We start from the raw sequence: 288,358 nt of genomic DNA on the forward strand, positions 1-288,358 counted from the left end.
ATGAGACTCCCCCAGACCCTTATTACAAATTGCCTTTTCTGCTTATGGTCACTAAGGTCAGTTTCTTTTACTTCACACATATAATGAATCAGAATTCAGTCATGTAAAGTCATCTGTAAGAGAAAGGGTGACTCTCAAGCTGAAACCGTTAAGTATTGGTGTATTAGATTCTTGTGGCTACTGTAAAAAATCACCACAAACTTGGTGGCTTAAGAAAATCAGAAATTTATTTTCTTACAGTTCTAGAGGCCAGGAGTCCAAAACCAGTATCACTGGGATAAAATCAAGGTGTCAGCAGGGGCATGCTCACTCCAGGGCTGTGCTCCTTCCAGAAACTCTAAGAGAGAATCTGCTTCTTACCTCTTCCAGCTTCTAGTGGCTGTCACAGTTCCTTGACTTGTGCCCACATCAGTCACTTCAATCTCTGCCTCTGGGGTCATGTTGCCTTCCCATCTTCTGTCTGTACATCAAAACTCCCTGCTCTTAAAAGGAACTGTGATTGCATTTAGGTCCACCTAGATAATCCAGATATTTAATGTAATCACATCTGCAAAGACGTCTTTTGCCATATAAGGTAATATTCACAGATTCGAGGGATTAGGATGTGGATATCTTTTCGGGAACCGTTATATAGCCTCCCACATTTGGCATAGTTAAAAAACAAAATGCCAATTTAAAATGGTGTTAGCTGGCAATGGAATGACAAAGTATTTTCAGCATGGGGTGGAATAAAAGGCCCCCAGATACAAAGAACACAGGATGTGACCACCCCCACAAGGTTGCATATCCCCCTGGAGGAGATGGGATGGATGCATCATGTTATTGTGGTCCAGACACCAGCCACGATGCTCACTGAGCTAGCATCCCTTGTTCTGATTTCAAAGAACTTTCCAATAATTTGGCTGCTTATGTAGATTAAGCAGTGACAGGATATGCTGATCTGTATGCCAAAGTATCTAGTTTGTTGGATCATTATATTTCTCATTATAAATGTAAAAATCAGAGTTCTGGTTTTTTCACTCATTAGTTTTCACGAGTTTGGGTAACACATATCATCAGGCTCTGAGATGAGGGCTGTCCATTTCACAAGTTCAGAAATACAATTTGCCAGCACACTAATGGTTAATCCATTCCTGCAGGATAGTTAAACTGAGTTGTAATCTGTTGGTCCTAATTCCAAATTCCTAAGGAAGGAGTATAATTAGCCAAACTCCACTCAATTTCCTGCCCTGGAACAATCAACTGTGGCTAAGGACTGAGGTCCCTTTGAATGTACTGCTTTTATTTTATATGCATTTGGGAGGGATAGGGCAGTTTCCTCAAAAGTCAAGAGAATATGGCAAACAAAGGACATAATCGTACACTGCAGCCCATATTATACCTTAACTCTCAGAAGGCATTCTATTCCCAAATGTTCCCTGTGCTATTGTCTTCTTCATGATTGTGTATTTGTATTTTTGGGATTTATGGGAAAACTACATTTTCTCCTTCCTCCAATGTATTCTTCTCACTTCTACTGAATTAATCTCTATAAAATACCTTAGATTTATAATCTATGATGACTATTACTGATATACTGTCTCTGTGTTTTAGCCTTATCTATGTTACCTCCTGTATTTTATCATAATATTTAAAAATATCAACTCACGCTATAATTAAATACATTAATTTAAAAAATAAACTCTATCATAAATGAAAACTGATATCACTTTCCTAAATAGAAAGTAATCATACAAATAAATATAGCAGGATGTTAGAATGTGGTTTCCAACCATGGTTTTTGACTGAGGCTCCAATGTAATATACAGCATATATTGCCATAGTTAGTGTAAGATGGACTCCTCATATGCAAGTTTACATAGGAAATTGTGGAGAACTGGTTCCATGATTTTTGTACCCTTTAGCCAGATCAATGATATTTAAAATGAGTCAAAGTGTGGAGGGAGAGGAGGATTTGTGGAGGATCTTTAAGGGCGAGTCTGGTGCTATAGCAGAGACCCAAGAAAGGGAGTACTGCCTTTTCTTCAGACTTAGAGTGACAAGTTTCCTTGGGACCATGCAGAGAGCTATGGAATATGTTCCCTGCAGTTAGGGGAGATGGAGTAATTGCAACCAACTCCTGCGTAAGAAAGGGTAGAAGTGGCTGTGTTAGGAGTGGGCTGCATTCCCAGTGTTTTGGGGACAAGGAAGGTGTTACTGTTTCCCATGGACCAGAGGTGGGCCACTTGGGATAAAGAGAAGTTGCATCAGATCATCTAGGGTCCTGGAGGAACTCCAGCAAAAAGAAGCTAGAGGGGAATGCTGTCTTTTTAGGGGCTGTGAAAGGACTAGAAATACTTAAGTGCTCCGCCATGGGGAGAGATAGAAGTCTATGTGAAAGTGCCCAGGCAAGAAGAACTCAGGTGTGACCTACTTGGCCAAGAGAGCCCTCAGCCACCAGCCAGAAAATACTGTCCTAGCGCCTTTACCTCTTTTCTCTCTGACTCCCCTTTTCTAACCTGGGAAGAAGTAAAATAGCAGCTAACGAAGGAGGAAGTGAGTGGAAAGAGCAAAAGCCAACCACACTGCCTTCCTGGAAGGCAGGCAGCTGTCGAATAGAGGCCTTTCCCAGGGGACGGGGAGGAGGTTGAAGAGTTGGCTAATATCTAGGACTTGACATTCAAATCAGCAAATTAAAACTGAGTTACAACAGAAAAGACTGTAAGACTGTCTTTTACCTAAGAGCGAGCTAGTGGAAAAAAGGACACTGGGCCTGCTGGGATATTATCCAGTGGTAGTTAAAAAAAAAAAAGCTTTCCCACTGGATCAAGTTTAAAGGAGACCTGAGAAGTAAAACATTAAGTTGAATTTTGATTGTGTCTCAGTCATACTTGCTCAATATACTGCTGACACACACACTGCAAAAACAAAAGTTATATTTTAAAAAATTAAAATAAAAAATGACAAGTAGTAAATATAATTTCATTTTCAAATGCATACAAGAAAAGAGTTTATTTTAAACATGTGAAGAACTCCTTGGTCTAGGTTCAAGATTGGCCAGTTGGTGACTGATGTTACCACTAAGCCTAGATACTTCCTTGGTTAAGAGTGGGTGGTGCCCCTGCTTGGTGGTACGACACAGTTGGGATACCTTGACAGCCCATGCCAATTTGGATGCAATCTCAACGTGGGAATGATAACCTACCAAGACCACTATGGGAAAGACGACAGGAGCAGTTATTCTTACTATCCCTACTTCCAAAAAGTCATGGTGAAATGTTTAGTACATGAAGGTCTGAAAAATTCATGGCAAAGTGTTAATCTAGGTGGTCTGTGTAAACATGTTTCTACCTTCTGTGCCCAAGTATTTTCTTCCCTAATAACATTAAAATAAATACTTAGGTATAAAGTAAAAAAAAAAACCTTCAGTGGTATGCCTCCTGAAATCATCTTACACACCACACTCTGCCAGAATCCTCAGGTACCATCATATGTAGCTGCCTCTGTCTCTCACGGGGCCCAGCCTGGCCCATTTGTACAAAGTCCATCTTTACTGATTTCCAGTCCTGTCATGTTTTCTGGTTTCTAAATCTCTAGTGATTCAAATCTGCTCTTCCTTCAGAATTCCTCTATTTCTCCTTTCAGTTCTATTGGTTTTTGCAGCACTGTTGCTTGGTGCAAACATATTTAAGATTACTCTATCTTCCTGATGGATTGACTCATTATTATATATAGTGTCCCACTCTGTCTCTAGTAAGTTTCTGTGCTTGATGTCTACTTTGTTACTAATATTCCTTCTTTCCTTTAATTAATGTTTGCATAGTATATCTTTTTCCATACTTTTACTTTCAACCTGCCAATATCATCATAATTGAAGTGAGTCTTTTATAGACAGCATATAAGCTGGGTCATGCTTTTAAATCTGGTCTGCCAATCTCTGTCTTCTAATTGGTGTATTTAGACCATTTGTGTTTAGTAATTATTAATATGTTAGGGGCCTTAATCTTCCATTTAATTTTATTTATTTTAATTTTTTGTTAATGAAAATAAGTTTTTTATGTCAAATAATAAATACACACGAAGATGAAAGCAGTTTTAGTCTTTTTTTCCAGATGTTTTGATCAGCTTACAGTAAAGACAGTACTGAAATCTACAGACAGTCTTGGTACAAAAATTGCTGTTGGGTTGATTGCTCTTTTTTCTGTATTTATAAATTGTGACTTTTTAAACTGACTTCAAAGCACTGATAGCCATGCACGTGCTTAAGCAAAAAAGAAGTTCTATTATGTAGAATCTATACTGTACAGCTGTCAGTAAAATAAAAATGAAAAAAAATAAAGTGAGCTGTCAGTATTCATTAAAAACAAAATCCTTAGAGTTGTGTTGGCTTATGAAAAGGAACAAGGAAGAATTTGGGCTACATAAATGAATTCAACAGAGAAGATTAAAGTGACATACTGGCATCTTGGAGGCAAGCTATAGTTTGCCAGAAGAGTAGATAACAACTTTTATGTGCATCTTTTTAATCGATGCTTTAAAAAAACCTAAATAGTTCCTAACTACTTAATATGCAAATTCTAATTAACTGCAAAATCTCTTCTATAGGTTCAGAGCCTAATGAACCATGAGAGGGAAAAGGGGAGAAAAATTCAAACTGTTACTATTTTGAAATGGACAGAAGAGACAACTGTAACCTCCCATCTTGTAAAAAAAAAAAAAAAAAAAAAAAGGAAAACCTTTCAAAACTAACGAGGTTGACTAGGGTCTGGCATTGTGTTCTGTTCCAACCAAGCACTCCCTAACCTGTCCTCTAGGGTGGATGATGCCTCAGTGTAGATGGCTCTGATCACTTTCCCCAACGCTTTGATGGTCAGCCGCTCTGCATATTTGCTCTGAGGTACTTGGCTGTTCCCAGTTCCCTGGGTGTAGCCTAGGGATGGTGGCCTGTAGTCACTCAGCAGCTGATAGTACTGTAAGGACATTACCATGAAGGTAAAAGGTGAGTGGACGTTTCCAACCTTGTTGAATGAGACCATGGGCCTGTGCAGTCAAGTTTAGTTTGGAAAACATGCCTCCCCTTAGTTTGGAAAACATGCCTCCCCTCTCCCCATCAGTGATGGATGGCACTTGGTTGCAGCTAGGGGCAGGCCTGTGAGTGTGGCAGTGGTGAAGCTGGGCCTACTGGCAGGTAGTAGTGGTGGCTTAGTAAGCCCAGCATTTTGTGTGCTGGTTTGTACACTTGTGCACCCACTGAGCTCCTGAACACTTTTTATTATTTCCATTTTATTTTTGTTTTTTCTCTGTTTTTGTTTCTCTGGTTTGTTTGTTTCTTGCCTTCCTGTAGGTTACTTAAACATTTCTTAGAATTCCATTTTGATTTATCTGTGGTGTTTTTGAGTGTATCTCTTTGCATAGCTTTTTAAATAGTTGCTCTAAGTATTATATCTACCTAACTTACTGGTCTTTTGGTGTCATCGTTTTACCAGTTTGAGTAATGTTAGAGAAGTGTTACCTCCCTTTGTGTACTTTACCCTCCCCCATTTATAATATAATTGTCTTAAATATCTTACATTTAGAACCAAATCAGACAGTGTTATAATTTTTTGCTTTGATTGTCAAAGATAATTTTGAAAACTCAAGAGGAGAAGAAAATTCCATTGTATTTACCATAATTTTGCTTATTATGTTCTTTGCTGATATTTCAAGTATCCTTCTTTTATTGTTTCCTTTCTGTTTAAGGAACTTCAGTTAGCCATTCTTTTAACATGGGTCTGGTGACAAATTCTCTTAGTTTTCCTTCACTTGAGATGTCTTGACTTCCCCTTCACTCCTAAAGGATATTTTCACTGGATGCAGGATTCTGGGTTGAAGGTTCTTTTCTTTCAGCACCTGAAAAACATTATGCCACTTCCCCTTGGCCTTCATGATTTCTAATGAGAAATCTGCTGTCATACAAGTCATTCTTCTACAATAGATAAGGTGTCATTTTTCTCTGGCTTCTTTCACGTTTTCCTTGTCTTTAGTTTTCAGAAGGTTAATTATAATGTGTTTTTGGCATGGGTTTCTTAGGTTTATCCTGTTTGGAGTTTGCTCAGCTTCTTGAACCTGGAAATATATGTCTCTTGTCAAATTTGGGAAGTTTTCAGTTATTATTTCTCTCAATAATTGTTCAGCCCCATCCTCTTTCTCCTCTTCTGTGACGTTGATGACACAAATGTTAGATCTTTTGTTATGATCCCACAGTCTGAGATTCTGTTCACTTTTTTTCAAAGGAAAGAAATAGTGAAATAAAAGAACCATAAAAATTACCCAATCTGAACAATAGAGAAAAAAATAGACTTAAAAAAAAAAAGAACAGAACCTCAGACTGTGGGATCATAACAGTTCTGTGTGAGGCAAAGAGAAAACCCAGGGAATTTGCCACCATGCCATTCCTTGGGTCCAGGAGTCTTGTCCTCTCTCCACCTTTCCGAGGTTTCTTATATTTGTTTTATATTTTATGTCCAGGGTTTTCAGTTGTGCTTAGTGGGAGCAATAGGAAAATTACATTTCCTCCATCTTCTTGGAAGCAGAAGTCACTGGGTCTCTTTGAAGTCTTAATAAACACTTGGTGATTTGACTCAGGCACATCATTTCCCCCCTTCTGACTCCCACCCTTTACACAAATACAAAAGAGTAAAAGCACCAAGTTAGTAAAATATTTTAGATTAATTAATAATATAAATATAATTAATTAATCAAGAGGTGAGTTTATTTAAATAAAAAGTTAAGTAAATGAAATAAAGATATAATTTGATACATGTTTATCTACCCATGTAGATATTTTTATAGACGTAGGAACATGAGAGTTAACAGATTCAAAAATATATACATTTAGACTGATGCTGTGAATTGGAGAATGTTGGGTATCTTCTAGAGGCCCTGAATTTCAGACCCTGGGGATAGAAGATGATGGTTACCCTGGACACAGAACCCTGTGCAAAGTCGAGGGTGATATGTTCCCAGTTCTGCACACAAGCAGTGGATCAGGACCCTTTGGCTTGTGGCTTCCTAATACACATATTCTCATCTAGCTGCCCCCAGGACAGGTAGAGCAGTATAGTCAACAGACAGACAGACAGATACACATACACACTGTGAGACATTGAATTAGGCTGATAGAAAAGTGACTGAAATGACTTGAATATAGGAAAGAGAGTTTATGAATAATTAATTAGAAGACCTGTTGCTCATCCTCTATGTATCAGATACTCTATAAACATAACTCATTTAATTTTTAAAAGTTGGTATTACTACTCAATTTTAACCAATAAGTAAATAACTGAGGCCAGGAGAGGTTAAATAACTTGCCTAACATCACATCTATTAATTGCAGAACCAAAATTCAAACCCCAGTTTGTCATATTTGGACATTGTCTGCTTTGCTGCCTATTTCTCATAGAGGAAGGTGGGGTCTGGGGAAAGCAGCATCAGGAGATAAGGTAATAGAACCTCAGTAAACTCCATGAGGTGGTCACAGAGGATTGATAAATGTGGTTGGACTTCACTGCCTTCCTCAGTCCCTTCTATTCTCACAGTTGTGATGTGCATTGTCCCAGAGTCCGCAGACTTCTTTTCCCAAGATGAACTTTCATTTCAAGGGAAAGTCTGTGCTGGGTTCTACTCTCCTCCCAGTACTGAAGGGAGTTGGCCAGGTCTCCTCTTCTGAGTGTACATGACTAAGAGAGATGGGAGGGGGCCCACAGCACAGAGACCCATTGCCAAGAACATCTCAGGGTGGAGAGACCTCTGGAACATTTTTTCCATTCTGCATCAGACAGGGTAAAATTGATTAGCATTTAATTGGTTTCAGCTGTTCTTAACATGTTGCATAGAAAACTTCGATGTATTTTGCTAAATTCAATATTCCTTATGGTTAACAGATTGAAAGCCAAAAACACCCTTGAAGAAACACCAGAAATCAGTGCTTTGGATCACACTGAGTTCTTTGCTATGGTTCACCCATTTGGAATGCTCTGGGAATGCTAAATACTTGGGATTGGGTATAAAAAAAGAAACAAATCTGTGTCTGGTAAGACTCTTGGGTAGATAGCTTCCTAGAAATCAAGATATCTAAATGGCAGTTCCAGCTTTCCACGTGCAGCCAGGTGATTCTGGTGAACCTCTTCACCTCTCTGGACCGCACTCAGGCTCCTAATCTAGAAAGTGAGGAGACTGAGCGCAATGATCTCAAGAGTTGCTTCTATCTCTCAGATTCTGTCATTTATTTTCATTATTCTGATGCTTTGGTACAATTCTGGAAAAACAATGCTACGATGCTCTCTAATTAAGAAGTGTACAGAACAGCTATGGCAGACTATGTCTTAGAACCCACTGAAGGGAGAGGTTTCACAGGACATAAAGTGGTTAAGGGTAATCAATAGGCATTTTAGTCTCCAGAGGCCAGTGGACAAACGAGGAGCCGGGAAAATCTCTGACACTGTGTGTTCTTGAGGAAGGACACTCCAGTCCTCACCCTTCATGTCTCCATCTATGAAACACAAATAAGGACACCTACCTGTTAATGCTAAAATCTTTGTTAAGTGGTTTGGTCAAAACGTGGGATGTAAATAGTATCAGACGCTGAGGGCCACAGAGGGGGTACAGCTACAGTAACCGCTCTTTCTCAGTCCTCCCTCCATTCTTTCCTGCATTCCCTTAAACTGCTCATTCTCCAACTTTCTCTTTGCCTTTTTTTCTTCTCTGTCATTGCTTCTCTCTTGTTGAAACACCCTCACTGGGTCTTCTTTTTGCGAATGCTCACAGAAGACTGAGGTGGCAGCTAGAACAGTGAAAGGCCCAGAGAAATTCCATCCTGTAACCCAGCTGCTTAGGAGGACCTCAGAGGGAGCCTTCTGAGCCCTGCTTGCCACCCATTTGGCTTCATAGGATCCCCAAGGGTTGTTGCTCCCTTACCACCAAACCTCAGGTTAACGTGCTACTGACTCACTTGCAGGCCTAACCCCAAGGCCTGGAGAACTCCAGAGCCATCTCCAGCAGCCCCAGGGGCTTCACCACTTACCTCCAGGGCTTTAGGGCTGAATGAGGACTTAAGCTTGAGCAGGGAGAGATGCAAGATACCTCCACTGAATGCTTCCCCCTCATTCTCTAAAACTAAGAACTCCTCTCCATGAATGAGTTGATGCTTGAAAGAGCTCAGACTGCTGGACCCACAGTTGGTGCTGCTGCAAGCCTGGTCCAGGGCCCTTTAGGGTCATAGGCTTTCACAATGGGGCAAGGCCAAAACTGGCTGTAAAATTCTAGAGCCTTGCCATGAATATAACATTGAAGAGCTGTTGGCTTCAGCTCAGATGGTTCTCCAGGATTTAATGCCCCCTATAGATGGTGTGGATTTGTGTTAGTAAAACACAGAGCTATGATATTGAAGGCAAAACTAGATATTGCTTGTAACCCTACTTCATGAGGGTTATTGTATCAATGCAGGACCCTCTTTCCCAGGGCTAAACCATGCACTGGGAATCTGAAGTATGGGAGAGAGTTCAGTCTTGGTCACTGACTTACCCACTTGAGGATGCCAGCCTCACTTGATTGGAAAGTGGATGAATAGTGGAAATAGTGTCAGATGGAAATATCTGATATATTTCCTCTGGAAATATCATGTGGCCACCTAGGAGGAGAGTGAAGGCTTGTAGGCAGCAAGGTCTTCCCAGCCCCGTCTGGTATCTCTTTACCACAGTCTGGGTAGGACTGGCCCGTACAGGTTCTTCTCCACAAGTAGTGGAACATTCTATCTCTCTGAACACCCTGGGAGAGCAGAACAAAACCGAGCCTGTTAAGTGAGCCCAAGAGTGCAGCAAGTCCAGAGTGCTACACTCTGTTGTGTGCTAACTACTCCCTCAGAACCTGATTCTCTCATGAGTTTATTTGCAACCCTTTACTGAATCTTTCCCTGGTAACGTGGGAATTACACACTATTTCCGGTATCATTTCTCTTAAGAGTTTACCCATTGTTGGAAATGTGAGGAGTCCATGGAATAGATATGAGAAAAAGAAGTTGAAAGTGCTTTGTAAACTCTAGAGTGCTGGTGTTGTTTATTCTTATTGGTATATAACACCCCTTGCAACCTTCCCCAGTGGTTCCTATTTTCTACGTACTGAGTCAGGGAATGGGGCCCTGTCATCTGGTGACTTATATGCTCATATTCCTCAGGGAGAAGTCCAATCCCATCCTTGTAGCCTGGCCAGCTTGGCAATAAGCCCAGACTCATCTTATTACATCCTGATTCTGCTCTTTCTCTCCAGAGTCATAGCACATTGACCCTAGGCATTTTTGTTAATTTCCCAACTCTAATTCACCTTGAGTTACAAATGGATGATAGAAGATCACATGGTTTCCTTCATTTCGATTATAAAGAGAGAACATGAAGGGACTTTTATTCTTGCACTCACTCTGTGCTCCCCACATGTTCCTCTGGCTCAGTTGTGTGGGTGGAGAGTATGGTTGAAATCATGCCCCACATGCCCCCAGGCTCTCAGCATAGGCTCTGTTTCTCCTCCGGGTTCCTCTCCCAACCCTTCTGAAGGCTTGTCTTTCTTTCTCTGGCATCCTTTTAGTCTGAACTCATATAAACTATTAATGAGCAAGGCAGAGTTATCCGATTTTTACAACTTGAAGGATAGAGGTTTATAAGAAAACAAGCCATGATTATGGAAGGTGCCATGAATATCACATTCTACACTGATGCTATTGAATTGGCCTTTATTAAAAACCAATTATAATTCTTCTGGGGTCAGGACTGCTAAAAATATTAGGAATTAACTTGGAAATTCTATGCTTTCATTATCCTCACTTTCCCTAGTTATTTGTTTTCAGTGAGAAAATCTGACATATCTTAAGAAATGTTGTTTTTGCCATAGGCCATAAACTTAATTTTCAGCTACTGCACCTTGGAAACCCAAGATACTCAGAATATTATTTATATTCAGAAAAAAAAGATATTATTTTAATCTATCAAGGTTACTTTATAGTAATTAGGTCAGCTTGAATAAACCTACATTTTCTTCCTCTTTTTTTTTTATTGATGATGAAATTATGAGAACTATAGTATTCCATGATTATGTATTTAGATATTGTACCATCAAAAAGCACCAATAAGGGAGAAATAATCAAATGAAACAGATAAATAGGAGAAAATTCTATCCCCCTTCTCTCTCCCCTACTTTTTTGGCTATTTGTAATAGTCCTCCTAACTAGAAGTAGAATTCAAACTCCCTGGACATTAGTGGAACTGTTTATGTTCAAACTCCTCCCTAAGTGAAGATTTTGTGTTCTGAGTCATTGTGTTCTTAGGCTTTGGTCCAAAGTGACTTCATTTTCTGCCTGCTGGGATTTGAGTGACTGCTAATGTAAGGGCGGCAGATTCATGAGCCAAAGATGCCTTTTTTGTGACTCATGTTAAATAGGACTGAACTATGTGTTAAGATGCCCATCAAGCGTCTCCAACATTTCAATCACGTTTTGCAGAATTCTATTTGGCTCAACCACGGAGTTAATTAAAATGTACATTACAGATCTGATACACTTAACAATGAATTGGCATTGGAAAGGCATAGGAAGAGCTACAAAAACTCTAAAAACAACAATTCTCAGAGAATAGTTCCCAACCTCATATTAAACACATCAAAATTAATTTCAGCTGCTTCAAAAATTTGGCTTGTTAGTTCAGGACTTGTTTTTGATTTTTTAAATTGGTTTGAATAGAATGGCAAAAACAAATCTAGGGTTTCAAGATGGAAATGAAGAGTTTACTAACCATAAGCCTGTCCATTAAGAATGATGCACCATCTTACTACTAACATCAAGCCTTCCGGTAATTGATACCACTGTGAACCAGAAGGTCAACATTCCTGGGAGAGCCTGAGCTTGAAGAAAATTGGCACTTGAAAGTTATCTCTCAAGTCATTTACTCCAGCCTTCAGGAAGGAAAAAAGATAATCCAAGATGTGCAAATTAAAAAAAAACTTTGTAGAAGGTTATTTGTTGCAACAATATTTGTCATTGTGAGAAATTGGAAACAGTCAAATAGCCAAAAAGAGAATCCTCCTTTAAACAAATTATGATATGGTCACACAGTGGAATACTATACAATTATAAAATAATGTTATGTTGTAGTAATATTGAATTTCATAAGAAAATTTTATGATATATTAAACTAACTATTATATGTATTAAGAGAAAAAAAGCAGGTTAAAAAATAAGACTCCAAAAGTTAATCATGGCCATCTCTAAGGCAATGCCAGAAAAACCTGAATTTTTTTCCCTCTGCCTCTTTCTATACTCAAAGAAAAGAGAAATAAATGCCTCAAAAAGACATTTCATTTGCAAAATCTGCTGTGAAATGGTGCATATGTTAATCTCTTATTTTTAAATGAGAACTCTCAAATTACTTGGCTTTTTAGAGTGAATCTACTTCTTATATTTCTCATCAATAAAGAATAATACCTGTCAGCTCCTGTCATATTTGGAAGTTTTCTGCTCTTTACTTATGTGATGCTTTGGGGAAATTAAATTTCAGTGTGCCAAAGTCAACAGAAATGGTCTGAATTTTATTTCTGTGAAGCCTCTTTAAAAGTTGTTAGGTGGCTTTAATAGGTCATTAAATTGGTCAAGAGGCCTGAAATAAAACAGTCCTTTATTACTGCAAAAACCTCCACAAACACCACCCTCAAAACAATATGCAAACCCTAGAAACTGAAAAGAAGGCATACATGCTAAGCCAGGGTCCTCCTGCATGGAGAGCACAGATCAAGCTGCCTGACTGTAGATGGAGAATTGAGGCCTTGACCAGTAAGACTGTGCACTGGGGAAAGATCAGGCCTTAGGTCAATGCACTCTTTTGTGGAAGGATCCCTGTCCGTGGCAATTTCACAGCACAAATGAGAATGACTCATGTTTAGATGGGAAATTCCATTAAACCCTATTATCCAAGATGGTCAGGAAACTAAAGTGTTATTGTATTAGCTATTCCCGAATTGAGACACATGTATTTAAAAACTGCAAAATCTCAATCTCATTTCCCTTTCTGTCTCTCTGTCTCTCTCTCTCTCTCACACACACATATACATCCCCCAGTGGAAAGAGGGACAGATTTTAGGAGCGTGACTTATAGCAATAGTTGGAATTCTCAGTGTTCCTTCCTGTTATATCTTTCTTCTTATGACCTGGACCTCTTCCTTTTCTCCCTGGCACTCTTATTTCTACATATTTCATCTACCTCCTGCACTAACCCAATTGCGTAAAGGATAATGGGGAAGCCTTTCTTATGCTTCCAGGCTTAGGTTGCCTGGGTTGCACGCTCTAGGGAAGAAGATAGCAGAAAATCCAGCAACAGATATGTGGCTGGTTGGCTTAGAGGGTGAGATGCAGGAGACGGCAGTTGCTTGGTACCATGGGGATAAAGAGAACCAGGTCAAAGGAGGGGGACAGTAAAGTGAGGAAGAGTAGAGAGAGACCAGAGGGAAAGGGTTAATGGTGTGTACACTATCAGGGCACCAAGCACGTCAGAGGCAGGGAGGAAAGTGAGGTAGGAGCGGTCTGGGGTGGAGAACTGCTGAAGAAGAGATGGGCAGGAAGCCTGGTTGGCAAAGCAAAAGTTCTTTCAATGGAGGTCTGTGGATTATAAATAGTTTTAGTTTTGTGTGTCTGAAAATATCTTTATTTTTCTTCATCACTCAAATTGTGGTTTGGCTGAATATAATAGTCTAAGTTGAAAGTTTTGTTCATTCAGCATTTTGAAGACTGCTTTCTCTATTGTTTTGTAGTATTTAATGTTGCTGCTGAGAAGTCTGATAATCTGTGGGGTTTTTTTAATAATAATCTGTGGTGGTTTTTTTTGGCACATTTAAGATTTCCTTTTATTCTTTATGTTCTAAGTCTCATGACAACATTCCTAGGTGGGGATTTATTTTTATTTATCCTTTCGTTACTAAGAGTGAACTTTCAATCTGAGGATTTATGTCTTTCTTTTGCTCTGGAGAATTCTCAGCCATTACTTTTATGTGAAGCAACTTATGCTGTCATTCTTTTCATTCTCTTTTTCTGAGACTCATATTATATGCCTGTAACCACTCTTTTGTATATTTAAACTCTTTGTCTCTCCATGTTAAATTTGGGGTGAATTCCTCAATGTGAGCTTTCCAGTAACCAGTACTTTCTTCACTGAGTCTAGAGCTCATTCTGTCTATTAAGTAATTTTAAAATTTCGAGGGGCTACTTGAAGAGTAGTTCTATTTGGTCATTTTGCATATCCAGCTGTTTTTGATTCATTTATGCCTGTTTTTGTTCCATAATAGCTGCTTCTTTTTATAACTTTTTATTCTCTTATTTATCTCTTTGAGCTTCCTTGTTTTAACCATTTTGTTATACTCATAATATATATTCATTACAATTAATTTCCTTCTGGAGTGAATTCATGTTTTGATTTCATATTTTATTCACTTCATTTTTTTAGGATTAGATTTCATGGCTATTGGAATTTTGATTTGCAAGCTAATTTTGAGTTGAAATGTTTTTATTGTTGTTTGTTTTCAGTCTCTTTTTTTTCTTTCCTCCTTTCCTGTGTCTACTTCTCCAAATTCATTGGTTTTGTGATTGTCTCTTCACTTGGCCCCCTGGAATTCTGTTTCAGAACCAGATTCTATAAAGGCTGTTCAGGGCTCTTGGCCATGGTGATGTCAGAGATACCTCAGGTCCAGTCACCAGGCCAACATGTGGCTTGGTTCTTTTCCTGCTTTCAAGGTTGGATCTGTGTCCTCTCACCTTCCTAGCTACCTAGACTTTCCTAACTCATAGCTTAGACAGTTTCTGGCTAAGGTGATGATCCTAATTGAAGTCCCTTGTCCCAAGTGGAGTAGACTTCCAGTCACACAGCCTTTACCACCTAATTCTGGACCTGGAGACTGGCAGGTCCATGGCTTTAGCCTTACTCACTCTTTGGTATTCTGTTGTTTTTTTTTCTCATCCTTGGAGACAGCAATCTTTTTTTCCCCCCCTTGAACTCTGCAATGTTATTTTAATTTTCTTTTTCATAGTTTATCTTTACCATGTATTTGAGGGAAGAACAGCAATGCCAAAGTGTGAACTCCCTGTCCCATCTTATTAGAAGTCCAGCAGTTGTTTTGAAAAATCTCCCTTGCCAAACTTTCAATTTTCTGTGACAAAGTGACCATTAATTAGAACATAGGCCATGGGTTGTAATGTTTAAGGTATGAATGGGAATTTTTGTAATTAGCAAAGTTAGAATGACTTGCTGATTCTAAAAATAATAGAGTAAGATTTTCTTTGTCAAGGGTTAAACTATTGTTATAGAATCTAGAGCTCAGTACCTGAATTGATTTGAAAATTCTCTGGTCCCTCAGGACCTAAAATCCAGAAAAAGCTAAGTATATTCTCTTAAGGTCTTGAGGAAGATATATAATCATGGGATTTTAGAGTTCAAAGGAACATCAAAGATCACATATTGTAGACCTCTCACTTCTGGACCTGGAAAAGGAGACGCATAGAGAAAGCTTTTGCTCAAGGTTACATGGTATTCTGGTAGCAAAGCTAGAGCCTGAGTAATTGGGTTCTCCTAGGTTTGTATTTCTCCAACAAAGTTGTCTGTAGCATATATCAGGAGTGATAGAACTAGGATACTTGATAAATGAGTTCTACCGCGATGCTTAATTATTTACAAAGTAGAGGCATTTCACAGAACAAATCACATCCAGGTTTCATAAGGTCTCAATTTCAATCTACTGTGCTTTTTTCAAATACAAATATGTGCATACCAGCATTTCTTGCTTCAGATAGAAAGCAGTTAGCCAGGATGCTCCTTATTCTATCTCTCACATGGTCATATTGTGTCCAATTTAGATAAATAAAAGAGAATAAAAAATAAGAATAGAAATGAAAATAGAAGTAGTGTGGGGACTTCCCTGGTGGCGCAGTGGTTAAGAATCCGCCTGCTAATGCAGGGGACACGGGTTCGAGCCCTGGTCCAGGAAGGTCCCACATGCCACGAAGCGACTAAGCCTGTGTGCCACAACTACTGAGCCTGCGCTCTACAGACTGAGAGCCACAACTACTGAGACCATGTGCCACAACTACTGAGACCGTGTGCCACAACTACTGAAGCCCGTGCGCCTAGAGCCCGTGCTCCACAACAAGTGAAGCCACCGCAATGAGAAGCCCATGTACTGCAAGAAAGAGTAGCCCCCGCTCACCGCAACTAGAGAAAGCCCGCACACAGCAACAAAGACCCAACACACACAAAAATAAATAAATAATAAAATAAATGTATAGAAAAAAAAGAAGTATTGTGTATTTCAGGGTCCACACTTACAAGCATCAGAACCTGACTCTAGCTGATTAAACAGAAAAATAACTTATTACTAGGGTTTTGTGTAGCTCACAAAATCGTTGGGAAGGCTAGAATCAGGCCTGAGAATAAGCTTCCAGAAACAGGGCCCCAAACTTTAGAAGTAGCCTGCTGAGAAAACCACTACTGTTTCAAGCACTGAGCAATGGATGCTATAGTGAACTAGTTGCTTAGAGGAACTTGGCTTTACTGAAACTACAACTGCCACTAGCATCAGTGCTATTTCTGTGTAGAATACACCATGCTTTGAATGACACCTGCTGGAATTGTGCAGTGTGTTGGTACTCCTCCAGTCATGGGAGATCAGGTGTAATCCTACCAATTCTGAAAGCCAGTCACCTCTCTTGCCATCCTGAGTAGCAAAATATGCAAAGCTTCTTTCTTCAAGCAGGAATCTGCTGTGCTTTGTTATGTCTAATTGATGTACTACAGCTCACACCTCAAGCCAGCTGCAAATGAGGGGCTGGGGAAGCTAGTTTTCTGTTTTCTATTTTGTAGAGCCAGGGCTCTGAACATGGAAGCTTCCCCAAATAGCTTAACAATGATCAGGTACCAAGCAACTAGAAAGTTTGCCAATGTTTTCTACATTTAAGAAATTAAAATTGGTAAACAAACAAAGAAGCGGAAGTGTTCATGGGGGTGCATGGGGACAATCCATTGTGCTAGCTATTCTCCGTTTACTCCTCTAAATCCATTTTCCATCCTTCTCCACCCTGCACTGTGCCACGAGAGGCTGACTTATGTGTACTTCATCAACCAGCTTCCTTGCCTTCTGCCTCCAGTTAGGTTTGGCCAGTGGGAGGGGCTGGCGGAAGATGGGAAGGTAGCAGAAGGGCAAGGTTTGGGCATTTAGTACCCCAGTTCCCTCCCGGCTGAGGTGCAGGTTGTTTCTCTCCCTGTTGGGTGACCCTCTCCTACAGCTGGAGTTCTGGCCATCACTCCTTTCTCCTGTCCGTCCAGGTTCAGTGGTTCCCACCATTGCTAGCTGCGGCACTTACCCACCCCTTGTGACTTCCCTATCCTCTCCACACCTTGTAAATAGCTTCTTTAAACTCTCCCCAATTATCCTATTTGTATGTTTTATCAGTTCCCTGCCATGATCCCAAATAACAAATACATCCATCCCCACTGTGACACATGCCTGACCTTATTTTCTAATCTCACCAGTAAAATTCCAGAATATATTTCCTTTTGTTTTCTTCTCAAACCCAAATCACTGATTAATTGAATTAGATGAAGACAGTATTTAAAACACAACAGTAGGAGAAACATATCATTAAGGTTTCAAAATTTATTTTCTATAGCGATAGCCAAGTTCTTTTCATTCCTGGCCATGCATCATAAAAACACTTAAAAATTCATGAACTTGGGGCTCCGTTTCAGACCAGGAGGGAGACCAAGTCATATATATCTTTTTAAAAAGTATATCAGCTGATTCTGAGACAAATCACAGATAGATGCTAGGGAAGAAGGATTCACTGAAACAACACAAAGTGATAAAAACTGCTCCCACCTTTCCACATATTCCAATGGACATATTTCCTCCTTTGAGAGTATCACAACTCTGAGAAAGCTAAAATTAGTACCCTGAGTGGATTTTTTTAACAGAGAGAAAAATTGTACCTGTCTGAATTCTCCTAAAACTCTATAAAGGGCTTTCTTGCTTAAATAGCTGTTTCCCCAGTTGTTTCTGATTGATGGATAACTTATTCCCACATTCTTACAGGTGGCTTAGCTATTTCTGTCACCTGTAACATAAAATCCTCTGCACATAAAACCTTTAGTAATATGATACAGTAATGAATCCACTGAAATTTCCACTGTACTCTGCTTAAGAAAAAAGAACATCCCAAGAAAACAAGGTCATATAAAAGTAACAAAAGAGTCAACTGGCAGTAGAGGTACAACCACTGCCTTACATCTACTCTTAGAATCATGTATGGGATCACTGACCTCAGAATGACGGATGCGGGGCCTGCATTATCTTCAGTCTTTAAAATCTGTTTTATTATGTTCAATATTTACTAAATGTCTTTTATATGCTCAGTTCTCCTCCAAGTTTTACAGGGAATGAAAAAGTATGATCTATGGTGTGTGCCCTTAAGGAGCTTAGAATATAATGGGAACAACAGTGAAAATTATTGAAATATTAAATGCTAAATGGTATGGCATTCAACGAAGAGAAGTTCAGAGAAACCTGTTATGTCCTGTATGATACCTACGTCAGTGTTTCAAATTGGTCAACAAGCTTAGACCAGTCAATCTCGGTGGATGACTCAGGTGGCAACTGTGGCCACATCTCTCTTCCCAAGGCTTCTCCTAATATGGCTTGAAATTATGTTATATTTTTAGCATCTACATTGTAGAACTGCTTCTACAATGATGATTCTAACACTAGGTTTCTTATATCCTGCACTTATGCAGTTCATGTTCTGAACCTTTAAATAAAAGTTTATACTCTTCCCTAGTCCATTATTCTGGTTGTGTGAGGCCAATTGTTCCAATTCATTAAGAGAATTTCGACCCTATTTCGATCAGTTTATTAACTTACCCTCCTAACCCTGGTCCACTGAAACTTCTACTTGGATATACCTTAATTATAAGAAATTTCATTGCACTGTGAAGTTTGTGAAACCTTGTTGTTTTTATCTCGTTTTATCATCAATGTCTCAGGGCAGCGCTCATTCTCTTTTTCACAGGGCCCTTGAAGCTCAGAGCAGCAAGGTGACTTACTAGCAAGCGCAGAGGATATGTGTCTTCAGAGTAGTGCCTTGCTGCCTTTTTTCTTTAAAATATTATATATTTTTAAAATTATCTAACTTATTTTTTAATTAAAAATTTTAAATTTATTTTTAATTTTACGGTAACATGCTAAATAACATTAACATTGCACAAAACCGAACCCCATAGATTAAGTGAACATCCCCTTTGGCCCTTCTTCCTCTGACCCCATTGTTCCTCTCCAGAGGCATTCACCCAATGTGGCTTGGAATGTATTCTTCAAGACTTTTCCCATGCACTTCTTTACTCTTAGAAATAGTTCATTTTGTGGGATATCATACTGTACTTTTTTTCTGAAATTTGCCGTTTCACTTCATAATATATTTTAGAGTCCTTTCCATTTCAGCATTTACATATACTAGTCATTTTTTTATCTCATGCACAGTGTTCCATTGTAGGGATGTGTATTACTTATTTAACTTTCCTCTTGTTGATAGACATTAAACTTGCCTTTCAGTTTTGTTATTAAAAAAATACTGTAACAAATACCTTGTACCTGATTCTTCGGGTACACTTGCAGGAATTTCTCTAGGCTATGTACCTGGCAATGGAATTGAAAAAGTTTATGCTTTTCAAATGTTGATAACAAATGCGAAAATTGTCCTGCAAAAAGGGCTTCCAATGTATATTCCTGCCGATGTGTACAAGGGGAGCATTCTCCCACACTTTCAGTAACATTGATTAGTACAAATTCCTTTAATTTTTACTAACCTGAATTGCTCCAATTCCTAATGCGGCTGAGGAGCTATTTCCTTTTCTATGAATTGCTTATTCTTATTCTTTTCACAATATTATCTTTACTCTGTTTTATAGTGTCTTCATATGCACCTTCCCAAAAAAGTGTTGAAAAGGAAAAGAACATGTACAGAGCTACACATTACAGCCTTAGAGGCCTTCCTCTATGATGGACATGGATCAATTTACAGACATTTGAATGCAATTGTCTGGTCAGCAGTGGATCCCTCTAACCAGTGTACAAACTGGGCAACATCCCTTCATCTTGTTCAAACGAATATTATGAGCATCTTTGCAAAATATCGTGCTGAAAAAAGATTAATTATGCCTGGTATTCTTACATTCTATCTATCTTTTAGCTCTATCGGAAAATAATATGAAGTTAATTCAGTGTCTTAACGCTTAGCTCACAAATGTTTATGTAATATGCATTCTAGAATATTGCAGAAAGTAATGCTAAGCTCACTCTATAGATTCCATAATCCATTTTTTCTCCTTTTAGAAAATCTGTATTTTTGCCTGGCTTAGATTTCTGGCACCTGTCCTATTTTCTATTTCCCTGAGACCTGCAAAGCCTGCATACCAGTTCTCTCTGACTCTCTCCTCATTGAGATTGGGCTTCAATTTATTCTCTGTGATATCTATTATACCCTTCTCAGTTTGAAGATCATGTTCCTTATTGGAGAAGAAAGAAGCAATTGAGTAGCTTTGCCTTTTCTCCGTTATCATTTAATAGAATCTTCTCTAAGCAGTCAGCTTATCCGTTCCTTCATCTTGCTTCAAACTGTGTGTGTGTTTTTAAAGCCCTTTCTGTGGTCCTTACCATTTAGCACTCCTCACCTCATTCTGGATTTTTGCCTTGTGTCACTTTCTTACAATGTTTTTATAACTTTTTTATTCATCTTGGTTTGTGACCTTTCTTTCATCTTTTGTATGTGTCATTTCAAAACATAGACTCACTGGAGAACTCCATGTTGGATCATATTGGCTTCTGCAGGTAATTAGTATAGTACAAAGTTTAATTTTTCTCAGTTTCACAATTAAGAAAAGCCAACGTCCTTTTTACTGCCTCTGGGCTTGGGGTTATATTTTTATTTCTATGAACTTGTTGAAGTTTGTTTTCCTAAAGCCTCAATTACATGTCTATTATGATGAAAGGTTCTTTTTTTGTTTTTTTCTATTACAGATTCTAGAATGACATGATCCCTTTCTTTCTTCTTCAGGAAGGCAAGGACTGCATTTTATTTCATGTTTGTTAAAAGATTTCTATCATATAAACATCACCAACAAATCCTTCCTTGCTGGTCAGATTGAGTCTAGCATAGCAGTTCCCTTCATTCCTTCTTGTACTTTTTGAAAGAAGAAATTATTAGGAAGGCAAGTCAAGGATGTATTAAATTCTAAGATTGTTGTAGAGATTTTGAACAGCCGTCCAAGTAGTTGAAGTAAATAACAATATTACTTCCTGCCTCTGTGACATTTTTATCATTTGATATAGGGAAGCATCCTCCTGTTTAGCCTGGCATTCTTAGCATGCTCCCACAAATGACAGTACTCTCTCATTCTCATTTAATCCTCTCCATATGCTGTATACTGTACTTGTGGATTCCATACATTTGCAGTTTTAACACTATACATATATGGTGGTACTATATATCCATTTTTATCAGATATGTTTACATTGAAAAACATACCATTTCATTGCTTAAACCAGTTTCATTTGCCCAAGTCTCAGTAAGATCTATGAAATTATACTTATCTGTGAGGTGGATGCTATGATGTACCACCCATTCCCCTTCAGGAATAAAGGAATTATTACTCAAGCTACTGGGAATGACACTGAAGCTGGTCTTCACCTGTTAGTCTCTTCGGGGACTGTCTCAGCTAGGGAGAGCTGCCTCATCTCCCAAGGCCATGCCCCTTCCAGGGTGACCTGCATCCAATGACTGACTGATGTGGGGGTAAAGGCCAGGCCTTCTTGCCTCAGTTCAGGATAGCTCTGAGGGTCATCCTCAACAAGATTGGCTGAGACATTCCATTGAGACGGCACAGAAACTCCACCTCTCCCTCTGATCAGTTCTGCTTCTTTCCTTCCAGTTCACAGGTATTAATCCCAAGAGCACTCCCTAATAAACTTCCTGCAAGCTAATCTCTGTCTCAGTGCTTGTTTCCTGAGAAATCCAACCTGGGACAATTTGCTTATCTTAAAGTGTCAGTTATATTGTATTACCTTATACATTGAAACATGAATAATTGAGCCTTAAATATTATTCCCAGTCTGGTTCTCTGTTATTTTCTTAGAATTACTGGGCTTCTCTTTCTCCCACTGTGAATCTTTTTTCTATGTCATTCATAATAACTTCCATTCACGTGATTTAAAAGTTTCTTCTGAGCCTTTTTCTCCCTTCCCTTCAAACTTCATGTGGAGCCCTTTGGCTAGTAAGCTTTGTCCCTAAAACATTTTTTTTTTTTAATCTTCCTAACCTGTGTCCCTTGCTTTGCCAGGAATCTGTCATTTTGGTATTATAAATCAGAGTTGAGAAGAAACATATTGACACCATCTTCTGAGATACCTATTCCCTTCCAGTAATCTTCTTAATCCTCCAAAGGCACAACTTTCAAGTGGAAGAACTAAGATAGTGCTGGTACGTTCAGTCCTCTGCCTGTAACCCTCCTCATCCAGCAGCTCCGTGTCCACTGTCTGAGGGTTTATTGCTGAGGATTCAGTGTGAGATACTGCCTCTCACGAGAGGGCCCAGTGGGCTCTGTCCTCAGAGGTGTTCTTGGGGGCCAATGAGCCCAGTGTGTCAGTTTGGGTCCTCCAGGAAGCACAATGGGACAGAGTCAAGAGTTCAAGAGTCAAGATAAAGGGCATGGAAGCAGGCTAGGGCAGGGAAACGTTTCAGACTGGGAGGTAGGTCTGACACCTGTGGAAGGAGAGTAGGGAAGAAGCATAACTGGGCAGGGAAAGCTGCAGCTATGCTGCAGACCTAACCACCTTGTTTATATACAACAAATATATGGTAGCAATTCAGGCAAAAAGAGGAACAGCACCCAAGTCCTACAACATCTGCCTCAGAAAGTATGCTTTCTTGGTCTTAAATCCTTCCTCATAAAAAAATAATTTTATTAGTAGTAGTGGCTAACATGTAAGTACTGATTACTATCCACGGACTATTCCGCATATCTTATAATTATACATGAACCCATTTGCTAATTCCAATAAAAAACTCTATGAGGTAGGTACTATTGTTTCATCCATTTTGCAGATAGTAAAACTGAGGGAAAGAGAAGTGCAATGACTTTTCCAAGGTCATATAACCAACAAAAGGTGAAGCCAGGGTGTAGATGTAGGCATCCTGGTCCAAGCCCACCTAGGAACCCCTAGACTACACTGCCCAATGAAAGATTCATCAAGCCTCCCTATGGTGCCTCAAGAAGACTTAAAGGAAGAGTCAAGAATAGGTGGTTACTTGATAAAATTTAAGACCAAGAAGTGTCCTGTGCTGGGTGGTGGGATCTCCTATTTGCTTCTCCCAATGGGAACCAATATTGCCATATGCCGGACCTTTTCACAAGGGCTGCTGATTCTGGGGCTTCTGAGAAGGCTCTTTTAAGACTGAAGGTTGGTTTTCCTCTAAATTGTTACTTTCCCCTCCCCCTTTCTAAGCAGCTTTGGCCTATTAGCAAAGCAATTAATACCTGGAAAGGAGTTCACTTCCCCAGTGACATTCTACAATAATGTATTTTCTCCCACCTGTTTGCCAGGACTATTCAGTGAGTCTCTCGGTCTAGGGACCTGTGAGAAGCCTCCTGAATTCACTTTGGGTTTTGTAAATTGTTATTTCCTACCCTTAGGAAATGAGCAAAGCAGTGAATACTTAGTAATAAATTAACACGGAAAGTACACTAATTCATTTTAGAAAGATTTTTCTACTGGAAGATTTTTTCAGTTAACCTTCCATCTCCCATTACCCAGAAAATTAAATTAACAAGGATGTCCAATTCCCTGAGCAAGTTGGTCTCTTCGTATTTCAATGTACAACAAAGGTAATATTTACGGTCATTAATCCAATTTTTCTCTAGAGAATCTATTCATTTGATTAATGCTTCTCCTCGCAACTCTCTCACTTATCTTGTGAATCCCTCCAATCCAGTTTTTCCTTGTCTGAGAATGGTTTAAGAATTCTGCCCTGAGTATAAGAAAATGTTCATGGAAGCGGTCCATGGAATACCTCCCACAGAGGAGCTACTCACAGAACAAGGAAATCCACATCATTTTTTCTCATCATCTAAAGCAGGGTAGTTAGACATCTGTGAGGTTCTGGTTTGTGTTCCAGCACTGGATGGACAAAACTGACTGGCCACAATATTGTATAACATATAGTAACAGCTATTAGGTTTAACTGTGAATCCAATGCCGTGTCCTTTCACCAAGTTTGTGGATGTAATATTTATAAGATTCCTCAAAGCTTGTGGAGCATTTCCTAGGTTCCAGGGAAGCTAGGACATAATCATAGTCCATGACCACCTACATTAGTTCACCTTAGGGATAGTGTTAAAAGAGGCAGAACTACTGAATAAGAATATTCAGAGTTGGGCCCAGGCATGTGCGTTTTATAATTATTAAGCACACTGGAGTTTGAGAACCATAGGCTAGCCACTGTAAATGGTATAAGTTAAGAATCAACTGAGGGTAGAATTTTTTGCGGATATTCACAACCTGATTCTAAAATGTATATGGAAAGGCAAAGAAATTAAAATAGTAAAAATGTCACCAGCAAAGCCTGTTAACAATTCCCGGGAAATAAAAATAAAATCTGGGTAATAAAGTCTAACCTTTTCCTTTTCCTTTGTGGTTAGCCTAGTTTCACTTGCTCAGAGGGTGCCGCGTGCAGAGGCCTCGCACCTGGCACTTCAGACCAGAGTTCCTAGCGCAAAATGGTTGCGTCAACACCTCATTTGGGGGTGTGTGTGTGCAAAGATGCTGAGCCAACACTGCAGTCTGGAGCATGAGCAGCACAGTTGTGCCTGGACCCTCAAGAACTCCACCCCCATCCCTGCTGATGAGATCCCTATAAAGCAGCCCCTCCCACGGCCTTTCAGGGAGAGCAAGTGCTCTAGAGCATAAGCTTGTTACCCCTCCATTCTCTGATGAAAGAATAAAGCTTCCCTTTGCTTCTGGCCCGAACTCAGTCTCCTTCTATTGGCTCAAATGACACCATCCAGGAGGACCCTTGTTGGGATCTGACTCAAAAGGATCGGGAACAAATTTTGACACCGCAGGTGGGATGGACTGTGGCCTTTTTGCCTGCACCTATCCACTAGGCTCCAGGCTCACCCTGGCTCCATCAGGAGGATGGAGAAGGCTTTTGGAGGTTCACAAAGGTGAGACTGGGAAGAGGCCCAGGTAATAAGGACCGCCTGACAAAACGGAATGAGGAGTTCAGGGAAAGGCACGAGGGATGCCTGAGTGAGAAAGGGTCCCAGTGTAGGTGTGCGACTGGTGAATTGACCAGTTCCAGCACTAGTCTCTCTGAAATGGGCTGGGGAGCCTGGGCTGGGGAGCCCTGTGAGCCGCTCATAAGACCAGGAACTCCTTTATCGGGAAGCCCTGTGAGCTGCTGACAAGAAGAGGAAACACCCACCACCTGACCTCTGCCCCCTTGTGCCTATGAGGCGAACCTTGGGTGATTCTTTATTGACCGAGGTTCCAGGGGCTCCCCTCTCCAGTGATCTGGTGAGTACCCTGTGGGAATCCCTCATGTTTTTAGCTCTCACCTGGTGAGAAGTCGGAAAACTTTTTGAACAAAAGGAGGAAAGAGAAGACCGCTGCCTCAGATAGCTGTGCCACTCCCTAACGGACCAGGTAGGTGAGGAACTAATGTGGCTAAGCTGTTCTGGCCCAGAGGTGGTCCTGTCTAACTTCCTCTGAGATGTTCTGACTGAGGGGGGACTAACTATCTCAAGCACAAGCCGTTACAAATTCAAGGGGGACCCCCAGTTATATCGAGGCCATGCCATTTGGACATCTCGTATTTTGGTCTTTTGAGGAATCCATTAACAGTTTGGTGCTGGTTCCAAATTTCTTGAACTGGAAATCTTATTCAGGTCAAATCATGTGCCAAATGTGTGCCAGTAAATCACTCTAAACGCCCCCTCAGTAGTGGGAAACAAATCCAAAACAGAGCATCTAAGGTATGGGGAACCAAACGTCCACTATACCGAAGGACAGCCTGTTAGGGTGCATCCTGCAGAAGCATTCAGTCTTCTATGTAATACAGCCTGGCCCCAATACCAGCTGGGAGATGGGGAAAGTTGGCCCATCAATAGGTCACAAACTAGTGTGACCTACCTAGGCTTCATTCTCACAGAAGGTCAGATTAGCCTACCCCAGGAAAGAAAATAAGCCATTTTCAGTTTTGCCTCTCCTAAAACTAGAAGACAGCTTAGAGGTTTCCTGGGGATGGTCAGTTTTTGCCCTATCTGGACCCCTAACTATGGTCTAATGGCTAGGCCTCTATATGAAATGTTAAAAGAAAAAGATGATGATCCTTTTGAATGTAATTCAGAATGCCAAGGGGCCTTTCAAGAATTAAAAAAGCAATTATTTCAGGCCCCTGCCCTGGTCCTCCCAGATTTAGCTAAACCCTTTGACCTTTTCATTCATGAGAGAAGAGGAATTACCCTTGGGATATTAGCTCAAAAACTGGGACCCCTTACTGGGGTGGTTGCTTATTTCTCTAAACAATTGGATCAGATTGCTAAGGGATGGCCTCCTTGCCTCTGGGCAGTAGCAGCTACTACAACCCCACTAAAGGAGGCTGAAAGTTAACGTTTGGTCAGCCAATCATTATATGGACTCCACACCAGGTTCACACTTTAGTAACTTCTAAGGGAACAGAACGGTTATTCCCCAGAAGGTCGATTCAAGTCCAGGCTATGCTTTTAGACAACCCACTTGCTACCATGAAAACCTGACACATGCTAAATCCTGCCACCTGCTACCGTGGAGGGTAATTGTATAGAAATGGGGCCCCTGGAGCATGATTGTGTAGAAACCATACACATTATCTATTCTAGTTGCCCTGACCTAGGAAGTGATCCTTTCCCAAATGTCGAAGAGGAATTGTTCACAGAGCAGTTTTATGCGAGAGGGTAAAAGGCTAGCAGGATACACATTAACCTCCCAGACCAAAGTCATAGAGGCACTACCCCCAGGGACTTCAGCCCAAAAGGCTGAGCTGATAGCCCTCACTTGAGCCTTAGAGCTCAGGTCAGGGAAATGTTTACACAGCTTCTCAGTATGCATATGCCATCCTACAAACAAACACACACACATACACGGGGCTATTTGGAAGGAAAGAGGTATGCTTACTGTGGAGAATAAACAGGTGAAACATGGCATAAGCATACTGACACTCTTAGAAGCAGCACAGCTTCCAAAAAGTGGCAGTGATTCATTGCAGGGGGTCACCAAAAGGGGGATGCAGAGGTTATAAAGGGAAACAAGGAAGACCCAACTGCCAAAAGGGTGGCCCTAGAAACAGTAACTTGGCAACTACCCCTCATACCTTGAAGGCCAGATCCATCCAATTATTCCCCAATCTATACAAAGGAAGAATTAGAGCCTGAAAATGGAGCTTCAATAGAGATCCAGGAGGCCATGTATGCCTACTTGATGAACATGGCCAATACTTCTTTCCCTAAACTGCAGCTTGTCAAGCCGTCAGGTAGGCTCATCAAGGAACTCACTATGGGAGAGAAGCCCTATATAATTGGTCAATTGAGGTCATGGTAACTCCTGGCATGAAAAGTATAATCAGTTGGATAGTTGAGACCTGCCCCATCTGCACAGTGAACAACCCCAGCACCAGAGCCCCCAGAGGTCCCCACATAAGGTCCATCAGACCAGAGAAACATATCCTGGAGAAGATGCAGGTTGACTTCACTGTCATGCTGAGAGCATCAGGCAACTTCAGGTATCTCTTGGTGCTAGGGCATACGTTTTCAGGGTGGGTAGAAGTGTTCTTTGCTGGCAGCCAAAGTGGCTAAATTATTACTAAAAGAGATAATCCCCAGGTTTGGGCTCCCAGGATCCCTACAAAGTGATAATGGTCCAGCATTTGTCTCTCAAGTGACAAAGGGGATAACGAGTGCCCTGGGCATGAAATGGACCTTGCACTCAGCCTGGAGACCCCAATCACCAGGGGTAGTAGAGAGATCCAATCAGACCTTGAAACAGGCCTTAGCCAAGCTATGTCAGGAAACTCAAGAAAATTGGATTAAGTTGCTTCTAATTGCCCTGTTAACTCCAAGAGATAGGTTAAAGTTTAGTGTATTTGAACTCATGTATGGTAGACCCATTCCCAAGCCTGAGGCAAGGGACACTTTAACCCCCTTGAAATGGGACAACTCAAGTATACCCTCCAGATAGGAGAAACCATGAAAGCCCTCATGAAATATGGTAATCAGGTGCTGCCTGCACCCACTGACCTTGCCCTGCACCCCTTCTGGCCAGGAGCCTGGGTGAACCTAAAAACCTGGAAAGCTGGCAGTCTGCAAGACCAACTCACTCCTAAGGAGAACAGACTCCACTTGGTAATCTTAACCACCCTTTCCAACCTGAAGTTGCAGGGATCACTCCATGGGTACATCACACTCTAGCGAAGAGGCCCCTGAGCCTCAAGCTCTGGAGAAACAACCTGGGGCAATGAATCCCCTTGACTACTCATGTGAACCTCTCTCTGACCCGAAGCTTCTCTTCCAAAAAACAACAAGTGTGACCAGGGATATTCAGGCCATGGCAGTGAGCCTCAACAGCAGGGCACACTTTTGCCTACAGGCAAAAGACCTAGATAACTGCATTTTTAGGAAAGAAAATTGACATGTGACCATTATTCTCTTGCTAATATTCGGGCCATGTATTATTTATTTATTTATTTTTATTGAAGTATAGTTGATGTTCAGTATTATATGTCACAGGTGTACAATATAGTGATTCACAATTTTTAAAGGTTAGACTCCATTTATAGTTATTATAAAATACTGGCTATATTCCCCATATTGTACAATATATCCTTGTACCTTATTTTACACCTAATAGTTTGTACCTCTTACTCCTGTACCCCTATATTGCCCCTCCCCCTTCCCTCTCCCCACTGGTAACCACTACTTTTTCAAATTGTCTGGTGCCCTTTGTCTCCAAAAGGTTAGACAAAAGGTGGTCACTCAGGGATACCAACAGTCAGGGCTGAGGTCTGGTGACCATCAAACGTATCTAAAGGCAGCTGAGGAGAAGTTCCGCTCCTTGCCCTCAACAGAAAGCAGTTACAGAAGCTGGACCTGCAGCCCTCAGTGCCCCTCAAAACTGAGGAGCAGGGCAAAAGACAGAGGAGGGATTTGCCACTGGCAAAGCCCATTAACAATTCCCAGGCAATAAAAATAGAATCTGGGTAGTTAAGATAAAGTCTTACCTTTTTCTTTTCCTTTGCGCTTTGTCTAGTTTCACTTGCTCATGGAGGGCGGGGGGGGGGGGGGGCGGCGTGCAGGGGCTTTGCACCCAGCACTTCAGACCAGAGTTCCTAGTGTGAAATGGCTGCGCCAGTACCTCAGCTCAGCAGGCCGAGTGCATGGACGCTGCACCTGACTCAATTCAAGATGGCGGCGGCAGTGGCGGCAGCGGCGGTGGGCCGTGTGCAGAGACGCTGTGCCCGCACTGTAGTCTGGGGTGATCTGGAGCGTGAGCAGCGCAGCTGCACCTGCCAGGCAAGAGCTCCGCCCCCTTCCCCCACTGAGGCGATCCATATAAAGCAGCCCCGCCCACTGCTGGCCTTTTTTGGGGAGAGCATGTGCTCTAGAGCGTGAGCTCACATCTCCAATCTTTGTGTGTGTTTTTTTTTTTTTTTTTGCGTTACGCGGGCCTCTCACTGTTGCAGCCTCTCCCGTTGCAGAGCACAGGCTCCGGACGCGCAGGCTCAGCGGCCATGGCTCACGGGCCCAGCCGCTCTGCGGCACGTGGGGTCTTCCTGGACCGCGGCACGAACCCGTGTGCCCTGCATTGGCAGACGGACTCTCAACCACTGCGCCACCAGGGAAGCCCACATCTCCAATCTTTGATCGAAGAATAAAGATTTCCCTCGCTTCTGAACCGAACTGGGTCTCATTCTATTGGCATGAGTGACACCAGGCAGAAAGACCCTTGTTGGGGACTGACTAGGGAGGGTTGGTAATAAAAACAATTTTGGAAAAGAACAAGGTTGAAGGATTCTTAGTACCTGGTTACAAGACTTCCTAAAAAGTCTTTTTAAATAAAAACTGTGTGGTATTGGTAAAAAGATACGTATACAGATCAGTAAAACAGAATAGAAAATCCAGAAATAGACCCACACAAATATAGTTTATTGGGTTTTGACAAAAGGGCAAATGCAATTCAGTGGAAGGACAGTTGTTTCAACAAAAGGTGCAAGAACAATTGGATGCCCAAATACATAAAGGTGAACCTCAAACCATGCTCCAAACTTATACAAAAATTAACTCAAAATGGGTCATGGGCCTAAATAAGAATGTAAAACTATAAAACTTTGAGAAGAAAACATAGGAGAAAATCTTTGTGAGTTTGAGTTAGCCACAGAGTTCTTAGAGCAGCAAAAGCATGATTCCCAAAAGAAAAAAATTAATAAATGGAACTTGATCAAAATTTAAAGCTTTGTAAAGTTAAGTTATAGACTGGGGGAAGTATTTCCATATCACATATCTGACAAAGGATTTTTATCCCAAATATATAAGGAACTCTCAAAACTCAACAGTAAGAAAGCAAACAACTCAAAAAATAGGCAGAAGATTTGAACAGATATTTCATTAAAGAAGATAATTCATGGATGGCAAATAAGCACATGGAAAGGTGCTCAGTATCATTATTTGTTAGGGAAATGCAGATTAGTACCACAATGACAAAATACCATACATCTATTAGAATGTCTAAAGCAAAACAAACTGACAAAGTTACAGGAACTCATATATTGCTGATAAGTGGTACAGCTACCTTATAAGAAACTCTGGCAGTTTCTTAAAAAGTTAAACATAGATTTATCGTATTACTCCACAATCCCACTCTTAGTTACTTATCCAAGAGAAACGAAAACTTATGTTCACCCAAAACCTGTATGCAAATATTTACAACTGGAAACAACCCAAAGGTCCTTCAGCTAGAGAATGGATAAACAAACTGTGGAACATCCATACAGTGGAACACTACTCAGCAACAAAGAATTAACTACTGATACAGTCACTGAAATGGATGACTCTCAAAAGCACTTTTCTAAATGAACTAAGCCATATCCAAAGGCTACACACTGCACCATTCCCTTTATATAACAATCAGGAAGGGCAAAACTACAGGGACAAAGAACGGACCAGTGATCTCCAGGGACTAAGGGAAAGGGGAGTTTTTGACTACAAAGAGGCAGCATGTATGATGGAGTTTTTTAGGGTTATGGAACTGTTCTGTATTTTAATTGTGGTGGTGGTTACAGGGCTTTTTATGTTTGTCATGATGCAGAACTGTATGCCAAAAAGTGTGAATTTTACTTATATGAATTAAAAAAGAAGAATCAGCTAAGGCATATCTCATTAAGACCTGCCAACAAATTGAAACCAGTATTTATTAAGCACCTATTATGAGTAGGGCCTGGACTAGTGGTATGAGGAAAACAAAGCCTTCTAATAAGCTCCTTCTCTCCGTAGACACCAGTCCACTGGAAGACACAAACAGGTACATAAATAACTACTATTTACTTAGGATATGTGCCTAACAAAGGAACAGTGAAGGTGTAAATGGAGAACACTGGATTCTTGCAAGGAGAATTGTAAGCTTGGAGAAGTGTAAGGCTGAATCACAGCAGAAATAAATCAGATTGTACACTCATCAAAAATCAGATGGGAAAAGGTTATGAGGATGGAAAAATGTGATTACTGATCAGGGAGGGTAAGGTAATAAAGCAAACTAAATGTAATGAGATTGAATCAATGCATGTAATGCTATTTTTTAAAAAGGCAAGTCAAATAATTCACTACTGATTCCCCACCAGGAAGGGAAATGAATAGATAAGGTTTGCGGTATGAAGGTGTGTTGACTTTAGATTCTATGAGCAATTTCTTTATCCCCTCCTCCCCCATAAAAATAGTTCCTCTGAAAACTATTGATGGAAGAAAAGGCAGGTCTTCTGTAAGTTGCATATGAAGGTTATTATCAGGAGAGACCTCCGTCCCTCCTGGGTGCAAGGGAGTCATCTGGTAGTTAGATCCCAAAGAGGACGTTGATATCAAAGAGGTATAAAATGAAAACTTCCCCTTTATAGCATCATGTGTCTGGGATAGTAGTTCTCAAATCATGGACCCTGGACAGCCACAGAACTTCATTTGGGAACCTGTTAGAAATACAGGCTTTATGCCAAACCTACTGAATCAGAAACTCTGGGGTTAGCCCCAGCAATCTGTTTCAGCAAGCCCTCTGAGTAATTCCGATAAATATTTGAGAATTTTGAGAGTTTGAGAAGATGTCAAAACTGAATGCCATCTTTAACTATTGTAACCAGCTGAAGCTGAAAAAGGAACATCAACTTCTAGTGAGCCCTCACCCAGACCCTCACTGGGCCTAACTAAAGACTCTCCAGATCAATGGACAGTGGGGCTTGTTTTAATGGATCATGTTAAGACCTAGGGTCTGGCTCCATTCTATCCAAAGAATTAGTTTTCAACACTTACTTAGCATAACCACCTTGAATCCCCTCTACCTTTCTAAAGCACTTACAAATTCTGACTTTTCCCTCTCAGCAAACTAGTCACTGAATTTTTTTTTTTTTAACTGATGAGTGTTTTCTTGTCAGGCACAGAAATAAACTTTACTCTGCTTTCTTTTTTTACTGTTAAAGCTCTGGTGGTCTTTGTTTCATTCTTTTACAGAGACCAGGCAGTTAGCAAGTGACTCTGGGATGTAATTTTGCTTTTTCATCCCTAGACAAGTTCTTTAGACCTATATTCTAATCCTTGTGTCAACCCAAATTGTTGGAAGGCCTTGGGCAAGCTACTTAACATCCCTGAAAGTCAGTTTTCTCATCTGAAAAGAGCAAGCAGGTAATTATCCTACCCACCTCAACTGGCATAATGGCTGTGAAATTGCTAAGTGGGAAGTGGATACACATGCAAGCATTATTATCATTTTGTGGGCCTTTCTCAACACTGCACTCAGTACCCTCAGTTCCCCCCACTCCCCTCTCATCAGAGCACCCCACAGGGAAAGCCTGTAGTCTGGGCATTGTCCAGACTCCTCTGGAGGCCCAGTCAGCAGGGCAACCATCATTGTTTTAGAATTACTCTGGGTGAATGGAATAGCAGAAAACATTCCAGCCTGAGAGGTCATGGATAAAGACATTAGATGACTATAAGAATACATTATAGACTTTCCATTAGAACTTGGAAATGACCTGGCAAATCTGTGTGTAGTTTACAATAAGAAATGTTCTTCTAATCCTTGGAATGAGCAATTGGCTTATAGCAAATCTTCTGAGCTTCCCCCAAAGGCGATCCAATGAAGTGTTCTGCATGCAGAGTATCTCATTACCTGACACAAACAAATAGGGTACAGCTGATGTCAGTGTCTAGTGGTCCTAGGAAATAAACTGCTGCTTCTGGTAAATAGGTGGTAATTTATGTTGAATTATTTGCTAAGGGCCAAATTAGTCCCTTGTAGTGTGCACGGCATTTCTGAAGAATTAAAAATAAATGTTTTTCTGCTTAAATAATACCATGATCCAAAGCAATTATAACTGTAATGTATCTGACATAGGAATGATCCTAACACTTCCCCAGGGCCTTTACGAATAAGAGGATCTTTCTAAAGCATGCTAATGTTAAAAAGAAAGTAGATCTCTAGGCTTGGCTTAAAAGAGGCAAGCAGAGTATAAGTTCAACGAAGAAGGGAAAGTAACTTATTTATCTAGCACTTACTGTGTGCCAGGCACTGCACTAAATGACACACGCTAACCTTATCCTCACGCTAACCTTATCCTCACAATAATCTGTGAAGTAAGGATATTCCTCTCATTTTAACAGAACAGGACACTGCGGCTCAGAGCAGTTAAGCATCTTCCACAAAGTCAAACAGCACACAGTTTATGGCAGAGCTGAGATTCAAATTCAGTAAGTGGTCTCTTATCTAGACAGTTGCGACAGCCCCCGTGCCAGACAGTTTCCCTGTGCTCCTCCAGATCCTCTCTATACACTTCTCCATCTTACTCTGTTCCCACAAAGGCTGCACCAACTTGCTTGCTGGTTTCCCATTGTGTTTGGCCAGTAGAGATTATTGGCAGGTGTGAAAAAGGAAGGAGAGTAAGGCAAAGGTTTTTCTGCTTCCCTCCCCAGCTCTCTCCTGCTCCACCAACCAAAAGTCTTAGCTCCTCTCTGCACAGGATGCTTCCTCTGCATTTTGATAACCACTCCCTCTTCTGAGGGCCCTACACCCTGGCCACACCTTCTCAGATCTCCCAGTTTCAATGTGCCTACAGTTATAGTAAATTTTTTTTTTTTTTTTGTGGTACGCGGGCCTCTCACTGTTGTGGCCTCTCCCGTTGCAGAGCACAGGCTCCGGACGTGCAGGCTCAGCGGCCATGGCTCACAGGCCCAGCCGCTCCGCGGCATGTGGGATCTTCCCGGACCGGGGCACGAACCCGTGTCCCCTGCATCGGCAGGCGGACTCTCAACCACTGTGCCACCAGGGAAGCCCAGTTACAGTAAATTTTAGCTCCACCAGCTTATAAGACATCAAAGCTTGGAAATGACGGCTCCTCCATTTTGTTGTTGTTTTGTTACTGGTTCTGATTCAAATGAAGTTGTTGAACGACGGACACATTCTGTGTGTCCTCCACAGCATTCTACCTGAACAGCTCCTGGTTCAATGTTTAGAGAGTGTCTCTTCCCCTGGCTACAGCTCCCCGAGAGAAACAAAATGGTTTTTATGAGCAAAAGCACCTCACTGAATCATATGTGGTTTCTGAATGATGGCATTCTGAGTTTGGTGAAAAATAATAACAGAACCTGACATTTATACAAAGTTCTATAGCTTTACATTTATTACTTTCTGTTTAAGGGTATATTAGAAGCTGGATGCATGTCCAGAAAATATAGCTGAACGCGAAGCTACAGTAGTTATTTTTTTAAAGACAGGTAATGTCCGAACTCTCATCAAGACACACAATAGCTGATGAAGGTCTTTCCCCTGAACTATTTTCATTAAGATAATGAAACTCGTCTGTCTTGGCAGTGCTAACTCACTCCTGTTTTCTGAGTGAATTCATTACCCGTGACTTCAGAAGAATAAAGAGGAAAGGGAAGCAGACTATTTAACAGGACAGATGCAATAAGTAGTTTTGCACATTAATGCTATATAGGAACAAATAAAATCTTTGGTGATCAGCAAATGTAATAGTCCTAACATTTTCAAAGGTGTCACTCTTAAAAGTCTAATGGCATGCATGGACGGGCAATAATTTTTTAAAAATTGGTTTCATCATATTTTTGTGCTTGAAATGACATGGCATTTTGGAATCATCATCTTACCTGAATATAGTTATTCTATTATTAGAAAATTATAGCACTTAACAAAAGAAAGGAAGATAGAAATGGGTAATATTTTAAAATATGTTTAATTATGAAATGTCCCCTTTAACCTCTAGCAACACTGCTTACCTCAGCATCTACTTTGTCTGATATTAATTTAACAACATCAGATTTACTTTGATTAGTATTTGGGTAGGATATCTTTTCTTATCCTTTTATTTTTCAATCTTTCTCATCTTTCTCTCTAATGTGTGGCTCTGGTTAATAGCATTTAGCTGGTTTTTGTGTTTTTATTTGCTCTGACAAACTTTGTCTTTTAATTGGATCATAGACCATTGACATTTAAAATAATTAATAGTAATGATACAGTTTAAGTCCTACACTTGCTATTTCTCTCCTATCTGTCCTCTTGTGCTTTGTTCTTTTATTTCTCATTTCTTGCCTTTTTTTTTTAACATCTTTATTGGAGTATAATTGCTTTACAGTGTTGTGTTAGTTTCTGCTTTATAACAAAGTGAATCAGCTATATGCATACGTATACCCCATATCCCCTCCCTCTTGCATCTCCCTCCCACCCTCCTTATCTCACCCCTCTAGGTGGTTGCAAAGCACCGAGCTGATCTCCCTGTGCCATGCGGCTGCTTCCCACTAGCTATCTGTTTTACATTTGGTGGTGTATATATGTCAGTGCTACTCTCTCACTTCATCCCAGCTGACCCTTCCCCCTCCCCGTGTCCTCAAGCCCATTCTCTACATCTGTGTCTTTATTCCTGTCCTGCCCATAGGTACACCAGAACCAGTTTTTTTTTAGATTCCATATATATGTATTAGCATATGGTATTTGTTTTTCTCTTTCTGACTTACTTCACTCTGTATGACAGCCTCTAGGTCCATCCACCTCACTACAAATAACTCAATTTCACTTCCTTTTATGGCCGAGTAATATTCCATTGTATATATGTGCCACATCTTCTTTATCCATTCACCTGTTGATGGACACTTAGGTTGCTTCCATGTCTGGCTATTGTAAATAGTGCTGCAATGAATATTATGGTGCATGTCTTTTTTTAAATGTAAATTTATTATTTATTTATTTATTTATTTTTGGCTGCATTGGGTCTTCATTGCTGCCCGCGGGCTTTCTCTAGTTGCTGCAAGCGGGGGCTACTCTTCATTGTGCATGGGCTTCTCATTGCGGTGGCTTCTCTTGTTGCGGAGCACGGGCTCTAGGCACACGGGCTTCAGTAGTTGTGGCTCGTGGGCTCAGTAGTTGTGGCTCACGGGCTCAGTAGTTGTGGCTCACGGGCTCTAGAGTGCAGGCTCAGTAGTTGTGGCGCATGGGCTTAGTTCCTCCTTGGCATGTGGGATCTTCCCGGGTCAGGGCTGGAACCCGTGTCCCTTTGTATCTGTCTTTAAGGTGGAAGCCGATAGCACTCTGTGTAAACAGATGGGGCAAAGGTCGAGGGGACGTTGGTCAGGTTCTTCCAAGTGGTTGGAGCCTTGCATCAGGCATGCGAGCCACTGGCAGTGCCGAAGTCCAAAGATACGTTCAATCTCATGGGTTAAAGTCTTACAGGACTGAAGCAGAAAAACACTAGTCACTTCAGGAACGTAATAATTATCAAAAACTGAGTAGTCACTTGAAGATTTCTTCTGCAGCTTCTTCAGTTTGCCTTCATAGTGTGAGCTGTCAAAATCACTGCCGTACCTGGCAAAGCAGAATATCCCACACCATCTGTCAAAGAGGCCTGTCCAAAGACAAAATTCCAGGAGTCTCTTGGGTAAAGATCGATCATTGTTATTCCCACAACACAAAAAGCATCTTCAGGCTTCTTCTTGTTTAAGAACTTCAGGATCTGCCCTGCATGAATCTGTAGGTTCTGCATGTTATCACTGATTCTAAAGGAACATCTCGTTGCAGAGACAGGAACTGGTTCTAGGAGTTTTACCGTCAAGCCATAGAAGAATGCTTCACAGTAGCCCTTGAGCCATTTCACATATTCCTCACTGATACTTCTGGTGTTTCCTAGCAATCCAATGCACTGTATATAAATACTGTGCTTCTGTGGAGAAGGTGTCTTTCTGTAAGGATCATTGAAAAACTCTTCAAAGTCTTGGAGAGCCTCAGGATGGGAGGTTATCCAGTCTGACTGCGAATGTAAAGTAATGGGTCCAAAGAGATCACTGTCTGGCCGGAAGGCTTCGTCCATCAGATGCTTTTCCCCAGCATCTAACTTCTCATACTGTGACAGAAGTGTTGGGTTCTTTGAGATGAGAGCTGTCTTTAGTGTGTGTTCAGAGTGCTGTACTGTTTGCACAGTGACAGGCCTCTTCCATTCACATCGCGTGCCTGTGCAGAGATTTCATCCTTCCCTTTGAACGGGTCAGACAGCTGTTCCACCGTGAGGCTTCAGGGAGAGGACGGCTCCCTCTCAAGTTTCTGCCTCACAAGGACCGGCATGTCTGGGCCCAGGAGGGAGCGCGTGGTGCGGGTGCCTTCACACCCATCACCCTCATGCCATCACCATCATCCCGCCGGGCGTCGATGCCATCCACCCTGTGCCGTGCCCTGCACTGTGCCCTATGCCTGACGCCGTGCCCCGCCCCTTCGCGCCGCATGTCTCTTTTTGAATTATGGTTTTCTCAGGGTATATACCCAGCAGTGGGATTGCTGGGTCATATGGTAGTTCTATTTTTAGTTAAGGAACCTCCATACTGTTCTCCATAGTGGCTGTATCAATTTAAATTCCCACCAACAGTGCAGGAGGATTCCTTTTTCACTAAACCCTCTCTAGCATTTAATGTTTGTATATTTTTTGATGATGGCCTTTCTGACCTGTGTGCAATGATACCTCATTGTGGTTTTGATTTGCATTTCTCTAATGATTAATGATGTTGAGCATCCTTTCATGTATTTGTTGGCAATCAGTATATCTTCTTTGGAGAAATGTCTATTTAGGTCTTCCGCCCATTTTTAGATTGGATTGTTTGTGTTTTTGATATTGAGCTGCATGAGCTGCTCATATATTTTGGAGATTAATCCTTTGTCAGTTGCTTCATTTGCAAATATTTTCTCCCATTCTGAAGGTTGTCTTTTCGTCTTGTTTATGGTTTCCTTTGCTGTGCAAAAGCTTTTAAGTTTCATTAGGTCCCATTTGTTTTTTATTTTATTTTATTTTATTTTATTTTATTTATTTTTTGCAGTACATGGGCCTCTCACTGTTGTGGCCTCTCCCGTTGCGGAGCAACAGGCTCCAGACGCGCAGGCTCAGCAGCCATGGCTCACAGGCCCAGCCGCTCCACGGCATGTGGGATCTTCCCAGACTGGGGCACGAACCCGTGTCCCCTGCATCGGCAGGTGGACTCTCAACCACTGCGCCACCAGGGAAGCCCTTATTTTTGTTTTTATTTCCATTTCTCTAGGAGGTGGGTCAGAAAGGATCTTGCTGTGATTTATGTCAGAGTGTTCTGCCTAACTCTAAGAGTTTGATGGTGTCTGGCCTTACATTTAGGTCTTTTATCCATTTTGAGTTTATTTTTTGTGTATGGTGTTAGGAAATGTTCTAATTTCATTCTTTTACGTGTAGCTGTCCAGTTTTCCCAGCACCACTATTGAAAAGGCTGTCTTTTCTCCACTGTATACTCTTGCCTCCCTTATCAAAGATAAGGTGACCATATGTGCGTGGGTTTATCTCTGGGCTTTCTATCCTGTTCCATTGATCTATATTTCTGCTTTTGTGCCAGTACCATACTGTCTTGATTACTGTAGCTTTGTAGTATAATCTGAAGTCCAGGAGCCTGATTCCTCCAGCTCCATTTTTCTTTTTTTTTTTTTTTTTTTTGCAGTATGCGGGCCTCTCACTGCTGTGGCCTCCCCCGTTGTGGAGCACAGGCTCCAGACGCTCAGGCTCTGGACGCACAGGCTCAGTGGCCATGGCTCACGGGCCCAGCCGCTCCGCGGCATATGGGATTCTCCCAGACCGGGGCACGAACCCGTATCCCCTGCATCGGCAGGCGGACTCTCAACCACTTGCGCCACCAGGGAGGCCCTCCATTTTTCTTTCTCAAGATAGTTTTGGCTATTTGGGGTCTTTTGTGTTTCCATACAAATTGTGAAGCTTTTTGTTCTAGTTCTGTGAAAAATGCCAGTGGTAGTTTGATAGGGATTGCATTGAATCTGTAGATTGCTTAGGGTAGTATAGTCACTTTCACAACGTTGATTCTTCCAATCAAAGAGCATAGTATATCTCTCCATCTGTTTGTGTCATCTTTAATTTCTTTCATCAGTTTCTTATAGTTTTCTGCATACAGGTCTTTTGTCTCCTTAGGTAGGTTTATTCATAGGTATTTTATTCTTTTTGTTGCAGTGGTAAATGGGAGTGTTTCCTTAATTTCTCTTTCAGATTTTTCATCATTAGTGTATAGGAATGCCAGAGATTTCTGTACATTAATTTTGTATCCTACAGCTTTACCAAATTCATTGATTAGCTCTAGTAGTTTTCTGGTAGCATCTTTAGGATTCTCTATGTATAGCATCATGTCATCTGCAAACAGTGACAGCTTTACTTCTTCTTTCCAATTTGGATTCCTTTTATTTCTTTTTCTTCTCTGATTGCTGTGGCTAAAACTTCCAAAACTAAGTTGAATAAGAGTGGTGAGAGTGGGCAACCTTGTCTTGTTCCTGATCTTAGAGGAAATGGTTTCAGTTTTTCACCATTGAGAACGATGTTGGCTGTGGTTTTGTCATATATGGTGTTTATTATGTTGAGGTAGGTTCCCTCTATGAGCACTTTCTGGAGAGTTTTTATATAAATGAGTGCTGAATTTTGCCAAAAGCTTTTTCTGCATCTATGGAGATTATCATATGGTTTTTATCCTTCAGTTTGTTAATATGGTGTATCACATTGATTGATTTGCGTATATTGAAGAATCCTTGCATTCCTGGGATAAACCCCACTTGACCATGGTGTATGATCCTTTTAATGTGCTGTTGGATTCTGTTTGCTAGTATTTTGTTGAGGATTTTTGCATCTATGTTCATCAGAGATATTGGCCTGTAGGCTTCTTTTTTTGTGACATCTTTGTCTTGTTTTGGTATCAGGATGATGGTGGTCTTGTAGAATGAGTTTGGGAGTGTTCCTCCCTCTGCTATATTTTGGAAGAGTTTGAGAAGGATAGGTGTTAGCTCTTCTCTATATATTTGATAGAATTTGCCTGTGAATCTATCTGGTCCTGGGCTTTTGTTTGTTGAAGATTTTAAATCACAGTTTCAATTTCAGTGCTTGTCATTGGTCTGTTTATATTTTCTACTTCTTCCTGGTTCAGTCTTGGAAGGTTGTGCTTTTCTAAGAATTTGTCCATTTCTTCCAGGTTGTCCATATTATTGGCATAGAGTTGCTTGTAGTAATCTCTCATGATCCTTTGTATTTCTGCAGGGTCAGTTGTTACTTCTTTTTCATTTCTAATTCTGTTGATCTGAGTCTTCTCCCCCCCTTTTTTTTGATGAGTCTGGCTGATGGTTTATCAATTTTGTTTATCTTCTCAAAGAACCAGCTTTTAGTTTTACTGATATTTGCTATTGTTTCCTTCATTTCTTTTTCATTTATTTCTGATCTGATACTGATGATTTCTTTCCTTTGCTAACTTTGGGGTTTTTTGTTTTTCTTTCTCTAATTGCTTTAGGTGTAGGGTTAGGTTGTTTATTTGAGATTTTTCTTGTTTCCTGAGGTAGGACTGTATTGCTATTAACTTCCAACTTAGAACTGCTTTGGTGTATCCCATAGGTTTTGGGTCATCGTGTTTTCACTGTCATTTGTTTCTAGGTATTTTTTGATTTCCTCTTTGACTTCTTCAGTGATGTCTTGGTTATTTAGTAGTGTATTGTTTAGCCTCCATGTGTTTGTATTTTTTACAGTTTTTTTCCTGTAATTTATATCTAGTCTCATAGTGTTGTGGTTGGAAAAGATACTTGATATGATTTCAATTTTCTTAAATTTATCAAGGCTTGATTTGTGACCTAATATATGATCTATCCTGGAGAATGTTCCATGAGCACTTGAGAAGAAAGTGTATTCTGTTGTTTTTAGATGGAATGTCCTATAAGTATCAATTAAGTCCATCTTGTTTAATGTGTCATTTAAAGCTTGTGTTCCCTTATTTATTTTCATTTTGGATGATCTGTCCATTGGTGAAAGTGGGGTGTTAAAGTCCCCTATATTATTGTGTTACTGTCAAGTTCCCCTTTTATGGCTGTTAGCATTTGCCTTATGTATTGAGGTGCTCCTATGTTGAGTGCATAAATATTTACAATTGTTATATCTTCTTCTTAGATTGATCTATCATTATGTAATGTCCTTCTTTGTCTCTTGTAATAGCCTTTATTTTAAAGTCTGTTTTGTCTGATATGAGAATTGCTACTCCAGCTTTCTTTTGATTTCCATTTGTATGGACTATCTTTTTCCATCACTTCACTTTCACTCTGTATGTGTCCTTAGGTCTGAAGTGGGTCTCTTGTAGACAGCATATGTACGGGTCTTGTTTTTGTATCCATTCAGCCAGTCTATGTCTTTTGGTTGGAGCACTTACTTCATTTACATTTAAGGTAATTATCGATATGTATGTCCCTATTACCATTTTCTTAATTGTTCTGGGATTGTTTTTGTAGGTTTTTTCCTTCTCTTGTGTTTCCTGTCTAGAGAAGTTCCTTTAGCCTTTGCTGTAGAGATGGTTTGGTGGTGCTGAATTCTCTTAACTTTTGCTTATCTGTAAAGGTTTTAATTTCTCCATCGAATCTGAATGAGATCCTTGCTGGCTAGAGTAATCTTGGTTGTAGGTTTTTCCCTTTCATCACTTTAAATATGTCCTGCACTCCCTTCTGGCTTGCAGAGTTTCTGCTGAAAAATCAGCTGTTATCCTTATGGCTATTCCCTTGTATATTATTTATTGCTTTTCCCTTGCTGCTTTTAATATTTTTTCTTTGTATTTAATTTTTGATAGTTTGATTAATATGTGTCTCAGTGTGTTTCTCTTTGGGTTTATCCTGTATGGTACTCTCTGTGCTCCTGGACTTGATTGACTATTACCTTTCCCATGTTAGGGAAGTTTTCGACTATAATCTCTTCAAATATTTTCTCAGACCCTTTCTTTTTGTCTTCTTCTTTTGGGGCCACTATAATTCGAATGGTGGTGTGTTTAATGTTGTCCCAGAGGTCTCTGAGACTGTCCTCAATTCTTTTCATTCTTTTTTCTTTATTCTGCTCCCTGGCACCATTTTATCTTCCAGCTCACTTATCTGTGTTACTGTCTCAGTTATTCTGTTATTGATTCCTTCTAGAGTATTTTTAATTTCAGTAATTGTGTTGTTCATCACTGTTTGTTTGCTCTTTAGTTCTTCTAGATCCTTGTTAAATGTTTCTTGTATTTTCTCCATTCTGTTTCCAAGATTTTGGATCATCTTTACTATCATTACTCTGAATTCTTTTTCAGGTAGGTTGCCTATTTTGTCTTCATTTATTTGGTCTTGTAGGTTGTTACCTTGCTCCTTCATCTGTAACATATTTTTTTGTCATTTCATTTTTTTTTTTTGATGGGTGATGCTGTATTCCTGTCTTACTGGTTGTTTGGCCTGAGGTGTCCAGCACTGGAGTTTGCAGGCAGTTAGATAGAGCTGGGTCCTGGTGCTGAGATGAGGACCTCTGGGAGGCCTCATTCCAGTTGATATTCTGTGGGGTCTGAAGTTCTCTGTTAGTCCAGAGGTTTGGACTTGGAGCTCCCACCACAGGAGCATGGGCCCGACCTCTGGCCTGGGAACCAAGATCCTGCAAGCTTCATGGCATGGTTAAAAAAAAAGGATGAAAGAAAGAAATAAAGGAGCAGTACAATATCAAAGAATAAAAAGTAAAATAAAATTAGAAAGATAAAGAATATATTAGGAAACATAAAACTATAATTGAAACAACTGCAACTAGGTAAAATAAAACCACAGCAGATAAAAGGAAAAAAAAATAGTGGGGGGGGGGACAACACACCAAAAGGAGAGATCACTAACAAAGTATAAAGGATAAAATAAAATTAGAAGAGGGAAGAGATATGGGGACATATGTATATGTATAACTGATTCACTTTGTTATAAAGCAGAAACTAACACACCATTGTAAATCAATTATACTCCAATAAAGATGTAAAAAAATTAAATTAGAAAAGTAAAATATTTATTAGGAAAAATAAAAATATAAAAGAATCAACAAGGTAAAACAGAACCCCAATCTAAAAGAGGAAAAAAAACCCAAAAGCCTTGGGTGTGGAGGTGGAATTTAGGTGGGGGGTGGAACTTAGGCAGAGGCGGGATTTAGGGTGGGGTGGGACCTAGACAGGTGGCGGGTTAAGTTTGAGCAAGGCACAGAGCCTCTGCTTAGGACCTGCATGGAAGGGGAGAGGCAGCACATGGAAAGAAGGGCCTCTGGAGTGTGGAGTTCCAGAGTTTGGATGTAGGGTCCTGAGTGAGGGTGTGTGGGTGGGGTTTAGGCCCAGCTTGTGGGAGGGGGTCTCCGAGTGTAGAGGTGGGGCCCGGGGTGGGGGTGTAGGGGTGGGGCTTGGGCTTTGCACGGCAGAAGGGAGGCTCCAAGGGCAGAGGATTAGGCCTGGGAGCCCAACAGCCTTCCCGGCGCCTAAGTGGGCAGGGAAAGCACTCGCCTCATTCCCTTCTGTTCCTTCACGCTCCCCCTCACCATCTCCTCCAGGGTCTACCCCATCCCCGCTGGACCCCTAACTATGGGTAGGTCCCACTGGGTGTAGGAACTCCTTCCCTTCCCCAGCCACCACTCAGGGGTGCCGTCCCGGAGGTCTGGCCTTTACTTTTGCTCCCCTTTCCCTCCCTCCCACTCCCCCAGGATCCACGCAGCTGGCAGGGTCCTAGGTGGGCAGAGGATCAGGTCCAGGATCTCAACAGGTTCCTGGGGGTCCAACTGAATTGCCTTCTTTTGGATTAAGAAAACATTTTTAATTTTTCCATTTTTCTTCTTTATTCACGTTTTAGTTACACATTCCTGTAATAGTTCTTTTAGTGGTTTCCCTAGAGATTACAATATGCCTTCTTGATGTATTACAGTCTACCTTAAGTAAGTACTTTTGATTTTACCACTTCCTAAATAAGGCAAGAAACTTTGCAATAGTTAAACTGCATTTATCACCCTCCCACAGTTTTAGCTATTGTTACCATTGTATTGTATTTTAGTTCTACATATGGGGTTATTATTGTTTTGATGTAAACAGTCAACATTCTTGTACATTTAACCACACATTTACCCTTTCCAGTGCTCTTCCACGCTAACATCTGATATCATTTTCCTTTAGCCTGAAGAACTTCGTGGTGTTTCTTTTGGTTTACAGCTGCTGGCATTGAATTCTCTCATGTTTTGTTTGTCTGGAAACATCTTTACTTAACCTTCATTTTTATTTTTACATCTGTATTGTGGCATAATTTACATGTAATAAAATTCACCTACATTTTAGAAGTATAGTTTGATGAATTTTGGTAAATTGCATGCATACATGTACAGAGTCATGCAGCCAGCTGCCCACAATCCAGTTTCAGTACACTTCTTTCACTCACCAAAAGCTCCCTTCTGCCCTTTTGCAGTACATCCTTTCCCCCAGGGAACCACTGATGTGCTTCAGGTCATTATAGTTTTGCCTTTTCTAGAATTTCATACAAATGGAATCATATAGTATGACTTTTGTGACTAGGTTCTTTCGTTTAGCATGGTGCTTTTGAGATTCATCCATGCTGTTATGTGTATCAGTAGCTCATTCCTCTTAATTGCTGAGTAATATTATATTGCATAGATATACTATATTTTGATTACCCGTTCACTGGATGAAGAACATTTGTATTATTACCATTTGTGGTTATTATGAATGCTTATGCTATATTCAAATACAAGCCTTGTGAGGACATATTTTTATTTTTCTTAGGTAAATATTTAGGAATGAAATCACTGGACCACATGGTACTTATATGTTTAACTTAAAAAAAAACTGCCAAACTGATTTTCCAAGTGGCTGTACCACTTTGCATTCCTGCTTATAATGTATGAGGATTCCAGTTTCTCCATATTCACCAAGGCTTCATATTGTCAGTCTTTTTAATTTCAGCTATCCTACTGGGTAAACTGTAGTTTTAATCTGCATTTTTCTAATGACTACAATTTGGGGCATCTTTTCATGGGCTTGTGGGCCAACAATATAGCTTCTTTGGTAAAATGTTTGCTCAAATCTCTTGTCCAATTTGTTTTTGTCGAGTCTTGAGAGTTATTTATATATTCTGAATACAAGTCCTTTATCAGATACATATTTTGTTTTGCAAATATTTTCTTTCTACCTGTGGTTCACCTATTCTTTTCTTAATGCTGTGTTTTGATATTAGTATGGTGGATTATACTGAATAATTTTGAAATATTGAACTAACATTGCATTGCCAGGATAAACTTCCTTGATTGTGGTGTATTATTCTTTTTATATATTACTGGATTCAATTTGCTAATATCTTGTTGGAATCTTTGTGTTTCTGTTTATATGGTATATTAGTCTCCAGCTTTCGTTCCTAGTACTATCTTTGTCTGGTTTTGGTATCAGGGTAAAGCTGCCCTCATAAAGTAAGTTGGGAACTGTTCCCTCATCTTATATTTTCTGGAAGAAACTGTAGAAATAATGTTATTTATTCTTTAAACATTTGGCAAATTCACCAGTGGAGCCATCTGGGTTTAGAGCTTTCTTTTTTGCAAGATTTTAAACCATGAATCCAATCTCTTTAATATCTATTTAATCTTTAGTACATCTCATAGTTTGTAATTTTCAAGAAAATAGTCAATTTAATTGAAGTTGTTGAATTTTTGTGTGTAGAGTTGTTCTTCATAGTATTCCCTTAATATTCTTTTAATGTCTATAGGGTCTGTAGTCATATTCCTCTTTCATTCCTGATATTGGCAATCCCTGCCTACTGCCGCCCTCCCACATTCCCCTCATGCTCTCTCTCTCTCTTTCTCTCTGTCTGGCTAAAGATTTATCAAGTTTTATTGAGTTTTTTGTTTCATTGATATTTATCTATTGGTTTTCTGCTTTCAATTTCATTGATTTTTGCCCTTATCTTTATTTTTTCCATTCTTCTGCTGTTTGGGGTTGATTTAGCTCATCTTTTTAAAAGTTTCTCAAGGTGGAAGTTTAGATTGTTGATTTGAGAACTTTCTTCTTTGCCAATATAAGCATTTAATGCTATAAATCTCTCTCTAAGCAATGCTTTAATTGCATCCACAAATTTTGATGTGTTGTATTTTCATTTTTGTTCAGTTCTAGATATTTTCTAATTTTTGCTTTAGAAAAGTGTTCTAAATAATTTAAGAGGGGGCTTCCCTGGTGGTGCAGTGGTTGGGAATCTGCCTGCTAATGCAGGGGACACGGGTTCGAGCCCTGGTCTGGGAAGATCCCACATGCCATGGAGCAACTAGGCCCGTGAGCCACAACTACTGAGCCTGTGCGTCTGAAGCCTGTGCTCCACAGCAAGAGAGGCCGCGATAGTGAGAGGCCCGCGCACCGCGATGAAGAGGGGCCCCCACTTGCCACAACTAGAGAAAGCCCTTGCACAGAAATGACGACCCAACACAGCCAAAAATAAATAAGTAAATAAAAAGCCAAGCATTTGAAGCCCTTTAAAAAAAAAATTTAAAAAAAAAAAAGAAAAAAAAAATTTAAGAGGAGAAGAATACTCTCATATTTACCTATGTATTTGTTATTTTTGTTGCTCTCTCTTCATTTCTGATATCCCAAGTTTCCTTCCTCTGGTATAATTTTTCTTCAGTCTGAAGGACTTCCTTTAGCAATTATTTTTGGGCAGCTCGGCTGGCTCTTAGTTTTCCTTCATTGAGAATGTCTTTATTTCTCCTTCCTTCCTGAAAGTATTTTTTCTGGATATAGAATTCTGGCTTGACAGTGTTTTTTCTTTCTTCACTTTAGGAAAGTTGTTCCACTTCCTTCTATCCTCCATAGTATCTAATAAGAATTCCAAGTTCTTATTAGAACAAGTTTAACTGAACAAGTTTAAGTTCAGTTCTTATACGTGTATGCTGTTTGGAGTCAGTATGGGCATGGGCATATGCACTTGGAAGTGGGCCCAATAATTCATAAGCAACTTTATGGGGTTGCTTTCCCAATCTCCTCCCTGTGGCAATCTCTTCAGTACTTTCTGGTTACCTGGAATTCTCCAACCAGAAAGTTGGAGCTTTTTATTGACTCTGTTGCACATTTTTTGCAATTACACTGATGTCCAGGATCAACCAGCAGGAGGGCAGAGAGAAAACAAAAAGCAACAGGGGTCTGTTCCACACAGATGATCACAGCTCCTCTGATCAGAGACGAAGGTTCCCCTCCCTCAGCATTTTAGAATCCTGCAGGTCCAACTGTCACTACAGATGCTGCCACTGCCACTGCCACCATGGGATTTCTTAGGGGCTGGCGTGTGAGAGAATGGAGAAAAGAAAAAAGGCAGGTTTCCCCCACACTCTCAGAGCATTAGGAGACTCTTCTCTGTTCTTTGAGCCAGAGCTAGAGGGATTCTCCTGGAGCTCCCTCTGTGCAGATGCCCACATTCAGGTTTTAGCTGCTTATTGGAGCAAAAAGATGACAAACTCACTACCAGTTTGATGGTACTTCAAATTCTAGTCCTCTTCCCCAATCACCAACTACTATTTAATTTTCAACTACTATTTAATTTTCAGAGTCCTCAAAAATCTGCTCTATATATTATGTCCAGGTTTTTGTTTTGTTTTGTTTTGTTTTTAGCTGCACCCATTGTGGAATATGTGGAATACTCCACTGTACCTGGAATTGGAAAATTCTGTCTTGTTTGAACCACTGAATTACTGTTGGGTCCCTGGTTACAGCAGCTAGGCCTATCCTAACTTACTGAGCCAATTCCACCATTCCTTTGTTCTTGCAATGCATCTACTCTGTGATCCTTTAACCTTGGATCAATCCTAAAATCCACCTATCTGCCCCCTACACCCAGAATGATGAGCTGGGCTGGAGAAAATTCATCCAACCATGTGGGCTGGTGGCCTTTCACTTGTTAAATATCTCCGCCCAGCTCTCTCCTGTTCTTCACAGAAATTACTATTAATGTTTGTCTTGGACCTTTATTGCTATCCTTTCACTCTCTCAGCAGATGTCTTTACCTCCTATGTCTTAGAGAAAACTAGGTGGCTTCTTACTGCTCACCTATAGATGTGTCTTCCCTTCTGTTTTAAATAGGCATCCCTCTTTCCTGCCTCCTGTTGAAGGAGCTAATGCTTCTTACGTTCTGGATCCTATCTCCTCCTGCCTTCTCAATATTATTCATAAATTATTATCCCTCTTTCTTCCACCTTCCACTTGTCTTCTCCAAGGGCTCCTATACTTCAGCATATAATATGGAAAGTCTTTATCTTATCTCAAATATTGCAAACATCTCCTAATACTCCTTTTGCATTAGTCAGATTAGTTAGATTGAGGTAATATAACAGTGTTAACAATATTTGGATCTCTGACGCTTAACACACACACAAATTATTTTTTTACTCATGCAAAGTTCAGTGTAGGTGTTCTTGGTTGGGTGGCTCTCCTGGGCACCTCTTCTCTGACTCAGGGATCCAGGTTCCTCCCATCTTGTGATACAACCATCTTCACAATGAGGCCTCCAGGGCTGCTGTGGAAGGGAAGACAGTATGAGGTAGATTCACTTAACCACCTTGGCTCAGAATGCCCTATACACTTTTACTCACATTCCTTTAGCCAGAGCTAGCCACATGGTTCCACCTGGAGAGATCTAGGAAATGTTGACACTCGTGGAGCAAATGCTTCCCTGCATCATGAATATTTAGTAGTCAGCCAACTATTTCAGCTACACTCCTTACCTCTGATCTTACCATATATCCATCCACATGGAATCTATCGTAGTCTTCTTACCACAGATCTGATCATGTCACTTCCATGTTTAGCACCCAATTACTGCCGACTGCCAACTGAATGAAATCCAAACCTTTTATCAAGGTATTCAATACCATTTAGGATCTAGCCCTTCCAGCCCTATCTCCTATAAGGCCTTGTCTTAGGCATTAGTCCCATCAAACTGCTTCTAATTCCCAGTTATTGGGAACAAGTTACAATTACTGTTACTTGCCTCTTTACATTAGCACACACTCTTCCATCTTTCTGAAATGTCCTTCTTTGCTGTATCTAGTGGGAAAATTTCTACCTCTCCTTGAAAACTTGTTTTATGCATCTTCCTCTGTGAATCTTTTGTAGTCTTCTTCTTTTTTTTTTTAATCTTAGTTTGGCCTCACCGCAGGGCATGTGAGGTCTTAGCTCCCCCCACCCCCATCCCTGACCAGGGATCAGGCCTGCGCCCCTGCAGTGGAAGCACAGAGTCTTAACCACTGGACCACCTGTGAAGTCCCTGTAGCCCTCTGTTTTAAGTAGAGTTGATCATTTAGTTCCTTTGTGCCACAACTGAGCATCAGCAAACCTCCATTTAGTACCTATTTCACTGAGTTGAACTCGTATTTTTATTTACCCATCTCTCTTCTTTTAAACTATGAGCTTCTTGAGAACTGGGACCATGACTTACTATCTTAGTATCTCCAGCGCCTAATACAGTGTCTGCCACATGATGGGTGTTTAACAAACGTTTCATGTAATGCATAATTAAATGAATGAATAAATGATGTACAATTTAAAATATTTCTTACACTTAAATTTCAGTTTAGTGTTCATTCAGTATTTAAAAGTTCTTGGAGAAAGCTATGAACTTGTGCTATATTTACTGTATCTTCTTTTAATGAAGAAGAATGGCCGGCATTAAATTAAAGCCTTACAGATATACACTAACATAATTTCTTGATTTGGTGAGGGAAGCTTCTTCACACTCAATCAAAAAAGTTAACGAAAGTAATGCAAAAATGAGCTGAAGCTACAAGAAGTTTACAGTGACTGATTCTTACTGATGCAGAAATAATACTGAACGTTTCAATTCTGGGAAGTCAAAGAGCACGGAGAACACTGATAAGACAGAGGATTTGGGTGATTGAGATGAAAAGTGAGGAAACAATTATTTCAGTCTGTAATATAATCATGAGAGGTGGGTGGGGCGCAAGCATACTTTTCTGAACTTTTCCCTTCTGAATCATGAAAAAACAACTCAATTATAGTTAATATACACTTTGAATTAACTGTATTTCATTAATAATTCTTCAAAAACCATTGTTCATCTATGTTATATATACTATCTCTTAATTACCTAGACTGTTCAGTTAATCAGCTCATCATTCCATCTCTGACCAGTCTATATGAGTGGAGTCACTGTACCTTCAAAAACAATAAATAACAAACAAAACCCCCCCAAACCAAATATCCTGATGCCCATGTATCTCTTCTGAACCATAATCAGTTATTGCCATAATTCAGGTGGTCTCCAGTTTGATCTGTGCTGAAACTTTGCCACCCGGCGGGGTGGAGGGGAGTCAGTAGGGAGCTGGAGTGAGGCAGGAATATTCTCTATCAAATTGAGTTAAGAATCAGGAGAACTGTCCCAGCTATAGGACTGGTGCAGAGCAGGAAAGGAGGCTGAGACAGTCTCCGTCCTCATTTCTGACATGAGTTTTGGCAGAATATGGAAGCAACAGTGGGAGGTCTCCCTGTCCATAAATTTGGAGATCAGGGTCATAAGGTCACCTTCTGAGTTGAACTAGTAAAATTCACAATGGATGTGGTTAGTCACCTGTGGGAGTAAAGCAAGAGACTGTCTGAAATGTGTGGCTCTCAGGAAACTCCAATCAAGGGAGGCAATCCAGGTGTAATCAGAGGAAGTCAGGTCCAGAATGTGAATGTCATTTCGTAGAAGATATTTAATCAATTGAATTGTACAATGCCTGGGGGAAGACTGTGTGAAGGTGGGTGAGGGTGTGGGCAGAGGAGAAGTGGTCACCTTGGACTACAGGAAATAAAAACCCAAGGCATCTTAACTCGGCAGTGCACACCCAAGCCCTATGCCAAGAAGAGACCCTGCCTTTTGTGGTTGCTATGGGACAGGAGCGCCTCTTCTGATCTCTCTTCAGTATCCTGTGTTCATTCTGATCCTGGGACTGGCTGCCCTGGGCAGTGGACATAAGCTTTTCAGTCCCTGGGAAGAAATGTCTCCCACTGTAAACTTGTACTATGGTTATGAGTAACCTCATGGATTTGAGTGATTCAAGTGACCCTGGATTGTGAAAACTTCTGAAAACCTGATGAGAGTAAACACTGGAATTTGGAAGGTGGTTAGTTCCTCAAGGGGATGCTACCCATGAGACCTCCTGGTAGGCAGCTACAGCCTTCTTCCAGGAAAGCACTGACCTCCTCTTCGGTTCTTTTCTGCCTTCCATGGACAGTACCACAGTATACACTTAGATCAAGGATTCTCAATCCCATCAGATCCAATGACCTATTTTTTTTTTTTTTTGCGGTACGCGGGCCTCTCACTGTTGTGGCCTCTCCCGTTGCGGAGCACAGGCTCTGGACGCGCAGGCTCAGCGGCCATGGCTCACGGGCCCAGCCGCTCCGCGGCATGTGGGATCTTCCCAGACCGGGGCACGAACCCATGTCCCCTGCATCGGCAGGCGGACTCTCAACCACTGCGCCACCAGGGAAGCCCCAATGACCTATTTTTAAGTGAATGTTTTGTTAGGTCCCATTTATTATTCTGAAAAGAAATTCACAAGTTGTAAACCTCCTATACACATTTCTAAAAGTCAATACAATGTCCTAACTATAAAGATAAAGGAAAATTACTGGTAGAAGAGGAATAATTTATAATTAAATAATATGTACTGGAGTACATTAATATTTAGGGATGACTAACTAGCAGGTAGAATGAAGCAGTTGCTTTGAGATCCAAGTGAACATGACAGAGACAAATGGAGACAGAGACGCGTGTGCGGACAACTCAAATTACAAGAGCAAATTGCTGGCAGCGAAGTGCTTTTCTGAAATTGTGACTACTGTTGGTAAAGTTCTGAACAAATACAGTGCAATCTTCTCTTCCTTTAAAAATGCCTAGGAGGTGTTTGCAGAAAAGTCAGTGTATATTAAAATATGCAGAAGTAACTTGTATTTCCAAGTAAAATGGGATTGAGTTTCACAGCCAGATAATTATAAACAGGTTTTTCCACACAAATGTCCAGTGTGACTCTTGAAGGTTGCACAGGACACACGACACTTGTTGGTGTAGTGCCCGTGCTGCACATGATCAAATTGCCAGCATCCTTGGTTTCTCTCCATAAACGTCACTAGTGCCCCTCCTAATAACTGTGACAATCAAAAATGCCCCCTGGAGTTTCCAATATATCTCCTAGGGGGTCGTAACACTCTTATTGAGAGACCCTGACTTAAGTGAACAGGAATCAATATGAGGGTCCAATAAGGCAAATGTGCCTTCCTATGGCACAGTCATTCCATGAGATGGCATCACAGATCACCCCATGGTGGAAAGAAGGGACAAGGATGGATGAAAGTTGGGTAGAGTACCTAGTGCTAGAGGAAGAAGCAGAAATCCAGGCAGAACAATAAGTCAGAACTTATGAGGGGAAACCAGGATAACAGTTCACCTCTGGGACTTGGGCCAACATACAGAGAAAGGCCAACATAGAGAGAATTGTGGCTCTGGGGCCACAAGGGTACCCAGGTTTGTTCTTGGTGCCAGATATCACAGATCTGCCTGAAAGGGAAGAATTTAGGTCAACGTAGGAGCCCAAAAGTAGTGACTTGGTTCCTAGAATGTGGGTCTGGGAATGTGACATTTCCAAACTCCTTATGCATAGCCTCAACCAGAAATGAATCAACATCAGGCATGGGCTTAAGTCTTCTCAGATAGCAGCAGCTGAGAAGAAAGCAAAGGCAGGAGAGACCAACAGCCACAGTTTCTCAATGCCACGTGACTGAAGAGGGTATGTCTACACAACTTTTGATTTTCTTACATTAGAGTATTTTTTTGTCCTCTCTTAAACACATATGAATCAACCCATTCTTCAAACAAAAATATATGTTCAAGAGAACAAGATTTGGGCATTCACAAACCATTCCTCATGCCACCCCTACATCATCTATCTGTTGCTTTGCTGTGGGTGGACATAAAACAGCTGCCTGGAGCTCAGATTTGGAGTCCATTTCCAAAAGTGGGGTCATAAAGGCGTGGACATAAATCGCAGCAATGCTTATACTGAATACCACAGTTTCCAAGGGTAAGTACATAACTTTGCCTGGAGCCCAGACCAAGGCCAGCCCTACAACCCGTGCTTTGTGACTCAGGAGCAAAACAACACTCACACAAAACAGATATTCCCCAAAGACCATCTCAACAGGATGATGCCTCATCTCCCATGACTGTTCCCAAGGTCCCATCCAAGACCATTATCTAATCTCTGCTCAGGACTCAAATTACCTAATGTTTTTACTTCATTGGATTGAGCAGGCTCCTTTGTGCATACAGTTCCTGAAACAACAAAAAAAAAGATGCTCTCATTTCAGTTACCTCCCTTTCAGAGGTCTTACTACTTCATCTGTCCCACGTTCATTACAGTGGATGGTCATGAGAACAAGTTCAGCTGTATAGTCCTTGATGGAATGTATTAGCAAAATTGAGTCTTAAAAAGAAAGAGAGAGAGAGAGAAATAAACATATTCTGTGCATGAAAAGAATTTTCCATTTCAGCCTTTAAATTGAGGGAAGAGACTAAAGAAATTATCTGCTATTATAAAATATTCAAGGAGATAGCTGGCAATATATTTTTTTCTTCCAGAAGCTTCAATCCAATCATGGTTAAGGTATTGCTGAATTACATACCTGAGGTCCCAACTCATTGTGCTGACCTTTCATTTGTTCTCTGATACCTTCCATTCCTCCACTCTTTCCCACTCTCTCCTGATGCCTCCTATTTCCATATATACACCACCCTCCAAGCCTATCTCTGTCCCTAGCTTTTGAGCACGTGCCTGGGTAGATTTGAGGGCTGCTTACCTTCTGGTTGTTCTCTCGGTGCCACTGACCAAGGATTTGATTATTTGGTAGTTTAAGATCTGAGATGCCACCAGAAGTAACTCTGGACAAGGCACTCTATGAAAAGGAAGAACATCTGCATGTATGTGCTAATATATTTCTCTGTGCTTTTTCCTATATGAAGGTGTCCTTAGGATTTTCTTCCTGTATGTATCTCAATTTAAAAGCCTAAATCCAGCATGTATATGTACTGTGGATTCACTTTGCCGTACAGTAGAAACTAACACAATATTGTAAAGCAACTATATTCCAATAAAAATTTAAAAAAAATAAAAAATAAAAACCTAAATCCAGATCCACCTCCCTATTCAGAAAGCTTTAATGGTTTCCTGCTGCCCACAAAAATCAAGATCCTCTGTGATTTTCCCCCAACACACCTTTTCAACAAATCAATTCCTTTAGCCACAATGAAAGAAGCTGTATAAAGCAGTGGCTGGATGTATAGCCTTTGGGCTCAAATCCCAGCTCAGTCACTTATAGTTTGTAACCTCAGGTGAGTTACTTAAACCTCTCTACACTTCAGTTTCCTCAACTATAAAAGTGGCTTAGTAATAGAATTAGTTTGAATTGCATGAGAATCAAGAGAATTAATAAATGCTAGTTGCTGAGAGCAATGTCTGATACATGATAAGCATCATCTACTATTATGATTACTATTACTCACTACCCTCAATACATTTGTATTTTTCTATTTTTGTACCTTTTCTTACAGTTGCCAATTTCTGAAATGCTCATCCCTTCTCTTCACTTTCCATCCTTTAAAGTCCTGATCAGATTTTTCCTTTTCCACAGACTTCCCTGGCCTGTGCAGTTCATGGTGTTCTTTTGTGCACCAATACGCAAATTATCTATTCCAACAGTGTTGCAAATGGTCATTTGTTGCTTCATGGCACTTCTTATATTGCTGCCTTATAATATAATCCAAATATAATTTCACCTGGTCTCCCTGAGTTGGCCTGTGAGTCCTTTTTTTTTTATTTTTTTTTTAATTTTTTTTAAAATTTTTATTTATTTATTTATGGCTGTGTTGGGTCTTCGTTTCTGTGCGAGGGCTTTCTCCAGTTGTGGCAAGTGGGGGCCACTCGGCCTGTGAGTCCTTTGAAGGCAAGGACTCAGACCAGTTTTTGTATAGAGCTCAGCACCTGGTAGACTGCCTTCCCAATTATAGCTGAATAAATATCTGTTTTTTGACTTGATTGATCCACAGATTGAATACAAGTTTGCTGGATGCTTTCAGAAGTGGTGGGCTAAAGGGAGTGCAGAAGTGTTGGAACCTTAGTTATTCACTTGCAGAACATTTATGAAGTGTCTGTGCAAGGCTCTCCACTTCCACCTTGCACCTGACAGGGTGTCACACCCACCCCTAGGAGGCACCAGGACTGATTAGTGGATGAGATCAGGTGCTGTGTTTGGCCAGAGGGTGCCGGCTTGGTAACCAGAAAGGCTTTTAGAATAGCAGTTTGTGGGGATGCAGGGAGGCAGAGACAGAGTTCCCAGTCCTGGCTGTAACATCAAGAGTCTCCTAAAGAGCAGCTGCTTCCGCAAAGAAGTTTTGCAAATTCAGATCTTCCTTGCTTGGTTGTTCAGAGTTGCCCCTGGCTGGAGACTTCTGGTGTCTAAAAGGGCCAGGGTCAGGTAAGATAGGAGAAGAACTAGCAAGGCATGGTATTGGGTCAAGACTTCCGGGTTCTAGTCCAGGTTGTTTCACTAACTTCCTGGATGGCCTTGGACACTTATATCATCCCCATACTCTTAAGTTCCCTCATCCGTCAATGAGGGTGTTGGATGAACATGTAATCTCTAGCGTGCATGTTATCTCCAATATTCTATCACCTTAGGAGTCTTCTCATAGTGGAGTCATTGGTAGCTACCAGGGGAGAGATAGAGACCTCCTTCAGCTGGAATTAAGATTCTTCTGGCCAGTGGAGCTCAACTCTGTGAGCCCCTAGGGTATGGGATGGTCTTATTTATTGGGAGTGGCCCTGCTTGCAACGGTCTTGGAACCCTTCTCCTTCTCCACCAAATCTGGGAAAGTAAGGACTTGGGATATAGGATAATGAAGACATGTCAGGGTAATAATGGGACAAAGGTTTTAAGTTGGGGCCATCCCTGTTTATCAAGTCGATTGTCTTCACCTCTGGATTATCACTGAGTGTTCCCTCCTTGTGGTCCTGACAAAAGGACTGAAGTCACAGTCACTGATGAGGGTAGGGGTCTAGGGACATGAAGCAAGACTGCACTGAGGTTAGGTGCCAAGTGTGCACAGGTGGTCAGAGAACCCACACAGGCCCTGGGCTCAGCCCTATTGGTTCATTCCCCAGACCCACCCATCCCTCCTGCTGGCAGAAGGCACTCTCTCCTTCCAGTCACCCAGATGTCTGTGGCAGCTTTCCTCAGATGCTCTGGCTGCTCCTGCCTCAGCACTCCTTTTCCTCTCAGCTTTAGCTCAGAGCAGACCCTCCCAAAGTAATTCACCTCGACTCCTCAGCTAAGGCAGCCAGTAGGCCTTCTTTACTTACATCAGGGTCCTGAGGCATGAGATCACTGAGGACATGTCTCTTTGTACCTATGAGCCCATCTTGTGCCTGGAAAATCATGCTGAGGAGAAGGATATTGCTGCTGCCATCAGGGGAAATTGTGCTGTATTCTAGGACTTGGGGAATAGTCTGGCAATCAGATTACTGTCTAGGGCAGAACTAGTACAAGGATAATAGTTCTTTGGGGACAAGTGGTCAAATGTGGACACATACGTCTGTCCCATTTATGTATTTCACATTCTTACTTTGTTTTTCCTCTCCTGGCAATGCAACAGCCCCTGCTAGGTGCTTGGCTCTGTGACACTTGCTGGAGAGGTATAGGAGGGAAGAGAAAACACACAGCCTGAACCTCCAAGGAGTTTGCAATCTAGTCAGAGAAACAAGGTGTTCACACATTTGCAAGAGTTCATAGGGTGGTTGAGAGTAAGGGGGTTTTACCTGGGGTCCATGTTGAGCTTAAGCATCTAAGAATCCCAAGTTCATTTTTCTAGATAGATGATCCATAATTATCCGATTTCGAAAGCACACTAGACCCTCCCCCACAAAAGATGAAGAACTGAGCTCAAGTTAGCAGACCTGGGCTGGAGTCCTGGCTTTCCACTTTCTGTCTGTGTAATAACACATTATCTAACCTCCTTGATCCTCAGTTTCTTAATCTCTAAAATAGGGAGAATAATTTCTGTCCTACCTATCTCGTAGCATGGTTGTGAGGATCAAATGAGGCAAGCATGTGAAAGTGCTTTATAAATCATAAAGCACCATACAGATAAAAGGTATCATTAATATTTAAAACCCAAACACAAGGCCATACAGAATGAGAGAACATAGAGTTTATGGGAACCTAAGAGATGTTTGCACAAATATTTCCCTCTTGCAGATAATGAAATCAGACCCAGAGTGGAGAAGTGGCCCAGGGACAAACAGCTAATCTGGGACACAGCCAAGACCAGAGGACAGCCTCCTCAGGGCTCTGCCCTGGAACCGCAGGGGGAGCCAGGCAGCCAGCGTTCAGCAGCGCTCTCTGCGTCTGTGCTCCTGGGGGCCCCGTTTGCTGCAGGCTGGGCTTCCTGCTCCCTCAGCCACATGGACAACACTACGGGGCTAATCATGGATTTATTCACCTCCTCACTCTACTCTGCTCCAACCCCTGTTTCCATCCCTTACCATGCAGCCAACCCCTATAAAAATGGTTTCCAAGAGGAATCTGTGTTTCCTCTTACATCACCACCAAATAACTTCTGCCTCTCTGGAAGAGACCCAGAGATAAGGTGAGGTCAGCTTATGTGCAAAAGTGAGAGGCCTGGTAGCCAATCCGAATACTGCAGACAGAAGTTTTGTGAGCAAGGACTCTCTGAACAACCATTTGCCAAGATGGCTCCCATCTTTGCAGGCAAAGATTTAGGCACAAGTTTTGAAACAAATAACACAGGGGTGGCTTGATAGAAGAGGCCCTGGCATGTTGGTGAAAGGTGGGCCAGTGGGAACCGTGGGCCTTATATCTGTCTGTTTCTTTCCAGATGCTGCTAAAGGCCTCTAATGTTACATGAGTCCTTTTCTCTCCCAATCTAGAAGAGAATCTGGGGAGCCAAGTTCTCCAGGTTATGCCCGTGTCTATGCCGGGTGTCACCTGCAGCCCTGCAGAACACAAAGGCTGCTTCTTTCAATAAAGGCCTCTGGAAGAGGGCGCCCAGCCAAACCCTGTGACCCATTCTAGTCTTTAACTGTTGTCACATCTTCAAAAGTGGGCCTTACAGTGACCTTAAGATACCACCTTGGCAGTTTGTTTATTTCCTCTGGTTCATACTGATTAGAGGTGGAAAACAGCCACTCACCAAGTTTTCCACTTAAAAGCATGCTTTTAAATACTTGATCATAATGCGCCCCCTTAACCTACACTTATCTAGACCTAATAATTTAAAAAAACATTTTATGCACTGACTAACTTGATTATAATCTTCTTCCACTGTTCTATAATCCCTGATTTCTGACCCCCAGCTCTTCAATCCCACCCCCTGCAAAAACAAACCAAAAAACCTCCCCCGCAGGGCTCCCCTCTCCTTTCTAGGCACCCACCTCTCTTCCCTTCCTAAGAACCTTTCCATCTTCAATTCACTAACATTTGAACAGCTGCACAAGCACAAAGTGTTTAATTTGGGAACAGTGTCTGTGGGAAGGAATGCTTTGTAAGTTTCCAAAGTAATGCAAAAGCTTAATTTAGAAAGTCATATAACAACTCTTTTGGCTCTGGAAGTCACAGAGATTATGGATTGCACTGCAGAGGCAACCTGCCTGATGATGGTAGCACTTTGCAGCACTGGGTTTTTCTGCAGCAGTTTCATTTTTATTCCTGTTCAGAGACATAGTGGGTCAGTCCAATTGAAGCATTCACTCCCTGAGGACAGGGCCTATGTCTTGTTCAGCCTCTCTGTGGGTTCAGGGCCCAGCAAGGGCAAGCAAGTCGTCAGTGCCTTTAAATGTTGGGCTGTATTGCCTGCTGCCCCTCTACTCCCTACTTTGGTCTTCAACTTGATCCAAACAGGTTGTGGAACTAGGAAATGATAATGGTTACCAAGTATTGAGCAGGGCAGGAAGAGGGGTGATCAGATCATACCACCACTACCTTCCTTGGCTACAGGAGGCTGAAAGAAAGTTAAAGTGCTAAGATTAAAGAGTCTCATGTCCTCCCTGATCTCATGTTAGAATCTGTCTCTCAGAGATACACATAATTAGGGTCTGAAAAATAATGAGAACCTGGATAGAACAGGATAAATCTGGACATAGGATGGGTCCTGGGAGACTCATCCTAATGAGGGTGCAAGCACGAAATGTAGAAATGAGGAGGATACTTCACCACCACCACCACAGTAGTCGCAGTACCTGGGGCTGGAACTGAGACAGTGCCTGCTGAGCGGCATTGCCCAGAGCCATCTGTATACAGTCCATGCTCAGGGCCCTCATTTGGCTTCTGTGGGGTCCAGGCAAAGCATCCTTTTGTAAGATGCTAGGGGTGCTTCTTGACTGTCATGGGATATTCTGGAAACTTAAAACACATACTCAGTTGCATTCCTTGAGTCCTCAGTGCCCAAAACACCAGACAAAGAATTTAAACTTTGTCCCCCAAAGGGGTCAGATATATACAGACTGTGTGATAAGCTAGAGGTCCCCTGGTGTCAGTCTGGAGAAAAAGAAAGACAATGAGTAAGATCCCCGAGAGAAAGTCACCATGAGCGAAGATATTCTGGCAGAGTAGACCAGGTCCAGCTGGAGCACCTGATATTGGAGGACAAGAGGTTACAGGGAGAGTGCAAGGCTGAGCTCCTCACTCAGCGCAAGGCTGAGTTTCTCACCTGGAGCCCCTCGACCCCAAATCCCAAGAGTTCCAGTGTGTTCTGGGCTGGGTCTTACTTAAGAAACGAAAAACTGTGTCACTAGAGGTACAACTACTCTGGATCTGAAACACCTTGTTGGGCTGGTCAGGGAGGGAGATGACCCCTGGAGGTCAATGGTTTGGGGGAGGTGGGCAGCAGCTTGGCAACAGCAAATGGACAACAGAGAATTATAGGATGGCAAGGGCAGCAGGCCTAGAGACAGAGACAGGAGAATATACACAGAAGACATGACTGAACTGTAAGTGCTGGCAGGATTAGCCACTTTTGCTGTATAGCATATTTTAAATTTTATTCAACGTGTTAGTTTTTGCCAGATCTTAAAATCTTTCAGAGCTCAGTCTGCAGTAGTTTCATCTCCATTTATTTTTCATTAACATTTACTAGTGAGCCTAGAATGATAGAGAAGAAACAAGAAAGAAGCATAGACAGAAACACATATTCAGAGGAAATGGGAATTACAGAAGGAGATACACACAAAGAGATACTGAGAGAGTTTGAGACAAGGGATTAGAAATAGAGGACAGACAGAAAGCAATTTGGGAGGGAGAAAAAAGAGGGAGAGACCTATTAAGATATCCAGGACCTAGCTAGTGTTCTGTGAGAAGCTAGCTGGGTCCCCCAGGATGAAAATCAGGCCGGCTTGGATTGAGCGTCCCAGGATTAAGAACGCAAGAGAAACCACAAAGGTTCACTGTTTTGTTTATCGGGAGGTTTTGGCTCCTGGCAACCTGGGCGCTGGCATTCTGACACACTACCCGAGCTCCCCCTGCTGGCGGCTCTGCAAAATCTCACCATCCGGCTCCTAAGTGGAATAGCATTACGTAAGTCTTTTCGAGGTTTGCCCGCCATTTTGTCTTTTTTTTACCTTTTTAAAACTTTTTTTTTTTTTAAATTTTAAAAAATTCTCAAGTTCTTGGTTCTCCAAAGTCTGCCGTCTAATGCTGGGGTTTGAATTCCCTAACTGATTGCTACCGTCCTAACACCCAGTGAGGGCCGTCCTGGGAGACCCTCACTAATAAGGGTGCAAGCGGGAGGCTGGCTGAGCAAACATTTATTGAACCCGTGCTACATACAAAGTGCTGTGGAAAGGCCTGAAGGGAGTTCATTTGGCCGTTAGCCTTCTCGCCTCAAAAGTGACTGCTAGAATTAAACTGGCCTTCTGGGCTTGGGGTGAGGGCACTCTCCTGCTTTCCAACAGAACCAATGGGATCGGCCTTCCAAAGTCCTGAGAAGAGCCTACTAGGGCAACAGTGACGGCCTCCCTCTCTCTTTTTTTTCTTCTCTTTTTCCCCGTTTGTCTTCCCTGCATGAAGAAGAGGAATTGCTATGTGCAAAGCCCCTGGGACAGGAAGGAAAGAAACACAAGACTCCCTAAATACCAAACCTATTTACTGCTAAGAATAACCTTTATCTCTGGGAGGAAAGGCAGAAGACCTGGTTCTCTCTCCTTTCTCTCCCAGGTGGATTTTAAAGGGGCATCAGCACCCACTCATAGGAATACACTGAGCCCTGTCTTTCCTCAAGCACTTAAGTTCCGAGTCACAAAGTCTGGAGAGGGGCAATGTGGGAGGGGAGAACTTGAGTCCAGAGGACCAGGGAAGGAGGTGAGGGAGGAGGCAAGAGGGAAACGGAGGGGAAGAGAAAGAACAGGACACGGGGACCTCTGTTACACCCCGAGCCCGGGGCTCTGCAGCCCCAAGCAGACTGACAGGGGTAATCAGACCCTTGGGGCAAGGGTGACTGTGGGGGTGGGCAGTGGAGCCCCTACTCTGGCTGAACTTGAGGATCAAGTACTTGGGGGATGGGACAGATTTGCAGGCCTCTGGCTACGGTGTATGCTCATAATAAGGAGCCCTCGTTCCGCACCCCCCACCTACTCAGAGGTTAGAAACCCAAACCATCTCTGTAAAAATTAAGTTTTCTTTCATAAAAGTGCTGCGTTTCTCTCAAGGCAGAAAGTATAAATGTTCCTAAAACATTAGGCCAGAGGCAGAGGGTTGTTTTCAAGGACTCCTGAATATCAGAAAGGATTCCCTTCCTTTGTTAACTAAAAACTAAACAGATTTTTACAGTTAACTGCATTGCAGAAAGCAGTAGCCCTCAGAAAAACGGAGTCACTTCTTTAGTCCCCTGTTCTGTCTTACCCACTGTTTCTTTCTCTTATCCACCTTCCCTCCCCTAGCGTCTTCCTTTCCTCTTATCACTGGTTCAGACTTTTGCTCACACTGTCTCATGGTCTCCCTGGGCTCTGGCTTCCTTCCCCACTCACTTTCACGTCCTCCTGCACCTGCTTTCCTGGCCAGAGTGCCCATGTGGAACGAATAGGAAGAAAGGATTGCCAGGTCTGCTTGGGATCCCCAAATGCCCGATGCCCTGCAGCCTTCTAACAGGGCAAATGGATACCCTACAGCATGTGAGGAGAATCAGTCTCTGGGTCTTTGTTTACTCACCACTCAGTCTACAAACCACCTCTGGAAAACTACTGGCCAGTTAACGGCCCATAAATTGCACTATCTCCTATCTCGAACAGCCCTTTTCCGCTTCTACCATAGGAAAGCATTTTAGTGACTCATGAGTCAATATAAGCAGAAGGGCCTTGGCAGGCACTGCATAAATACAAATAATGGATATTTATCACAAATGAAAGTGGCTCATAAATATAACCAAAACTGGCCCAGTTCTGCTACTGTTGAATAAAAGGAAAAAACCTAAAAAAATTAAAAATTAAAAAATAAAAGAGGAATGCTCTGCAGAAGAGGTCATTTCTTTGTATTTCTATAGCTAAATAAATTGTAGCAATTTCCAAAATGCTCCTGGAGAAGAGATGATTTTAGAAGAAACCTCAGTGGCTCTGTGGTGTGAGTCTGGGCTGCCCGCGACCAGCAGAGGGCAGACTTCAGTTATAAACAGGAGACTTCAGAGTGGATGGTAGGGAAAGGGCAATTTAGGATTCCAAGGTTTTAAACTGCTTATTCCATGATACGCATACCATCAGAGATCATACTCCAAGATTCCTGACAGGATATGAGGGACTAGGTTTCAAGGAATCGGTTATAAGTACAGAATGACATAACTGTAAATGTTCCTTTGTTTATAAGAAAAGGCTGGTTCTGCATACCTCCTCTGGGTGCTGCAAGCTGCTATTAATTGTGAGCCACTTCAGTGACTTGTCCCCATTCTGGTCTGCCACAGTCCTTCAAAGCTGCATATTGTTTAGAGTGGAAATGTTTGGGCTTTGTATCTGACTTGGAAAAGCAGGTGCTGTGTCCAGGACCTGGTGAAGAAGTTCCTGCTATTGGTCATTCCCTTTTGTTTAATGAACATAGAGAAACCTGTTCCCCGGGAAACAGATAAGAATGACGACCATTAGAAATGTTTCTTTAAGATTTGAGCCAGCCTAGCAACTCCACTTCTAGATATGTATCCAAGAGAATTGAGAACGTATGTCCACACAAAAACTTGGGCAGGAATGTTCATAGCAGCATTATTCATCATAGCCAAAAAGTAGAAAAAAACAAAGTGTCCACTGACTGATGAATGAATAAGCAAAATGTAGTTTATCCATACAATTGATCATTCACTCAAAAAGGGGGGAAGGACTGACACATGTTACAACATGGATAAACCTGGAAAACTTCATGCTAATTGATAGAAGCCAGTCACAAAGCACCACATATTGTGTGAGTCCATTTGTATGAAATGTCCAAAATAGGCAAATTCATGGAAACAGAAAATAGATTAGTGGTTGCCAGGGGCTGGGGAAAGGGAGGATTGGAGAACGACTGTTAATGTGTATGTGATTTCTTTTGGGGGGGGTGATAAAAATGTTCTGAAAATAGACAGTGGTGATGTACAACTCTGCAAATAAACTAAAAACCACTGAACTGTATACTTGAAAAGGGTGAATTATATCTCAATAAAACTGTTATTTAAAAAAAGATTTTGAGCAGGGTAGATGTTATAGAGGGAAATTCAGAGCAGGAAATAAGGAGAATATAAAGAGAATATTTGACTCTAGGGGAGCCAGTCCTATCCCCAAGCTAAAAAATATTTTGAAAGAAAACAGTAGGTTTAGTGCAGACTGGAAATAGAGGTAGCCCAACTCACTATAGGAAGCAAGGAGAATTATCCACAAAGCGGAACTGATCCTGCATCTTCTCCAACTGCCTAACTTGTAAAGGGTTGAACCTCTTTGATCATGCAGTCATGGTAACATGGGTGCTATTTCACTCAAGGCAAGAGGGCCACCTTTGTGTTGATGTCAGGGTGACCCCCTGTGTAGAGGGAAATAAGGGAGAATCACACACCTCAGGGCACAGTAGCAGGAAAGACTTCCCAAGCTCTCAGGAGCTGGCGAGGAAGGAAGGTGATAATACTTAAGTCACCAGCTCAGTTGCTGGGGGCCTCACAGTCACACCTGAATTCCAGGTGTATTATCAATAATGCCCACAGAGTCTAGAAGCTCATACTTCGTTCCTCCTGTAGCCGCCGCACAGCATCTTGCAGAGCCTGAGCCTATAAGAACTCGTAGTAAGTATTTGAAAAAAGTGGAGGAATGAAGAAATAGATGAGCACACAAGTGAAAAGGCTCAGTGATGTGCCCTGGGATGCCTGGGGCCATGGCCAGGTACGGCCTTGGTCAACACATGAGTAAGAAAGACAAGAAGAAATGACTTTATTCACCCACTCTTTATCAGAAGATAAAGATGATTCACAGATCACTGGGCCTGCCTTGTTGAGTCCTGAAGCATTACGCAGGGCAAGGTCCCAGGCACATCTGAACATGTCCTTCTAGAACAGCATGCTTGACAAGTCTTTCATTTCTCACCTTTATCCAATTCCTGAAGAGAAACTGTAATATGTTAATATCATTGTGTGCTAGCGAGTCAAAATTTGTTTCACTTCTAAGATGCACTGTGAAGAAACTCTATGAAAGTGTATGCCTTTTAAAATTTGTGTTTACTGATTTAAAACAAAAAAAGTACCTTCCAGTTCTGTAATTGCTTATGGTGACCAGGGAGAGCAATGATACTGGAGTATAGTAAATACTTTCCAGCCCTGTGTTTTTCTCCAAGTCTGGTCCTCTGGGTGAATGTTAACGCATTTTAGGGAACCAGGGACTATGTCTAAGTATGTCCTATGAAACCTGCTTAATTACAGATTCCACCTAGAGATGGGAACTCAGCAGCTAATTATGTACCTAGAGCTTCAAACGGGCATTGGAACCAGAGCTCAAAACACTTCCAATTATGCAGTAAGTAAGGGGTTAAAAGCCACGGGCCAAATACCAATTGTTTTTAATAAATTATGAGTTCAGAAGTAGAAAGAATTAGATTTGGGAGTTGGGCAGATCTGGATTTAACACTCGGCTATCTCCTTCTCTTATTCCTTTAGGAAATGTGTATTGATCTCCTACTATGTACCAGGTACTGTTAAGCATTGAAAATAGAAGCACGAATGAGAGAGTCAAGTCTCTATCCTCGGAGAGCTTATAGTCCAATAGCTACATAAAATACTTATCTTTAAAAAGTTGCTAAGCCTCTTTGCATCCAAATCCGTAAGATGGAAAAAAAAGATGATTCCTAAATTTAAAAGTTGTAGGAAGGATTGAGTTGAATAACAAACAAAATGCCTAGGATATTGCATTTTAAAAAACGTTGCTTTTTTTTCCCTTATATACACCCACTGGTAACATGTCATCATTTGCTACCACACTCTGCTAACTGTCTTTAATTGAACATTCACCAAATGGGTCAGGGCTTTGAATAGAAACCCCAAAGCAAGTCCATTAGGAAACAGTAAGCGTTGTAGTTGGGAATAGGGGGGTTGGCGTCAGAGAGGTCTTCATTAGAAACCAACTCTGCCACTTGCTGATCTGGGGCAAGTTATTTAACCTCTCTAAGCTTCACTTTCCTCCTCTGTAAAGTGGGGCTAAGAACCCTATCCTCATGGAGTTGTTGGGAGGTTAAATGAGAAAGACCAGAGTACATCACAAGTAGTAATAATAAAGTGTTATTTGGTGAAATCTTTGTTACATGTCATATATGTGTGCTGATTTATGTATTGTGATGTTACAATTTAAAACACACTTTTAACTGTGGGCCGTGGTCCAAAAGAATTTAAAGCCACTGCTACTGCTTTAAGACATGATCTGTGTTACCTGCTATTTAAAAAATCACACTAATTTTCTTTTCTAATTGAGATAAAATTGGTATATAACATTATATAAATCTTAGGTGTACAACATTATAAATCAATATTTGTATACACTATAAGGTGATCACTACCATAGGTCTAGTTACCATCCATTGCCATACAACTGATTCCCTCCACCGATTTCACCCTCCCCCTACAAACCCCTTCCCCTCTGTTAACCACCAGTCTGTTTTCTGTATCTGTGAGTTTGTTTTTGTTTTGTTTTGCTTGTTTTGTTTTTTAGATTCCACATATAAGTGAAATCATATGGTATTTGTCTTTCTCCATCTGACTTACTTCACTTAGCATAATACCCTCTAGGTCCATCCATGTTGCTGCAAATGGCAAAATTTCCTTCTTTTTATGATTGCATAGTATTCCATGGTGTGTGTATGTGTGTGTGTGTGTGTGTGTACATACACACAATGATGAAGTTGGCTATGATTATACTCAAGGTTCTAAGACACAATGTCTTTCTGAAGAGAAGCTGTATGTATACACACACACACCACATATTCCTTATCCTTTCATGCATTGATAGACACAGGTTGTTTCCATATCTTGGCTATTGTAAATAATGCTGCAATAAACATAGGGGTGCATATATCTTTTCAAATTTGTGTTTTCATAGTCTTAAGATAAATACCCAGAAGTAGAAGCATAGCTGGATCATATGGTAGTTCTATTTTTAATTTGTTGAGGACTCTCCATACTGTTTTCCACAGTGGCTGCACCAATTTACATTCCCACCAACAGTGTTCAAGGGTTCCCTTTTCTCCACATCCTCTCTAACACTTATTATTTCTTGTCTTTTTAATAATAGCCATTCTAACAGTTGTAATATCTCATTGTGGTTTCGCTTTACATTTCCCTGATGATTAGTGATGTTGAGCATCTTTTCATGTGTCTGGCGGCTGTGCGTCGTCTTTGGCAAAATATCTATTCAGATCTTCTGCCCCTTTTTAAATTGGGTTCTTTGTTTCTTGTTGTTGAGTTATGTGAATTCTTTACACATTTTGGATATTAATTCCTTATCAGATATATGATTTAATTTGCAAACATCTCCCATTCAGTAGGTTGCCTTTTCGCTTTGTTGATGCTTTCCTTGGCCATGCAGAAGCTTTTTAGTTTGATGTAGTACCGTTTGTTTATTTTTGCTTTTGTTTCCCTTGCCTTTGAAGTCAGATCTTAAAAGAAAACATTGCTAAGATCAATGTCAAGGAAATTACAACCTATTTTTTCTCCTAGGAATTTTATGGTTTCAGGTCTTACATTTAAGTCTTTAATCCATTTTGAGTTGATTTTTGTGTATGGTGTAAGATAGTTGTCTAGTTTCATTCTTTTGCTTGTGGCTGTGCAGTTTTTCTAACACCATTTTTTGGAGATATTGTCCTTTCCCCATTGTATATTCTTGGCTCCTTTGTTGTAAATTAATTGTCCACATATGCATGTGTTTATTTCTCAGATCTCTATTTTGTTCCATTGATCTGTGTGTCTGTTTTTATATCATTTTTAATTACATATTTTAATTGCACACTCATTAATTCACTCAATAAATAGTTATTGAGCACCTACAAAATGCTAGGCACTGTTCTAGGCACTGGAAATACAGCAGTGAACAAAATAGACAAAAATTCCCGCACTTACCTAGCTTACCTTCTGGTGGGGGAACACTAGTAATATATAGATGAGGTACAAAATTTAGGAAATACATATGAGGAGAATGGAAGAAAGGAAAAAAGAAAATGCAGGGCATTCATAATCATACAACCCAGAAAAAAACAGTTAGTATTTCAGCTTATGGTCTTACAAACTTTTCTTCATCTACATATGCCATTTATCTTGCCATTTAGAGAACTTCAGGGTAATAGGTGTCACATAAATGTACAAGATGGATACTGACCAACATCCAGTCCTCTGAAGCATGTAAGGAGAGCCTTTGCTTTCCTCTCCATCCGCTTCCCTCCTCCCTCTTTCCTTTTATCCCACGGTGGTCTCCACATTGCTTTGTTTCTCTCTTCTATAGTAATTATACTGCCAGGTCCTCAGCCTTGAAGACAGAGACCTCTATTGTACATGAAATAGGCACAGTGCTGGCTGACCCACAGCACTGGGAAGTTCTGTGTCAGGGTTCTGTTGAATACTAACTGTTAGTGACTTTAATGATTTAATCATTTTATAGATTAAAAAAATTTTGAGGTCCAGAGAGGTTGTGACTTATCCAAGGTCTCACAACAGGAAGTAGATCAGAAGTCTGACGTGCCTTGTGCTCCCCTGTGTGACAGACTTGGTTTGGCCATCTCCATCCGCCATGCATTTCAGATTCCTTTCTTATTGTGCCAATATATATATATTTTTAATTTAAAAATACTAAGCTGTTGTAGTTAAGTTGTTGTTTTCTAGAAGGCACAAACTGGTTAGACTTATCCTGGCTTAAGAGACCATTAATTTAGCAATTCTCCTTGGATTTTGTGACCGCCATACTAAAAGTCGTAAGTGTGATAAGAAACTGCACTTGGGTACAGCGATAAGAAGATAGAATGGGATCACTTCCAAAGGCAGTATTTATACCTGGATGCCTCTGGCCTTCTCCCTTACTTTAACAAACTATTTCATGAGGTAACTTTACCTTTAAAGACACTTTTTTTGTTTTTGTTTTTTAAAGGGGAGATGGTTTTTAGGAGAGCAAGGAACTTAAAATCAAGAGGTTTGGGCTCTAGTCCCAATTCTGCTGGGCGATCTTAGATTAATTTGAGCCTGAATTCCCCATTTGTACAATGTGAGGAGTAGACTAGACTAGAGATTTTCACACAGGGGTCAGTGGAGCCTCAGGATTTCCAAGACATCTTTCTGGGCCACACTGGGAGACCTATAGTGAGGCTCACTCACAGGCTGGGGCTCCAGAACCACACTGCCCTCTGGCCTCCTCCCCTGCCCTGCTGAGCAGCATCCCTTTTATTTGCCTTATATGGGGAGAGTCTGAATAAGGTTTTATTTGGAGGAAAGGTTCTGTTATTTTTTTAGTATTCAAATATCACCAGAACAGCTCGATAACCTGAATCTTTCTTGTTCTAATGTTCTAGCGTTTCAATATTCAAAGACTGGCTCCTGATTTTTCTTTTCAGAGGTTTCTTTGCTTTTATGGATACAGTACACTCATCAATCACCCTTAATTATGAATACTTTCTCTGCTTACCCTAGCTGACTGCTAACTATGGATTATGCTGGCTGTAAAGATCCTGGAAATGAGCTTGTCTGGTAATCCTGCCCTAAGAGCATTGTGACCAGCAGGGAAGAGTGTTTGCAGCTGTGCTCATTTGCTGACCAGGGATTTTATTTATTTATTTATTTTAACTTGTAGGCATTTGTTCCAGCCACTTTGGAAAAACAGTTCCAGAATCGTCCCCAGCCCTGGCCAGCACAGCAGCACCCTCATTTGTACGCTGCCACTTCTAGCAAAAGGCATCCTGCTATGCTATTCCTTACTGCTCCCTGCCACGGTGAGCAGCTATGTAGATGGGATGTCACGTCCTCTCCTGCACATTTTGTTTTTCTGGCTGTCTGTCTCACCGTGTGCTCACAAAGTCTCCTTTGAACGCCAGCGATCTTTGGTTGCCACTGCAGTTGGGACTGAGCCAGGCTGTGCCAGCCCAGTTCTTCCTAGAGCACCCCAGCCCTTTCTGTCATGGATTTATTTCACACACAGTGTGGCTGCTTTGCCCAGAGTGGAGCAAGAGCAATTTCCTTTACAAAGAACTGATTTGGACTTTCATCTAAAATCCACTGGTGCTAAAAGCAGACCAAGATAAATCAGCATTTTTCACTCACTGCAGGTTGGTAACGGTCAAGAACTTGCTGCCAGATGTGTAAAATCAGGATGTAGGATGGGGAAGGTCAACACTAATTCAGGGCCTGTTATGTATCACACTGAGTGTTCTAACCCTCCTAGATAGGTACTCTGATCCCTATTTGTTAGAGGAAGAAACTGAGGCTTAGAGAGGTAGAATACCTTGTCTGACATACAGTTAGGAAGTGGCAGATGCAGGAACTGAACTTGTTCTATCTGTTACCAAATGCTGTGTTTTTTCCATTTCACCATGCTGCCTTCTTGTTGAGCATGCTGACTCATTTGGGAAGTTATGTAAGCTTGTAAATCACACTGAGATTCCAGATAATGTGACTGCATAAAGAAGAACAAAGTACTGCCACATAGCTTTGGTGCAGTGGCAGTGGAGGGAGGCACTCCACTGCCTGGGAAGGATTATGCAAAACTGTTGAGGTGTAAAGGGCTGCACTAGCAGAATCCAAACCAGAAGCAATCACTTGTCCCTCCCCCTGTTCTGTAAGTAAACAAGGTTTTAATGATACACATATGAATAAAGCTCTCTCTCCATTGAATTCACAATTGGACTCAAAGTCCAATCCAAACTTTGTTCATATGCAAAAGGTATGCCAAAGGTGCCCAGGATCATAAGGTCAAGTACCACTTAAGACAGTCACCTCCATCAGAGTATATAAACAAGGTTGTTCTTTAGCATCATCCATATACCCTTTTTATTAAATAGAGAAGTGCCAGAACCAGATGTGCACTTTGGAAAGTTATCTGTGGGCTTTGTGTGGGGAGAGAGTAAGAATGGAGGTGATGTAGTGAGTGCTGTCAGTGCCCTGCCATGTCCCCTCCTTATTCAACACTATACACCGAAGGCCTGTGACCCTCTGCCTTCTGACTGGCAGCATGCTCAGCCTGTACACAGTACAGGACTTCTTGCCCCTGAGAGCAGCCATCAAGCGATGATGGGTGGAGAGGTGGTGGATAAATACCCCAGCTCCCTTGCCCATCAGTTGGGATGACTCTGAGGTGTGTTCTATAATGTACCCCAGAGTTTTCCAGTAGGATGGAACTCCAGTGTCCTGCAGTGCTTGATAACACACCTTGTATTGGCTTCTTTCACTTCCCCAACTCAGTTCCCAGGTCTCCTGGGATCACCTGTAGAATTAATAATCCATACTCAAATCCTTGTCTCAGGCCTCTGTTTCTAGGAGAACCCAAACTAAGACGTTCCCATACCTCAGTGTAGAGATAGATAATGGGGGTCCAAAAGGAGCTGAAGTGGGAATGGAGAGGAAGGGATGGATATGAGCGGTATTCATCCTGAGATTTAGGACTTTAGAACTGGTAAAATGAGCACCAGAGAGAGGGGAGAGAAAAAAGACTCTACAAGGACTCTGGGTCTTGACCTTGAGCTCCTGGATGGTGGCTAATGCCTTGAGCTGAACAAGGGAATACATTTTGGGGTAAGAAAGTAAATCCAACTTCAAATATGTAGGAGAAAGTGGCATCTGGCTCTGTGATGTCATTTACAAGAGTGAAAGTACCAACTTTGCCAAAAGCATCTTTCCAACCTGCTTACGCTAGTGCTTGAAATTCTATATTACTCATACCTTTGGCTTGCTTTTTCCAGAATCCAATTTTAAAATGCTCCTGAGATTATTGATATTTTTGTTACACGTGATAATAGCATTGTGGTTATGTAGGAAAAAAACCTTCTTAACGGTTAGAAATATATGCTGAAGTATTTATGGGTAAAACAAAATACTGTCAGAGATTGCTTTAAAATAATCCAGCAAAAACAAAAGTGAAATGTATATGTCAGGGGATAGATAAAATGACACTGACAAAATATTTAAAATTGTAAAAGCTGAGGGATGAGTACATGGGGTTGGATCATTATACGATTTCCTCTCCTTTTGTGTATATTTGAAGATTATAACAATTAAAAATAAATAGAAGTCACCCTGATATTTTAATGATTGTCCTGGGAGGATATCATATCCAACTGTCTTTACCACTTGTGAAAAAACTACCACAAAAGTGTATTTTATAACTTTGGCTGGGGACTTCTATGGTGGTCCAGTAGGTAAGACTTGGCACTCCCAATGCAGGGGGCCCAGGTTCGATCCCTGGTTGGGGAAGTAGATCCTGCATGCATGCTGCAACTAAAGATCCCACATGCCACAACTAAGACCCAGTGTAGCCAAAATGAAACTAAATAAATAATAAAAAATAAATATTTTTAAAAAACACTTTGGTTGGATTTTATATTTTTAGAACATTTAGAAGAAAAGGTAGGCTGGTCTATTTAAGAAATAGACTTTTGATGGATGGAGAACCAAGATGGCGGAGTAGAAGGACATGCCCTCACTCCCTCTTGCAAGAACACCAGAATCACAACTAACTGCTGAACAATCATCGACAGGAAGACACTGGAACTCACCAAAAAAAGATACTGCATATCCAAAGACAAAGGAGAAGCCACAATGAGATGGTAGGAGGGGGACAATCATAATAAAATCAAATCCCATAACTGCTGGGTGGGTGACTCACAAACTGGAGAACACTTATACCACAGAAGTCCACCCACTGGAGTGAAGGTTCTGAGCCCCACATCAGGCTTCCCAACCTGGGGGTCCAGCAACGGGAGGAGGAATTCCTAAAGAATCAGACTTTGAAGGCTAGCAGTATTTGATTGCAGGACTCTGACAGGACTGGGGGAAACAAAGACTCCACCCTTGGAGGGCACACGCAAAGCAGTGTGTGAGTCGGGACCCAGGGGAAGAAGCAGTGACCCCAGGGGAGACTGAACCAGACCTATCTGCTAGTGTTGGAGGGCCTCCTGCAGAGGCAGGGGGTGGCTGTGGCTCACCGTGAGGACAAGGACACTGGCAGCAGAAGTTCTGGGAAGTACTCCTTGGCGTGAGCCCTCCCAGAGTCCGCCATTAGCCCCACCAAAGAGCTGGGTAGGCTCCAGTGCTGAGCTGCCTCAGGCCAAACAACCAACAGGGAGGGAACCCAGCCCCACCTATCAGCAGACAAGCAGATTAAAGTTTTACTGAGCTCTGCCTACCAGAGCAACACCCAGCTCTACCCACCAACAGTCCCTCCCATCAGGAAGCTTGCTCAAGCCTCTTAGATAGCCTCATCCACCAGAGGGCAGACAGCAGAAGAAAGAAGAACTACAATCCTGCAGCCTGAGGAACAAAAACCACCTTCACAGAAAGATAGACGAGAAGAAAAGGCAGAGGGCTATGTATCAGATGAAGGAACAAGATAAAACCCCAGAAAAACAACTAAATGAAGTAGAGATAGGCAACCTTCCAGAAAAAGAATTCAGAATAATGATAGTGAAGATGATCCAGGACCTTGGAAAAAGAATGGAAGCAAAGATCGAGAAGATGCAAGAAATGTTTAACAAAGACCTAGAAGAATTAAAGAACAAACAAACAGAGGTGAACAATACAATAACTGAAATGCAAACTACACTAGAAGGAATCAATAGCAGAAAAACTGAGGCAGAAGAATGGATAAGTGAGCTGGAAGACAGAATAGTGGAATTCACTGCTGCGGAACAGAATAAAGAAGAAAGAATGAAAAGAAATGAAGACAGCCTAAGAGACCTCTGGGACAACATTAAACAGAACAACATTCACATTATAGGGGTCCCAGAAGGAGAAGAGAGACAGAAAGGACCAGAGAAAATATTTGAAGAGATTATAGTTGAAAACTGCCCTAATATGGGAAAGGAAATAGCCAACCAAGTCCAGAAAGCACAGAGAGTCCCATACAGGATAAACCCAAGGAGAAACACTCTGAGACACATAGTAATCAAATTGGCAAAAATTAAAGATAAAGAAAAATTATTGAAGGCAGCAAGGGATAAATGACAAATAACATACAAGGGAACTCCTATAAGGTTAACAGCTGATTTCCCAGCAGAAACTCTACAAACCAGAAGGGAGTGGCATGATGTACTTAAAGTGATGAAAGGGAAGAAACTACAACCAAGATTACTCTAGCCAGCAAGGATCTCATTAAGATTCAATGGAGAAATCAAAAGCTTTACAGAAAAGCAAAAGCTAAGAGAATTCAGCACCACCAAACCAGCTCTACAGCAAAGGCTAAAGGAACTTCTCTAAGTTCTCTTGTGGGAAACACAAGAGAAGAAAAGGACCTACTAAAACAAACCCAAAACAATTTAGAAAATGGTAATAGGAACATACATATCAATAATTACCGTAAACGTGAATGGATTAAATGCTCCAACCAAAAGACACAGGCTTGCTGAATGGATACAAAAATAAGACCCATATATATGCTGTCTACAACAGACCCACTTCAGACCTAGGGACACATACAGACTGAAAGTGAGGGGATCGAAAAAGATATTCCATGCAAATGGAAATCAAAAGAAAGCTGGAGTAGCAATAATCATATCAGATAAAATAGACTTTAAAATAAAGAATGCTACGAGACAAGGAAGGACACTACATAATGATGAAGGGATCAATCCAAGAAGAAGATATAACAATTATAAATATATATGCACCCAACATAGGAGCACCTCAATACATAAGGCAACTGCTAACAGCTATAAAAGAGGAAATCAACAGTAACACAGTAATAGTAGGGGACTTTAACACCTCACTTACTCCAATGGACAAATCATGCAAAATGAAAGTAAATAAGGAAACAGGAGCTTTAAATGACACAATAGACCAGATAGATTTAATAGATACTTATAGGACATTCCATCCCAAAACAGCAGATTACACTTTCTTCTCAAGTGCGCATGGAACATTCTACAGGGTACATCACATCTTGGGTCACAAATCAAGCCTCAGTAAATTTAAGAAAATTGAAATCATATCAAGCATCTTTTCTGACCACAACACTATGAGATTAGAAATGAATTACAGGGAAAAAAACATAAAAAACACAAACACATGGAGGCTAAACAATACATTACTAAATAACCAAGAGATCACTGAAGAAATCAAAGGGGAAATCAAAAAATGCCTGGAGACAAATGACAATGAAAACACAATGATCCAAAACCTATGGGATGTAGCAAAAGCAGTTCTAAGAGGGAAGTTTATAGCAATACAAGTCTACCTCAAGAAACAAGAAAAATCTCAAATAAACAATCTAAACTTACACTTAAAGCAATTAGAGAAAGAAGAACAAAAATCCCCCAAAGTTAGCAGAAGGAAAGAAATAATAAAGATCAGAGCAGAAATAAATGAAATAGAAACAAAGAAAACAATAGCAAAGATCAATAAAACTAAAAGCTGGTTCTTTAAGAAGATAAACAAAATTGATAAACCATTAGCCAGACTCATCAAGAAAAAGAGGGAGAGGACTCAAATCAGTAAAATTAGAAATGAAAAAGGAGAAGTTACAACCGACACCACAGAAATACAAAGCATCCTAAGACATTTCTCCAAAGAAGACATACAGATGGCCAAGACACACATGAAAAGCTGCTCAACATCACTAATTATTAGAGAAATGCAAATCAAAACTACAATGAGGTATCACCTCACACCGGTTAGAATGGGCATCATCAGAAAATCTACAAACAACAAATGCTGGAGAGGGTGTGGAGAAAAGGGAACCCTCTTGCATTGTTGGTGGGAATGTAAATTGATACAGCCACTATGGAGAACAGTATGGAGGGTCCTTAAAGAACTAAAAATAGAATTACCATATGACCCAGAAATCCCACTACTGGGCATATACCCAGAGAAAACCATAATTCAAAAAGACACATGCACCCCAATGTTCATTGCAGCACTGTTTACAATAGCCAGGTCATGGAAGCAACCTAAATGCCCATCGACAGAAGAATGGATAAAGAATATGTGGTACATATATACAATGAAATATTACTCAGCCATAAAAAGGAACGAAATTGGGTCATTTGTTGAGACGTGGATAGATCTAGAGACTGTCATACAGAGTGAAGTAAGCCAAAAAGAGAAAAACAAATATCGTATATTAACGCATATATGTGGAACCTAGAAAAACAGTACAGATGAACCAGTTTGCAGGGCAGAAATTGAGACACAGATGTAGAGAACAAATGTATGGACACCAAGGGGGGAAAGCGGCTGGGGGGTGGGGGGGGTGGTGTGATGAATTTGGAGATTGGGATTGACATGTATACACTGATGTGTATTAAACTGATGACTAATAAGAATCTGCTGTTTAAAAATACAAATAAAACAAAATTCAGAACAAAAAAGCAAATAACTCCATGAATAAATGTAAAATGTTGAGAAAATTAGAGTTTATTTAAGTACTTATTTATACTTTCTTTTTTTTTTAAACCAACTTTAAGTTGAAATACAGGAGATAAGTAAATTATAATTATTTCCTCTTGTTGGAATTTTATGTATCCATAATATTATGGATAATAATATGGATATTATTATCCATAATAAAGACTAAAGAAAAATGCTTACATAAAATCTTAAGTGAGAAAACAGCATACAGTATATCTATAGCATGATTACAATGTTTTAAAAACATCCTCTACATGGAACAAAGTTTGGAAAAATGACAAAAAATCTTGTGATTGTCCTGAGGTTGTAGAAATATGGATTCTTAAAAATATTTTTGGGCTTCCCTGGTGGCGCAGTGGTTGAGAGTCCACCTGCCGATGCAGGGGACACGGGTTCGTCCCCGGTCCGGGAAGATCCCACATACCGTGGAGCGGCTGGGCCCGTGGGCCATGGCCGCTGAGCCTGCGCGTCCGGAGCCTGTGCTCCGCAATGGGAGAGGCCACAACAGTGAGAGGCCCGTGTACCGCAAAAAAAAATTTTTTGTGATTTTTCATTCTATCTTAAAATTTTCCTATAATGAAATGTATTTGGAATGGAAAAAACGTTAAAAAATAAACCAAAGAACTTCATTTTACTTTTTACCCATGTTTAATCCAGGGTAATGAAGATGCTAATAGTAATAAAAGAAGCTAAAGATATTTAGATTCGTGTTGAGAACATAAATATAATTTGGCAGGAAATTTGAGCAAGTGATGGTAAGTTATATCTTAGCTGCCCTCAGCCATATACAAGTGAAGTAACCTCATCACTGGGCCTCCATACATTTTGCTTGATCAAGGTGACTATAAAACATTGAGGGGCTTCCCTGGTGGTGCAGTAGTTGAGAGTCTGCCTGCCGATGCAGGGGACATGGGTTCGTGCCCCGGTCCGGGAAGATCCCACATGCCAAGGAGTGGCTAGGCCTGTGAGCCATGGCCGTTGAGCCTGCACGTCCGGAGCCTGTGCTCCACACGGGAGAGGCCACAACAGTGAGAGGCCCACATACCGCAAAAAAAACCCAAAAGAAAACAACAACAACAAAACACATTGAGAAGATCTGTTCACCTGAAGATCACACTAATGGTAACAGAATATAGTGCTAGCAATAGGTCTCTCTCTAGACCTCAGGAGCTTAAATTTGTATGCCCACATTTTTCGTTAGCCATCTTGCTGGCATCTTTTTTTTTTTGAAGATGTTGGGGGTAGGAGTTTATTAATTAGTTAATTAATTTTTGCTGTGTTGGGTCTTCATTTCTGTGTGAGGGCTTTCTCTAGTTGCGGCAAGCAGGGGCCACTCTTCATCACGGTGCGTGGGCCTCTCACTATCGCGGCCTCTCTTGTTGCGGAGCACAGGGCTCCAGACGCGTAAGCTCAGTAGTTGTGGCTCACAGGCCTAGTTGCTCCGCGGCATGTGGGATCTTCCTGGACCAGGGCTCGAACCCGTGTTCCCTGAATTAGCAGGCAGATTCTCAATGACTGCGCCACCAGGGGAGCCCTCGCTGGCATTTTTAAGAAGTCATAAGAGTTAGACTCTGTTTCAGGGGCCCTGACAGTCTTTCAAGGGCCAGACTGATGCTGCATTTTAGAAAGCTAGAGTCTACCTGGGCAAAAATGTGAACTATATCTTTTAGCTGGAGAGAGAACTTCTCTCCAAGACTATTAAACCAAAGCTGTACTGCACCCACCCACAATATCTACAGAGCTCTTTCCCAGCAGGGAGTAGTTTCTGCTAGGTGACTCCAAAATTGAAACATTGGCTGTCATTTGGAAACATGAAATTTAGTCACTTTCTTGAAGAGGCTTTTACTAAAGCCTAAGAAAAGATACATGAACAATTTCATTATAATCTAATCAGGACTAGAGCGGGCTGTGCACAGGGTTCTGAGCCAGGCTCTTCAGGGGACGTGTAGAACAGGAAACCAAACTTGCTCTTAAAGGAGAGGGAGAGAAAAACAACCATAACATTGCCTGTAATAACAAGTAGAATAAAAGAAGTAGTAAACATACTTAAGGAAGAGAAAAATCACCTCTACTTGGATGTTCTATGGAAAGGTTTCCAGAAAATTGGACATTTGAAGTGGACTTTGATGGACATAATATTTCAGTCGGCCACAGACAGCAGGGAGGGCATAGAGTGGCATTGATGGAGGGAATAATATCATCAAGCAAAGGAAAAAGTGAAAAAAGGGGCAATGTTTTCTGTTCCAAATTTTTTAAAAATGTAAGAGGCCCTATAAACCAAGGCCCCTAGGAGTTGTGGCTCAGTCTATGGCTGTGCTTTGTTTTGCTGAGCATAGACTCAGAGGCAGGTAGAGGATGAGGTAGCTTGGCTAGAGGGGCTCCCAGAGCAGATTTGGAAGGGGGCAAAAGAAGAGGGATGAGCTGTTGTAGAAATAAGAACTAGGGGGAAAAGCAGAGATGTTAAAAGGGCATGGTTAGGGCATTTTGCTTTGTGATGTACCCCCTCCTCTGTAACTACACAAAATCTTCAGTAAAAGTCTACATTACTGGACAATGGTTTTTTACATGAATTTTTAATTTGGGGTTGGGGGCACAAGGGGGAGAGGTGATGAGTATGGCGTATGGGGTGGAAGTGAGGATGGGATGAAAGCAGAGGCAGCAAGAAGGGTGTAGGCATGTTTGGTTAATATATTCTCTTTGAAGTGAAGAAAGACAACTGGTCATTTATTCATTCATCACTGCTGTGATGTGCCAGGCACTGTGCTAGTGTTGGGATGGAGGCTGAGCCAAGCCTGATGTAGTCCTGGTCTTCAAAGAGCCTACATTCTTATGTGGGGGGTGAGGAGAGACAGGGATTAACTAAATAATACAAAATGTAAAGTTAGGATTGTAGTTAGTGCTGTAAAGGAGAGGTCTATAGTGCTATGAAAGCTCATAGGAGAACTTGACCTTGTTGGTTAGTTACGGGAATATAGAATTGAGTGGGTTCTGAAGGATGAATAGGAGTGTAGAGTATAATGTTTAAGGCAGAGTGAAAAGTAGGTGCAAAGGCCCTGTGGAAGGAAAGAACTGAAGAGAGGCCAGTGTGGCTGGAGTGCAGACAGTGATGGGGGAGCATGGAGCCAAGTGTAGCTGAAGAGGTAGGGAGTAGACCTCACTGGATCTTGAACTTATGCAAGACTTTAATTAGGAGAGATAGGATAACAGATATTTTAAAAGGTCACTCTGGCTTCTGTGTGGGAAAAAAAATGGAAGTGTGGCAAGTGTGCACATATATAAGAAAACCAACTAGGAGGCTATTGCCTTTCCCAAGCAAAAGATGATGGTAGGGCAGAACTTTATCCCAAGAGGAAAGCATGCCATAGCCTCAGCTAAGAGTATTAACCCTCTTTTATGTTAAATTGACAACTTGCAAGAAAATGTCACCTTACACTTTGTAGGAAGCTTATTGTTCCTTTCAAGTACAAATATGTCCTTATGTAAGTGACTTTAGTAGTAAGAATAGATATATGACTAGGATGAAAAGGCTGTCTCTGAAGAAGAAGAATGCAAAATGTAATATTCATAAGCTTTTGTTTAGGTCTACATGACAGATGTGTTTCTAAGTGTACTGTATATTTTAAGCAGAAATCTTTCTTTTTTCCTGGTTGGTTTGTATACAGCTCAATAAGTGGATGGAGTGAGTGAACCATTATGTATGAACTGCTTTGTCCTTATGGTAAAAACAATTCAAAGATGCATGCACATTAAAATGTTTTCGTATCACCTTCAGTTCACCCTGTGTATTCTAATTTCGCTCAAGGAGAAATGAACAAACCACAATGGCACTGGAAGATTATAACACAACTCTATGTTAGAAATAGACCAAGTAGACAAAGATGAATAAAGATATGAGAGATCCAAAGCACACAATTAACAAGCTTGATCTAACCTTGCACTCAATGAATACAGAGTATACATTCTTTTAAAGCTCACATGGAACTATTATAAAAATGACTATGTATACACAGGAAATATAGCCAATATTTTATAATAACCTTTATAAATGGAATATAACCTTTAAAATAAATGGAATATAACCTTCAAAAATTGTGAATCACTATACTCTACACCTGTAGCTTATATAATATTGTACAGCAACTATACTTCAATTAAAAAAATGACTATGTGTGGGACTTCCCTGGTGGCGCAGTGGTTAGGAATCCGCCTGCCAATGCAGGGGACACAGGTTTGATCCCTAGTCCGGGAAGATCCCACATGCTGCGGAGCAACTAAGCCCGTGTGCCACAACTACTGAGCCTGTGCTCTAGAGCCCGCGAGCCACAACTACTGAAGCCCACACGCCTAGAGCCCGTGCTCCGCAACGAGAGACGCCACTGCAATGAGAAGCCCGTGCACTGCTTCAAAGAGTAGCCCCTCTCGCCGCAACTAGAGAAAGCCCGTACGCATCAATGAAGACCCAACCCAGCCAAAAGTAAATAAATAAAAAATAAATAAATTTTTAAAAAATCACTTAAAAAAATGACTGTGTGATTACAAGGGTGTGTTCACTTTTTAATAACTCATTGAACAGCATATGTATGATTAATGCATTTTTCTATATGTAGGTTACATTTTTAAAAAATGGTGTGTTAAAAACAAAACAAACTGAACAAAAAACTCATCACATATGAAGTCCCAAAGGGCTAATATTATACAAAGTTCTCTGACAATAATGCTGTTAAACTAGAAATTAACATTAAAAAGATAGACAAAACAAAACATGTTTTGCATTTCTAAATAACTAATGGGTTGAGGAAAAAAGCATAATGGAAATTATGAAATACTCAGAGCTACGTGACAATGAAAATATTAATAAAAACTTGTGGAGGGCCTCCCTGGTGGCACAGTGGTTAAGAGTCCGCCTGCCGATGCAGGGGATACGGGTTCGTGCCCCGGTCTGGGAGGATCCCATATGCCGCGGAGCGGCTGGGCCCGTAAGCCATGGCCGCTGGGCCTGCGCATCCGGAGCCTGTGCTCCGCAACGGGAGAGGCCACAACAGTGAGAGGCCCACATACCGCAAAAAAAAAAAAAAAAAAAAAAAGAAAAAAAAAAAAACTTGTGGAGATGTAGCTAAAATGAAAATGTACAGAATTACATGCATAAAAATTATAAAACACATATAAACAAAAATAAATGAGATAAGCATTCTGATTAAGAAGCTGGAAGAAGAACACTGGAGTACTCTCAAGAAAAATAGAAGAAAAAAGTATAAGAGGAAAAATTACTGATTAGAGATAATTTTAAAAATTAAAAATAGGTTCTTGAAGGGCTTCCCTGGTGGCGCAGTGGTTGAGAGTCCTCCTGCCGATGCAGGGAACACGGGTTTGTGCCCCGGTCTGGGAAGATCCCACATACCGCGAAGCGGCTGGGCCCGTGAGCCACGGCCGCTGACCCTGCGCGTCCAGAGCCTGTGCTCCGCAACGGGAGAGGCCACAGCAGCGAGAGGCCTGCGTACCGAAAAAAAAAAAAAAAAGGTTCTTGAAAAGGCAAGGTAGACAGAACTCTAGCAGTATTGAGGAAGAAAAACAAGGAGAAATAAACAAACAGTAATAGAAGCAAAAAGAGGATCATAATTATAAAAGACAACGGAGACTGAAAAGATCATAAGATGAGAAACTCTATAGCAATAAGTTTAAAGAAAGATATTTGAGAAAATGTAAATTACAATAAATGATTCCAGAAGAAAACCTGAACAAACCAACAATCATTACAGAAATTGAATTGATAGCCAAAAGTCTCTCTTGAAAAAATATAGGGCCTCCCTGGTGGCGCAGTGGTTGAGAGTCCGCCTGCCGATGCAGGGGATGTGGGTTCGTGCCCCGGTCTGGGAGGATCCCATGTGCCGCGGAGCGGCTGGGCCTGTGAGCCGTGGCCGCTGGGCCTGCGCGTCCGGAGCCTGTGCTCCGCAGCGGGAGAGGCCACAACAGTGAGAGGCCCGCATACCGCAAAAAAAAAAAAAAAAAAAAAAAAAATATAGAAGACTCAGACAGTTTTATTAGATAATTTACTAAGCTTTCAAGAATTATAGTTCCTGTCTTGTACAGACCGTTTTGGAGAGTTAAAAGAAGAAAAAAGAAGGAAATCTAACCAACTCATTTTGTTTAAATATATTACCAAAAGTACATAAGAATAAAATAAGAAGAGCCAATTCATTTGTGAACATAAATAGTAAAATTCTATAAAAAATGCTCATAAATTTAATTCATCAATATATTGAAAAACACATGACCATGAAGTAGAGTTACTTCCAGAATGCAAAATGACACCACATCAGAAAAACCTACCAAAGTTCGCTGTCTTTTTAAACAAATTAACAGAGAAAAAAACATATAGATCAAGAAATGTGAAAATAGCATTTGATCAATTAAACAATCATTCATTATTTTAAAAAACTTTTGGTAAGAAATAGAAGGGAATTTTATTAACCTGATAGAGTGCTTCTACCAACCCCACAGCAAACATATTTAATGGTGAACTAACAGAAGATTTCCTATTAGAACTGGGAACAAGATAGGATTTTACTATTATATTGTCCTGGAGGTCCTAGCTAATGCAATAAGAGAGAAGAAAAGAAGTATAAAACTTGGAACAGAAAAGGCAAGACCGCTATTTTCACAAGATATGACTGACTACACAGAACAATTGAAAAGAATATATAGAAAAGCTAATAGGACTGGTAAAAAGTTCAATAAGGGTACTGGTTCCAAGATCAGCATACCAACATCACATCAATAATATTACCATATACCAGCAATAACCATTTAGAAAATATAGTAGGAAAAATGAACAATTAACAATAGCAATGAAATCTATAATGTAGCAGGAATTAATCTAAAAGAAGAGGCCAGAATTCTTTATAGAGAAAGTTACAGAACATGATTGAAGGAAATAAAAGACCTAACTAATGAATGGGAAGATGCAGTATTATAAGGATGTTTGTTCTCAGGTCAAGCTATAACTTTAGTGCAATTCCAATAAAAATCCCAATGGATTATTTTTTTTCATGGAACTTGATAGCTTAATACTAAAATTCTTCTGAAAGAGAAAAGGAAAAAAAAGTTGCTAAGACAATTGTGAACTATAATAAAATGGAGAGATTTGCCCCATGAAATATCAAGACTTATTAAAAAGCTATGGCAGAAACAAGTAGAAAGTGTTGTATGTTTGTAAGAGGCTGTGTAGTCTCAAAGTGTCTTCTGGATACAATCTGCTTCTGAAGATAGTAGTTCTACGTGAGTCTTTTCCAAATACAATAAGCTTCTTTGACCTAGGTGTATCTGTTAGGGATACAGAAAAACAGTTGTGTAATCTTATTCATGACTAATTTGGACAGTGCCAAAGTCAAAGAGACACAGATGAGTTGGATACAATGAAAGCCAACCTCCCATGTAGTGCTTTGGGGCAATCTATATTGAATAGTGTCAAACTGACTCAATAATATCCTTTTTTTTTTTTTTTTTTGTGGTACGCGGGCCTCTCACTGTTGTGGCCTCTCCCGTTGCGGAGCACAGGCTCCGGACGCGCAGGCTCAGCGCCCATGGCTCACGGGCCCAGCCGCTCCGCGGCATGTGGGATCTTCCCAGACCGGGGCACAAACCCGTGTCCCCTGCATCGGCAGGTGGACTCTCAACCACTGCGCCACCAGGGAAGCCCAATAATATCCTTTTTTAAAGGAGGAGTTAACACTAGGTAATAAAGGGAAAGTGGGATACATGAGCTTAGGTGAGACTGAAAACTCTGGAGTATTTTTCTTATTCTCCCTTGGAACTGCTGTTCGTTTCAGTTTTGGAAGACAAGTTCCCAGGGTAGCTATGCGAAACAAGAGATGACTTTTCTTGCTACCCCCATGTTCCTGGATCTCCTTGCAAATAAATTAATTCACAAAGCACTCTGAGTCTCTTCCTTGCAGCCTTAACAAGACTGACAAACAGGAAGATCCAGGTTTGATGGGATTTGAAGTTTATATAATTTGGGGGAGAAAAAATCTTTGAGAAAAAAGATTCAATGATGAATAGAAGAACATTCTACAAATTAACTTCTAGTTCTGTTTATTTCAAACCTTGATCTCTTCCTCTACCCTCATTATTTCCAGGGCCAGGCTTCACAGGACAAGTTTATATTACAGTACAAACTCTGATCCTGAACCTTCATGGCACACAAGGTTATGGCAGTATCCCTGGAAGCCATTCTGTACCTGGATGGCTGGCAATAACTTAACTCCACCTGGCATAGATGTGAATCAAATAAATACATCTTACTAACCCCCAACTTTTGTTGGTAAGATCCCCCAAATATCTAAGGCCACTGCAATACCACCCAACAGGAGAAAAATGTGATAGAAGGGGGAAGTCAGAGAGGAGAGACACAGCAGTCTTAGGCAACTGTGATTCAAATAGCTTACATTTTCTAATTTTCCAAAAACAGAATGACCATGCGAACACATTTTTAGGGTCCTTACCAGGGTAGTGGAGAGGGCTCCTGTAAAGAGGGGACCTTTCATTAGCTTGAGAGTACATCCTTTGCTAACATTCAATGTTAGGACAAGATTTTTAACAATAATAGTAATAGAGAATACTCACTAAATGTCAACTGCTGTTAATCACTGATTAATTAAATCTCTGGGCATTGGGTTTATTCTCAACCCAAAGTGAAGAGTTTATTCCCAAATATACATATGATCCTACTCAATTAAGAGAAGGAATGTTCTTCATATTGTTGCAAGCCGGAACTTATCTGCTTCTTACAGTTTCTGTATTCACCTGTCCATCTTCTGTTCCCTGAAACCCTGCCCCATTTATATAGCTTAACCACCCCTGCATATATGCACTTCTCTCCTTCTACACTTCACCACTTCATCTCCCCTCTTCCGACCAAGTACAGATACATGTATTTAGTCCCTGTAATCCAATAAATTCTCATAAATTTTATTAGGAGATTTCTTAGAGAAGTAAACATCTTCAAAACATGAAATATACATTGATGATATGACCACCTGTGAAACTGCTGCTCACTGAAATTATTCCATCTGCTAATCCTAGTGCCTACATTCACCCCATCAAAGTCTTGGTCATCCATTTGGAAACATCCAGTTCTGGAATGCAATAGAAATCTATTGCAAATCTTGCAAAAGATGTGGAATTTCATGAAATTGATGAAAGTGATGTTGGTGAACTGCTAGATCCACATGCAAAGTTACTAATACAGGAGGATCTTACAGCTGGACCAGGTAACAAACGAAAAAGAGAAAAATGAGTATGAATGATGATAACATCAGTGCTTCAAAAGGAAATAATCTGGTTTCAGAGGATTAAGAGAGCCTTGGGGAAACTGGAAAAAGCCCTCCAGCACTTTTGCAAATATAAACCTGCTGCAAAAAATCAAATGCAGTGAAGCATAATGAGCCACATAAAAATAATGTCCCCACAAATTAACACCTGATTTATCAGAATTAGCACACAGTTGTAATTGTGACCTTAAATGTATTAAATACAAGATAAATTCATTTTCATAATTTATTGGTTGATCGTTTCAAGCTAAAGTCCCAATCAAGTCTTTTCCTTTCACTGTAGGATCTAGGTTTCCATCTTAAATAGATTCATTCTAAGTTGGCCTTTTCTGGGAAAAGGAAGACCTCTAATATTCATCTCTATGTTCTCCAAACATGCAATATTGTAAGAATCCCTTCAAGAAATTGTAAAAAATACAGACTCTTGGGTTCCTCTGAAGACCAATTCTGAATCTACAAGAGCAGAACAAAACCTAGGACTTCATATTTTTAACAGTTATCTGAAGGGATCCTTATGATAATTAAGCAAATGTGCAGGAACTTCCCTGGGCGCAGTGGTTAAGAGTCCGCCTGCCAACGCAGGGGACATGGGTTCGAGCCGTGGTCAGGGAAGATCCCACGTGCCGCGGAGCAACTAAGCCCACGTGCCAAAACTACTGAGGCCCGTGCACCTAGAGCTCACGCTCTGCAACAAGAGAAGCCACCACAATGAGAAGCCCACGCACCGCAACAAAGAGTAGACCCCACTCGCCACAAAACCAGACAAAAACCTGTGTGCACAGCAACGAAGACTCAACGCAGCCAAAAACAAACAAACAAACAAACAAATGACTTCATTTTTAAAAAAAAGCAAATGTGGAGATAATCCCCTTAACTCATCCAAAACGAAATGATGAAGTTTCTTCTCTCTCTCTCTCTCTCTCTCTCTCTCTCTCCCTCTCTTAAACTTAAAGTCTTTTATTTTTTTTAACTTTGTCCGTTGGCTTGTACTCAATGTACTCCTTTCTTTTTTCTTTTCTTTTTTTTTAACATGACCTTCTTCCTAGATCAGTGTCTAATCTATTAACAAAAGGTTTTTGAAACTATCAATGTAGTCTTTAGAATTTTCAACTTGCTCCTGCTTTTCATTTTATTTTCTTAATATGTTTAAACACCTCAGAAAAAAACAGAACTTTTTTCCCCCCACTCCTTTAAAATGGAGTGTGAGTGATTTGTCTCAAGTTTCTTTTTTCTATATTTCCTCAGCCTGCATTCTCCTGAGCCCACTTTGCTTTATATTCATTTGATCATTAAACTGCTTTGCAAATATTATCATATTCTGTCTGTTCTTTCTGTACTGCTTGATTGTCAGCTTCTCAGAGACAAACATCTTGTCCTTCATTTCTTCTGTTGTTTCCCCCGCTGAGCCTAAAAGATTGACTGACTAGTGTGCAGTGTGCTTCATGCGGCGAGTGCTTAATAAATATTTTAAAACAGTATTAAAATGTTGAGTAAATTTGACAGCAGTGCTGCTCCTCATCACTTCAAGCACCAACACTTTCTAGGTCCCTTCTCTGCCTAGTAACCATTTCCCAACATACCTACATGTCCCCAGATGCTTCACCCACGCTGATCCAGAATTCCCTGTCTGAGTTATGGAAATACTGTTTACATGTTTTCCCCTAAGGAGTGTCTGACTGGTGCCCAAAGACCCTGCCATACAATTTGAAGTAGCCCTTTTTCTGTGGTGATAGTGGGGAAAGGAGAAGGACAGTAGGGGTGGAGAACGTTTCCTTTTAGGTTACACTCCTTGTTTCCCAAAATTATCTTTCACAGCAAGACTCAATGCCCTTATGCTTATTTTCATATCTCTAAGGATGTTTATTCTTAGCACCTGAAGAGTACTAGGGATTTTACATAAGAGGTTTTAGTATTTTAACTAAGATATTGTTTCTTTGCGAGGTTTATACAATACCATTTTTTTCTGACTTATAGTCAGGCAGGGAACACTTCTTAACATCATTCTCCTATTAAAAATTATTTCATGACAATGTAAAATATTCTTCCGCTTATGTTGTATGGATCTAATACGGTAACGCACAGAAAAGCTAATTTTCTTTTTTCTTGGAAGAGAAATTGTGCTTTGCAAAGTATGTTGGCATCTATTAATTATTTATTTTAATCCTCACAACAGTTTTGCTACGTGGATAGAATAGGGGTCATTATCTCCAGGATAAGGAAGAGGAAACTCTTGAGAAGTTAAGTGACATGTCGCAAGTCACAGAGATGAACCCACACTGAATCAGAATTCCAGTGAATTCCAGTCAATCCCATTTTCAGTCTCTGCCAGCTCAACTTCACATAATAAGCTCTGTATGTCAGTAGAGATAAGGCTGCTAGGAAGGAGCAACAAGCGTTAGATTTGGAGCGGGGGAGAGGAAGGAGAGGGGGGTGGGGGAAGGCGAGGAAAGTACCTTGAGCCTGCGCAGGTCGCCACTAGGGGGCCAGGACCGTGAGGAAGGTTGAGGAAAGAGGCTGAACTTCTTGCTAAACTCCATCTGCAACCTCTGGCTAACGCGCAGGCGCACTGCCTCAGGACGAAGGTCAGACTGAAGAGGGCGGGCCTCGGACCGCGCAGGCGCAGTTGTGCGCCGGGTCGCCAAGATGTCGTTCCCCAAGTACAACCCGTCGCGCCTGGCGACCCTGCCCACTACCCTCGACCCAGCTGAATACGACATATCTCCGGAAACTCGGAAGGCACAAGCCGAGCGTTTGGCCATAAGATCCCGGCTTAAACGAGAGTACCTGCTTCAGTACAACGACCCCAGCCGTCATGGGGTCATCGTGAGTGAGGGGCCAGCGGGTGGGAATCGAGGGGCCAGAGTCGGCACGGTCCCGTCGGGCTGGGCAGCTCAGACCTGACAAGGGGAATCACGCCGCGGAGCGGTCACTGTTCCCGAAGAGTATTTTAGACATGGATCCTGTTCCAGGCCCAGAGAGTAGGCCAGTTCATTAGCCCTTTGATCTTGGGCAGAGAGCTCGGTGGCCAAGAGGACGGGTTCTGGATTCAAACCATGCTGGGTTTGAGTCTCGGCTTGATCACTTCCCGCCTGAGTGATTTTGAAAAAGTTGTTCAACTCTGCTGCTTAGCCTCGGTTTTCCTGTCTGAAAAATGGGGATAATATAGTACTTCCTATTTTCTGAGGCTGTTAGGAGGATTAAATGAGATAAGGCACGTGACCGGCCAGCACAGTGCCTGGCTTGTGATGAGTGTTCAGGAAATATGGGGTGTGTGTGTGTATTTTTTTTAAAGATGTTTTCCACTTTTCAGTTCACATTTATAGCAATACTGTTCTCTTCTGAAGGGAATATCGTGATTTTTTGGTTTATATCTTTTAAAGACCCAAACACACTACAGCTTGCTGAAGCTTTGGGCTTTGGAGTCAAACGCCAAGGCACTATGTACTAGCAAACTATATGACTTTGTGCAATATCCCTAAGCTTTCTGAACCTTAGTTTTCTAATTTTCATACATGGAAATGGTAGTACATTCTTTATAGAATCGTTGTGAGGTTAAATGAGATAGCCTGTATAACATTCCCGGCACATAATACATGCCCAGTAAACTGATAGCTATTATTATTTAAGAAGTGTGCTTTTAGATTAAAAAAGAAAAATGACTTTTCCCAGCAGTTGCATTGGTGTTCTGTAGGAATTTTAGGAAGTTGTGAGAATTGAAAGAAATTTACAATGTGCCAGGCACTACTGAAACTCTTTCTGAATGATATTCAAATATCACAGCTATTCAAAGAGTTAAGTTAAGCTCTATTACTATCCCCATTTTACAGATGAGAAAGACTACATGGGAAGGACAAGTATGTCATAGAGTGATATATTTTAGCAAGTGATAGAGCAGAATTTGAACTGTAGTCTGTGTAACCCAAAGCATCTCTTAACCATTTGGCTATATTGTCTTCAGCCAGAACCTCATTTACTTGGGAGAAGGTGAGGACAGAGACATTGATTGTATACATACTCACACAATTGGGTTTGATGTGCTAGATAGTAAGATGTAGTAAAAAAAAAAAAAAAAAAGACTTTGAGTCAGACAGAGCTGAGGTTTAAACTCCAGATTTTCTTTTTTCCAGTTCTGTGACCCAGGGCAGTTATAGTTTTGCTGTGTAAAACAGGTTTTACACCAGCCTCACTGGTTGTTCTGTTAAGTAAATGAGGGCCTGACAATTATATATTGAGCAATACATGGAAATTCTTTGCCTAGTGTCTAAGAATGATTGATTTAGTGAATAAATAATTGCTCAGGGTCTGTTATGTACCAGGTCCTCTTTTAGATACTGCGGTAACAGTGGAGAACAAAACGCAAAGACGCCTGTCCTCATAAAGCTTTCTTTCCAGAGGGAAGACAAGTAATAAGTTAAAATATTAAATCATTTAGTATGTTAGGTAATGGGAAGTGATAAGAAGAAAAATAAAGCAAGGGGATTAGGAGTGTGTGTATGTAGTAGAGAGGGAAAGCAGCTGCAGTTTTAGAAAGGCACAGGAAAGGCCTCACTTGGAAGGTGACATTGAAGATCTCAGAGAAGTGAGGGGAAGGAGCTAGCCATTCAGCTCTCTGGGAAAGTAGCATTTTAGTCAGGGGGACAGCAAATATGAGGGTCTTTTGACAGGAGTGTGCCTGGTTAATCCACAAAATACTGAAGAGACCATTGTGACTAACATGGAGAAAGGTGAGGGCAGAGTAGGAAGAGATGAGATGGGAAAGTTACCTGGGACTAGATCACACCAAGCCTCATAGGCCATTGAAAGAACTTTTCTGAGTCAGGTGTCCCATAATCAGGATATATATATATATATATATATATATATATATATATATATATATATTTTTTTTTTTTTGCGATACGCGGGCCTCTCACTGTTGTGGCCTCTCCCGTTGCGGAACACAGGCTCCGGACGCGCAGGCTCAGTGGCTATGGCTCATGGGCCTAGCCGCTCTGTGGCATGTGGGATCTTCCCGGACCGGGGCACGATCCCATGTCCCTTGCATCGGCAGGCGGACTCTCAACCACTGCGCCACCAGGGTAGCCCAGGACTTACATTTTAACAACATCTCTGGCTGCTTAGTAGAAAAGAGACTATGTGGGAGCAAAAGCAGGAGCAGGGAGACTAGTTAGGAGCCTTTTGCAGTAATCTAATTTCTTAGTTGATGGTGGCTACAAGGGTGGTGGCAGTGGAGTTGGTAAGAAGTGGTCCGTTCTGGTTATGTATTGAAAGTAGAGTCAATCAGGTTAGCCGGCAGATTGGATATGTGGTGTAAGAGAAAGAGAGGACTCAAGGATAACTCCAAGGTTTTTGACTGAAGTGAAGAATGAAGTTACCTTTTACCAAGATAGGGAAGAGTGTGAAAGGATCAGGGATGAAGGTGGAATGGCATATTGGCAAATCAGTTTGGGATACATCATGTTTGGCATCACATTTGCCAATTAGACAATATGTCAGCATTGAGCAGGGAGTGGGATATTATGTCTGCAGTTCAGGGTAGAGGTCTAGGGCTGGAGGCATAGTTTTGGGGAGTCATCAGCCTATAGGTGGATATTTAAAACCATGTGACTAGAGATTATCAAGGGAGTTAATGTAGATAGGAAAGACCCACAAGGTCTGAGGTCTTATATTAAGAGACTGGGGAGATAAGGAGGAAGAGAGCGAAAGAGACTAAGAGGGAATGGCCAGAGAGTTAGGAGGAAACCAAGCTGGTGTGTGCCCCTGAAGCCAAGTGAAGAAATGATTTCAAGAAGTGGTGTTCATAGGCTTCCCTGGTGGTGCACTGGTTGAGATCCTGCCTGCCAACGCAGGGGACACGGGTTCGAGCCCTGGTCTGGGAAGATCCCACATGCCGCGGAGCAACTAAGCCCGTGCGCCACAACTACTGAGCCCATGCGCCGTAACTACTGAGGCCCATGCGCCTAGAGCCCATGCTCCGCAACAAGAGAAACCACCACAATGAGAAGCCCACACACTGCAACCAAGAGTGGCCCCCACTCGCCGCAACTAGAGAAAGCCTGCGCCGCACGCAGCAACAAAGACCCAGCGCAGCCCAAAAAAAAAAAAAAAAAAAAGTAGTGTTCACCATATCACATGCTGCTGATAGTCCTTTGGATGTGGAGTGGTGTCAAAGAAGGTGAACTGTCTCCCATGGCAGGTGTTTTGGAACCTCTTTCAACAACAGTACCTCGTTCAATGAACTATGGTCATGGAGCTGTTGGTATTCTTATGAAATGAAATGTCTGTTTCTGGAAGACAGATCTGGCAGATTTTAGGTGTAGAGAGGTGACTGGTAGAGAATTCTGGCATGAGAGTCATTCAAATGCATTAATAGCAGGAAGGGATAGATACAAGAATAGATAGATGTATTTATCCTTTCAGGTATAGAGCTCAGATGTCCCCTTGAACCTGTATCTTGTATCTTCACCTTCTTTACTGTCTCTGCAAAGAGTTTGACAAACAGTTTGATTTAAAATGTTACTGTGAAAGATCCAGTTTAATTATTTATGTCCTACCAATCATGACTTCTTGGCATTGGTTAAGACCTTGAATGTTCTCCTCACAGCTTAGTATTAAAGTTTTAAAGCTGATTTCATTTGCTTATTTTTATCTATCAGTTAACTGGAGCAAATAATTTTGTAAAATCATTAGGATATTTAGCTAATTAAATTTAATTACGTATTTGGGGTAGATTTGCTATTTTTACATAGTTATTCTAGTATAAATATATTAAAATTGACAGTTACTTTTTTCTTAACCAAGACAATCTGATTATTTTTCTTTAACAACTTTGTCCTTTCAAAAAACTATTTTAATAATGTGAAATGTAATAATTTTGCTCTTAAAATACCAGCCAAGTCAGCTTAAAAATGTAAAGTTCAGAGTTAGCCTACCTCTCTGTCTTCCTCTTCCTGCAGTTTATTTGTAGCCTGGAAAGACTAGTGTGGGCATAGGATTAGAAAAGGTCCTGGAAACAAAGTTCACAGTATGATAGAGCATATGAAATCTGTTTGTCCTCATTGGAAATACTGTGTGGTTCTGTTCGTCATACTTCAAGAAAGACAGTGAAGCCAAAAACAATCCAGAAAAGAATAGAAAAAAATGATTTTAAAAAAAGTGCCTTCTCTGACAGCTTAAAATGGTTAGGATTCTTAAATCTTAAATAAATAGGAGGCTGAAGGATGATATGAGTCTTTTAAATTCTGAACAGGATCATCAGAGAATTATTCAACAAATACTGGAAATGAAAGATCTTCTTTGAAGCTATTTGGGAATATTCGGGGTATACCCTTAACTGTAGAAGAGAACAAAGGGCATCTCTTGTGCTTCTCCACAAAAGTCCTGATGAGATTGTTTCTTAGTGTAGAACTTAATTTCCTGTATCTTTTGTTTTCATTCATTTTAGGAAGATCCTGCCTTGATTCGTTGGACCTATGCAAGATCAGCAAATGTCTATCCCAATTTCAGACCCACTCCCAAGACCTCACTTTTAGGAGCTCTGTTTGGAATTGGGCCCCTCTTCTTCTGGTATTATGTTTTCAAAACCGACAGAGTAAGTATTAGGACCTTGTGTTTGGTATCTGTGTGATAGGTTCCCTCTGTGCTGGCTGCAGCTCTCTCTCTTGATAATTCCCATCTTGTCTGTCTACTCCTCCTTCAGTTCCTCTTTTATCTTTATTCCTTTCCAACTGAGTTAAAACACGAAGTTTCAATTATATGTTTAGTTTTATTGCTTTATTGTTTCAACTCATAGAAATATACTTTCTTATAAACTACGATTGTCTCTGGGTCTTTCAAATTTAATTTAATGGCTACTCTAGAATTTAAAGTAATGAATTGGTCACTTTAAATATCTAAGACGAACTTAGCTCATGAAAGAGTTTTCCTGTTGTGTTTTATTAAAAAAATTTTTTTTTCCTGGTGTGTTTTAGATTAGGTAAGGAAATTATATTGTGTATATTAAGCAAGAGAATATAGAAGTAACTTAAAAAGTTAATTTCTTTTTTCTCATTGGATGTACAGAAAAACTTTTCTATTCTGATTAATCTTTAGATGTTATCTTTGCAAATTTTTATATTTATTTTGTTTGCTTTTAAAAGAGATGTTTATTGGGTTAAGTATTAGCAGAATACATATATCACTTAGTATGCTCCCTGTCTGCATGAATTCCAGTTATGTTGGTCACATTTTGTGAATTAATGTTAAAATATGTTAATACTCCAACAACAGAAAAGCCAAAGCAGGCTGTGGTGGGGCTCACTGCCATCAGAGGCCTGGGTACGTGATTGCACAGAAAGCCAAGCTAATCTTTGACACTAGACCACTCTGATACTAGGTCCCCAACCCCATCCCCCAGGCCTCATGTTCCCATCTACGCTGGAGCACACCCATGTAGCTCTGCCTTAAACTGGCCAATCCACTCTCCTGGAGTGTATATATTTTGATTATCTGATAAATTATTGCTTAACAGAAAGGTAGGCCACACTTACCTAGAAGGTATTTACATTTTGCTTTCAGTGTATGCTATTTAGTGGGGTAATATAATTCTACTTACTAAAATATAGGTGTTTTTCAATAGGAGTGTTTTCTTATTGTCCCTTTATTTCTTCAGATTATTACTTCCTCATTCATACTCTGTAGGCTTTAGACAATAGGGGATTGTAATTAGGCTGGGAGTGTTTCATTCCTGTTTTTCAGAGCTATACCATGAATTGTGCCAGAATGCATTGTTTTTAATGTACTTTTTTTTTTTTTTCTGTCTATACAGGATAGGAAAGAAAAACTTATCCGGGAAGGAAAATTGGATCGAACATTTAACATCTCATATTAAGTCTGGCAATGATGACTATATGTACTGTTGATTAAATGAATCTATTAATCATTAAAAAGTTTTTCTTAATATTACTTTGATTCAACAAACATTTGCTGGACACTGTAGAATCCCTACTTTGTAAGAGTTCACAGTTTAATGAAGAAACAGATTCATGTTCATTCATTCAGTCATTCAACAAATGAGTGTCTACTATGAGCCAGGCGTTGTGCTATTGTGCTGAGAATATAGCAGTCAACAGGACAACTTAGGCCCTGTGCTTAAGGAGTACACACTCCGACAACTGTTTATTCAACAGTTATTATTTAAGTGCTGATTATGTATCTGGTACTACTTAAAACCTAAGCTGTCATCTGGCTCCAGCCCCAGTGGTAAATGCAGCAGAACAGTTACAACCTTGTGGTTTTAAAAAAAAGCGATTCAGGAAAGTGATGTTGGCAAGCTGATGAAGAAGCAGTTCTGTCTAGGGAGATGGCATTTGATTTAGGCTCTGAAGATCACGGGCTGACAGAGCAAAATAGGAGCACAAAAGGGCAAGGTGTGTTGGCTATGGCTAGATTGGGGGCCACTGTTGGGTGAGAAGACAGGGAGGGTGGAGGCCATGCTGAAGAACAGGTAAAATGGTATAGAGCATGGGCTTTGCAGGTCAGATCTGGGCTAGAATCTTAGCTTGAGTTTAGCAGTTGGAATACCAGGCCCCCCTTTCATCATCTATGGCATGGAGATAGTAATGCCTACTACTTCATAAGGTCATAAAGATGAAAATGAAGTAACAGAGTATTGCTCAATAAAAGCTACCTCATGCTTTGTAGTTTAGTCTTGAAACAGTAGGGTGACAATTTCATCTATGAAGACAAAGTAAAATCAAGTACTATAGGAAGAACAGCATGCTCTGTGGGGCTGGCTTACATGAGTATATTGCTTTTAACTTTCAAAGCATATTCACAACTATTGTCTCGTTTGATCCTTGTATGAGCCTGGAGCACCCCAAAATGCAGAGCCTGAGAGAAAAGCTTGTATGTAGATAGTTTATGTTAGGAAGTGATCTGAAAGAACAGGTGGGAGACTGCTCAGAGTGGTTGAGGGAAAACCCAATGCTGATACCATTTTACCTGTGTTCTTCAGCATGGCCTCCACCCTCCCTGTCTTCTCACCCAACAGCGGCCCCCAATCTAGCCATAGCCAACACACCTTGCCCTTTTGTGCTCCTATTTTGCTCTGTCAGCCCCTGTGATCTTCAGAGCCCAAACTGTGCTCTTGGCCCGTTGCCTCTGGGGGTAATGGGCTTAATTCTTAAAGGGGCCTTCTGAGGAGCTCTGTGGAATGGACAGAATTTTACTCCCAGACACGGAAAAAGTGAATATTTACATACTAGCTCTTCTCCCTCTTGGTCCAGAGTTATCTCATGCAGTTAATTCCCTTGTACTCCCAGGTATGGGCATGGCTCAGACTGGCTGGCTGGGTTCTTACTGGCATCTCATGGAGGAGGAAGCATAGGGCAGAAAGCGGGTGGTGTGCTGTGCAGCTGAGGTGAAGTATTGTCAGGTCACACCTGCAGGCAAATGAGAGCTGCAGCAGCAACTGGAGTAAAAAGATGGGCCAAGGGGAAGTGAGGCACGCACAAGAGGTATACTATTTCCTCATCCACTCCATGTACTGCTTGGATCTGTGCACACATTGAATCTAATCTGCAATGTATCATTCAGGGTGGTAGTCAGGTACAGTCTTAACCGGAGGGTTAGTGCAACAAGCTACAGTCTACACAGTTGTGACTGGTCTGAGGCCCTAGCTGATAATCTTCGTCTACCCCCACCATGCTGTAGATTTCCCTTCTCTTGGCCATAACTTTTGCAGATCTAGGTTGCTTGCCTGAGTCACCAGGACCCTCATTTCCAAAGGCCAGAACCTTAGTTACTCTAGCATCATCAGGCCTTTGTTACAGCAACTGCCTGTTTACAGTTATCACTGGACAAGAAAGCTCCAAGATAAGCCAGTGAATCCCCTTGGTGCCAGGCATATCCCTTTCTGCCCCCGTTGTGTAGCAGCAACCCTAGCTCCTTGTAATCAAGGTCACTTAGTGCTGCCAGTGTGAAAACCTTTTTTTGTTTTTTCTTTTTGCTGTTTCCCAGGTACAAATGGCCAGGAAATAGTTATAGCTTCAAACTAAAGTGAAATCCTGTTATACTATGATTTATAATAAATATATATTCGGTCTTTGTTTCTGGCACAAAGCTTCTAAAACCCTTGGGATTTCCTAAGTGATGAAACCCATAAAGGTATCTTTTGTTATATTAATGAGGTGAGTTTTGGGCCACACCTAGGGATGGGGGCTGGCTGCCTGGAGAACCAACCATGTGATTAGAGAGTTGGAACTTTCAGTCCCACCTCTCCTTACCTTTATATCCCTGCTCTGCTACTTACTGGTGAAGTGACCTGGAATGTATTTAAATTCTGTGTTTCCTTATCTTTAAAATGGATAAACTAGTAAAACTTACATTGTTATTAAACTCATTGTTTAATGAGTTATTACTTATAAAATATTTAGTGGCATACATTCAGGCCTCAGTGAGTGTTCACTATTATTATTATTTTTTTGGCTGCATCAGGTCTTCATTGCTGCACGTGGGCTTTCTCTAGGTGCGGTGAGTGGGGGCTACTCTTCGTTGTGGTGCACGGGCTTCTCATTGCATGGCTTCTGTTGTTGCAGATACGGGCTCTAGGCGTGCGGGTTTCAGTAGTTGTGGCTCACGGGCTCTAGAGCGCAGGCTCAGTAGTTGTGATGCATGGGCTTAGTTGCTCCACGGCATGTGGGATCTTCCTGGACCAGGGCTTGAACCCACATCCCCTGCATTGTCAGGCGGATTCTTAACCACTGCGCCACCAGGGAAGCCCCTATTATTATTTTTAAACCTAATTAATGAAAATGTTTTAATTTGCATTTCATTTATTATTGAAGGATAACTTTTTTCATATATTTTTGTCCATTTATGTTTATTTTGTTATTTACTTGCTCAAATCCACTGCCCAATTTTTCTGATGTAAAACGTCTTTTTTTCTTAATGATTTTAAGACTTAAGTTAAATTAAAGATATTAATCCTTGGGCTTCCCTGGATTAATATCAGTGCCACAACTACTGAGCCTGCATGCTGCAAGTACTGCAGCCCACGTGCATAGAGCCCACACTCCGCAACAAGAGAAGCCACTGCAATGAGAAGCCCGTGCACCGCAACGAAGAGTATCCCCCGCTCGCCGCAACTGGAGAAAGCCCGCGCAGCAACGGAGACCCAACACAGCCAAAAATAAAATAAATTAAAATAAAGATATTAATCCTTGATTATACCAATCTTCTTTCCTCGAGAGTTGTTTTAGTACACCTCAGTAACAGGAAAAACATTTACAGTATATCTTTTGTGTCTAAACTTTGAAAGAAGGCAATACCCAGAGAGGCATAGGCAGAATTTTTTAAACAATTTTTTAACATAGAGAATTACTGAGCAATGTGTTCTTAAGAGTTTAATCAATTTCAAAAGATTTTTCATCACCATGAACAGTGCCCCAAATCACACTCAGAAGTGATCTGGTGAGAACACCAATTACACCTCATCTGAGCACTCAGTGCTGCCATTTGTCTGACTGGTTCTGCTAGGGGCACTGGGCACAGAAGCCCACACTAGTAATCTACTTCTGTTGGCCCAAGAACTCAAGTTTGTTACAAGTACAGCCGCTGGAAAGAGTTCCTCAAGGCCGCTGTATCTTCCCATCACTTGCTCCTAGGTCCTAGGTTCTGCACTGAACTTGGTCTTGTTCTATTAGCTCCAACAACACTGGCAGAAGGACCTTTGTTGGGGACCAATCCGGAAAGGTTGGTAACAATTTTAATAAGGATGTATTTGGAGAGAAACAAGGCAGATGTTTGGAGCATTTTCTGTGTAAAGCAAGTATTAGTAGATTTATCTCTTCTTGGGGCTGTGAGAGTGAAAATATTTGATTCCAAACCAACACTTCCCATGTTATTCTTGCCGAATTTCCACAAGAATGTATCCATGGCAGGCAGTAGTTGTTGCCCACCAATACTCACTCTCCTTTTTCTTCTAATAGAACGCTGATTTGTTCAGGAGGGTGGTGGAAGTCCCTTTATCTCAGGGAGGGTGGGCATGACCCCACGCCTAGGGAATGAACCTGGGATTGGTCTAAGGGTGGACATGTGACCCAGTTCTGCACATGAGATGTAAGAGAAATCTACTGGGGAGGGCTTCCTTCCCTTAATAAAAGACATTTCCCAAGGAGAAATCTTTCTGTTCCTTCACCCTTTTGCTTTCCTCCCTTCCCCTGACCTAGAACATAGAAGTGAGATGAAGATAAGACAATATCCAAGAATAGCAGAGCAGAAAACCAGAATGAACTTGGTTCCAGGATAACTTCGTGTTATCATTGTCCTTGTCCTGACCTGCCAACCTCAGACTTCTTTTTTGAAATAAAGTCCTAGTTGTTAAGCTAATGTGAGATTTTCAGTTACAGTTGAATGCACTCAATTGATACCATGTCCTTTTATTAAGAGAAGCGGTGTTGTAAAATATACCTGTCCTTTAGATTTTAATTTTATTTATAAAATAAGGGCAGTAAATGCTCATTAATGAATGAAACTGCCCCATTTGTTAAATTTCTATTCCAGGAACTGTATAGAATTGCATACACTTGTTTTTTTATGAGGTATCACTGTTAATAGTACTGTAGTGAGTTGTGTCAAAGCTTCTGATATAATTTTAGATTTAAAAAACCTAGAGTAGGCTAATTAGAATCCAAAGGCCCACATGATTAGGCAAGATTCCTCAGGAAAAGCTCTGTAGTTAGTCATAGGTGAACTACTTATATCAAAGCCATTTTAGATTCTGTCTTAACTTTCACTTTAATTGAGCTATTAATATGCACTGTTGAAATCTTAAATTGAACTTCAATATGGCTTTCTTGTTTTAAGACCTAAAAGATGACAAAAACAAGGCAGTATGTACTTTAACTTTTCTACACTTTGGGCTTCTGTTACTTATTGCATTAGAAGAGTATATGCCTTCCTCCTCAGCTAAAGGCTAGTTATTTAGGGACAAGGACCTTGGCTTACTCATTCCAGTGTATCCTATAGTAGGTCACACAAGAGCTTCTCTGAGGCAGGGACTAATAAGTATTCACTAGTCACCATAGCAACAATAAACTGTAACAATAATAATAACTAAATTTGCCTGTGCTCACTCTGTGCCAAAAGCAGTGTGGGTGCTTTCAATGCAGGCTCTCATTTAACCCCCACCAAATCCTTGTGAAATAAATCATTTCCTTCTTACAAATGAGGAAGGTGAGGTTCAGAGAGGTTAAGTCACTTGCTCAAACTCATTCAGCCATAAGCACAGTCTGGATTCCAGAGTCTGAATTCCTTATGAAGTAGGTACTATCATTATCCACATTTTACAGCTGAGGAAATAGAGGCTCAGAAAAATTAATAACTCACTCAGGGTCACACAGCTAATAAGTGGTAGAGCCGGGATCTGAACGCAGACAGTCTGGCTTTAGCATCTGTCCTCTTAATTATGTACGACACTGACTCACAAAAGGATGCATTTTGGACATACTTCAGATTTGTCATGCAATTATATAAAGTTGATTATATTAAATTGAAGGCTAGCTGATTACTAAATGTAACAAAGAAGTTTAAATCTCAGCTCTCAAGCCCCCCCCCCTTTTTTTCATTTTAGTAGTAAAATATCTTTCCAGAAGGACAGAACTTCCTTCAAACCCAGAAGTGATAACTCTTTCATCAGTCTGGAAAACTACAACACAGAAACTGCACATTAACTATTAACTTATAGTTTACATCCGGGCATTAGGTTTCTTACCTTCCCTCTCGTCCTCCCTGCACTCTCTCTGTGCCCCATCTGGGCAATAAAGCTTGTGCTTTCTGAAGGAAGGCAGTGGCCCACCCCACCACTGCCTTGTAGCCTGCTTCTCCTCCTGGGTAATTGCTCACTACACACCCCATCCCATCCCATCCCATCTCATTCCATGAAACATTGGGAACTTTTTCCACCTCCTTTCTGTAGACCCCATGAAGCCCAGATTTGGACCAGGATCTAAGGTTGGAAACAGAGAATGTTTTGGATACTGATTTTAAGGTAGTTTCCAAAACAGTGGTCCTCAGCCTTGCCTGTGCATTGGAATTACCAGAGGAGTTTCAAAATAATTCTCACTTGGATTCCATTCCCAGTATTTCTAATTTAGTTGATCTGAGATACACCCTGGGCACTTGGAGTTTCAGAAGCTGCCAGGAGCTCCAATGTACAGCTGAAGTTGAAAACCACTGCAGGGTTTTTCAACCTCGGCACTATTGACATTCAGTACTGGAAAATTCTTTGTCCTGTGCATTGTAGAATGTTTGCCAACTTCCCTAACCTTTACCTAATAGATGCCAGTAGCACCCTCCCCAGTTGTGACAACTAAAAATGTCTCTAGACTTTGCCAGGTGTCTTGGGCGAGGGGTACAAAATCACCCTTATTGAGAACCATTGGTCTAGAGCGATTGCCAGCAGTCCAGGCTGTGAGAGAAGTCTCCCAAAAAGAAAAAAGAGAAGGGTGGCTTCTATGGCATTCTCTCGAAAATATATAAAGATGCCAAGGGTACCTGGCAGAAAACCCTCCTGTCATTGGAGGAACCTTAATCAGGGGGGCTTTTCTTAAAAAAAGATTTTTTAATTTCTAAGCCAAGAGATGGTGTATTTCTTGGGAAGCATAGTAGAGGAAGGTATCTTCGAGAATAGGGAATTAAGGAAATGATACAGATCTTTCTAGCTGATCTGAAGCACAACAGAAGGAAACTAAATCTTTTTTAAAGTAGTGTGAAGAGCCTGGTCTGGGTGAAATATTGTCTCCTGCTGATGAGTTGCTGCCAGCACTGGGGAGATAAAGTACACAGGCTTGGATGCTAAATGGATGTAAACCCAGAACGTTTCCTTAGCTCTAGGAAGGCTTTGTCACCACACTGATGATAGAGTGAGCCAAAATGGGTGAGAGTCTAGGTTTGTGTATAAGAGGAGGGTTAGAATGAGCTCATTACGGAAGTGCTGGAGTTTGGGACTATTCAGTGGTTGTCTTAGTTTGGGGTTATTTGAGAAAAGAGCCCAGGAAGCACCATAGGAGAGTGTGGAGGTGAGAGGGAAGGAAGCTACTAATGGATGCATTTCTAGAAGTTGCCACCATGAGCAGTGGAGCTTAATCCTTCTGAAAGTTGAGGGGAATCACAGCTGAACACAAACCTCCGAAGTATGGAGCAAGAGAGCTGGCGTATTTATCCACTATTTTCTGTTCCATTGGTTGAGGGCTGCGTCCAGGGCCATCCAATCCTCAGCATTAGCTGATTCACTTTTTTATACAGCAGAAACTAACACAACATTGTAAAGCAATTATACTCCAATAAAGATGTTAAAAAAAAATCCTCAGCACTTTTGTTCTGGTTTGGGCCTCAGTCAATGTTGTGAGTGTCCTGCCGGCAACTGGAAGCAGCTGGTCAACACAGGATGGTGATTGCTAATGAGATATAGGTGAGCCACTGGCAACCTGCTATAGGGGTCAATTTAAAAATTTTAAAGGATTAACTGCTTTACTAGTTTACAATGGTTTAGTTTTAATAAAGATTTCTTAATATATTAAGGAACATTGGAAAGGCACACCAACTACTGTCACCTTCAAAGATACCTTATTGTTTGAGATCATGAAATGCCACTGCCAGAAACCCCACAGTTGTCCCAGCCCTGTCTGCAGCTCCTCTTTCCCACAGCCCTTACATCCAGTCCACTAACAAGTTCTTTCAGGTCTACTCCAAAGCTTTCAGGGATTTATCTACTCTCTCCCTGCTGCCACCTCATTAGTCCAGGACAATGGTGTCTTTTGCCTGGACTATTGCGATGGCCTGCTCCTGGGCTCCCCACATCCACTCTTCTTTCAGTTCCTTGAACCCACGAGGCTTTTTCTTGGAATGCTCCTTTTCCCCAGCCCAACCCAGCCCAGCCCTACTCTTCCAATGACTTGCTCCTTCCTATCCTTTAGGTCTGGCTAAATGTCACTTTTTCAATGAAGACCTTCCTCTCTAAAGAAAGATCTCCCCATCCCACCTGTCATTCCCATCTCAGTTCCTATTTGTTTTCTTCTTTGCCTGTTTCACAATTTGTAATTATACTGTTTGTGTATTTTGTCTCGCTGTCTAGAATGTAAACTCTGTAAGGGCCAGGACCACCTCTATCTCCTTGACGACCTTGTAGGACTGACAGATTTAGCAAATAAAAATACAAGCATATCAGTTAAATTTGAATTTCAGATAAACTACAAATAATTTTTTAGTATAAGTATATCCAAATAATGCACAGGACATACTTACACTAAACATTAATTGTGATTTATCTGAAATTCAAATGTAACTGGGCATGTTGTATTTTATCTGGCAACCCTAGTTCCTAGGCCCTGACACATAGCTGACTCTCATTACACATTGTTAAATAAAAATTTGGTAGCAGCAAAATTTGGCAACAAAGTGGGGGAAATGTGTTAAAACTACAGAACTAAAGTAGTGAGAAAGGGATTCCCTGGTGGCACAGTGGTTGACAGCCTGCCTGCCGATGCAGGGGACGTGGGTTCGTGCCCTGGTCCGGGAAGATCCCATATGCTACGGAGCGGCTGGGCCTGTAAGCCATGACCGCTGAGCCTGCGCGTCCGGAGCCTGTGCTCTGCAACGGGAGAGGCCACAACAGTGAGAGGCCCATGTACCGCAAAAAATATATATATAGTATAAAAAATAAAGTAGTGAGAAATACTGCTTCCCATTCCTTTCTGTTCTGTTGCCTGTCTTCTCACTCCAGGAGAACCTAATCTCCTGGTCCAATCTCATGGACTTCCATTCCTGGGCGCCACAGGTCTGCCTCATCAAGGCCTGATTATGACCAACTGCCACTTTCACAGAGCACCAGCAAGTATTTATTGAGTAATTAAGCTGACAGAATTTTCCAAATACATCTCTATAAATGTTTGAGTTCCTTGACGGTGAAAAAGTTCTCATTTTAACCAACCTCCTCCCCCAGTACTGCCAAAGAGCATGAGATTCTAAAGGAAATCACACAAATCTATTCTCAATTATGGTAGCAATGCTTCAGTCTCAATTAGTTCCTGCAGGGTTCCTGGAATTGGGGGTGAAGTGGCTCTTGAGAGGTTCCCAGCACTTGTAGTAGTTCTCATCCAAACAATTAGAGGTCTTCAGCCCCCACTTGGTGACGGCCATACTTAGAGAAGACTCAAACATAAATGCCTGTAGAGAATGAGGATGGGGACAAGAAAGAAGAAGTGAGGTGGATAATAAAACACATTTGATTAGTTGTCAAGAGAGACGATATGAGTAGGTAGAATCTTTGAATAATAAATCATGTGTGCTAGCACGGTGGGGAGAAAATCTCAAGCCTTGGGTTCTGGCTCTGGCCCCACTACTTATAAGTGGGTAGTAGTTTGTGCAAGATCCTTAACTTCTCTGACACTCAAGTTTCATTCTGTAAAATGGAACTGGACACGTAAGCATCACATTGTCCTTGTAGCATCATGGAGCTAAATTTGCTAGATCCAAGGGGAGAGGTGGGAGAGTCCTAGGAATATTCTTCTCAGGGGCCTTTACTGTGGCTATGTCCATGTGAGGGAGAACATACTTCCCCTTTTGCAGATGAGGAAACTAAGGTTCAGAGCTGGGAAATGACTGTCTAAGGTGATAGTAGTAAGAAATCATAGAGCTGGGATTTGAATCTTTCTTTTGCAGGACTCTGACCAAGAGATAGGCTGGGAAAAGGAAAAGAAGGAAAAGAGAGAGTGAGGAGGAGGAGATGGGAAGAAGGGAGCAGGAACGGCCGTAGCACTTTTAAAAGCCCTGTCCCAGAAGGTTCTAAATGGTGGATGTTCAGGCAGGTTCCATGTGCAACAGAAAGAATATGCAAGTGCCCTGTGCATCCTAGACATTCCAGCTTCACCTGTTGCTGATTTTCCGACTCACTATGGCTTAAAAAAAAAAAAAGAAAACCCTACAATTCTTATGTGCTCATGTCACTGGAAATTTAAAAAATATACATGGACAAAAGGAAGATAAAAATTCTCTTTGTGCCACAACTCAGAGAACCCATGTTAATGTCTGGTGTCTAATATACATTAACTTCTTTTTGCCTAAAACAATGGAGAGGGACTTCCCTGGTGGTCCAGTGGGTAAGACTCTGCACTCCCAATGCAGGGGGCCTGGGTTTGATCCCTGGTAGGGGAACTAGATCCCGTATGCATGCCACAGCTAAGAGTCTGCATGCTGCTACTAAGAAGTGCGCATGCCGCAACTAAAGATCCCACATGCTGCTATGAAGATCCCACGTGCCGCAATTAAGACCAGGAGCAGCCTAAATAAATAAATAAATAAATAAATAAACAAAATAATAAATAAATACATATTTAAAAAATAAAACAGGGCTTCCCTTGTGGCGCAGTGGTTGAGAATCTGCCTGCTAATGCAGGGGACACGGGTTCGAGCCCTGGTCTGGGAGGATCCCACATGCCGCAGAGCAACTAGGCCTGTGAGCCACAACTACTGAGCCTGCGCGTCTGGAGCTTGTGCTCCGCAACGAGAGGCCGCCATAGTGAGAGGCCCGCGCATCGCGATGAAGAGTGGCCCCCTCTCGCCACACTAGAGAAAGCCCTCACACAGAAACGAAGATGCAATACAGCAAAAATAAATAAATTAATTAAAAAACCCCTACCCCCAACATCTTAAAAATAAATAAATAAATAAAATAAAACAATGGAGTTGATTGTCTCTGCCTGACTTCCCGTGACAAGCTTGCTATGAGGACCAAATAAGATCATATGGAGGTGTTGTGCACGTTATAAAGCACTATTCAGATATAAAGGTCATTATTAAGGCCATAATTATTGTTGTCTCTTTGCTGACTACTTCTTAGGAGCCTTGCTGTCTGACTGGAGTAACAAAACTCCATCCCAGCTGAGCTATGAAGACAGTATTATAAAGTTAATTTATTGCAAAGTGGTATAAGGATAAGGCATATGGATGAGCCTGGATCCAAATTATGTGATGGGAAGTGGTGAGGGAGACCCAGTTAGGTCTAGTAAAGTGTTGGACCCTCCTTTGCCAGGTAGTCTGGGCTCCCCTCCATAGGAGAGCTCCTTCTCACTAGAGCTCCAAGCCCTAGACATTCCCCAAAGTCTTGCTCCTCATAGGAAGAGCCCTGTCCTCTGCCTTCACTGTTGCAAAAGCACTGCTCCCTGGTAACACTATGCAAAGCCAAGTTGGGCACTGAAGGTTACTAAGTGGTAACTCTGGGGTAGCCTGTGAACTTCCAGGAGCTTTCAGAGGTGATAGCTTAAGATTATCAATATTTCATAGAGCTCTCGCACAGAGATGAAGGGGTTCTACAGAAACTCTGCATTTCCCTTGCAAGGGGAAATGGAGCCGAGGTCCAGCAGATGGGACTCGCACCCTGTCCCTGCAGATCAGCTCCATCAGCTATGGTCCTCAAGTTGGAACTGCAAGTAAACTGCGTTGGGCAGAGGGACAGATAAGCTCTCTGATTAGGTAGTTTGCAAGCTGGGCATGGAGTCAGGCAGGTCTGTGCTATCGATTTTAAAGTCAGGTGGCACTGAAGTCATTTGTTTAAAACTTTAAAGCAAATTTACATATGATTTAGCATAAAATTACTCCTTGTGGTCCATAAACTAGAATGCAAAATAAAATGAAATCAAGTGGGCTTCCCTGGTGGCGCAGTGGTTGAGAGTCCGCCTGCCGATGCAGGGGATACGGGTTCGTGCCCCGGTCCTGGAGGATCCCACATGCCGCGGAGCGGCTAGGCCCGTGAGCCATGGTCGCTGAGCCTGCGCGTCTGGAGCCTGTGCTCCGCAACGGGAGAGGCCACAGCAGTGAGAGGCCCGCGTACCGCAAAAAAAAAAAAAAAAAAAAAAAAGAAATCAAGTACCGCAGCCACCTGCAATTGTGTTCAGCCTCAGTGTTTACAGCGTGACACAGGTGGAATACAAAACAGGTTTTAAATTCCATCAGCTTCATCCCATGCCAAAGGAGAGCAAAAGAAAATGAGAAAACAGCTGAGAACTGCTGCTCACAATCTCTGACTATAGTCAGGCAAAGGTTTCCTTGACCCTCTTGGGCTTGAGAAACTAGCTAAAGGTGTATCCCCTATTCCTGTGGCCCTAGAAGATTACTTCAAAAAGCAGGAGAAGACTCTGAGACAGAGCATATCTACAGAGGGCTGCATACAGATAAGGGAAGACGCCTCACATAGTATTAAAAATATCCCCCCTTATATTTGAACAGTGCTGTACAGTCAGCAGGGTTAAATCACAGCCACTGGCTGGGTTGGATGCCCTACCTATTCTACAGATGGAGAAAATGAAGCACAGAGAAGTTAAGTGACTTACTCAAGGCCACACAGGAACCAAGAGCTAGAATTTGAACCCAGGTCTGACTCCAAGTACAATACAAACTCTTTTTACCATACCACATCAGGAGTCTAGTATATACACTGGGGTGTGTGCATACACACATGGGAACATACACATAGACACACACTCTCCTCTCCTGACTCCTTCTTTGTGACTTTGGAAAAATAAAATATAGCCTCTCAGCAAGGTTGGGGACCCCAGAGGCCACCAGAGCCTCACATCTAACTTGCTTACCATGGTGCCATCAGCAATCCTCTCAGGTGCCAGCTTGGCTTTACTGGCCTTCTCAAAGCAGTCGGCATCAGGCCCATGGGGCGTCATTGGGCTGTGAAGGCTGCCTCCCCCTGGCAGGAACCCACCTTGCTTTGCCTCATAGTGACCTTTGATGAGTCCCATGAATTCACTCATGCAGTTCCCTGGGAAGGTTGAAACAGTATTATTTTTATTATCCCAGGCAAGGCCCGAAAACACCAAGACCTCTCAAACATTATTTCCACAGAATGTCAAGAAGATAGGAGAATCTGATAAATTTCATAGAAATAATAAAGGATATAGATAGACAGGAAAACAACTGCAAAACATTCATTAGGGTGGAATTCTTGGTAGGCAAAGCTCTACTCCGTGGCCGTGTGGATTATCTGAGGTCTTAAGTTCCACTGCCTGGATGAAATTATGTTAGATCTAAAGAAAATCAGGGCCCAGACAAGAATTTTAATAATAAGTAACATGCAAATCATAATAAAGAAGGGATGCACTCCATCATCTAGGCTTACAAGCCCCATATAAAAATTATCCTCTTTCTCAGATCTGAATCCCTTCCCAAATAGCCTCACAGTCATACAAGGTATCACCATATTTCTGGTTACCAAATTAGAAAATGGAAGTGGGGTGTGTGTGTGTGTGTGTGTGCGCGCGTTGACGGAAATGTGATGTAATGGAAAGAACCCTGGACTTGGAGGCCATTAACAAATAATAATCTGTGTGAAAAAATCTTATTATCTATGAAAACAAATCCATAAATACTATATATTCTAACAAATATCTTCTATATCTGAATCTAATATCATCTTATTCTTTCATTCTCTAAAATGCTTCTTAGATTCATTCTTTTTCCATTGACATTCTCTTCATAGAATCTGAACATCTTAATATTGGAAGGTACCCCTACTTCTACTCAAAACAGATATATTCTGTATCTCATTCCTGACAGGTTACCTCCTGGGCTCTGCCTGATGCCTCCTGTGAATGCAAGTGCTCTACTCAACAAAGGAACCTATCATAGTACTGAAGACTCTGGGTGTTAGAAAGTGCTCCCAAGTTAAATGGAAATTTGCTTTCATATAAGTTAAGTATACTGGTCCCAGTTGTGCCTCCAGAATCAACAAAATTTGACAAAAATCACCGTGTTTCCACTGTTTCTATCGTATGTTTCTGTTAAAACAAAGCTCTTTATCTAGAGCAAGAATTAAAGAAATATAACACCTGGGTGAAAATCTACCCATCTATCCATCCATCCATCCATTCATCTGTCCATTCCCTACCCTATCCATCTGCCTATCCATCCATCCAGCATATATGGACACTGTGCTAAGTACTGTGATAGAAATGAGTAAGAAACAGCCTCTTTAAAGTTCTTCATAGTCATAGTCATAGTCATAGTCTGTTCCATGAGAGTGCTGAGAGTGCAAATCTTGGACAGAGAAGAGAGATATGGCATTGGCAACCCTTGCAAAGCCAAACATTTGACATGATAAATGCTCCACTCCCTTCCTTACATGTGAATATAGCCAAGTGCCAAAATACTTGTGGAACTGCCTGAGCAGCCCTACCCATTTTGCCCAGAAAACAAAATGCTGCTGCAGGCCCCTGCAGAAAAGGTAAGACCCAGGTCATAGCTCTACTTGTTTCTCCATGAAGCAGAAATAGAGGAAAAGAAGCAACTGTAAGCATAAAGTGTCTATATTTTAAAAACAGTTCTGTTCATGACTTAAATACGCTGTCACACTCCTTGATCTAGTATGTATCCTCAGGGTCACCTTCACGGCTTAATTTTGGGAAGAGAGCAAGACAGAATTCAGCTTTGATCTGAATATGAATTTAGGTAGCAATGATTTGGTGATGACATTTCTACATCATTTTCTGTATTTCAAAGGACACTGGGAAGGTAGACCTTGCCTTTTTGATTAGTGCTGAATCCAGTTGACTAAGGTGCATTAAGATGACTGGAGGGAAAGAAGGCTTGGTAGGGTTGAAGCTGATGCATATGAGATTCCAGGATACATTTGTATTGCATGGTGAGTGATGAATCCCCATTCTTGGAATGTGCTGACATGGAAACTAATGCTATATTTAGTTTTTCATTTCAGGTCATCTCTCTCTGTGTGTGTGTGTGTGTGTGTGTGTGAGTGTTTACGTGATTTTTACTTTTAATTCAAGCCACAACAATCTGAAAAAAATTAAATCCAAGAACTGGAAAAAAAAAAAAAAAAGATGACCTGAGGCGGGCTTCCCTGGTGGCACAGTGGTTAAGGATCCAGGGTTCGAGCCCTGGTCCAGGAAGATCCCACATGCCATGGAGCAACTAAGCCCGTGTGCCACGACTATTGAGCCTGCTCTCTAGAACCCGCGAGCCACAACTACTGAGCCCGCATGCCACAACTACTGAAGCCCGTGCACCTAGAGCCCATGGTCTGCAACAAGAGAAGCCACCACAATGAGAAGCAAGCGCACCACAAGCAAAAGTAGCCCCCGCTCACCGCAACTAGAGAAAGCCCACGTACTGCAACTAGATAAAGCCTGTGTGCATCAACGAAGACCCAATGCAGCCAAAAATAAGTGAATAAATAAATTTATTAAAAAAAAAGATGACTGGAGGCAATATTTCTACAGAAATCATTCTCCACTTCTGTAAAGTCACATCAAAATGGCAAAGATTTTAATTACTGCTAAAGCATTATTTTTAATATCTCTGGTAAAAATAATTTCTAACTCAGGGTTCTGGGGTTTTTCCAACTAACTCAGGGCAACCACACCTCTCTGAGATTTATCTATCCTTGGCCAAATTTATTTGAGAGTCTAAAAAAAATTAGAAGAGGCATTTCACGAGGCCATTTGTTTCAGGCTGTCTGAATTACAAACTAAAATCAAGCAGTGGATTGAGAGCTGTAGCACAGGAGCGAACCTGGGTGGGGAGACAAGCCCCAGGCCAGCATTTCTCAACATGTGGTCTGTAGACCTCCTGCATCAGAATCCCCTGACTTGTTAGTTCAAAACGCAGATTCTGAGGTTCCACCTCAATACCAAGTAATTAAACTCTCTGAGAGTGGACCCAGGGGAAAGTTTTTTTTAAAAGTCATTCTAAGTGGTTTTTATATCCCCTAATGCTCTTAAAGTGTGGTTCCTGGAACAGTTGCATCAGCATCACGAGGGAACTTGGTACAAATGCAAATTCTCCGGTCCTACCCTGGACGTTCTGAAGCAGAAATTCTGAGGGTGGGACCCAGGAATCTGCGTTTTAACAAGCCCTCCAGGTGACACTGAAACATGCTAAAATTTGAAAACCACTACCTCAGGCACAAAGAGCAGCCTCCATATAAGAACTAGGTGAAATAGTGAAGTATCAAGGATTAGTATGTGACGTACAGGCTATAATCCAGAGCAATTCTCTTGCTTTGACAACAGGCTCTCTAGGGGACTAATTTCCAGGAGGAGAACAGTTGGGACCTGTGATGGGCTTGATATTCTTCAGAAAGGACATAGTTTGTTACATCTCTATTCACAAAGTATCTGGTGTCTTTGAAGTGTTAACCAGTTGCATCCTTTTCAGGTGATATCAACTGAGAAAGGTGATGCTGACATTTGACCATGAAGTGACCTTCGTCCATTCTGAGGGCCTTTGTTCTCCACCCTCTACAAATGCCTAAATTGCTCATTTAGTCACTGTTGTATCCTGTTAAAGTGCTGGCATCTGGGTACATATAGAGAGGCGCCTCAGAGACAGAAAGCCCTGAGGTTAACTAAAGACAGGGGTTTGTTTTTTAGAATGTTCCAGCTGACATGCACCTCAGAGTCTTTCCAGAACTCTATGTACAAAAATGCAATCTCCAGGAAGTAGAATTGTGCGTTGACATTTAGGTTGGGTTTATAGCTAGCTACTGCACAATTAAAAATGCCAGCTTCATTAAGTACAGCCATGAGGTACCTTATTCATTCTTGACGATGCATTCACCTATTAAATAAATATTTATTACATGCATATCATGCACTGGGCACTGTGCTAGGCATATCTGTTAGTGCCCATGACTGTCTGGTCCGGCATCAGACTGCTTTCATTAAATCCTGACTCCACCACTTAACTAGCTGTGAGGCCTTGAGCAAGTTACTTAATCCTTCACAGCTCAGTTTCATCTCTGAAAAAAAAAAAAAGCAGCAGGGGTGGAGGCAGATAATGATACTACCTACCTTTCACAAGTGTTATGAGGATTGAATGGGTTAATACTTTTAAAGAACCTTAGAGCCATAGGAAATTGTCAATAAGTGTTTGCAGTAAGTAAAAACAGTATTAATAAAATGAAAAAAATCATAGATTTGGTAAGTTCTGTTCTAGACAACAACTGCTTTGCAGAAACTCCCTCCAGAATAGGATCCATCCCCTCGTGTGGACTGCAATCTGCTTTACCCCTCCAATTATTATTGGAGAAGGCACATTTTATTGGCTCTTGAACCAGACTTAGATAATGAACTTTCCAAAAACAGCAAACTAACCAACAACAGCCCACGGTTCCTCCTCCCTTTACACCTAAAATGTAAAGAAACATCTTGCTTCATCCTTTACCAGCCCTTGTGCCATTCTTCAGGGCCAGAGGAACTGGGCTCTAGGCATTACACAGTTGTTTCCTTCTCCGAGTCAACACGCCACTGCCATCCCCACACAAGTTTGTGGCGTTTAAGTAGCTAAAATTCTTGGGGAGCAGCACTGGGCCTGGGGAGGCAGGCTTTGAACTCCAGCTAGGGCGGGGTGTCCAAAAACATCTCTGGCAGCGTGCCCCGTGGATAATGCTCACCACTCTGCCGTCTCTTTGGTTTTCAAATGTAACTTGGCAAAAGACTTACTGTGGTAATAAGGAGGCCTGAAGGTCTTATCAGCAACTCCCCATCGCGGTGGGAAGATGACAAAATCAGCGATGGCCACTCCGGGGCGGACAGACTTGGCAGTCAATACTGTGAAAATGGATGGGTCCTGTGAAAGAAAGGACAAGGAAAGCCTGAAGACACGAGGAAAGGGAGGTGACTGAACAATGACACATGTCACCCATGCATGAAGGGGTTTTTGAGTGAAACTGTCATTTCTGATCAAACCACAGGCCAGGCTAAGAAGTCTGGGCTTGTCATCAAGGTGTAGTAATCATTCATCTGACTTTCCCCTCTTGCTGTGCTTGAAGCAAAATGAATTAACACCAGCTAAGGAGATTCTGAGCAGATTTTTCACCCTGCTGAGCCCTCATTTCATATAAGTACTACCCTGTGGGTTTGACGACAAGCAGTGCATGCCTCCCAACCTCAGGTCAGAGTGACCAGAGCTGGGATGTGCTGCAGGGAGCTCTTGGCAGAAGGGGTGCTCAGAGTAAGGTGGAAATAGAAATAAAATAATATCCAAGGGTTGGTATAGATGTAGGATGTGCATCTCTTTGAAGGAATCACAGAGATTCCAGATGGTATCCTCATTGCTTTCTTACCCTTGTTTGACTCTCAGGTCTAAAATGCATCACTCGTCTGGGTGGTGGTAGTGTAGGGGAAAAGGGAATAGGTGGGGGGGGGACAATATTATGATTTATCAAGAACTGTAGAATCCTTCGGTGGAAAGACTGAGATTCAACTTAATGGCAATCAATGATCATGTTTGTTTTCAGATGCCACATGAGGGTCTGGGATTCAAAGATGATTGAGCACTACTCCTTGCCCTTTAGCATCATTAGTGGTGGTGGTGGGTGTGTGTGAGGGGGACTGAAGGAGTAATAAAACAAGTGCATGAATAATGAATCACAGCAAGGTGCCAAGGGCAATCTAGCTTTACAAATAGAGAGCCAAGGGGGTACAGAGTGCCTATATCTACTGAGAGGATCAGGGAAGGCTTCAAAGAGGAGGTGGCATTTGAGGTAGGACCTGAAGAATGAAAGGAGAAAGAAAGAAAAAGAGAGGGAAGGAGGGAGGGAAGGAGGAAGGAAGGAAGGAAGGAAGGAGGGAAGAAAGGAAGGAGGGAAGGAAGGAAGGAAGGAGGGAGGGAAGGAAAAAAGGAGGGAGGGAAGGAAGGAAAGAAGGTAGGAAGGGAAGGAAAGGAAGGAAAAGGCAAAAAGGCATTTTAAGCACAGAAAACAGGAAAGATCAAAATGCACAGAGATTTTGTTTAGAGGCAAGAGAGCTAAAGCCCAGAGTGCACTGGCAAAAGGGAGAGGGGCAAGAGGTGGTACTGGGAAATGAGCCCAGGGCCAGATGGCGAAGACCATCAGATACCATGCTTCAGAGCTCAGGCTTAATCCTAAACCACAGGGAGCCTGCAAAGGTTTTCTAATGCTGTGATAGAATGATCAGGTCTGAATTTTGGGAAAACAACTATAGCAGCAGTACAGAGGAGATTGGGCATGTGTAAATGCAAGTCAAAAAACGCTTTATGCCGTGAAAATGAACACTTCTTCATCTGTCATGAGAAATGACCTGAAACTGTTAAAGAAAAGGTAGCGAAGCTCAAGTAAAGCTCTATCAGTGTCTCAGGATCCTTTTTCTTGCTGCTTTGGGCATGATGCCTCATTTTCTTTTCCCTTTTGATTTCATTAAGTGTTGCTGCTCTTCAGAAGGGTAGTTTTGGGCCCCTAGAGGTAAGCTGAACTGGCGCAGAGTAATCTTTCTGTCTCTGGTTCTCTGGTTTCTGCTCTAATTACTCCTCCAGCTTGTGGGTTAAGTTAATCTATTATGCAAAGTGAACTTTCCCCCAGGATCTCAGAAGTAGCACTTTATCAAGAATGTGGGGCCTTGGGGGCCTGCACTGTAGGCTGGGGATCTATTTGTGGTCCCCTGATTGACTGAAAAATATGACTGAGTTCATAATCTAGAATTTCTTTGGTTTAAATTCAAGCACTGAACGTTATGAGTAACTTTAGAAGAGGGCTGTCTGTTCCATCATGGCTAAAAAGAGCCGGGAGTGGAGGCACTGGAGTGGGCAGCCAGAGCAAGCAGACTCTTGGTATTTATGAGCAGGACAGAGAACTTTCCAAATCCAGAAATGTTCCTTCCTCACCGCTCCATCACTAACATTAGCACTGGTTTTCTTTTGGGGATATATTTTCCAGGAAGAAACCAAGTTTTTAGCCATGTAGGAGAGTTCCTGTGAATACTCTGTAGAGAACCGAGCTGTATTGCAGGGTGAGTGCTGAGCGTCTAGCCTGGATCGCCCTCTAGCTATGTTATTTACCCCTTCACTGAAGCCTTGCAGCAGATGATTCAAATTCTCGTCAGCACAGTGACAAATGACTAAATCTCGGGCTTCCAAGGGTGACACTGGTAGTGTTAAATCTGTGAATGTCAGGGGTCTACTGTGGACCCCTCCCACCTATGGGTGTCCTCTCCCCGCGGCCCCTCCGTGGGCCAGACTTACTGCGTGGTCAAAGGCCACTGAGTTGATGACCATGAAGTTCTCCAAGTTGTACTTGTAAGGCGTATAATTCCCATGCCAGGCCACAACATTGAACGGGGAGACATCCTGATTAACAACAACAAAAAAAAAGGCAGGAAAGGGTGATTTTAGCATGTAATGCTTTTGTAGCTATGATTCCTCGGTTTGTACTTGGCATTACTGTCTGTCTTTTGATTTGATTCTGTTCTCATCATTTAATAATACCATCTTTCGGAAAAATATCACCCTGAATCATCTTGTGGTTGCTTCACATTCTCTCAAACTGTCCTCACTATGCCGCTAACCCTAGTCTTCCAGTTCATAAGCTGCAGCTGCTTCTGATCACATGTGCAGCACAAGCACAGCACATGCTCCAAGCAGTGCCTTTTCAACAATTTTAACACAATTGTGAGAATCTGTGGATGCCAGCAATTCTTTGACAATCTGGGCCACCGTCTGGGTTTCCCAGTGCTGAGGGCAGGCACTTGGCTGTGACTGCTCTCCAGCTAACTGCTGCCCAGAGGAGATTCTGGTATATTCAGTGCCTGGGTTGGTGAGTGCAGGAAGGCTAGAAGGTCTCTAAGAGTTCCAGCCCCAGGGACTTGAGATTTCAGAGCAATCCTAAGGTGATGCTTCTTGGGTCTGCCCTGGGGTGAGAGAGGATCAGTGTTCTGTTACAGGAAGGTAGTTAGGCTAGGGAGTCCAGGTGATACAGTCCATGTAGGTCAGCCTCCCAGGGCACAGATCATGGCAGAGATGGGAGAATGGATCAGTGGGGGCTCACACAGAGAATAACCCACACAGAGTCCATTTGGAAAGTGGAAACCCATGGAGCTGCTGGCTACCTCTAGAATGGTGATCCTCTATCAAATCTATGTCAAATATAATACAGGGAATAGTCATTTAAAAATGAATGTGAATGGCATAATTTCGTTCCTTTTTATGGCTGAGTAGTATTCCATTGTATATGTGTACCACATCTTCTTTATTGCCATTTGCAGAGATGTGGATGGACCTAGAGACTATCATACAGAGTGAAGTAAGTCAGAAAGAGGAAAAAAATCATATATTAACACATATATGTGGAATTTAGAACAATGGTACAGATGAACCTATTTGCAAAGCAGAAATAGAGACAGTGTAGAGAACAAACATATGGACACCAAGGGATGGGGGGTGGGATGGACTGGGAGATTGGGATTGACGTATGTACACTACTATGTACAAAGTAGATGGCTGGTGAGTGCCTACTGTATAGCACAGGAAAAAAAAAAGAATGTGATTTCCATACTGCATCTCCAGAGGTCATCATTTTTGCCAGGCTGGAGTAGTAGCTCAGCACTTACATTTTAAACAAACTTTCCTGAGAATTTCTGATGCAAGTGGTCTCTGAACCACATTTTAGGAAATCCTGATCCAGAGAATATGAGGGTGACTATGTGTCAATGAGTGTGACAATGAACCCTCATGAGTTAATTTTAAACGCCAAACAGGTTGATCTCTGCTGGTTAGCATACCTTCTAGATGCTGTCCAAAGAAAATAACATGCCTTAGCAAAATATAAGCGATAAGTTAAATGGGCAAAAATAAAGCAAATGAATAATGGTAAACAGAAGAGATCTTTGGATTATTTTTACTGTATGGTTACTTTATTCTACTATATTATATATCCAGTATATGAAGTAATATTGTATTATATTATAGATTATATATTGTTATTTTTATGATTATCTATGCCTTTGCTTATCTCCTGAGTTTACCAGGCTGGTGCTATAAACGAAGTCAAACTAACTGAGTTCTGCTTGTTTTCTATCAATTGTTGCTTGTATTTGAAAATATGGTGACCACTGTTGAATATAAGTCTTAGATGAACTGCTATTAACTCATTTCCCTTTTCAGAACATATTGCCCCGCCCGCCTGTATATTATGTTTCCCCCACCATTTATAGAGACCTAGATATTGCGGGGTTTTTATTGCTTGATAAATAGAAAGAGCATGCCCTTTGGAGTCAGAAAGATATGGGTTTGAATGCTGATTCTGTCATTTACTGTGACATTTGGTAAGTTATCACCACATGGCCTGTTTTCATGACTACAAATAAGGCAAGTAGCACCTTATTTGTAGTATCTTAGTGATGTGGTAAAGATGAAATAATATATGTAAATACTTAATACTAGCCTTGGCAATCAGAAGGTGCTTAATAACTATTCATTCCTTCCCCTGCCTACAAACCCGCTTACTTTACCTGTTTGGCAGCAAACATCTTGCCCTGGTATTTATTAATCACAGTGTAACCACCTGGCACTTGGTGATCTTCATACCAGGCAACAGGTATCAAGAAATCACGAGGATTGGCCAAGCCATTGGCTCCTAGAACATAATGACCCAAAAGTCTTTTAGACACTTCTGAAATCACATAAGAAAGATGCCCACTGTTGCACAAAGAGAAAGGGCTTTCTTCCACGTCAAAAGCTACTCCACAATTTGCTTTCATTGTTCAAAGGCTCATTGGAATCCCAGTCTGGTGACTTTTAAGGAGGACCCAAGGAATTTGGTCAGAAAAAAATCATGAAAATATCATCATCATCATCACCAGCATTATGTCCTAAAGTTGTAGAGTGAATATGGTTTATAAACATTTTACATGCATTATCTCATCACTACAGGGGAGGGAAGGGGGGGAGAGGGAGGGACTAGAAAAGAGGAAAGGGAAGATATGCTGGAATACTAGATCTTTTTTTCCAAGAAAACTCTGATGACTCTAGAACTCATCTACAGTCCTTGAGAAAGAAAAGGTTACATACTGTAGCCCCAGGCATGCCTCTGCTCCTCAGACAGAACTCAGAATCAACCCAAGCCTGAAAAACTGCTCTGCAGCCTGACAAGCTGTCTGCCACTGAGGGAGACAGTATTTGGGACTTGCCTGCTTACCTTTGCTTTGTGAGTGTTCCCTCCAGAGAGAAAAAAATAAATCAAAAATGAAAAACCTAAGTGCAAAAACATAATTTAACTCCGAGAGGAGAGACCTGGGGAGTGATTTATCATTTCCAGCTCCTGGGGTTCAAAAAAAAAATGTCCCCAGCTGGTTAGTAAATTATATATTTTTTCCGGAGGGTACATGTTCCATGGAACCCAGAGGCTCTGCTGGCTCTGGAGCAGCAGGAAGCCAGAGCAAAGTGGGAAGAGCGGGTGGAGAGCAGGATAACAGATGGTCCACCATGGCTCCACTGCCTCTCTGCTGCCTCTCACCTTCCTCTGACTATTTAGATCCCCCAGGGGAGTGACCAGAAGGCACATGCTGGCCTGTCCCTGGTTTGCTCTAAAAAAAATCTGTTGACAAGGAAAGGGAAGAGCTGGGGGCTGTGGCCACCACCTTCAGCAAACATGCCAAAGATGGAACCAAGGGCCAATTTTCCCAACCACTCCTTTCACTCCCAGGGATGTTTTGAGAACAACCCCTCCTACCACCTTCACTTCTCTCCTGCTCTCCTGCCTCCAGCTTGCCAGAAGAATTGGGGGTGGGGGACCTTGTTTCACTTTTGAAAGTTTTAATCTGCCTCGTGGAGGCTGTGGTTTCTAGCTCCTTCACAGTACTGAGTGAGGTATGTTTTTTGACTCTCAAGTGTGTAGATTTTTTGGAGGATGCTCAGTAGGAATGTGAGGTTCATAGATAGACTGTATGTCTTTCAGTCCGTTTCCCCTTTCCATAGCCACATAGCCCCTACCATTGTTATGGCTTTTCCCATTTTATTGTCTACATACAAGCCACTCATTTAAGAACATGATCTTCCTTCTATCTACAAAACCCATTCCCACTTGTACACTTTTTCTTAAGCTCATCTCTTTCCTCTTTATTTTCCCTCAACTTTCCATCAAGGATTAGTCAAATCTTATCTTTACTATGAAGCTGTTACTGGAGACTTGGCCTACAGTAACCCAGACTTCTACATCCTCTAGGGTATACTCTGTATAACCTGAAATCTAGTACATATTGTTTTGCTCTCCAATGGTCTGTATACTATTCTAGAGAGAGATTTACCATGGGTTGGCTTGGATCGTTTTCTGTTATGCGTGTATGTGATGGGAAGAAGCTTTTTCTATCCTTAATGTGGTTCCTGTCATTACGCTCAGCACAACATGGGAGCCAAGACAAGCTGATGGACTGGTGCACTGACCAGCTAATTAATGAAGCTGTCATCTCATCAGATGGGTCAGCTATGCCACCTGGAGCCCCTGAACTTAGAAGTCTGAGATAAGAAGTCTGCGATTGCTCAGGGAGCTCTAGTATGTTCTGAAATTCCCAACTACACTTGGTCTAGGGAAGAAGTTGTCTAGAGAGGAAAGTTGAAGTTTGAGTGAGATAAAGAGGGGAGATGGATGTTTAACTTTCATGCAATTATCTGTGTCTTATATTTCAAGTCAGGCTTAGAAGCTTGCATTGAAGATTTACCAATCGGTCCCAGGTCAGGCAACTCAAAGTGGACGCCGTAGACCTCCAGGATGTAGCCCCTGGTCTCCTCGAAGACATCTATGCTGAATCGCATTCCTCTCTGGAACAGAAGTAAACACTGGTGTGCTCTCCCAAATTATACCTGTAGTTATAAAGAAGCTGCCCAAGAGCCATAGTCAGCCTCACTTGCACAAGTAATTTTCTGTAGCCTGTTGAACTATGTTGGAGAGGTGACTAGCTCAAAGAGGAGGTAGAAAGAAAAATTTAACTTCTAATCACATCTGTGACCCAAACCAATTCTAGGGTACTTTCTCACTGGGTTCATAGATAACAGTGCCCTGATTTAGCCAAATTTTAAAGAAATCCATCTTCACTGCTTTCCACCCCCACCAGGGCCTTATCCAGAGTGTGTGTAAATATTTAGGAAAGTGAATTGACAATGTTCTTTGCTTTGTGATTGTGTGCTATTTTAAAACAAAGGAGGGGGCTTCCCTGGTGGCGCAGTGGTTAAGAATCCACCTGCCAATGCAGGGGACATGGGTTTGAGCCCTGGTCTGGGAAGATCCCACAGGCTGCAGAGCAACTAAGCCTATGCGCCACAACTACTGAGCCTGCGCTCTAGAGCCCATGAGCCACAACTACTGAGCCTGTGTGCCACAACTACTGAAGCCCGTGTGCCTAGAGCCTGTCCTCCGCAACAAGAGAAGCCACCGCAATGAGAAGCCCACGCACCGCAATGAAGAGTAACTCCCACTCGTCACAACTAGAGAAAGCCCGCACGCAGCAATGAAGACCCAACACAGCCAAACTAACTAGCTAACTAACTAACTAACTAAACTAACTAACTAAATAAATAAATAAAATAAATTTGAAAAAAAATAAAACAAAGTAGGCACACAAGTCTAGTTACCCTTCTGCACAGGGAGCCTTCTGTATAACTCAAACTCCCTCCCCATTGCCCAGACATGACAGAGAAATTTTAGAGTTGGAAATAGCAGCAGTTGCATCATCAGATTGCTCCCAAATTAGGGAGAAGCAGGGAGAGGGGGACACATCACCAACCTGAATGACGCATATCTCGTTGGGCTGAACAAGCATCTTGCCAAACTCCGTGTAAATGAGAAGTTTCCCTTTCTGGGGAACTAACAAAAAAGACAGGGTGGCAGTGAGTAGCTCTTTTCATGTGAGAATGACTTCATGAAGGGTAAAAGGCTTAAGGGCTGCATTTGCTTTTTCATTCCAAGTGAAAAGTACTTTATTGAGTTTTATGGGAGAATATGATGGAATTGACAACTTAGGTTAGCTATTTAACTATCTAGAAAAACATGAATGGAAAAATTGACTCTGCTTTTTTCTTCTTTTCTTTGGTTGCCAGGTAAGGAGCTTGTATTTGCACAATTCTGTGGCTTGACCAGAAAAAGCAGAAGAAATAGGATGGAAAAAGACCCATTTCTGATAGTTCCAGCAGAATGCTGGCATTTGCATGTCTACTGTCTACATCAAAATGTTCACTCCAGAATATCAGTACTAAAACCATCAAAGAGGAATGGGAAGACCAGAGAAATCCCTACTAGACTTTCTATCCTGATGGTCTCATGAAAATTTGTATTTATATTGCAGATATCAATGACAGATGGTCTTTTCTTGGGTGATTGTGAAGGCAAATAGAGTTATCTTAACAAGTTAATCACATGTTGGTATTACTCTTCATTTCTTTTCAGCTGCCCAGATCTCCCAGATCAGAAAGGCCCAGAAGAAATGAGCAAAGACAGGGAGACCAGGAAATAGAGTAGGGGCTTGGGGGTACACAAAGAATCTTTTCCAGACCTCCAGTTGCCTTTACACCTCAGTCTGTAGACTGCACTAAATAAGACAGATTGAAAAGAAAGTCATATGTATACAATTAAAAAGTAGCTTATGACTAGGGATCAATTACCAATGAAAGGGTCTGAAATCTTCAAAACTTACCAATCAAGAAGTCTCCATCTGAACTGTAAAAGCATCTGAAACATATAGAATAATTCCTATGATTTTCAGTTTTAACACTGCCCAGGCAAATTAATTCACTGCACAAATTATTGCTCAGTACCTGGTATGTGCCAGGCTTAGTGCTGGGTGTAAAATGATGAGCAAAATGACCCCATCTCTGCCCTCATGGAGCCTTAGAGTCTAGTAGAAAGTCAGACAGCAATCCAACAATTACAGAACCATATCATCATAAACTGTAATGGCACTGTGACTGTCACGTTCAGGGGACTGAAAGAATAATGAACCTGATCTAGTCTGAGGAGGCAGCCAAGGCTTCCCTGAAGGGGGAATGTCTGACCTGAGATCTGAAGAAATCATCTAGGCAAGGGCTTGGGGATGGGATGGGGGTGGGGTGGGGAGAACATTCCAGGCAGAAGGAACAGCACAGGTACCTGCTCTGAGGCAGGAAGGCACATGGCAGGTAGAAAGAACTGAATGAAGGCTAATGTAGCTCAGGTAGACAGACAGGAGGAGCCTGATATGACGCTGGACTCCGAGGGACATCTCCAGTGCCTTGTCATAGGGCCGTGATCTTGGCCCTGATTCATGGCTCAGAGAAGTTAAATGACTTGTCCTAGGTTGCTCAGCCAGGAAGAATGGATTGGGCTTTGGACACAGCAGTCTGGTTCCAAAGGTAGTGTGCAAAACTGCTATGATATTCTGCTTCCCAAAGAAAAGGCAAAAATGACTTTTATGTAAGTGTTTCTGATTGAAAAAAAAATCTAATATGTAAGATCATTTATTTAGGATCTTTAAGCTTACGTAAAGTTATTAGCTGAAGCCAAAGTCTGCCACCAACAGGTAGCCCTAATGGCTGCTCATATAGTATGACTTTGGACTCAAGAACGGCCCTGGGGAACCTTAGAAGTTAAGGATATTCTGACTCAAACCTGATTAAAGTCAAGGTTTGAGTCAGAATACTTAGACTATTCCTGCTTTCAGTGCTCCATTGTCCCTTTTCTATTTGCATTGTTATGTGACATTCTTATTTATGCCACAGAAGTCAGTCAAGATAGAAATGCTCATTTATTCTCATTATTTTAAAATGTATATCAAGATTGCTCTGGGGTAAAAAAAAAAAAAAGTAACAAAAACAACAAACCAGCCTTCACCCTCTCGTCAGTAGCTCTTGGGGAAGGGGGCTCTCGTGCCATAGCTCTGAGCCACTTACCTGTTCCCCATGGAGGTGTTGCAGAGGAAAATGTGGACAGCAAGCCCATTGTTAGACCTGATGTCTCCAGCTCCACACAAGGTGTGCAGGCCCTGAGAGAGACCCGCATGAGAGGGAAAGGTGAATGAGGCCAGCCCTCCCACTGGTCCCTGAGTCATGAGGCAAATTCTACTAGGGTCTTCCCTTTGGGACGAGGCTGCCTCTGGGGAACCTGGAATTTACTGACTTATGTTTTGTAGATGGTGGTTCACCCTCATTGCCAGGCATGGCCCTAGATCTGGATTGTCTTAATGGCTCCATCAGAGTTGACCTTACAGAGCATCAATTCATTACCTGGCATTTTATCAGTTTGGTGCTTAAGATCAACCTGAAGGAGAGTTTCCTTTGGAGGTGAGATCAGGCCTCTAGGAGGCTTGGGGAGGAAAGTTGCAGCACTAAGGGCCAATTAATGCCCCTCAAATATACATTACCATGTGGGTAGCCCTCTGCTTATGAATAGGGTCAGCCCTAATCTTTCCAGAACAGGGAAGAGGAAAGTATTCTGACCAACTGTAATCCTCTCTGCTAATAACCCACAGTCCCAAAGACTTTAACACATGGGCCTTCCCGAAAGGAGGGAGCTCTGTTCCTTCAGATATCTATAATTCACCCAGAGTGAGGGATTTCTTTTTATATTTTAACTCAATTTGCAAGTCTCGGGCCTATTTAGATGGGCCCACACAGGGCTTGGAGCACTTAATATGATAAAGAATTCAACATGGAACAAACAATTTGGCCTAAGGCTGGGCACCTGGACTCTCCTTAAGTAAGCTATGAGCTGAGCTTGGTGTACAGAACCCTCCCCTGGCTTCTTTGAGCCCCACCTCCTTATAGCTCCCAGCCTCTCCCCTATATATGCTTTGTTCTGAGCACAGGTGTTCCAATACTCCCAGCACCTATAACTACCAAGCAGAACTTCTGATCAGCATTGTGCTAACTAGAGTCGCCACCCTGAGTCAATGCTATTCTAGCCCAGGGATCCATTTTGGGGAGTTCATGAAATTGGATGGGGAAAAAAATTATATATGTATTTCACTAATCTCTGACTGAAATTTATCATTTCCTTCAATTAACGTGAATGTAAGCAACAAACCACAGCAGTTTTAGAAGTGCCTGTCACCTTGTACTGATAGAAACCATTGATGCTTTTATATCACATTATAGTTGTTACAGATATCCCAAAATATCATTTATGCTCATACTTTTAATAACCATAGTTGTTAGATCTTTTCATAGATCTTGTGATTTAGTGCATTAAGAAGGTAGCATATATATTACTATAAACCAAACCAAATTTGCTATTTTAATATTTTTATCACTGTATTTCAATATAATTGGCTTCTTTGTAATTTTATGTAATCTATTTTATGCATTTAAAAACACAGGCTTAAAAAAATAAAATAATAAATAAAATAAAAACACAGGCTTCCAGACTTTCAAAGGAGTCCATGGAACAAAAAGGCTCAGAACCCGTGTTCTAGCCAGGAACAAAGAGATGTGAAGTAGGTAAATGCCCAATTTCCATTGGCTGTTTGGAGATGTTGTAAATAGCTCACAAGTGCCCTTTGGTGTCAGTGGCCATATAGTGCCTGTACGTAAGACATCCCTCTGCCAGCCCCAAAAGCAGAGGCAGGTGGTGCTATGTCTGCTGCCTGCCTCCAAGGCTGCTTCTGCTTGGCATCCAGCCTGCAAATGGCTGGATCACTCACCACAGAAGAGAGTGGTGGGCAGGTGTGGATAGTATTGACTTAACTTACACTCACGAAGTCCACTTTCTTCTGAGAGGCTTTTGGAATCTCAAATGGTTTCCATCTCAGCTGGAAAAGAAATACACACAGAGAAAAATTATTTCACAAGGGGAAACCATAGACTTTCTCAATAAATAGCATGAAAAAGGACAGCTGCTCACTCTGTGAGGCTCTGACTACTTGTGATTTTGTTATTTTCAATTTAATAATTATCCATCATTTCCTTAAAGGGGCTCAGTTGGGTTCTGTGTGTGTATGCAGGGTGTATGTTTGTGTTGTGTGTGAATGTTTAACCTATATGTATATATATTGTCTTCATTCCTTAGCATTTTAAATTACAAAAATAAAAAATCATTGCTTCCTAGTTCAGAAGCTATTTCTTTTAACATTTTGCTCTGGCACATCAGTGAGTTTTGACTGATGCTGCTTTTTATGCTATTTATAATCAGCTCCCTTTCCTGGTGTGCCAGCCTCTCTGTGTGGGCTCCTGACACTGCAGGGGAAGGCTCTACTTCTTACTTCCAGCCCTTGGAGTTTTGAATTACTTCTTTAAGAGAAAGAAAAAGCATCCAGCTGAGATTGGATTTGGTAAATGCAGTACCAGGTTCAGTTTCTTCACTAAACCCCATGTTTGTCCCCAGGCTGCTGGCCGGTTCAGTTTAAATCACAACAATCTTTAATTTAATAATGAAATGATCTAAGCAAGTAGGAAATGAAATCAGCAGGTCTGAGCCCTACTAGAAGTGTCAGCCCAGCACTTATTAATCAACTTGGCCACGGGCTTGACCCAGGCAGTCTGGCAGCTGATAAACCCAGCAGCCTCAGGACATCTCATGGAGCGACTTGCACCCCAAGGGCTGGCTCCCCTGGCTCTAGTGCCTGGTCAAGGCAGGCGCTCCGGTGGGTCATGGGGCTCAGCTCATTCTGTAGTCCAGAGAGGCAGCTGGGTGGGAAAGGAAGCAGCACATGGAAAAGGCAGCGCTGGGATGATCCTGCTTCTCTGATGTACACTGTCAGGCAGCAGCCTTTATTTCTTAAAAGCAAAGCAGGATTATCACATTCTGGGACTACTTTAAAAGAATGTAAGACGTTGACTTGAAAAACATTGTTGAAATCATGCTTCAGAAAGAAGGAAAAGGTTTAGGACTAATTCCACTGGGGATGATATTTCCTGGGGGAGTGGGGGGAACCTGAGACCAAGGATTTAGGAAAGGGTTTCTCAACTCTGGCACTATTGACGTTTTGTGTCAGACAATTCTTTGTTGCAGGGGCTGTCCTTTGCACTGCAGGATGTTTAGCAGCCTCCCTGACCTCTACTCACGGGATGCTGATAGCACTCCCCCAAGTTGTAACAGCCAAAAACATCTCCAGACATTGTCAGATGTCACCTGGGGGACATATATTCCCTGGTTGAGCACCATTGACCTAGGAGGATATTTCCCTGACATCAGCCAGGGCCACAGCTAAGCACTGCTGGCCTTTTGAAGGGGGTTTTGGTTTACCATGAACCATTACCTGTTGCTTCCCTGTTTAGTAGCAGCACAGAGTTTGTACACCCAGGAAGATTGTCTGGAAGATAATACTACTTAGAATCTTGGTTCTAAGAGGAGTCATCATTCTAGATTTCCCAATGGAAGGGATTTAAGTATCCGATCAATAGTTACCTGGGCAACCTTTTAGATCTATCCAGAGATTCTAAAACCTGGCAAGCCATGAGAATCACCCAGAGAGTCTTTGAGACCCCAAAACAAATTAAATCAGAATCTTAATTTTGATTGAGAAGGTAGGGCCCAGGCATCAGTATTTTATAAAAGCTCTGTCTTATAAAAAAACTTTAATGTGAAGCTATGGTTTAAGAATCAGCACACCCAACCCAGAGAGCCTGTGATTTTTGTATTGCTGTTCATGTTCATGTTCAGAAAAGTCCACTTAGTCAACCAACCAATCAGTCAATCAACTAAATTGTTGTATCTAGGGCCAGTTACCAAATAGCAAGGATGTTTAAATAATACAAGTCTAAGGCTTTCCAAACCTAAGGGAAAAAGAAGAGCAAGAAAAGAGAGAGAAGAAAGAAAAAAAGAGAAATAAACAAAAGGGAGGAAGTAAGCAAGAGAGAATCCCAGTAATAGGAAAGCACTACCTGGTTTGTTGCACCGAGCCTGAAACTGAGCAGGACCCTGCAGGGCCCTCCCAGGTGTCCCCTGTTTCTTGCTTGTAGAAAAAAAAAAAAAGGCTTTAATTTGCTAGGCCTTCTCTGAGTTCCAAAGAGCAGGCTCAATCATTTAATAGGAAGAGAGAGTCACAGGACTCCTGGTTCCTCCTTAAGGGATATACATATCTGTATCTGATGCATATCTTTGAGTTGTCCTGCAGAAATTAAGACCCCTACCCAGTGGAAGATGGTGACTATATGCTGACAACAAGCACTTAGACCCCAGACTGGTTGGAACCAGAAGGCTGAGATTCCAGAGACATCACTGTGTTACCTCACCACCAACCAATCAGAAGAAAGTCACACACCCTGCAGTCCTCACCCCAAATTTTGCCTTTAAAAACTCTTCCCCGGAAATCATCATGGAGTTTGGCCCTTTTGAGCATGAGCCACCTTTTCTCCTTTTTGGCCCTTGCAATAAATCTTTCTCTGCTCCAAACTCTGACATCTCATTTTATTTAGCCTCACTGTGCGTCAGGTACATGAACTTGGGTTTGACAGCAAGACAGCACCTTTGTAGGTCTTCCTGAAATGAAAAATACCTGTTGTGGGTAGAAATAAAGTCCTGGCCCCTAGAGAAGACGTTGGTACATTTTGAGTAGGAAAGACTGAACCAGAGAGGCCAATGGGTTGGTTTGGTTAGGTTTTTGCTGGTCAGTTTTTCAAAGTCTTCTGTAGCACATCAGTCATGAGGAGAGGAGAGAGAGCCTGGAGTGGAAGGTGGAAGGGCACCTACATGATGATGTAGGTAACATGCCTTCAATAGGGCCCACATCCTGGATGAGGCGGTGGTCTTGAAGAACCTTCTCTAATGCAAAAGGTGATGCCCTTCAGATGATGGATATGGTATAGGGAAAGGAGTAATTTATCTGCTGAGTCTGATGGGAGAGGATTGTGCAGGACCTATACTCAGCATATCATGAACAATAATAAAGACCCCAAGGTAGTTCTGATAAACCCAGTACCCACAAGAAGAAGCCAGCTTTGAGTCTTCAGGTAAAAGATTTGGGTCAAGAGTTTTGGTGCAATATCATGTTGAAAGTAGGGAGGGGAATTTGAGGAGAGGATAAACAGGAAGAGGCTATGGAGTGGAGAGTGGAAACATCTCCTGCTAAAGCCAGATGTTCAGACTAACTGCATGCTATGGAGCAGTAACCCTCTGATCCAAGGCCAGCCCAAGGGGACTGTGCACTGGGCTGAGCCAGGAGGCCTGGGTTCTGCTGCTGCCTCTGTTCCTATTTACTCTGTGACTTCTGGCAAGTCACTGGATGCTTATTAACTGATTTCATTCTATAATTTTTTAACAGTTAATTTTGTTTATATTATATATTATTGCTAAAGAAACTCCCACACAGAATTCAATTATTAACATTTCAAAAACAATGAAATCAGTTGAAGTACCCAATACAATGTCTTGACTATAGTGGATATTAATATATTTGTATTGAATGATTGAATGAATGAACAAATATAAGACACTGAGAACATTGCTAATATCTCAACAAGACTAAAGCAAATTTGTGAGACTTTTGGAAGTCAAAATGACATTCAGGCAATAGCTAGTAAATTGAAAAATGTTTCTAGAAGTCCTGAGATTGTTTCTAAAATATAAGTCAGTTCTTTATACATGTGAAAACCCCTAAGTTCTTCCATATCCTTTCTGATTTTCTCTCCAGTTGTTCTATCAACTGTTGAGAGAGAGGTGTTGATGTTTCCAACTTTAATTGTGGATTAACTCTGTTTCTCCTTTCAGTTCTATCATTGCTTCACATATTTTGCAGCTTTGGTCCGCAAATTCTATTGGAAGATAAACTCTTACTTACTAGAAGTGAGATGGTCAAAAATAATTTGGAAAGCATCTTCAACAGAGGCTAAAGTTAGAATTAAAAATTCTTTAAGGTTACCAAAGGAGTAGGAGAATCAGTGGCAATATTTAATGATCAGGATTTGAAATTCATGCTCAGGGATGTAAATGAAACCAAAGAATTGGACTCAGTAATTCCAAAGTCAGAAGATTGCGAGGTGTACTGGATGATCTGAGTATCACCTTCAACACTACATGAGATTCCCTCCAAAGCTGCCTTGGACTCAACTAGATTGGATGAGTTGGATACTCTCAACAACACTGGTAGGCTAGAGGTAGACATATCATTAGAAGTTGATAACATCTATCCCAGATTTTGGAAGTAACTTGTAGATGCTTTTGTGATCATAATATGCAAACAGTTGTTAGCAGCAGCTATGGCTAGGAGAGGTCCAGGGTAATGCACTACAGTGAGTTTCAGCCCAGACTAGGGAAGATGGGACAGGGGGATAAAATAAAACAGTGGCTCATTAAATTCTTCAGCAAATCTAGAATTTGAGGAAAAAGGCAACATAATTTATGTGGAGAGAAATCAGGCTTTGAACGACTCTTTGGCGGTCTTAGAGGTAATAGGTAAGAGCACAGGTAAGGAAGATTCAAATCACTGTACTTTGTTTAGACTTTTAAAAGTCTTTCATGAGAAGACAAAAAAGATGAGCCAGCATAGTATTTAGATGACATTTTTTCATGGATAGAAACCTGGATTCCTATTTGACCTTGCCCTTGAGGGTAAAGCTAAAGGCTTTATATCCATTATTCAGCACCCAGAGCATGAAACATAGTAGTCACTCAATAAATATTTGTTGGATGACATTTAATTCTCACAACAACCCTCTAAGGCTCCCATAATTATTATCTCTATTTTAGAGTGACAAGACTAATGGTTTAGAGCAGTTAAGTTTTCTTTACTAAGAACTGATACCAACAATTTCTCAGCCTCCCTTAGCAACCTAAACCCTGAGCCCTTTAATCTCAGCCTGTCTTGATCTGCTTTCCAAACCATTCATGATCTCCATGGCTCCCAGGCTTTGCCTCCTTTTAATGGTCTTGTACTTGGTCTTCTAATCTGGGCCCTTATCTACTGCTCCTCAGGTGCTGAGTTGCCTTGGCCCAGTCTGACTCCTGGACCCAAATCCTGCTAAGGTCCTTCAAAGTCAGCATTCTTGTCCAATCCCTATATATTAACTCATTCAAATGATTTATTGTACCACTCCTTGTGCCAGGTTTTGTGCTAGGTACCAGAGGTGAACATGACAGTCTCTGCCCTCAGGGAACAAGAAGACCCTGCAAGTATGGGCAATTCATGATTGAAAAACAAGGAAATGGATAAATGGAAGTGACTTTGGAAGAGAAATATAAGCAGGAATGTTCCCTCAGGAATAATTCCTGGTACAGGGCATATTTAACATTCTTACACACGAGCAATAAGAGACACACACAATAAAACAATCTGGTTTGCATACAGCTTCAACATCTTTCCAAGCAGTGAAATGCAAGTTGATGGAGATGTACTTAAAAAGACCCAGCAAACTGTCCAAAAGGGCTGAACAGGGCAATGTGCACTGCGGTGTTGGCAAGCGCCAGTGAATGCATTTAGAGAAATGTAATCTAGTCTATTTATAGGATGATGGGATCTGAGCTATCAGGGAGTTACTTCAGCAAATACTTGTGATTCTACCGTTTGGAAGAAGGCATGTGCTGGACATTGCAGGTTATATGAAAATGATGGAGACATAGATCCTACTCTCAAATACTCTGAGAAATATTGAAAGAGTTCAGTGAAGAAGGTGGTATTTAAGATGAGTCTCAAATTATGGGTGGCATTTGGGTGGGTGGATACATGTGAGGGAAGAAGAAAAAATTCTAAGTAGATGAAAGAGCATAAAGCACCCAGGCAAGAAAATTTAGAGTATTGTCCTGGAATGGCGAAGGTTCCAGTGTGGCTGATGGGTAGAGGACATGGAAGAGAGAGAAGGGCTTGAAAGATACAATAAAAATCACCTGTCATGGGAGCCTGCACTTGAATGGCTGGGCAGTGGGAGGGAGAGGTAATGGCAGGATTTAAATATTTTTGAATGATAATTTAGTAAGTTGAGTCTGGCAGCAATGTGTGGGATAGGGTGGGAAGACACATAGATCAGTTAGGAAGCCATTTTAACAGTCCTGGTAAGAGGAAAAGAGGTCCAAACCAGGGGTGTGAAGAAAAGGAAGGAGAATACAGATACTAGAGACATCTAGGGAGCAAATGCTCCAGCAGTGTTTCTTAAAGTGTGGTCCAGAGCCAATCTGAATGGAAATCATCTAGAGAGACTCCTGTGCATCATCCCAGACCTACTGAATTAGAATCTCTGGGTGGGGAGTCTGGGGAATCTACATTTTCAACAAGTCACCCCGGTAACTTTTACGTAGATGGGAATCACCATTCTATAGACATGGCACCTAATTCAATGTAAAGAGGGAAAGAAGTTCTCAAAGATGACTCTAAGGATTGGCTGAGCAGTGGAGGGGAGGGGTAATAGCAGGTTGAGTGTGAAAGAATGGTTGTGTCATTAACAGACCTAGAGAAGCCAGAGAGAGAGGAAAGTTTGGATGGGACTATGATGTCTTCAGTATGGATCCTGTTGAGTTGGGACATACACATGGCAATGTCCCCTGTGGGGTTTGAAGTTGGTGGGGAGATTTGTAAAACATATTGCAGAGAGGTAATAGTTAATGTCATAGGAACAAATGATGTTCATTAGATTTTAAAAAGTAAAACATGGGAGATGTGGAAGATGGCGAGAGGGAGAAGAAGTGGATGCTAGAGTATAAATGAGGTTCTACAATGAAGGCAGCCCCAGAATAGCTGCCAAACCCGAGTGGTGGGACTGACTTCCTGCAACATGGCCTACCAGGTTATACCAAGCTTTGGGCTGAAATAATGTTGGGTAAAGTTAGATATCTATAATTCTACCTGCAGAGATGTATACATGTGGGGGTAGGTGGGCAGTGAAGTGGGCTAGAAAAACCCCCTGCTGCTCAAGGAATTTCTCCTCTTTGTTCACCAAAGCTTGGTATTTCTTATAAGCAGCAATTAACCCTTCATCATCTCTAAAACAGAGTCCAATGAAAGTGGGACTCACTAACTGATAATTGGAAGGAAAGAGGAGGAGGCAAAGGGAGAATTGGGCTGAACTGTCTTCTCCCCAAAATTTGTATGTTGGAGTCCAAACCCCTAGTACCTCAGAATATAACTGTATTTGGAGATAGGGTCTTTACAGAAGTGATTAAGTTAAAGTGAGGTCATTTGGGTGGGCTCTGATCAACATGATGTACCCTTATAAGATGAGGAAATTTGAACACAGAGACGTAGAGAGGGAAGACGATGTGAAGACACAGGGGAAGATAGCCAACTACAAGCCAGTCGAGAGGCCTCAGAAGAAACCCAGCTGCTGACACCTTGATCTCAGACATCTTGCCTCCACAACTGTGAGAAAATAAATCTTTATTGTTTATGCCACCCAGTCTGTGGTACTTTGTAAAGGCAGCCCTAGCAAACTAATACAGAGGGGAAGGGCTGATGGGGGTGAAAAGAAAGAGAAGAAAAAAAGAAGGTGAGAAAGACAAGAGGAAGAGGAAGTGAGGAGCAGGAGAGAGTAAGTACTTCCCTCTCTCCCAGGAGGATGATGGAGACAGGGCAGGGGCAAGAGAGTCTAGTTCAGGACCTTGGAGATGGCCTGTTTTGCAGGTTTACACAATGTCACAGAACACAGGAAATGACAGAAATCCAGGAAGAAAAGAGGGTAATCTAAAAAAAGAAAAAAAGGTTCTGATGAACCTAGGGGCAGGACAGGAATAAAGACACAGACATAGAGAATGGACTTGAGGACAGGGGGAGGGGGAAGGGTAAGCTGGGACGAAGTGAGAGAGTGGCATGGACATATATACACTACCAAATGTAAAATAGATAGCTAGTGGGAAGCAGCTGCATAGCACAGGGAGATCAGCTCGGTGCTTTGTGAACACCTAGAGGGGTGGGATAGGGAGGATGGGAGGGAGATGCAAGAAGGAGGAGATATGGGATGTATGTATATGTATAGCTGATTCACTTTGTTACACAGCAGAAACTAACACACCATTGTAAAGCAATTATACTCCAATAAAGATGTTAAAAAATAAAATAAAGTAGGGCTTCCCTGGTGGCGCAGTGGTTGAGAGTCCGCCTGCCGATGCAGGGGACACGGGTTCGTGCCCCGGTCCAGGAAGATCCCACATGCCGCGGAGCGGCTAAGCCCATGAGCCATGGCCGCTGAGCCTGCGCATCCGGAGCCTGTGCTCCGCAAATGGAGAGGCTACAACAGTGAGAGGCCCGCGTACCGCAAAAAAAAAAAAAAAAAAAAAAAGACATGGAAAAAGGCACGAAATATGATGTTTAAATAAATTTTAAAAAGCAGAATGTAAAACTGTATTAGAGAATGACTGTACTTACAGTAAATATATGTGTAACTACTTCTTTAAAAATTAAAGTATATTTGATTTACAATGTTGTGTTAGTTTCTGGTGTACAGCAAAGTGATTCAGTTATACACATATATGTATATATATATTTTTTCATATTCTTTTCCATTATGGTTTATTACAGGATATTAAGTATAGTTCCCTGTGCTATACAGTAAGACCTTATTGATTATGTATTTTATATATAGTAGTTTGTATCTGCTAATCCCAAACTCCCAATTTATCCCTCCTCCCCCTTTCCCCTTTGGTAACCATACATTTGTTTTCTGTCTATGAGTTTGTTTCTGTTTTGTAAATAAATTCATTTTTATCATATTTTAGATTCCACATATAAGTAGTATGATAATCTCTACTTAGTGAAGTAAATCAGATAGAGAAAGACAGACATAAACAGCATTAATATAAGAGTATGTACAGCCTCTTCCCCTTCCCTTCCCTGCTCCCTATGGAAAATTCTGCTTTGCTCATTCCCACTATCTCAGTCCTTTGAACTCCAGTCTCACCATGTAGATCAATGTTGTGTGTGTGTGTGTGTGTGTGTGTGTGTGTGTGTGTGTGTGTCCTGAGAAAATGGGATGAGGAGCTACACTCTGTCATTTTCTAGAGGCAGAAGGTAGGGGCAGGCAGAGGCAAGCCATGAACAAGCGGTCCAGGCCTGAGGAGCTTGGGGAAGACTAGGTGTGAGAGGGTTGGAGTCTAGGAAAAATTGGGGGAAAGGGATTTTGAAAAGCGCTGCTGTGGGTCATAGCCTGGATGCTCCTTAATGTTTTCAGGAGAAGCAAATGAAGATTGGGATTATTTTCAATTACTTTTGGTCTCTGGCTACATGAGACCCCAGACCTTATTTATTTACATATACGTGCAAAGAAAAGGACTGGAAAGAAAGAAACCAAAACACTAGAAGTGGTTAACTCTGCATTGGTGGGATTATTAGGCATTGACACTTTTTTTTTTTTTTTTTTTTTGCAGTACGTGGGCCTCTCACTGTTGTGGTCTCTCCCATTGCGGAGCACAGGCTCCGGACGTGCAGGCTCAGTGGCCATGGCTCACGGGCCCAGCCGCTCTGCGGCATGTGGGATCTTCCTGGACCGGGGCACGAACCCGTGTCCCCTGCATCGGCAGGCAGACTCTCAACCACTGCACCACCAGGGAAGCCCAGGCATTGATACTTTTATGTAAGTTTTGAATAAAATCATGTATTAATGGTAAGGGGTGCATTATTGTTGTTTAAAGAAGGTATACATACTTTCAGTAGAGTGATCTGGGCAGGTTGAATTGCAAAGGGTTAGGAGTGAATAGGGGTAATAAAGTGGGCTTAGATTACTTTCTCAAGAAGTTGCTATGAATAGGAGAGACTTGGGCAAAAGCTTAAAGAGGTGGGAAATCCAAGACATTTTTGGAGGGAGAGGGTTTTTAGGATAGTGAGATCTAAAGAGTTTGACAAATAAGGCATCAAACACCCACTAAGGATGTGTTGTTTTGAAACATTTTTGATAATTTGTAGGTCCTGGAGGCAGAGGGAATTTTATGATCTAATCTTTAATTAGCTTTGAGGTGTTTCTCACTTGGTCCAAATGATATTGATTGAGAACTAAAAGGTAATGTCCTCAGCTGAGGCTTAACTGGGTCAAGAGTCTGACTTTCCAACAATTAAGACATTAGGGCTGTAGTGATAACAAAGATAAACTTTAAAGGACTCTGACATTTAAAAGAGGAATGCTGATTCAGAAATGTTAATTGAAATCTGTAAACTCACAGTTAAATTAGATGCAGATTTGTTTGTTAAATTCTGGGATTCCAGAAGTTAGAGGAAGGTGCATGATGAACAAAATTAGGTAGATTTCTTATGTGAGATACTAATGGATTGAACTCTTTATGTCCACAGCTGAATCTAAATACACTCAAAAGCAGTTTGCATTAATTCTTAGATGATTAATTAAATATACCCTAAAAGAAAATGAAGATTTGGGGGCATAGTTTCCAATCTTCCTGGGAGGGTATCAAAGATGATGGTGATGGTAGCATATCCCATAATGCTCCCTTGGAGGAGATACTAAGTAATTCTCATGTTCTCAAATTCCCAGAGATGAGTAATGTGTGAGTTGGTGAAGCTGATGAAGCATTGGATTTGGTCTGTGATAGGTGAAAACATACCTACTATACAGGTTTCGGCTGAGAAGAACTGTCAGATGTATATCTAAATATAATTTTCTCAGGCTTTTTCTTTGAGTATGGAGTACATATTTGGAAGAGGTTACAAGGAGATGGGGGGAAGTGATGAATGCAGATTGCTCATAAAATTGGAAAGAGATATTAAATTGTCAAGAAGGTGTAAATGAAAAGACAAAAGGATAGATTTTTCAAGAACAGCCAGGGTGTGTATCAGGACAAGGGAAGCAGGATGGCAGGTGTAGATGACAGAGTGGGAGGAGGATAAACCTCTACCTTGATGGAGCTGGTGTCCAAAGAGACACGATCAAGTTCTGGGGCACATCTGTCCCAACATGTGTGAGCACAACATTGAAAATGAGCAGGGGAAATACTGGAGAAGAAATACATTTGGTGGCCACTATATAGAAAGCATCTGAAAGATTCAAAACAGGAGGAAGGTAACAAGTTCAAGGAAAAATGCAAAGCAAGGAAATAGGGAAGGGGAGAAGGAACCAAGTGTGTATCGAGGTTCTGCTAGAAAGCAAGCAGAAACTTCTGATGTAGCTATTTTGATGCCTCTACATTAACTCAGGCTTTTAAATGCAGTTTCCTCAAACTTCTCTCTCAAAATGTATGTTAACTACTTATGAAATAATGAACTAACATGTACAACTGATGTACTTGACTCGCACATATGGGGCGAGATTTCCATTTTCTACTTTGTTAATTTCTATATCATTTAAGTTTTTATAAGTATACATTACTTTTATAATAAGACAAAACCAGAAAAATTCTATCAGAATGAGGTTAGCTTCCATGGATAAGCCACTTGTACCCCCAAATAATCATTGTGAAGTGTTGTATTCATGTTTTAAAAAATGTATTGATAGTAGTCATAGCAATAATAATATTATATAATAAAAGGATATTACTGAGCATATTACATATTACACATCACACTCACATTTTCCTTAAAGGTTAGGTTTAAAACCTCACCTCCCCCCGCCGAACAAAATGTTATAGATGTGGCTCCACTGTTGCCCACACAACCATGCACAAATCTATGATGATGTATAAAGAGACTTAGATAACTGTGTGGGTGATATGAGCAGGCAAAGGCATTGGAACTCCCCTCTCCACCCAATACACCACTGGTCGATAGTTACCTTAAGGGCTCCACGATTTGAATTCCCAAACATCTGCCTACAGATTTTGCCTATAATCTCTCTTTTAGTCAATGCTCAATTGTTCTCAAATTTCGTTCAATGGTTCTCAAATTTAGTGTGCATAAGAATTACCATACAAAGTAGCACACACAAAGCCATGTATCCTATATTTTATGGGTGATTTAAGGGAGTTTTCAGAGATAATTTTGTTTGTACTTAATTTTTGTCTTACTTGCTGACTTTACAGCCATGCTGTTCCTTTGTATAATATGAGATTTGGCTTTACTTGAGAGAACTGTCAGAAACTTAATTGGGGATTCTCTTTGCCTCCTGAAGAAAGGAATTAGAAAACTTACTGTGGTTCAAATACCTTCTCAACCTTCCAAAGCTAGTATATAATAAATGCTTAATTTTTAGCCTGACCAAGAATCCTATAGAGGTATAGGCAACCATCCTTTATTTTTTCTAATGAAAGATGGAGTCCTATTATTAAGCAGTCAGGTCTATTTATTAATCCAAAACAAACAAGTATGACCATTGTAACTCTAAGAGACAAATTGGAGAATTTGAGATGCAACCCATTGAGGAGTCAAGCAGATTCTCAAAGAATGAACAGTGACTTTGGATAGAATGATTTATGGCCCTTTGTGAGATGAGTGGGGAGGTAAATGGTTAAATGAGTGTGTCTGCCAGATGGGTTCCTAACCCCAGAGTGTGGGAGAGAAGGATGTATGGGATTGGATTAGGATCCCAGGTGAAACTCAGACAGGTAAAGATGGGGTCCACAGGTTGGCTGTGCAAACTGTGTCCAGCACAGGGCGCTGATCTGCTGAAGGGGAAAGGGGCAGTGCTTCAGCAAGGGACTGTGCCTGCAGGGTTGGGGATTGGGCTGCCTTTTCCCATAGGCTCAAAGGCAATATATAGGCCAGTGGTAGACCAGGGAGGATGTCTGCTTCATGCACTAAACCTCACACAAGTTTAAGGGTCAGTTATTTAAACAGGATGTCTTGGCTTCAAAATGACTGTGAGGTGGTTGATACTGTATGTTGCTAACTCACATATTTTTCCACTCTTAAGGCTTCTCTTCCTGTCCCTATTGGAGTGGGGTGAGTAGCACTCAAGCAGATACCTGGTTCTCTGAGATTTCCATAATTAGGGAAAAGATGGAGCAGGGCAGGAAAACAAAAGTGACTAAATTATTCTGTCTTGTTCCACAAAAAGTCTAAGCATTTGAGGGAAGGGGATTAGCAGGTATATAGACCAAACATCTCAGTAAACCAAGAGGAAACAGAAGATTTCCTTGGGCTGTGGGAAGGAGTTGTGGAAGGGGAGGAGAGTGGAGGGAAGGGGAGGGAGAGAGACTGATCAACTTGTGTGAACTTTGAATACAAAGGGGACCCTTGAGCCCATGTCCTAGCAACTCCCAGAAGGAAGAAATGGTTGTGTGGCATGTCTGGGACAACAGGACTAGAAGTATCTTGCAGATGATTCCATGTCGAGGCCTGACACGATAGCAGCAGAACAATGGGCATCTCAACACTACCAAGTGAAAGAGGACCAACTAGCATGGCCCAACCCCCAGTCCTACTTTGGCATTGTTTAAAACCAGAGATTCTCAGGGAAGACTGAGACGAAGTTGTTTTCTGGCAGTTTGGCAGATGGAGACCTCAGAATTTAAAAAAATATAAAATGAAAAAAAAATTACCTGAATATAAATTCTGAGATTTACATGTACTATCACTGCCTTTAAGTGAATATATCAAAATGGCTGTATCAGAGTCATGGTTCTTGCCTACTGTGTTCCAGGCACTGGGCGAAGCATGTTCACCACCTGTTCTGTCAAGTAAACTTCACCAAACAGCACTGCATGGCAGATGTCATGATTATCCCAGTTTACAGGTGAAACACTGTAGCTCAAAGACACAGTGACAAGTGGAGGGCCAGGGATGCAAACCGAGGTCTGTTTTCCTTCCTGCATTATGCTCTAGTTATCAGTGACACGTACCTAAACTCAGGGTCAAAGGGAATATACTGGGGTGCTCAAAAGGTAAAGAAAAAAAAAAGGAGCTCAGTCCATTATAGCAATGGGTCTGTCTTGTTACTGAAAGTAGAGTACATAAATAATACTGATATGCAGAGGGAAAGCCCATTTGTCACTAGACCAAAAGAAGGAAATGCTTAGGCAAGGAATGGAAGTTCCTAGGTGACACTAGACTTACAGAATCCAGGTCAGACAACAAGCCTCTCTTCTCTATATCAGAGGCCTCTTTTCAGAGGCATAAGTGTTGAATGTGTTTTCAATATGCTGTGGTGAGTCTAGATTAAAGCAAACCAACCAACCTACAGGTGTGTAGATGTATTTTCACCAGCCTATATAATTTCCATTCATTCAACTCACTGGAGCACTCCTAAAGCCATTAGGCTAGAAAAACGAAAGCTTATACACACACACACACACACACACACACACACACACGTGCACAGGCACAGTCAATCAATTCCAAAATTCCTACCCAGGTTTGAGCAAAAGAACAGATACACTTTAGCATTTATTTTAAAAATCTGTCTAATTTCTCAAAGACCCAGGTTAGACTTAAATGTTTATATTTAAGGCTTTGGATACATGCTATTCTCCAATTCACAGGACCAGGTTACCTGGTTAGGATCAAGATCAACTTCATCCCAGTTGTGAGTGACATGGCCTTGGTCAATGGATTCAAAAGGCTTGTGAGAAACCGAAGGTAGAATCCTATATAGCCAGCTGGGGGGAAACAAGGACACATAAGCCTTAGGGTGATGTTATGAGTGATGCACAGACTGGCTCAGGAAATACCATTAGGAAGACGCTCAAGTCAACAATGATCTGTGGGCTTTAATGTGAGAAGCAATGACACAGCATCATTTCTTAATAGCCACTGCTGCCCATAGCCCTGGCCTCTTCTGACCTTTCCACACGATCTATCACTCTTCAAACTGAGCCTCTAGCCCTTGGTTATTTCCATAGTGACAAAAAAAGAATTGCCTTTCCCAATGACAGCTATAAAGGAAGGGAAAGTACCTTGAGGGATATCTGTGCAGGCAAATCCACAGAAAAACATTAGCTTATGTACATACTGGATACTAATCCTTGCTCTGGCTTTGGAAAGTGAGGATGAGTTCTACACAGATTGAGACAATATGGGTGGTTTCTTTGTCATTTTTGAAATATAAATCAATTTTCTTCTTTAAAATTATAGAAGTAATTCATGCCAGTGATAAAAATAATTCAAGTAATTTTAAGTCTCAAAAGGTAGACTTAGATGGCTTTCTCCTCCAATTTCTTCAGAGCCAATCCTCAGAGGCATCAGAACTTAACAATTTTCTTGTACATTCTCTAAGATATTTCCAATGCATAATAAGAAAAATTGCCAAATTGTTGTACCACTTTATTCTCACAACACTAATGTGTGAGAGTGCCTGATCACCCATATCTTTACAAATAGGGGGTACTATTAATAATTTTGGCCTTGTAGGTAAAAAGTACTATCTCATTTTTATTTGTGTTACCACTGTTATGAGTAAGGTTGAGAATCTGTATGTTTATTGGCCCCTTGGAATTTTTCTATAAATTACTTGCCCAAGTCCTTTACCATTTTTCTATTGGGTTGTCTTTTTTTTTTTTTTTTTTTTTTGGTACGTGGGCCTCTCACTGTTGCGGCCTTTCCCGCTGCGGAGCACAGGCTCCGGACGTGCAGGCTCAGCGGCCATGGCTCACGGGCCCAACCGCTCCGCGGCACGTGGGATCTTCCCGGACCCGGGCACGAACCCGTGTCCCCTGAATCGGCAGGCGGACTCTCAACCACTGCGCCACCAGGGAAGCCCTGGGTTGTCTTTTTGATGTTAATTTGTAAGATGTTTAGGAAATTAACATATCTAAAATTATAAGAGCATCCATCTTTACTTTCTTATAGTACATTTCTGGCTTTGTTTCAGGAAGAGAAGACTCTGATGAAGGAAACTTGAAGGACACCAGGAGGAGAACCATCCAGAAGTTGAGAGGGACACTGAACCTCACTAAGAGGGACCCAAGTCCTTTCAGAGGCTGTTACCTTGACAGGGTACAGCAGGAAGAGGAACACCACTTGGGGCAATGGAAGACCAGACCTGCTTGAACAAGCTCTGGCCCTTTAAGCCCCAGGACAGTCTACTTCAGGGGGTGGAATTGACCTGGCCCTACACTGAGCCATTTGGGAGATTAAAGGGCTAGCTAGATTAGTTCAGTTTTCTTTTGATTCCTCTAGCTCTAGGTGAAGTAATCTCAGACATTGGACTTCGGGCCATGAATTAACTAGGCCTCTCTAGTTAATTGAGAACATGTGTGTGTATATTTTAGAACCGACTGTGTGATCCTGGGCAAGTTACAAGACTTTCTTGTTTTTTTTTTTTTTTTTTTTTGGTCACCCTGCCTGCCTTGTGAGATCTTAGTTCCCTGACCAGGGACCAAACCTAGGCCCTCAGCAGTGAAAGCTCAGAGTCCTAACCACTGGGCCTCCAGGGAATTCCCAAAACTTTCTTGATCCTATGTTCCTCATCCTTATCTCCTAGGATTGTTGTGAGGATTCAGAGTTTATGTACCTAGAATGCCTGGCACACAGTAGGTGCTCACTTACTAGATGTGTGTTGAATTGTCTATCTGTCTACCCCTAATCATCTGGGTTTTTATGATGGTCCAGATTTCCTACATTCTCTGTGCTGGCTCTCACCTTCTCAGGACCTAAGGGATCAGCTAACTAATCAGATAAAAATCAACCCCTGATAGATATACTCTCTGATAGTTTGTGGGTTGGGGGGGGGAGTTCCTGAACTCTGTGGCTTAAATTAGTAGTGACTAAATGTAGGAATTTCAGGCTTTCTCATCTATGGATGGGGCTGGTTCCATCTTTCCACTGGGGATTTTGAGCATTTTCACAAAATTCTTGTGGATACCTTTGAAGAGTTCTAAACAGATGGGTGAACCATGCCTAGTGTCCCTTGTTTTTTAGCTGAGTTTATAAAACTCCCCAGGCAGCACTACACTGCCCTGGACAGAGATTTAATTTTGATTCAGGGAATGGTGCCAGCATCTTAATGAAATGCCAACAGCTCCTTTTCAGCCTCCTGGAACAGAGCTCTGCCCCTGCTGGCTGAAGATATTGCTGAATAATGGGGGCAGGCAGCAGAATCCGGAGTCCAGGTGTCCAGTTAGTGAATGGGTCATAAAGTCAAGAACATAGTCATGGAGGCCAGGCTGTCATAAATTAGAATAGACAGGAATTGTCTGTGTGCTTACCTTACCTTGGCTATCTGGGCTTGCAGAGAGAGAGGTGATTAAATAGCGATAGAATTAATCTTGATTTGACAAGTATGGGAAACTATCTCTTCCCCCTCCATGTACAGATCTATCGAGAGGGAAGCAATATTGATATTTGCATGGTAGCATAGCACCTGCCAGTCAGTTTTCTGACAGCCTCCTAGGGATACACTGTATTGGAGGGAGACACTCTGCTATGCTACTGTGGCAATAATGATGATGATAAAAATTAATGTTAATTGAGCACTCATCATGTACCCAGCAATGTGCTAAGCACCTTACATACATTCTTTCCCTTAATCCTCATCACAACTATGAGATAAGTACTATTATTATCTCTTTTACAAATGAGAAACCAGAAGGCTCTTGGAGGGTACATGACCTTCCCAAGGTCACACAGCTGGAAAGAGAAGGAACCAGGATTTAAACTCAGGAGGCCTGCCTACAGAGTGGGCATGATTAACCCCCAAGGGGAACAACCTATCATTTGTGTGGTCCATGGTGCTTTTGTTCTCACTATCTCATTTACTTCTCAGGAGGACTCGCTGGAGACAAATCCAATCACCTTCCACTAAGCAGTACAAGACTGCCTGCCCTCTTCCCCCAAACTCCAATATAAGCAGCAGCCCTCTACACAGGTGTCCTATTCTGAAATTCCCATAATTAGACACTGCTTGTTTAAGTCACAACACTCAACTGCTTCCCTAAACCAAAACAGCTACTGCAACCAATCTGCCCCATAGGAGTTAACCAAGAGACTGAGTTCATTGACCTGGCTTGTAGGATTAGAGCAAACATGGATCATGACACGTTGGGCTAATGAATGTGCTGGTTTCCAGCAAAGACAAATTCCGAGGAGAAAAAACCTTATTAATTCAAACCACCAGGGGCCATAATACATGAACTTTCATCTAACCCAAGCTTGGATTATCCAACATTTTCATCCAAAGAATATAATACTTCTAGTCAGTTGAGGAAGATATTGCATTGAATCTTCTATAATTTTGAGTTAATCATTATTAAAAAACCTCCCAAGTAAATCAAAATTTGGAACTCAACTGCACAATCACAGGGGAAGGCCAGACTATGAGGAAGACTTTCTTCTGAGTACAGACAACAAATTGTAAGTGGAACTAGACATGTCTGTTTTCTAGGCTCTGTGCAGCTGCTCTCTCCCCTTCTTCCACCAGTCACTTGATTCTAGCTGGAGATGAGGCTCATCCTCCCCTGGCTATGACCCAGAGCACAGCCTGTAAGAAGCAGGATCTTGGACAACCCTGGGAGGCTGTGGCCCAGGTATAGGAGGCAGCACTAAATACTAGTCATAGCTCCCATAGACCGCAGGTCAGAATTAACCTAACCCTCTTACCTTCTTTTATTGCTGCTCCGTGGACAAGTGAAAGCTGATCCTGAGAGCTGCTCAGCATACAGATTGTAAGGGCAAACTTGAGGATTATTCTAAAACAAAGGAGGCAATAAATGACATCACTCCATCAGAAAAGCATTCCACCTTCCCATCAAACAACTCAGTGGGGGAATTCTGTCTTGGATGGGGATGCTCTGAGCCACTCACTACACATGACCATCTCCAACCCATACGTCCTTCTTGTAATAATGTTTTAGGTGACTTTCCTCCTTGATTAGAAAAGTAGTACATGCTTATTGTAGAAAATTTATAAACTATAAGCCATTATCTCACCATCCAGAAATAACCCAGTCTTGACATATGAGTATATTTCCTTCCATTCTTATCCTCCAAAATGGGAATGCTATGATATGTGTAGTCCTGTTAATAATTAGCACTTTAAATAAAGAGGAAACACTATATCATGAGCATTTTTTCATGCCATGAAATATTCTTAAAAATTTTTGACAAAATTTTTGTTTGCCATATTTTTGCTATTGTAACCAACACTAGTGTGAACATCTTTGTGCACGCATTTTTTTTTTTTAACAAGGACTGATTATTTTCTCATCATTGCCATATCTTATGCTGTTCAAGGGAACTTTAAGCAAGTCCCTTAACCCTGGACCTAGGGGATCTTCTTGAAAGCCCTAAATTTACTGTTACTTTTTTGGGACTAAGTGCTTTGCCATAGGTAACCATTATCCAACTTTAATCTTTGTATTGTCATTGTTCTGCATCCCAATTGTCTTAATGATTTGTGAAACTCCTAGACAGTTCACAGGCTAATTTTCAAGATGGTGGGTAGAAGCCATTGGCCTGAAAGCTGGTCATTCATTCCTATAATTCAGAGTTCTCCAAGCTAATATTCTATTTACTCATACCTGTCCTTCTGGCAGGGCACCTGGGCAGCGAGGATCCTCTGAGGCACACTCATTACCAAATCCAGAAATGTACTGCATGTGACAAAGACACAAAGGCTACCATTAATGGGATTTAAAGAGTATTTTGCTATTTTGACTGTCTATGAAGGTAAGAATTTCTTTATGGACATATGTCTGTGTATCACATTCTATACATAACATCTTTGCTATATCTTGGCATGTGAACCATTTAGGAAAGATAATTTCTCTGTGTGAATTTTAAAGACCACCAATTAATTGGGAGAAGAGTGCTGGATATTACATGGACTTTCCATCCTTAGCTGTACTTAGTTGATTTATGGGCTTGTTCTTAATTATCTCACTCCAAGAACAGGTTAATTCTGGACCCATCAGGGAGTTCCTGACAGGGGAGATGGCTCAGGCATCACCTCAACTCCAGGTTAGTAAGATCTGGCTGGCCTAGCTTGCAACCTCCCTGAGGTTGGAGCTCTACTTCCCCTCCATACGCTGAAACAAGTAGCTAAAGAGTGTGTGGATCCAATCTGACAGCAAAAGCCTTGAGAAAAAGCCCTCCAACCAGCCTCGCTGCAGGCAAAAACCTATATCATCTGGCTCATCTATGGAGTACTTGTAAATATATTTGCATCTATGTGGATATAGGAAAACAAGTTTTGAAGATATGCGTGGCTTTCAGGAGAATAGCCAGATCTGTCCTCAGTGGCACAATGGAGTTCATTCTGATTGTCATCAATTTACTTTTCATCCAGAGGAAAAAAAGAGAGTTTCTCAATAAAGTAAAGTGTGCAGAGCCCCTAAAACTTATTTTGACAACACTTAAACACACCTGTGAGTTCTTGTTCACTGTCTGGCTTCTCTGCTAGTTTATAAGCTCCATGAAGGCTGGAACTACGGCATCTTGTTTACCTCTATATGCCTTGTGCCTGGTTTATAGAAGGTACTCAGTAGATATCTACTGTTTGATTTAGTTTTTCCCTTACAGCCTATTCTGTTCTATTTATTTATTTATTTTTAGCTGGGTTGGGTCTTCGTTGCTGCGTGTGGGCTTTCTCTAGTTGTGGAGAGTTGGGGCTACCCTTAGTTGTGGTGCGCGGGCTTCTCATTGCAGTGGCCTCTCTTGTTGTGGAGCACGGACTCTAGAGCTCAGGCTCAGTAGCTGTGGCTCACGGGCTTAGTTGCTCCACAGCATGTGGGATCTTCCCGGACCAGGGCTGGTACCCCTGTCCCATGCATTGGCAGGCAGATTCTTAACCACTGTGCCACCAGGGAAGTCCCCCTTAGAGCCTATTCTAACACGAGTGTATGTATCCTGCTCTAAGTAGGGTGAGAACCCCCTTTTCTCTAACTTAAACATAAAAAAGGGCCATTTTCTTCCCATAGTTGTTCCTCATAAATGTATCAATACTTAATTTTAGCCCACGATAATGAAAGTGCAGCGTCACTCAGTGAGTGAAATGCCACCATCTGAGTACATGTCTTTAAGAGATATAAGAAGGAAGTAGGTGGGTGGAGGATAAACCCTCCAGAATTCTCAGCAGCTTGGAGCAGGATGAGATTGATGTAACACACCTGGATGCATGAGCAATGATCAGGGCAACAGCTGCCCATATTTGGAGGGAATATCAAATGTGAAATGTTATGACCTAGAAAGCCATGGAAGTGAAATTATTCTTTTTTGCCTCCAGACACAATATTTTTTTATATTTGAAAATCTATCAGCACTAAAAACAGTGAGTTATATTACACAGAGATTGGTTAACAGCAGCATGCAATTTGGAATGATTTCCTTGGGGAAAAGGCAGAGACCATCCAGCATTTTGACTCTCCACTGAATACAATTTTCTTCTCTCTAATGAACCTCGTGCTCACCATCAAGAGGATTGAATCTGAGCTGCTGAGAAATGGTAATGACCCGAAATTATCTTCAGTTCTGTGGAATGGAATTGCAGACCAATCTTGCCTGAAGCCACTGAGTATCACAGTGGCTTCTCTTTGTTCAACTGCAGCATTGTTTCCCTCTGCAAAGGGAGGCAAGAAGGTCTGAGCGCTGAGTTTTCTGGCAGGAGTGGGTGGGTTTACTCATTAACCTTCTCCACTCTTTGCAACTGCTGGCCTCAGAACAGAGTCCAGGGTTATTTGTACTTTGGGAACAAAGGAAAAGAGACTTACTATATGTAATTTTAAAGCATATGCTTCAGACTGCTTTAAAAAGTAGAAAAGAAAGTAGAAAGAACAGCTGGTGCTTTGGAAGGGAGCCATCCAGCTCAGAGAGAGGTGTGAGTTCTGAATCGGTTTCTCAATCTTAGCTGAGGTGCATTGGCTGAAGAGGGGGATGAAAACTGCTGAGTCATTCTCAAACCAGTTGGTTTTTCTAATCCCCTGAGAGAAAAATTACAGATGAGTTTGTTAGAGTTTTAAAATATCATGTGCCTTACTGCTGAAGGTATCAGAATCAAGGAAGCAGTATTCTGCAGCTGCTTTCCCAAGGCTTTGAGATCAAGGACAGAATCTGAACTCTGCTTATATCAGCTGTGAAAATCCAAGCTTTCAACTCCAGCTGGTTCAGTGACTATACAAATATACCTTACACTGAAAAATTAAAAATAAAAATGTCTGACATTAAGCAAGTGTGTTTGTATGCTTTCTTCAATCCAGATTTCTGAATAATTTGCTCCCACATAGAAACAATTTTGTTTCTTCCAAGAGAATTATACACATCCTTTCTAAATGAAAGAACAAATTATTGAGCTCCATGTAACTTCAGTACCATCAGTTCTTTGGCAGCTCCCTAGTGTACAGCTTTCTAATTTTCACCTGGTCCCCAGGATATGATTTATTTGTGAGACTAGTTTTATGAGATGCTTTCTCCTGACTCTGATTCTGGGTAACACCCTGATGGGACGAGCAGATACTATACCTCACTTCCTTTTCCTGGGCATGAGGGAAAGAGAGAGAAGTCAGGGTAGAGATGGAACTATAGCTACCTTTTTCTCCTGTGCAAAGAGTCCAGTATTTCTAGTTAACCTTGATGGGAACATAGGATATAGATTGTTAGGGGAACTTGAAGATTATTGCAAGTAGGCTAAACTGTGGTAGGCTGAATAATGATGCCCCAAAGATATCTATGTCTTAATCCCTGGAACTTGTGAGTGTTCCCTTACATAGCAAAAGAGACTTTGCAGATGTGATTACATTAAGGATCTTGAGATGGGGAGATGTCCTGGATTATTTGGGTGCGCCCTAAATGTAATCATAAGTATTCGTAAGAGAGGGAGGTAGAGGAAGATTTGATTATAGAAGAGGAAAAGGTGATGTGATGATGGAAGCAGAGATGAGTGATGCACTTTGAAGACGGTGAAAGGGACCATAAGTCAAGAATGCAGGCAACTTCTAGAAGCTGGAAATGCAGGGAAATGGATTCTCCCCTTGAGTCTTCAAAAGGAACCAGCCAACACCTTAACTTTAAGCCCAGTGAAACTGATTTCAGACTTCTGACCTCCAGAACTGTAAGAAAATAAATTTGGTCATTTTAAGCCACTAAATTTGTGGTAATTTGTTACAACAGAAACAGGAAATGAATACAATAATTATGTAGACCCGGGGGTCCCATCTCTGGCTAATTAGAATCACCCCCAAAGCTTGTTAAATACAGACCCATACCTAGTGAATCAAAATATTTGGTGCTGGGGCCCAAAGTCTGCATGTTAAACAGCTCTGTTTTTTAGAAATGAAGAAATCAAGACCTGTAGAAGTGGACTTGTAGAAGACTTAAGAACATTGGGTGGTTCATTTAAAATTTAATTTTACTATTTTATCTTTTGAATTTTCTTCCCCCAGTTGTGCTGCTTTTATGTAAATGTGATTTCATTTGAGGCTTTGTGTTGACATATCCATTAAAAGGAAGAAATAAAAGCAGAGAAATATTTTTTTTAACTTATAATGTGTATTGATTAGAGTGATGCAATCTGGTTTTCTGTGTTTGGATTTGTGATCTGTAGAGCTAACCTTTCCTTGCAGAGATTAGACAGCAGGCTGGGAAAAATGCCTTTGAAATTGAGAACAAAGAGCAGCATGCAATTTACGTTGATGTGCTGGTGCTGTGCATAATAAGTTGCTCAAAAATTTCAGCAGGATAGGATTTTAGATATAATTTATTTATAAATGGTAAGGATGTTTCCACCCCTGCTGAACTTCCCCACAGCCTTTTCATCAGGAAATGAAGTTTTTATGCACTCCCCCTCTTCTAAGACTTCAACTACCACCATTGATGTGATGACCTCCCATATCTATTCTCCTAGCTCTACCCTCTCCCCGGAGATCCAGATCCATACATCTGACCACATCCTGGGTATCTCATCTTGCCTGTCCCTGCAGCAACCCAAATTTAACTCTTGGATCCCAGAACGTGCAGGGCTTTCTGTGTGTGCCGTGCCTTTGCACTTGTTTCCTCTAGCCCCTTTTCAGCTAAGTCAATTTCTACATCTCTCCTAAGACTCAGCTTAGGAACAGCCTCCTTCAAGAAGTTTCTCTTGGCTCCACCTAGTCCAGATTCAGTTCCTTTCCTGTGTTAATTCGTGGCATCATGTATTAACATATAATATTTGCCGAATGAAAGAATGAGAATTCTTTCTCAGTCTTTCTAACTCTTGATCAGGCATAAAGAAGCAAACTCTTTTACTTCGGTGTTGTTGAGTGGTTTTAGGACCCCTGTTAATTAGGGAGATGTTTGATTTTCAAACTCAGCATCAGTTGAAGGGCATTTAGGAAGTGCTCAAACCCTGGAAAGAAGCCTGGAGTCTGGCACACTTGGCTTAAGTCAAGATTCTGGGCAGTTCTACTCAGGTCCACATGCATGTGTTGGGCACTGATGCCAGCCTGGGGTGGACACTAGGCATGGTTTTAGACATTAGCCTTAAGGCACTCAGTCTAGGAGTTGCTACTAAGGCTCCTTTTGGAGCCTGGGCATGGATTCAGACAAACCCAATTTCTAATCCAGTCTCTATCACCTATCAGCAGTGACCTTGGGCAAGTCACTTAATCTCTCTAAACTTTATTTTCCTTAATGGTAAAGTGGCTACCTCCAGATTTACTTTGAAGATTATGAGTTAATTCATTAGCAGCACATAACCCACACATACTTTTCAATTGAAGATTAAATAATAAAAAGGAATTATTTCCTAGAGGAAGTGCTAGGGTTTCTACTGGCCAAGTGCTGATTGTGAGCCTCAAAATAACTGAATAGATTAAACATGCCTAATTGGTCGGCTGGAGGCTGTCCAGGAAGCTGCGGCATCAGGAAGGTGTGGGAGAGTAGGGGCTGGCAAACGGACACAGTGAGAAACATGTCTGTCCATGGGGGAGGAGAGCCCTTATGACGTCTACAGATTCCCAAGACAATATATGAAATAAGCAAGGCAAGAGATGGACGGTTAGACCATCATCTCTTTTCTTTATCATCCCCCAGCCCCAGCCATGCTTACGGACACCACGGCGAAGCCTCTGAACACAACAGCTTGGACGAGGGCCTCTCTAAATTCTTTCTGACTCTGAAGCTCTGGAATTCTCAGACGCTTCCATGGGTTGCGGCTGAAGAAGCCACAGCGAAGTGGCCAGATAGTTTCCTACCTTCAACTCTGCCATTTTCCTTCTGCTGCAGGTGTGACGATTTCAGGAAACCCAGGCTCAGGGTATGAAGTCAAAATGCTTCTGTTTCTCCTTCAAACCACCTCTGGATGTTGTTATTCTACTGCTTCACTGTGCTCACTGGTCAGCTGGTCGCTCAAACTAGCCACAAGCATTTCCTAACTGCTACACTAGGGAGAAAGTCCAGCATGCTTGTTTCCAAACTGCTTACACAACTGTCTTTGGTTTTGAAACCCGGGCTGTTTCTGAAGAGTTTGCAGAGGCCTGTCTCCTCTTCACCCGAGGTAAATGTTGACCAATGATTTGTTCCAGTTAAAAGAAAGAGGCTTATGACTAAAGGCAGAGAATTTAAAGCTCTCTGCGGAAGGAACTGTGGCACTTAGGGCCTGCTGTGTGAGGTAGAGGCTTCTCCACTCAGTCCCAACTGAGGCCGGGAAGGAACAAGGCGGAGTGTTCACTCTCTGGGGAGCTGTGAGAAAATGATCCATGCTGTGACACAGGCATTTTCACGCAGCTACCTGAAGCAGGGACAGGGTCTAGACAGCTCTCCACACCTGCTCCCAGGGACGAGCTGGGTGAACAGTTCAGAGCCTGAAGCACTTTGCTTAAAGCAAACTGAGATATTTACTATTGCTCCTCTTAATTTCTTAAATGTATTTAGTGTTCTTATAAATTCTTTAAGAATCTTATTTCCTAATGCCTGTACCTCTCTAGAAAGAGACCAAGGGATTACTTTCTAGCCACCTTTTCCATGACTCCCTTGTCCTTCATCTTGGCTACTCTCCTTAGCCACGGTCAGGTATCAACTTCATGGCTAATGGCATTCAGGAAGGAAGAAACCATATATCGAGAGCTTGTTCATGCCAGATTTTCCCACAGACATTACCTCATTTAATTTCACAAAAATAATCTTTTAAACTACGCTTTATTATCATAAACTCAAGTGCAGCAGAACAGGCAGGAAATGTAAATGGGTAAAGTAGGCTAGGTGATTTTTTAAGATATGACTTTTATATACGAAGCTCCAATTTTTAAACATTGGCAACTTAAACAAGTGAATGAATAAATGAATGAATGAATGAATGAATGAAGCCATTGTAATAGGTTGCAAAAAATGCCCACAGATTCCTTTCATCCTTGTATGCATGCCCCTTTGCAATGTGACTTTGCTGCTCCTCCCAACATGAGACGGAGTCTTTTACTTACCTCCTTGAATCTTACTTTGGCTAATAGCAAACACAACACAAGCAAGAGGTTTGAAAAATGCTTGTGCCTTAGGATTTGCCCATTTCTTGCTACTTGAGACCACCATTCAGAGAAGTCAGGCTAGCCTCCTTGAGAATGAGACCAAGAGGTCCAGGCACTCAACAGCCCAGCACTAGCTGCCAGATGTGTGAATGAGGCAATGCGGCTGCCAGATGACTGCAGACACATACGTGATCCCAGGTGAGACCAGCAGGAGAACCACCAGCTAAACCTAGCCCAAACTGCTGACCCACAAAATTGGGAGCAAATAGAATGACATATTTTCTGCCATTAAATATTGGGGTGTTTTGTTAAGCAGTGATAGATAACTGATACCATTATGTCAAGAAACATGCACGTAGGTGTGAATGACTATGGGCTGCCAGTTTGACACATTCTGCTTTAGATAAAGGGGCCTAAGCAACCTCCAGAGGTCCCCAGGCTCCAGCATACTGCAGTAGCAGCAGAATGATTTGCCTGTGTCTGAGGTGTTAGCACAGAAAGGACCAGGCTAAAGGAGCCATGTGGATATAAACAAGTGACAGGTTGGTAGCAAACTGTGTGGACTGATGCCTGCAGACCAGGGAGCTTAAAGCACATCTCAGCATACTTCAGCATAGACAACTGACATTGTGGTATTATATAAGCTTCCCTGGAATTTATATGCAAACCTGGGAGAAAGCGGGGTATAAACCCTAGCTTTACCGAGGTTACGTTTTTATTATTCCTGCAGTATGCAGACTCAAAATCAGAAGTGAATTCAAGAAAAATATTTCTTGCATATCTGAGTTTATGAGTACATTGGGTCTTGAATCTCTATTGATCCTAGAAGTTAGGCTTTGGTGATTAGGGGGAAAAATGGATGGGAACCAATAAACGACAAAGGAAAAGCTTTACTGCTTTGTTTTTCCATAAACTTAATATGCTCTTTCCAAATCAGCTTTGAAGGCAGATTTAAGAGGTGTTTCAGTTCCTTCCTAAGGTGTGAGAGATTTCTGAAAGAGTAAGAAAGTGGTAACAGATCCTTGACTGGATGAAAATTATTTTGAGGGGCCTGAAAATATTTAAAATTGAATAAACCTATCAATTCCCTATTTAGGGATTTCTCCCAAGTGGGTTCACTTTATTTCCTGTCTTTTTCTGTTTTTGTAACAATAATTCAAGAAAATGAGTATTTGCTTTGTAACCACTATGTGCCAGGTACTGTGCCATACACACATAGGAAAAATGAGAATAAATAAAACACAGAACACATAGCTCTGAGTCTATGTCTGATGACTTTCTATTTTAATCTAATCACACACTTATTTATTTATCTTACAATTATTGGGGACCTGCTATGCGCCAGGCCCTGTGAGGTGTGGGGAGATACAGAAATGATTGAGAGTCTGGTCCTGTAGGAGGGCACATGCTGGAGAAGATTGACCAATAAACGGGCCATTACAACGGAGCGCCATGTGTGCTGTGACAAGAAAGAGTCAGGGTGCTGTGGGAGGGATTAGGGACCACAGAGCTCCGACTAGCTCCCTGAGGAGATGATAGCTGAGCCAAGTCACACAGAGTAAGAGTTGGATAGGGCATTGAGGAGAGGGAGGATTGTACACAAAGACAGAGAAGTGCAGTGCATTCAAATACCTGTTTTAAGGGCACTGACGGAAATAGATTGGAGGAGTCTAGTGAGGGAAGGCTTCCAGAAAGGGGAGTTTTGGCAGACATTTAAAGCAGGGGAAAGAGGGGGACTTCTAGGCAGGGTGATTAGCATTCAAAAAGACACCCAGTGGAAGAAGCAGGTTGTGTGCAGGGACAAGGCAAGCATATACTGGACCAGAGCAGAGTCACAGTATCAAAGTAGTGAGCAATAAGAACAAAGATGCCAAAAACCAGGCAGAGGGAGAGGGACTCAGTGAATGATATGGGGAACAGGTGAAGAGAAGAACTTGAAAAGGACCAGGAATTGGAGACACCAGATACCTGCCACCTCTGGATTCTAGCACAAGATAGGTTTACTCTCTGCAGAAGCTCTGGACTCACAAACATCAGGGAGTGGGGAGTAGGACCAAAACCAAGTGTAGTAATGATGAAATCTCCAGCTTCCTTCTCCAACTGCATTTCCAGAATGCTATCAGCAAGTGTTTTACCCTCCAGACAGGACACTGGAGGATTCTTCTCTAGGACAGTGTCCCATAAATACTATACATTTTGATAAATAATTATTAAATATAAAAGGCAAAGTCTTTCTGGAAATGCTTCTTTTAATGAGGTAGATGGCTCACTCCCACATTAATTCAAATATCCATGAATAATTCTTATTTCTAGAATGACACAGGATTCAGCATCATTTAATCCTATTTTTTGCTTTTATAGACATAAATGTTGAGAAAATTTGTTCTCATAAATAAGCAGTTATGAATGGAAGGGATTTTGTTATGGTAGCACTCAAATTCCTTCTGAATTAAATACCAAAAATCACATACTGACCTATCATTAAACATTATTTTAATGACCTATCAGTCAATAACTCAGATTGGTTTTTCTTCAATTTTGTTGCAAGCAAATAATTGGAAACCTGATTGGAAAAGGTTTTGTTACCCAGCTATTGGAATCAGTGACTTTAACTGTTACCCTTTCACTTGGAGGTTCTTTGTCTAACTCATTTACTCAGGAAGGGTTGGGAAAATAAAAATGTTAATTTTATATACCTTTGCCTATATAATTATTTTTGATGAAAATGTTTTGATATTTTGATAGACCAGGCAAGAAGACTTGACATGAAAGAATGTGCCACAGCCTTGGATGTTTCCTACCAAAGCTCTTCGCTTTGTTCTCAGGAGCTCTTCCTTAAGAGCTCTGCATTTTTTCTTTTTTTTTTTTTTTTTTTGTAATTGTGAGGAGTGGAACAGACAAAATCCTTAAATAAAACTAATATTTAGAATTGTCCCTTTGTTGGCATCCTGAAGACATTTACACCCTGGGGCAATATGCCATATTTCTATTTCACTAGTAGTGAGATGCTCCTTTTTCTGTAGTGGGAAAAGGGCAATTGGGAAAGTAGAGGTGGTAAATAAGAGCCAGCACGAGCTGCTTCACAAGCAGATCAATCTTAACAAAGATACATTCATATGAGAATTAGTCATCTGGAAAATGATTCCCTTAAAACTATCCGTGCCCATGTACCACTTGGAAGAGATTCTTCCACACATCCCAGTTGGAAGACCACTGATCCACACCAAGAAAATGGAAAATATTACATCTAGGAAACTGGGGATTATTATAGAGTAATGTGAAGGACAAGTGGCAGGCCTAGAGAACAATCACTCCAGAGTGCAGTTAGAGGACGGAGGACTTCAGGACCGATGTCTCCAAGAAAAAAATGACACTGATAGATTACCTGATATATTTGATAGTACTGAGCAAGATTTTACATCTTTGTTGAAGTTTAGGGGCTTCATTCTCACCTTTACTTATCGATGACCTTGGTAAAGCTTAGTGGTTGGCCAGCTGAGAAAACAAATGTGGTATAAGAGAGGGGCTATGTATAAGATGGCAAGGCATTTCATTAGAAACAGATATACCCAGAGGGTACAAAGTGCTAGTATTAAAAATGGGTAGCAGTACATCGAAGACAAATATTTCCTGTTTTGCCAATAGAGGATGTGACAATTACGTTACGATTGCTGTGGCATGTGCAGCCTTGAGAGGGAGGAGTGGCTTACTTAGTTCATTAAGGGGCGATCATGCACTCTGATGAACTCTGCTATAACGGTGCCATAAGGTAGAGTCTACAATCCATGTGTTCCCTACGTTTTTGATATGGGTTTATTTTTTTCAAAGGGTGGATCCTGAGCTACCTGCATCAAAATCACCTGGTTTGCCTGTTAAAAATACAAAATCCTGGCTCTCTCCCATATACACAGAATTGGACGAGGGGGGCAGAAGAAATCCTGGAATCTGCAGTTTAAACAAGCACTTCAGAGGACTTTCATACACATTTGAGTTTGAAAGCCATTGCTTTGAGTTCTTAAATGTAGGTGCTTATTGTTACTCGAAGTTAGATCCTTTTCCTACTCTATGGAGCAGGGCTGGTAGGCTCCAACTCCAATTTTGCATTAGGCAAACATACTGGGGAATATGTGAGGCTCAGGGTTCTCCCAGTGCTAGATTTCCTGAAACCCTTCCTCTTCTACCACAGTAATTTAACTCAGTTTTGGGACTATGGAGAAACGAATTTTTTAACTTCCTTCTCCTCCTTCCCCCAGAGTATCATCCTTTGAATTTTAACAGATGTTAAATCAATGCAGACATCCTGTTAGACTTCAAACTTCTTAAAATAGACGCTACCTGTACTTTAAAAATTTCAATTAAACCAACATTTAGATAACCATATAAGGCCTTACCTAGGTTGGGTGCTAAAGCATACCCTGTTGAAATGAAGACTCAAAAGCTCTGATTATGGCAGTGGTTAGGAGCTCTTCACCTCAGTCCGATGGCCCAGCACATCAGTTCTATGCAGTCCACTTCCAGAATGGAGAGAAAAACAGCAGTGTCACGGCACCTGGATTATATCATAGATGTCCCAAGTTCAGGGACTTTTGAGAACCTGAGTAAAGCTGATATGGATCAACCCCTTTGGGAGTGGTGCTCTCTCTAGAGCACTAAGGTAGAGAGACCAACCCAAATCCTTAGTTGGATTCCAACTAAGCGGCCTGGGGGACAGATGAGTGGCCACAGATCTTCATATCTGGTTGCCTCCACAGTGAGTAAGAACGTTGGTTAGACATCTGAATCACAACAGGGGAAAAAAAAAAGTTCTCTTATAGCTAGCAATTTGTTCCATCAAGAAAGTAAGAAAATTAAAGCTTTAACACTTTTTAGGAAGTATTTGGTATTTAAACTTGTTTATTACCTAAAAGCAATTTTTATGAGCAGGTGTCAGGAAGTCTTAGCAAAAATTATGCTTCAAAAGATTCTTTTTGAAGAACTCTGGCTAATAACATTCACTTTGGCCAACAACCTTATTTTGCTGCTACTAATGCTGCAACAAACTTACCTTAGATGATTAAAATCATTTTCTCTTAGGAAACTATAATTCAGGAGTCAAGCCTGACAGCAAGAACAAAGAAGTTGAGTATTGTTAATTTTTCAAGGTTGACCCTGAAGCCATCAGTGATAGGTTATTTTCATCTTATTTTTTAATAAGGGAGAAAATAGAGAAATTGGAATAGATCTTCTTTCTAATTAAGGGTTATTGATTGATTTATTTATTTTTTATTTTTTATTTTTTTGCGGTATGCGGGCCTCTCACTGCCGTGGCCTCCCCCGTTGCGGAGCACAGGCTCCGGACGCGCAGGCCCAGCGGCCATGGCTCACGGGCCCAGCCGCTCCGCGGCATATGGGATCCTCCCAGACCGGGGCACGAACCCGTATCCCCTGCACCGGCAGGCGGACTCTCAACCACTGCGCCACCAGGGAGGCCCTGATTTATTTTTTAAAAGAGGAATACAAAGAGCTTCAGTTGCTTTAGGTCTTCTGCATATGCATTTGGTTTCTACTTCTTAACTGCACAGCCACTGTCACAAAATACTTGTGCCAAATTCCACATACAGATCCTGATTTGCATAGCTCTCCTTTATGTCAAAAAAAAAAAATCGGGGCTAACTCTTGTGGGGGAGGATGTGAAGAAAGACTGGAGAAGATCCTAGCTGATGAAAAGTGCTTTAAAATCCCTTGCCAAATTCCCAAGACAGACTTTCTAAAAGCACTCTCTAACATCGTCATTTTAATATCCTCTTTCAGCACACCTTGATTTCCAAAGTACGGAATAGAAAGAGAATTTACTGTTTTTTTCCCCTAGTTTTAAAATGAGAAGCTGAAACTGTGTATTTATTATTATTATACTTTATTATGGAGCAAAATCAGGAGTGCAGAGACCTCCTAGAGAGAATACATGTGAAAAGGAGTTGTTGAATAAGGCAGCAAATTACAGTTTTCGTAAAACAGGTTTATATATTAACAAAGACTGGGGCAAAGGCAATTACACAAGCAAAAAAGACAGGTAAAAAAAGTAATGATGAACAATTATGCATATACACCCCCCCCCCAATTTTGGATTATGAAATCCAAGAATCCTAGTCCATAATTCATGTAAATGTGTTGCTGTGGAAGTTATTTTTACTTCTCTCCATAAATACATTGTTGACACAAAGAATAATATTCTTAGTTTACGGACTATAGTTAAGGGACATTTTAGGAGTTGATCTTTCCTTCAAAAATAAAAATAAAAACTGAGGAGGCTGTAAATCTCTCTTACTGCCCTTGTGCAGGTCTTAGATTTCACCCTACCTATTTCCAAACAGAAAACAGTAAGTGGGTGCAGACAGCTGTAACCTAAAGAGTGAAGGATTTAGTGAGCTGTCAATTTCTTGCATAATTCTTCTTTTCTGGTACTGCTGTTCTCTGTGTATTATTAATCTATTTATATTTAACTCCAGCTATTAGTCAGCCTCTTCCAGCCACTGAGCCATTTGCAAAGGAGAGGAGAGAGAAAGGGTTGCTATTATTAGGCATCCTTTTGCCTGATGAAGGTGGAGGCAGTTAAATAACACCATTTTGCTTCTTTGAAAATGACAGAGAGTGTTTGGGGTGGACAACTCAGGGCTGGTTAACATAACCTTTCCCCTCAGAAGGTAAAACAATAGAGATACATTTTTGAAGTACTTAATTAAGCCTTCAGCAAGGAGTGTGGGAAAAATACAGACCCATAAAAACCCTCCAGCTCTGGGCAAGAGTAAATTTTCTCTGCAGCATTCTGTCGCTGCTCATTTACTGCATCATTTTGACATCTCGTATTTCCACAAGGCTTTTATATAATCTATAAACAGGGACGAAAGGTGAGGAACAGAGAGAATGGGGACAAAGTTTGGACTTCCCACGCTGTTACTTCCTTTCAGTTTTCCATTAAAGGGTGAGGCTGAAGGGTGGCATTTTAAGATGATTTCGTTAAAAGCCTGAGACATTAATAACTGCCACAGCAAAAAGAAAGCTGTGAAAAACTGCCACAGCTTGCTTACTCTTCAAAGGATGAGTGTAATTCAGTCATAATGTAAGCTCTTTAAAGTTCCTCCCCCAAACCTTTTTCGATCAGGAAAGCCTGGAATCTGTAGGCAAGAAAGATAATCATATTAGGACTCAAGCAGGCAGAGTTCAAATGCTAATAGTCTTTAAAATGTTCTCCTTATTTTCTTTTTCTGTATGTTGGGCTGTCGTTCTTTAAAGAACTATCTTTCTGCTGTTTTACTCAGAAAACCACAGCAGATTAAATAATAAAAATAAATTCTACCAAAATGAAAAACATTTGCCAAACAATTGGTGATAGTGCCATCTAAATCAGACAGGATGGCGGTGAATCTCATAATATTCACCTATTGGACTTTTATATGAATTATTTGCATTGTGATAGACTCTGGATATATATGCCTTTGGAGTCTCAAGCAATTCTATTATTTTATAATGTAACCTTATCTCTGGATTCTTTTTGTTTCTTAGACCCTTATTTTCCCCTGATCTGATTTTTTCTTTTGTATTTAACAGGACAGAAGAAAGTCAGTTGCTTGGGCCTGCAAAGGACTCCCCGCAACCCCACTTTTTTAAAAAAAATTCAAAAGTAAATTTGGAAATTAATTTCAAATAAGTCAAATCTCTCTCCAATTTCAAGAAATCATTTTATCAAGAAAAGATAGATACAGACCTGATTACCATCTCTTAAAAAGTATCTCTTCTCTATGACCTGTGAAAAACAAATAAAGATTTTAAGGGCTTGGCACATACATATACCTTGAAAAGGTGGTAACTGCAATGCCCACTAATGGCACTAAAAGGTATATACCCAAATTAAGAGTCTTTTCAACAGCGACAGACATCTTGTACAATGAGTTAAATCTGGTGCTAATGAGATCAGGATTGTGGAAGTATTTTTATAAAAGCCTGCCTCTTGTTCCAAAAAGCATTAATGATAGGTCAAAAAATACATGAACAGGGGCTTCCCTGGTGGCGCAGTGGTTGAGAGTCCGCCTGCCGATGCAGGGGACACGGGTTCGTGCCCCGGTCCGGGAAGATCCCACATGCCGCGGAGCGGCTAGGCCCGTGAGCCATAGCTGCTGAGCCTGCGCGTCCGGAGCCTGTGCTCCACAATGGGGAGCCACAACAGTGAGAGGCCCGCGTACCGCGAAAAAAAGAACACAACACATCAACAACCAAAGAGACTAAATAACCAGACAGTGACATGATATCCCATGCAATTCCTAGTGTATGGCTGCAAATTTGGCTCAAAGTTCCCTAGCAGTTGGCCCCAAAAGGCACCAAACAGAATCCATAAGATAAAAGCAAAGCACTTTTGCTACTACAATAGCATACCTATTCTTTAAAGAGGAGTCTGTCTATATAATGTAGTAAACTGCCACATCCCTCTAGTAAACACAGTTGTAAATTCTGTCGGTCCTGAATGGAGACAGATGACACAACATCAAAAGCAGTCAATTAACTTCTTTTCCGACTTAATCTGCACCCTTAATTCAGCAGTTTCGGAATTGTCTGTATTTGGTCAGTAGGAGAAATACGGTAAAGCAGTGGCTGTATCTGTACAAATCCATCACTACTACTGAAAAGAAGCCTTCAAAATATATGCCTTAACATGAGTTTCAGAGCACCATATTTTCACATGATGAAAAACATTTTTTTGAATTTTATTTTATTTATTTTTTATACAGCAGGTTCTTATTAGCTATCTATTTTACACATATTAGTGTATACATGTCAATCAAAATCTCCCAGTTCATCCCACCACCACCCTCCCCCACCCCCCGCCACTTTCCCCCCTTGGTGTCCATACGTTTGTTCTCTACATTCACATGATGAAAAACATTAAAAAAAAAAAAAAAAAAAAGAACTCTGTTCTAACACTTGAGAAACTGCAATGCTGACAGAGGCAGTATTATTTTCTTTACCCAGAGCCTTAAATGTGATTAAGAAAAGTTCAGCAGATTAGAATACAGATTAGCTGGAGATTAACTCTAAGACATTAGAATCTAGAATTATGAAGCTAGGAGCTTCCTCAAAATAAAACAGAGCATCTTCTTCCAAGCCTGCAGCAGCTTGCTCTCATTGGCCTAACAGCCATATCATCTGGATTCTTTTATCTTCGAGACTATGGATGGGTTACTTTTAGCCACAAGAGACTCAGGGTAAGGTTGCACTCACTGGCCTCAAAGGTAGAAAAGCTGGTTCAGGATTAGTACCCATCTAAAATACCTGACACCACAAAAACTATGACAGGACTGATTTTCCTTCCTCTCTCCAAGGTAGGACAGGAAAATTCTATTACTCTAGAGTGGTTAGGAATTACTATTAGCGAAGGGAGTGTGGAAGAGGATTAGATTCCCTCTTGGAAAAGAAATCTTTTATTTATTTATTTATTTAATTTTTGAGTCTTTGCTGCTGCACGTGGGCTTTCTCTAGTTGCAGCAAGCGGGGTCTAATCTTTGTTGTGTTGCATGGACTTCTCATTGCAGTGGTTTCTCTTGTTGCAGAGCATGGGCTCTAGGCACACGGGCTTCAGTAGTTGCAGCATGTGGGCTCAGTAGTTGTGGCTCGTGGGCTTAGTTGTTCTGCAGTCTGTGGGATCTTCCCAGACCAGGGCTCAAACCCGTGTCCCCTACATTGGCAGGTGGATTCTTAACCACTGTGCCACCAGGGAAGTCCCTTGGAAAAGAAATCTTTACACTAAATTCTGGAAGATATGATGTAAAGTCATATCTAGCTGCCAAGTCCCTTGTTTTCAGGCAACCATCTCAGTCTGGAGGTCTGGCCCACCTTTTTTTTTAAAAATTAATTAATTAATTAATTAATTAATTTTTGGCGCATTGGGCCTTCATTGCTGCACGCAGGCTTTCTCTAGTTGCGGCGAGCGGGGGTTACTCTTCGTTGCGGTGCGCGGTCTCCTCATTGCGGTGGCTTCTCTTGTTGCGGAGCACAGGCTCTAGGCGTGCCGGTTACAATAGTTGTGGCACGTGGGCTCAGGAGTTGTGGCTCGTGGGCACTAGAGTGCAGCCTCAGTAGTTGTGGCGCACGGGCTTAGTTGCTCCGTGGCATGTGGGATCCTCCAGGAACAGGGAACCCATGTCCCCTGCCTTGGCAGGTGGATTCTTAACCACTGCGCCACCAGGGAAGTCCTGGCCAACCCCTTAATCCACTTGACTTTGTTTGTGATTTAGGAAACCAAGAGAAAAGTTGCTTTTCAATTTTGCTCATAATTCTCTGCCCTCAACTTGCAATGTCCTTCTCTTATCAAACCATTTTTAAAAAAATTATTTATTTATTTGGCTGCGCCGGCTCTTAGTTGCCAGCACACGGGATCTCTGTTGTGGCATGTGGGATCTAGTTCCCTGACCAGGGATCAAACCCGGGCCCCCTGCATTGGGAGCGTGGAGTCTTAACCACTGGACCACCAGGGAAGTCTCCTCTTATCAAAACTTGCTCTCTTCTTAAAACCAACCAAGTTCCCTCTTTTTTTTTTTTTAAGTAGTCTTGCCTGGCAACTTGGGTCAAACTGATCTATAACCCATTGTTTCTCTAGGATATAACTTATTATTTTATTTTATTTTATTTATTTATTTTTTTTTTGCGGTACGTGGGCCTCTCACTGCTGTGGCCTCTCCCGTTGTGGAGCACAGGCTCCGGACGCACAGGCTCAGCGGCCACGGCTCATGGGCCTAGCCACTCTGCGGCACGTGGGATCTTCTGGGACTGGGGCACGAACCCATGTCCCCTGCATTGGCAGGCGGACTCTCAACCACTGCGCCACCAGGGAAGCCCACATTTTACTTTTTTAATTTTAAAATTAATAAATTATTTAAAATTTAAACAATATATTGTGGGATCTTTCCATGTCAGACACAGATCTATATGATGCTGCTCCTAGGGGACATAGATAGCAGCCACGGATCTAAACAAATGGAAGTTCTTATGTTTTAAGTTTGAAGACAATGTGGAGAGAAAATTTGGCTCCTTGCAGTGCTTCCAGCCATTTTTTCATGTCATGACACATTTAGAAAATGCTAATATTTATACATTAGCAAATGTACAAATGGAGTAAGTGGAAGAGCCAGGCCAGGGGCTCTGGCTGCTCTGAGAACTGAGGGGATCACTATCTCAGTGCACCTGTACCCTTTTGGCCACAAACCAGTTGGGAAGTTCTGCAATAAAGCAAAAATTTCCCAGTGGCCTAATATTAAACAGGGATGGAGTGTGGGGCTCACCTTATGCTGACCTATTGGACAAAAGAGCCAAATATTAGATTTCTAAATAGTGAAAAGAAAAATGATTCATAAAGAAGAGCTATGAGGAGGGAAATTTTTTTCTTGGGAGATTACTTGTAAAAGGAAATATAAGACAAATTAATCTTTTTTCAATAATAATACAGAAATACATCCTATTTTACTTTACTACACAATGTCAACACTGGGTAAACAATTTAACTTGGTCAATATTGTATGCAATGCAGTTGTATGGCCTTGTGAAGGAAAGACAAACAGTGCTCTAATTTACCAGTATGTTGAAAATGCTACATTTTCATTCCAGTTCTGGACAATAAGATGATGCTGGTAAGAGTCAATAATTGGAATGCAAAGGTTTCTGATAGGGAAAATTAGGGAATCAAGAAGATGACCTAGCCTTAAAAGTAACAGTAACATTTATATGGAGAATATTAGTAGCTGGGAGAGCAAAAAAACTCAGGGCTTTAAGCAGAATGTCCTCAGTTTAGTGCCTTTTGTGGGGACTTGGGGGTGGTGAATAAGCACAAAAATGCTAGAAAATATGGAAACATAAATTGTTTTAAGGAGGGAATTAGGTATCTTAAAAAACCCCATTTGAATCCAGTAGCTTTCATCCTTTGCTTAGGGAACACTGGTGATAGAATAAACACGTCAGCAGGCCTTGAGCAATTACACTGACAGATAAGAGATCAAAACAAGTAGTATTCAGGCTGTGAAGTTTAGGATGAAGGAATAAAAGGACAAAGCATTCTACAAAGAGTTTAAACTCTCATAATACATAAATTAAGTTTAAAAATAACTTAATTGAAGCCATTACCTTATCAAAAAACCTACTGAGCTTGACAGCATTGGAAGAACCTGCAGCTAAGTACCGTGGATTTGTGCAATCCTAGAAGATAAAACATAAGATCCACAATTAAACGTTAGGAAACATAAGCTCTTTGTGAGTCATTACTGTTACTCTTGCACATTTCTATAGTAAAATATTAGGCATAATACTCGCATAAAATATTCAAGTAATTTTCAAATTATGATGCACAGAGCAAAGAGGAAAGTGCTAAAGGAAGGTGAGGCCACTTACTCTTTGTTATTTAGGCAATTTTAGAGGACACTGAAACACTGTATTCATCATCAAATAATTCATAAAGGAAGATAGGATTGTTAATGTCTTACTAACAACAAAACCAACATACTAATTAGGTGACCTGCCTACATTTACCTTCAAAAGCAGAAATAGAGCTATTAAAAACAGGCAACTTTTTTTTTTAACATCTTTATTGGAGTATAATTGCTTTACAATGGTGTGTTAGTTTCTGCTATATAACGAAGTGAATCAGCTATATGTATACATATATCCCCATATCCCCTCCCTCATGCACCTCCCTCCCACCCTCCCTATCCCACCCCTCTAGGTGGTCACAAAGCACGGAGCTGATCTCCCTGTGCTATGCAGCTGCTTCCCACTAGCCATCTATTTTACATTTGGTAGTGTATACATGTCAATGCTACTACTCTCTCACTTCGTCCCAGCTTACCCTTCCCCCTCCCCGTGTCCTCAAGTCCATTCTCTACATCTGCTTCTTTATTCCTGTCCTGCGCCTAGGTTCATCAGAACTATTTTTTATTTTTTTTTAGATTCCATATATATGTGTTAGCATATGGTACTTGTTTTTCTCTTTCTGACTTACTTCACTCTGTATGACAGACTCTAGGTCCATCCACCTCGCTACAAATAACTCAATTTCGTTTCTTTTTATGGCTAAGTAATATTCCATTGTATATATGTGCCACATCTTCTTTATCCATTCATCTGTCGATGGACACTTAGGTTGCTTCCATGTCCTGGCTATTTTAAATAGTCCTGCAATGAACATTGTAGTACATGTCTGTTTCTGAATTATGGTTTTCTCAGGGTATATGCCCAGTAGTGGGATTGCTGGGTCATATGGTAGTTCTGTTTTTAGTTTTTTAAGGAACCTCCATGCTGTTCTCCATAGTGGCTGTATCAATTTACATTCCCAACAGTGCAAGAGGGTTCCCTTTTCTCCACATCCTCTCCAGCATTTATTGTTTCTAGATTTTTTGATGATGGCCATTCTCACCACTGTGAGGTGATACCTCATTGTGGTCTTGATTTGCATTTCTCTAATGATTAGTGATGTTGAGCATCCTTTCATGTGTTTGTTGGCAATCTGTATATCTTCTTTGGAGAAATGTCTATTTAGGTCTTCTGCCCATTTTTGGATTGGGTTGTTTGTTTTTCTGATATTGAGCTGCATGAGCTGCTTGTATATTTTGGAGATTAATCCTTTGTCAGTTGCTTCATTTGCAAATATTTTCTCTCATTCTGAGGACAACACTTCACTTTTTAGCACTAGTTACTCACCAGTGCTCAACTAACTTAAGTACTATGAAGTTCTTAGGAATAGTAGGAAGCATGAAAATAAAGAGCAAGAGGAGCAAAAAACAAACAGAACGGTGGCCAGGGATTTCTCACTCACTGAATGCAAGGCATTACATCTCTTGGTAGGCCATAAAGATAATAATAAACAATAGATATATTTTTTGGTTAAAATAAACAATAGAAAAGTTTATTTTAAAATATCATTAAATATTATTTTTAATAATAAATAATAAACAACAGATATTTACTATTAGGATACAAATAGGAAAAAATGGGGCTCTGAAGAGACAAAAGAATCTGAAACATTATAATGAAGTGACTAGTACATTGCAATGATTAGTAAAGACCTTAAAAGGTTTACTATCCCTTTCCTGGAATTCCAATGTTGAATTGCCTTAGCTTGTCATCACTGACTTGCCAACTCAAGAGACTGAGTACTTTGATTTGTACCTCAAATGCCACCTAAGACCCAACCATGGGGATATCATATAGGCTCCTTTGCAAGGATAGTATTTATTTTTTCAGTTATAGATCACCTGTGTCCCTTGGGAAATCACTGAAGTTATTATTGTTGCATTTATTCTGATTGTAATCTCTAAGCCCACATGATTCCTTTCCAATGCATTTTGTAACAATCCCTATTTTACCAATATACAACATTCAAGGCTCACATTTTAAATTCTGACCAGAAGCTATACATTTTCCAAAACCACAAAAGAAAAGAGAGACTACAACTTTTCAAAGATCATAGAGTAAAAGAAAAATCAGAGGTCTTTGAAGCCAGCAGGCTCTCAATCTGAGTATCTATCCCAACATCTCTAGATTGTGTGACATTGGTTAGGTTACTAAACCTTTAAAGTTGAGCTTATTCATTTGTGAAATGGAGATAGTGATACTTAACCCATAGGATTTTTGTGAAAATTAAATGAGATAATGAATGTCTGACACATAGTAGGTACTGAAATATTAGTTTCCTTCTTTCTTCATCCCAAGAAAATGCCATCAGATTGAATTTTCAGACACAGAAGCACCTAACATAATAAAAGATAATTCTATATATGGATTAAGCAGACTGAAATGTCATCGTGTAAACTGTTGTATTTGAAATCATGTTTGAACACATTTATACAGCAATTGAGGCATATAAAAGACAAACCTTAACTAGATCTGTATTAGATATGTTTTACAAAACAGATATTGATCACATAATCATCAGATTGTCAAAAGACTTCAGAGATGACTCCAAATAGAGCTAAAGTACTAAATACAAAAATTAAATCAAACATCAAACAAACAGACAAAACCTCCCAAAAACTTATTTCTAAGCCTCCACAATTTCAGGTTGACCAGGCTAGAGAAACCCTATGATTTTAGGAAGAGAATTTTAGATCTGAAAGAACTATAACTATCTGCTATTGATCATGGTGGAGGGCAAAGCCTGAAAATTGATATCTCTAAATGCTTGCCTAAGCTTGAGAAAGAAACATTAACTAGGGAAGATGCTTCAGAATGATCACTTTGAAGTAAACACATAACAGAGGAAAATTTGTGCTAGACACAAAAAAACCTAATAGGATTTTAAAAAATAAGTAATCTCCTCCCTGTTTATAATTTAAACAACTTGCCTTTTTTTTTCCAGGCACAAGAAAGCTTTGATTCTATCTTTGATGTATACAGTTATGTTAATTCTTACTTTTTAATAATTTTAAGTAAATTCCTACAGTAACCAAAGATGCTAGCACTAACAGTGTTAAATTAGTTTTTACTTGAGACTTTATATTTACTTGCTGAGTCTTTTTGACTGTTACCTCTTTTTGAAACTCTTATCCAATTTTCCTCCTCATTTTTTCTTCCCTGCATCCTCAAGACCCTCTTGTTTCTGCTGTGTTCTTGAAGGTGTACACTGATAAAAGGCCATAAGTATGTTGTATGTGAATTCTGTGAAGACCATGTTTGCCACTTGAGTACCTTTACATCTTGTTAACAATTAAAGATCGCCCTGACTTTGCAAGTAAAATAGGAAAAGCACATATCTAGATGATTGTCACAGAAACCCACAGGCACTGGAAACAGATGCATTCTAAAATACATTAAAAGTAAAATAGTATGTGTCTAGCATGTGTAAGCACTTAATAAATGCCAGCTACTTTTATTATTAAAAAAAAAGTAATTGCTGGAACAAATTAAGCTATTCAATGGTAATTTCCCTTTGGAAACAATGTTCAAACAAAGTAACCTCAGTACTTCTTCGACAAGGATATTATATATTCTATGTAACAGGAATTCTCTGGAATATGATGGTCCAGTGTTGACTACCTGGGTATTTATGCTGAATATTCCATGGTGGCAGCTGAGAAAAATAAAGCATCTCCACTGCAAAGCAGAATGTAAAAAACAATGGAATGGCAGGCAAAAGCTGACTCAATTATGGGGGTACAGGTGGAGTTGAACCAAGCCATATTCACCAATGTTGATTCACAGAGAAAGGGCATCAGAATCAGCTGAGTCATTAGTTAAAATTACTGAGTCCTTTTGTCAAACCTTATGAATAAAAAGCTCCAGCTGTGGGGCACTTATTCAAAAATTTTCACAAAAACTATAATATTGAATACACAGTCAGGTTTGAGTAATTGGTGATCTAGATGATTTCTAACAATTCTTTCAGCTCCGAGATTCTAAATGTTAGGTGAAGGATAATTAAGTGGAAAACAGGCTTAATTGTAGAGCATGGTCTCTGGAGTCAGAGTGCCTGGTTTGACCTGTGTAACCTTGGCCTAATTACCCCTCTTTGCTTCTAGTCTTCGTTTTTAAAATGGAGGTACTTATAGTACCTACCTTATAGGATTGATGTGAAGACTATGCATGTGAGATAATGTACACAGAGCACTAGAACAGTGCTTGGCACTAATAAGTGCTTAATAAATGTTAGCCATTAGTAGTATTAAACTACCACCACCACGTCTGGAATGCCAGTGCACTGATATGTTGCAGAAATCCTACTTGCGAACAATGACATATAAACCATGACTGAAGCTGCTGGCCAGGATCATTCTCTAGGCAACACTAACTAGCTTATATGAGAACTTTTCTAGCCTTCTTAATGTCCAGTTCTAATTGAGCTAAATATCTCAGGAAAGGACTCAATCCATTGTATAAACTAATGCTTATACATTACTAACTATACATTAGTTTATATAAACTAATGCTTATGAAGCACTCCTAGTTTACAGTTTGTAATTTTCTCATTTATATACTTGTTTCCCCTTTAAGGTAAATTCTATAGTTTAAGAAGCTAAGAGGCTTTTCTAAAGCAAGAATAAAACAAAGTTTGAACATTCCAGCAGGTCAGCATATAAGGAGGCTTTGCCCATCTCATAATCTATGTTGGCTTCAATCTTCATTACTTTTTGGACTAGAACCCAAATGCCTGATTTCAAATATAAAGCTTCCTCTGTGAGAATACAGAACTTTCAAAGTCTTTGGTTTTGCCTTTACCTGATAATAATACAAACATGCATTAGTAAAAAATACACACCAAATTAATCTCTTCTGCATTGAAATCCTCAGCCAGGAAAGCAGTCCTAGTTAAAACTTCATGGCGCTTGGTTTCATGAATCTGATCCAGTTTAGTCCCTATTACCAACAGCGGGATTTGGTTATCAGCAAACTGTTCCCGGTCATAATCCCTGTGACAAATAATAATGAAGAGGTGAATAGAATTGACCTTTCTGATGTAGATGTGTAATATTTAAATGCAACTACTCACACTATTTTACAGATGCTTCACTGACTCTTGCTCACCCATTACCTATAAACTTACTTTTCTCCCACCTACTTGTTCATTTTTTCAATCAATCCTCACCATCTTTCAAGTTCCAACTATTAATTCAACAACTCAAAACTTGTCCCATGGGTCTTTATATACTACTTGAACAAACTGAGTGCCCACCAGGTATATGAAAGTAGTTTGACTTGACTTCTCCCAAAGCTCTGTCTTCTAAGGCTAACAGCTCAGGAATTTTTCTGGGTAGATGCAGAGAGTGGATTCAAACCTCAGTGGAGAGAAAACCCAGTACCCTAGCATGGCAGTCATGCCTTTTGCCAGAGGCGAAAATGTCAAGCTTCTGGGTACCTTCTGGGGTATGCGTAAGTTTTACACCTACCATACTCATTTCTGTCTATGAATAGTAAAGAAAAATAGATCATTTTAGGAAAATCAGAAATAGGAATGCTGAAGGCCAGAATAAATCAACCATAGGTGATGCTACAGCCTGGGGAAAGATGGATTCAACAAATGGAAAGGGAAAGAAACAACTGAAATGCAAAATGAATAGTAAAAGGAAAGAATTAAGTACCAAATAGTTGTTTGTCCTGACACGAGAGCTGTGGGAGACACAGAACAGGTAGTAAGAATCACTTAGGGTTAGTGGCCTTGGGTCACTGTCTTCCTATTACTGAAAGGAACATAGAGCCCAATGTTGTTCAATTAATATAAATTCTACTCACATATGAGAAATGAAACAGATTTGGAGTTCTGACATATTATAAGCTCAGTTTATAACAGTCAGCAAAATCTGGTTGCAACACCTTGTGACAGTAAATCAATATTGCATAACCCAATCAATACAAACCAGGTGAGCATAATTTTTTTCCTTCCTTTGACATCACTCTTCTGTCTCTTTGAATAATCTAAATTGTGTTTGTGTGTGCGCCACGCACAAGAACTTACCAAATCTTTTTGCCCTTCACAATAACCTTACAGAGCCTCAGTTACTGTTCAGCCTCTGAACAAAACTGTTTTCAATTATGTTACCTCCCATTTCATAAAAATACTATCATTCTAATTACTGCATCAAAGCCAACAATAGTTTGAGTTCAAGGCCTTTGATTTTTCTTACTAACATCAATGTTGACTTAGGAGACATGGTCCAAAACTGAAATTTGCTTTATTAGAGAATAAAGTTTTGAAAGTGCCCTCCTTTAGGACTTTTTTCCCCCCGTACTCTAACTCTGGCTTACATACAACTTTTTGTATATATTTTATCAAACATCATCTTTGATACACATATTTGTCACTTGCAGTCTTTCATAAACTCTTGCACATTAACATATATATTTATTGTATATATGTAACATAACATATGTTGCACATAATATATGTATATTTACAATCTGTTCTCTTATTTCTCTTTTTAACTTTCCTTTTTCTCACTTTCTTTCATTAAATCTTATATCCAATTTGAAATTTGATCTCAAAATTCTTTTTTTCTTTTTAAATCATTAGGTAGAAAGTAAATGGGGAATTTTATCATGAATGGATAAGTCTGATAATACCTTATCATCACAAAGAGACAGATAACCAGGTATTGTATTATATGCTCAGTATCACTTAGGTGAAAACAAAAAACCTTGCATCTTTCAGGCCACTATATTTAACTACCATTATGAAGAAGATTAGGATTCAGAGAAACAAATAATGTTGGAACAACTGGACATTCATATACAAAAATCGACCTCAACCAAACCCTCACACATTATAACTAACTCAAAACAGATCATAGATCTAAAAGTAAACCAAAACCTGTAAAACTTCTAGAAGAAACACAGGAGAAAACCTGCATGATCTGGGATTAGGCAAAGAGTTGTTATACATGATTCTAAAAACATAATACATAAAAGAGAAATTAGACTTCATCAAAATGAAAAACTATTGCTTTGTGAAAGATACTGTTAAGAGAATGAAAAGACAATCTACAGAGTGGAAGAAAATATTTGCAAATCAAACATTGTACAGAATGTTATTTTGGAGGGTACATTCCTGGGATTGCTATAGCATTTCAAACCAACTGTGGAGTAATCTGGGCTTACCCATTTGTTACCAAGACTCCAGTTGGCACCAAATCCCTGTTGAGAGCTTCCAATGACCAACGATACAAGTTTTGGGATGACTTCTTATTTGTTAAGTCATGGACTAAAATAATACCTAAAATAACCAAAGAAAATAATGTCAATATTGTAACAACTCCTCTTCATTTCACAATTGGCAAAACATTAGGTTGCTTACTGAATGCATTTTGGTATGACTAACAAACTCAGACACAATTATTTTAAAATTTCCTCTGTAAGTTCTCGCAAATAATTATTTTAAAATAATTATCTAAAAGCTTTTCTCTGTCAGTTATATAACTTTAAAAAAATTCTACAAGGGCTGACAGATGTCATTAAACTTTTAGAATGTCTTTTCTTTTTTTCTTCATTCAACACTTAATGAGTGCCTATTCTGCCTGGTCCTAATTACAGAACTACTTCATCAATAAAAAGAATCAAAACTACTTCAAGTATATAGGAAATTATATTCATTCAAAAAGGTTATTTTTTTTCCACACTATGCATCTGTCATAGACATGATACATACACATATTACTTACACTCATTAAAATATTTAATAATAAAAATTTATTAAAATGGTATTGATTTAATTTGATACAATTCCTATTCTTTAGCTGACAAGATGTTTTCTTGTAGATCACCTGAACCTAATCAACTCAAAAGTCTAATCATTTAGTTCTTTGGATTAATGGCTAGCTATCTAAGCTTGCTCTACCTGTAAGAGATCTAGTTAACAAAGCAAAAGAAATATGCCACTAGAAGGAGGTAGGAAAAGATAGTCAAGAAGTATGAATAGTACAAAACAGATGGACTTTTAAGAGATTGAAAAATACCAAAATGTAATAAGCCTTAGAAATACAATTAAACAGAATCAGTTAAGATCCTAGACAGAAAGGTAAAGCAGGTTATTACAATATGATATTGACAAAAAAGGAAAAGCTTTAATGCCTAGTGAAATTTAGGGTACCACCTTGTGATCAAGAGACAATAGGTTTTTAAACCCCCAACCCTTGCCTATATTACCCAGATTCTACTGTGAGGGGAGAATGTGAAACTGATGATTCTTCCATCTTCAAGATGTAATAAGATATGTAAATTTGAAAAAGAAGGGCATAAGAGTTAGAATTATTTGGCTCCTCTAGTTTTTACAGACATTGTGCAACTAAGGTGCTTGTGCAAATTATAGTTGACTAGTTCCAGTTAGCTCAGATAAATCTGTATCTCTCCTGGGTTCTGGAAAAAATAGAGATCTGACACTTGCCCCCGTGTCCAACTGCATTCACTCTACCTTCCTCAATGAGGGGCTCTATTAGGCATTAAGGAAACATGAACAAGGATAGATTTTAAAAAAGGAATAAAGAGCTACCGTTAAAGAATATAGCTAACATTTATTCAGTATTTATGTGGTAAGTATTGTGCTTTACGTGTAGCATCTAATTTGATTTTCAGAACAGTCCTATGAGGTAAGAATTATTATCTTCATTTTACCCATGTGGAAGCTGAGGCTCAGAGAGGTTGAGTAACTTACCCTAGGTCACATGGTAAGTGGGGTAGCCAGAATTTGAAATCAAGTATTCTGACAGTAAAAGACTGGAGGAAGGCAGAATAAAGTTACTTCAGGGCAAAGGGAGTGGATGATATTTTCTCCTTTCCTTATTTCCTAGGTTAATACCACAAAACTATGGGTTGGTTTGGTTGGGAGAGTGAAAAGATTACAAAGGCCTAAATGAGCTATTAGATGCACAGGGAGGAGTTTATTTTTTGAGGATCTCTATTTAAGGCTTTTGAGCTTTTAAGGGCATTGAGCACCTTTTTCCTTATTTTCCTTCTTTCATTTGGGCTGAGAGTTCCTGCTTTGTATTGTGAGCTAGAAGGGACGGGACACAGTGAGGCCCAAAGGAAAGAAATCAGGGTGATAGCTGATCAGAATATGTTCTAAATCTTTAAAAATAGAGAGGTAGAGACACTTTACAGGTTTCCTTTGGGGATTACCAGCCTCATTCATCACAGTGGGAAGAGGTAGGGTATTGAGGGAAGGAAGTTATTGCTAAGAATAGACTGTATTTGAATGGAGTGATCCTTGTGCTCTGTTTCTTAGAAAAGTAAGTATGGTAGATGGAGTAAAGAACCTTGAATGCTTCTACCAAGAGAAATGTTCCAGAGGTAGGCTCGAAGAACACAGAAACTGATTTTTCTTTCTTTTTCATTGAAGTATAGTTGATTTACAATATTGTGTTAGTTTCAGGTGTACAGCAAAGTGATTCAGATATATATTTTTTCAGATTCTTTTCCATTATAGGTTATTACAAGATATTGAATATAGTTTCCTGTGCTATACAGTAGGACCTTATTGTTTATCTATCTTATATATAGTAGTTTGTATCTGCTAATCCCAAAACTCCTAATTTATCCCTCCCTCCCTTTCCCCTTTGGTAACCATAATTTTGTTTTCTATGTCTGTGAGTCCCTATTAAGATTGCTCTTAATAGGGAGTTTTTTTTTTTTTTTAAGAAACAGGAATATCTCTCAGTCTTACTTGTAAAACTAACATAGGATATATGAAATTACTTCAATAATATTTAAGGAAGACACAAATCACTAATGGAGAGTAGGCATAGAAAAGATAACCAAATAAATATGGATTTAGATGGATTTCTTCAGTACTTACTAAGCTTACAACTCAGAATTCCATAAAGTTTCTAGGATTTGAATGGTCTTTAACTTTATTATTTATTTATAATTTTTATCCTAACTCTTTCTCAAAAAGATCTAAACAGGAAAAGTGTTATTTATCCAAATTTTTCTTTGCCAAATCGGATTGATATCAACTTTGACAAGTCATTTGACTGATATAATCCAAGTTTATCACTTGATCCTAGATCTAAACCAGGCTTCATTTCTTTCTCTCCAGCTCTTTAGCAAGTCACCTAACACTATACCAGTCTTATCTCACTGTTTTTTCATTTATATACATTCTATTAATATATGCCATTATCATGTATCATTATGATGTCATATATTAATGTCACCATCTTAAACTGTGTTTTGTTTCATTTATGAATATTTTGTTTCTTCAATTAGATTGTGACACTTTCAGATAGAATTCCAAGCTAAATGCGACATAGGTCTGAACTAACATGACTCATCCTGTATTCTACAGTATGCATTCAATGGCAAGAGCCTTCTCTACTTTTTTGAAGTATCTACAACACCTTATGATATGGGGTAAGATATTGAAAGAGGAATATAATTAATGAAGATGGTACTGAATAATTACAATGCTTACTTAATATAGAATGAGATCTAAGCATAGTATAAATGAAGGCCAATTAATAGCTAAGCATCTACCAGAAAGGAAGGGGTAAGATACTAAATCTTTTGGTACATCAATCAAAGAGAAGTTGAAATTATATTTCACAGTAAAAAAAAAAGGTAAAAAATGAATGAAAGAAAAGAGAACATAAAAAAAATTCTATAGGTAAATCACAGGTGTCAGTAGTTTAGTTCCTGGACACAGAGTAGGCACTCTATGAACTGCAATTATGTCCTATTACACACCTCTACCTGGAAGTCTGCTCCAGGTGTTTGTATATCTATAACTGGATGAAATTTCTGCACCCCTAAAAACATCCTTAGGCAGCTTTTATAATTACACAGGACTCTAAGGAGCAGACAAAAAAAAACCTCAGTATCTCTGGGACATCTGGCTTAGACCATGGGACTCCTAATGGTATATACTCAGTTGACTGAAGAAACAGCACTCCCAGGGGACAGTGTTTTGGAAGGTTCCATGTTTTATGTCAAGTACCCAAACTCTCTCTCAATATTTAGTTTATGACAATAATATAAATAGAAACACTTAGACAAAGCAAATATCTGATGTTCTGAAATACATAGTTAGAATCTAAAAAACACGAACTGGAATGTGATATGCAGATTTAAATTAAGAGTTGGGAGTATCTTAGATCTTTCAAATTAAGATGAGTCCAGCATTCCTCATCAGATGATCTGAGACCATTAATATATGGTAAAAATAAAAAATGTTTTACCATTTACAGAGTTGTAGAATACTGCTCTTGTGCTTTTCACACTGCTGGCACTGCCCACAGAGCCTCCAACATCCCAAAATTCTATATAGTAGGTCTTCTCTTCTGGGGTTCCTTCTTTGTAGTCATGAACCTAACAAATCAATCCATCAAAATAATTATTATAGCCACTAAGAAAACTCATAAACACCCTCACTCCAGTTTAAAGCACTGAACATTCCATATCAGTAGCTTACCCTCTGACTCTCTAATCACCACCTCCTATCTTTGCAGCTTCCTCTCTCTAACACTCCAACTCTAATAATAATCTTTGACCCCAAAGGTCCCTATAGTTCATGGATCCTAACACCTTCCAAAGACCCCCCTTCCACTTCCAAACCTTCACTTCCTTCCTAACTAAGCATAAATTCTGCTATTCGTCATTTTAATCTCTCCTTTACCCCTCCCTCACATGGTATTCATTAGACAAAACTCCAGCCCTGATTATATCCATCTTTTCCTGTATTCCATGTCTGCAACCCAGCTAGCGAGTGTAATGTTCAGAAAAATATACATTCAAGCTAACTGGATTCATTTTAAATTCAAGTCTACCTTTGGAGCTCTCCTTCAATCAGTTCCATAGTCTATTTCCTCTTTTCCTCCCCTAGGTAACTATTTCACACTTACTCCTCTTTTTCAAACTTCCAATCTCTCTTCCTTGTCCTCAAGCACAGCTAATAATATTGCTGCCAGAGACAAAAGCAATCAGAAGAGAACTCTACAACCTGCTCTTCCCTTATCTATCCACTCCCTGCATCTGTACCCATATAATCTGCTTTCCTTGCAGCTATTATAGATAAACTGTCTGTGTCTCTAAGGTCAAATCCCCTTCTTATGCATAAAACCCCATCCCTTCTTTCTTATCAAAGAGGTAGCTCTATCAATTCTCCCTTTCATCATCAAGTTTTCCCTCTCTCTTGGATAATTCCCACCAGCGAACAACCATGCCATAAGTTTTCCCATCTTAAAATAACCTTCTCTTGGGCTTCCCTGGTGGCGCAGTGGTTGAGAGTCCGCCTGCTGATGCAGGGGACATGGGTTCGTGCCCTGGTTTGGGAGGATCCCACATGCCGCGGAGCAGCTGGGCCGGTGAGCCATGGCCGCTGAACCTGCATGTCCGGAGCCTGTGCTCCGCAATGGGAGAGGCCACAACAGTGAGAGGCCCGCGTACCGCAAAAAAAAAAAAAAAAGAAAAAAAAAAAAACAACCTTCTCTTGACTTCATGTCTTCCCCTAGCTGCCATACCACTTCTCTATTCCTTTTCACAGCAAAAGCCCTCCAAAGAGTTGGCTCTTCTCAACCGTCTCTAATTCTTTTCCTTATATTCTCTTTTGAACTCATTCCTGTCACACCTTTTGTCCCAGTCACCCCACTGAAATATTCCTTATCAAGGTCATTAATGGCTTCCACACTGCTAAATCCAACAATCAATAAACAGTTTCCATCTTACTCTACCATCTGATAAAACTAATCACTCCTCTTTCAATACTTTCTTCACTTAACTTACGGGATATCATACTGTTCTGCTTTTCTTCCCACCTCACACTGGCTAAGCCTTTTCAGTCTCCATTTGGGTTGTCCTCATCTCTCTACCCTCTTAATTGTTAGTGTTCCAAGGTTTAGTTCTTGGATATCTCGCAATACTTGCTCTTTTGACAATTTCATCTACTCTTATGATTTAAAATGTCATAAATACGTTGATGAATTCCAAATTTATATACATCCTGGAGCAGTCCCTTGAACCTCAGATTACCATATCACCTAACTACAATTTGGATGTCTAACAGGCACCTCAAATTTAACATATTTAAAAATAATATCCCAATCTTCCTCCCAAACCCATTCTTCTCCCAGTTTTCTGATTCAGTAAAAGGCAATTCTAGCCTTCTAGTTAGTGGAAGGTGCAAAAACTTAAGTGTTAACTTAACTCTTAACTTAAAACTTAACTCCGCTCATACTGCATATCTGATTTGTCAGCAAATTCTGTTGCTTTTGCCTTAAAAAAATATCCAAAACCCGTTCACTTCTCACCATCTCAACTATTACCACCCTCAAAGCCTCTATCTATCTCTTGGCCTGAATTAATGTAATCATCCCCTAACTGATTTCCCCACTAGAGCCTCACCGACTCACTTCCCCACCACCCTCCATTTGTTCTCCATATAGTAGCCAGAGTGATCATTTAAAAATGAAAGTTAGATCATATCCCCCTTCAATTCAAAACTCTCCAATGACTTTCTTACTCAGAGTAAACTCCAAAATCTCTCTCTTTCTCATTGTCTAGAATCTATAAGAATTTACTGCTTATATTTCAGAAACGAAATCTGATATATGGCAACCTTATCTATTAGAATATAGACAAGAGCCAGATTATAATACGGTGGTTTTTTTTTTTAGAAATATACATGCCAACAAAAGCAAAAAATAAACAAGTGGGACTACATCAAATAAAACAGCTTCTACACAGCAAAGGAAACCAGCAACAAAGGGAAAAGGCATCCTATGGAATGGGATAAAATATTTGCAAATCATACATCTGATAAAGGGTTAATATCCAAAATATATAAAGAAATAATACAATTCAATAGCAAAAAAACCAATTTAAAAATTGGGCAGAGGAACTGAATAGACATTTTTTCAAAGAAGACAAATGGTCAACAAATACCTGAAACGGTGCTCAATATCACTAATCAGAAGGGAATGCATATCAAAAGTGTGAGATAGCACCTCATACCTCTTAATATGGCTGTTATCAAAAAGACAAGAGATAACAAGTGTTGGTAAGCATGTGGAGAAAAGGGAATCCTTGTACACTACTGGTGGGAATGTAAATTGGTTCAGCCACCATGGAAACAGAATGAAGGTTCCTCAAAAAGTTAAAAATAGAACTACCATATGATCCAGCAAGCCCACTTCTGGGTATATATCCAAAGGAAATGAAAACAGGATACTGAAGAGATATCTGCACTCCCATGTTCTGTGCACAACAGCCAAGGTATGAAGACAATTTAAGTGTCTGTCAAAGGATGAAGGAATAGAGAAGATGTGATATACAGCCATGAGAATAGAATATTATCCCATTATTCAGCCACGGGGGGTGGGGGGGGAGAGGAAATCCTGCCATTTGCGACAACATGATTGGATCTTGAGGGAATTATGCTAAGTGAAACAAGCCACTCAGAGGGGGGAAAAAAAAACAACTGCATGCTATCACCTATATGTAGAATCTAAATAAAAAGTTAAACTCATAGAAACAGAAAATAGAAAAGTGGTTGCCAGGGGTTGCAGGGGTGGGGGAAATAGGGAGAAATTGGTATAAAGGTACAAATTTTCAGCTCTAAAATGAATAAGGTCTGAGGACCTAATGTATAATATGGTGACTGGTGACTGTAGTTGATAATACTCTATTGTATAACTGAAACATGCTAAGAGAGTAGAACTTAAGTGTTCTCACCAAATAAATAATAAATAAACATGTGAGGTGATGGATGTGCTAATTAACTGGATGGGAGGAATCCTTTCACGATGTGTAAGAATATAGTAAATCATCACAATATACACTTTAAATATCTTACAACTTTATTTGTCAATTATATCTCAATAAAGCTGAAAAAAAAGTCCTTAAAAAAAAAGAAATATACATGTCAGACTTACTGAATCAGTAACTTTGGGGTCCAGTCCTTGGCATGCATAATTTGAACAATTCTCCAAATGATTTTGCTGTAACCTCTAATTAAGAATTACTGATTTTATACAATGGAACTCTTTTGGTATCAGGAAGCCTAGACTATATTCATTGATTGCTACTAATTATCCCTGATATCTTTGAGTCTCAGTTTCTTTGCTTATAAAACGAAGAAGTTATATTCTGTATATCAAATGGCTCTGAAATAACAGAAAGCAAGATAGCTGAATAGTTAAAATAGATGTCCTAAAATGCATGTATCAATATATGTTTAACAGAATGCTTCATACTTTTTACTTATTCACATTTTTTTGGTCCAAATCCTTTTCCAAGGAAAACTTTAAGTAAATAAGATATTCTACAGATAGCCACACTGACATTAAGAGAAGACAATTAGCAGACTGGCAACAAAGAGGACAGGACACAAAAATGACAACAGCAAAATCACAGCAGTTGGGGACCATTGTGGATAACAGAAAGTAATCTTGTATACTGTGATAAAAGGTATCACTATTTTGTTATATGGCATAAATAACTGATAATATGTGAAAATGTTAAATCATCAATAAAAAGGTTAAACTACATGAATTCTGTTTATGAAAGCAAGGAAATTTAAAACTTATATTATCAAGATTTCTAAGCAAAACCACTGAAACGGACAATACAAGGTATTATAAGGAGTCAGTTACCTGGTATCAAAAAGCTCAACCACTTTAGTGAAGCTTTGTTGATCCTGCCACCCTCCCTGGCTCCAAAACCAATCAGGGCCAGTTAGGTACTCTTCTTATTTGCTCCCATAACATCCTGCACAGTTCTATCATTTCACTAACTACACTGTCTTATTTATCTGCCGATATCTCTTCTATTAGACTCTGAGCTTAAGAGCATGGACCATATTATTCATCTTGGTAGGCCTACAACATAGCATAATACCTGGCACATATTAGATGCTTTGGTATGTTTAGTTAAATCAAGGAATAAATTCAGGATATATCATCCTCTAAGGTTTTATTATACTCAGTTTATTATTTTACTGAATTCCAGTGCTTCTCAAGTACAGTTCTAAGAACAAACTAAATCAGAACCAATAGGAAGGCTTATTTAAAAAAATACAGATTCTTGGACAACTCTTGAAGCTTCTGGGGTGGGGCTCAAGAAGCTGTATCTTAAAGAAAGCTCTCTAGGTGATTTTCATACATAATTAAGCTGGGCAACCATTTAAGTACATCATTTTTTTCTCTAAAGTTATTTCAGGGCCTCCCTGGTGGCGCAGTGGTTAAGAGTCCGCCTGCCGATGCAGGGGATACGGGTTCGTGCCCTGGTCTGGGAGGATCCCATATGCCGCGGAGCGGCTGGGCCCGTGAGCCATGGCCGCTGGGCCTGCGCGTCCGGAGCCTGTGCTCCGCAACGGGAGAGGCCACAACAGTGAGAGGCCCGCATACCGCAAAATAAATAAATAAATAAATAAAGTTATTTCAAATGTCTAATGTTTACAAACTGTAAACAGACTGCAACTTCTTCCAGAATAGCCACTATGTAATACAACTTCCAGGTAGCATGCCTTCTTAGCCTTGCAATGTACCAAGTCTAGTAGCCAGCTCCCTTTTGGCTACACACACTCCCAAGCCAGATTCACCCATTCATCTGTACTCTTCACCACAAAATACCTTCCTTAATTAAATCTTTTCATGTTTCCTTCCAGAATTAGAAGAGAAGGTACCCTTCTTTCTTTCCAAACTGGTGAATTAAACTAAGTTTTACTTAATTCAAATGTAATGAGTCCTAAGAACTTTAACCGTGGCTTGTAGCTCGTAGCTATGACATAATACTTTTTATATGGGTGAGTGATCTCCAAGGGAAAGCTTGACATTTTAACAAGTATTGCTCTTGACACAATAAGTGGTACGTCGGTGCTATACTAAGAGCCCAACATGATGGGGGGTAAGGCAAAACTACAAGAAATGTGTTTTATATTTAAATCAGGTCATCAAGGAACAAATATTTAAAGTCATTACAGACTTTACAGCTATATAAAGAAGGATTTTTCTCAACAGGTAGCAAAAGTATGTGCTGATCATCAAATGGGAAAAGGAACTATACTGTAACTTTGGTACTTCTCATTTACTCACCTCTTAACTTTTTATTGGAAATCAAATCAAGACTAAGTATAAAATGTTTTGTCTCATTTGAAGAGTTTATTCATTGTTTGTAATTTCTAAAAAGGAGAAACACATTTAGTAAAGAAAATGATACACATCAGGAAAGAGCAGTGGATGCTGTAGATATTCTCTAGTAAGTTTGGTTTAGTATGTGTGCCTGTAGAACTATTATTAAAGAGAGTCAGGAAGGTAGGAGGTCTTAGGAGAGAGTTGGGAGAAAAGACAGAAGGATAGAAAAAAGTCAACAATGAGAGTGTACCAGGGGAGTAGGAATTGAATTGTCTCATTCATTGCTGTACTTCTAATTCTTTGCAGTGTCTGATACCCAGGAGGTATGCAATATATATAATGAATGAACAAATGAATGAATAATATCATAAAGGTGTCTGCTAATTGCCTCTTCCTTACCAGTAATCTTGTTTTACCTTCAGCCAAGTTCATTTCCTCTATTTTAAAAAAAAACCCTTGGACTTCCCTGGTGGTGCAGTGGTTAAGAATCCACCTGCCAGTGCAGGGACCACGGGTTTGATCCCTGGTCTGGGAAGATCCCACATGCCACAGAGCAACTAAGTCCATGTGCCACAACTACTGAGCCTGCACTCTACAGCCCACGAGCCACAACTACTGAGCCTGCACGCCACAACTACTGAAGCCTGTGCACCTAGAGCCTGTGCTCCACAACAACAGAAGCCACCACAATGAGAAGCACACACACTGCAATGAAGAGTAGCCCCCACTTGCCACAACTATAGATAAAACCCTCGCACGGCAATCCAACACAGCCAAAAATAAATAAAATAAAATAATTTATATAAAAATATAAAAATAAATTAAAAAACCCTTCACTTCCCCCTTCTATTCTGTACCCATCTGCTCCTTTATTTAACCTCTAAACGACTGATTTAAACCTCTGTTTCTATTTCCTCTCTGCCTACTCACATCATTTGGTTTCTGCCACTAACATTCCATTGCATTCTCAAAGGTCAGCACTACCTTCATCGTCACCAAATCCAATTTTTTTCTCTTAGTCCTTATATCTCTATATTATTTCATACTAAAAATCAATCCCTCCTTCATGAAATTCTCATCTCTTTTTTGCTCTTGCAGTATTTCATCATCTTGGCTATCCCTCCTATCTCTTTGATCAATCTTTCTCTGACCCCCTTTTCATCATCAACTCTCTAAATATACCCCAAGGTTCTCCCTCAGCTCTTCTCTTTCTAAATTTTCCTTTCTGAAAACCTCATCAGCTCTCATGGTTCAGGATTATCCCTATACAGATAATTCCAACTCAGAATTCTCTCTTGAGCTTCAACACGTCAAATGCCTTCTAGACCTTGGATAGCTCACAGATCCCTCCCTTCATCATGTCCAGAGCTAAATTTATCATTTCCTTCTCTCTCACCTGTAATATATATCCCTCTTCTTAAGGAATAGTACATTTGTCCATTGCCCAGGCTGCCCATTCAATCATTAACACTCAGTATAATTTTCTATTCTTCACAAGCACCTCACTTTCTCGCTTGAACACTTATATTCTATATCAGAGCTATCCCACAGAACTTTCTGTGATGATGGAAATGTCACATATAGTAACCACCAGCAACATGTGACTACTGGGCACTCAAAATGTGGTTAGTTCAACCAAGCAACTAAATTTTTAATTTTAGTTCATTTAAATTAAATTTAAATCTCCATATGAGTCTAGTCGTTACTGTATTTAACAGCATTAGAATACCCTTTTCTTAATACCATTCCGGAACAAAAGGCAGTACAGAGTAGTGATCAAAAGCACAGGCTTTTGAACCAGACTGTCTGGGTTTGAATTCCACCTCCATCACTTATTAGCACTGTGACCATGGACAAGTCAGTTAATACTTCTGTGCCTCAACTACTTCATGTGTCAGATAGGAAAGCTAATAGTACTTACCTCAAAGGGTTGTGGGCATTAAGGCTTGTGGATTAGTATGTAAAATAGGTGCCTAGCCAAAGTAAGCACTAAAAAACGTTAGCCATCATTTACTGTTACCATTATTTTAAAGATCATTTATATAAAGACCTTGTCCCACCTACCAGTTCCCACCTCATATTTTTAGTGGTAAGAAGACTGCCCTTAAAAAAATTTTTTTTCTCCCCAGTGCTTGTATATTGTTATGCTGCCCAAGAGGAATCCAATAGATATTGATTGTGTGCAATGTGTAAATTAGAGTTAAAAATCCCATTAAAGTGAGCTGGAAATGACAAATCAATTTCCTTATTTATAATTTGTGAAAAGATTAAATTCTGTAAGTTTTGTTTTCATAATTAAGCATAGCCATGCATTTATATTGGTCCCATTAGACTTGGGGCAACAAAATTAGAACACGGCAATGAATGAAGAATACCACAAAATAAAACTTTTCTCCGTTTTCCCTTCAGTTCAGTTATGAACACCTCTGCACTGCATACTAAATCCAAAATGTTAATAATTACTGAGTACATACTTTAAGCTTATTAGCTTCACCTAGTACTTGAAATTAAACAATTACATTATCACCTTTACCATCTCTGTTTTTAGTTGGCTCTTAACAGATGTGAAATGAGCTAAACGGAGCAACTGTTTTTAAGAGTTCTGAAGAGTGTGTATTTATGGATCTATACTGATTCTGGAGATCCCCTGTCAGGTTTCAGTAACACAGAAGCTGTAATTGCAATATAAAAGCTGCTACAGAAGAAAGTGTTCTTTCAAGTTATTTAGGTAAAGGCTTTATCAGATTTAATCATCCTTGCTAGAGGGAAGAACTGTTCACTTTATTACAACAACAGTCAAAATAATTTACATGTCTATCAGAACTTTCCTTAAGATTATCGTTTAAAAATGCCTTTTACTTATGTTGTCACTCAAGAAATGCATTTTTCTCAAAGAAGACAGATCAACCAGCCCAATTCCATGAAGAGTAATAAAAGCAAGATCACTTTCAGCCCCACATGCCCAACTCTTCCACGGTAATGCAATTCAGGCCAGTCTGGCTTTAAAGAAGTCAGTAACACACTCATTCTAGTAAAATCCGTCACATTATTACATGACACTTGTCTTCGACTATTGTCGCCTTTATTCCAGTCTCCCTTTGGGCAGTTTTACGTCCTCCCCACTGTTCCCTGGAACTATGGAGGGAGTTCAAAAGTCAGCAGTCTTTCATAAGATAACTCAAGGGAACTTCAATTTCACTTTCTCCAAAAGCATGGGTTTCAAAGGAAATCGCTACTGTTACTTCTAAAACTTGGTCAGGGTCTTGGGAACTAACTAAACTCATACTGATCTGCAATCTGGGACATATGTAGAAGCACTCCTTACAGATACACCCCGAGTCTCCACCTTCATATACAGTAGGCTGCTAAGACAAAGTTTCTTTTGGAAATTTTGCTACCAGCTACACTCAAGACCTGTTATCCTCAGTTACCATATACTTTGGGTCCTTACTTAGTTTCTCATATTCTGATTCCCAAACTGCTTTCTGCTTCCTCTACCCATTATTCAATCCCAATTGTTTCCTTCTTCCAAATCTTTCCACTTCTCTCCTAGAAACTTACTCCATGATTATATAAAATTCCATTATATTCTTATCCTCAACCTCATTGTATTAACTGATGCCAGCCTCTATCCTGAAGACAAAACTTCTCCTGCTGCCCTCTCAGATGGATGCTGTTCACTCTAAGACCACATTCGAATTACCCTGGAGTTGAAAAATAGGAAATACCTTGCATGAGGCTTTGGACCATCTAGCTATACTCCCTTCCCTCCCTCTTTCCTTACTGTTAATACCTTTTAACTCCCTGTCAGCATCTGATTCATAGTCTTGCCTCTCTAAGTCCTGTCATTAACCACTTCCATATCCACTTGGAAAACTGGTTCCACATCCTACCCAGTGTTCCTCAAAACGTTCACCTGCACCAGAATTGTCTCAGGTGCTTCTTAAAATGTAGATTCCTGGGCATCATGTATAACTCTGAATCAGAATATCTGGGGGCCTTCGTTATAAAGCAGAAACTAACACACCACTGTAAAGCAATTATACACCAATAAAGATGTTAAAAAAAAAGAATATCTGGGGGCAAGGTCCAAGAATCAAATTAAAAAACTAAGACGTCAGACTGCTTATCAAAGCAAAACTTAACTATATCTTATTTACAAGAAATACACTGTAAATACAAGAGTACAGGAAACAAAAGTTAAGAGATGGAAGTAAGATACACCACAAAACATTAACTAAAAATAAGCTGGTTTACACAATATAATACTATTAACTATAGTTACCATGTTGTACATTATATCCCCAGAACTTATTTATCTTATAACTGGAAGTTTGTACCTTTGACCATCTTCACCCATATTACCCCTCTCCCCCTTCCACCCCCACTTCTGGCAACCACCAATTTCTTCTCTGTTCCCATGAGTTTGCTTATTTCAGATTCCACATCTAAGTGTGCTAATACAGTAATTGTCTTTCTCTCTCTGACTTATTTCACTTAGCATAATGCCCTCAAGGTCCATCCATGTTGTTTCAAATGGCAGAATTTCCTTCTTTTTTATGGCTGAATAATATTCCACTGTATATATAACACATTTTCTTTATCCATTCATTCATTAGTGAACACAATCTTAAAAATTCTCATGACAAGAAAAAAAATTGTCACTATGTGAGGTTATGCATGTTACCTAAACTTATTGTGGTAATCATTTCTCAGTATATACATATATCAAATTATTTTGTTGTACACCTTAAACTAATACAAATTTATATGTCAATTGTATCTCAATAAAACTGGGAAAAAAGTGGATTTAGTTGTTTTATTACCAGACAAAATAGACTTCAAAGTACAATGTATTACTGGATATACAGAGGATATATCATGATGATAAAATGTTAAACCCTTCTGGAAGTTTAAACAATCTTAAATTAGAACACGCCCAGTAAAACAACCTCAAAATATATAAACAAAAATGGGCAGAATTAAAATGAGAAGTAGACAAATCCACACTTATAGTTGGAGATTATAATGCTCATTCCTTAGCAACTGATGAAACAAGCAACAAAGAAAATCAGTTGAGATAGAGAAGATTTGAACAAAAAGACTAACAAACTTGACCTAATTGATATATTTAGAACAATGCACTCAACAGTTACAAAATATGCATTCTTTTCAAGTGCACATGAAATATTTACCAAAATTGGCATTAAGCAAATCTCATCAAATTTCAAAGAATGAAATCATACAGCACATGTTCTACGCACAATGAAAGTAAGCTAGAAATCAATAATTAAAAGATAATAAATATTCTCAAAGTTTGGAAATTAAGTGGCACATTTCTAAACCACCCATGAGTCAAAGAAGAAATCATAATGGAAATTAGACAGTATTTTGAACTGAATGATAATGAACAAAATTTCAGAGAGGCAGCTAAAGCTGTGCCTAGATAGAAATTTAGAGCCTTAGAGCTTTCTAAAGGGAAGCCTGAAAAAAACCAATGAAACAACTACCCAGTGCAAGAAGTTAGAAAAAAAAACAGCTAATTAAACCCAAAGAAAGTATAGACATAATAGAGAAAAACCCAGAAATTAATAAAAAACAGACATATAATAGATAAAATCAACAAAGCCCCAAACTGGTCCTAGATAGACCTCTAGCAAGACTGACCAAGAAAATAAGAGAAAAGCCAAAAATTACCCATATCAGAAATGAAAAAAGGAATATTACTGCAGATCCTACAGATATTGAAAGACAACAGAGGATATAAAAACAAATTTTTGACAATTTACATAAAACAGACAAATTATTTCAAAAACATAAGTTATCAAAATTGATATAGAAGAAATAGTCATTTTCTATTTTCTTTAATGTTACTTAAAAACTCCCACAAAGAAAACTTTAGGTCTAGAGGTTTTTAACTGTGAATTCTTCCAAATACCTAAGGAAGAAATAAAACCAATCTTACATAAACTCTTCCGGAGAATAGATACAGAGGTAAAACTTCCCATTATGTTAGCCTCATTTTACGAGGCTAGCATAATCCTGATACTAAAACCCCACAAGGAGATTATAAGAAAGGAAAACGATAGGCCAATATTCCTCATGAATTTAGATGCAAAAAAAAAAGTATTAGTAAATTGAATCTAGTGATATATGAAAAGAATACATCAAGACCAAGTTGGATTTACTCCAAGAATGCAAAGTTGGTTTAACATTTAAAAATCAATCAAAATAATTAACCATAGTTACAAAATAAAGCAGGGAAATTATGATTATCATGCAAAAGCACCTGATAAAATCCAATACCGGTTCGTGGTTCAAACTCTCATCGAAATAGAAAGAGAAGGTAACTTTAATCTGATAAAGCATATTTACAAAAAGTCCTATAGCAAAAGCCATATTTAATGGTATTACATTAAAAATTTCCTGAGATTGGGAATGAGACAAGGATGCCTGTTAGCACCACTTCTATTTAACACTGTACTGGGGATTTAGCCAATTCAATAAGAAAAGGGGAAAAAAACCCAAATAAGACAAAAGGTAAATTACATGAGCAGACTGGGCTCTGGGTAGATAAGAGGGGCAGGTGGGTGGGGCAAGAAAATGAATTTAAGTTCAATTTCAACTTCAAGTTGTAAAGCACTAGACTTTAACCTCACACCTTTTAAGCTTCTCTGATCCTCCCTACAAACCTGTAGGCTAGATAAAGCAGGTATTATTTACCTCTAATTTGCAAGTGACATACTAAGGCTCAGAGAAGTAAACTGATTAGTCTAAGTCTCTCCTTAAGAAGCAAAAGCAATATGGGGACTGACCCAGGAAGTGGGAGTTCAAATCTAAGTTTATTTTCAATATGTTACGCTTTCTCACAGAAAGGGAGCTAGAAAAGTCCAAAGGGAAATTTTGTCCAGAGCTTATTATTGGGTCTCCCAAACTTAAATAAAGTTACCACTGAATTCACTATCTAGAATTTCTTTTTCTTCCATAGCTAAGAATTTGGGAACATAGTAGGCTGAAATGATATAGACAGGTCCCCTCTGACTTCAAACTCATAGAAATGCCATAAAAATATTTTTTAAAAATAAAAAGGACACGCTTGAGAAAAAAAAAAAAAGGAAATTCCCCAGATGCTAGAAATGAAAGATAAACTTAAGAGTATGAAGTGGGAGCTGACCCAGATTCAGATATAACTTCAGGGGTTGGTCCCCAAAGTTTTAGTGCCCAGCCAAGAATAGGAATCTGTTTTCCAGCTTTTAAGGCAAAGTATATGTGGGTGAGTGACAAAGAACAGATTCCCTTCTTGAAATGTGGACCCTTGATGAGCAGCTCAGTCAGTGAAAGAGAGTAGGAAAAACTGTCCACTGGCTCAGGAAAGCAGGAAAAACTTTCTGTCAGGGGCCTTGTAGAAAGTAGATGAAAGATCCACAAAAAATGGAAACCACAATCAGATGCTGGGGGGAATTTACATTATCAAGATTGCATGGAAATTCCAAGCTGAGAAATTACAAGGATCACTGAAATCTCTAGGGCTCTGGCAGCAACAGAAATGAAAGGCACTGTACTCTCACAACACAGCATACAAGACTTCAAAAGGGAAGAGGAGAAAAAAATCCTGTTGAAGACGTGGTCATCTTCAAGAATTACAAACCATACAAGAGGTACATTTCCATGAGGTAGAGTCTGCATATATAGCAAGTAGGAGATCTGTCACCCACTCAGAAAAAAAATAGAATAAGCCAAAAGAAACCATAAAATATTATGTTGAATATGATTAAAATAAAAAGTAAAATATAATGAAAGATCAGAATATTTTGAAAAATTTTGACATTTGAAAAAGAACCAAAAGGAACATCTGGAAATTAAAAGTTACAGTTACTGAAATAAAAAACTGAGTGGATTTATTAAAAAACAGATTAGACATAGTTGAAGAGATTCTTAGTTAACTGGAAGGCAGATATGAGTACATCATCCAGAATGCACCACGGAGAAACAAACAATAGAAAACATGAAAGTGCAATTAAAAGTTGTGGAGGACAAAAATCCAATAGAAATTCAAAAGAAGAAGATAGAAGAAACAAGGTAAGGCAAACAGATAATGGCTAAAAATTTTGAAAAATGAAGATATATATGAGGCGTACAACTTCTGACTAGGATGACTAAAAACTAATCCACCCTTAGATGTAGGTTAGCAAAACTACAGAACATCAAAGATTATTTAAAAAAATTTTTTTCTAAAGCAACTAGAGAGAAGAAATTACCTTAAAAAGGAATAACACTTAGGCTGACAGAGGATTTCTAATCCGTGGCAATATACATCACAGACTGTGGAATAACAGGTTCAAGGAACTGAAGGAAAATAACTGTCAATGTAGCTAACTGCTATTCCCTCCTTATTTATTTCTTAACTCAATGGAGAGAGGTATGCCAGTACAAGAGAGGCCTGGACAGGAATAGCTGGAATTAGCAAGACCAAAATATCTGGGAAGATAATTAATTCAGCGGAAACTGCACTTGGGTTTCCTAAATGTGATGTGGAACAGATGACCTAGACATAAGGCTCCAGAAGCTTTTGCCTTTACACTATATTTCTAGCCAAAAGTTGGCTGTCTTAGTGGGAAAGGCTCGAGCAGAGTGATTTATGGAGCATGTTAAGTGAACTCTAGATATACAGCATAATAATTAAAAGTGAAGTCTCTGGAATCAGACTAATTAGGATCAAATCTTAACTCTGCTTCTTATGAACTGAATGAATTTGATGAAATTACTTTACTTCTCTATGCCTTAGTTTTTGTAGCTATATCTTACAGTTTAAAAAAGACTAAATAAGCAGACATGTAAAACATTGGGCATAGTATCTAGCACAAAGTAGGTGCTTAATAAAACCCAGCTATTATTATTACTTAGTCTTGACTACAGGGCTGTAATTGGATCATGAATTTGAAGGAGTTATCTTTAATATGACACGGAAAAACTAAAATATAAGAAACACATACCCTGACATCTACTGAGCAGCCCACAGTCCATGACGGATTTCCCAGCACTTGATTTTGGCACAGGAGATGAACTAGGGAAGATTTCCCAACACCTGTAAAAGATACAAGAACTCTAGTCATTTAAAAGACATGCTGCAATATATTACGGCAAAAGTAAGACTGAGAATAAGCAGTAATAATGATATGTAAAGCACGGTTGTTTAAAGGGTGTTCATACCATACCAATGATTTAATAAGCTTCATTGATAAAGAGAAGATGGTTAAGGACACTGGTTCTCTCAAATTTAGCATCAGAATCCTCTGGAGGATTTGTTAAAACACAGAATGCTGGATCCTGTCCCCAGAGTCTCCAGTTTGACAGGTCTGTCATGGAATCCAAAGATTTTGCACTTCTAACATATTCCCAGGTGATGTTGATGCTACGGATCCAGGGAACTCACTTTGAGAACTACTGGTCCAGGGCAATTTCAAATAAACTAATCCCTTTCCTTTGGAATGATTTCATCTATTCAGCCTATTTTAGAATTGTAGAATCTTAACATATCTTAGAGGTAATCTCCTCTATCCTGACCACCAATGCAGAGGTCCCTTCCACAGACCCTGTTAGACGGTCTTTCAGATTATGCTTGAACACTATCAGTGACAGGGATTCACCATTTCACAATTCTATATTTAGATATGCCAGTTCTCCCATACAGTGATTTTTAGAAAGCAGTCAACCACTTGGCCCAGACTTCTTTTGGAAAAGAAGAACAACTCTTCTTCTTCTTCTACATCATGGCCCTTTAACTTCATAGACAGCACTTGTCTTTTCTTTTTATTGAAATATAGTTGATATATTATGCTAGTTTCAGGTGTACAACCCTTAAATACATTACAAAATGATCACCACAGTAAGTCTGGTAACCATCGGTCCCCATGCAAAGCTATTACAGTACCACTGGTGATATTCCCTATGCTGTACAATACACCCCTGTGACTTATTTATAATTGGAACTTTGTACCTCAATTCCCTGCACCTATTTCACCCCTCTCCCCACCTCTCCTTTCTAGCAACCACCAGTTTGTTCTCTGTATGAGTCTGTTTCATTTTGTTTGTTCATTTTTTAAAAAATTCTACATATAAGTGAGATCATACAGTATTTGTCTTTCTGACTTATTTCATTTAGCATAACACCTTCTAAATCCATTCATGTCGCAAATGGCAAGATTTCATTCTTTCTATGGCTAATAATCCACCTGTATGTGTATATATACACACATTTTCTTTATCCATTCATCTATTGTGGACACTGAGGTTGCTTTCATATCTTGCCTACTATAAATCATGCTGCAATGAACATAGGGGTGCAGACATCTTTTCGAATTAGTCTTTTTGTTTTCTTCAGGTAAATACCCAGAAGTGGAGCTGCTGGATCATATGGTAATTCTATTTTTAATTTTTGGGAAGCTTCCATATTGTTTTCCACAGTGGCTGCACCAATTTACAATTCCACTGACAGTACATGAGGGTTCCGTTTTCTCCACATCTTCGACGACATTTGTTATTTGTTGTCTTTTTGATGACAGTTATTCTGACAGGTGTGAGATGATATCTCATTGTGGTTTTGATGTGCATTTCCCTGATGATTAGAGATGATGATTAGAGATGCTGACCATCTTTTCATGTGTATGTCTTCTTTGGAAAAATGTCTATTAAAGTACTCTGCCTATTTTTTAATTGGATTGTTTTTTGATATTGAGTTGCATGAGTTCTTTATATATTTTGGATATAGCCCCTTATCAGATATGTTGCTCGCAAATATCTTCTCCCATTCAGTAGGACAGCACTTTCTTTTCTTATAGATCTCCTGGGTTTAGGATAATCTACTTACTAATGCTAGGGTTAGTATTCTGAGATCTGTAGGAAGAGGAAAGGGAATGAGCTATCCCTGTACATTTATGTGTAGAGTTACTCATTCAATTAACATATCTTGGGATGCCATTATAACAAGCATTGTTGGTGAATCTTTATGCGTCACTAGTTGTTATCAAAAATTTAGCCGACCCCTTTGTGTGCATTACTGTGCATGGATCTATCACTTTTTATTATAAAGTTTTATTTACAGTCTATCTAGAAAGTACAGAAAAAAGAAGAAAATAAATCACCCAAAGAGCACTACTGTCAATGCAGATTTAATTTTATAAGCAGAGTTTTTCTATAAGCAGGCTGTTACTGTGAATATATACACAGTGTACTTAAAAACAATGAAACATAAGCCTTTGCTTACACAGCTGGTTTTGTCTGAAATATCCTACCCATTCTCTCCTTCCATTTCCCCTCTCCCACTGGCCTGGTGAATTAATCTTTCAAGACTCAGCATCATTCTAGATATAAAGTCTTCTCTTACTCCATACAGGTAGAACTAAGCACATCACCCACCATCCTCTGCATCTCTGCTCTACACTGAACATTTTTCTATAGAGCACTTAAAATACACTATTACACTTGCTTGTTTATAGATTTTATTCACTCTGCTTGATTTTAAGTTCTTTGAGGCCTGGGACTGGGTTTTACTCATTTTTGATTTCCAGTACTCAGAGAGGGCCTTAATTAGTACTTATTTAGTGGCTAAAAATTTCCATGTTATTACAGAATCTTCATAAATATTTTTAATGTCTCCACAGTAGTTCAGAGAGGAGAGATAATGATTTCTTTAACCATTTTCTCATTATTAGATATTAGGGTGCTTTGAACTTTTCACTATGCTAAGAAAAGATTTCTGTTTACACTTTTGTTTAAAATTAAAATTATTTTTTTAGTATACCTTCCCAGAAGTGAAATTAATATGTAAACCGAAATCAGCATTCAAAGTTCTCGATATACATTGACAACGTTTATCTGGTTACTCTGCCACCCACCATACACATAAGCCTGCAGGTCTTGTTGCACCTCAACAGTATGTAGTTGCTTTTTCATCTTTGTTAGCTTATAAGAGAAAAAAAAGTGACATCTTGCTTTAGTCTACATTTCTTTACCTTCTGGTAAAAATACACATTATGTTCATCTTTGCTAACCAGCTGTTTTTCCTCTCTTATGAATTATCTATTGATGTGCTCCACCCATTTATCTACTAGGTTTTACTGTTATCAATTTATATGGCCTCTTTATATACTAGCTGCTCATGTAACTGAACCAAACATTTTCCCAGATTTCCCTTTCATTCATTTTATTTTTTTACATACAGGCACGTAAGATTTTTGACTACTCAAAGTGAGCTTTGTATTTTATTTACTGCATGGCATCTGATATCTATGGCCTTTAGGGCATATTGTTGATTTTTGTGTTTGCATGTAGGTTTGTTTATGTTGGAGGAATATAACTAGGCACTTAGTTATCAGCTTGATACAAGTCTTGAAATTCTAGTTAAGCTTAACTGTGTCAGAGTAAACATCTCTATGTAATAATATTGTATAGCTCTCCATGAATTAACTGCATTGGGTGATAAGAGTTAGCTAACACGGGATGAACTTTAAACAGTAAGAACAACAGAAGTGCCAAGAATAGTGGATAACTTTAAGAATTTTGGGAGATTCTGATTCTATGTTTTCATCATTAGAACTAACTTAGATGAAAAGAATGCACTTGATTTGCTGAGGGAAAAAAGTTCAATATAATCAAATAAATGCCAGCTCCAAACAGAGCTGGTAATGTATTAAGCTCATCCCTTACACATGAAGGAACAAAGAGAAAAGAGTATGTGCATGTTAGAGAGACTTTCAGGATTCCTTACTAAATTATCAAATATCTCTATGGGATACAAACAAATTTCTAAACCCCTAGTCATTCCGTTATATATTTGCAAAATCCTCAAAATTTCACAGGGGAAATGAGCCTTTATTCAAAAGTAAACTTTGAAGTTTAAATACAAAGGCAGATGAAATGTAAAAAGTATATTCTAACTTGTCAGACAGCAAATCATTGTTAAAAGGGAACTGATAAAAAGACAATAACTGACTTTGCACATATAGCCTAACATCAGTGAATGTGTGACAAGATCAATCACTTTCCTGTTGGGCATGGCTGTGTCTTCTGTTTTACAACTAAACTATAATAATAATTTTAAAAAGCTTACTAACTGCCTGATCACTTTTTCACATTTAATACAGCAGCCAATTCAACGCTGTTGTGTAATGCGTTGATTCCACAGTTATATCCCCAGCACCTAATTCAGCATTTGCCATGTATTATAATAGGGAAATAATTTTTGGGGGAAAAAAAATAAATCGACTAGTTTGAACAAGATGTAACATGAAGCGATTGTTAGATGCAATAGAAAGGTAATTATAAATGAGAGAAAGCACCCACTTCACATATCATAAAGAACTGTGTTAGCTCTGGATTCTTCTAAATCCTACTTGGTGATACTCTTACGAAGCCCATTTAGACCACCGTTGCTTTCTTTATCTGTAAAACTGAGTGCTTTTATTAAATTAACTTCAGCACCACTTCATGCTAAAGAACTGAAGTTGACATAAATTGGATTATGTTCATAGAATTTCATAATGCAACTTTCTGAAGGGAATATTAAATAATGCTCTCTGTAAAATACTTTGCAATGCAAATAATCTTCAGGCAACGTGAAAATGTTCTCAACCTCCTCCCCCCACCAATTTTATTCAGTTTGGTAAGGCTAGTTTTCAAGCTCTTTGGGGTATGTCCTCTCCACCTCCAAGCATGTGACACAACGTCTTTGCTCAAGCAGACATCCAAAGGTCAACTCCAGAAAAGCACATCTATGAAATGCAAGGTTAACATTTATTCCAAGTTCTTAAGAAGCTTAGGAGTGGAGGGTATGAGAAAAAGGATAGTGAAGGGGAGATAGAAACACAGACTTCAACTCCTGTTCTCAAGTGTCCAAGGTAAGAATTTTAACACTAGGATTAAACTGGGCTCAGCATTAAGTCCTAGCTGCTTCATAAAATGGCCCTTATCTTATTTTTTCTATTTCTTCCAGCCTAGCACATAACAGTTTTTCAATTAAGATTAAAGAGAACAAAGAAAAAAGAAGCGCAGTTGAGAGTAAAACAAGTCTACCCCCTGATACTTCACGAAATAATATGGGTTAGTGTTCTAAGTATGTGGACTCCCGGCTCAAACTAGTTCTGTCATTTACATCTCTTTTTTTTGTAAAAGAGATTTGTCATTTGTGAGATGGGATAATAGGACTGATCTCAGGATTAAATGAGTTAATATATGCAAATCACCTGGAACAGTGTCATTCTTCTTAGTGCACATTTGATTTCTTTAATTAACAAAATCTATTAAAGGCACGGTCCGAACTTCCGTCTCAGCACGGCGCCCAGTACAACACTCAACCTCCGCAAATCTTTTAAAACAAAGGATCACTAGGCTTCGGTCGCCCTGGAAACCGACGTAGAAACCAGCGAAATCAGAGAAAGGCCCCGGCTCCGCGCCCCCAACCCGTGCGATGCCGCCGCTCCGTAAAATTGAGCAAAGTCCTCTGGGAAGTGTAGTCTTTAGGCCTTGAGAGGGAATTCAGCCACAGGCCGGAGTCAGTTAGTCGGTGTGTGTGTAAAGGGAGAGTGAAAGGGGAGGATTTTCGGATAACTCAAAAGTGTCGGGAGCCCCAGAGGTGGGTTAAGCGGCTCACCTGAGTCTCCCAACACCAGTACCTTGACCCGATCCAAGGACGCCATCTTGCCACTGCCTTCCTGGGGTTAACGCCTATTCCGGGATTATAGGCCAATCAGAGCTGGGATTAGATGGCGGATTCTTCAATGTCATTGGCCAATAGGAGCGTGACTGTCTTGATTGAAGGCCTCACTGTGCTGATTGGCCCGCCTGGTTAAAAGTAGCGGGTGGTTTCTAAAGCTCGTCGCAGGAATAGGGCGTTCTCCTTGTCGCACAAGTGGCGTGGCTCGTTTAAACCAGTAGTTGAGTCGCTGAGGGCAGCTGTAGTGGGAGTGTTCGAGGATTCGCTTTGGTAAACCTTGTTCCCTGTTCGTTGTTCTCGGTTCCCTGGACTGGCGCCGCCTTTCAGGGTGTCTTCTTTTCGCTCCTTTCTCCATAGCTAGCCTCCTCCCCCTTAGCTGCTCTCTTGACTCGGTTCTCTTCTTGCTTTCCAAAGAACTATTGACCCGGAGCGGCCCATGTGCGACCTCGGGTAGGACGGGCTTGGCTGCGCCGAGTGTGGCCTCTGGACTCAGCTGGTAGTGTCCGAGGGGATCTAGGGTGTCGGGGTGTCACAGTGGGGAGGAGGTGAACATTACCGGGCTCGTGGAGGCCAGCTTGTCCGGAGGTTTCGCGGTGATATGCCACTGTATGTATGAAGGCGTGGAGAGTACCGTGAAATATGGTAGCTGAGAAAGCCAGTTGGTTGTGTAGAATCCAAGTTCTTCTGGAACTGGAATAGAAGTATACTGAAATAATCTGACAGGACTCCCCACATCCACTCCTTCCTTCTTTTACACGCTGCAGTCAGCATAATCCTTTATAATCACGAATTTGATGCTTTCACCTCCTTAAAACCATTTGAAGTTTAAGAAGAGGGTTTCCAATACCCTATCTTTTTCTACTCTGGAAGCTGCAGTGGAGGAAGTGAATTGGGGGGAAGCTGGCAGGGTGGGCATGTTTGAAGAAAAGGTGCTTTACGAGACCTATAGAAAGTTTTATGGAAGTACTAGACCAGCTGTGCTGCACGTTGGAAAGTCAGTGGTGAACAAGATTAATCTCCTCGTCTCCGAGGTAGACATGGAGAAAGTGTAAGTCTATTCACTGCAGCGAAGAAGGAGAAAGAACTATGGGAACATGTGAAGGGGGGGATCATTCTGAGCCACTAAGGGAAATCTGAGAAGGTGTCTCTGAGGAAATGTCATTTGAGATGTGAAGGATGATTAGGAGAAGGGACTTCGGGCTTAGCTGTGGGAGCAGAGAAAACAGCATGTGCAAAGGCCTGGAAGTAGGGAACGCATGTGTGGCTCACAGAATTGAGAGAATGCCAGTGTGCCCGGAGATGAAGCTGAGGAGGGTAGACCAAGCACAGAGAGTGCATTCGTTTCAACTTTGTTTCTCCAACTCTGTTGCCCAGTGTTTGTATGATTAGAATACATAGGGTTCAAAAGCAAAACCAACTTGCCTTTGGGGGTCTGGGCTGTAGGGTGGTAGGTGAGGCTGGGAGGTGACTGATGGATTCTGAGGCTAAAAAGAAGAAACAAGGCCTGGCCCCCAGAGGTCACACACTGAAAAGTCTCCAGAGGCCAGCCAAGCTCCTTCCCTGTTTAAAAATGTCAGCTGCTCTTTAGCTAATTATTTCCATGTGGGGAAATGGTCTCATTTTTTTTCCGCAGATATTTGCAGTTCTCAAGAGGGCCTGAAAAATTGAAATTGATGTGAAATCTCATGGTTTTTAATGTTGACCACAAATTCAGAAAAATTTCAAAACATTCTTTGAGTCAAACGATGTGGCACAGGCTACCAGTTTGAGACCTCTCATCTCAGTATTATGAAATCCAGAGATTGAGGAGATTCAGCATAATTTGGGGAGTAGAGGCAGTGAAGGAGAGAGCACAATGTTCAGGAAGGAGGAATTTAGAGTGTAGAGATTTTGAACAAGGTGGCACAGCATGACTTCTTTGCTGAGTTCCAGTTTCATTTGTTCAGCCACCTGCTGGACATCTTCACAGTAATATTCTGTGGTATTTCCTCAAAGACAAGCAACTAAAACTGAATGAATGCCTCATTTCTTCCAAACCTGTTCCTCTTCAGGTGTTAACCTGTTTCTCATAGTAGTACTTTTCTAGTTACACTGGTTTAAAACAAATAGCTATATGTTATTGTTTAATAGGTATAATGTTTCAGTTTTACAAGGTGAAAAGAGTTGTGGAAGTGGTTGGTGGTAATAGTTGGTTAACATTATGAATGTATTTAACATTACTGAACTGTCTGCTTAAAAATACTTAATCGGTAAATTTTATGTTATGTATATTTTATCACAATAAAAAAAATTGGGGAAAAAACCCCAAATAGCTATTTAAAATTTTCCTACTCTGTAACTCCATTTCCAATGTATTATTGGGTCCTTTTGATTTTGTTCCTCTAATAAGTTTCATTCATCCTGTCCTCTTGTAATTTTTTCTTGTCTTTCATAGTTTAGGTTTGATTACTATCGCTCTTAATGTTTCCACAGTGCCTCCATTTTCACTTACTTCAGCCCATTTCTCAAATTGTTGTAAGAGTCACTTTTCTAAGTAGGGAGTCTTGTTATGTATGCCAGTACTTAATGGAACTCTTACGATGCCAGCCTTGAAAGTCAAACACTTTACATGAATTATCTCATTTAATCTCATACATCAACTCTATGAGGAAGGCACTGTTAATCTGATGAAACTGAAGCTGAGAATTTTCCAGGGTCACAGGCTAAGAAATGGTGGAACTGGGATTCAAAACCTAAAACTATTGGACTGCAGAGTCCTCATGTCACTTCCTTTCTCAAATCTTTAGGGCCCCCTAGGGTGTTTCAGGCAAAGGTAACAGGCTGAATGATGTGGCACAGGGCCCTCCCCATGCAGGATGTGCTTTGGCCAGGTATGTAATAGTCAGGTACCCAGTTTGTTGATAACAGTGGTCAGGGACTTATTCTGTATATTAGAGTCACCTAAGGAGCTTTAAAAATTAGTGTGATGCCTAATCTGGCCTGCCCAGACCAGCTGAAACCGAATCTCTGGGAATGGGGCCCAGGGTGGGTATCCCAGATGATTCTGCTTTACAGCCAGTGTTGAGAACCATTGGCCTGGAAAATGGAGTATATGGGGTGGAAGGTCAGGGAGGGGAGTACAATAGTAGGAAATAATACTGGAAAAGTAGGTTATTTTGACATTTGTCTGCCATCCTTTGGTCTGTTTCTGAAGCCACATATTGTGTTCTGCCATGTAAAACAAAACAAAAAAACCCCCAAACTAGGTTCAAGTTCAATGTATAGGCCAAATTAGAAAGAATAAAATGCACATGGCAGTGTGTTATGCTACTACTTTGGTGTTGAACCCAGGCACTTGCTTGGCATCCTTAGGCCTTGGGATGACAAAAAGGCTCTAGGACCACAGGTTTGGACCTAGGTGCTACTTTGTTATCTCTTATATATAGTCATGCCTGAGTATTTACAATCCAAAATATAACTGACTTTATTTTTCCTTTATTAAAGGTAGGGTATTATATCCACCCTCCCCCCACCATATATGTATTCATTCGTTATTTAGGAATATCTTTTTAGAATAGTACTGTGGATATAAAACTGTTTCTTATAAAATAGCATGATAGGGTTGATAACTACTGATTTTAAATAAAAGATTCAGTAGAAACTAGTATTAATAACACTATGATTCCCTATGGAAATAATTTAATAGGCTGTTAAAAATTTCCTTATGTAGGGAAATTTCATTTGATATAGCCTGTGTGATATAGTCTGTGTGCCTGGCCGTTTTTAGTTTGAGATGTATTAAATTGATATAGATGGTGTCTTTATTAACAGGTGCTTCCTAAGCACATTACATTCTCATTTATTCATCACAACAACCTCATTGAAGTAGTTGATATTATCCTTATTTCTCAGAGAGTGAAGTGTGGCTTGAAGTTGTTAAGGGATTTGCTCAGGATCACACAGCCACTAAAACAAGGCTATCTGACTCTAATTCTAAATCCCAGGCTTTTAAACAACCACATGAAAGTCTAGCCCATGCCAGTTTGGGCTTCTAGAAGACAGCTTTCTGGGTACAGTTAGCCTCTACTTGTCCTGCAGGGGATCCAGTATTTAAGGATATCTTGGTGTTTGTTGTTACTGTTTTTTAGAACTGTATAGCATTTGCTTATTTGGTCATTTAACTTTTCAAGCTTGGTAAAGCTGTCTGGATATAATTGTTAATTTCTTTCAGATTTATAACAGTAATTTTGCCAAACATCCCAGCTGGTGATTACTTAGGCATTTATTGGTTTGTTGTGATTTTATTGTGATAGCATGACTATGTAAAACATCCTAGAATCTATCTTGGTAGAAAATTTTTACTCAAGAAAGGAAATAAAGGCACTTAAAAGAATATGCTAACTGCTAAGTTTCTCAGGGTTTTTTTCCCCCAGCATTCCCAAAGATCTGTAGCATTAAGAATAATGAGACTTTGTTTAGATTTTTGTGTTTCTCTTTCTGAAATAAAGTGAGCTTGATATAGTATATCATTGCTATAAGTAATGTTAATTTTTGGAATTAAACACACAGTAGGTCATGAAAGTAACCATTTAGGAAATATATCAAGCTTTTAAGGTGTAATCTTTTGTGTAACAGAGAATCTTTTGTTCTCTGTTAAATGCTTAGGCATTATAAGTCTTTTAAAAACAATGTTGTAAGTACCTTTGTGGCACTCCAAGAATAGCGATTACCAGCTACCTAATGGGTTGATTATTCTAGATTTAAAATGATTACTTTGTCCTTATGCCTAGCTAATTTTCTCTTTTTTTTCCTGAATTCAGTACATTTAAAGTTGAAGTTTGCTGCTAAAGATGGCAGATCCAGATGTCCTCACCGAGGTTCCTGCAGCATTGAAGCGGTTAGCCAAGTATGTGATCCGGGGGTTTTATGGCATTGAGCATGCTTTGGCCTTGGACATCTTGATCCGAAACCCCTGTGTGAAAGAGGAGGACATGCTGGAGCTGCTCAAGTTTGATCGGAAGCAACTTCGATCAGTCTTGAATAATTTAAAGGGAGACAAATTCATCAAGTGCAGAATGAGGGTAGAGACTGCTGCAGATGGGAAAACCACTCGCCACAACTACTACTTTATCAATTATCGTACTCTTGTTAATGTGGTAAAATATAAATTGGACCACATGAGAAGGAGGATTGAAACTGATGAGAGAGATTCCACCAACCGGGCTTCCTTCAAATGTCCCGTCTGTAGTAGTACTTTTACAGATTTAGAAGCTAATCAGCTCTTTGATCCCATGACAGGTGAGATTGTTCCAGTTTACGAATCTTTCTTTTAAGTAACTTTTTAAAGTATGTAACCTTTTTCTTAAGTTGATTCATCTAGTTTTTAAACTGATCATATATATCATTATAAAAGTGGATATATTGGTGTAAGTAAGCATACAGTCATTCTTAGTCTTAATGTCCTGTTTGACTGTCATACTACTTTTAGAAGCTGTTGCAAAGCCTTTCTCCTTTACAAGGGAGTACTCATCCATGGACTGTTCTTTTACCCATAGCCCTCTACCTCTGTTTCTACCCCCATCCCTTATTTACAACTGCGGCCTAATCTAAAGCGTTGACTTTCTCTACCACTTTGAGGCTATTCTGACTTTACTAAGTTTACTTTTGAACTCCTCATTCAACAAATATTTGAGTACCTACTTGTGCCAGTCACTGCCAGACAGTTATAATAAATACATATTATTAGAACTTAAATGCTTTGTTAGTGGAAGTGCAAAGTGCTATCAGGAGGACATAACTAGGGCATCTAATGTGGATCTGGGGAGGCCTCTCAAAGAAGTTTAAACAGCGGGGACCTAAAAGGTAAGTAAAAGTTAGCCAGATGAAATAAGAGGGGCACTCTTTCCAAGTTAACAATAGATATTTAGTTTCTTAGCCATTCATTAAAGGAAGCAAATCATCAACAGGAGTTATAAATTGCTTCATTTAATTAAATACTTAAGTTTTACGGATTTTTCTAATCAACACAGAATCTACAAAGCATGTTTTTTCTAAAAATACATGTCTAACATTAACATGGGACGCTTTAAAGTGCTAGGTTGTATAGTTATGTTGTTATTTGTAAACTGGAAAAGAGACTATAGTTTTACTAATTACTCAAGTGGATCAATTTTGTGTTAAAAATTTGTAAAAATCTATAGAAAGAATCACAGCTGTTAAGTTAGATTGTCCCTTTGTTATGGCTGAATTCAGGAGTATAGGTTACTTTTTAGTTCATAGATCTGACTTTAAAATAACTATCTGAAAAATATAATTTAAGCTTTTACACATGAAATGTTTTATTGTAAAAAAATTACAGGTTTGTGTACATGTTTAATTTTGTATATGTTATATATTGTACGTTTTAAAGAATTAAAAAATTTTAATGGGAAATAATGCTGATATCAATTAAGATTATTCACAAAAAGAGCAGTGATGGCCTATGACTTTTTTTTCCCCCTTATTTACTGTGAAGCAGTCATCTTGGATGAAAAGTCATTTAAAGAATTCACATTTGTCTTAAATGTTTAATTTGTTTGAACCTAACTGTTTACCTTGAAAGGGCTTAACTAGGAGAGGTCTTGGTTATGAGAAAATCTTAGCCATCCTGAGTATAAGAATTGCTTGAGTGTACTATAGAGGAGGGTTGTAGACTATATCTGGAGCTCTTTCAAAATAGACTAGAAAAGTCTCATGATTTTTGCTATTCAATCTAACAGATTTCTTTAAGGAGCTCTGGGTTTTGGTTTTTGATTTTCTGCAGATGTTGGTGTTACAGTGGTTGTCTTCGTCACTCTTGACTGCAGTGAAGGTGTTATCCAGTCCCTCAGAGAGTGTAATCTAAAGGAATATGCTTCTACTACATTTACGCATCACTTGATTCTTATTTAATTTCATGAAAGTTTCTAAAAGGAAGTTATCCCACTACTTACATATCAGTATTTAGGAGTTTGATTTATGATGCTCTTTGAATTTTACCTAGGGTTTGTGCCTGAATGAAATTAGTTGTAATCAACAGGTGGCTTGTGGAAGAGATGGCCTGACCAAATATAGTCAAGATTATTTGTGTGAGGGAATTGAGGTAGGGTAGGGAGCATGAAAACATATTATGAAAGAGAGCTAAAACTGAAACAGTTGTTTTGTGGCCAGTCTGAACAGAGACTGTATTCTTAATGTGAGGGTTACAGTCAACATGATGGTGGAAAGAAGGGGTTCAGGAGAGCAAGAATAAGTCACTTTACATTGGTATCTCTCATGGGAGGATGCCCTGATCAGCCAGCACTAATAGTCAACTTAATTGGCAGTTATGTTTCAGTGAAGCCTGAGGTACCATGATTGAAAATTCTTAATTATTGGGAACCCTCTTTATGAGAATATACTTGCCTTTTGATTATAATTTGGTTTTTCATTTGGACTTTCCTTTACAGAGAGAATATGATAATTGGGTGATATTAGACCCCCCAACCTCCTTGTCAGTCTGGTTTTGTTTTGTTTTTCCACTATTAGTAGCTTGACAACCCTCCCTTGTTCTTCTATACATTGCCTTTAGAAATCTTGGTCTTTTGCCCTCTGTTCCCTGCCTGTTTTGCTCAGTATTCATTTCTCTCCCCGTCATTTTGAAGAAGACGAGAAATAAACATTTGGTATGTGTATCAGAGGAGGAGGAGGGAAGTTTTTCTGCTGTAATATTTATTCTCTGTTTAAATTAATAGTTACAGTTTTCATTTGAAGCCAGTGCTGTACAAAGCTGTTCTATTTCTTGGTTGCTATTGGAGATTGATGGTGTTTCTGACCAGTGATGGAGGTATCTAATGGGCTTCTATCTCCATTCCAATGTCAACAGTTCTTAGGTTTATAAACTATGGTTTATATTAGCAATTGGGGGTATTCAGGAATTAGATTTGAAGCCTTCTAGGCTTTACTTCTTCCCTGATAAAAAGTTCTTAACTCAAGTATATGGGCAACTCTGCCACTGGACAGAGAGTAGTGACTCCTAGATGAGTATCCAGGAATTCTGGGCTCAGGAAATTGGGTCCAGCAAGAATTATTTTACTGGCATTAATTCACACAACACATAAGCCAGCAATTTTCTTACTTCAGTTTATAGCTTTTCCCTCCCCCGCCTCTCTTCTTCCTGAAAATTGTAAATTTTTTCCATACTTTCCATTTAGATTTTGCCTTTGGTGTTCTGGTGTTGAACTCTCCCATCTGGGGTTGAACTCTCCCAATGTTTGATGCTTGATATGTATAGCTAATTTTATTTTATTTTATTTTTAACATCTTTATTGGAGTATAATTGCTTTACAATGGTGTGTTAGTTTCTGCTTTATAACAAAGTGAATCAGCTATACATATACATATATCCCCAAATCTCCTCCCTCTTGCGTCTCTCTCCCACCCTCCCTATCCCACCCCTCTAGGTGGTCACAAAGCACCAAGCTGATCCCCTGTGCTATGCGGCTGCTTCCCACTAGCTGTTTTACATTTGGTAGTGTATATATGTCCATGCCACTCTCTCACTTCGACCCAGCTTACCCTTCCTCCTCCCCGTGTCCTCAAGTCCATTCTCTACGTCTGTGTCTTTATTCCTGTCCTGCCCCTAGGTTCTTCAGAACCTTTTTTTTTTTTTTTAGATTCCATATATATGTGTTAGCATACGGTATTCATTTTTCTTTCTAACTTACTTCACTCTTTATGACAGTCTTTAGGTCCATCCACCTGCTAATTTTATTAAAATGGAGTAGCCTAGCTTTTGCCCACTAGTCCCTGGTTTCAGAAACTTAATCAGGCAAAATCAGCTGTTTTATTTTCTGAAATATGGGGGCCTTATGTAATCAGAACAAAGGTAGCATGGCATGAAATCCATCAGTCAGCAAAATAGCATCTTGTGATTCATAAATGCATGTTTTAGATTTAGCAAGGCTCTGACCGTGTGAAGAGACTTAGCATTTCTACTTTAGCAATCTCAACCACAGTGATTTCATTAATGACACTTCTGAGTTAAATTCAGCAACATGCTTCCCCAAAAGGGAGGGGGAGATTGTATTTTCTTTTTAGGTGTTAAAGTTAGATGATACGGAAATAGCTTTATATTTTCCATTTTTAGTTTAAAAATTATGCAGCCATGGTGCCAGAAAAAATTTTGAAGAGAAAAAATTACGACAAAACCACTACCGTTTTACGTGTTATTTATAATTACAGTCATAGTCAAGAATAGTTTGTGATCTCTTGGTCCCTTAATGTACCAATTCTCCTGTTTCTATCTAGTGTTCTAAATATGTTTTTAGGTGTGATTTTCTCCCCTGTTTTCCTTTCCACCCCTTTGGGGCACTTTGTATTTTTTTTTTTGCTGGTGTATATATGACACTTTGAATATTTTTGTATATATAGCATTTTATTCTTGTTTTTAAAGTTTTTCCTTCAGGATTTTCAGCAGTGGGAATATTAGGTGAAAAAATACAGTTTTATAGCTTCTGTAAAGGCACATAAGGCAATGTAGTTTTATTGTGGGTTGGGTAAAATTGTTACATGTTTGAATTAGAAATAGTTTGGGAGCCCCTATTACTGAATTCACCTAGAGACCAGAGGATCCCATTTTAAATAAACTTTGAAGTAAGTTAATTTTAAAAAAAGGAATCTTATAAATGTTTGTTTAATACAATCTTATAAATAGGAGCTAAGAGATTATCTAGTTCAACTCATCAAATGTGTTTGGGTACACACACACATGTCTGTTATACTCTAGGTTTTGGAGGATCTTACAAAGTAATAAATAAATGTAGGGCCATATAGATTTCCAGAATGTTTTAAATGAGTACTGGGGAAGATATGATAGCTTTCATGGAGATTCAGCTTTTGTGTGGCTCCATGGAAAAGACTTAGAGTCAGGTAGATTTTAGGATTAGTGTAAAAGAAGTCTTTAAAAACTGACTCTAAAATATGTCCAATAAATAACTCTTAAAAATAGCCAGCAGGGCTTCCCTGGTGGCGCAGTGGTTGAGAGTCTACCTGCTGATGCAGGGGACATGGGTTCGTGCCCCGGTCCGGGAAGATCCCACATGTGGAGCAGCTGGGCCCGTGAGCCATGGCCGCTGAGCCTGTGCGTCCGGAGCCTGTGCTCCGCAACGGGAGAGGTCACAACAGTGAGAGGCCTGCGTACCGCAAAAAAAAAAAAAAAAAAAAAAAAAGGAAACAGACCTCTTTCAGTGGCTAGTTCTGAGTCACTCAATATTCAAGTAAAGTCCTTATCTACTTGGGTTATTCATTTCTAAGTTTGGTGTTAAATCACGAGTCCCTCTTTTCCTTGTGACTGCAGGAATGCTTTTTGATTTAGACAGATCAGTTTTGTGATCCCCACATCACTGAAATTCCTCTTCAGTTCCTTTAACCTAACATTTAAAAACTGTCAGGGTCCTGTATTCATGAGCCTCTTAAAGACTTGTTTCCTTCATGCTCACCTTCATAGAGCAGGCTTTTTCCTGTTTTCATCTCTCTACTTAAGGCAAGAAGATGTCTTAAAAGCAGTGTTTCCAATTCCTGAAATGCTAAAAACACAGACAAACAAACATTAAAAGAAGTCTTTCTAGGAGTACTTTGCTCAGTTGCTGGTTTGGAATCTTTGCCCAGGATGGGTTCATTAGAAACTTATACTGGAAAGCTCAGAGGTGTGGATTTTGAGGAGGCTAATGATGGGACAGAAAGAAGGTGATTACTAGAATGAGTTAAAAAAAAAAAAAAACTAGTTATGGAAAAATAGTAAGGAGCAGCTGTCTTCTCTCTGCTACCCTTCACTTTCCACCAAAAGCTTTAGGGCTGATTTTTTAAAACTTTTGCTCCTCTTGATTTTAAGGGTTTGAAAACTTAAAAAAAAATCATCTTTGTTTTTTTTTTTTGTATTTTGAAGCTGATTACATAGGAACAAACTTATTTGTGAAAAGTTGCTTTTTAGTTTTGATGCTGGCATATAACATTCTGTTGATTATTGTCTTTCAAATAGTCATATCAAAACCACATACTTTTTGCCTGCTCTCTGCATGTTGAGATGAATTTGATTTGGGCCTAATTCAGAGAATTTATTATTGATACAAGCTTCAGTATTCACCCAAGTACCACACTTCAGTTTATTGTTTTCCCTCCCAGGCATAATACATTTTGTTCCCCTTTATAATGAGTTCCAGAATCTAGGAATAATGCATGATTAGACCAAACCTAGATGTGCTCAGTTAAGGAAGGACAGAAGCCAGTTTCATTGATGAAATTGAGTTTTGGGGGTAGAGTTGTATTGGGTACATTATGAATACATTTGAGATCTTCTGAAATTAAAAGTACATTAAACGTACTTCTATTTTTTTTCCTTTTGCATGCAAATGAGTATTTTACAGTGTTATATGTTCTGCAGTGAATCGCTAAAGGATGATTTTTCAAATTCCATTTTATTATAGGTAAAATAATTATATAAAATATATAACTATGCTCCTCTCATGTCTGTTATTATTTTATAATAGCAATTCCTTTTTTCATACACTTCCCCTTTCTCAATTAAACTGAAGAAATTTGGTTTATAAAATAAGTTTGGAAATTAGAATAAAGGGTGACCTTTTGAGACTTTAGTATTTGGCTTAACATTTTAATATATATACCCCTGAACATTTTGAGTTATAAAAGGTTTAACAGAGGACTTGATAGTGCTTTAAAAGAATATCCCAAGAATGACTGTGTAACTTTTGTGTATTAAAGGGAGTTGAGTGCTTTTGGAGAATTCAAAATAACATTCGTTTTCTTTCTTCTAAAAATACGTAAGTAATATATGAATGTAAACTTGTTGAAGACTCAAATAACAGAAAAATAGGTAGACTAAAATGGCAAACCTAGTTTTTCTTCTCCATGGTCTCCCGTGCAGCCCAGTCCCTACTCTCTCCACCTTTCTCTGTGTTGACAACTGGTAAGTTTTATGATTATATAACGTTTCACTTTATGTCTCCAACCCCACCTCACCCTCCCTCCTCCATAAGCCTTTTTGAAATCTGAGAAAGCAAGGTGACTTTTTTTTTTTGGACAGGAAAGTAGGATTTACTGGTGGGCATGAGTCAGGAGGGGACAGTGCCAAAGCTCTCATGAGTGAGAGCCGTTTGTCCAGGAGACACAACTAGGGATGTATTTGACCCCACAGCCATCTGGGATGAGCTGCTTTTCTGCCGCCACGTTTTCATATTCATCTGCATTAAACTTAGTAAATCCCCAGTTCTTGGAGATGTGGATCTCCTGGTGGCCAGGGAACATGAACTTGGCCCTGAGTTGGGCCTCAGTCACGTGCTCCTTGTTCAGCTTGGTGTGGATGGATTTATGACTTGGCCAATGTAGACCCTAGCCACTGTGCCCTGGGGCTTTCCAAAGGCACTGTACATACTTGTCTGGAGTCCAGATTGGGGACAGCATCCAGACATGAATGTCCACCGGAAAGGGCTGTCTCCAAGGTCCCTTAGGGCAACCTGTATAAGCAACAGGCTGTACACTGCCCAGGAGGCTGCTATTTGTAGCCATTGCACACCAGGCCTCCACAGGGAAGGTGATTCTTAATTAAATATTTTGTTGTTATAACAGCTCTGGTTATTAATGCTTGACCAACTTATGTTAGTATCGTAAGGGTTTTTCAGAGCACTTATTACATTGGGTCTTTTTGTGTAATCAGTGTTTTCAGTGGGTATGTCATTTTCAGAGGGTTTTTTTGTCTTGTTTTTTTTTCTTGTTTTGTTTTTTAAGCAGTGGCTATAAGACAGCAAAGTGGGGCTTCCCTGGTGGCGCAGTGGTTGAGAGTCCGCCTTCCGATGCAGGGGACATGGGTTTGTGCCCCGGTCCGGGAGGATCCCACATGCCGCGGACCCGCTGGGCCCGTGAGCCATGGCCGCTGAGCCTGCGCGTCCGGAGCCTGTGCTCCGCAGCGGGAGAGGCCACAACGGTGAGAGGCCCGCGTACCGCAAAAAAAAAAAAAAAAAAAAAAAAAAAAAGACAGCAAAGTGACAGTGTATTAGGATTCCAGAGCCATGGCTGGCCTCCAGTCTTGGGCTATGTTAGTAACTATTCCCTGGGGAAATCCTATAATCATTGTAGGCCTTTTTTCAGGATATGTAAAATGATAAGTTCAGTCTATTCTATACCATATATGGTTTCTTTCAACTCTAATTTCAAAGCACCCTTTGATTTGGAGAATAGTTGACATTTTAAAAGTATAGAGCAGCTTGGGGATGTTTTATCACTGCTTTTAGAAGATAATGTTAGTCACTTTGGTTAATTTGAAATCCTAGGTTAGGAACTGAAACACCTTGTTATAGTAGTGTTTGTATAGAAAATAATGCTATGTTGAATTAGGCCGTATTCAGAAACACATTGTGGCATAATGGGGAATAATATTTAGGATTTTGGGCAGTTTTATTTTCCCAAGCTCTCCACTTTACTCCCTTTCCTCATATATACATAATCTATGAAATATTCAGTGGGAGGGGAACCAATGTCCAAATTTGATTCCTAAGATATATACAGTGGTTGGATTTTTACAGAGTGGTAAAATTAATACCATATGTTAGTGATGTGTCTTGAAGTTTGTTTCCTCTTTATTTCACTAAAATCCTAGCGATTCTAGTCCCAGTAACTTGGTTTTAACATGGAACTGTGAATTGTCTTCTGTTTTGTTTTGTTTTTCCTGGAAGCTTCTTGAGTGAGGGGAAGTAAAAAAACTTTTACTCAAATTTTTTTCATAGAATTGTCTAGAAACATTAAGCCATTATCTCTCTTTTTTTTTAAACATCTTTATTGGAGTATAATTGCTTTACAATGGTGTGTTCGTTTCTGCTTTATAACAAAGTGAGTCAGCTATACATATACATATATCCCCATATCTCCTCCCTCTTGTGTCTCCCTCCCACCCTCCCTACCCCACCCCCCCAGGTGGTCACAAAGCACTGAGCTGATCTCCCTGTGCTATGCAGCTGCTTCCCACTAGCTATCTATTTTACATTTGGTATTATATATAAGTCCATGCCACTCTCTCACTTCATACCAGCTTACCCTTCCCCTTCCCGTGTCCTCAAATCCATTCTCTACGTCTGCGTCTTTATTCCTGTCCTGCCCTAGGTTCTTCATAACCGTTTTTTTTAAGATTCCATATATATGTGTTAGCATATGGTATTTATTTTTCTCTTTCTGACTTAACTTCACTCTGTATGACAGACTCTGGGTCCATCCACCTCACTACAAATAACTCAATTTCGTTTCTTTTTATGGCTGAGTAATATTCCATTGTATATATGTGCCACATCTTCTTTATCCATTCATCTGTCGATGGACAGTTAGGTTGCTTCCATGTCCTGGCTATTGTAAATACAGCTGCAGTGAACGTTGTGGTACATAACTCTTTTTGAATTATGGTTTTCTCAGGGTATATTTCAAGTAGTGGGATTGCTGGGTCGTATGGTAGTTGTATTTTTAGTTTTTTAAGGAACCTCAATACTGTTCTCCATAGTGGCTGTATCAATTTACATTGCCACCAATGTAATGTGTATGAGGGTTCCCTTTTCTCCACACCCTCTCCAGCATTTATTGTTTGTAGATTTTTAATGATGGCCATTCTGACCGGTGTAAGGTGATATCACACTGTAGTTTTGCTTTGCATTTCTCTAATGATTAATGATGTTGAGCATTCTTTCATGCATTTGTTGGCAATCTGTATATCTTCCTTGGAGAAATGTTTATTTAGGTCTTCTGCCCATGTTTGGATTGGGTTGTTTATTTTTTTGCTATTGAGCTGCATGAGCTGCTTCTAAATTTTGGAGATTAATCCTTTGTCAGTTGCTTCATTTGCAAATATATTCTCCCATTCTGAGGGTTGTCCTTTTGTCTTGTTTATGGTTTCCTTTGCTGTGCAAAAGCTTTTAAGTTTCATTAGGTCCCATTTGTTTATTTTTGTTCTTATTTCCATTTCTCTAGGAGGTGGATCAGAAAGGATCTTGCTGGGATTTATGTCATAGAGTGTTCTGCTATGTTTTCCTCTAAGAGTTTGATAGTGTCTGGCCTTACATTTAGATCTTTAACCCATTTTGAGTTTATTTTTGTGTATGGTGTTAGGGAGTGTTCTAATTTCATTCTTTTACACGTAGCTGTCCAGTTTTCCCAGCACAACTTATTGAAGAGGCTGTCTTTTCTCCATTGTATATTCTTGCCTCCTTTATCAAAGATAAGGTGACCATAGGTGCATGAGTTTATCTCTGGGCTTTCTATCCTGTTCCATTGATCTATATTTCTGATTTTGTGCGAATACCATACTGTCCTGATCACTGTAGATTTTTATTATAGTCTGAAGTCTGGGAGCCTGATTCTTCCAGCTCTGATTTTCTTTCTCAGATTGCCTTGGTTATTTTGGGTCTTTTGTGTTTCCATACAAATTGTGAATTTTTTTTGTTCTAGTTCTGTGAAAAATACCAGTGGTAGTTTGATAGGGATTGCCTTGAATCTGTAGATTGCTTTGGGTAGTAGAGTCATATTCACAATGTTGATTCTTCCAATCCAAGAACATGGTATAGCTCTCCATCTGTTTGTATCATCTTTAATTTCTTTCATCAGTGTCTTATAATTTTCTGCATACAGGTCTTTTGTCTCCTTAGGTAGGTTTATTCCTAGGTATTTTATTCTTTTTGTTGCAGTGGTAAATGGGAGTGTTTCCTTAATTTCTCTTTCAGATTTTTCATCATTAATGTATAGGAATGCAAGAGATTTCTGTGCTTTTGTCTCCTGCTACTTTACCAAATTCATTGATTAGCTCTAGTAGTTTTCTGGTAGCATCTTTAGGATTCTCTATGTATAGTATCATGTCATCTGCACACAGTGACAGCTTTGCTTCTTCTTTTCTGACTTGGATTCCTTTTATTTCTTTGTCTTCTCTGATTGCTGTGGCTAAAACTTCCCAAACTATATTGAATAATAGTGGTGAGAGTGGCCAACCTTGTCTTGTTCCTGATCTTAGTGGAAATGGTTTCAGTTTTTCACCATTGAGGACGATGTTGGCTGTGGGTTTGTCATATGTGGCCTTTATTATGTTGAGGTAAGTTCCCTCTATGCCTACTTTCTGGAGGGTTTTTATCATAAATGGGTGTTAAATTTTGTCATGAGCTTTTTCTGCATCTATTGAGATGATCGTATGGTTTTTATCCTTCAATTTGTTAACATGGTGTATCACGTTGATTGATTTGTGTATATTGAAGAATCCTTGCATTCCTGGGATAAACCCCACTTGATCATGGTGTATGGTCCTTTTAATGTGATGTTGGATTCTGTTTGCTAGTATTTTGTTGAGGATTTTTGCATCCGTGTTCATCAGTGATATTAATCTGTAGTTTTCTTTTTTTTTGTGACATCTTTGTCTGGTTTTGGTATCAGGGTGATGGTGGCACAAGAGACCCACTTCAGACCTAGAGACACATACAGATTGAAAGTAAGGGGATGGAAAAAGATATGCCATGCAAATGGAAATCAAAAGAAAGCTGGAGTAGCAATTCTTATATCAGACAAAATAGACTTTAAAATAAAGACTATTAGAAGAGACAAAGAAGGACACTACATAACGATAAAGGGATCGATCCAAGAAGAAGATATAACCATTGTAAATATTTATGCACCCAACATAGGAGCACCTCAATACATAAGGCAAATACTAACAGCCATAAAAGGGGAAATCGACAGTAACACTCTCATAGTAGGGGACTTCAACACCCCACTTTCACCAATGGACAGATCATCCAAAATGAAAATAAATAAGGAAGCACAAGCTTTAAATGATACATTAAACAAGATGGACTTAATTGATATTTATAGGACATTCCATCCAAAAACAACAGAATACACATTCTTCTCAAGTGCTCATGGAACATTCTCCAGGATAGATCACATCTTGCTTGGGTCACAAGTCAAGCCTTGGTAAATTTAAGAAAATTGAAATCGTAGCAAGTATCTTTTCTGACCACAACACTATAAGACTAGATATCAATTACAGGAAAAAATCTGTAAAATATACAAACACATGGAGGCTAAACAATACACTACTTAATAACGAAGTGATCACTGAAGAAATCAAAGAGGAAATCAAAAGATACCTAGAAACTAATGATAATGAAAACACGACAACCGAAAACCTATGGGATGCAGCAAACACAGTTCTAAGAGGGAAGTTTATAGCAATACAATCCTACCTTAAGAAACAAGAAGCATCTCAAATAAACAACCTAACCTTACACCTAAAGCAATTAGAGAAAGAAGAACAAAACCCCAAAGTTATCAGAAGGAAAGAAATCATAAAATCAGATCAGAAATAAATGAAAAAAAATGAAGGCAACGATAGCAAAGATCGATAAAACTAAAAGCTGGTTCTTTGAGAAGATAAACAAAATTGATAAACCATTAGCCAGACTCATCAAGAAGAAAAGGGAGAAGACAAATCAATCGAATTAGAAATGAAAAAGGAAGTAACAACTGACACTGCAGAAATACAAAGATTCATGAGAGATTACTACAAGCAACTATATGCCAATAAAATGGACAACCTGGAATAAATGGACAAATTCTTAGAAATGCACAACCTTCTGAGACTGAACCAGGAAGAAATAGAAAATATGAACAGACCAATCACAAGCACTGAAATTGAAACTGTGATTACGAATCTTGCAACAAACAAAAGCCCAGGACCAGATGGCTTCACAGGCGAATTCTATCAAACATTTAGAGAAAAGCTAACAGCTCTCCTTCTCAAACTCTTCCAAAATAGAGCAGAGGGAGGAACACCCCCAAACTCATTTTAGGAGGCCACCTGCTTTGTTTTTCTGTGTTATACTTATCAACCCCTGACGTTATTTTTTGTCTTGACTACTCGCTAGTAGAATGTGAGCTCCAAAAAAGGCAGCTCAGAAGATGATTAGCAAGATTTAGGGAGGCAGAATGTGGGAAATCCTTGGGACGTTAGTTGTGCCATGTTGGAATGAGAACTCTGCAGCAGGGAAGGTTTGATCCTGCCTGTTTCTTTGGCCAGCCTTGAGGACTCGGGCTGCAGCATGACCCCTGCTTAAGCACTGCAGCACCTGTAGCATATCAAAACAGTTGGGCTTCTTTTATTTTGATTGATTGATTGATTTTTTTTTGGTAGGAAAATGGCTGAGTAGTATTCCAGTTGCAATTAATATGTTTGACAAATCTTTGACAGTGAACTCTAGGCATTAGCTGATGACCTATTCATTGTGTATTTTGGAGCGAAGAAGGAAGACTCGCAATGCAAGTAATATCTAATTATTTGGGGGTTTGACCCATAATGTCCTCTTTCCTTTTCCTCAGTTATAATAAATTTCCAAAGCATTTTCTTCTTGTTAAACTAAGGAGGATAAACATTTTTTTCCAGTTTGGTTTTACCTGTATTTATTCATTGTTCCCTTGATTGAATACTCACGTAATTAAAATGATGAGTAAACAGTTAAGTAGAAGACCTTGGCCAGCATAATAGACACCACCTGAATGTTCTTTTTCTGTGTTTAGCAAAGGAAAGTGTTAAGTTTGAATTTTGTTGAACATTACTTTTTTTTTCCTTTTGTTCCCAGTCCCTTCTCTCCCCTCCCCCATGTCTCTGATTCCTTTTTATTTTTACATTTATTTTTATTTTTACATTTCTTATTTTGGGAGAAAGTTAAAATTGTATGGCCCTCTTTCCCCTCACTCTCCCTCTTCTTTCCCTCTCATCCCAACAAGTAGGTCTCTATTTCTTCTCTCATTTTGGAGTAATAACTTACCTTCACTAGAAGAGTCCTGAGTCATAGAATTGGGACATTCATATACTAATGCGTGGACAACCCTAAAATATAATTTTGAAATATCTATTTTTTTTTTTTTTTTTTTTTTTTTTTGCTGTACGCAGGCCTCTCACTGCTGTGGCCTCTCCCGTTGCGGAGCACAGGCTCCGGACACACAGGCTCCGCGGCCATGGCTCGCGGGCCCAGCCGCTCCGCGGCATGTGGGATCCTCCGGGATCGGGGCACGAACCCGTGTCCCCTGCATCGGCAGGCGGACTCTCAACCACTGCGCCACCATGGAAGCCCCTGAAATATCTATTTTTAAAAGATCATTTTCCTCCCTATTTTCAATGCCTGGTAATTATCTACATCTGGATATATTTTAATCCTTCTTGCAAACCTGATACATTAAGACTCAGCTGAGTCAATGCCAGGCATGTGATGCACATTTAACGTTAAATAAATTTTTTGTTACAAATCCTCTCCTGTTCCATATTTTAAAAAATTAGAACCTATGTATATACGTGGCAAATGTTTGCTAAATTGTAGCTGGAAGGGATGATAGGAGGTCAGGAAAGGGATGTTTAATTCGGGATGGTACGGTGAATTTACTCTTTTAAATCAGAAAGATTTGTATTTGAATCCAGGCTTAATGATTTTTGCTTTTAAGCTATGACCTGGTGAACTTAACTTCTCTGAGTCTTTATTCCCTCATATGTTAGATTTGAATAATACTGTTGCACAGACTTGGCTATGATGAATACATGGGAATATTTGTAAAGTAGCTTTTTTAGGTTTTTTTCTGTGTGTGTGGTTTATGGGTGTATATGATCAGACATACATATTATCATTGAACTCTTCTTTTTCTCTTTATCTCATCATCTGTCAAGCTTTGCCTGAAGAATCCTTGTAGCCTTCATTTTCTCTCTGCTGCCATATTCTTTTATCTAGCTTGCATGTTCTCCCTTATGTGGCTTCTTGGTCTTATGTGTGGCAAGAGAAAAATGGTAAAGAGCTCTGAGTTTCAATTCCAGTTTCTTCTCTTATTGAATAGTATATTCTGTGCAGTATAGTATAGTCCAGTTTCAAGAAGAGTTGGTATATTTATGATATTGATTACTTAACAGCAGCTCTCCACCAGGGGTAGGCATTAGATTCCTTGTCTCCAGCTACCTTTCATCTCTATTAAACTTTAAGCGTCTGGATGACAGATTCTGTGTCTATATGTGTTACACTACTGCCCCCTCAGTAGAATGGTACTTCGTACAGTGTGTGCTGAGCCCCATCTCCCTTTCAGATTTTGGGGAAATTGATTTGCATTTTTATAATGTTTAGTAAAATTTATAGAAAATGCTCCTGGTATGTTAAGCTAGTCTTAAGTCATTTTCCATAAAATGTAGACTTTCTTATTTTTGTCGGACTACAGGCCTGGCTTTTGACAGGCTGCTTTCTTGTCTACAACTTGTGTTTTTGTGATAAACATAAGACTCAGATGTCAGGCTAGCTTTTCTTCTTGTAATGTTTGCCAGCCATGGTTGTTGTTGGAAGACAGTTCTCCATGGGTCTCTCACATATTTTGTATGTTTTACAAGCAGAGATGCTACTGACTGCTTTTTTCTAGACTGTATTTTTCAAGGTTTATATAGTGAGCAGCCTTAGAAGATAGAGTTATTGTTTCTCTCCAGAGCAAAAGGCAGGTTTGCTTACTATTCAGTATAATAAAAAAGTCTCCCTCCAGAGTGTGTTTACTTAGTGTCCAGCTTGGTAAAGGTAGTATCACCCTACAGAGCAAAAGATAAGCATGTTTATGCCCATTATAAAAGGTTTGGGTTCCTAAGCTCAGGGTTTCTTTCCTGGAACATGATCCACTGCATGTATAGTTGTCACCTAGCCATCTTTGTGTTACCCTATGGGAAATGGGACTCAGGGAACTGGCACAAAACCTGATACTGGTACTGCTATTGCCATGAGTAATAAAGTTCTTTTCTCTAACCTGTAAGTCTTGTGTCTGTCTTCAGCATCTATAAAACCGTGTTAGGATAATTTGTTAGTTTACGAGTAGGGTAAAATTTCAGACCTGTCACAGTTTTTGACAGTAATATGAAAGCCAATCTTTTCAGAACTGCAAAATGGGCCCTCTACAAGTAATTCTTGTTAAGCCTTAACCTACATTAAGCCTGGGTCTCTGGAAAGTTACCTAGATGAGGCTAGAACTCAGGTTCCTTATGACTATACTGTGTTTTCTCTTTTCTCCCTATTTTTTTTAATGAAACTAAATTTATTCAAGTTCAAGGACTATCATTCTGAAATCATCTTTCTATGAAATGATGTTAAGAGTGATCTCTTTTTCTCTCTCTTTTCCCAAAATAAAAGCATTGCTATTTTATACAGTTGAGCTACACTGGCAAGTGTGTTGATTTGTTTACTTAACACTGAAGTTCGGGAAGTATGTTATCTTCAAGAGAAAAATGGGGTAGTTGGGAGAACATTTCTTTTTAATTGGGTAACATGACAATCTCAATGATAAATAACCTAATAAACTAGGTAATAAAACATAGTATGTTGATGGTGACAAATGTTAAGGAGAAGGAAAGGGAGGACAGGACAGTGTTGAAATTTTAGGTAGTGTTGGCTACGGAAGCTCTCACGGAGGTGACTTGAGTAAAGGTCTGAAGTTAGGAGACTAGCCATTTAACTCTCTGGAGGAAAAGCATTCTGGGCAGAGGGAACAGCAAGTACAAAGGCTCTGCAGTAAAGTGTTCCTGGTGCAAGACATTGAGGAGGCTGATTTGTAATGCTTTGAAGACATGAGAGGATTATAGCGTTGCCCTTTGCTATCTTTTTATTCTTCAACCAGAGCACTTACTTTTATGTTTAGGTACTTTTTCACTTGAGGAATGGGATTTCTTCCTTTAAAAATAAAGGAAACTACTAAACTAGAAACTACTAAACTAGATTTTTTTTCTTCTGCAGTATTCTGTAGTTCTCCTTGATGGTCTCTGTAAGTGCTCATTTTTCAGCAGTCAACATAAGTCCCACATCTGTGTTTTTCAATTCAGCAGATATTTGAGAGCTGTGTTAGACCTTACTTTACAGGCATACCTCATTTTATTGTGCTTTGCTTTATTGCATTTCACAGATCATTGCATTTTTTAGAAATTGAAGTTTGTGGCAACCCTGCATTGAGCAAGTCTTTTGGTGCCATTTTTCCAGTAGCATTTGCTCATTTTATGTTTCTCTGTCACATTTTGGTAATTCTTGCAATCTTTCAAGCTTTTTTGTTATCTTTGTTATGGTGATCTGTGGTTAGTGGTCAGTAACATCTCTGACGTTACTACTACAACTTGCTGAAGGCTCAGATGATGGTTAGCATTTTTTAGCAATAAAGTATTTTCTAATTAAGGTATGTACGTTGTTTTCTTAGACCTAATACTATGACACACTTAATAGACCACAGTATAGTGTAAACATAACTTTTTCATGTACTGAAAAGCAAAAAATTTTTGACTCGCTCTCACTTTATTGCGTTATTTGCTTTATTGTGGTGATCTGGATCTGGACCTGCAATGTATTTGAGGTATGCCTCTGTATGACTTATGTTTTAACTCCCACATGGATTATTTTCTTTATATTTCTGTTGAAGAGAAGAGACTGAGGCAGGCTGGAATAGTTAGAGAATACCCTAAGATAGCATACAAACTAAAACCTCTCTAGCCAAGGTCTCTATTTACCCTTTGTTACTAAATATAAAGGCTGGGTTTCAATTCTTGTTGACCTTGAAAATTAACACCATACCAACTCCTGCTTGAAACACCATCCTATCCCTCTGGCTGTACCATTTCTATCTCTCAAGGATTCTTCTTTCCTTGGGTTTATACCTTGACTGTCCATGCTTCTTACTCCTTAATCTCTGGATACTCTGATCTACTTTATGGCTTCAGTTACCATCTATATGTTGTTGATTCTCATATCAAAATTTCTAGTCTTAAATTCCACTCTTGAGCTCTAAGCAGTTGTAATAAGTTGGCTTCTGACATATCCATTTTGATGGCCAGTGGGCAACATAGATTCAGATATCTAAAGCAAGGTATCTTTATTTATCTTTCTTCAAGAAAGGTATCTTTCTCCCACAAAGAAAAACAAACTTGTTCTTCCTCTTTCTTTATTTTGGTAAATAGTATTCTTGATCAGTTAAGCCAGAATATTTATGTTGATGACCATTAGTCAAAGACCATCATGCCCACAGTGTACAAAATTGGGTTTGTTGATGCTTTCTGCAGCAAGGAAACCACACACCATAAGAAACCATGTGGTATCTCAGCAAGACTATGCTGAACAAACTTAGAGAATATGGGCTTTTGTTAGATAATATTGGGGAGGATTCAGGGAATTGGTGGGGATTTGCTGTGGATTAGGTATTATCAAGAAGTGAGGGTAATTCTATGATTGGATATCTTAATAAATCTTATCCCAGAGGTGAGAAGACCAGGGTGAGGCTAAAACTGTAATTGGTAAAGAAGTAGCAGTCATTCATGTTAGCTGGGTTTTTGTGTGTGTGTGTGTGTGTGTGTGTGTGTGTGTGTGTGTGTGGTTGTGCAGAGACCTTGCTTTTGTCCATATTCAGACAGATTCAGATTGACTTGGTTTTGCCTCACTTGCATCATGGTCTCAGAGGACCTTTTTTTTTTTCAGAGGACCTTTTATCTGATGTTGGTGATCTGTGAGATTCCGTTTGGCAGAAAAGCATCACAGCCTAGCTATGAGTGCTAGGTTCCTTCTTAGCTATGAGGGGCTGCTTTTCTCTTTCTCACTTATTTGAAATAGATGTAAAAGATGAGGTAGTATATGGATAGCAGGAAGATGGATTAAGAGTGTTTAGACAGGGTATATGAACAAAGAATTTACTTGTGATTGGTTGTTTATGTGTGAGAGGCAGTAAAGAAACTTATTCTGTTTGAAATATATCAGTAGAATCTAGTGTTAATGTTGAAGCAGAGATGTCTAGTTTGTTTATTCCTTACTAGGGGAAGAGGGGTTGGGGGTGGGGTTATGTGTCAGTCATATATTGGGCTATTTAAAACTAAATGTTTGCATACTTACTATGTACCAGACATTAAGTGCTTGTGTGATCTCTTTTAATCTCTTGGGTTAATTGGGTTAGAAAGGAAGGATGCATATCCCTGGCATTGGGAATAAGGACCAAACTGGAGATCCAAGTGGGGCTAGTGGTGTTAAGTAATATTTAAGAGTGTGAGTTTCATCATAATAGATTGGGTTTGAATCCTGCCATCACCTCCCAATTAGTAGTGATAAGATCTTGAGCAAGTTACTCAACCCCTTAGAACCTGTGTATTTTACAGATTTAAATGGGCAATAATAATAATACCATCTTCAGATGACTGGCGATACTTGGTATTTAGTAAGCACTCAGTATACAATAGCTGCTTTTATTACTTTTCTCTTACTGGCTGTGTGCCTTTGGACAAATCACAAAACTCAGATCCTCAGTTCTGACGTCATTTTACAGGATTGGTATAGGGATCAAAAAGTGTAAATTGAAGTGCTTTAGAAAGAAAGCACTTATACAAATAAAATAAATGTTAATGTCTAGTATATTGTCTCTCAAGTGTTTGAATTTATTTGACAAGTAAAGGACTTTGGTAGGGTTATGATGTTTTTGGATCAAGTTATACAGCTTCTTGAATGTTAGGATGAGAAATTTAGATTTGATGCTGTGGACTTTAGAAGTTCAGCCATCAGATAGACTTTAGAGCAGGGGGATGAGATGATTCAAATGGTGGCCTAGGAAACTTGGAATTGGAGAGGGAGAGCCTAAAGGTTCAAAGACCAGATTTAGGAAGCTAAATTTCAGGCTAAGTAATGGTGGCCCAGATTAGTGAAATAATAGTAGAAGTGAAAAATCTGTGATGTTTCTAAGGAATTACTACAATTTAATTATAAGTTGAATGTGAAGGCTGTAGAAATAACAATAAAGGCTTCTTGAACTTAAATTTTGGAAATGGATTGGTTAAAGTTATTTAGATGTAAATAGTTAATAAATTTGAAGAAATAACCTTGTTACAATGTACAGAATGACCAGAGACTTTCGGTTTTAGGTATTTATTTGGCTTTCTGCGTGACATAGACTCAAATGTGTACTGTGCAAAAAGAAAACTGTTGGAAAAGGATACAGGTTTCAGTGGTAAGCTGTAAAGAATTTGATTTTAAGTTAAAGTAAGTATATGTATGTTAGAAATGTTGTGATTAAAATCTGTTTGCTGTGCTGCAGTTAGGGGTGAAATTACTTTGAAATGCTTCAAAAAATGATAGATGGATAGATAAGTGATAAATCAAATATAGAAAAATGTTAATTGTAGAATCTCAGTGGTGGACACATAGATGTTCACTGTAAACTTCTTTACTCTTTTCCATGTTTTTGAAAGTTTTAATAATAAAATGTTGGAGGAAGAGTGGAGATATAAACTGTTTGCTAAAGGCTAGTCTTGAGAATTTCTCTTCCCTGACCTGAGACTTTTGTTTTCTCTATAGGAACTTTCCGCTGTACTTTTTGCCATACAGAGGTAGAAGAAGATGAATCAGCAATGCCCAAAAAAGATGCACGCACACTTTTGGCAAGGTTTAATGAACAAATTGAGCCCATTTATGCTTTGCTTCGAGAGACAGAGGATGTGAACTTGGCCTATGAAATACTTGAGCCAGAACCCACAGAAATACCAGCCCTGAAACAGAGGTGAGTGTAGGCCCTGTGCTCTTACCAAGAACACTTTTAAGCTTGCCCTTGTTTTAACTACCTGTACTTTGGAGAGCAGAATTGGGTTAGTAATTTACCAGAAGACTAAAAACTCTAAGATTATGTGGATTCTAAGCTCTGCCACACATGTTGTATTAACTTGTGCCTGTGATGAAATTTGTTTGTACTGAATGCAGAACAGTATGGGCCCTGGGCAAAAATCTTTAAATAGTCAGGTTTGACTTTTAAGTACTCAAGCTGCTTGGGCCTACTGCAACTCAGCCAATTGTTAGTTAGTCCTAAATTGGTTGTGCCTTTTGGGGATATCTGAATTTTCCTAGTCAAGTTCTGAAGCCTGAAGTTCTTTAAGGAATACAGCTTTCACTTTTTTTGTATGTTTGTTTTTGAAGTTTTTAACCACACATTTCTTGCCTTCCTTAGTTTTCAATGCAACTTTCTTGAAAGTGAAGTATAGTGGGAGTTACCTATGGGTTAATACTTCTTACTGTGGCTCCCTATTTTTGTCAATGTACCCTAATTTTTGAATTGCAGAGGCAGCCTTAATTTTGCCATGCCATAAAAAGTGGTTTTTCTTTTTTGAAAAGTATAAATGAGAATTGAGGTCAGGGAGTACTCTCCTATTCTTCCCTTTTTCTTTCTTCTTCCCAGTTTCAAGCTGAGGGCTTTTAGAGTTTATACCCGTCTACTCCCTTCCATAGAACACAATAGTCCAAGTTGTAAGTTGTAACTGTATAGATTTTGGGAGCACTCTTAATATTTTGTGCCCTCTGGTACTGATGCTGCAGAAAAGCCAGTTCTGGGCAGTCCTGAGCAAATTGAGTTTCTTTTTGGTGGTTAAAAACAATCCAGTTATACAGAAGGTTTTGTATCTGTACAAGTTATTGTGAATTTTCTTTTCTAGCATCTGTGTCAGTTAGGATACCTTTATCTGTGATAACAGAAAACCAACTAGAAGTAGCTTGAACAGTAAGAAAAACTTTCTAGCATGACCAGAAGTCCTTATGTAGCACAATTCAGAATTAATTCCACAGCTCAGTTACATCTTCAAGGATCTAGATTTGTTCCATACTTACTCTGCCGAACTTGACCTGTTGGTTTTCCTCTTGGCACCACCAGGGGAGTTAGCCTAAGATGGTCATGTCTTTCTAGGTATCACATTTAGATGAAAATGTTCAATCACAGAAAATTGGACCATCCCTTCCTTGTGTCCTATTTGAAGATGGAAAAAAGCTGTAACATAAGACTTTAAAATATAGTAAGACAAATAGATAGATTGGGTACAGAGAGATGGCCTCGTAGACCTAGACTCAGAGTGGGCCAGCAGACAACTGATGAAAAAGCTATAGGAAAGAGTGATTTACAAAGCAGCCCTGGTACAGCTAAAGGCAGTAGTTACGAGGCATGGATTAAGTGACCAGATCAGCATGGTTTGTACAACTAGAGAGGGTGCATTTTTTTGATAGAAAAAGTGGCAGTGGGTCTGTAGACATCCAGAGGCAGAACAGGAGGGCGGGATGGGATGAACCCACGATTACCTCCAGAGTTTGGTCAGAAGCACAGTATTCTCAGGGAGAGATGTAATGGGCCAGTCAGATACATGGATAGTAGTATACATCAGAGAAATCTCAACTAAACATGAGACAAAACTCAAGTAGATGTGAGTGGGCCCAGGAAGAAATGAGGAGCAATGGAGTAAGCAGATATGAAGTAGGACCAAAGAGAAGGAAAAACAGTGAATGGCTTCTGAGAGAGAGAACTGATACAGAACTTAAAGATAAATGAAGAAGTATTGCTTAGGCCCAGAATGAGACAGTGCACTACACAGGAGACAGTCCAGGATTCATGGAAAAGATTTAGGAAAGATGGCAGAGAAGTAAAGGAGAAACATAGGGCCAAGAGAATCAGTCAGCAGACACAGAAAGGAACACAGCAAAAGATATGGAGAAAGATACAGAGCAAGTACTAAGTAAGCAGGTAGTTCATGAAATATGAAGATAGTTTGTACAATAAAAGAGCTGTCTAAACAGAAAGGGAGGGACAGTCATGCCTAGAACTTGATGCAGAAAAGCATCAGTAGCAGGCAAAGAAAGGCAAGGTGTGAGCTTAGACACACAGAAAATCTGGTATATTCAAAAGAATGTAGAGCACATTGAAAGTGAAACAATCAGATAAAACGGGGAGCAGCAGAAGGGCTGAAAACTCATAGAGATGAGAAAACGTTAAGTGACTAGAGAAAGATAAGGAATGATCCAACCTGGAACAGACTAAGAAGATCATGGGTAGTAGAAGTAAGAGGCAAAACAAAATAGACTCAGAAATAGATCATGGTTGCTGTGGGGTAGAAATAATGGTTGGGCCTGGATATGGAGAGTCAGCATAGGTGCAGAGATGGACAGATACAACTTGAAAAGAAGCTGATCTCTGCATAAAGATTTGCCTTATTTGGTGAGTCGCAGAATATTAATTCTGAGTTGAAGTCTGGCTTTGTAGAATACTATTCTAGCTTCTCAGCACACAAAAGAAAGGGAAAAGCCCACAGAACTACTTTGGATTCTTCTGGGTTGAGCTGAGAGCATGCTTTTTAAAATATAACATGTGTTTTGTTTTGTTTGGGGTTTTTGTTTTGTTTTTAAACAAAATACTCATCAAAGATGTTACTGGGAGAGATTTTTACCAGACTAGTGTCTTTAAGTGGATTATGTCACTATTTCATTCTCCCCTCTCTCTAAGTAGGCTTATTTAAACATCTTAATCTGTACAGCCTCAATCATTTCTATACACCAGAGGATTCAGGGTTTGAGAAACTTAAATATAAATATGATGTGTTGTTCTAACCAATGTAACTTTCACCCTGGGGTATAAGAGAAGATTTTCCAGAATTATGAAAGCATGTGTTCATGATTGCTAGATAGAATTTATATGTAATTCTTCAGTAACTACTTCCCCAGCTGCCCTTCTTTTCTAGCACCAAGACTTTCAAGTTTTCTTCTTCCCTTCCTCCTCTAATCTTGTTATATAGCAAGGACCGTGCAGCAACTGCTGCTGCAGCTGCTGGCCTGGCAGCTGGGCACCACCGGGAAGCATGGGCCACCAAGGGTCCCTCTTATGAGGACTTATACACTCAGAATGTTGTCATTAACATGGATGACCAAGAAGATCTTCATCGAGCCTCACTGGAGGGGAAATCTGCCAAAGAGCGACCTATTTGGTTAAGAGAGAGCACTGTCCAAGGAGCATATAGTTCTGAAGAGATGAAGGAAGGTAAGAGTAGAAGAAGTAAGATGAATATGTCTTGGGTATGGTAGAAAATGAACTTGACTTAGGAAATCACCTGGGCAATTCTTAGTTTTATTGGAAACCCACTGTGTCTGTTTTATAAAACAATTGCATTATAGCAGGAAGTAAATTGAGCAATAAGCATTAAAACCAACCAGTATACTTGTATTAAACCTCAACTTAGTTGAAAAAACAGTCAGCTTTTTAAATTTCCATTTTAGATTTGAGAAATTGTCATTTCTTTATGTTAATTTCTTGAAAAAGTACTCTTGTGTTCAAAGTGGCCAAATTTATTTCTTTAATCTTCTGTTGCCCTAACTTGCATGCATTTTTGTCTCTTTGAATTAGGAGCCATAACTATATACTAGTCCAAACTTTTTATGTTGTCTCCTCATAAATACCAAGGAGATGTGCTACTTGAAATATATAAAAAGATACCAAATGAGTAAAGACAAGGATTCTCACCATCCAAGAAGATTGGCAGAACTTTATACTAGAAGATTTTGGAAATCTCTGTGAGCCCTGAAGGGTTAAGAATTATATAATAATCAGAAGCTGGAGAACTGCACGATTTTACTTTTTAAATTTTAGTCTCGAATTACTGGATTCAGAGACTTTGGGTGATGATGGTTTAGGACTAGGTAGAAAATGGGAGACTAAAACTGGATAAGTATTTCTCAGAAACTGGGAAATAGAGGTGAAAGAGGGAGTCTGTCCCTCTGGTTAGATTTCATCAGCATTAGAACCTACCCGCCCCTATTCCTAGGTTATGTATCATTAACTAACATATACTTGAGTCTGTTTCTTTAATACTAAAGAATCATCAGTAATTAAAAACCACTTGTTTTTTGACTTTTTTTCCTAACCTCTTTTCCCTTCATAATTAGCATTTCTTTACTGTGTATGCTAAGAATTGTAAAAGTAGTGTGGAGTTGGGTAGTCATGGTAAAAGCAGATGTGGGATTCTCTTTGGTGTTTTAATTCCAACCAGAAAAAAGTTTTCCTTGGCAATCATACTTTACTCTCCCTCCTTCCCACTGATTACCTTGGCTATGAGGTTTAGTTATTTTGGTGCATATTGGTTTAGATTACATAGTAGTTAGCCTGTAAACTATTTAATAGGTTCATTTTCCCCAACTTGGCTTCTTGCCTGTTCTTGAAGCAACCAAGCGTTTTTTTTCTGTGAACTTAGGAACAAAATTGAATGAAATAAAACTATTGTTACCAAGTATTGTATACAGTTAGGCTCATATGTTTAACAGTCAATGTTTATAATTCCTAGAATGGTACAACTTGAATCATAAGGGCTTTAAATAAGTCATCTAGTCTACCCTGTTCCCTTTTGTGAATATTTCCTTCTATGTATAAAATAGGATATGCTTCTATGTCTAAATTTGTCTTCATTAGGTTTTATTATAGTTGAATAGGCTCTATCCAGTGAATGTGTGAAGTGAGTCTTATTTGTCCTACACTTAATTTTCCTCAGAGTTCAAGTTATTTTAACATCTTTCAGAATTTTATAGACTTCAATCGTGTCCTTATTGCTCTACTGAAAGTTCTAATTCCTTTTGTTTCTACTTTCCTTACAAAGGGTTCTCTTCCCCCAAGCCATCTCCACCTACAGTTTTTGTCTTATTTTAATTATCTTTTTCTGGACCATCTCCAATTGTAATATAGTTTACTTGAGACCTAGTGACCAGAGCAATACATGTTATTTATGCATGAATTTATCATTAATTATTTGAGTTTTATCTCAAATATCCTTCTAGTTTTCACATGACAGTTTATTGCTTTGCTTCTGGAAGCATATTAAGACCAACAACTTTAGAATTATGTGCAGAGATTTTTTTCAGATCCTCTCCTGCCCTTTATCTGATAAGTTGGATAAGGATTTTTAGTATATTTTAGATTATTTTTCTATAGGCAGGTTTTCTTACACTTGCCAATATTGAAATAGATCTGCCACTTTTCTGCCCACTTATACAACCTTCTGCTCTTCTTATATTTTTTTGCTATCAGTTTGGCCTTTAAGAACCCAGAATTGCTTAGCATCATCAGTGAACTTGACAGTTTCCCAGGACACATCTTCTTCGTAATTTATAACTCTATTAAATAAGACTGCTCCTAGAACTAGTGTTTCTACCTTACCATCTAGAGATTTGTTCATTTATCCTTATTTTTTGTTTTCTGTCTTCATCTGTAACAGAATAATTCCTTTTTTGGCTAAATCTCTCAAGAACCTTGTCAGAAATCTTTTAGATATGACTTCATTTAGTTTACAAAACTAAATTGCTTTTCCTCTAATTTTATATTTACTTTAAGCATTATTCAAAATACTATGTTGGTAATATTAAGGTATTTGGAAAAAGTCTTTTAGAAGTGTATAAGTCTTAGAGACTTGCCTACATTCCTTGTCTTTTTTTTCCTTTTGAAATACTACATTGGTAATAAGGGCTCTAAGGAGGAGGTTTAGCCTTTGGCACTATTTTAAAATGGTTAAGTTTGATTTTAACCCTCATTAAAAGCCTGTTTTCTCTGATATAAACTTTTAACTTCTCAATTCCTGTTTCCCTTTCTCTCTCTTATGTGCCCAATATCTTATCTCAGGAGTTCTATACTTTCTAAAATGTCCAGGGTTACAACTAATTCATTCTAATATGTTAATGTGAAGATGCTTTCACTTCATCCATGGCCAGAATTGGTCATTTCTGGGTCTTCTCTTGATAATAAGTAACACTAATCTAAGTGCCAGGGCTTCACAAATATTCACTCAATACCCACAATAATCCAGTGAGGTAGATACTGTTTTTCCCCCTTTTTGTACTTGAGAAAATTGAAGCAGAAAAAGATGAAGTAACTTGGCCAAAATCATACAGCTAAAAGTGTTAGGAGTCAGGATTTGAATCAAGGAGTCAGGTTTCAATCAACATTTTAAATTATTTTATGTATTTAAATGGTATTATATTTTGTATTATTTTCAGAATATAAATGTTTTTCTTAAATTCTTCATTTGTAATGTATACACAAAATGATAGGAGGTGTGTGGTGGGAGAAGTTTCATTTCTGATACTAGATTCCTAGATAAACAGTTCAAAGTACACTTAATTTGCTTCAGGAAAATAAAACTGCCATTTATTTACTAATTCATCAAATATTTATTCAGTGCCTAACAAGCAATAGGCACTATTCTGGGTGCATGGGATATATCACTGAATAAAAAAGGTAAATATCTGTTGTGGAGAACCTACAGCTGTGGAAAGTAGGTGACAGAGACAATAGACATAAATTATTATGTTAGAAAATAAATGCTATGGGGAAGAAAATAGAGCATTGGGAATATAGAGGTAGGGATGAATTGAAAGAAGGTGAAATCTGAGTGAAGACATGAAAGATGCAAGGGGGTATGGATACCTAGAGGAAAAATATCCCAGGCAAAGGAAACTGTCAGTGCAAAGGCCCTGAGGTAGGAGTGTGTGTGTGGTGTGTACAGGGAATACCATGGAGGCCACTGTGACAGGAGCAGAATGATGAAGGGATAAGTAGGTGGGCAGGAGGAGTTCAGATGATGTAAGACTTTATATGCCATTGTAAGGTCTTTGGCTTTTACTCTGAACAAGATGAGGAGCCGTATTTTGATGTCCTATTATGCCAGCTACAAAATTGGTCCTTCATAGACATTATTTCATGTTCTTATCCAGATCCCTAGAAGACAGATGCTTTTATTATCCCATCTTACAGAAAAAGGTACCAAAGTTTAGAGACTAAATAACTTGCCTAAAGTGTTACAGCTTGCATGTGGAAGAGCCAGGATTCAGATCCAAGCCATATATTTCTTAAAACCCATGTACAGTTGACCCTTGAACAGTGCAGGGATTAATCTGAGTGTAACTTAAATTCATGGTTTTTCCACCTCCACGGATTCAACCAACCATGGATCATGTAGTACTGTAGTATTTACTATTGGAAAAAAAAATCCATATATACGTGGACCTGCACAGTTCAAACCCACGTTGTTCAAGGGTCAGCTGTACTTAACCATTATGCTCCTTAAGTTCCAATTTGTGAGAAACATTTTGAATATCTTATGGACAGTAGCTCAAAAAATGGAACCAGTGAAGTCTGTGTTATTTCATAGTATTATCCTATATTTAAATATAATATATTAAAATATTATGTATTTTGTTAGTTATAAAGGAATGCCTTTTATGTTTAAGGGTATTGACTTTCTGGTTTTTTTCTTTCCAGGTGGCTTAGATATAGACTCATTTCAGGAGCGTGAGGAAGGCCGTGCAGGGCCAGATGATAATGAGGAGGTCATGCGAGCACTGCTCATTCATGAGAAGAAGACCCCTTCTGCCACAGCAGGCTCAGTGGGGGCAGCTGCTCCTGTGACCACTGCCAATGGCAGTGACTCTGAGAGTGAGACCAGTGAGTCAGACGATGACTCTCCACCCTGTGCTACAGCTGTGGCTGCACATCATGGGGAAGAGGATGAGGAGGAGGATGAATTTGAGGAAATAGCAGATGACCCCATTGTCATGGTGGCTGGCCGTCCGTTCTCCTACAGCGAAGTGAGCCAGAAGCCAGAGCTGGTGGCCCAAATGACACCAGATGAAAAGGAAGCGTACATAGCAATGGGACAACGCATGTTTGAGGACCTCTTTGAGTGAGCTTTCCCTACCTTTTCCTCCTTTCTCTAATGTGCATTTCAAAAAGAAATTCCCGGGCTTCCCTGGTGGCGCAGTGGTTGAGAGTCTGCCTGCCAATGCAGGGGACACGGGTTCGTGCCCTGGTCCGGGAGGATCCCACATGCCGCGGAGCGGCTGGGCCTGTGAGCCACGGCCTCTGAGCCTGTGCCTCCGGAGCCTGTGCTCTGCAATGGGAGGGGCCACAACAGTGAGAGGCCCGTGTACCAAAAAAAAAAAAACAAAAAACAAAAAAATCAAAAAGAAATTCCCTACCTTTGAAGAAAAGTGTTCAGTGGCCTTCTGCCTCTCTTGATGTAAATCAACTGTTAATCTTGTGCAAAGAGTAATGGGAGAGAGAGAAAGTTTGATTTTTATGCCAGAAACTTCCCCACGAGGTTGGTTGGCTATAAACATACCCTTTCCTATTACTACAGTATTAATATTTTGCTGTATTTCCTTATCTCATCTTTTTCCTTTCCCTTTTAAGACACATTTTTCTCCCTTCTGAAATGAGTGAGAGAAGTCTAAAGGTAAATTCTTTATGTCTGCCTGTAGAAGCCCACTTTGATAGGTTACAGTAATTCATTGATCACATCCTTTTTATTTATTCTGACCAAGCATTCCAAACAGCTCCTGATATTGCTGCCAACCAAGCAGCTTGGCAACAGGCAAATCATTGATGAAGGAAATAAAAAATCTTAAAGCTTCATATTGCTTCACAGTTTGGTAAGGGGAGGTGGGAGTGTGTGTGGAAGAAGGATGGTTATGTGTAAGTAAATCTCATGATTAATATCTAAACCAAAATTGGTGTCTTTAGAACTGACTTGACTGACAGATATTATTGTCATGCTTAATGCCTTTTGGTTTGTATGTTGGATAATAGAAAACAGAAAGTGTATTTGGTAAGCCCTTAGGAAGAAATTAGAGAAAAACACGGACTTAGGATAAGGAGTCCATGTAAGGGGTTGAAGAGTGGAGAGCATTGGGAACAGTACTTTTTAACATTGTCTGAGTTTGTGCTGATTTGGAAATCCTTTATATAAAGCTGAGAGTGGTCGCCTTCTTTTTCAGTTCTTCCACAGTGCTATAAATTGTTTAAAGAGGCCATTCCAGCAGAAATCAGCATATAACAATTGATTACTCCTCTCTCTTTTTTTTTTTTCCTCTCAACATTATTGATGGCCTTGTCTCTTTTGATTCTTGTCAGGCATGGTATTTTAGAGTGCATCCAGTATATCATTGAGCATTGTAACCTCAAGGAAAATACTTTAATTTTGGTTCTGATATGTAGCATGGCATTATTCCTTAAGGCAGAACTTTAAAGAACTTTCATACAAAGGTCTACAACAATTGTATTTTTTATAATATTTTCCCTTGCATTGTCATTTTAAGTATTTATCACTTTATATAGTACATGTGTAAAGTTGAGATAGATTTTAAACATCTGAGCCTTGTATAAAGTAATGATTCATTTACCTGGGTTGTATTATGACTGAGTATTGACAATAAATCTATTTTATACTGACTGAAATTTGTTAATCTAGCTTTGTAACATCTTTACATAATTAAAATGAATATTCTTCCCATTTAAAAAAAGTGTTTCAGAATATTTTCTCTTATTGGTCATGTTTCAAATAATAAAGGCAATTTTATGTAGTCTAAACTTTTTCTGGCAATAAGTTGCCTTAAGAATGACTTTATGGGAGGAGCTTCAAGATTTCGGAAGAGTAAGACGTGGAGATCGTCTTCCTCCCCACAAATACATCAGAAATACATCTACATGTGGAACAACTCCTACAGAACACCTACTAAATGCTGGTGGAAGACCTCAGACCTCCTGAGAGGCAAGAAACTCCCCACGTACCTGGAAAGGGTAAAAGAAAAAAGAAAAAAACAGAGACAAAGAATAGGGATGGGACCTGCACCAGTGGGAGGGAGCTGTGAAGGAGGAAAGGTTTCCACACACTAGGAAGCCCCTTTGCGGGCGGAGCCTGCGGGTGGCGGAGCGGGGAACTTCAAGCCACGGAGGAGAGCGCAGCCACAGGGGTGCAGAGGGCAAAGCAGAGAGATTCCCGCACAGAGGATCGGTACCGACTAGCAGTCACCAGCCGGAGAGGCTTGTCTGCTCCCCTGCCGGGGCGGGTGGGGGCTGGGAGCTGAGTCTCGGGCTTCGGTCAGATCCCAGGGAGAGGACTGGGGTTGGCAGCGTGAACACAGCCTGAAGGGGACTTGTGCACCACAGGTAGCCGGGAGGGAGTCCGGGAAAAAGTCCGGACCTGCCGAAGAGACGAGAGACTTTTTCTTGCCTCTTTGTTTCCTGGTGCGCAAGGAGAGGGGATTAAGAGTGCCGCTTAAACGAGCTCCAGAGACGGGCGTGAGCCGCGGCTATCAGTGCAGACCCCAGAGACGGGCATGGGACGCTAAGGCTGCTGCTGCAGCTACCAAGAAGCCTGTGACCAAGCACACGTCACTATCCACACCTCCCCTCCCGGGAGCCTGCACAGCCTGCCACTGCCAGGGTTCCGTGATCCAGGGACAACTTCCCCGGGAGAACATATGGCGCGCCTCAGGCTGGTGCAACATCACGTTGGCCTCTGCCGCCGCAGGCTTGCCCCACATCCGAAACCCTCCCTCCCCCGCACCCGGCCTGAGCCCCTGAATCAGCTGCTCCTTTAACCCTGTCCTGTCTGAGCAAAGAACGATGTCCTCAGGTGACCTACATGCAGAGGCGGGTCCAAATCCAAAGCTGAACCCCAGGAGCTGTGCAAACAAAGAAGAGAAAGGGAGATTTCTCCCAACAGCCTCAGGAGCAGTGGATTAAATCTCCACAATCAATTGATGTACCCTGCATCTGTGGAAAACATGAATAGACAATCATACCAAATTGAGGAGGCTTTGGGAGCAATGATATATATATATATATTTTTTCCTCTTTTTCTCTTTTTGTGAGTGCGTATGTGTATGCTTCTGTGTGTGATTTTGTCTGTGTAGCTTTGCTTTTACCATTTGTCATAGGGTTCTGTCTGTCCATTTTTTTTTAATTAATTTTTTTTAATAATTATTTTTTTAATAACTTTATTTTATTTTACTTTATTTTATCTTTTTTCTTTCTTCCTTTTGTTCCTCCCTTTTATTCTGAGCCGTGTGGAGGACAGGGTCTTGGTGCTCCAGCCAGGCATCAGGGCTGTGCCACTAAGGTGGGAGAGCCAAGTTCGGAACACTGGTCCACAAGAGACCTCCCACCTCCACTAATATCAAATGGCGAAAATCTCCCAGAGATCTCATCTCAACGCCAAGACCACCTCCACTCAACGACCAGCAGGCTACAGTGCTGGACACCCTATGGGAAACAACTAGCAAGAAAGGAACACAACCCCATCCATTAGCAGAGAGGCTGCCTGAAATCATACTAAGGCCACAGACACCCCAAAATACACCACCAGACGTGGACCTAGTCACCAGAAAGACAAAATCCAGCCTCACCCACCAGAACACAGGCACTAGTCCCCTCCACCAGGAAGCCTACACAACCCACAGAACCAACCTTAGCCGCTGGGGACAGACACCAAAAACAACGGAAATTATGAACCTGCAGCCTGCGAAAGGAGACCCCAAACACAGTAAGTTACGCAAAATGAGAAGACAAAGAAACACACAGCAGATGAAGGAGCAAGGCAAAAACCCACCAGACCTAACAAATGAGGAAATAAGCAGTCTACCTGAAAAAGAATTCAGAATAATGATAGGAAAGATGATCCAAAATCTTGGAAATAGAATGGAAAAAATACAACAAATGTTTAACAAGGACCTAGGAGAACAAAAGAGCAAAGAAACAATGATGAACAACACAATAAATGAAATTTAAAATTCTCTAGAAGGGATCAATAGCGGAATAACTGAGACAGAAGAACGGATAAGTGACCTGGAAGATAAAATAATGGAAATAACTACTGCAGAGCAGAAGAAAGAAAAAAGAATGAAAAGAACTGAGGACAGTCTCAGAGACCTCTGGGACAACATTAAACGCACCAACATTCGAAATATAGGGGTCCCAGAAAAACAAGAGAAAAAGAAAGGGACTGAGAAAATATTTGAAGAGATTGTAGTTGAAAACTTCCCTAATACGGGAAAGGAAATAGTTAATCAAGTCCAGGAAGCACAGAGTCCCATACAGGATAAATCCAAGGAGAAACACACCAAGACACATCGTAATCAAACTATCAAAAATTAAATACAAAGAAAAAACATTAAAAGCAGCAACGGAAAGACAACAAATGACACATAAGGGAATCCCCATAAGGTTAACAGCTGATCTTTCAGCAGAAACACTGCAGGCCAGAAGGGAGTGGCAGGACATATTTAAAGTGATGAAGGAGAAAAACCTACAACCAAGATTACCCAGCAAGGATCTCATTCAGATTTGATGGAGAAATTAAAACCTTTACAGACAAGCATAAGCTAAGAGAATTCACCACCACCAAACCAGCTTCACAACAAATGCTAAAGGAACTTCTCTAGACAGGAAACACAAGAGAAGGAAAAGACCTCCAAAAATAAACCCAAAACAATTAAGAAAATGGTAATAGGAACATACATATCGATAATTACCTTAAATGTAAAGGGATTAAATGCTCCAACCAAAAGACATAGATTGGCTGAATGGATACAAAAATAAGACCCATATATATGCTGTCTACCAGAGACCCACTTCAGACCTAGGGACACATACAGAATGAAAGTGAGCGGATGGAAAAAGATATTCCATGCAAATGGAAATCAAAAGAAAGCTGGAGTAGCAATTCTCGTATCAGACAAAATAGACTTTTAAAACAAAGACTATTACAAGAGATAAAGAAGGACACTACATAATGATCAAGGGATCAATCCAAGAAGAAGATATAACCATTGTAAATATTTATTCACTCAACATAGGAGCACCTCAATACATAAGGCAAATACTAACAGCCATAAAAGGGGAAATCGACAGTAACACTCTCATAGTAGGGGACTTCAACACCCCACTTTCACCAATGGACAGATCATCCAAAATGAAAATAAATAAGGAAACACAAGCTTTAAATGATACATTAAACAAGATGGACTTAATTGATATTTATAGGACATTCCACCCCAAAACAACAGAATAACTTTCTTCTCAAGTGCGCCTGGAACATTCTCCAGGATAGATCATATCTTGGGTCACAAATCAAGCCTTGGTAAATTTAAGAAAATTGAAATTGTATCAAGTATCTTTTACGACCATGACGCTGTGAGACTAGATATAAATTACAGGAAAAAAATCTGTAAAAAAATACAAATACACGAAAGTGAAACAATACACTACTAAATAACCAAGAGATCACTGAAGAAATCAAAGAGGAAATCAAAAAATACCTAGAAACAAATGACAATGAAAACACGATGATCCAAAACCTATGGGATGCAGCAAAAGCAATTCTAAGAGGGAAGTTTATAGCAGTACAATCCTACCTCAAGAAACAAGAAAAATCTCAAATAAACAACCTAACCTTACACCTAAAGCAATTAGAGAAAGAAGAACAAAAAAACCCCCAAAGTTAGCAGAAGGAAAGAAATCATAAAGATCAGATCAGAAATAAATGAAAAAAAATGAAGGAAACGATAGCAAAGATCAATAAAACTAAAACCTGGTTCTTTGAGAAGATAAACAAAATTGAAAAACCATTAGCCAGACTCATCAAGAAAAAAAGGGAGAAGACTCAAATCAATAGAATTAGAAATGAAAAAGGAGAAATAACAACTGACACTGCAGAAATACAAAGGATCATGAGAGATTACTACAAGCAAGTCTATGCCAATAAAATGGACAACCTGGAAGAAATGGACAAATTCTTAGAAATGCACAACCTGCCAAGACTGAATCAGAAAGAAATAGAAAATATAAACAGACCAATCACAAACACTGAAATTGAAACTGTGATTAAAAACCTTCAAACAAACAAAAGCCCAGGACCAGATGGCTTCACAGGCGAATTCTATCAAATATATAGAGAAGAGCTAACACCTATCCTTCTCAAACTCTTCCAAAATATAGCAGAGGGAGGAACACTCTCAAACTCATTCTACGAGGCCACCATCACCTTGATACCAAAACCAGGCAAGGATGTCACAAAGAAAGAAAACTACAGGCCAATATCACTGCTGAACATAGATGCAAAAATCCTCAACAAAATACCAGCAAACAGAATCCAACAGCGCATTAAGAGGATCATACACCATGATCGAGTGGGGTTTATCCCAGGAATGCAAGGATTCTTAAATATATGCAAATCAATCAACGTGATACACCATATTAACAAATTGAAGGTGAAAAACCATATGATCATCTCAATACATGCAGAGAAAGCTTTCGACAAATTTCAACACCGATTTATGATAAAAACCCTGCAGAAAATAGGCATAGAGGGAACTTTCCTCAACATAATAAAGGTCATATATGACAAACCCACAGCCCACATCATCCTCAATGGTGAAAAACTGAAAGTATTTCCACTAAGATCAGGAACAAGACAAGGTTGCCCACTCTCACCACTCTTATTCAACATACTTTTGGAAGTTTTAGCCGCAGCAATCAGAGAAGAAAAGGAAATAAAAGGAATCCCAATCGGAAAAGAAGAAGTAAAGCTGTCACTGTTTGCAGATGACATGATACTATACATAGAGAATCCTAAAGAGGCCACCAGAAAACTACTAGAGCTAATCAATGAATTTGGTAAACTTGCAGGATACAAAATTAATGCACAGAAATCTCTGGCATTCCTGTGCACTAATGATGAAAAATCTGAAAGTGAAATCAAGAAAACACTCCCATTTACCACTGCCACAAAAAGAATAAAATACCTAGGAATAAACCTACCTAAGGAGACAAAAGACCTGTATGCAGAAAATTATAAGACACTGATGAAAGAAAGATGATACAAATAGATGGAGAGATATACTATGTTCCTGGATTGGAAGAATCAATATTGTGAAAATGACTCTACTACCCAAAGCAATCTACAGATGCGATGCAATCGCTATCAAACTACCACTGGCATTTTTCAGAGAACTGGAACAAAAAATTTCAAAATTTGTTTGGAAAAACAAAAGACCCTGAATAGCCAAAGCAATCTTGAGAATAAAAAACGGAGCTGGAGGAATCAGTCTCCTTGTCTTCAGACTATACTACAAAGCTACAGTAATCAAGACATTATGGTACTGGCACAAAAACAGAAATATATATCAATGGAACAGGATAGAAAGCCCAGAGAAAAACCCACGCACATATGGTCACCTTATCTTTGATAAAGGAGGCAGGAATGTACAGTGGAGAAAAGACAGACTCTTCAATAAGTGGTGCTGGGACAACTGGACAGGTACATATAAAAGTATGAGATTAGATCACTCCCTAACACCATACACAAAATAAGCTCAAAATGGATTAAAGGCCTAAATGTAAGGCCGGAAACTATCAAACTCTTAGAGGAAAACATAGGCAGAACACTCTATGACATAAATCACAGCAACATCCTTTTTGACCCACGTCCTAGAGAAATGGAAATAAAAACAAAAATAAACAAATGGGACCTAATGAAACTTCAAAGCTTTTGGACAGCAAAGGAAACCATAAATAAGGCAAGAAGACAACCCTCAGAATGGGAGAAAATATTTGCAAATGAAGCAACTGACAAAGGATTAATCTCCAAAATTTATAAGCAGCTCATGCAGCTCAATAACAAAAAAACAACCCAATCAAAAAATGGGCAGAAGACCTAAATAGACATTTCTCCACAGAAGATATACAGACTGCCAACAAACACATGAAAGAATGCTCAACATCATTAATCATTAGAGAAATGCAAATCAAAACTACAATGAGATATCATCTCACACCAGTCAGAATGGCCATCATCAAAAAATCTAGAAACAATAAATGCTGGAGAGGGTTTGGAGAAAAGGGAACACTCTTTCACTGCTGGTGGCAATGTGAATTGGTACAGCCACGATGGAGAACAGTATGGGGTTTCCTTAAAAAACTACAAATAGAACTACCATATGACCCAGCAATCCCACTCCTGGGCATATACCCTGAGAAAACCATAATTCAAAAAGAGACATGTACCAAAATGTTCATTGCAGCTCTATTTACAATAGCCTGGGGGTGGAAACAACCTAAGTGTCCATCATCGGATGAATGGATAAAGAAGATGTGGCACATATATACAATGGAATATTACTCAGCCATAAAAAGGAATGGAACTGAGTTATTTGTTATGAGGTTGATGCACCTAGAGACTGTCATTCAGAGTGAAGTAAGTCAGAAAGAGAGAAACAGATACCATATGCTAACACATATATCTGGAATCTAAAAAAAAAAAAATAGGTCATGAAGAACCTAGGGGCATGACAGGAATAAAGATGCAGACCTACTAGAGAATGGACTTGAGGATACGGGAAGGGGGAAGCGTAAACTGGGGCAAAGTGAGAGAGTGGCATGGACATATATACGCTACCAAACGTAAAATAGATAGCTAGTAGGAAGCAGCCGCATAGCACAGGGAGAGCAGCTCGGTGCTTTGTGACCACCTAGAGGGGTGGGATAGGGAGGGTGGGATGGAGGGAGATGCAAGAGGGAAGAGATATGGGGACATATGTATATGTGTAACTGATTCACTTCGTTATAAAGCAGAAACTAGCGCACCATTGTAAAGCAATTATACTCCAATAAAGATGTTAAAAATATATATATATATATTTTTTATGTTTGGTAGAATTCAACAGTGAATCCATCTGGTACATGGCTGTCTTTGTTGGACTTTCTAGATTCGTGATTCAATTTTCTTAATTTAAAAAATCTAATCAGGGCCTCCCTGGTGGCGCAAGTGGTTGAGAGTCCGCCTGCCGATGCAGGGGATACGGGTTCGTGCCCCGGTCTGGGAGGATCCCATATGCCGCGGATCGGCTGGGCCCGTGGGCCATGGACGCTGAGCCTGCGCGTCCGGAGCCTGTGCTCCGCAACGGGGGAGGCCACAGCAGTGAGAGGCCCGCATACCGCAAAAAAAAAAAAAAAAAAAAAAAAAATCTAATCAGATTTTCTATTTTTTCATGGTTCAGTTTTGGTCGGAGAATTTCTAGGAATTCATCCATTTCACCTGGATTATCTAATCTCTTGAGGTGCAGTTGTGCATAGTATAAACTTAGCATCCTTTTTATGTCTGTAAATTCAGTAGTAATGTCCACATACTTATTTCTTATTTTAATAATTTAAATCTTCTCTCTTTTTTCTTAGTCAACTTATTTGAAAATTTGTCAATTTCCTGGATCTTTGCTAAGAACCTACTTTAGCTGATTTCCTTTGTTGTTTTTCTGTCCTCTGTCTCCATTTTAATCTATAGTATGTCATTCTATTTGATATATTCGAATTTAATTTTCCCTGATTTCCTAGTTCTTTAAGGTGTATAGTTAGGTTGTTGATAAATATATTGGAAATAAATTTTTATCTGAAGTAAAAGAAAAAAAAAAGAATGACTTTATGTATGTGCCTCGTGCATATGGGGCTATTCAACTTTTAAACATTGTTTTCTAAACATTTATAATTTAGAAGGAAGTTCATTTAAGTAAAATAGTAATCAGATGTTAAGTTTTAAAATGTAATTGTAGGTGAACTCTCAGCTCTTCATTTCAGTGAATACATGTTTCTTGTTATTGTTTTTTCTTGAATCCAAATTACATGTCCTGCTTCCTAAAGCTACTGTTCTATTTTTCTTATCCATTATCTACCAACTTCTAAAAGACTCATCTAGACTTGTTGCGTATTTCTTTCTTCTCCCTCTTGCAGTCTGTGTTATGCCCTATTACTACACTGAAATAGCTTTCTCCAGTCCTAGTTGTCCAACCTAACAGCCCTTTATTTCTCAATCTCTTTGGCTGCTTTTTAGGATTTGATGCTATAAACCCACTTTTTCCTTAAAACACTTTCATTTGGTATCCTAGCCATTACACTGGCCAGGTTTCTCCTTACTTCAGGAAGCCTCCCTGCTTCCCTGACTCCTTCACCTCTCCTCTGCATTACGTATACCGACTCTCACAGTACTATGGACACAAGTCTGTGTAGCAGAGCTTCACTGAAGTTTTTGTAGTAATGGGCAGGGGATGGGCAATGAGAGCGGTTTTTGTCTCAGCACTGAAGAGTCAAGGTATATGAGTGGATTGTATACATTCTTGTTCTTAAAGAGTGTCTTTGCCATTCTCACATGTTTCATCCCAAGTAGAGTCCTGCCTTCCTTGCTAAAATTTCAGCTTCCTTTTTCCTTCTCATTATCACCCTTTTCTTTCCAAAGACCTTGGAAAGTTATAAATGTATTAGAGAAAATAATTTAGTTCTTTGTTTTATTCCTACTCCAAGCAGGGCCTTGAAAAATCCTATCACATCCAAAGTGGCCTATCAAGATGTTTCCCTAACCAAGGAACCATTTTCCCACCTACTTTTTTCCCACCCCCCCCCTACTTTCCAACTTTTTTCTCCTCTCATTGAACTAAAAAAATATTACTCATATATTTGGCCAAAAGTAAGATGATGAATAAATACCCGGCCCTAGATGATCCGTAGCTTTGTATGTGCTGGAAAACTGCTTTCATTCTATCTGCTCTTGAAGTCGAAGCCTTTTTCTTATTTAGATACCACTTTTTCCCAAAACACCTTAAGGAATGTTAACTTTAAATGATTAAAAGAAAATATCCAATTTAGCATAGCCTGGAAGTCAGGAGACTAGGTTCTAGTCCCAGCTCCAGTTAACTAGACACTTGCAGTGTGACACTGTTATCTGATGTAATCTTTCTGTGCTAGTTTCTCATCTGTCAGTAATGAGAGGATTATGCTAGAATCACCAATGATTCCTTTCTGCTCTGATAGTTTATGGAGGTAAGTGGTAGCTAATACATTTTAAAATGAGGCTGAGTAATAATAACAAAACAACAACAACAAAAATCTTCTGATGTTCTGCAGCAATTCAAACCAGTTGAAGGATATTTTAATTGAGGGACTAGTGTAGGTGGCAGGTTTAGGATTTAGAATGTAGCAAACCAGAGCATAAACAATTGCTAATTAGGTTTCTCTATTCCTATCTTGCCAAGGTACTTCATTTCTAATCTCCCAGACTAAGGCAGAAATAATCGAATATTTCATAACTCTTTTTGGTATCATTTTGAGAGAATTAGACGCTGAATGGGAACAAGATTGGGAAGAACAGTTCATTTTCTTTCTACTGGTTGGCTCTATGACTAGATTCCCAGCCAGGACCACAATAGAAAGACTTACATATGTACTTTCTTGTTCTCTTTATTCCTGAGTTTAAAACACGTTAACTAGGAAATGACAATAAAAAAACAAATATGAAAATCTTTAGAATTTAGAAATTGGTATAATTCTACCTTCTGTTTGTTCAGCATTTTGTTTCTACCAAAGCTATTTCACATGTGTGATCTCTATCAGAGCTGGGCTACTATCACTTTTTTTTTTAATATCTAAACATCTCTTGGGAAATGAAGAAGATTTTCAGAAAGGAACTGGAACTATAGCACTAAATTTGCTGTCTTTTCTATTGGATTTTCATATTATAAAAGTAAAATAAACTGTGAACAAGATAAGTACAGGTATTCTTAAAACATGTAAAGCTAAATGGGTTGAGAAGGGGCAAGAGCCTTGAAATTTTACTTCTTCCTTTGAAGAGCTAAAGGAATGAACTAATTCTTGTGTGCCCTCAAGGGAAGGAACAAGTACCTTAGCTTCTCTTGAGAAAGATCTTCCTGTCCTCCTGAATACTAGACACTGCCTTTCCTATTCCAGTTGCAAAGCAGATAGGTCTAGTACATAACCCAGCTTCAAGAATCAACCCATATTTCCCATCACACAAAAGTACATTATCGCCTACTTAATGTAAATAAGTCTGAGAAATTAGTCTGGAAATGAAGGCTGGTGCCAAAGTGCCTTGAGTCATATCAGAGCATACAGGATAGTTGTACAGTTTGTTGTTGTTGTTATATAAATGTATTAATTATTTAAAAATTCATCCAATAAAAAAAGTATATATGGTAAAAAATGAGAACTCCCACCCAGCCCATCCCTATTTCATTTACCCCGAGGTAACCATTGTTGATAGTTTAATGTGACATTTTCTAGGCCTTTAGAAACAACATACTCATACATACCCACAGATATACTGCAATGCTTTTTAAATAAATACAATCATATACACATTGCCATTTGTTTTTGAAATATCTTGGAGATCTTTCTATATCAATATATTTAAAGCTGCTTCATTTTTAAAGATAAGGACTAGATTGAATTTTATAATATAATTATATGATGGTTTATGTAACAATTCCCTTCTTGAATGGCGTTTAGTTAGTGTCCAGTTTTTCGCTATTAAAGTGCTATAATGAATTACCCTCATATCTGCATTCTCTGAGTACTTCTGTAGGATAGAACCATAAGAGAGAAATAGCCAATCACAAGACATGTCCATTTTAAACTGATAGCTATTGCCAAGTCGCTCTTCAAAAAGATTGTTGGAGAATTTTAAGCAGGGGAACAATTTGTAGCATTGACGTTGGGTTGGAATTTAAATGTGGAGATTATCAAGGTGATTTCAATAGTCTTAGTGAGTAATAGGTCTAAAGACCTGTCCAAGTCAGTAGGGATGGAAAGGAGGGGACAGCTTTAAGTTTGGGGAGGTGGCATTAACGGATTTGGTGACTCTTTGGATATGGCACCGCCTTGGATGAAGCTCTGGCTTCTGACTGAATGGTTGTTCCATTTATCAAGATTGGAAATAGAGGAGCAGGAGCAGTGTTTGTTCCTGTTTTATCTCCCCATCTCAGTAAATGACACCACCATTCCACTTGCATGCTCACACCAAAAGTCTAGTAGTTGGCCATCCTTTCTTTTTTTCATCCCACGTCCCATTCATCAGCAAGTCCTGTCAGATTTGAAATAGAGCTGATGGGACTTGCTAACAAATTGAAAATATATTCTAAATCTGACCCCACCACTACCAGCCTACTCCAAGCCATATTAACAAACCACCCCCCCTCCACCCCTGGTGCTTAAAACCCTTCATTGACTTTTTCTTAGAATAACATCTAAACTCTAAGCTCCTGACCCTTTTCTATGGGTCCAAAGAGGTCTGGCCCCTGGCTACTTTTATGATTACATCTACTATTCTTCTCCCTGTTAAGTACTCTCTAACCACATTGACATTCTTTGTTTTGCAAATATGCCAAGGTTTTTCCTGCCTGAGGTCTTTCCCCTATTTGTATTCTCTGCACAGAACATTTTTCTCCATTTTTGTCCCTTTTATTTCATTCTCGGCTTAAATGGCACATTCTCAGAAAAGCCTTCTTTGCCGTATCTAAAGTAATCTCTTCTCCCATTCATGATGATATTTTCCTGTTTTATTTTCTTCATAGCAAAATTGCTATGGACAGTGAACTTATTTATTTTTTTATTTAATTATTTATATCAACTTCTCCCCCAAAAGATGGTATGTTCCCTGAGGGCAGGATACTAACATATACAGTTAATTCTGGTGCATGATAGGCTCTCAACAAATGTTGAATGAATGAATGAACAGATGAATTGGCACTAGGAAAACATAGTCTTTTCTCTACCATGTCAAATCATTTTGTTCCTGCCTGAATATGTACATGTATGTGTATATATACACATACATACATACATATATATATATATATATTCTTAATCAGTGAATTATGTTTACTTGTGGTTTGTGGTACCTAGTGCTGTGTCCCCAGGACTAACAGTAGAGGGTAGCAGAATATAGCTTCTTTGGTGCAGCCAATGAGATGTCTAGAAGCTTTAGTTCTGGGGAGCCATTAGCTTTAGTGTTCATGGAAAAGGGAACTTAGTGAGTACTTTGTCTAGGGCTGCCCTGTCCAATATGGTAGCCACTAGCCACTTGTGTCTATTGAGTGCTTGAACTATATCTAGTACAAATTGAGATGTGCTGTAAATATGAAATACATAAGAAATTTTGAAGACTCAGAATGGGATTAAAGAATGTAAAGTATCTTATTAATAATTTTTTATATTGATTATTTGTTGAAAAGATAGTACTGTAGCTATCTTGGGTTAGAGGAAATATGCTATTAAAGATAATTTCACCTGTTTCTTTTTGTTTCTTTTATATGACTATTAGAAAAATTTAAAATGCATATATTGCTCACATTTGTAGCTTGCATTATATTTCTCTTGAACAGCACTGGTCTAGGGCATTCTCTTCAGGTGCTAGAGTTATGTATTGTGCTTAGTGCTTATTTGCATTTTTCCTCATGTACAAGTTTTTGACCTGAATGCTGTGCCCACCCTCCTCTCCTCCCTCATCCTCTACCAGAAAGGCAGGCTTTGTTTTGTTGGTAGGCTCTTTCTCTTGGGAACAGTAATGGATTTTCCTTCTGGTTTAATTTTTCCCCTTTTAGGGGTGGAAATGGTTGGGATGAGGTGTTTTCTTGGTTTGTGTGTTTCCTGAAATAAGATGAAATGTAGGGATGACATCAGCAGTGGAGATAAGGAACTGAGAAATTGTTGACTACTGAGACCAATGTTGTGATGTTGACAGTGCTGCTGACTCCTAGGTAACTGAGGAACCTGAGCATCCTGTGAAACCACACCAGAGATGGAGGAGCTGACAGCCAGTCCTAAATCAAAAGAGTTGGAAGCCCAGTGTGTTGCTCTGTATGCATGATATTAACAGGAAGTGTATGTGAGACTGCTCATGTGTTTATTGTCTGTCTCTCCCCTCACTAGAATGTAAGCTCCATGAGGGCAGAGCCTTATCTTTCTTGCTCACTGCAGTGTTCTGGCTCATATCCCTGGCTCAATGCCTGACACATAGTAAGTAGTCATCAATACATATTGAATGAATAAACAATTATGTTTATCCAGGCCAGGAGTAAACCATGGCCTTTATATAAAAGACTGTTATTTTCCATTTCTGTCATTACTTGAATACCTAATGTTTGTGATCCTATATTAATTATGTTCCTGTTTGGAATGTTTACAGATGGTGAGTGCTGATCTACGCAGCAAAGTGCATTTTCCCAGCAACTGGTGAAACCATCTAACCAAAAGTACATCTAACAAATGCATCTAACTGAAAGCTTACATGTGAATTCTACGTTAAAGTCCATCTTTAAAGAAGAAATTGTAAAGAAGAAAGATGGTCCTATTTCTTCAACTAGGGATTTTATTTGTCTCTGAATAAATTAAAATTGATAATACCATGGTTTCCTTCATGATATCAAAGACCTAGCTTCCTTTTATCTTTATGCTCAGCCATTCTTGGCAAATATTTGTTGCTTCGTGGTCACATAATGGCCGATACTTCACCTTTCTACATACACCTTCAGGTAGAAGTGAGGGAGTTAGGGGATAAAGGTATATGCTAGCTGAGTCAGTATCCCCCTCCCTTTTTTTTTATTGTGGTGAAATTTATATGACATAGAATTAATCATTTTAAATTAAACAATTCAGTGGCATTTAGTGCATTCACAATATTGTGCAAGCACCATCTCCATCCAGTTCCAAAACATTTTCATCACCCCAAAACAAAACGCATACCCATTAAGCAGTTGCTCCCCATTCTCCTTTCCCCCCAGCCCTTGGCAACTACCAGTCTTCCTTCTGTCTATGCATTTACCTATTCTGGATCTTTCATATAAATGGAATCACTCAATATGTGACCTTTTGTATCTGGCCTCCTTCACTTATCATAATATTTTAGAGGTTCACCCATGTTGTAGCATGTGTCAGTACTTCATTCCTTTTTATGACTGAGTAGTATTCTGTTTTGTGTATTTCTACAATTTGTTTATCCATTCAGTTGTTGATGGACATTTGGGTTGTTTCTACATTCTAGCTATTGTGAATAATAATGCTGCTATGAACATTCATGTACAATTATTTGAGTACATATTTTCAGTTTGGGGGGGTATATAACTAAGAGTGGAATTGCTGGGTTTGTGATAATTTATATCTATGTGCTGTTTCTTTTTAAAGTAATACCTCTCCCAGCACTGTGTGCAGTAATTACTATCAATCACTGGGGAGAAGACAGGGCCTTGTAACCAAGATGTGAGAGTCAACAGAAAATGTCAGAACTCTAGGGTTTGTGACCAGAGAGACTTTCCTGTCAACAGCTACAGAGGACAGAGTAATAGGAGACATGCATGTGAGGTAAGAATTCAAGCATCCTGGATTTTTTTCTTTTAATATCTTTATTGGAGTATAATTGCTTTACAATGGTGTGTTAGTTTCTGCTCTATAACAAAGTGAATGAACTATACATATATACACATATCTCCTTCCTCTAGCGTCCCCTCTTACCCTCCCTATCCCACCACTCTAGGTGCTCACAGAGCAGCTAGCTGATCTCTCTGTGCTATGCGGCTGCTTTCCACTAGCTATCTATTTTATATTTGGTAGTGTATATATGTCCATGACACTGTCTCACTTCGTCCCAGCTTACCCTTCCCCCTCCCCATGTCCTCAAGTCCATTCTCTACGTCTGCATCTTAATTCCTGTCTTGCCCCTAGGTTCTTCAGAACCTTTTTTTTTTTTTTAGATTCCATATAAATGTGTTAGCATACAGTATTTGTTTTTCTCTTTCTGACTTACTTCACTCTGTATGACAGAATCTAGGTCCATCCACCTCACTACAAATAACTCAATTTCATTTCTTTTTATGGCTGAGTAATATTCCATTGTATATATGTGCCACATCTTCCTTATCCATTCATCTGTCGATGGGCATTTAGGTTGCTTCCATGACCTGGCTATTGTAAACAGAGCTGCAATGAACATTGTGGTACATGACTCTTTTTGAATTATGCTTTTCTCAGGGTATATGCCCAGCAGTGGGATTGCTGGGTAATATGGTCGTATTTTATAAGGAACCTCCATACTGTTCTCCATAGTGGCTCTATCAATTTACATTGTCACCAACAGTGCAAGAGGGTTTCCTTTTCTGCACACCCTCTCCAGCATTTATTGTTTCTAGATTTTTCGATGATGACCATTCTGACTGGTGTGAGATGATACCTCGTAGTTTTGATTCACATTTCTCTAATGATTAGTGATGTTGAGCATCCTTTCATATGTTTGTTGGCAATCTGTATATCTTCTTTGGAGAAATGTCTATTTAGGTCTTCTGCCCATTTTTGGATTGTGTTGTTTGTTTCTTTGGTATTGAGCTGCATGAACTGCTTGTAAATTTTGGTGATTAATCCTTTGTCAGTTGCTTCATTTGCAAATATTTTCTCCCATTATGAGGGTTGTCTTATTCATGGTTTCCTTTGCTGTGCAAAAGGTTTGAAGTTTCATTAGGTCATATTTGTTTATTTTTGTTTTTATTTCCATTTCTCTAGGAGGTGGGTCAGAAAGGATCTTGCTGGGATTTATGTCATAGAGTGTTCTGCCTAAGTTTTCCTCTAAGATTTTTATAGTTTCTGACCTTACATTTAGGACTTTAATCCATTTTGAGTTTATTTTTGTGTATGGTGTTAGGGAGTGTTCTAATTTCATTCTTTTACATGTAGCTGTCCAGTTTTCCCAGCACCACTTATTGAAGAGATTCTCTTTTCTCCATTGTATACTCTTGCTTCCTTGATCAAAAATAAGGTGACCATACGTGCATGGGTTTATCTCTGGGCTTTCTATCCTGTTCCATTGATCTATATTTCTGTTTTTGTGCCACTACCATACTGTCTTGATTACCGTAGCTTTGTAGTATAGTCTGAAGTCAGGGAGCCTGATTTCTCCAGCTCCGTTTTTCTTTCTCAAGATCACTTTTGCTATTTGGGGTCTTTTGTTTTTCCATACAAATTGTGAAATTTTTTGTTCTAGTTCTGTGAAAAATGCCATCGGTAGTTTGATAGGGATTGCTTTGAATCTGTAGATTGCTTTGGGTAGTAGAGTCATTTTCACAATGTTGATTCTTCCAATCCAAGAACATGGTATAGCTCTCCATCTGTTTGTATCATCTTTAATTTCTTTCATCAGTGTCTTATAATTTTCTGCATACAGGTCTTTTGTCTCCTTAGGTAGGTTTATTCCTAGATATTTTATTCTTTTTCTTGCAATGGTAAATGGGAGTGTTTTCTTAATTTCACTTTCAGATTTTTCATCATTAGCATACAGGAATGCAAGAGATTTCTGTGCATTAATTTTGTCTCCTGCTACTTTACCAAATTCATTGATGAGCTCTAGTAGTTTTCTGCTAGCATCTTTCGGATTCTCTATGTATAGTATCATGTCATCTGCAAACAGTGACAATTTTACATCTTCTTTTCCAATTTGGATTCCTTTTATTTCCTTTTCTTCTCTGATTGCTGTGGCTAAAACTTCCAAAACTCTGTTGAATAATAGTGGTGAGAGTGGGCAACCTTGTCTTGTTCCTGATCTTACTGGAAATGCTTTCAGTTTTTCACCTTTGAGGATGATGTTGTCTGTGGGTTTGTCATAGATGGCCTTTATTATGTTGAGGAATGTTCCCTCTATGCCTACTTTCTGGAGGGTTTTTATCATAAATGGGTGTTGAATTTTGTCATAAGCTTTTTCTGCATGTATTGAGATTATCATATGGTTTTTCACCTTCAATTTGTTAATATGGTGTATCACATTGATTGATTTGTGTATATTGAAGAATCCTTGCATTCCTGGGATAAACCCCACTTGATCATGGTGTATGGTCCTTTTAATGTGATGTTGGATTCTGTTTGCTGGTATTTTGTTGAAGATTTTTGCATCTATGTTCATCAGTGATATTGGCCTGTAGTTTTGATGTCAGGGTGATGGTGCCCTCGTAGAATGAGTTTTGGAGTGTTCCTCACTCTGCTCTATTTTGGAAGAGTTTCAGAAGGATAGCTGTTAGCTCTTCTCGAAATGTTTGAGAGAATTCGCCTGTGAAGCCATCTGGTCCTGGGCTTTTGCTTGTTTGAAGATTTTAAATCACAGTCTCAATTTCAGTGCTTGTGATTGGTCTGTTTATATTTTCTATTTCTTTCTGGTTCAGTCTCGGAAGGTTGTGCTTTTCTAAGAATTTGTCCATTTCTTCCAGGTTGTCCATTTTATTGGCATAGACTTGCTTGTAGTAATCTCTCATGATCCTTTGTATTTCTGCAGTGTCAGTTGTTATTTCTCCTTTTTCATTTCTAATTCTATTGATTTGAGTCTTCTCCCTTTTTTTCTTGATGAGTCTGGCTAATGGTTTTTCAATTTTGTTTATCTTCTCAAAGAACCAGGTTTTAGTTTTATTGATCTTTGCTATCGTTTCCTTCATTTTTTTTCATTTATTTCTGATCTGATCTTTATGATTTCTTTCCTTCTGCTAACTTTGGCGGTTTTTTTGTTCTTCTTTCTCTAATTGCTTTAGGTGTAAGGTTAGGTTGTTTATTTGAGATTTTTCTTGTTTCTTGAGGTAGGATTGTATTGCTATAAACTTCCCTCTTAGAATTGCTTTTGCTGCATCCCATAGGTTTTGGATCATCGTGTTTTCATTGTCATTTGTTTCTAGGTATTTTTTGATTTCCTCTTTGATTTCTTCAGTGATCTCTTGGTTATTTAGTAGTGTATTGTTTCACTTTCGTGTATTTGTATTTTTTTACAGATTTTTTCCTGTAATTTATATCTAGTCTCACAGCGTCATGGTCGTAAAAGATACTTGATACAATTTCAATTTTCTTAAATTTACCAAGGCTTGATTTGTGACCCAAGATATGATCTATCCTGGAGAATGTTCCATGAGCACTTGAGAAGAAAGTGTATTCTGTTGTTTTGGGGTGGAATGTCCTATTAATATCAATTATGTCCATCTTGTTTAATGTATCATTTAAAGCTTGTGTTTCCTTATTTATTTTCATTTTGGATGATCTGTCCATTGGTGAAAGTGGGATGTTAAATTCCCCTACTATGATTGTGTTACTGTCGATTTCCCCTTTTATGGCTGTTAGCATTTTCCTTATGTATTGAGGTGCTCCTATGCTGGTTGCATAAATATTTACAATTGTTATATCTTCTTCTTGGATTGATCCCTTGATCATTATGTAGTGTCCTCCTTTATCTCATAATATTGTTTATTTTAAACTCTATTTTGTGTGATATGAGAATTGCTACTCCAGCTTTCTTTTGATTTCCATTTGCATGGAATATCTTTTTCCATCCCCTCATTTTCAGTATGTTTGTGTCCCTAGGTCTGAAGTAGGTCTCTTGTAGACAGCATATATATGGGTTTTGTTTTTGTATCCATTCAGCCATTCTGTGTCTTTTGGTTGGAGCATTTAATCCATTTACATTTAAGTTAGTTATCGATATGTATGTTTCTATTACCATTTTCTTAATTGTTTTGGGTTTATTTTTGTAGGTCTTTTCCTTCTCTTGTGTTTCCTGTGTAGAGAAGTTCCTTTAGCATTTGTTGTAAAGTTTGTTTCATGGTGCTGAATTCTCTTAGCTTTTGCTTGTCTGTAAAGCTTTTAATTTCTCCATCAGATCTGAATGAGATCCTTGCTGGGTAGAGTAATCTTGGTTGTAGGTTTTTCCCTTTCATCACTTTAAATATGTCCTGCCCTTTCCTTCTGGCTTGCAGAGTTTCTGCTGAAAGATCAGCTGTTGGGCCTCCCTGGTGGCGCAGTGGTTGAGAGTCCGCCTGCCAATGCAGGGGATACGGGTTCGTGCCCCGGTCTGGGAGGATCCCATATGCCGCGGAGCGGCTGGGCCCGTGAGCCATGGCCGCTGGGCCTGCGCGTCCGGAGCCTGTGCTCCGCGACGGGAGAGGCCACAACAGTGAGAGGCCCGCATACCGCAAAAAAAAAAAAAAAAAAAAAGAAAAAAAAAAAAGATCAGCTGTTAACCTTATGGGCATTCCCTTGTATGTTATTTGTTGTTTTCCTTTGCTTTTTAAAATATTTTTTCTTTGTATTTAATTTTTGATAGTTTGATTAATATGTGTCTTGACATGTTTCTCCTTGGATTTATCCTGTATGGGACTCTCTGTGCTTCCTGGACTTGATTGACTATTTCCTTTCCCATATTAGGGAAGTTTTCAACTATAATCTTTTCAAATATTTTCTCAGTCCTTTTCTTTTTCTCTTCTTCTTCTGGGACCCCTATAATTCGAATGTTGGTGCATTTAATGTTGTCCCAGAGGTCTCTGAGACTGTCCTCAGTTCTTTTCATTCTTTTTTCTTTATTCTGCTCTGCAGTAGTTATTTCCACTATTTTATCTTCCAGGTCACTTTTCCGTTCTTCTGCCACAGTTCTTCTGCTATTGATTCCTTCTAGAGAATTGTTAATTTCATTTATTGTGTTGTTCATCACTGTTTGTTTGCTCTTTAGTTCTCCTAGGTCCTTGTTAAATGTTTCTTGTTTTTTCTCCATTCTATTTCCAAGATTTGGGATCATCTTTTCTGTCATTACTCTGAATTCTTTTTCTGGTAGACTGCCTATTTCCTCTTTATTTGTTAGGTCTGGTGGGTTTTTGCTTTGCTCCTTCATCTGCTGTGTGTTTCTCTGTCTTCTCATTTTGCTTAACTTACTGTGTTTGGGGTCTCCTTTTCACAGGCTGCTTGTTCATAGTTCCCGTTGTTTTTGGAGTCTGCCCCCAGTGGCTAAGGTTGGTTCAGTGGGTTGTGTAGGATTCCTGGCGTAGGGGAGTGGTGCCTGTTTTCTGGTTGATGAGCTTGGATCTTGTCTTTCTGGTGGGCAGGACTGCATCCGGTGGTGTATTTTGGGATACCTGTGCTCCTATTATGATTTTAGGCAGCCTCTCTTCTAATGGGTGGGGTTGTGTTCCTGTCTTGCTAGTTGTTTGGCATAGGGTATCCAGCACTGTAGCTTGCTGGTCATTGAATGGCGCTGGGTCTTAGTGTTGAGATGGAGATCTCTGGGAGGTCTTTTGCCATTTGATATCATGTGGAGCTGGGAGGTCTCTGGTAGACCAATGTCCTGAACTCGGCTCTCCCACCTCAGATGCACAGGCCTGCCACCCGGCTGGAGCACCAAGACCCTGTCAGCCACACGGCTCAGAAGAAAAGGGAGAAAAAAAGAAAGAAAGAATAAAATAAAGTCATTAAAATAAAAAATTATTTTAAATTATTAAAAATAAAAAATTAAAAAGTAATAAAGAAGGAAAGAAAGAAAGAAGAGGGCAACCAAACCAAAAAACAAATCTGCCAATGACAATAAGCACTAAAAACTATACTAAAAAAAACAAAAACAAAAACGGACAGACAGAACCCTAAGACAAATGGTAAAAGCAAAGCTATACAGACAAAATCACACAAAGAAGCTTACACATCCACACTCAAAAAAGAGAAAAAGGAAAAAAAAATTTCTATATCTATATATTTTTTAAAAAAGGATGAGATCAATGAAATCAATCAACAAATCTACCAATGATAATAAACTCTAAATACTAAACTAAGATAAACGTAAAACCAGAAACAATTTAGTTGCAGAACACAAACCCCAAGTCTACATTTGCTCCCAAAATCCACTGCCTCAATTTTGGGATGATTTTTTGTCTATTCAGGTATTCCAGAGATGCAGGGTACATCAGGTTGACTGTGGAGATTTAATCCTCTGCTCCTGAGGCTGCTGGCAGAGATTTCCCTTTCTCTTCTTTGTTCTCACAGCTCCTGGGGTTCAGCTTTGGATTTGGCCCCGCCTCTGCATGTAGGTCGCCTGAGGGCATCTGTTCTTTGCTCAGATAGGACGGGGTTAAAGTAGCAGCTGATTATGGGACTCTGGCTCACTCGGGCGGGGGAAAGGGAGAGGTACGGAATGTGGGGCGAGCCTGCGGCAGCAGAGGCCAGCATGCCATTGCACCAGCCTGAGGCACCCCATGTGTTCTCCCGGGGAAGTTGTCCCTGGATCATGGGACCCTGGCAGTGGTGGGCTGCACAGGCTCCCAGGAAGGGAGGTATGGATAGCGACCTGTGCTTGCTCACAGGCTTCTTGGTGCCTGCAGCAGCAGCCTTAGCGTCTCATGCCCGTCTCTGGGTCCGCACTGATAACCGCAGCTCGCTCCCATTTCTGGAGCTCGTTTAGGTGGTGCTCTGAGTCCCCTCTCCTCGTGAACCCCGAAACAATGGTCTCTTGCCTCTTCAGCAGGTCAGACTTCTTCCCGGACTCCCTCCCAGCTAGCTGTGGCACACTAGCCCCCTTCAGTCTGTGTTCACGCAGCCAACCCCAGTCCTCTCCCTGGGATCTGACCTCCGAAGCCCGAGCCTCAGCTCCCAGCCCCCACCCGCCCCGGCGGGTGAGCAGACAAGCCTCTCAGGCTGGTGAGTGCTGGTCGGCACTGATCCTCTGTGCGGGAATCTCTCCACTTTGCCCTCTGCACCCCTGTGGCTGTGCTCTCCTCCTTGGCTCCGAAGCTTTCCCCCACCACCCCCACCCCCACCACCCAGTCTCCACCAGTGAAGGGGCTTCCTAGTGTTTGGAAACTTTTCCTCCTTCACTGCTGCCTCCCAGAGGTGCAGGTCCTGTCCCTATTCTTTTGTCTCTGTTTTTTCTTTTTTGCTTTTCCCCTACCCAGGTATGTGGGGAGTTTCTTGCCTTTTGCGAAGTCTGAGGTCTTCTGCCAGCATTCAGTAGGTGTTCTGTAGGAGTTGTTCTACATGTAAATGTATTTCTGATGTATTTGTGGGGGGGAAGGTGATTTCCACATCTTACTCCTCTGCCATCTTGTAGGTCTCTCTGGATTTTCTTTTCTGAAGGAATTAGCTTCTCTGCATTGACCTTTATATCCATTCCTGGGATTTAGACTCTAAGTCCTAACATAGACTCATTCTGGCCATCTGAGTACTAACCTGTGACTGTGGTCTCTGTGCTCCAGTTCTCTGTCACAGAGTCAAGCCTTTAAGTCCAGGGTCACAGTGGGCTAATGTCTTCTTCTGGTTAAGTATGAGGTGAAGCCCTTTTGTTTGAACATGCTTGGAAGTGTACCAATATCAGGGGTGGAGGTGATGGTAATTGTTAAGATCCAGAGGATGGATCCAGAAGTAAGCATTTTCTCAGTATGAAGTCAACTTTGATCAGCCCTTTTCTACCAAATTCAAAAACGGGAGGCTGGCAGCTTTTCCTTTCAGGGTAGTGACCTACCTGGGAGGTCTAATGAATGATTCTGAGAATGTTCCAAGAGAATCCTTCCCTGCTTTTATGTGCCTGTGTGCAGGTATAATGTGTATGTGGGAGGGTGGAAAAAGGCAAGACAGAGTGGGCCTTTATGTTTAATTGGTGGGTGGAGAGGGCCTAGCATGCTGTTTATGTCACATTTCACATCTCTTTGACAGGCTATAACTTTAGTAAATTTATGGATAATTTCTTTGCTGCTTTTTCTACTGAGACTCATTAAGCTATAAAATTATGGCAGTGATATGGAGAGCTCTCTCCATGTCTCCTGCATTAGTCTAGTTCCTTCAAGACTGACACAGTCTTTTTCCTCCTTCCCCCACCCCAGCAGTTAAGAACAAACACACCTAACAAGCAAAAAACTAATTGAAAGTCTGTGACAGTGGCTGCTTTTGCCTCCTAAACTACTATTTCTCAAAGAGTGCATTGGGCCACTTTGGGGATTCTTAAACATGTCCTCACAGTGTTTTGAGCAACAGATATCTGCATTTCAGCATCTGTCTCATTATACCACCTCCCTATCTCCCAAAGTGCACTTGGTAAATCCCCTTTTTAAACTTGCTTTTCTCCAATAAGTGCTAATTTCCCTCTGCAGCAAATCCTCCTTTGATGTTCTTCCCTCCTGTGTCCTGTGTCCTCTTCTCCACAATCATCACTTCAGGAACAAGCCTCTTAAGCCTACTTCCTATGGTGGACGTGGGTGGTTTTCATTTGTTCTCCCACAGTTTGCATTTCTCCCCTACTCTCCATCCATATGATTCAGCTGGGATTGATGCCAGTCACAGTGATTGATTCAGAAAGAAGCATATGATCCAGGCCAGATAATGAGAGTTACTTCAGGACTTTTGTTGAAATGAGAAAAAGGTACTGCCTTTTTCTACTAGGGTTACTAAACTGGTAGAGCATAACTGGTAGCTGCTGGGGCAATCTTTGTCACCATTTGAGGACAACCTGCTTGAAAATGAAACCAACACAGAGGAAGCCAGACACTGGAGATGGAGAGAGCGATTTCCAACCACAGCACTTGAGCACCTGAATCCTGCCATACTTGAAGCTATTTTTACCCTTGTAATTATTTCTATTATGTGGGTCAATACAGTTAATTTTATTCTTATACCAGTTTGAGTTGGGTTTCTGTCTCTTGCAATTGAAAAAGTCTTGACTTATTAGACACTGCCTATCAGCCCACTGATATCTCCACTTCATCTTCACTCTGTCTTTCCCTCTGGGCTCTATTCAGTTGGAGATAGTCTCACCTATATCCTAACCACCCTCAACTCTTCCCACTGATCCACACCTCTGTTATAATCCCATACATACATTTATCTAGGGCTTTGTAGTCTACCAAGGGGCTTTCCTATCTCATTTGATTCACATAAAGTACTGAGGAAGGTAGAGGAGGCATGATTATCCCCTTTCTTCAGCTGAGGAAACAAGTTGAAAGACGTTTATGATGATTTGCCTGTATCATATTTATAGTCATTGCTGGGACTCAAATACAAGTTCCCTGACTGCTCATCTAGAAGAGTTCTTTCTTCTATATTGTGTTTCCTCCCCTGAGTAGAAACATGGCTCTAATGTAAACTCACACTCTCCTCTCCCATGGAGACCTCCTTTTTCTAACATCTATAGACTCGGTGGACAGAAGGCCTTATCTTTGTATCAGTATCTCATATTGGCTGTCCTCTGTTTTCCATCATTTGGATTCCATTTTATCTGTCTGTACCAGCTGTCACAAGTCTTTGTTGTAGGTTATTTCTCAAGGACTTAACCTAGTTTAAGAATATGACTGGTTATGGGTTATATTATGACTTTGGCCTCACTGCCCATTTGAGGACCCCTTGACTTCTTCAACTCTTCAACTTCTTTAACAACCCGAGACCTCGCACAAAGCCCCTCAAATCATCCACCATCCCTACATACCTTCTTGATATACTTTTTATGCTCCCATGCCTGGGCTGGGAAGTGCAGCAGCAAAGATGCTAACTCATGCCCTGGTCCTGCTGTCTATTTTCATCTGGGCCCTTCCTGCTGTGCAGATCTCTAGATGGCTACAGTCCTACAGTGGTTCTCTCCCCTCAGCCTTTGCCAATCTGTTCGTGGTCTTCCTTTCTCCATTTCTTTGGTGTCTGAGATCATTTTACCTTCATATAACTTCTATAATAAACATTATTGATTGCCTATTTAGCATCCATTGCTCCCTTCCTAGTAGTACCTAATTTTTGCCAAGGGATCCCTTTCCCAAGGAAGTACATGTGCTTCAGGAGAAGTCATCTATACAGCTGGTCCTGATTGAGCCAAGAGTAATTGCAGTAGCGATTGTAGCTATTCTCAGGTATTCTCGTTCTCCTAGATACATAATATAATTGCATTTCATAACTTGTTGAAGGTAGGTGTGGCCATGTGACTTGCTTTGGCTAATAAAATGTGAATAGAAGTGATATATGTCATTTCCAAGTAGAAGCCTTTAAGGGCTAGTGTATGATTCACCGGGTCCCCTTCCCCTTGATACAGTGATTGCTAAAGCATGTGTTAAGATGAAGCCTCCATCAGCCTGGGTCCCAGAGTGACTATAATGGTAGAGCTCCCCTTGCCGACCTACATCAGCATATAGTAAGAGCAAGACATAAATTTTTGCAGTATTAAGCCACTGAGATTTGGGAGTTGGCTGTTACTGCAGTGTAAGCAGGCCATGCTAACTGATATAGTAATCTCGTCCTCTTAACAGTGCCTGGGTCGGAAACCTAGTCCAAGCCAAGTAGTCATGGCATTTCTTGGTCAAGGAATTGGTTGAGAAAAAGGTTGTGACTCACTTGGTACACTGAAATGAGAAGGGAGATTTGCTGGGGCCTTGAGGAAAGATTTTTCCTCACTTTTAAGAGAGCCGTCAGAAGAGGTGAATTCTCTCTTCCTCTGGATGCTGTGTATAAATGTGAAGCCTACAGTTACTACAATCATCTTGCTACCAACCTGAGGATAAAGCCAAAACAGGGGAGTGGCACCAAAAGAATCACAAAGAAATGGAGACAAAACCCTGACTGGATCATAACCAATCATTACCCTTCCTCTGGAATTTCTCAGATAAGCCAGTAAGTCCCCTTTATTGCTTAAGTCATTTGAGTTGGGTTTCTTGTTACATACCTCCAAAAGTAACCTAATAGTTATAACTTCCCTTCTTAGTTCTTATCTCTACTTCTCACTCTTTTATCCACTATCAGAGAAATAATAGTTAATGATAGTTCACTTATAGAAGACTTACTATGTGTCTGGCACTATGCTAAGTGTTTTCCAGACATATTCTGATTCCATTTTAGAATAGAAAATGTATGTATGAGCTCCTTGAGAGTTCTTTTCTTATTTATACGTTTCCCTCACAGTGGTGATTTGGTGCAAAGTAGATGCTTACCAGATACTGAATAACTGAACAAATATAAATTGAGTTTTACTCTTAAAGAGCTTATAGTATTATTGACTATCCAAGTCTCACAAACCTAAAAGATTGAGACTAATACAAAACATTATGAATGCCTTTAGGTACTAAACTGAAGTTCCAAAAGGCAGGTTAAAGGCTATGAAGAAAAGATATCATTATTGGATGAAGGCTGGGAGTGAAAAGCTTTTGGAGAAAGTCAGATCTGTTCTTTAAAAGAAAAAAAAGGATCAGATATGGGTAAGCATAGCAGAGTGGGAGAGTGATATTACTTAAAGTTAGGGCAATAACAAGCAACAGCATGGTATCAAGAAGGAACATGGTGTACTGAAGACCATTCAATACATTCAATAATGCTCAATAATGCTCAATAAACGTTAGATCTTTTTTTTTCATTTTTCTCACCATGAGACAATAGAGAGCCACTTTTCCTTGCAATGTTTGATGTAGATTTGATATAAAAGGGATGTTATGCCCATTACTCTGACTACTTAGCTCCTTACCTGCTCAAACACCTTGCACATAGTAGGCAGTCATAGATGTTTGTAAAATTACAAAGACATCCATCAATGCACTATTTCTCCCTAGAGAAAGAAGTTTTTGAGGGCTTGTCTGCCAAGCATTCTACTTTTCTGGCTCTTAACTCAATGCTGGGCACACACTGTTGCACAGTAGGCCCTTAATGAAGTACTTGATTGAATGGATTCAAATTATCTGGCTTGGGAAGAAGTTCTTTACCTAGTGAGCCTGGTTTTTCAGTACATCAACACTTCACCAAACCTCTGTCAGATCAGATTCTCAATAGGGTATCTTAAATACATGCTATTAAAATACCTAAATAGAAGTCCCATCTGTTTGAATAGACTGAGCCTGATGAATCAGCCAGAGAGGTGGGAGGTTTATCCAGCCAGACATGAACTGATCGGGTTGGGAACAGGCAGCTCTCTCTCCCTTTGCCACCCCAGAGTGCTCACATCAGAATGTACAGATTTATAAAGAGAAACCAGTTTGCAAAATATGAGGACTGAAGCATGCCACTGGGCAGTGTCTGTGGGCGAATCAACAGAGAGGTCTGGCTGGAGCCCTTTGTCCCAGCTGCAGATGATGCTGAAGAGCATGTCAGAGCAGGAGAAGGAGGAGCACAGGGACTTGCCCCTTTCAAAATTCTTGCTCCTCTGGAATCTAGATTTTGTTTTCATGCAATTGCAAAAAACAGGTTTATTTTGGGAACTGTCACTGGTGAAGTCAGCAAGGACTTAAAGACCTAAGGTAAAATACAATGATGGAAAAATGTTGAGGAAGCTGCAGTCTTTTTTATTCCCCAAGAAGGATTTTGCACAAACGTCCATCCCTGATGAGATGTCATCAAGACCTCATTTCCAAATTGTCTTGGCTGCCAGAGTCCTAATCAAAGTCAGCTTCTCAACTACCACAGTCTCCCTTTTCCACCTCCCCCGAAATACACTGGGTGTGGATTATACTCTTTGGTGCTGCATTGAAGAAGGAAGAAGATTTGGGGGTGGGGTGTCACTCTTTGCCACACCAAAATACATGTTTAAAAATATTCCTTCTGAAGCTCTACTCCTCTTGATAACACTTAGCACATGAGGCCTTGTGCACAATAGGTACTCAATTCAACTGAATCATTCCTCAGTTGTCTGGGCTAAGAAGAAAAAAATTTGATGTGCTTTCTTATTATCCCCACTGATCTGATTTCTCTCCTGCTCTGCTGTCTCCCCCTCCATACCCATGTCCTTAACCTAACCTCCCATACACATGTGCAAACACAGTCCCACTCTATCTCATTCAGGTGATTCTATTGCTTCTTTAGGGTTTTGTTTAGAGTATTTTTAAAATTAAATTAGAGGAGAAGTGAAAAGAATAATGTATAAGAGCCAGAAGATCTGGATTCTGGTCCTAACTGGGCCATTTACTTTGGATCTAAGGTAAGTGACTATGTGCTCAGATTCCTCATCTCAGGAATAATAATAATAATAATAATAATATATGCCTGACTCACCTCACAGGTTGGTTCAAATGTCAAATGAGCTAATACATATGAAAGCCCTTTGAGAAGACAAAAAACAATTTAAATGACTCTTCTTATTAGGTTAGGTTCTTACAACATAACCCCTTCTGAGCTAATGTACCCAATAAAACACATGTAGTATCTAGAAAATCTAGGGAATTCCCTGGCGGCCCAGTTGTTGGGACTCCATGCTTCCATTGCAGGGGGCCCGGCTTTGATTCCTGGTCGGGGAACTAAGATCCCACAAGCCACGTGGCGTGGCCAAAAAAAAAAAAGGATAAAAGAAAATCTTCCATAGTGTGTCTCCCTGGCAAATGGGCTCCTTCTCATTTTCCTTCTCCAAGAGAGGTTAACTGGCTGGTTTCCTGGGGCCTGCATGGGATGCTTTTACTCTGATTAATTCACTGGGACCTAGGGTCAGGCCCTCAGCTTTGCAGCATCAGAATTCAATTTCTGCAGAACCTCTGAGTTGATCAGACTCAAGGATGCTGACTCATACTAACTCACAAGAGACAGATATATAACCAAATGCCAGTATATTAATTTACAATAGGAAACATTTGGCCTGATCTGCACCTTTGTTCCTTATAGACCAGTTGCAAGGGAAGAGAAATCATCAGAAAGTTGCTCAGTGAGCAAGGAACTTTGATAAGGGGAGTTAGTTGATTCAAATGTTTAATAACATCAGGCTCCGCTCATTTGTCTTTGCTATCTTCTCAAAAGGAATCCACCCTCCAGATAGTCTGGATGTTTCTGGAACCCTGGCAGGGCACCCAATTCTGGAATTTTGCTTACTTGAGCCAGAATGTGCCAATTGTGCCCTTTTCTCCACATTCCCTTTGCTGACCAGCCCTCTTCAGACCTACACATTGTTCTTTATATATGTTAATCCTTTTCAGACCTCTTGCAGTGGTTCCCAAAGCCAGTCTGCTGGCCAGGCTGGGGTTTATTGCCACAAAATCACCTGGAGGATTTACAAAGAAAGATATTTTTTGGCTCAACTAGAAATTCTAATTTATTGGGTCTGTGGAAAGGCTTAGGAATCTGAATGTTTACAGGGATCCTAAGTGACTGTTCATTAGCCAGGTTGGGGAACCACTTATTTGGCTAAGAATCTGTACTGTCCCTTTAAGATGACTTTGCATATTCTGATTTGATCCATTATGAATTGGTTGTATAGATTAACTCTCAGAACAAAATTTTATTTCCTAGTTCTCAAGGACCAATCACAGTTGCATCCTTGAACCAATCTTCCTGCCTTCCTGCCTTCCTTCCTGCCTTCCTTCCTGCCTTCTTGCCTTCTTTCTTTCCATAAATATTTATAAATATCCAATGCATAAGGAAGCTTACTAAGAGAAGATTGTGGCAATCAACCCTTCAAGAGCCAAAAGCAAAAGCTGCTTTTAGGTGATAACAGACTTTGAGGTTTGGGATTTATAATCCCAGTGCATAAACAGCTCTAAGGCCAGCCAATAAAATCAAGGCCTGACATTAAACAATCTAGAGACAATTTCCCTGTGGTAAGTAATTCTGGGTCTTGGTATACTTCCTGAGCTGATGTCCTCTAGGAAACAACCTTGTACCCACAAGTAGCCTTGATGGAAACTCCAAGTACCTTGTCCCCATCCCACCCATGACAAAGAAAACAGGTCAATGTCTTTCCTCTCAAACGTGGTTCTCATCTCACTAACACCTGGCAGTGGCTTGCTCCTAGCAAAGCACCAAAATCAGGGGAATCAAGTGAGCATCATCTAAGGAGGGGTGCCAACATGTGACGGGTATCTCAATATTCCAGGCATTGTGTCTCCATACTTGGATGAGCCTTATGCATCACAAAAGCCACTGATAGGGGTTAATATTCCCGTCTTGGTTAAATGACTTGCTAAAGGTCATACAAGCAGTAAGTGGTGGAATTGGGATTTGGATCCAGGTCCACTCAGTTTCCAAGGTCTATGCCCTTTCCCCATGACCCCATGCTGCTTAGTAAAGAGGTGGTTTTAAAGTAGGAGTTTTGAGCATAAGATTCATTGTGCTGGGCTTCCCTGGTGGCGCAGTGGTTGAGAGTCCGCCTGCCGATGCAGGGGACACGGGTTCGTGCCCAGTCCGGGAAGATCCCACATGCCGTGGAGCGGCTGGGCCCGTGAGCCATGGCTGCTGAGCCTGCGCGTCCGGAGCCTGTGGTCCGCAACGGGAGAGGACACAACAGTGAGAGGCCCGCGTACCGCAAAAAAAAAAAAAAAAAGATTCATTGTGCTATAGGTAATATTTAAAATTTCTCTCTACATAATAACATATATGTATACCAATTTACATATAGATATATTATATATATTAGCATCTAAATCTGCATTTGGTTATATAGCTAATTCTGATTCCTTTCTGCTGTAACTGGGGACAGGAATGAGAAACAGGATACTTGGTTTATAGTCCTGGCTCAGCCATGCACTCACTGTGTGCCTTAAGAAGCTCCTTTTTCCTACTTGGGCCTCAATTTCTTCATCTGCAAAAGGACAGGTCAGACTAGATCTCTAATATGCTAGGACTCTAAGAATCTGGTGACAACAGTTATCATCTTTCTTAATTGTTTTAGATCAAAGCATAGCAATCGAATACTAGAAAAAATGAAAGCTGAACATATATATTAGAAAACTATTTTAAAATAACATTTATTAAGAACTATATAGATGCCAGGGACCATAATAACTAATTTAAGACTTTTGATTAATTCTTATCACATCAACTCTATTTTTATGTACCCATCTCTGAGGAGCAGAGAGATAAGTAATTTGCCCAGGACCACATGGCTGATATGTAAAGAATCCAATACTGAAATCTAGGACTGATTCTACAGCCAGGTCCCAAGTACGGTCCTACTCTCTATTCTCTTGTTTTATGGCTCCCACTCTGATGACTGTGTAGGACATTTCTTAAAGTTCCATTTGAGATTACCTGACCTTGAAATATGAGGAAAAAGCAGCCCATATAATCCTATGTAAGGGAATCTCCTAGAGACTTTTGTTATGATTATCTCCCTTTGGGAGGGGAGATATAAAAGTCAGATTGAATATGTTTGGATTCAGAGAAAACATTATACTGGTCAGCAGACCCTGACCATAAAATTGTTTCCATTTGTTAGTTTTATTCATAAACTTTCTTTTCCTAATCTTAAGCTCATAAAAGTTAGCCCCAGTTCCTCTGACTGGGTCTAAATATTAGGAACTGAATCAGTGAGGGAAAAACTCCTTTTCTGTCTGGTACTGATCCTGTGGAGGTGAAGGGAAGAGGGAGGAAGAGATGGTTGCTGGCAGGAAGATAGAGAATTATCAACAGACTGGGTCTTGTACAGACTGGGGCTGCTGCATCTGACTTCCATCCCCTTCAAATGATGCCTCGATACCAACCTGTTGCCTCTGATCTTCCTGGACAGGGAAGTTGGGCGCCTAGGCTGAGCACTGGTCTAGAAAGGGCTATAAACACATTGTCAGCCTCATTTACCCCCAAGGGATGATGCCTGAATCAGAGCATAAGAGTGTCCAATCCTGGGACTAAGGATAGGAGAATAGGGAAGATGGAGGTAGTGTCACTACTTCTTTCCTTTTTCTTTCTTGCTCACTACCCACAGGAAAGAGGCCTCTTTTTCTTCTTTGTATGCCTTGCATTACATGTCATGCGGGTGGGTTGGAGAGAATTGAAAAACGCTGTCTATAAATTGCTCAAGCTAATTTAGAAGTCATTCTGCAACATGTACCCAAGCCTACACTTTCAATAATGTCAGAAAAGTTTGCTTTACTTTTGCAATGCATTAATAGGTTATGGCATTTTTGCTAAACCTACGAGTGACACAAAGCTAGAAAGTATAGCCACAGAAATAAATCAGAATGCAAAATTGTCTAGACAGTCTGGAGTGTCTTGTCTAACTCAATAAGATAAAATGTATCAGAAATAATTGCAGAATTCTACATTTAGGGTAAAAAAGAAACACAGCTATTAAGGATGGAGGAGATTACCTAGACAGTGTTTATTCATATGAAAGAACTGGGAATTTTAATTAACCACAAGTTGAATATTTCCCAAGACTATGATGTGTCTGCTGAAAAAAACCAACCCAACCTTTGACTGCATGAAGGGAAGTGAGGTGGAGATCACAGGCAACCCTGGTCCTATTGCAGTGGGCTGTGGTCAGACCACACTGAAGTACTGGGTTCCGTGGTAGGTACCACAATTCTTGGGGGATATTGACCAACTAGAGCAAGGCAAATTGAATGGTTAGAGTCAGGAAGTCAGAGAGAGTTGATAGAAATAGTCACATTTCGCCTGGAGAAGAAAAAAAAATTCAACCAAAGGAACAGCAGATTATTGTCTGCAAATATTTCAAAGGCTCTTATGTGGCAGGCAGAATAAATTTGTTCTTCCCTATCAAGATGTAGAACTAGACCAAGGAGTAGAAATTAAAAGGCAGATTTCAGTTCAGCATGAAAGCTGTTCAACAGCTGAGCCATGGCCCTAGAGAGAGGGAGCTCCCAGATTCCAGAAGTACTATGGCTAAGGCTATCTTGGAGGAGAATTTTACACTGGGCAATGGAGAGGTGAGAAGTGAGGAAGCATTATTTGTTTGACTTATGTTCCCTACACCAAAGAGACCACCATTTTCTCTGTTTTCCTCCAGTTGGATTCACTTCTCTGATTTCACCTGATGTGTATTTCATAGTTTTTCTTCGGCCTTAATTTGGGAGCCACTGACATCTGCTGGAGGTCCAGGATTCAAGGCCTGTGACTTCCTGAGCAGGGACCACCATTCTGGAAAACCTGAGTGCCGTAGGAATTCTCCCCACAGTGAAACTTAAGTTCTTGTACTAATCCATTAGCTTAATAACAGAAAGACTCACTTTATTTTTGAGCATATATTAAGCAATTATTTTTTCTGCTGGAGAAATATTTTTATTATTTCATATACTGTACTTTTATTTGAGTTTCATTAGGTAATTCTTAGACACTTTTCCCCCTGCTTTTAAAAATGATGAACAGACCTTTGATAATATAATAATTTTAATTGATTACACAAAGGAAAAAAAGATGAACAGGAACTTTCTGCTCTGAGTGTTGACTGTGTAGTTAAAGTGGTACCAGGAGACTTCTCTCTGCAAAGTGCATCCATTCAGCCCCAAAAGAGATTGACCACCATGCCCCCTTCATCCCTTACCTCACAGCTATCCCACTAGAAAAGGTCAGGCAGTCTCATTCTTAAAATCCTTGATCCAGGAGCTTAGGAGAATTATAGCCCAGATTTCTTTTCAGGAGGATACAAGCCTGGCTTCAAAATATCTTGGAACAAACTAATAATAATAATAACAATAAGGACAACAATACTCTGATAGTACTTGCTATGTGCCAGGCACTACTTAAGCATTTTATGTAATATAATAGATTTAATCTTCACAATAACCCCATAGTAGGTGCTATTATCTCCATTATGTGGATAGAGAAAATATGGCATGGAGAAGTTATGTAACTTGCCCAGGGTCATGGAGGTAGCAACACTGTACACTGAGAGTTGAACTCGTGAGTTCTGGCTCCAAAATCCAGGCTCCTAACCACCATGCTATATATACTACCGTGCCATGTACCCTCTCGTTTTTAGAACAGTACAATTCCTTGAGATAAATCCATGACTAAATTTCTAGTTTCAACATCTTATGATCTTTTTTTAATGTGTACTTTTTCCGTTATAAAAATAATATTGTGGTAGCTAAGAGTCCTGACTTTAATGTCAGCTAGACCTGGACTTAGATGCAGGCTACTCACTGATAAGTTACTTAATTTCTTTAGTTTCCTTATATGTAAATCCATAGATTTTTAAAGAGGATTAAGTGAGATAAAATATGTAATGTGCTTAGCAGAGTGCCTGGCCCAGAGTCAGTACTCAGGAAACGTTAGTGTTTATTAATATGTATTATAATCAAAGAAAGTATGGGAAGACTGAAAGTAGAAAGAAGAAAAAAACAAACCACCCAGAATTCTACCACCTGAACTGAGCTATTTTCATTTTGTCTTTTATCTATGTGTAAAAGAAATTAATGTATTGTTGTTTATAATTCTAAGAGGAGGTCCTGGTAGCTAGAATGCTCTCTGTTTGCCAAGTCATCATGGGTGGTGGGGAGAAAATTTGGAGGTAGAAGTTGGGCTGTATGTGTGTGTAGACTTGCTCTGCATAACACAGAAGGTAAATGAGATTTCCTAGGGAAGAAATAATTTAATCTCTGGATTAGATCTTATGAGCAGCCTCTATTAAGACAGAGAAGGAAGCTATTGAGGGCCCCAAGTTTTAGAACTGCCCCTGTCAGAATGGATTACCTTTGTAATGTCTTTATAGCAGTTCTTTTTTAAAAATTTTTAAATTTTATTTATTTTTTTATACAGCAGATTCTTATTAGTTATCCATTTTATACATATTAGTGTATATATATAGCAGTTCTTAATTCATTGAGAGTAATGATGACTCTCTGAAAACCAAGCCTCAGATACTCATGCCCAGAGATGTTTATCTAGCCTTCCATCTCTGCCAAGTCATTCTTCTCCGACCCATTCCTCCCAGGGCCAGCCAAGGAGGTCCCTTTTGTGTTTTCCTATCTCAAGCCAGGCTCTTATGCAAGTGGGAGCACGCATGAGCCAAGTTAAATCACATTAGTCAATAGTCCTGTGAATGCTTTATTAGTAGGGAATCTGGGCCAGGAAGATTGCTTCCCTGAGGGTTTGGGTTAAGGATAGCCACGAGAATCCAAGGAGAAAATACTTAACCAGACTAATTTATATTCACAAGCTAATGTTGCTGAGTGATAGTTTAGGATAGAATTGTACTTACCACTAAAATCCAGGCACCAAGTTACTATTTAATAATTTACTTTGCTTATTTTTATCCACAAGTTGGATATTTTAGATTGGCTTAAAATTTATCACTTATCCATTAAGTAAATCTGCATCTTAAAAATTTCAGATCCTGTGTGTTGCTAGAATAATAACTCAAGGAGAAAGATAAGGGGTAAAAATAATATAATGGAACAAGGGCCTCTCTAGTTCTATGGCTAAAAGCTTCTTCATTAGCCACCTATGGATAGATTTTTTTTCAGCTGGGTCTAATCAGCAATGATCACCCCTTGCTGGAACTATGGGGACTAGTCACTCAATTTGATAGAGACTGTTAGGAAGGGAAAATATATATCTGGAAATAGTAGATAAAATTTGAACACATCTTAGGTGATGTTCTACAAAGAAATATTACATGTAAATCTTCTGTTAAGCATTTAGTATAAAATTGTCTAGGCTGACCCCCAGCAGGTGCAGACACTAAATTGAGGAGGGGGTGGAATGAGAAGGGGTGGGTTTAGAAGGAGCAGCAGCTTCCCAGGCAAAGCCAAGCCTTTTCAGCAAATGCAACGGGAAATGGGCAAAGGTAAGAGGAAAAGAACCTAGCCCTGGGTTTCAAGAGAGTCAAGTTGAAAGAGTCCAAAGGGGGAGGTTGTGGCCTTGCCAAGGCACCAATGCGGGAGGTGGAGGTGTGTAGAGAGGACTGAGAAATCCCAAGTAACCAAAGGATCCAGACTTAGAGGAACCATTAGGGCATTCAAAGAGAGCATTCAAGGGAAGCTCTCTGAAAGCATTTCAGAGTTGTTTGGCTCTTGTGTCAGTAATTTTTGGCTTCAAGTAAAAAAAAAAATTCTGATAAAAACATAGCTTAAACAAGATGGACATATACTTTTCTGTCAAACAACATAAAGTTTGAAAGTTGGTAGTCCAGAGCTGGTATAGCAGCACCACAATGCCAAGGTTTGCCTTATTCCTTAGCCTGTAGTTTTCATCTTCAGGATTGCCTTATGGTCACAGTTGGTTTCTGCAGCTCCAGCCATCACACCTACCATACAGGTAGGAAGAGGGAGGAATCGGGGAGAACAAAACAAATGTTTATCAACTGAGTCAGCCAGTCCCCTTTAAAGAGCATTCTCTGCACTATTCCCCCCTGTGACTGCTGATTACATCTTTTCACCAGGTCTGTTTCATTTGACCAATCCTAACTAAAAGAGAGGCTGCAGAAATATAGTTTTTAAAGCTTGGTATTAAGTTGCTTTAAATAAAATTGAGGTTCTCTTAGTAAGATAAAAGGGGATTATGGATATTAAATAGAAAATTAGCAGGCTATACCACAAACCCCAACTATATAATGACAGAAAAATTATTTATAACTCCCAGTTATGTGCTGGGTGAAGCTCTAAGATTTATTCGTGTTCTGTGGATGTCCTTTCACTGATTCTGAGGAAGAACAAGACAGGTTGTAGACAGCTTATTCCAGCACCAATTTAGAGCTAAGTCAGATTAAGGACAGATAACAATGATATGAAAAAGAGATGCTTATGAGAACAGCCTGGAGGAAATACATCATAGTGATTACGATGGTGGGTAAAGTGAGAGGATCATGACTTTCCCAGTTTTCTGTTATGCATTTGTTGTATTTTCCATTTTCTTTAAAAAGAAAAATAGAGGATTTTCTGTTGAGTTCTTTTTTCCTATTTTAAGACTCCTTTTAGAGAGAAGGAATTTGGGCCAGCCTACTTAAAGTGAAACATATGTCCAATGTGCAAAGTAAGCCAAAAGGCCACAAAATGTGTTTAGGAAACAAACCAGGGCATTTGAGATCGCCCTTGCATAAACATATTGTGTGTGTGTCATACTGAGCTCCCTGTCATATATAAAGATGCTATAAAGAGCTGTCAAAGGCCCCCAGGAGCGAAAATTAGAAGATAGAGAGCCGCCCAAGGAAAGCTACTGAAGACCAGGCATGACAGGAGGGGGACCTGGGTTCTATGTCTTTCCCCACCCCTGCCTTTAACTGGCTATATGATCCTGGGAAAATTAACCTATCTTGTCCTGGTTTCCTTACCTAAAAAATGAGAGAAGGGGCTTCCCTGGTGGTGCAGTGGTTAAGAATAATCTGCCTGCCATTGCAGGGGACATGGGTTCGAGCCCTGGTCTGGGAAGATCCCACATGCCGCGGAGCAACCAAGCCTGTGTGCTGCAACTATTGAGCCTGTGCTCTAGAGCCCACGTGCCACAACTACTGAGCCTGCATGCCACAACTACTGAAGCCTGCATGCCTAGAACCCGTGCTCTACAACAAGAGAAGCCACTGCAATGAGAAGCCCGCTCACCGCAATGAAGAGTAGCCCCTGCTCAATGCAACTAAAGAAGGTCTGCATGCAGCAACGAAGACCCAACGCAGCCAAAATATTATTTATTTATTTAAAAAAAGAAAAGAAAATGAGAGAATAGGACAAGATGATCACTAAGGATCCTTGCAGTCTTAAATAGTTTTATCTTCTGTAATTGTGCAACCAAGAGAGAAAACAGAAATATTTTGTAAGGTAAGTGTAAGGGGGAATGAAAGTAAGCAAGTAGCCTAACGTGAGCAGGTTTAGCCAAAAGTAAAGACTTGGAAGTGGAACATGAAAGCAAGGAAACCATTTGGGAGTGGTTTTAGGTATGTGGTAGCTATATGGAACCCCTTTGAATTGGGGGATTTACCATCCCCCATTGATGAATTGAACATGCTGACTGCAATTCTAGCACTAGGAGGAGTTCCCCATGAGTATCCGGTTGTAGCCACCCAATTAAAATTCCTGAAAAAAAGGATTACTTTTGTAATCACCTAAATCCGTGAAATGGACTAACTCCCTGAGAAATATTTTTAACACAATTATTTTTAAACATCATTAATTCCACAATTCTCTTAACCTTGCCATATAGCTTTCCTTAATGTCTGTTCATCCAAACTCCCCGTCCTTTTCTCTAAACTTCCACGGGTCTTTCCACCTTAAATTTAGGAACATGTAGTGATCAGTTTATATTACTTTCTGTTCGTTTTTTTTTTTTTTTTTTTTTTTTTTTTTTTGCGTTATGCGGGCCTCTCACTGTTGTGGCCTCTCCCCTTGCGGAGCGCAGGCTCCGGATGCACAGGCTCAGCGGCCATGGCTCACGGGCCTAGCCGCTCCGCGGTATGTGGGATCCTCCAGGACCGGGGCACAAACCCGTGTCCCCTGCATCTGCAGGCGGACTCTCAACCACTGCGCCACCAGGGAAGCCCTCTGGTCGTTTTTTAATTTAAAAAGTATGTATGTACTTTTAATTGGAAAATTAAGGGTATATGTCTGTGTCTATTTGTGTGTGTACATGCAAGGGATCGCTATGGTTCTTCTGAAATATTTTCCTGGAAAATATCTTATAATCTAATACACTGTTCTAATGAGATTGTTTTTCAAATGCAAATAAGGCCCTGAATTCAGCAGAAGAAATGGAGCTTCTCTCCCTGCACTACCACACTAATTATAGTTATTTTGTTATAATAGCTCTTCCTTGAGCAAAGCTTTGCTTGTTCTTCTTGCCACCAGCAACTTGGGGATCAGGACATAAAGTTTGGTTCTTGGGTGGGTGGGGAAGTCAATGAGCTGAATGTTAAGGAAGAGGAAGAAGAACAGTGCCGATTTTGCCACAATTTGGTGGAAATTAAGGCTTTTCACCTTCACTGTGGCCTCAGTGTAGACTCCATTCCTTGGCTCTCCTGAGCCTTCGGGACTACTGTGATCAACATGGGAATTCTAAAGCTTCTGCACAAAGTCCCTGCTTTCATTTCCTTGGCACCGACATTCCTTGAAACTACTCTTTCAAAATTGCCCTTCCCTGTGACAGAGAAAACCCTTCCCAACTGTGTTCCCTCATCCTACCCTCCAGAACCAGAGAAACAGGTGCCTCTCTATTTAAAGTTAACGTCTGTAATATACACTTCTCCAGAGTTCCCAGAGACCATAGCTTTAGGGAAATCTGAAGGAGCTGGGCTATTTAGCTTTTTTTTTTTTTTTTTTTGCGGTATGCGGGCCTCTCACTGTTGTGGCCTCTCCTGTTGCGGAGCACAGGCTCTGGACGTGCAGGCTCAGCGGCCATGGCTCACGGGCCCAGCCGCTCCGCGGCATGTGGGATCTTCCCAGACCAGGGCACGAACCCGTGTCCCCGGCATCGGCAGGTGGACTCTCAACCACTGCACCACCAGGGAAGCCCTATCTAGCTTTCATCAAGGCCAGACTTGGCAGATTATTGAAGACTAAAAAAACCTGAGGTAGAAAATTCTAAAGGGCAATGTAGATCTTCATTAAAAATTCTTGAGGACATTGAGAAGGGATATGCAAAACTTCCTTAAAGTATCTTGTAAACTTTTCACCTTTCCAAATCACACTTCCTTCTTCCTTGCCTCTCCTCCCTCTACTTCCCACTACCCAATCTTTCCCTCTGGGGGTCAACTTCATCTTCTAAGCCATTTGGCTTCTATCAGCTTTTCCAGTGACCCTCTCCCCTCCAACCACATGGCACAACTAAGGCTCAAAAATTAGCTGCCCAGGAAAATGTTCTTTCTATTTAGAGCTCAGGGGACTGGGTGATGCTCATCATTCAACATTACAAAATAGGGATAAGAAACATACCTCATACAGTTGTTGTGAAAATTAAATGAGATAATATATATTAAGTTCTTTGGACAGTAACTGATACAATGTAAGTGCTAAATACATTTTAGTTCCTATTACTACTAGCTGTCTTTTCCTAGCACATCACATTTATTTTTTTCCTTTTCTAGCAGTTTTCCCATTTGCTCCTGTTCTCCATCATAAACAATCTATATTGACCATTTCTGACTATTTTTTTAAATGATAAGTTTTTTTGGAAATATAAGCTATTCCTCTACATTTTCATTTTCTAAGTGCCTGTTACTCCTCAAGCCCTTGATTTCTACAAGGTCAAAAGAGGGGAAAATACCATGAAAAGAACACATTGCAATACATACCTCTGCCTTACAAAGATTTTAGTGCAAGAAGGAGGATAGGATGGAGGGCATATTAGGCTAAGTGGAGTGGTCTGGGACGACTTTAGCAGGGTTTGAGAAGAAGGGAAGATAATTTTTGCAGAGGGTGGGGAAGGGCATCCAGATGGGCATGAACTGTGGTTTGGATCAGAAATGTATAAAGTGTTCAGGGAATAGTAAAGTTGTTATGATGAACTAAAATGTCTGGATCAGAACAATGGGATGTGAGATTATTGAGCAGTATAATTTGTGATGAATGAAGACTAGGCTGGAGGTAATTGGTAGAGAGCTTAAAGCAGTTGCAAAACTGTCTAGATTTAATACAAAGAGCAAGAGTAAGAGTACATAATTCAGGCTTGTAAGTATTAATAATAACGATGATTGGTCTTATTTTTGGAGGACTTACTATGTCCAAGTCATTGTGCAAGAACCTCCTAAATGGTCTCTGTGCACTTTTTCTTATTCTTCTGCTAATTCTTGCCTCAGCAGAACAGCCACAGTAATTTAAAAAAACTGCAAATCTGATCATGTTGTTGACTTCTCCTTCACCCTTCTTAAAATTCTTCACCAGCTTCTCTTTGCTCTTCTGAAAAAGACCAAAATCCTGTTTCATGGCCTACTAGGTCCTGCCAGATCTGGCTCCAGCCTCTTCAGCTTCAAATCTTGTTCTCTTCTGGTTCCTTAACCCAAGTCCTGCCCTCTCCTGGCAGAGTGCTTTCACAGATGCTCTTTCTTACCCTGGACAGCTCCTGCTGGTACCTCTTGGTCTGGTTAACACTACTTTATCCTCTACATCTCCATGTAAATGACACATTGTCAGGGAAGCCTAGGTTAGGCTCTGCATTAACCCCTCTTAGAGTTTTCCTTCATAGCATGGACAGCCATGGAGGTACACCAAGTGGATTTTCCTTCAAGAATTTGCTATGCACCTGCAAAGAGTGCAGATGACTGAATGCCTTCTTTTAGTGACTTCGGGACCTGCCCCAGATTTCTAGTCATTGCCACACTCTTCCAGGCAGCTCCAATCTAATGAGTGGACATAGCAGATAGTCCTACTGCCTGGTCATTTCTATCCAATGTGGGATTCCTCTAATGGACAATCTTTTTTCCTAAGTCCCTCTTGACCTGGCCGAGCCTTTGGCAGATTTGCATTTCAGCCTGAGACTCTTCTGCCCTATTCTGCTTTCTCTGCCTTTAATGTTTCTCAGGCATTACCCCCCCCCCCAATCTCTTTTGCTTATAATTCTGTCTTTGCATCTGTTCCCTGGAGGGTCCAAATGACACATAGCACTTATCGCTTTTTTTTTTTTTTTTTTTTTCTTTTTGCGGTATGTGGGCCTCTCACTGTTGTGGCCTCTCCCGTTGCGGAGCACAGGCTCCGGATGCGCAGGCCCAGCGGCCATGGCTCACGGGCCCAGCCGCTCTGCGGCATATGGGATCCTCCCAGACCGGGGCACGAACCCATATCCCCTGCATCGGCAGGCGGACTCTCAACCACTGCGCCACCAGGGAGGCCCCCACTTATCGCTTTTTAAACTATATATTTACTTGTATAACATCTAATTAATGTTTGCACCACTGAAAAATTCATGAGGGGCAGGGCCACTTCTGCACTCAAAACTGTATCCTTAGTTATCTTCCAAAATATATAAAAACCCTCAAAAACTATTTATGACAAGAAAGTAAAGAACTTTTACATGCATTATTATCTCACTAATCCTTTGAGAGAAGTTCTATTTTTGTGATATTTTGAAGATGAGGAAACTAAATGGGAGAGATTAATTTGCCCAAATTTGAATCCAGGTGTGTCTGATGTCAAAGATCTTCTGAACCACTGCTTAATTCCCTTCCTGAGCAGGTGAAAAAGAGGATTAGAATGATACTTCACCTAGGATCCTTGGGTTTTTGCCTTGCTGGGTCCTCGCGCTCCTACCAAATATTGTAAGCTTGATATGAAAGGAATCTTGCCAAATTAATTTTTGTATTTCTAATAGTGCCTGACATAGAAAAGTACTCGCTCCATGTGTAGTAAACTGGATGGGCAGCGGAGGGCAGGGATGATGCTTAAAGAAGTTGATTCTTGCTGCCTCTGTAAATGCCAGTAGAAGAATGTGTGTCAACTTTACCAATTCTCAAGAGGAGTCGATGCCCAGGACTCTGGAGCACAATTTTCTTTGCTCACAACTCTCCTCCCCCCATGTCTAAGGCAATATGGAAGTGTCCTCAGTAAATTTTCCATTCATGCTGCAAAGAGAAATCAGTGCATCTGAGAGCCAGTCATTTCTCTCTTGCCTTCAGAGTTGTGATGCACTTGACACAGTTAAGAATGAATTATTGCAGCAGAGCCTGGACGGAATCTTAGAGAAAGACTTAGCCTACTTATTTTGTATGGAGAAGAAATCAAGGGCCAGAGAGGTGAAGAAACTTGCTCAAGTAGCTGAGGTAGAACTGAAACCAAATCACATGTTTCTCCATTCCTGACTTCCAGCTTGCAGAAGAATCTACAGATCTTCATTTTGCTTCCTAACAAGAAGGCTAAACTTTGCTTCAGAGAGAGTCACACAACTCCCTTTTGCTAGGATGTGGCCCAGGGGGAGAGGAATGGGGGTAAATAAAGGATTCTAGAACAGCAGTACTGTGCAAGAATCAGTATTTCCAAGTCTGACTTCTGAAAATAAGATATATTCGCTGGAAAGAGAAGTGTAATTGCTTGACTACAGAGCTAATCTAGTTTGGATCTTACTGTTGGAAAGTCTGAGTAAATTTGAGTTCTCCTGTACTGCTTTCTCAAATCTTTAATAGTTCTAGCCTAAAGCAATCACTGCTTTCTTTCAAGGAGCTCTTGTCACTGCTCTGACATTGAGTGTCTCTGTGTGAAGATTTGTGACTTCTGGTGTTGTTTTCATCTTATAAATAAAAAAGGAGGCAAGAATAGATCCTGCCAAAGGTCACACCACCTCAATATCAGGACCAGTCTCTCTTCATTTACAAAGGGATTCTCAGACTAGGAGGGATAGACCAGGTAGCCTTGGTTCTCTTCCAGCTGCTGGTCCTCTCTGGCGCCTGTCAGCCTGCCAAGAACCAGTGCTGCAGGGCTCTTAGTGCCCATGATTATCCTGGTTGGTGTGGAGGCCCTGCTAGGTTTGGAGAGCGTCAGGGCACAGGGCCAGCCAAGGTGAGAGGCCAGAGAAAAGAAATGAGGGAAAAAATCCTGGAGAAATGCATCAAAACAATGCTGAGAGCACAACTCTGGCTATGGACTGAGGATTGGCAAGAAAGTGAAATAGCCCTGTTCAAGGTCGGAGCAGTGAGGACATTCTCTAGCTGGAAACTGAAATCAATTCTTCTTTCCTTTCAGCCTGGCAGCTGAATCTGGTGGGTGCCTAGGAAGCTGGAACACTAAGAGGCAGAACTGGCAGCAGCACAAGTAAAAGGTAAAAGGGCTCACAAATACAAGGCTGGGCCAGAAAGGAGCCCTTCTTTGACCCTTGTCATGGGTCCCTTGCTAATGAAGGCAGAGCTACTCCATGACCTGTGAAGGGCATCATGGGAGTATCTATTCTTGTGGGCTCCCATTTTCATCACAATTAGTTTTTCATAAGTTTGTTTTTAAAATACAGGAATCATATGTCCTTGTAGCTAAGGCCATGTTTTGATAAGAGTGGGGGTGGGAAGAGGCTCTTCCTTTCTCATGAGTTTTAAAATTCAGGGCAGTCTAGAACAAAAAAATTCACAATTTGTATGGAAAAACAAAAGACTCCAAATAGCCAAAACAAACTTGAGAAAGAAAAATGGAGATGGAGGAATCAGGCCCCCTGACTTTGGACTATACTGCAAAGCTACAGTAATCAAGATAGTATGGTATTGGTACAGAAACAGAAATATAGATCAATGGAACAGGATAGAAAACCCAGAGATAAACCCATGCACATATGGTCACCTTATCTTTGATAAAGGAGGCAAGAATACACAGTGGAGAAAAGACAGTCTCTTCAATAAGTGGTGCTGGGAAAACTGGACAGCTACATGTAAAAGAATGAAATTAGAACACTCCCTAACACCATACACAAAAATAAACTCAAAATGGGTTAAAGACCTAAATGTAAGGCCAGACACTATCAAACTCTTAGAGGAAAACATAGGCAGAACACTATGACATAAATCACAGCAAGATCCTTTTTGACCCACCTCCTAGAGAAATGGAGATAAAAACAAAAATAAACAAATGGGACCTAATGAAGCTTAAAATCTTTTGCACAGCAAAGGAAACCATAAACAAGACCAAAAGACAACCCTCAGCATGGGAGAAAATATTTGCAAATGAAGCAACTGACAAAGGATTAATCACCAAAATTTACAAGTAGCTCATGCAGCTCAATAACAAAAAAACAAACAATCCAATCCAAAAATGGGCAGAAGACCTAAATAGACATTTCTCCAAAGAAGATATACAGATTGCCAACAAACACATGAAAGAATGCTCAACATCATTAATCATTGGAGAAATGCAAATCAAAACTACAATGTGGTATCATCTCACACCGGTCAGAATGGTCATCATCAAAAAATCTAGAAACAATAAATGCTGGAGAGGGTGTGGAGAAAAGGGAACACTCTTGCACTGCTGGTGGGAATGTAAATTGATACAGCCACTATGGAGAACGGTATGGAGGTTCCTTAAAAAACTAAAAAAAGGAATTACCATATGACCCAGCAATCCCACTCCTGGGCATATACCCAGAGGAAACCATAATTCAAAAAGACACATGCACCCCAATGTTCATTGCAGCACTATTTACAATAGCCAGGTCATGGAAGCAACCTAAATGCCCATCGACAGATGAATGGATAAAGATGTGGCACATATATACAATGGAATATTACTCAGCCATAAAAAGAAACGAAATTGAGTTATTTGTAGTGAGGTGGATGGTCCTAGAGTCTGTCATACAGAGTGAACTAAGTCAGAAAGAGAAAAACAAATACCATATGCTAATAGATATATATGGAATCTAAAAAAAAAAGGTCATGAAGAACCTAGGGGCAAGACAGGAATAAAGATGCAGACCTACTAGAGAATGGACTTGAGGATACGGGGAGGGGGAAGGGTAAGCTGGGATGAAGTGAGAGAGAGGCATGGACATATATACACTACCAAACATAAAATAGATAGCTAGTGGGAAGCAGCCGCATAGCACAAGGAGATCAGCTCGGTGCTTTGTGACCACCTAGAGGGGTGGTATAGGGTGGGTGGGAGGGAGGGAGATGCAAGAGGGAAGAGATATGGGGATATATGTATATGTATAACTGATTCACTTTGTTATAGAGCAGAAACTAACACACCATTGTAAAGCAATTATACTCCAATAACGATGTTAAAAAAATAAAATAAAATTCAGGACAGGAAAGCTGCTGCACTTCTTACCAGAGTCAATTCTTGCCAAGACAGGTTCAAATGTTTTGGATTGATGGAGCAAGAGGAAGGGAGGTGGGGGAATATAGAAAAATCAAGCCCCTTTTCTCTCTCTTTTGCTTCACTGCTTGGTGGGTGCATAAAGGTGGATATAATTTAGGAGTGGAGAAGGGGTTGAGGGAAAATAATGTCCAGAGGAAAAAAAGTATCACAGAATGAGAATTTTTAGAGATAGAAGAAAATCCATATTTGCAGAATTTCAGCATGAAAGACACATTTTCCACACACAAACCATTTATGTAGATCTATAATTGAGCAAATAAACTAAGAAGGGAAAGGGAAAGAATACAGTGGCCAGAATAAGGTGGGCTGGAAGCAGGTCTGCCAGCCTCTGTAATGGAGAAGAAAGAGAAAAGATGTAGTGGTGAGAGCACATTTTCACATTTCAATTCAACATTTACTGAGCACATATTGGGTGCCAGGCAATGTGCTGGATGCTGGGTGTTCACAGGTTAACAAGGTAAAAGTTATACCCCTAAGGATTTCACATTCTAGAAGAGGAGAGAGATCTGTTCACAGACAATCTCAAAACAAGGCATAATGTGACAGATTCAGTACAGCTACAAGCTGCTTGCTACAGAAGACAGATGAGGCTGACAATAATTCCATCTAGCAGAGCACGGAAACCGTCACAGAGGAAGTAACATTTGATCTGGAATGTGAAAGATGATTTTATTTTTCCTTTTCACTGTGCTTTGATGCTTTCCTTATATGTAAATGTAAAGTTATTACCTTAAGAAAATTATATCTCTCCATTTTGCATTATAACAACAGCAGGGACAATATGTGGGATGACTCCTTGGGGATGTTATCATTATCTATCAGAGGGAAGGTCCACATTCAGTTGCTCCAGTAGCCAGGCAAAGGGTCTTATGGAAACAAAAGAATGCAGAGTCCAGAGAGAACTCAACTAGCTACAATAAGAAATAGGAGTTTCTCCAGGGCAAAGACAACTCATTATTTAAGACAAGCAATATTGCCGCTCCCTCAATAATATCCAGCTACTACCTTATTGTAATTACATCTCAGATCATGTTTACAATCCACTATTATTTTTACATGTGGAATTGCTTTAAGAACATAGCAAGTATTAAAGTCAGAGACTGGACTGCCTTACATAGGTGTTTTAACCAGAGGTCAGCAAACTTTTTCTGTAAAGGCCCAGATAGCAAATATTTTCAGCTTTGCAGGCCACATGGTCTCTGTTGCAGCTATGGGGCTCTACCCTTATAAGCACGAAGACAGCCATAGGCAGTATGTAAATGAATGAACATGATTGGTTTCTAATAAAACTTTGTTTACAAAAACAGTGAGCTGCATTTGGTCCTAAGGCTATAGTTTGTCAACTTCAGGTTTTAACCCTCAGTTTAACACGACTCTCCCCAAACCCTCCCACTTCTGTAGCATGAAGGGCAGAGGAGGTGTCCATTAAAAGCATAGCCACCTTTCCAGCCCCTCATCAGTATTTTCTAATCAATAATTTCTTTTTATATTTTAAAATCAAAGCATTCTATTCCTACTTTTTAACCTAAATTTCCACCTCCATTTTTTTCTACCTCTAGCCAGGCATATCTTCATAGCTACATGGATTAAGCTTCTCATCCTTAGCAACAACTGTGGCTAAGCTGCTCTAGAAACAGAATTTCCAGAGCTCTATCCTGAAATGTGGCATAGATTGCCAGTTGTTAGCCTCAATATTTATTCTTCTCTTTCCTTAGTAATATAAACCCCAATATTTACCTAGGCATATAGCCACCCAGAATACAGACATTTTCCAGTTTCCTTGTAGCTGACCCCCAGGACAAGGTAATTATGATCTTGCTAATGTGAGGTAAACAGAAATATTGTGCAGCACCTTTCAGAAAATCATTTTAAAAAGCAGCTGATGGGTGTCTTCTGCCCTTCTCCTTCATCCCTTTCTCTGTTATTCTGCCTGGAAATATGATGTGATGACCGAATTCTAGCTACCCTCTTGGACCATGAGGACAAAGACTTTGTCATAGAATGTCAAAGCAGTGATCTGGAAAAAGCATTAATACTTGAAGACTGGATTCTCATACAAGCCCTGGGCCACCTTACTTTTACCTGATAGAGAAATAAACTTCTACCTTGTTTAAGTCACTGTTACTTGCAGCCATACCTAATTATAATGAATATGTTCAGTTGCTTTAAATTTTTAAATAAGGAAAAATTTTTTGAACCGAAGACTGAGATGAGCTTCACTGTAGTTCTTAAAATGACTATTTTTAAAAAAACAATGATAATTTTAAGTCTTAAATCACTGAATATTTATGATTGGTAATTGTGGCAGAAGAGAGCACAGATGACTATTTGAATTTATTGGAAGTTTGTACTATGGCCTGTAAACTTTTTGCTTCTTACGAATTCAGATAACAAATAGAGGTAATGGAGAAACATTTACTAATACATTAAGTAATCCTGGGATCTGGAGCCTGCCTGGATCTCTCAGCAACAGGGCAAAGGTTATGCTATGTAACCAGGTTAAATGGACACCATCAGAGTACTGAATAGAGTTGAGAGTGTACATCTACAGTTCCCTGTTGCCTACTTGCACACCACGCTTGCAATCTGCAGCAAAGCCTGTCCCCTTCCACACCAACCTTGTACTCTAAGGCCAGTTTTTTGGACGAGGTAATCAAAAGGACATGCCATAGCACAGGGAGATCAGCTTGGTGCTTTGTGACCACCTAGAGGGGTGGGATAGGGAAGGTGGGAGGGAGACGCAAGAGGGAGGGGATATGCGGATATATATATACACGTATTGCTGATTCACTTTGTTATATAGCAGAAACTAACACAACATTGTGAAGCAATTATACTCCAATAAAGATGTTTAAAAGAAAAGAAAAGAAAAAAGAGAAGATAAGAAAAGAAAAAAAACCAATGTGCTTGGTAAGCGAGAGGATCAACATGGAAATTAGCTGTGGCTGGAGTGAGGAGAGCAGGGGAAGAATTCACAGAAAAAAGGGTTGAAACTACAAAGCTACAGTAATCAAGACAGTATGGTACTGGCACAAAAACAGAAATATATATCAATGGAACAGGATAGAAAGCCCAGAGATAAACCCACGCACATATGGTCACCTTATCTTTGATAAAGGAGGCAGGAATGTACAGTGGAGAAAGGACAGACTCTTCAATAAGTGGTGCTGGGAAAACTGGACAGGTACATGTAAAAGTATGAGATTAGAACACTCCCTAACACCATACACAAAAATAAGCTCAAAACGGATTAAAGATCTAAATGTAAGGCCCAAAACTATCAAACTCTTAGAGGAAAACATAGGCAGAACACTCTATGACATAAATCACAGCAACATCCTTTTTGACCCACGTCCTAGAGAAATGGAAATAAAAACAAAAATAAACGAATGGGACCTAATGAAGCTTAAAATCTTTTGCACAGCAAAGGAAACCATAAACAAGACCAAAAGACAACCCTCAGCATGGGAGAAAATATTTGCAAATGAAGCAACTGACAAAGGATTAATCTCCAAAATTTACAAGCAGTTCATGCAGCTCAATAACAAAAGGACAAACAACCCAATCCAGAAATGGGCAGAAGACCTAAATAGACATTTCTCCAAAGAAGACATACAGATTGCCAACAAACACATGAAAGGATGCTCAACATCACTAATCATTAGAGAAATGCAAATCAAAACTACAATGAGATATCATCTCACACTGGTCAGAATGGCCATCATCAGAAAGTCTACAAACAATAAATGCTGGAGAGGGTGTGGAGAAAAGAGAACCCTCTTGCACTCTTGGTGGGAATGTAAATTGATACAGCCACTATGGAGAACAGTATGGAGGTTCCTTAAAAACTAAAAATAGAACTACCATACGACCCAGCAATCCCACTACTGGGCATATACCCTGAGATAACCATAATTCAAAAAGAATCATGTAGCAAATTGTTCATTGCAGCTCTATTTACAATAGCCAGGAAATGCAAGCAACCTAAGTATCCATCATCGGATGAATGGATAAAGAAGATGTGGCACATATATACAATGGAATATTACTCAGCCATAAAAAGAAATGAAATTGAGTTATTTGTAGTGAGGTGGATGGTCCTAGAGTCTGTCATACACAGTGAAGTAAGTCAGAAAAAGAAAAACAAATACCGTATGCTAACACATATATGTGGAATCTAAGAAAAAAAAAAAAAGGTCATGAAGAACCCAGGGGTAAGACAGGAATAAAGACACAGACCTACTAGAGAATGGACTTGAGGATATGGGGAGGGGGAAGGGTAAGCTGTGATAAAGTGAGAGAGTGGCATGGACATATATACACTACCAAACGTAAAATAGATAGCTAGTGGGAAGCAGCCTGATGGGAAGGTAGGAAGTGGATGGATTGAGATAAATTTTGAAGAATTTACTTTTGCACTGGATATTGAATATGAGGGGGAAAAGAAAGCAAAGTTGACTTAAATCTTTTTTTCGCCTGAGAAACTGGGTGTTGTCATTTTCTGAGAAGGAAAACATTGGAGGACGAATAGGTTTAAGTAGGAGATATCAAGATTTTGATTATGGTAAACTTTTTTTCTTATACTGATGAGTTTATTTTAATCTCTGAAAGCATCTGTTAATTCTCAACATCATTTCTATAACATATAAAGATAGTAAATTGAGTATGTCAGTTGAGATATTTGTGGCACAGCAGTAAATATAATTTGGAGTTAGATAAGTCATAATTTTCATGATCTTTAATAAATTTAGTAATAAAAAATAGTAAAATAATAACAACAGAAAGTACTTGACTAGCACTTACTATGTATCAGACACTATTCTAAGTGCTTTACATTCTACTAACTTAATCCTCAAAATAACCAAGGGGGAAACAGGCATAGAAAATTTCTGACTTGCCCTAGATCACACAACTAGCTAGTGGTGGAGCTACTATAGAAACCTATGTAGCTGGTTCCAGGGACTGTGCTCGTAGCCATTATGCTCTACTACCTCATGTGGTTTTGTTTCTTGGTCTATTAATATGGTGTATTACATTGATTGATTTTCGTATGTCAAACTAATACATTCCTCGGATGGATCCCAGTTAGTTGTGACATATGATTCTGCTTTCTGGTATTTTGTTGAAGAGTTTTGCTTCTGTATTTGTAAGGGATATTAGTCCCTAGTTTTCTTTCTTGGGATTTCTTTGTCTCCTTTTGATATTACTGGCCTCATAGAATTAGTCAGGAAGTATTTCCCCCTGTTTTATTTTTTGGGAAAATTTGTGAAGTGTTGAAAAGCTGGGCTTTTCTTTTGGGAATTCTGTCAATTACTAATTCAATTTCTCTACTTATTATAGGTCTATTCAGATTTTCTACTTCTTCTTGAGTCAATTTTGGTAGTTTGTGTCTTTCTAGGGATTTGTCCATTTTCATCTATATTATGTATTTTACTGGCATACAATTGTTCATAGTATTTCTTTATAATCCTTTTTATTTCTGTAAGTTTGGTAGTAATGCTCCCTCTTTTACTCCTGATTTTAGAAATTTAGATATTTTTTTCTTGATAAATAAAGACTTGTCAATTTGTTGAATTTTTCAAAGACTCAACTTTTAATTTTGTTAACTTTCTGTATTGTTTTTCTATTATCTATTCCATTTATTTCTTCTATGATATTTATTATTTCCTTCCTTTTACTTGCCTTAGGTTGAGTTTCTTAAGGTGGAAGTTTAGATTACTGATTTGTGATCTTTTATCCTTTTTTCCCCAGCTTTATTAAGGTATAATTGACAAATAAAATTGTATTATACCTAAAGTATACAATGTGATGATTTGATACATGTATATGAGTGAAATAACTCACACTATCAAGTTAACTAACACATTCATCATCTCATGTGTTTAATTTTTTTGATGAGAACACTTAAGATCTACTCTCTTAGCAAATTTCAATTATACAATAAAGTATTATCAACTATAGTCACCATGTTATGTATTAGACTCTCAGACCTTATTCATCTCATAGGTTAAAGTTTGCACCCTTTTACCATCTTTCCCCATTTCATCCACGCCAAGCCCATGGCAACATTCACTCTACCATCTGTTTCTATGAGTTAAAAAGTTTTTTTTAAAGATTCTACATATTGTGATACCATGCAGTATTTGACTTTATCTGTCGATTTAGTTCATTTATCATAATGCCCTCCAGGTTAATTCATGTTATTGAAGATGGCAGGATTTCCTTCTTTTTTGGGTCTGAATAATATTCCATTGTATATATATACCACATTTTCCTTATCCATTCACCCATTGATGGACACTTAGGTTGTTTCCATACCATGACTATTGAGAATAATACTGCAATGAACAGGGAGTGCTGATATCTCTTCAATACCCTATTTTCATTTCCTTTGGATATATTCCCAGAAGTGGGATTGGTGAATCATATGGTAGTTCTATTTTTCATTTTGTGGGGAAACACCATACTAGATTTCCAGGTTTTCTAACACCATTTATTGAAGAGAATATTCTTTCCCCATTGTATGTTCTTGGCACCTTTGTTGAAAATTGACCATATCTGCGTGGGTTTATTTATGGGCTCTGCATTCTGTTCTATTAGTCTATGTGTCTGTTTATATGCCAATACTGTACCATTTTGATTACTATGGCTTTATAATATAGTTTTAAATCAGGAATTGTGATACCTCCTGCTTTGTTCTTCTTTCTCAAGATTTCTTTGGCTATTTGGAGTCTTTTGTGGTTCCATATGAATTTTAGAGTTATTTTTGCTTTTTCTGTGAAACAGGCACTGGAATTTTGAAGGGGCTTGCATTGAATTTGTGGATTGCTTTGTGTAGAATGTATATTTTAACAATAGTAATTCTTCAAATCCATGAACATGAAATATCATTCCTTTATTTGTGTCTTCCTAAATTTCTTTCATCAATGTTTTATACTTTTCTATGTACAGATTTTTCATCTCCTTGATTAAATTTATGCCTGAGTACTTTATTCTTTTTGATGTTATTTTAAATGGGATTGTTTTCTTAAAATTTCTCTTTCCAGTAGTTTGTTTGTGTATACAAACACAGCTGAGTTTTGCATAATGATTTTACATCGGCAACTTTACTGAATTCATTTATTAGTTCTAACAGTTTTTTTTTTTTGGTGGAGTCTTTTGAATGATCTATATATAATAGCATGTCTTTCTGGGACATCTATAATACATATATTGGCCTTCATGATGTTGTCCCATAAGTTATTTAAGTTATCTTCACTCTTTTTTATTCTTTTTTCTTTTTGGTCTTCTGATTGGATGATTTCTAGTGCCCTGTCTTTGAGTTTGCTAATTTTTTTCTTCCACTTGATCTAGTACGTTGTTGAACCCCTCTATTGAATTCTTTAGTTCAATTATTGTATTCTTCAGCTCTATGATTTGTGTTTGATAGTTTCTAATATTTTCTATCTCTTTCTGGAAATTATCACTTTGTTTGTGCACTCCTCTCCTGACCTCAGTGAGCTTCTTTATCATCGATAGTTTCAACGCTCTATCATATAAATCACTTATCTCCGTTTTATTAAGGTCAGTTTCTGGAGATTTATCTTGTTCTTTTGTTTGGGATGTACTCCTCAGTTTCTTCATTTTCCTTGACTCTCCGTGTTGTTTTCTGCACATTAGATAAAACCACCTCTTCTAGTCTTGACAGACTGGTCTTGTGTAGGAGAAGAAGCTCATCAATCAACCTGGCTAGAATTCCTGCTTACCTATCAAACTTTTGTCCAAATTGCTATCTTTGTTCTTAGTGGCTGTCTGTAGTTGAGGTTTTGCCAGGACCTGTCAGTGTCCCAACAGCATGGAGAATGCCCATACTTATGCCTGTTCAGACTCCCAGAGGACTACAAATTGCCTGCACATTCAGCTCCATGATGCAAGAAGCCTGACCTTCAGGCAGTGTCTAGGAAAGTCAGCACATTAGATATGTACATTAGGCCCTATCAAGGAGAAACTGGGAGCAGCGTTTTCTTTCCTACTCATTCTGTGCTGAACCAGAAGGAATAATTTCTGGGAGTGCTTACAAACCAAATAGAATCACCTCTTTGTTTTGTGTGGTTCTGGGCGACTGTGAGTGCTGAGTCCTGATAGCTCTCAGATCTAAGTGATTTGGGAGTCAGTACCTTGGGTGGCAGCCATAAAAGTTGGGGTCCTAGATATGTGGACAAACTTCTCTCAGGGAGAAGATAGAGGTTTGATTTTATTACTGGAGTGAGCTAGGGGGTGACAGCAGGAACATATCTACTCAGACTCCTTGAAGGAGTCTAGTCAGCTTCCATAGGCAGGCTGATTAGAAACCAGGACTTCAAGCAGCATCTGGTGAAGTGTGTAGTCAAACCCCTTCCAGGGAAAAACTGGGAGATGGGCTTTTTTTCTTGTTTCCTCTGTGTTGAGCCTGGTGAGGGAATAGCTGCATCAAGTGCTTCTGTGCCTGTTTGAAAACTCCTTTTTTAAAATTAATATGGTTCTGTGGGACTTGTGAAGGCCAAGCCCTTTTGGCAATCAGAACTAGGTGATTTGAAGGCCCATATCTCAGATGGCACACAAAATTTGGGGTGCTAGGTATGTGAACAAGCTTTTACCAGGTAGAAGCAGGAGACTTGGTTCTTTTGTTGGAATGAGCAAGAGGGAGAATGTGGGGTAAGTGACTACTAGCCCACCAGTTATTTTTGGTTCCTGGGAGGATTCCAGTCCTTGCCTAGGTGCAGACTGATTAGAAGCTAGCCCCTCAGGCAGCAGCTAGTAAAGTATACAGTAAACTTCTTCTGGGGAGAAACTGGGAGATGGACAATTTTGCCTGCTCCTTCTGCACTGAGCCTACTTATATAGCTGCAGACAGGGCTCACATGCCTGTTAAAATACTGCTTCTTTGGGAATTTCCTGGTGGCCCAGTAGTTGGGACTCTGTGCTTTCACTGACAAGGGTCCGGGCTCAGCCCCTGGCCAAAGAACTAAGATCCTGCAAGCCATGTGGCACAGCCCAAACAAACAAACAAACCAAAACAAAACAAAAAAACCCACCTGCTTCTTTGTTGGCTAAAGTCCTGTGGAACTCATGAATGAATGCAAGCCAGACTGGTTATCACAGCTAGGTGATTTGAGGGTCTGACCCTTAGGTGGCAACCATAAAAGTTGGGGTGCTAAATGTATGGACACGTTTCTTCCAGGGAGTTCCTGGTGAATTGGTTTTACCATTGGAGTTAGCCACAGAGAGAAGGTAGGAGAAGGTACCCACTGGCTGTTTTGGGCTCTGGGCAGGATCTCAGTCAGCATATGGACGTGAGCTTATTAGAAGCTGGACCCTCAGATAGAAGCTGGTAATCAGATAGGAGAAGAGAAGTGTTATAATTCTTTTTTAAATTTTTAAATTTAATTTTATTTATTTTTTAATACAGCAGGTTCTTATTAGTCATCAATTTTATACACATCAGTCTATACATGTCAATCCCACTCGCCCAATTCATCACACCACCATCCCCACACACCAGCGGCTTTCCCCCCTTGGTGTCCATATGTTTGTTCTCTACACCTGTGTCTCAACTTCTGCCCTGCAAACCGGTTCATCTGTACCATTTTTCTAGGTTCCACATACATGCGTTAATATACAGTATTTGTTTTTCTCTTTCTGACTTACTTCACTTTGTATGACAGTCTCCAGATTCATCCACATCTCAACAAATGACCCAATTTCGTTCCTTTTTATGTCTGAGTAATATTCCATTGTATATATGTGCCACATCTTTATCCATTCGTCTGTCAATGGGCATTTAGGTTGCTTCCATGACCTGGCTATTGTAAATAGTGCTGCAATGAACATTGGGGTGCATGTGTCTTTTTGAATTATAGTTTTCTTTGGGTATATGCCCAGTAGTGGGATTGCTGGATCATATGGTAATTCTGTTTTTAGTTTTTTAAGGAACCTCCATACTGTTCTCCATAATGGCTGTATCAATTTGCATTCCCACCAACAGTGCAAGAGGGTTCCCTTTTCTCCACACCCTCTCCAGCATTTGTTGTTTGTAGATTTTCTGATGATGCCCATTCTAACTGGTGTGAGGTAATACCTCATTGTAGTTTTGATTTGCATTTCTCTAATAGTTAGTGATGTTGAGCAGGTTTTCATGTGCTTCTTGGCCATCTGTATGTCTTCTTTGAGAAATGTCTATTTAGGTCTTCTGCCCATTTTTGGATTGGGTTGTTTGTTTCTTTAATATTGAGCTGCATGAGCTGTTTATATATTTTGGAGAATAATCCTTTGTCTGTTGATTCACTTGCAAATATTTTCTTCCATTCTGAGGGTTGTCTTTTGGTCTTGTTTATGGTTTCCTTTGCTGTGCAAAAGGTTTGAAGTTTCATTAGGTCCCATTTGTTTATTTTTGTTTTTATCTCCATTACTCTAGGAAGTGTATCAAAAAAGATTTTGCTGTGATTTATATCAAAGAGTGTTCTTCCTATGTTTTCCTCCAAGAGTTTTATAATGTCCAGTCTTACATTTAGGTCTCTAATCCTTTTTTTTTTTTTTTTTTTTTTGTGGTACGCGGGCCTCTCACTGTTGTGGCCTCTCCCGTTGCAAAGCACAGGCTCCGGATGCACAGGCTCAGCGGCCATGGCTCACGGGCCCAGCCGCTCCGCGGCATGTGGGATCTTCCCAGACCGGGGCACGAACCCGTGTCCCCTGCATCAGCAGGTGGACTCTCAACCACTGCACCACCAGGGAAGCCCGGGAGTGTTTTAATTTCATTCTTTTACATGTAGCTGTCCAGTTTTCCCAGCACCACTTATTGAAGAGACTGTCTTTTCTCCATTGTATATCCTTATCTCCTTTGTCATAGATTAGTTGACCATAGGAGGGTGGGTTTATCTCTGGGCTTTCTATCTTGTTCCATTGATTTATGTTTCTCTTTTTGTGCCAGTACCATATTGTCTTGATTACTGTAGCTTTGTAGTATAGTCTGAAGTCAGGGAGTCTGATTCCTCCAGCTCCATTTTTTTCCCTCAAGACTGCTTTGGTTATTCGGGGTCTTTTGTGTCTCCATACAAATTTTAAGATTTTTTGTTCTAGTTCCGTAAAAAATGCCATTGACAATTTGATAAGGATTGCATTGAACCTGTAGATTGCTTTGGGTAATATAGTCATTTTCACAATATTGGTTCTTCCAATCCAAGAACATGGTATGTATCTCCATCTGTTGGTATCATGTTTAATTTCTTTCATCAGTGTCTTATAGTTTTCTGCATACAGGTCTTTTGTCTCCCTAAGTAAGTTTATTCCTAGGTATTTTATTTGTTTTGCTGCAGTGGTAAATGGGAGTGTTTCCTTAATTTCTCCTTCTGATTTTTCATCATTAGTGTATAGGAATGCCAGAGATTTCTGTGCATTAATTTCGTATCCTGCAACTTTACCAAATTCATTGATGAGCTCTAGTAGTTTTCTGGTGGCATTTTTAGGGTTCTCTATGTATAGTATCATGTCATCTGCAAACAGTGACCATTTTACTTCTTCTTTTCCAATTTGTATTACTTTTATTTCTTTTTCTTCTCTGATTGCCATGGCTAGGACTTCTAAACTGTGTTGAATAATAGTGGTGAGAGTGGACATCCTTGTCTAGTTACTGATCTTAGAGGAAATGCTTTCAGTTTTTCAGCATTGAGAATGATGTTTGCTGTGGGTTTGTCATCTATGGCCTTTATTATGTTGAGGTAGGTTCCCTCTATGCCCACTTTCTGGAGAGTTTTTATCATAAATGGGTGTTGAATTTTGTCAAAAGCTTTCTCTACATCTATTGAGATGATCATATGGTTTTTATTCTTCAATTTGTTAATATGGTGTATCACACTGATTGATTTGCATATACTGAAGAATCCTTGTATCCCTGGGATAAATCCCACTTCATCATGATATATCATCCTTTTAATGTGTTGTTGGATTCTGTTTGCTAGTATTTTGTTGAGGATTTTTGCATCTATATTCATCAGTTATGTTGGTCTGTAATTTTCTTTTTTTTTGTAGTGTCTTTGTCTGGTTTTGGTATCAGGGTGATGGTGGCCTCATAGAATGAGTTTGGGAATGTTCCTCCCTCTGCAATTTTTTTGGAAGAGTTTGAGAAGGATGGATGTTAGCTCTTCTCTAAATGTTTGATAGAATTCACCTGTGAAGCCATCTGGTCCTGGACTTTTGTTTGTTGGAAGATTTTTAATCACAGTTTCAATTCCATTACTTGTGACTGGTCTGTTCATAGTTTCTATTTCTTCCTGTTTCAGTCTTGGAAGGTAATACCTTTCTAAGTGTTTGTCCATTTCTTCCAGGTTGTCCATTTT

The 288,358-nt window shown here is 40.0% G+C and overlaps 5 protein-coding genes, 1 non-coding gene and 1 pseudogene across 9 annotated transcripts; 2 read left to right on the forward strand and 5 right to left on the reverse strand.

Annotated features, from left to right (window-relative positions):
* Nucleotides 1–4,737: 4,737 nt before the first annotated feature.
* LOC132490462 (cyclin-dependent kinase 2-associated protein 1-like) lies at nucleotides 4,738–4,967 on the reverse strand (annotated as a pseudogene).
* Nucleotides 4,968–8,752: 3,785 nt separating this feature from the next.
* On the reverse strand, nucleotides 8,753–38,147 carry LOC132490463 (archaemetzincin-2-like). Its single transcript, XM_060098814.1, is given in 8 exon segments — nucleotides 8,753–8,800; nucleotides 9,041–9,224; nucleotides 9,541–9,783; nucleotides 29,524–29,648; nucleotides 36,919–36,968; nucleotides 36,971–37,258; nucleotides 37,261–37,878; nucleotides 38,033–38,147. Coding segments are annotated over 8 exon segments (1,671 nt in total).
* Nucleotides 38,148–88,807: 50,660 nt separating this feature from the next.
* Nucleotides 88,808–95,156, forward strand: NDUFB4 (NADH:ubiquinone oxidoreductase subunit B4). The gene is made up of 3 exons (XM_060099907.1): nucleotides 88,808–89,036; nucleotides 93,658–93,804; nucleotides 95,020–95,156. The coding sequence occupies exons 1-3, from the start codon at nucleotides 88,857–88,859 to the stop codon at nucleotides 95,080–95,082; spliced, it is 390 nt and encodes a 129-aa protein (XP_059955890.1). The 5' UTR covers nucleotides 88,808–88,856; the 3' UTR covers nucleotides 95,083–95,156.
* Nucleotides 95,157–104,267: 9,111 nt separating this feature from the next.
* Nucleotides 104,268–149,871, reverse strand: HGD (homogentisate 1,2-dioxygenase). Its single transcript, XM_060099908.1, has 14 exons — nucleotides 149,857–149,871; nucleotides 144,214–144,285; nucleotides 143,294–143,382; nucleotides 139,251–139,356; nucleotides 124,715–124,774; nucleotides 122,919–123,010; nucleotides 121,688–121,722; nucleotides 120,782–120,861; nucleotides 119,720–119,819; nucleotides 117,515–117,639; nucleotides 115,251–115,355; nucleotides 112,715–112,841; nucleotides 107,837–108,018; nucleotides 104,268–104,417 (listed from the first exon to the last, which is right to left on the reverse strand). Exons 1-14 carry the CDS (start codon nucleotides 149,869–149,871, stop codon nucleotides 104,268–104,270), a joined length of 1,338 nt encoding a protein of 445 aa, XP_059955891.1.
* A 7,127-nt stretch (nucleotides 149,872–156,998) lies between these two features.
* RABL3 (RAB, member of RAS oncogene family like 3) lies at nucleotides 156,999–195,386 on the reverse strand. The gene is made up of 8 exons (XM_060099909.1): nucleotides 195,325–195,386; nucleotides 189,671–189,762; nucleotides 174,789–174,918; nucleotides 170,719–170,833; nucleotides 168,386–168,536; nucleotides 163,264–163,335; nucleotides 158,864–158,902; nucleotides 156,999–158,273 (listed from the first exon to the last, which is right to left on the reverse strand). Exons 1-8 carry the CDS (start codon nucleotides 195,368–195,370, stop codon nucleotides 158,208–158,210), a joined length of 711 nt encoding a protein of 236 aa, XP_059955892.1. The 5' UTR covers nucleotides 195,371–195,386; the 3' UTR covers nucleotides 156,999–158,207.
* A 228-nt stretch (nucleotides 195,387–195,614) lies between these two features.
* Nucleotides 195,615–230,457, forward strand: GTF2E1 (general transcription factor IIE subunit 1). Of its 4 annotated transcripts, none has more exons than XM_060099913.1 (6): nucleotides 195,666–195,883; nucleotides 198,174–198,257; nucleotides 200,187–200,664; nucleotides 220,770–220,971; nucleotides 224,012–224,253; nucleotides 228,514–230,457. In XM_060099913.1, exons 3-6 carry the CDS (start codon nucleotides 200,217–200,219, stop codon nucleotides 228,936–228,938), a joined length of 1,317 nt encoding a protein of 438 aa, XP_059955896.1. In that variant the 5' UTR covers nucleotides 195,666–195,883; nucleotides 198,174–198,257; nucleotides 200,187–200,216; the 3' UTR covers nucleotides 228,939–230,457. The 4 variants fall into 4 exon arrangements, with proteins under 4 accessions (XP_059955894.1, XP_059955896.1, XP_059955897.1 ...); XM_060099914.1 differs by having other exon boundaries at nucleotides 195,666–195,837; XM_060099911.1 differs by lacking the exons at nucleotides 195,666–195,883; nucleotides 198,174–198,257 and adding an exon at nucleotides 195,615–195,657.
* On the reverse strand, nucleotides 207,866–207,996 carry LOC132491468 (small nucleolar RNA SNORA70). The gene has a single exon (XR_009532686.1). It is a non-coding gene; the product is annotated as a small nucleolar RNA SNORA70 (small nucleolar RNA).
* Nucleotides 230,458–288,358: the final 57,901 nt, after the last annotated feature.

Source organism: Mesoplodon densirostris, chromosome 5 (genome assembly GCF_025265405.1).
Source record: "Mesoplodon densirostris isolate mMesDen1 chromosome 5, mMesDen1 primary haplotype, whole genome shotgun sequence".
NCBI classification, from domain to species: Eukaryota; Metazoa; Chordata; class Mammalia; order Artiodactyla; family Ziphiidae; genus Mesoplodon; species Mesoplodon densirostris.

Bases quoted from the DNA above. Each gene is read 5' to 3' on its own strand.
- RABL3 (XM_060099909.1), bottom strand. From the start codon at position 195,370: ATGGCGTCCTTGGATCGGGTCAAGGTACTGGTGTTGGGAGACTCAG. The intron at 170,834-174,788 runs GTAAAACATTTT...TGGTTATTTTAG, and splicing joins ATTCTACAACTCTGTAAATG to GTATTATTTTAGTCCATGAC. The intron at 158,274-158,863 runs GTCTGTATCTAT...TCTTGCCTACAG, and splicing joins TTTTAAGAGATGGTAATCAG to ATTCCAGGCTTTCCTGATCG.
- GTF2E1 (XM_060099911.1), top strand. From the start codon at position 200,217: ATGGCAGATCCAGATGTCCTCACCGAGGTTCCTGCAGCATTGAAGCGG. The intron at 200,665-220,769 runs GTGAGATTGTTC...TTTTCTCTATAG, and splicing joins GCTCTTTGATCCCATGACAG to GAACTTTCCGCTGTACTTTT. The intron at 220,972-224,011 runs GTGAGTGTAGGC...CTTGTTATATAG, and splicing joins ATACCAGCCCTGAAACAGAG to CAAGGACCGTGCAGCAACTG.
- NDUFB4 (XM_060099907.1), top strand. From the start codon at position 88,857: ATGTCGTTCCCCAAGTACAACCCGTCGCGCCTGGCGACCCTGCCCACT. The intron at 89,037-93,657 runs GTGAGTGAGGGG...CATTCATTTTAG, and splicing joins CCAGCCGTCATGGGGTCATC to GAAGATCCTGCCTTGATTCG. The intron at 93,805-95,019 runs GTAAGTATTAGG...CTGTCTATACAG, and splicing joins ATGTTTTCAAAACCGACAGA to GATAGGAAAGAAAAACTTAT.
- HGD (XM_060099908.1), bottom strand. The intron at 124,775-139,250 runs GTAACCTGGTCC...TTTCTTTTCCAG, and splicing joins TTGATCTTGATCCTAACCAG to CTGAGATGGAAACCATTTGA. The intron at 123,011-124,714 runs GTAAGTTAAGTC...GGTCTCTCTCAG, and splicing joins AGAAAGTGGACTTCGTGAGT to GGCCTGCACACCTTGTGTGG.